Source organism: Netta rufina, assembly GCF_964035555.1.
Source record: "Netta rufina genome assembly, chromosome: 3".
In the NCBI taxonomy this organism is placed as follows: domain Eukaryota; kingdom Metazoa; phylum Chordata; class Aves; order Anseriformes; family Anatidae; genus Netta; species Netta rufina.
Genome location: NC_140125.1, coordinates 84,178,583 through 84,466,940, shown reverse-complemented (window position 1 = coordinate 84,466,940; position 288,358 = coordinate 84,178,583). Strand labels below are relative to the sequence as shown.

The window sequence follows — 288,358 nt, the reverse complement described above, 5'->3', positions numbered from 1 at the left end:
CTTAACATCACATCCTGTCAATTGAAAACTTACTGGTAAGACCAGCTGAACAGTTCACAAGTCAGAAAAATGTCAGCATCTTGGTCTAAAGATTTTTCAGTAACCCATTCTTGGGGGCAACTGCAAGCATACGACTGCCAGCAGAGATTTAACTGAGGTCCTAGCCACGTTAAAGGTTTCTGGCTCTTCTCTTCAGTAGGTTGTGAACTATCATCTCCTTCTGTCACATATACTCACCTGCATTTACATTTGGGTACAACACAGGCTAGTATACCAATGGAAGTCACTTCAAATTAAGACTCTCAGTCTTTTCTGGCTCTATAGTATAAGTTCCAATGTAAAATGTACAGAACACCCACGTAACCCATGGCTTTTAGATCTCAAAGTAAATGTTTTCACATAATCATGGATTGCATCCAAGCAAATGTCTGTAAGATGACATTTCTGGAAGCTTTTGCATCTTTACATTATATTTAGTTTACACAATATACTGTACAACTGGAAAAAATGGCCATATGAGCCAGACCAACATTTGACCTCTCGTAGAGTGCCTTTGAGAACAGGCTATTTCTCTACCCTCCTCTATGCTAACACCTTTTACATCAGACAATTTCCAAATCAGGAATTTCTTTGAAGTTTCTGGTCTTTCTTCCATAGTTTACTTTTCAAAACATCACAAGGCCAGTGGAATTTTTGTATTCATGTGCTGGGGGCCCCCATGCAACTGAGCCTGGATCAGAGTTTCTCTCTTCTTTACATCCACCTTATTTCTCTCTCTCTCATGCAGTCCTGTTTCAGTCTGAGTCACTGGGAGACCCTAGAGTTTCTGTATGGAGTTGAAGCCTGGACATCCTGGCCCTCACGTCATGCAGCTGTCCCTAAGGGACGGTCCACCGTATTTCTCAACAGAGCTCACCACAGCCATCTTGCTGAAGCACCTTCAGTGTAAAGAGAAAGGGGCTGCTTGTCCCTCTGAAGGCCCCCAATTCTGCATGAAAGTGATCCAAAAATGTTTAGGGGAAGGGAACCAACACATTCTTGCTGGAAATGTATCAAAGGGCAAAATCCAGCACCTTATATCATCTGGCTTACTAATACTACATGCTGTTTCCAGGTCTTCTGTCAAAATAGGAGGTGAGCTGTTTTGTTTGTGGGAACTGCTATGAAGAGTGTATGACAGGAGAAAATAATTTCTTTTTGACTGCCTCTGTCTATCCTGTGGAGTCTGATCCAAAGCCCACTGCAGACATGGGCAGAGCTGCCAGAGGGACTTGAATGTTTTTGGATCATGTTCAGCATATTTACACATCAAAAAAAAAAAAAAAAAAAAAGAAAAAAAAAAGAATTTTTATTTCACTAGTCTTATAGAAATTGCTATGATGCCATCTGGGAACACGGAGAGGGAATGTCTGTTTTCTGAGTATAAGTGAAGAGGTTTTGTTTGCTTGTTTGTTTTAGGATACTATGAAATCCAAAGATGCAGAAAGAGCCAGTTTCCTCTCTGCTCAGATATCTGAAAGCACAGCTTATCTTTGGTTTTGAGCTTTTATCTTTTGCTTTTCATTTTTCCCCCCTATATTTCTCAAATATATTGTTTTGCCAGTGTAATCAGAGAAACAGAGCAGAGATCTTTGTCATTTACAGCTTTTTTTTTTTTTTGTTTTTTTTTCCCCACACACATTACTACCCAGCTTGCACAAAAGGACAAGATGTCTGTTTGAATGGCAACTATGATTTGTTTCGCTTGAAGGAAGAAAAACAAGAAGTAGGAAAACATGAATGGGACAGCAAGTGGCAGATATGAGAATGCAAGTGACACAGAGTAAAAACAAAACAAAACACCTAATGCAACAAGTAAAGTTGTTAACTTTTTAAGAAATAAATTCATTATAGTACTACCCAGAATAAAATGGTGAGTACTGAATCCAGAATAAGGTCATCTTCACTTAGTTTCTCCATCAGATCTTCACATATCCTCCCTTTGTTCGTACCTGCAAAATGATACTTTTTGAAATGAACACTACCTTTTGGTATTAATCCTTGTTTTGTCCATACCTGTTCATTGCCAAACTCAGCTATGCTTCACAGGGTGGCTGTGAAAAATATCCCAAGAACCAAGGGATTTTGTCCACATCCCCACCTGAAACACACCAGCAGATTTCCCAAACACAGCTGATTCAGATGTGTAATTCTGATCACAAGCTCCGATATTTATGCTTCAATTATGAACTTAGGACAGGAATGGCTTGCTGAAGATTTGTGCTTCGAACAGCAAAGAAGCATAGTCTGGATGCTAGATGCATCCAGGCCTAACCTGGTCTAATACTAGAGTGTGGGTGTAGAAATCTGACCCACTTTTGCAGTTAAGTAAATTTGCACTGATGGAGTAAACAGAACTAAAATACTCCCTTCTTTCTCCAGCAGGACAAACCATGTGAAGGCAACAATGGTGCTGCTTCTGTACATGCTCCAGCTGCGCAGATAGAGAAGATCCAGGAGTGGCTGCGAGAACAAAGGTTTGTGTTGTGAAGTGGGCTCTCACGTGGGTTCTTTGATGTCCCACCAGAGCCAAGGTCAAGAGTCAGCCTTGTCCTCAGGAACAGTATAAATGCTTTTTTTTTTTTTTTTTTTTTCTCTATCTAGACTCCTATTTTCATGAAACATGTTTTTATTTGAATTTCTTAATCTGTGTGACTGCTGTTCTACAGTCAATTTTGGTTACAATTGAACAAGATGATCAACAGCTAAGGGCAAGAGGGTAGCAGAGGCACACACACACATATGTACATACACAGAAAAGCTACATGTGGTATGATGTTGTAAGCCTCTTCATAAAGACTGACAAAAAAATGGCCTTTGCTGCCGAAGATTAGAGATCTAGCATCTCACACAGCAAAAGGCTTACTCTAGCAAGGAAGCTAGAGTATAACAGTAATTATTCTCTGTTTCTTCACCAATTAATGCATAAATTAGAAAACCTGTTTGAAAATTTTAAAAAGCAAATCTAGCAAGTCTTTCAAAAAGAACACCACAAAATATAGTGTTTGTGACACTAGTCTCAGTCAAGACAGAGCTTTTAATAAAATGAAGTATTTATAAACTGCCATATAAACTGATAAGTCTATATGATTTTATGCACCATAATTGCTCTTTGTGACATCCTAGGGAACACAGAAGGGAACATGAAGTTTCCCATCAAGCTATTTGTCAGTGTAAGTGAACATTTAACAGAAAAATAAAATAATTAATAACCTTTAAAACAAGCTTAAAAACTTGAAAGTAATGGGTGCGTTTAAAAACTTCAGGAGTGGGTTCTTTATGGGAACTCAGAATGAAAAAAATGTTTGGAGTAAAGTCAAAATGTTATGAGCAGTGCTCTGCAGTAATGACACATATCAGCAGTATTTGTAACCAGAAGAACAATGTGATAAATTTTAATCGCAAGGGACTGGGCTTTGTGGGAAGTGCTTAATACACAGACATCCTTTATAGGTTTCCAGTTATGACCTATGTCTAAAAGACATTTTAATGATAACTAAAGAAAGTAGATGGATTGTCTTCCCAGAGTGTTGAAGGTCCTGCTTGTTGTCATCCGCAGCTTCTATAAAGACCAGAGATTTTCAAAGGTACTCTTCTGTCCTGCTATCAGCACGCAATACCGCAAGGATGGGACTATCTAAGATAAAACATGCCAGAGACATGTACTCCTCAGGATTTCCTGTGGGAGTCTGACCGAAAGAAGGCAATATTAATAAATATAAATTCTGGAACATTATTATCACCAGAACCGTGTCATGCAGTTTACCCTTGAATTCTTATAACCTCTCCAGTTTCTCAGGCAGTTCAAACATTTAACTGCAACTGGTAAGAGTGTTAGACCTCCCCACTGGGACAATTGTTTTCAATTACATTAAAGGCTCAAAGACTTTGATAGACATGCCAAAGCAAGGAGTTTAGCTTGCTGAATGTTTTAACTCTTTGAACTGATGTGGGATCTGGGAGTCCCCTTGCTCTTGGCCCTTAAAAATCCTTAAAAACTAGATGCAATCTGGAAGCAGATTACTGCCAGAAATATGTAATGGTCCTCCCTTTGAGGATGCTGTTGCCTTTTTAATTTTCACTTTCTTGGAAGTGGTGGTCAGAGGGAGCACAACGAACACGTTGTTTTTCCTGAGCAGGATGAACTAGGCTGGAGAGAAAAGTCCCAGTCAACTACAAACTTCATCAAATACTTAAGGTGAATTCACCTATTTTTTTAGCTCTTCAGAGCTGTCTTTAATTTCTGTGCTCCTCATTAGGGGCATTTCTTGGCAGAGAAATGAAAATGCCAGTGCCTGGCAGTTGAAATGCTGTTCCTAGAAGGACAGAGAAACAGGGAGTAAAATAATTAAAATAAAATAATAATAATTTAAAAATGCTGATCTTCCAGGATTCTTTGGCCAAAGCCTGTCATACCATACGATGTAGCATATAATATCATTCTGCCTGTGGGAACTTATAGGATGCTGTCTCTTCAAGGTTTGTTTTTTTCTGAAATTGCTCTAAGTACTTCACTTTACACAACCATTTGGGCACTGCTGCTGCTGCTGACTAACACTCAGGTCTGTCTAAATTGATGGTTGTGTTGGAAAGTCAAGTAAACACTTTGTTCCATACCAGTCCTTCCTTACAGTAATTTTTTTATTAATGTATGGGCAGTGGCAGTACTGTGATCTTGCATGCTTTGGGGTAGTTGCCACTGGCTACAACTATTCCCCTTCTTTTCCAATTCAGGACAAACAACAAATGGCAAATAACAAAAGTAGTTCGCATCAAGTCATGCTAACTCAATGGAACAGTAGCTTCTAGACTGGAAATGGTTTAAAAGGCAGCTGTGAGTGGGTGGATCACACTTTAACATTGTATCTTAGCTTTGTTGAGAATATTTTTCTTCATCATTTCCAAGGAAAGAACTGATTAAATCTCTGCACAAGTACATTTGCAACAGACTTTGTCCTGCTCATTCCAAATGGAAAACTAGAGCCTGCATTTTGGGCAATGTGGTAGTTCTGTTGTTCAAATCAGAGCATGCTGTTCTTTTTGATGAAATGAGCAGCAGAAAGCAACAAAAAGCTTAGCTTTAAATTAATATAATATAAATAAATGCTTTCAGAAAGGAAACTTTCATAATTTTTGCTTTCACAAAGATCCTATGAACTCTATAAAACATAAACAATACCTCATAACGAAACACTGTTATTTCAAAGTTGACATCACATCTGACTCAAAGCGTGACTTTTTGATTGGGATTAAATTTAGTTTATTTGAAGGTTTTAGTATAACTCCTTAGTTATCTAGGACACAAGATAAACATAACTAACATAACATTTATCTTACAACTAAAATGCTGATAAGTATAATTTAGATAGTTAAGAAATATCTTTCTCTGTTTCTTAAATTCTTTGTACTATACATTTGAGAGCATTTTGTGTATAGAAAAATCTCTGTTATACATGTTAAGATGATCAGTTAACCCTTGTTGTTTATATGATTTTTTTTTTCTTGTTCATTTTGTACAGTGCAGAAAAGGGAAAAATGTAAAAAATAAAATCCACATACCTGAAAATCAGCAAGCCAGGACCCATACAAGAGAGATTTATTTTTATTTATTTATTTATTTTTTTGCATTGACTAGGTTTCAGAATAATTTGAGAATGTTCAGCCCAAATGGTTGCAGAAGAGTGCTGGAAATAACACCTGTCTTCAATTACCCTGATGGTTACAAACACACCAGTCTCCAAAACAGCAATCATTGGTCAGAGCTTAGTTCAAGCCATAACTCTGGCTATCTTATTAGTGTATTGGTTAAAACCTGTATTTGCTTTGCATGGTAGAAGCATCATGTTGGGCAAAAATGAACTTTCAGAACCTACCAGTTAAGCAGATGAATGAAACTGCACAACGAGGAGCTTGAACTAACACCCCCAGGGTCAAGAATATATTTCTGGATTTGTTCAGTTTGCTTCTTAAACTGTGCTATAGAATCCTAGCACTGTAAAAAATATAAAAAATACTATCTGAAGTAATAGTAGAACCCAGAGAATTTGTTGCTTGAATTGGGATTACATGATCACTGCACCCAAAAATTAATCACTTTAGGGCATGCAGTGACTCAGTGGTAGAGATTTCCAAATTCTGTAACTACCTGTGTCTTCCCTTAAGAATCTGAGATTGGTTTTAATACTTGCACCACAGGAAAACTCACATCTCACCTCATTCAATTACTCAATTGTTATGTTCACAAAGTGTTATGCAGGTATCTAATATATTTGATATATTATTTGTTGCTGAATTACTATTAAAATTCTTGCAATAAAGCAAGAATGGTATCAGAAGAGGTCAATACTTTAAACTAATATGTGAAATGTTCAGTTCCCCATCCTTTAAGTAGGACAGGCTACAATACAATTATAACTTCTTAAACCCAGGGTTACTTCAAGCAATCATTCAAAAGGTTCCTCCAGGAAAGAGCCTAGCTGGACCTAAGTTTCCTAGTGAAGTCTCAGAAGGACAAAATATTTATATACTGTCCAAGTATATTCTAATAACTATTTATTATTTTTTTTTCTACTTGTTAAATCTGAAACATAGAGAAACAAGGGCAAAAATTTGTAAACAAAAGAATAGCACATTGAGACTAAAAAAACTGAATACATGATAACCTCAAGCAGCTAAATATGCAATTAAGTTACTCTGGTTTTGACAATGTCACTAGCCTGTTTGCAAATACTGGCTAGCTCAGTATCCAGCTCTCATGGTTGTGGTTCAAAACAGTTGAGATTGACTAGTATTTTTTTTTCTTCTTCCTATGTATACTAAAGTACAAGGGAAACTATCTCAGACTTTCAGGACATTAAATAATTGCAAATGCAAATATGGCTGTCTATATAGCAATCCATAGGCCTCTGCCCTCTTTGCTGTACATGCTAAAGTGCAGAGACAGACAAAGTGGGGTTAAATTGTAGTGCTGGAGATGCAGCTGGGTCATGTTACGCTAACAAGACCAGCTAATGGGCAAAAAGGAGAATTAGAAAAAGGAAAAGGAAATAGACAAAACTGGATTGAGTACTGACAGAACAAGTCTGTTTTATTATTTATTTATTTATTTATTTATTTATTTTTTTTAAGGGGTCCTTGTTTAGGACTTTTTAGGGACTTAGACTATACGGGGAGTTTGAATGTGTTTGTTGGCTACTCATAGTGTTAGATTTTTTTTTATTGGTTTTAAGTTACAAAATCTGTAAGGGCTACCATTGGGAAGGCTCATTGCAAAGTTAATATATAGGTGTGTAAGTATGAAGATAAACCTTTCTAAGTAGGATTTTCTGGGTCATAGGTGGATGTGATAGCAGGGCAGTCTGATGTAGAAAGGTTGTAGTAATGTGGTACTGATGTGTACTTCACCAGAAACACAGTAGAGAAAGAAAATAGAAGATAACAAAGGAAGGTCTCCTGAGCTGTGCTTGGAGGTGGCTCTAGCCCTTGCTCTCTCTTCCGTGTTCTTGTGCTACTGAGAACCTGGAAGGGATTTTTAACACTACTCAAGTGTTTGTGTTTTCTCTCAGGTGGGCTTTGGAGCTCATAACAAGCATTATGCTGTCACAGCCATTTATTCTGGGCTGAGGGTTAATGAAAGTGCATTTTCTTACATGAACAGCGGGTTTCTCTTAACCTAATTCTTGGTTTCTGGATTTAACTTGAGTTGGTGGCTGGAGGCAACTAGACTTGCTGTCCACCTAGAGATGGTTCAGTGGTGGTTCTTGGCTAGACTATCCTTGCTCTAAAGTATCCTGCTAGTCTTTTGTTTTAAAGTAATGCGGTGCGGCTGTTGGTCCAGGTATGACTTATTTCAAAGACGGTACCAGAGTTTCCAGACCAAAAGATTTGCGTGTGTTTCAGAATCCTTAAATAATAAAAATCCAGATGAGACGAAGCTTTTCTCCATCCTGTCTCATTACAAAGAGACAGAGTACCCTCTCAATTCTTGCTGAGATTAATCTCTTCTTTAGAGCAGGATTCATAATGTCTTATCTCCTAGAGTCTCTGACTGTGCTTGTACAGGTAGATTAAAAGTGCACAGCCCCATTGCCTGGCATTGTGGCCAACAGCATGCACTGAGAGAGCTGACCCCCTTACGCTCCAAACAGGGTAGCTGGGAGTTCTATCTGGCATGCTGGCTTCAAAGTAATCTCCAAGAAGAGAGGAAAGGGATAATTTAGCTGGGCCAGAACCCCAAATAGTCAGGAACTGCCCTAACAGCATCTTGTCTGACTAGACTTGCATGCAGGAGCAGCTGCTGGCACTGATTCACTAATACAGGTGTGGCTACATCACGAAGGACACAGACTGCAGAGTCCTCCTGCACCTTGTCTGTACAGCTCGTGTACCAGCTCCTTACTGCAGCATAGATATATAACTCAGGGCACGCAAATTCAGTGTAAAAGTGACTTGATGTAGTCTTTCCCTTGCAGCAGAAGCAGTATCTGCCACTACGCTAACCTCTTTAATTCTGGGTTTCTGGATTCTGTCACGGGCATGGCTGCTGAGACAGAGGGGACTGAGACAGACCAAGTGTCCGCAGGCAGGGGCCTGCTTGTGGCATGCTAAAGTGAACAGTTACAGCTGACTAATGTCCAGGACCATGTGCCTTGGCTTATTACACAGTTTGTGAGAGGTGAGAGTAATGAGCGTGTGCTTTAAATCCATCTGGCGTTTATATCCAAATTTCCTCTTACTCTGATAACTCAGTATTTATTACAGTCCTAATAGACCTCCTGTTCTGTAGCTTCTTCCTGAAAGAAGACCATGAGACTACATAATAGTGTTGGCAGGGGGGATGTCATCCTCCTCTCTCTCTGTAACCCTTAGTCATTCTTCAGCTTGCTCTTTGGGACTGCATTTGCCATTTTCCCACAGGACAGCATTTAATTGCTCCTTGACTGACCTTCTGCCTTGTCCTAACAACTTTGCCCCTGAGGTCATTTCATCAATTCATTATTCTCAGAGAAGGAGAAAAAAAAAAGCTCCTCCTAATGTCTAAACTTCTCTTCCTATTATTTCAGAGTTGATTAAATGAGAAAGATTTAGTGTTATTAACCACCACCTTTTAAGTATCAGGTAGCAAAGCATTCCCTGAAAATAATGGCTTGAGACACACACCCCCTCCCCCCTTCTATACTGAGAAACTCTAGTTTTTACACCCAGAAATAGATGCAACTTGATTTGTGATAATGACTTCAATGTCATACTGGTTCATTCAGCATTATCATCTTCCTCACCGCACCATTTGCTTTAAAAGTGGTAGTAGAGACAATACAAATCTACACTTTCTGTAGGAAAATAACAGTGTTTTGTGAGACACAACATTCCTAAAGGTTCAAAAATCTGGTAGTCTATCAAGCAGATTACTATTGTTTATAGCACTGCTGAAATCAGGGGATCATGGTCTGTGCTCCAAGACTATTTATTAATAGCCATGAGAGAAAAAGAGGCATAGAAATCATTTAATCATTTCCATGAGTGTTTCTCCATAAGGCCACAAGGTCACCTACCTTTCCTTCTCATTCACTCCCCTCCTCTTCGCTGGCTTTGGGTTCAGGAGGGAGTTACACCGGCATGGTTTTGAAGAAGCCCATTAACCCTTCATAAGACACTTGTATAATAAGAATATACTATAAAGTAAGACGAGAGCAAACCACCTGCAACATTAATTCATTTTATGTGAAATCTGTTTTGTCCAGCACTGGTGTTCATTTGTTTGGTCAAATGGAATCAATATTTTTTTTTTATTTTTTTTAAAGGAATTTTCTTTCTAACTTTTCTTACTAGTGCAGCATTTCTTTCACAAATGTATAACTCATTGGAAGTTTCAGAGCAATATATGTAAAAGGTTTTCAAAATAATGAATTACTAAAATGAGCATTAAAAAGTAAATAAATCTAGAAACTATTCATCAAGATTACAAACAAGAAATATATTTCCTCATTTCTTCCAGCTAATATGTGGAACACTTCACCCTGGCATAGATAAATCATGAATCAGCCAAGGGGTTAGTTAGGGCTTCCAGTTTCACTAGGTCAGCTTACTAAAGTTGGTTTTCTGGAAGTAGGGATGCAGAGGTTATTATTATTATCATTTTAATTATAAGTGACTTTAGGGGTGAATATAGTAGTAGAAAAAAATATTTTTTTTCCTTGTATTCCAGTGAAAAAGAATCTGAAACTGCTCTTATGCAGTACTGTCTATCTCTCTCTCTCTGCACCAAAAAGAGCATCCAGAAAAGCAGAAAGGAAGGAAGATTTCTCTCAAGTGCAGGGCTACAATCCATAAGAAAAAAAACTTCCTGTGCACACGTGAACAGGGTAAAGATTTACACTAAAACAAACAACAAAGTGGGGTCTTGTGTTGGATGTACTGACAAGGATGCAGGCACTGGCTTTAAAATGTTTCATCCCGAGTATCCAGTGTCTCCCAAAAGGACTTGCAGTAGGAGGAAGTGTGAGGTTAAGAATTCAGCAAGATTGGACAGATAGTCTAAAGGCTTGGGTAGACAGTCTGAAATTCATTATGAGAGCATATCCCAGGGGTCACCACAAACATCTTACAAACACTGATGAACTTTTTCTGCAGTACAGAGCTGCAGAAATGAATGTGGTGAGTCATGAGATGTTCCCCCCTCTGTGCTAGGAGGGAGAAAAGGGAGATAATTATTGGTATTCTCTGAAGTGGTTAGAAATGTAGGTTGCTTCTATTTTTATCTCCAAATTAGCAAATATGATTTGACTTCCAAATGTTGTGATCGTTCCTTAAGTCACACCTCCTTTCAGTCAGCCCTAAGAATATCTCTTAAGCCAAATAGCCAAAACTCCTTCAATTTCTACCCATTTCTTAGTAATCTAATAGAAACCTGCACTTATGCATGTGTACACCGATACCCTGTAAAGACTAGGAGTGAGGAAAAACACAAGACTGCAGTGAAATAGAAAACCCTTAGTGAAAGAAAAGTTATAGGTTGATGAAGCAAAAATCAAAGTGAAACAATTTTGCATTTCAGTAAATCCTTTGATTAACACAACTGAATCTGCTCAGAAGTATTTGCAGAGTGACTCAGTGAAAAATGTACTAAGTGCCTTAAGATCTTACAATGAGGTTACCCAGCACGGCAAGCAGATATCTTCTCGAGTAACAGAGCTTGGGTGCAAATCCAGCATCGAGCACACGTAATGTATTTGATTCTGAACACCTGACTCAGATCCCTTTCAAAGAGTTTTGGGCATCTCTGTGTTCCTCATTTCATTGCTTATGATGTTTTTAATTTGCATTAGTGTGTTACAAGCTTAAAAAGGTATTTATGCCTCAATGCTGTGGTGGCATAGGAAATATAAATGAAAGAAAAATATACTAAAAAAATGAAATGACTGTTCTGAACTTTGTGTTATGTATAAGTTTCAAATCACCTGAGTTTTATTACTAAAGACACTTTGCACAAGAGTAATCCTGCTGAATGCGGTGGGACAACTTTATCTCTGAATATAATGTATCATGTTAAGCATATTAAGGGCTTGTAGAACTTGGGTATAATGTCAGAAAGGTCTTTTGCTGTCACAGACCTGAAAAAACATAACTAAAAATAGCTTCACATCACATTTGTTCAGGTTTCTGAACTGCATGCCACTTAGATTATTTCTCTTGCAACATTGTGCCAATATGTTGTCAACTTCTTGTAAAGACTTTTCATCTGCAAGTTCAGTTTTGCAAGTACAAGATGTGGGAGCTAAGATGATATATTGAGGCATATAAGTAATCAGGAAAAAATGCAGTTCAGCCCATGTATTCTTTGGAAATATGTATAAATATTTACAAATTATAGAGTTAAATCCAACTCATTTTGTAAATGAAGGGATATTCTGCCTTTTTTTTTTTTTTTTTTTTTAATGAGAAACATCAAAATCCAGGAAGCATGAGAGAAAAAGACATGAAATCTTTTCCAAGGGACATTCATAAACTCTCATAAAATCAAACATCATGCAGTCTTCAACCTTTCTCCTATTTTCATTGTGTGCACGCCTACACATCTGTGCATGTGTGGAAGCAACTTTCATACAATTTTTTTTTTCATTTACCAGTTACTTTGTAAACAACTTAAAGAGATTGGTGAGGGATTGCTCTGTAGAAATGATAGCACATCTGCAGCACAGGCAGTAAAAGTCAACAATTAATTAATTGTTAAGGGCTCTGTTCATCCAAACGTTTGGCTCTGCAGTTCCTCCATGATTCATGGTTTGTGATCGCTCGTTTCCAGAGAACTCAGTCTGGTCCTCCATTTCAACCCTTCCCCTGCTCCCCAGTTCACCCTTCCCTGCCCACATCCAGTTGCAGAAAGGCTGAACTATGTTCCTGGTAGCATAACGGTGCTTTGTGGCAAACAGCCCTCCCATACATTATCCAGTCCCTCTGAGCATACTCAGGGAACATGGGCAATGCTCTGCCAAAATCTATCAGACAGCTTTCCTTGACTGGTGCCAGTAATGCACTGATAGGCAAAGGTTTACAAAACAAACAAGACACCTGGAAGGGCATGCAATTATCTTGTGTGTATCTGGATTTTGGTAGATTAAACTTTACGACCTTGGTGTAACACAGTGGCTTCCAGTTGTAGAAAACAAATTTTATATTAACCTGTATGAAGTTGCACAGTGCTATGACCAAGGGAGAGAGTCTCTGGCAGTATGGGAGGCATGTTGTGTACCAGATTGATTCTGAGGCTCCAGATAAGAAATGTCACAGTGATTTGCTACAGTTTCCTCTTAGGGCAAAATCCTATCTTCCACTGTCTATAAGATTGGTACATTTTTAGTGAACCAAATTTATAATACACATGGATGAAAATCTGTAGTTCATAGGTGAATTTTCAAGGAAAGCTATCCTTAAGTATGGAGTGCCAAAAAATTGCAGCAACAATATCTGGGGTTAAAACATTGTTTACTCATTAATATTTTTACTATTACTAACTTGCAAAGCTCTCTTTGAGTATAATAGCAGGCCATTAAAAATGTCTAGCAAAATAACAAGTGCCCGTCGCTGAATAATTAAAGCTGTCACAGAGAAACAAAATGTAAAACCATAAACAAGCCTAACACAAACAAGAAATAATCAATGCATGATGATAAATGGAACCAAAACATCTGGCATCTCAGCCAGGAAACTTCTACAGATGTGTTCTGATGTATGATAAGAAGAAATAACATTTTGTAGTCACAGGCCCTCAGTGAAGTTCCTGCCTTCTGCTCTTGTTAAGTCACATGGAGGCACAGCCAATTTTTCCTCCCTTAGTTGATCTCAATAGCCCTTCTGGTGAATTCTTCCCTTCCCTTCCCTTCCCTTCCCTTCCCTTCCCTTCCCTTCCCTTCCCTTCCCTTCCCTTCCCTTCCCTTCCCTTCCCTTCCCTTCCCTTCCCTTCCCTTCCCTTCCCTTCCCTTCCCTTCCCTTCCCTTCCCTTCCCTTCCCTTCCCTTCCCTTCCCTTCCCTTCCCTTCCCTTCCCTTCCCTTCCCTTCCCTTCCCTTCCCTTCCCTTCCCTTCCCCACTGGTTCTGCTGTGTGGGGCAGAATCAGAATCTGATTCATCTTCAAGAATAAAGTGGCAGAGAGAAAACTGCTCTTTTTGATGCTTTCTTTAGGTATGCCTTTTAGATCCAGGTGCTTCTAAAAGCAGCTGTATAATAGACCCCAAAATTTGAGTAACCCGGCTTAGATGCTGCTGATGGGGTAGATAATTGGTTTGGTACGTGTTTTTACTCTTGGATGTCTGGAAGGAGCAAAGAGTCTACTGAAAACACATTAAAGATATTTATAGATAGACAAGTGCTTCTCACACTTTCTTCAGATATATTCTTTCAGGCTTGGCTTGCAATTTATAACTGGTTGCCAGATGCCAAACTTCTATGTTCTGTACATCCACAGGTACTAGCCAGCTGCCATTAAGCCAGGCATTCTGCTGTAGACTTCCAGGAGTTAATAATAGTAACTTCAGAAGGTGTTGCCTAAATTCAAAATCTAGTTGCTTTATAACCAGGCGGCAGGTTGCTAAATGAAGATTCACTGCTGCAATCCTTTAAGAGAAAAATAATTAGATAAAAGAAAGACATCTTGTCTGATTCATGAGACATAAATAGAGATGACTGTGGAAGTTCTACCTTTTCCACTGTATCTGCAACATTTTGCTTATGGCAGAACACACAAGAAGTCAATTTAAAATAAAAATTAAAAAAAAAAATACCTGGCTAGCTGCTGCAAAGATCATTTGTCAAGAGAAGAATGCTGTGGAGGGAAACTCTGACCTCTAAACCTGCAACAACAACAAAAGACAGTGTTTTAAAAAGTTATTTTGAAGCCTAAATAAACCTTGACAGACTCCCTTTAAACTTCTTTTCAAGTTGATTAATTTCCAGCTAGGGAAATATTGACTCTGAGAGAAAATGAAAATATTTCCATCTTCTTTCTCTCTAACACTGCACTATAAGATCATCTGACCTACTAGATAGAGTGGAAAATCACTATCAGTCTTGATGTTATTAGATGGATCAGGTTTCACATCTCTCTCCCTCTGTTTTCCTTTGCTTCCCCTGTATCAGCTTGTTGTCCTCACCTTCCCTGCTCCCCTCCTTTCAGTCTGGCTGGAGGAGGCATAGCCCTCCATGCTCGCATTGCCTGGCAGTGCAGCAGAGGGAGAATTTTGAGCATACAGGGGATACAGAGGATCATGGAAGGCCATGAGGAAAAAATCCACATTGCCCAAGATATTAGAGGGATGTGGTTATGGTTACTTGCCTGTGTGCTGGCTATATGCCTTCCCCCTGAGAGGAGGAGTGTTCATTTTAAGAATGGCAGTCATGTCATTGTCACCCACACATCCTCCCTGTTTTCCCAAAGGTCTCCTCTAGGAGATCCCTAGATGCTCCAGGGCTTCCCTAGATGCTACAAATGCTATGAGATTCTTTCAGTGGGTTTTGATCACATAATACCTGTGCATAGATTTAATGGGAGGCTAAATAAATTATAGTCACCAGCACCATTTATTCATTTATTATATGGCCTACTCAAAGTCTTCTTCATGAGGGAGTCCAATCTGAATTTCCTAGAGTGCCTATAGTCATTGCTTAAAGCACATGCAAAGCCAATGTGTGTATCCTGTTTCTTGTTTGCCTTCAGAGACAACAGGAAGAAGAACATCTTCTGTAGCATGATCCTTGTATGCTTGATCCTTGCTATTTCCAACACAATTAGCCTAATCAACAAGAAGAAGAGGAATTAGGGTAAAAAAAAAAAAAAAAAAAAAAAAAGCTTAACTTTCTGTATCAAAGAAGACATAGCAAAAACATTGATCAGTCCCATGGAATACACTTCAAGCTTTCCTTGGAAGGATACAGAATGCCCATAGTTTATTTCTCTAGTAACAGTGCTTGTAAACTACTATGTGTCACTGCTCCGAGGATTTACCTCACTGTGTTTCCTTCCCCCAGTAGACCTCTGAATGACAAAATTGTTTGGTTTTGCATGAATCAGAAAAAAAACTGAGGAAAGTTAAGGTTTTTTGTTTAGACAAAAGGTACTAGTGGTCAACAGATACTTTCTAAGCACATAATACATTCATCTCTTCATAGCACATTCAATTAACATCCAACTGAATTAATGGGTAGATATGAACATAGAAAAATAAATATCTTTCTGGTATGGAATCCTCCCACCAGCTGAAGTGCTGACTTTCTTTTGTGCCTGACAGTTGAAACAAGCCTTCCCAATGCTCATTTTCTTCCCAGATTTGGATTTTTAAGGTAGGGCACTATTTACCGAATCTTTTTTTTAGAGGATTTCTTTTTTTTTCTTTTTTTCTTTTTTTTTTTTGGCTCCACTGTAATAGTTTGTTTCTAGGCATTCTCATTTAATGTATAGGTGTTAAAATTGGATGATTCTGGCTTTTCTAAAATATTTCATATGTTTTTCTATGGATTATTTCATAATGGAATGTTTACAGTATTTTTGTTTGTCATGACATAATAGTTCTTAGCTAAAGTAAGAATCATGGCTAATTCAAGAATTAAGGAAGATTTGATGGACTTCACTGTGCTGCTCTTACAGTAGATGTTAGAAGCTAAAAATGGTAACCACACACCGAAAGGTGAAAGTCCAAAGCCTATGTTACTGAGAGGAACTTCTTGGCTCAGGTCTGTTGATCACAGTGCTGGTGTGCCAATTTACAGACCCTAGCCCAAAGATGCCAAATCTGTTAAATAAAAGCTGGATGAAATGGAAAGTTTATGCTTTTCCTGGCATATATAAATATATGTTCAAAATGAGCTCCTTTGTTTTATCAGTCTTCTGCTGGCAACTCCCACTGACTTGGCTGTACACTGTGTGAGGATACATACGTGAAGAGTTAAAGAACTTGACAAGACTGAGTAAATATTTGTTTAGAACTGCAAATACACCACAACCCAAGGGGATTTTAGGCCATTTACCCTTAAAGTCTATTAACCAGACTGAGTCCAGAGCAGTGCTGAGGAGACCCATACTTATCTCTAGTCTCTGTCAGTTATTGCTTCTACTTTCACAGTGCTCACTCCCTTCACTTTGAGGTTCCCTGAAGGTTATTGTAGAACGGGGTTCTCTGGTCTTTTGATTTATACTGGTTTTCAGGTGTAAAATTCTGTCATTTCCCTTTGAAGGTAGAGGTACTTGACTTTTCAAAAAAAGCACTGACAGGGCCAGAAACTGTCCTGACCTCTCCTATAAGCAGCAAAAAGCACAATCCCTTTTGCCTCTGGGCATCATTCCACCAGTTTTCAGTGTCTGAAATCTTGAATGAATATGACCTTCTAATAGCTTTCATGAACCAGACTGCAAGATCTTTTAAGCTCTCAACTTGCTTCACTGTAAAACTTTAACATTCACATTTGCAAGAACAAATAATTTATTTTCTCAGCGAGTTTTTCTCTTTTATCTGGTGCCTAGAAGGCACCAGAACCTTCTACAGGAGAACAGGCTAATGGCCACTGCTCTCCTACAGATCCCCTCAGTATACATCATTTTTGCCCTGACACAAATTAGCTGAGGGAGAAACATTTCAATGCAAAACCAATTACCACAAAATCATATACTTTCTTGGCAAAGGTTTCCTGTAACACATGAAACTGCCTGACAATACTCTACCTTTGAGGGGTTTTCAAGATGAGAAAAGAAAAATGGTTGAGTGGTCCTGCCAAACTGTACAGGGAATCTGAAGGGAAAAGAAGGAGTTTTTCCTTTGTGATAAGGAAGTCAGGGCATGCCTACTGCAACTCATCACTCTGCTTAATTAGTAAGGGTTCCAAGGGCTGGTCAAACCAGAATGAACAACGCTCATGTGGAAATACTTGGAGCTGGGTGCTGAGCTGGTAGAAACCAGTATAGGTCCACTGAAGGAAACTAATATTTATATCAGGCCTGGATTTAGAATTAGGATGGAGTATTTAGAGCTGAGATTTACCGTTGAAAATTGGCAGTTTTGTGGGGGCAGGAGAAGAAGGTCTGCCAAATAACTCATGGAAGGAGATTGAGATAGCTTGTGCTCTGAGCAAAGCCAAACTACACATATATTCTGTAGTTTCAGATGTGCCAGATTCTAAAGCCCTGTGTCTCTCCTTCTCAAATATGAAAATGCAACAATTATGTTTTTATTTTTTCTTTCTTTGTCTTAATTAGCAGCTTACATGTTGATAGCATTTGACAACTGACTTATCTTCACAATGGCTGATGGGCTCATTATCTTCCCACCTCAAAACCTGGGTTTCATTAAATTAATTACCTAGGACCACACAGCAAAATGGATATTCTTGTTTGGTAACAGGGTGCTTCTTCTTCTAGGTCCAATGCATGAGACCGTTTCTTTAGTGAAGATGTCACACTCATGTGCAAGTCCAGCTTTTTTCATGAATGGTTAATACAGGTGTAGCAGCTTCAGTAAGCACCTGATGTGGAAAAGTAGGAGTAGCAATGTATCGCATACATGCTTATTGGCATTGCATGTCTATTGAAATATTTTTTGTTGTGTGCTTAAAAAATTAGGCACCTTTTATTGGGAGAAGTAATAAGCATTTTTTATTGCATTGTAATAAAAAGAGCTCCTATATCTGGAACAAACAGACAGGACCTCAAAGACAGAATCTCTTCATCAATACTGAACACTTAATTCTGAGACAGACACAGCAGTCTCCAAGCTATGGACAGACTGGGAGTTACTGCCCTGTCTTCTGAAAGTTAAAACCTGCTGCCTACTTTTCCTCTCCATTCCATATCTTCTTCTAATCCATTCAACTCCTGTCTTTTTTACTTCTTCACCACATATGCCTCATAGCCAGCTGGCCTCCCTTTTCTGCCTCTATTTCATGCATATACAGCAGTCACACTGAAAAACGTATGATTTCCCTTAAGGAACAAGAGAGGTAAAGCCATACTTCAACATTCACAGGATACAGAGTACTTTCTCTCCAAGAGCAGAGCATGTTTCCCTTTCTGTTTCATAGGCATCTTGGCTTTCAGAGAGGGACTTTTTTACATCTGTACATTTGCAGCTGGAACTCTGAAGATGCCATTCCTTTTGACCACCAGTTTGCCACAAATTCTTTAATTCTTTGGAAGCACTTGTGCCATTTTTTATTTTTTTTTTGTCGTCGTTGTTTTTTTTTGTTTGTTTGTTTTTAAGAAAGAAAGAAAGAAAAAAACATGCTCTATGTTTTGTAGTATTATTACTGTTATTGACACTATTACAGGGGCTATGCAGTGCATCCAAGGGCTCTAGACAGAAATAAGGGCTTTTTCTTTCCTGTTTCTTTCTTTTTTTTTCTTTTTTTTTTTTTTTTTTTGTGTAGATAAAGATCAAAAACACTGTTGCAGATGTAAAATAGTGTTACTCCTTCATCTATTCAATAACAAGAGGAATATCATGAAGTTGTGACAAAGCAAATGAATTTTTCACAAGTTATAATAATTGCCATTTTTTCTTGATCACTCCTGTTGCATTCTGGAATGAAAGAGAGTGAAGAAGTATTTAAAGAAGAAAACCTCAAGCTGTTAAAAGAGATGCTGAGTGACTGTGGTATTAATAAATTTGCCTAAATTGACTGTGTTAAACAAAAGAAAACAAAGCAAAACAACAAAATCAAAAAAGCTTCATTTGCCTCCCTTTTCCTCATAATTTAAAATAAAACACAATAGTAATGGGAGGCTTGAGGTCAAACCAACCAGTGACAACACTGCTCTTCTGTGCTATCAAGGGTGTGGCTGGGGACGTTCATTGACATTGCAACAAGTCCTTTCAGGCAGGGCAAGGAAAGGACTGAAAAACAAAATGGGAGGGGAGAGTTCAGTACTGCCGTTTTTCCTGGCCACTCTCCCTACTTAGAGAGAAGGATGAGCAGTATGCATGCCAAGGGCACAGACAAAGGAAGGCTGAGTAGTCTTCTTCCAGAGAGTAGGAGGATGGGTTTCTCCTCCTCCCCCTAGAAGAGGTAGTGCAGGGGAAAGCAGAAGGAGTGTACATAGAAGAGGAAGAGAAAAAGGCCAGGGGGTGTCACACAAGAGGCATTAAGAGAAGAATGGGATGCAGCTAGAAAAAAGAGAAACAAGGACCCTTGAAGTTGACAGGTTTAAGGAGGAGACCATTACCCCGGCTGAGCTGTCCTGCCCTCAGGGGTGAGCCCACAGTCATCGGCGTGTTCTTCTCTTCTGATGCAGCTCCTTTAGCAAGGGCTTTGTTTACTACTTTCTAAAACCATAAGGAACCTGAACTATGCCATTTTCTACTTATAATTTAACAACACTAAGTTCACAGAAAGCATTTTGTATGAGGGACATGACCTGGCTTGTTAGCACCACATGTTGTAAGATACAGAAAAGGATCTTTCATACTTCAGAAGTCTTGTTTCTCAATTGCCGGTCTCTTACTTTTTAACTTCTTTGCCGTTTTGAATGGATTTCAAAACAAATCAACAGACACATAGAGTCTTTGGTTATTTTTGGCCAGAGTTGGATAAATGAATAGTCCAGAAAGTTTCTGACATTGTGCCAAATGTCTATGTGCCTAAAGTTTAAGAGTCATGTTTTCCAGGAAACCTTGAAGTTTGCCGAGATTTATGCTTTTGATATTGTCATCCATTACTGTATTCAAAGGAGTTGTCTGCATAAAGGTTGATAGAGGGCAGTCAAACCTTTTGCACTGAACAAATTATATCATTAGGTGTCTGCCTGTGGGTCAACTTGTTCTCAAGCCCCAAAAACTAAACACAGCTGAGATCTAAATCCCCTGACAAATGAAGGCTGTGAGCAAGGATCATGAATAACATATGGCAAATGGAATTTCCAAACACCGCGCTGCCATACAATATACACCTGATAAATGGTTGTCTACAGTGATGCTGTTGAAAAAGGCACTTGATGCAAGCCTCATGCATGGCAGAGAGACATTAACAGGATTTCACAAGACGTTTCCAAGCTGACAAGGCGTTTATCCAAATGTGTTGTCTGGTCCTCCCATCCCCATGTAAGGACAGCATCCTTATTTTCTTGTACATGAGAACAAAGAGCCATAATAATTTGACTGGTCATGCCACAACCCTGTGGGGCAAGATGTGCTCAGTAAGAACAAGACGTAATTATGGTAGGGTCAAGAAAGAAAAGGAAGAGATGAAGGAAATGACAGCAAAATATTGCTCAAGATTAACATTTAGGAGAACTTTTAGTCACTAAAAATGTGAAGATTATTTAGTGTTGTCCAAAGAAACAGCTTTGTCCAGTTAAATAAAAATGTGAGTACAAGAATCACTTTCTCTTGCTATATAAAATACAACCAATTCTGAAGCAAATCCAAAGTTAAACAGCACACTAAACAACTGGTTGTAGCAGAAAAAGTGTGGAATGGGGCTGCATCTAGCCCCATCCAGGCAGCATCACAGCCCCCAGACTAATATGTGTTACATGGAATTTGGCCAGAACCCTACAGCAGCTCTCAGAAAGTAGTGAGAAAGCCTTTTGAACAGAGACAGGTTTATATCTTAGTTGAAATGGGTACTTGGGTATTGTGTTCTTTTTTTGTGTGTGTTCGTTTTGGTGATGATTTCTGTAGTTGTTAATAACCTTGGGATGCTATGCAGAATTCTTTCTCTAACATGAGAGCTCATTCTTGGAGCTGGCTATCGTTCTGAGGTGCTACTTGTCCTTAATGAGGTGCAGGTAAAATAAAGAAATCAATAAAAATCATGGGAATGGGTTATTTTCAGAAAAGGGTTTCCAAAATAAGTAATAGTTCTTTGTTGTATTAAAGTATTTGCATTTGATAAGAAGAGAAGTTGCAGGATAATTGGTACTTAGGGACATGGTTTAGTGGATGATATTGGTAGGTGGGGGATGGTTGGACCAGATGATCTTGGAGGTCTTTTCCAATCTTAATAATTCTATGATTCTATTATTCTATGACTTTATGTTCAGTTTCCAAGATTTTTTTTTTTTCCAGTCCTTTCTTGGGAAGCAGTTTCATTTCAAATATGAACTAAATATAATAATTATAAAGTGATTAAATAGTGCCAGGGAGTGAAAATAGCCTATACATCCATTAAAATGATTTTTTTTTTTCAGATGTAATTTTTTTTTTCACTTTTTCACTACAGTGATAAAAAGAGAAAATAGGAATTCTTTACATATTGACTCCAAATTATCATTCTTTTTCCAAATATATCAACATATATCAACATCTCCGAGAAAGAACATTGTTACATTTGGAAAAAGAATAATAATTCTTTTTTAAGGGAATAGGATTTTTTTAAAAATAGAATAGGGAAAAAGGTGGAGTTAATTTTAATCCTCATTCACTTTACTTCATAACCTTGTAAACAATTTCCTAAGCACAAATGAGAAAGTGGAACAAGGAGGATTTTTGGCTTCCTTAAGTCAAGAATACTGGAAAAGGAAACGCAGGTCAATGGATCTCCTATGCCAATGAGAACTGGCCGCTTAAGTAAGGTTAATGGGTTAAAACTGAGGTTGTATGGCAAGAATCACCATCACTGTGAGACCACAATTACAAGTGAGTCTGGCTGTTAGGTGTCAAGTTCAACTCTCACAGATTGCCCAGTGTGGTCTGAGCCAAATTTTCAGATGTTCGTCCATGCACAGGATAATGCACGTGTCATTCAGGGTCTGTGCTTGCTCAGACAACACCTCCATTAAGGCTTCAGAAGAGAGATTTTCCTGCCTAGAGGTCATGTGGAGTCTGTAGTGAGACTGGTGTGTAGTTTGAGGCATGGCTAAGCACAGGACCATTCACAAAAGGCACTGTTTTAAGAAGGTAACTGCTTAAAATTCACTAATTGCATGAACTGAGTCTGATAATTATCCTTATTGCTGATATTAAGTTTTACAATAGGAATTACTTCTCCAGGTGTTCCATAAAATGCATGGATGTGTAAGTCAGAATTGCTCGATGAAATTCTAGAATCTGCGTTATGTAGGAAGTCAGATTAGATGATTGTAACACTTCTTTCATGACAGAAAAATTCATGACAGTATTAGAGGTTTTGTTAAATTGGAGACTAAGTGATAAGCAAAATTAATAGATTTCTATATTTCTCTGGGTGGTCCATCCATAACATGGGAATGCTGCTTCTGTACTCTGATCTGCATGTATATATGTGTATGTATGGACCTAATGCTGATAAATAAGTGTAACCCTTTCTCAGGCTGATTTCTTAAAAGCTCCATAGAAGATAGAGACCTGCTGTACATATTCCTTTTGTGCATAAAAGTAACACTGAATTGCAGTAGCCTTTCTAGACAAAAAAGCTGCCGTTTGCATTTCAGTGGGGCTGTTCACATCAGCAGACCTTTGCAAAACTGGTTGCTAAATGTTGCTTAGAGTTGCAAAGAAGCTTAAGTGCTGAACATGTCTTCTGTACATGTTTCTCTTTAGCCCATTCCTGGCTCAATACCATTACGCTTTCCTCGCAGGAAACATCTATGCTAAACATCACTGTCAATTCCAAGACAAGAGACACATTCAAAAGCACATGGAAGCTTTTTTTGTTACCATAAGTTGCCCGCAGAGGGTCCATTCATTCTGTTTGCTTGTTCCACTGTGTAATAGCTCAACTCAAGTATCAACAAGATAAGCTTTTAAAAGCAGAATATTCCCAGCTGTTGCGGTCAGGCAGCAGCAGCAGGTTCCTATCTGAGGACAGCAGAACAATCCAGTGCACCCGCAGCGATGGCAGTGTCGAGGGGAAGCATGTGTTCTCTGTACACAGTAGCGAAGGGTCCAATAGACAGCAATTAGCACCAGCAGAATGAAGATGAACGGTCATATACATAACCTTAATAAAAATGTCACAGAAGAGAAATCTCACACCATATGGATCCATGCTGAACTCTTTTTTCCCATTTTATTTATTTATTTATTTTTATAAGGAGCAAGACGGCTCCATTTCTTTAGGGTCTTTTGTATTAATTTCTCTCAGTTTTTTTTTTTTTTTCCAGTTTCCTCTCTCCATAAGCAATATAGGACTCTTATTTTTTGTAGTAATAAAGGAAAATTATGTTTTCATTTCTGTATTTTTATATACCTGCTTAGTCCCAGTGTTCCAACAAAAGTGTCTTCCACTCAGCCTTAGATATGTGAGTATATTATTTGAATATAATCAGATCACATTTTCATTCACTTTAGAAAAAAAGTTCCATAATAATTTGCAAGATTTTATTCCTGTAAAATTAGTGCAGTATGAAAGAGGGTATTGCTGGTTTTCAGGTCTTCTCTTTGGGTTTTGGATGTAGCAAATAACAAAAATCTTATCACTATAAACATCACTGTAACAGATAATAGTTCTGAAATGATTCTGGCAACAAGGGTTTGAAGTAAAAAGCTCTTTGGTGATGTCATTTCCACCTTTTCATCTCAAGATAAAAAAAAAAAAAAAAGTTTGAAAAACGATAAGGAGACACTGGGAGCAGGAAGAAAACCCATCCCCAAAAGAGTCATATTACAGTTTTGTACTTATTCTTTTAAAGTTGTTGCTTCGTTATTGATTTATTTATTTATTTTTATGATTTTACCAGTCAAAAGAATCAAAAGTCATTGTCGATACTTTGCAAGCTCCATTTGAGGTTCGAAAACAAAGTGTTTTCATCCTTTCTGCCTCTTCCCTACTCAGTAATAAGACTCTTGCCCTCATTCAACATAGTTGTGAATTTTGTCAATTACATTAATGGAAGATATGGCTGGAGAGAACCTCATGAGGTCTTCTAACAATCCTCTTACCAGTAGACAGAATCAGATATTCATAGATGCAGATGTTTGCCTGAAGGCCTTCACAGAAGGAGATTCCACCATCTCCATCCTTCCTCCATAGGCAAATAAACTATGATCTTATTAGTTATTAGCTTATAACTAGAAAGTTATTCAAATATCAGGAGATATCAGTGTCTCATTTTGCAAGTGAGGCACATGTCTTTTTTGTCACATGCACATAGAGAACAGGTTATTCCCTTCCTCTTTGCTATAGACATTGCATACTTTCAGACTGTTGTCATGTCTCCCTTTGTCTTCTCTAGATTAAACAAAATAATTTACTTGCATCTCTACATTCTCTGTATCACAGTGATGTCTTCTAGACTTTTGATTATTCTACTTGCTTATCTCTGTACTTTGTATGTACTATATTTAAAGCCATCTTGAAGCATGATGCCCAGAACTGGACACAGTACTCTGAGACTGAATCATTTCTGAGCAGGATGGAGAGATTATTTTACATGTCTTGGAGATCACAGTTTTGCAGATACATCTTTTTTGCAGATTTTGCAGAAACTTTTTTTTTTTTTTTTTTTTTTTTTTTTTTACAGAAAACAACCATTGCTGTCTCCTAGCTCCTCCTCTAGTTCTTCAAGGCTTGACATGCCAATAAGATGACAAACTGTGACTTGAAAAAAACAAAGAGGACAGAGAAGCTGTAAAAAATCTCAACCATTTTACACAGGATTCAGCCCATCTTAGGTTATATGGTCTTTTTTACCCATGGGAGCATTCCCACTGAAGTCAACAATCATGCTCACATACACAAAATTTGGTCACATAGCTAATAATTGAAGGAATAGGGCCAGGCTATTTCAGAGAAAACACAAAGAAAAAAATCCAAGTGGGACTTTGGAATACTCTTGCTTTTTGTGCCACCCCTTTCCTGTTAACACAGTGTAGTATTTCTAAGGACAGGGACAGCAGTGAACAGGGAGGCCCTGATCCAATCCCTGGAACATATCTTCCAGGAAAGCAAATTTAACAAATCTTTATTTAGAGAAAGAAAACATTATTATCTCAAGGAACAAAGCAATGCACAGAAATACCCACTGGAACATGAGTGTGGACAAATGCTAGTATGACATCTCATCTTCCCCCTGGTTCCCCTCGTTTAGCTTTAGTGATGACAGCAATCCACTTACAGCATGCACTAAGCCATGACTATCTTCTTTTAACTGTGCTCACTTGTAGTCATACTGCCTTATACCTCTCTAAACAGAAGGGAAACGGATGCATGCTTACAAGAATTGTCTTTGACAATTTTAAATGGAGTGAATAATGAATTGGTTCTGGCTCAAAAGCCATGGAAGTCTTTCTCCCTTCCCCAGCCCCTTACTGAACACTCCCTCTGTGATCTGAACATTAACTCTTAAGGTCTATTGACTTAACATGATTCAGGGGTTGCTGGTTTGCATCAATATTTCTAAAATCCCTCTTATTATCTTGCATACGTCAAAGTTTGATAAGGAGGAAGAAGTATGAAGCTATTTATAATTCAGAATGACTGTTACCAAAAGGTATTTAAAACAAAATCACAGTAAGTCAGAGTTTACTTTTAAATCAGCTTAAACAAAAGACACAGTTTGAAAACAATTAGTAAATCTGACAAAATTAACTTTGACCTTACAATTTTATAAATGCCAACACAACTTTTCTTCCAGTGTCAGTGTGCATGTGTATCTGTGTGTGGATTTTTGGCATTGCAGTAATTTCATGGCAAAGATATGTACTGTCATTTAACTCTTGGGCAAGAGTTATGCTTCGCTGCTCAGGAGATCCCCTTTGAGGGACGTGCTATTTCATTGCTCTGTTATGCTGGAGATCCATCTGTACAGACAAGTCACATTAGCATTTCATTATTCTCATTATTTCTAAGCAGATCTCCTCTGCCAGCCCAGACTTTCAGTCATCCACACTCTTTGACTCACAAAGGAGGGTCTTAGATTTCTTCTTAATTTCTCTTAGCCTTCCTCAAAAACAAGTAAATAATCCAAAAAAGAAACAAACAAGATAAATAAACAAAACCAACCAACCAACCAACCAAACAACCAACCAACCAAAAAAAAAAAAACAAAAAAACAAAAAACAAAACGCACAACTAAACCAAACAAGAAACCATACACACACAGACAAAAAAAGTGAAATTACCTACCTACCTTCCAGCCTGCCTGAGAAAGTCTTTAATATATCAGTGAACACACAAAAGATGTGCTGGTGAATGTGTCATTTTGCTAAGCCAGGAGCTGGAACTTACCAGTCCGGGTGTTGGCAACTTCTTGCCAGCCAGTGTCTGTATTTGCCTGTTCTTGCCCAGACCATTCACAGGCTTACCTTGTGAGAGAAGTTTGTACTTCTCCCTCTAGAAGGAGAAAGTCTTTTCTGTGGTCTGAGCAGACCTGAGAATCGTGGACTGTGTCATGTCCAAGCCATCTTTGAGTGGCAGGATGGGACCAGAGCCCTCCTTGATGTCCTTTCCTTTTCTTTCCTTTCTGAATGGTGTCCTCCTAGCCACCTCGTCCCCTTCCGTTAGGCTGGCAGAGCTGAGGGGACAGGTGGGAGGACTCTTTTGGGCTTCAAGGTTAGGGGATCCTCAGAGTCATCTTCCTCAGCAGTCCAATTGGTGATGCCCTGAGAGGGCACAGGCTTTTTTTGCTCTTCTCTCTGTTAGGATGTTACCTTCCTCACCCAGTGGTTCAGTCATTCCTCCCAGGTAGGTTTCATTTCTTACCACTGAATCAATTGGAAACACTATGTTTCTGGCCTGTATCAATAGTTAAGGGCACTTACCCCATCTGCTGATATAGGCTGGAAACAAAGTGTTCAGATTTGTCTCTCTAGGGTCAAGACCTGAAAATGTGGTCTCAAGATGATCTGGTCTATCTTTGTTTTCTCATGTTGAATTTTTGTCTTGTTCAGCCACCAGTCAGCAATATTAAATAACTTGCTGACATTTGGGGGTCTGTTAACTACAAGATGACAAACGTTTTTCTTTCTGTGTTTCTGTGCTGCTATTTATGTGATACTGGGTCTGTTTCAAGTTCAAGGACTGGGTCCATGCCCTGGTGGCTTGTTTTCTGGTTGTGATGGCAAAGCCTGGGCAAGATCAGTCCCATTCTTGTACTGTGCCCTCTCTGTGACAGTTTTCACAGTAAGGAGACAAGCCAGAGGGAAACCAAAATGAACTCCCCAGATGATGAGCTGGACATTGAGGGTCCAGGGATAAGGAACCCTACTCCTGCAGTGGCCAATTCCAACACACAGGTTTTGCCAAGGCCCAAAAGCTATGCGTGAAGTATCTAGGCTTGCTCTTGCTGTTGCAGCTGATCAGCTGTTGCTGCTGAGCTTCTGCTATAGAAACATGACTTCTTCCATTTTGCCTTCTCATCATCATAGTTTCTTGCAAACTCCCAGACAGACTTAATTAATACTTCTTTTCACAGGCAGTCAGAAATATTTAGATGCTCAATGGAGCATCATATCCCCTTGGTGCTCTCTCAGACAGAACTATATGACATAACACCTCTTAGTAATTTTTTACTGAGATAATACAGACTTAAATTCATTTTTTTTTCTAATGTAGAGGAACACACACCCACTTTCCTAAATTATTACATACATACCCCTTCTTTCCACACTGAAGCATACCAGACATCTGCCAGCTGAACTGTCTGCCATCTTTCCCTAGACATCTTTTTCAGCCTGCTCATAACATTTTGAAACATATTCCCTGACCATCACCCCTCCCAGGACATGGTAGTGATATTGAAGTTTTCTAGACTTAGTTTGTCCATTATTGGCTAAAATTAAGCACTGTAGCTCTAGGCCTTATTTTGAGAACTTAATTTTTCAATACATCATGCAATTCATTCAACCCATTGAACAAGCTACCAACTTTGTTTTCTAATTGCTTAGAAAGAGCCCCATTTATAAATGTTGATTTAGTCCCGCTGGCAATTGTTTTCCTGATCCCTTTAGATAAAAAATGGTCTTTCATGTAGGTTTTAGAAAAATATGAAGTGCAGGCTCTTCTGAAGTCTATTAATCAATTTAAAGATTAACCTATCAATTTAAAATGAATTTTATCCATATTTCTGTCCCAAACTACATTTATCTGTGTACTAAGGAAAGCTTACAAATGTTTTTGTTGTAAAGTACTATCCTTGTTAGCTCTCTTTATATCTTAAAGAGGCAGCTCCAGAACATGGGCTTTCATTAAAATAAATAAATAAATAAAAAGGTCACCCTCTATGGCACTAAAAATTATTTTGAGGACCTGAACCAAAGTATGATGGCTTGCCTTCCATAGCCTGGAGACAGTGTAAAACTATAGCCATGCTGTGTGAACCACTTCATTCATCTCAGTTTTTGCACTGACTTTCCCATTTGTTATTTATTTACATGTTATAGGCCAGAATCTCTGCTGTGCCAGAGCTCCACTCAGTTTGGGGATGGGTCATAAGGAAGTCATTACAGCTCCCTGGCCTCCGCACGATTTCTCCTGGTTGCCAGGCAGCCCTGTGTTAGAGCTCTTGTGCAAGGCTCTTAATGGTACATTAACTTCAATGTGACTTCAGGATACACCAAAACCTTGGCACATGCTTCTCTTCCTGGCATATACAATCCTTAAGGAAAGTAGCCTGATTTTGGAAAGATACTGACAATTAACTTTCTTGGGTCTGCATGGGACATGATACAGTAAAAATTAGGCCATTTATGATGAAAAAAATAATCCAAATACAGCTTCAGCATTATATGCAATCATCTGTGATGGAAAATAGTTCACACCTCTGTTCAATGCTTGGCACGACAGAGCTGAAGGCTTTCAGGAACTTCTGAAACATAAATACTACTTGTAACGAGATGGCATTGGAAGATGTTTCCCGAGATAAAAAGGTTAAATAGTAGGATGGAGACCATTGTTGGAAACCCTTTTGGCCTCCCTGGTGCTCGGTAGCCTTTAACAGCACCACTCCCCAGGCTTTTCCCATACAGCTGTGCCACACGAGAAGAACCTGGATATCAGCCCCTCCATCCTGATCTCATCCCACCCACTTCGGGCACTCAGAGAGTTGCCTGGTGAGGATGGCCAGCATGGGCTCCTCCTGTAGACAGAGGAGAAACATATCTCCAAAGGGTGATTCTAGCCACTTAAGATCATCACCTACTTTAAAGGGAGCTGAGAACTGCCTGGATCCTAACATATGGGCTGCTGTGAAGTGTCTAAGGTTAAGTGAAGTGGGCTTTTTAACTATTTATCTCCACGTCTGAATACACTGAAGACTGTTATGGAAAGATAATGATGTATCTCCACTAAGGGCTTCCTTTGCAAGCTGTTTAACTGAACTGTTTATTGATTTGATTGTTTATTATTCCATGAATATTCAATTATTTTTGCAATGTTCCTGTTCAGTGATAGGACCTAACTGACAGGGAACTGCTGCCCCAGAGGATGAAAATCAGGAGTTCCCACTCATCCTCAGGGCCCAGGGAGAGTCTTAATTTTTGATATTTTTGTTGTTGTTGTTATTTGGTCACAGCACAATTCCTCTGGCTGGAATTGCTCAGTTCAACTGTAGGCAGAACTGCAGTGCCTCCTCAAGCACCCCTGTGCACAAAGCTAGTGCAGAAGCCACACCTGGAGCCTCATTTTCAGCTGTTTGAACCAAAACTTGTCATTTCTGTTAATGTAAATACAGAAAGATTTGCAACAGCCAGCTTCCACTGGTTTTTACAACACATGAAGCAGGCACATAGTGGGTAATGTCTCATTCATCATGCAGCACTGGAGCTGGTTCTTGGTGACTTTTTATTTACACCAGAGGGCTGACCTTGACAGATGGTCTAATGATTTTGCTGGGGCCAGGGAATTTGGGGTGGCAGTGGTCTGTGAGACTCCCCTGCTATCTGGTGAGCTGAGTGAGGACAAGAGGAGATACCTCTTTGCTGGGCAGGGCCCATGCTGTCACAAAACATGTGTGAGGCTAGTAGCTTGGGGTGGTGTCCCCCAGTTAAACTCAGCTGAAAAAGAGCCAAGTTACAGGGTAATGGGGTAATTGACTTGCATGAAGATAAACAGACACAGTTGCACACCCATATGCACATATACATAGCATTCCCCACCATCCTCATTTATTCAGAAAGCCCTGCTAAAATGCTAACACTTGTCTCACAACCTGTTACAAGGTACAAGCATAAGGGAACCTACCTCAATTTTCACAGTCAGCCTTACTTGTAACATATTTCCTACTTTTCAGCTGCTTGATACCATAACAAGTTTACAAGCTTTTTTATAGCTTTTTATAAAGTTCAAGTAGGTGGGCATTCCTAATTAACATTACAAAACCCCTGAAATACCACATTGAGACCAATAGAGTTTGACATGTGTATGCGCTTGGTTTTCGGAGACTACTGTCTCTGTGTGTACTTTAGCTGTTTGTGTTAACAGAGGAACAAACAGAACTTGTTGCCCTTTCTTTTCCTTGTGAACCACTATCAGACGAGGGTGAGACAAATGCCCTGCAAGTGGGTTTCAGAAATATTTATTTAAGGCAGTAGAACAGTAAGTCTTGGGATGCTTGGGTTCCACCTCAGCCTCTGAAGTCCTCTCCTCTGCTGCTTCTCTTCTGCTAGACCCTCTCATTTCTCCAGTACATATCTGATTCCTCTTCTCAGTTTTATTCTGCATGCTTGCCCTGTCCAGATCTCTCAGACCTTCCTTTCTCTTCCCACTTTTGTTGCTTAAATAATCCTTGTGCACTGCCTCAGACAGTTCCCCCACATCCTCACTGAAATTTCTGTCTGAGTCACAGGCTACTTTTCCAAGAGCTTCCCCAGTCTTCCTGAGATGTTGAGGGTCCAAGACACAGCATACCAGCTGGATCCCACATGCAGCTAAAGTCACAACAGACATGGAGCATCATTGCAGGGCAAGGTCCGTCCTGGTACTACTGGGCAAGCTGCTTGTGTCAGCTGGTCTGTGTGGAACTGTTTTGGTGCATCCATGGCTTGTGAAGAGATCCAGAATACTTAGTGAGAATGGATTCATAGAAAATTTTAGCTGTTAAAATCAAAACCTTAATTCATTGCACTCAGTCTGATTTTTCAAAGCAATATAATCCTGTTAGATTTGAATCAAAAGAAAAAGTGGTAGACACTTGACCAGCACAAAGGATCCCATCCCTGCCAAGTCTCAAGTGCCTCCTGGAAAGCGCAGGGCATTTGGAAAAGAGGCTGCTAACATTAAAAAAAATAAATAAAAAAATAAAAAAAATATATTCTCCCCCGCCCCCCCAGCTCCTGGCTCAGAAATGGCTGAAGTATTTTGCTCCATTAAACAAATAATAATCAGCTAGAGGCATGGAAAATAACAGTACAGCCAGTTAAAGTCCAACAAAGCTTTGAGGAGCCAGAGCCAGAGATCTCAGAAACTTTCAGGGGAGGCACAGAGCATCACCTCTGATAACAGCAATGCTGCCCTAAGGCCAGCAAGCAGGCAGGCTGTTTCCACAGGGGACATTAGCTTCCAGGATTGTCTCAGTGTAGGTGCTTGCCTGCTGCTGGGCAGTGACGAGCAGCATTGTGTCAGTGCGTGCCATGGGGGGATTGGTCAGGGCACTCTGCAGAGCGGTGTGCAGATGGCTTTTCTTCTTCCTCATGTTTCTTCACCCGGAAGACTTGAGGAGATTTTATTAATGGCAGTTCAGAGAGAAGGAACTACATGCTCTTGGTCTGTCTCAGAAGGACAGTAAGGTACAAGAGGATCTAAGCATCCTACTGCTTTAGGGAGGAAGCCAAAATGTTGTTGAGTGACGAGTACAGTATGAAAAGTGTATCTCAACCTGGGATGAAATTTAGCACCATGTCAGAGGCAACGTCCTCGAGCTGTCTCATATCTTCACATAGTAATGCAGAACTTCTGTTCAGGTGCTTCCACCTTATTCTCATCACTTCACTTGGACGCCTATTTCTATAGCAAATGGAGAGATGTGGGCATCTCCAGTGGGTGGTTCAGCACAGCTCAGATAAGCAAACAAGCTAATCCCTAAATCCAGCATAGGCAGCCCTGCCTTACCTCCCACAGAGACCTGAGACAGGTCTTTTTGTGGTGACACTTGTCTCATAAACATCCTTAAAGAATGCAAAAGTGGTTCCCAGGCATAGTCTTTCTGAGGGAGGCATTTGTACCTAGAAGAGCTCCTGCTCTAAAAGGTGTGCCAGTCACCACCAGCACAGGCACCACTGATCATATGAGTGCCTCCTGGCTGAGTGATCCTGCAGGAATCATTAATATTTTTGAAGAACTGGTTCCTAAGGTGGGGGAGAAACACATTTGTTGCCTGGGGTGGCTCTTGGATTGTAAATCATATGGCAATCCCACGTAAATACCTTAGAGAGCTTTTAATGAACTGCGTCCCATAGGTGAAAGCCAACAGCAATATTAGAAATGGTGTTTATTTTATAGCCTAGAAACTGCATTTTAAATGCTAGTATAGGTTTATATGACAGTTCTATTAAATATAAAATAGACCCATTACAAAGAAAGCCCTTTACATCTGCTTTTATCTGTGTCTAAATGGTATGCCCAGCTCTGCAATTTCTCAAATGAGACATTTTTAGAACTTTATTTATGTTACAGCCATAACAAACTAGCAACTAGAAAACTATAATGGGCACAAACGGCTAATAAAAATGAGATTGTTGAAAAATACTTCTTAATAGCAATTTACAAAGGATCCTGATAAAACAGAACTGAGGCTCTGTTTCCCTGGACGTTTGCCACCACTGTAATCACAGCCATTTGGCAACAGGTACTCCCCCTCTTCCATCTTCTGTGACCATTTCCCTCTGAGTGTGCTGAAAGCCAAGTACCCTGAGGTTATTCCCCACCCTGCCATTAGTCTGTTGGTGCCTACTGATCCAGAGACACAGTGCAACGATTCCCCTTTTCTCTCCTCGCACCATGCACCATGCATTAGGTGACCTGACAGAGGAGGCATCCCAAAGGCTTTGTTGTGTGCTGAGAGGGGAGCAGGGCAACAAGCCAGGATCTGTCTCACACGTGCAGAGGGTGCCCCCTTTCCTACTGAAACCTGCATCACCTCCCTGATGAGCTGATCTGTTTATACAAGCTGGCTAAGATGAGCAGGTCAAACTTTCTGTTTATAGACGGAAAACTATTTTTCCCCAAGCTCCCCAGGCAAAAGGTTGGGGGCTGAACTGATTTCTTTTGCAGGACAAATTTTGTGGGATTCTGACAATGTCCATGTGGCTGCTCATGTGACGTCAGGGAGAAACTTCCTACCACCCAAGGAAAAGATGCCTTCTTCCAGATGCAGACTTGTCTGCAGCAGACATACTGGCTAGCCAAGGAAGGAAAGGGCAAGGCAACACTTTCAAGTAAAGATCAAAGTCCTCGGTCAAATCTAATTGCAGGTAGTGATGAATATCATTGAATACAAACTAATGTCTTAACCAGTACATCATACCTACTTAAAGTAGAAAAGTTCTCATTAATGAGTTTTTATATTTCCATGGAGGGAAAAAAAAAAAAAAAAAAAAAAAAAAAAAGTTGTAGGGAAAAAAAAGAATAGTAAAGAAACAAAAGAAACAGTTTCTAGCAAAGGGCTGAAAGCACTGAACATTGCATTGGGGGGAAAAAAAAAAAAAAAAAGTGATACATCATAACATCACTTACAATCTGTCCTGGAAGTTGGGTGTTCATGACCCTGCTTAGGATTGTATAGTAGGAGATAATCCAAGCTCCATGCACAGTAATATTTAAATCAATGTGGGAAGCCGCTCACTCAGTGTCCCCCAAGGAGGCTGCCAGAAGCAGTAGAAATAGCACCTCCATGCCAGGAATCTCAATCTCAGCCCAGCTCCCTTTTGGACCCATAGCTTTCTTCAGTCATTCACTCTAACTCATCCATTATGCTTGCTTCTATTTGCAATGAAGACTATACATTATGTCCTAACAAATTCTTCTCTTACCCCAAATAGATTCAACTGTATAGTCTGAAATATCTGAAACTGAAATTAATTGCAAAATAGAGCATACAGAGGTATGAAAAGAGCTTTGTCAGTACAGGTACTGGTGCACATACAGGTACATATTCAGATTGAGGTATAAATGCAGAGTGATAGCTGTTTTGTACACTGTGAGGCTGTAGCATTGCTGGGATTTGCAAAATCTCAATTTGTGGCAGCTTTGTGGCTGTCAGCATAAAAATTTAGGCTTCAGATAGACTACTGTTGGCTTTTTCACTGAAAATGAAACATTCCAAGCAAAAGGAAATAAAAAAGCATAAAAGTATACCTATTAAACTCCAAACTAAATCACAGCAGCAAAAATGGCAGGAACTACAGAAGCAGCATCTGTTTAGAGCTGGGCTAATCACAGCATGTGGATTGGCCAGGCCTGTGGATAACAGGGTTTCCACTCTGAAGGCAGAAAAACCTTTCTTCTTTTCTTGTTTTCATTCTGAGAGGACCAAGGAAGATAAGTATTTCCCTTGAAAAAAAATTTTGCTAATGTGAATATTAGTATAAAATCACAGCCTGTTAACTGATACAGAGACATAGGACTCTAGTTTATTTGAATTGGTCCTCAGGGAGTTAGCTAAACAGAAAGAGTAAGCAAAATTTGGGTTGCTTTATTCTCAGGAGTAGTCAATAAGAATACTTATGTGAGCAAGACAAGTAAGATCTGACCCAAAGAAAATACATTTGGCAAATTCATGTAAACCGGAAAGTCAGTAGCAGCTATTGAGAAATCATAGTCATATTTTTAAGTTGTCCTGCTGAGGCCTGCCTTTAACCACATATCCCCTACCCTTTCTCTCTCCCCCTTCTTCCAGACTTTTGTCCCAAGTGCTTAATTGTGAGTAAAATATTTGTACTGGGAAGACATCAAAGGCACTGATTTTAGAAATTCAATTTTATATAATGCAAGACCCCTGAACTTTAGCAAAAGTTCATTTCATCAACTATCACTAATCATCTGTGAGTCTGGTGCTCTACCAACTAAAATACAGTATTATGAATAATGGATTTTCCCCACATTTGAAGTGTAAGAATAATTACAAATATGAATAAAAGCAGGGATAATGCTTTGCAGGAATCTTTTTTTCTGATTTGGCAGTCAAGTGCTGAAGCAACCCAACACTTTTGCTTTAAAAAGCACATAACCTGTAAAGACAAAAAGTGTAAAACAAGTACTCAGTGAAGGGTTTGGTTTTTATTTTTTTTTCACATTCGTTCTAGCTATTATTTCTTTTAATCTTCATCCATCTCTTTCAAATCATGGCATTAGAAAATGCAGAATGCTTGCTAGCAAACATGAAAGGCCCTCCACTCTTCCACTCCTACTATCCTACCTACTCCTACCTCTTCTACTCCTACCACTCCTACCTTGTTCATCTATAGAATGAGCCTTTGGTGTAATAATGATACTTGTGCCTTTACCTGAAGCCAAGTGATTAGAAGATGGGAGGTTCACCCTAAGCTGGGATCTGCTGCATTCCTGCTGCCTCTAGTGATGTGAAACAGCCACTCAGTGGTAGGGAAAAGAGATGCTCTTGGAAACATCCATCCCTGATGCAAGAGAGCTTTCCTCCTTCTTCCCAGCAAATGAAACAGAGATATTATCATGTTTTGCAAATGCCAAGCATACATACAGAGCACAATCCTTTGCTGCATGATAAAAATTCATTTAGGACAAGAATAGCCAGGGCCAACATCTCTCAAATTAGACAGAATGCGGACCAGTGAAAGAAATTTAAAGCTAATAGGGACATATTAAGGAAAAGATGGTTACACAAGACTTCGGAAAAAAAGAATGTAGTAATTTAACTTGTAACTTTGATCAGATGCTGAAGTTATATTTTCTATCTGTAAAGAGATCTTTCTTGGATGATATAAATAAGGAAAATCAGTAGTACAAGAAGAAAAATGAGTCAATACTGCAGAAAAGAACACAGTTCTCATCTGCAACAAACTGGTTTTGAAATGAAAACAAAACAACTACTCCCACAGACATAAAGGTAAAAAGGTTTTATCTGCAGTAAAAGCAAAGGCACGCTCCTGTATCTCTTGGAGGTATCAGTTGCACATCAGAAATGAATGTTAAAATGAGGTACGACCCATTCTGTGTGATGATGTCTAAGAGTTCTGAAGGAACTGGAACCCTGATTACATTGATTCTCTCATATACATTTGCTGATCTCTCTAATTGTATAAATTAGTATTTTACCATCAACCTCAGTTAGAGAGAATAAAACCCCTGAGAATGAAAAACTGCAAGAAGAAAATCGCATGCTGCATTCATCCTTCAAATTAGAATTGCATTGATATTGTTTTTCTGATCAGCTCTGAAGTGTGTATTTGATTATCTTCTACAAATTCAGAGATCTATGTTATAAAATTCCAATTCAAACTGATACATGTGAGCCAGAGACTTTGTATTGACATTCATAGCTTTTTTTTTTTTTTTTAAGTAATTCTTTTCCATTCTGCGGATATGCATGTGTCATATGCATTTTTTTTTTTCTTCAATGATTTACAATTTAAAGACCGCTGAAAGTTTTCCCATGGAAGTATGGATACCTGTAAGGACAACTAAAGTTGTTCTTATTTGGGAATAGTTTTGTTTTCCTGAGATACCTTTTGCAGATCATTCAGTGTTCTTCTTCCCTATAAATCTTCAAGTATTTTCCATCTTCATATTGAAATTCACGTCTCACACTGGTAATAAACAAGCCTCAAAAGATTTAGGTTGCATTTATTTAAGCACCACAAGTCTGAATACATTCCAGAATCTTTTGTGTCTGAAGAATTTCTGAAGAAAAATGTCATCTCTTTTTTAATTGGTTAACAAACACTAGAGAAAATTTTACCTGAGTTCTTTTTCTTTACTACAAAACAGAGTAAAAATTAATTAATCACTTGCAGATCATGGAAAATTAAGGAGGATGAGTTACCCTATCTTCCACTTTAGAATGACTTCCAGTCATTTTATTTTTAGAAACTAGAACTGGAATAAGAAGAATATTATCATATGTATACAGCAATTTAGAGAAAATCTCCTCCCCTACTTAAACTTTTTGAAAAGTGCTAGGCATGTAGATCTTAGGTTAATCAGCAAAAGGATTAAAGATTAATCCAGACCATTCTCAGATTTCTTTTCAAAAATAAGAATGAGCAGATTGGAGGGAATTCTATTCCAAACACTTAGGAGGATACCAGTTTTAGCCAGTGAAAGTGATACAGAACAAAAAAGGTAAGTGAGCAACTGAAACTGCACTTATATTGAAAATGTATAAACACATATTGCATTTATACAGTCCACTGACTTTTGTCCTAGAAGATTATGGCTTATATAAGGTCAGGAAGAATTTATTAGAGGAAGAAGTAATGTCGCCTAGAAAGATCAAATCACTTGACCTGGTAGCACATCTATGCAGCTGAGACTAGACTTCAGCTCTTCTCATTCAAAGCACTGTTTCTTAACTCCTAGGTTATACTGCATGGGTACATTAGTTATATTGAGGCACCATAATGAGATGAAATCGCAAAAGCTGAGCTGTGAGGATGTGTGGTTAATTCCTAAAATCAGCTTGGTTGAAAGATCTGACATTCTTGCAGAAACGTGAATAAATTTTCTTCCAGGTGTCTGGTAACAGTCTTCCTTTTCTGGGTGTGAGGAGGAACAGTCTTACTATATTTTGAAAATTCCAGCTGTTTCCTGTTGGCTCTATAGCTGACACCCATAATACAGAATTGTTTGGCTAGATATAATTTGAGAACCAGAAGAGTCCTTGCTGCTTCATGCTTCCATGAGCTTTACCTCTGTCTAAACCTCTTGTGACTTTCACATGATTCAACTGGATGTCCCACCACAATCCCTGCTGGACAATATTGTCACTGGATCATACTCACAGCCTGGCAGGCTAAACACAACATCTTCTAAACACAACTTCACTAACAGTTGAAAACAAAACAAAAGAAAATTTAAAAAAGGGGAAAAAAGACTAGCTGGGAAAGCTACTAAAGGTCCTGATACCCTTTCTACTAAAAGATGCAAGCTAAACCACCCAATGATCTGGGAGGAGCTCATAAGGAAGCCAAAAACCAGTGCAATAAATCATGGAAAACATCTGTGAGTGACTTCAGCTAAAATACGTGACTGGAGGATGTTCTGCATCCCAGATATTCCTGAGTTCAACTTTCACCAAAAGCAAGGACCACCACCTCTGCTTCAGTGACTTGAAGCATCAGGGGTTCACAGCTCATGCACTGAGTGTCATTGTCAGCACATGTAAAGAGGTCCTGTTGTCCTCTAGGCCACTGAGGAATTTCCTCCTAATAACAAGTGGCTGCTTTCCTTAAGAGTATTTTTAGAGATGCAAAAAGAATAGTTGAAGGTAAGATGGCTGTGTACAGAGGAAGATTATATTCCAATAATCACTTCAAAGAGAATGGGGGAGAAGGCATGTTTCTAATTTCTATACAAAAACAAAGGAAGTAATTTCTTTCAAGGTTTTTTATTTGTTTTTCAAATTGCACAGTCCTCAACTTTTAAAATAATAATCATTCTTGACAGCCATTTAATAATTGTTAGTGATCTATAGCTTTTTTATAAAGTACTCATCTAATGATGTATTTCCTTTACCCTAAGGGCCAAGTACAAAGCGGGGAAATTATCTTGGTGATACTTTTAATAACTTCCTGTGGGATTGCAAACTCTGGCTGAAGCTGTCTCTGCAAAAGAGTTAATCATGTAATTTCACAGATTAGACAACACAGGGTTACTAATGAGAAACTTCAGTTCAGTGATAAACTCTTTTTTTTTCCAAGAATATTTTGAGAGGCCTGTAACCTTTGGCTGACACCCAACGAGGCTATTAGTTTAACCATGGGATGCACTACCAAATGTACAAGAGTCAGCAGAACTTTTCCTTCTGAAAATTGCTCATAATACTCTGTGAAGAAGCCTTCAAAAACCCAGAAGGGATAGATGGAAGGGAAAAAAATCAGGCAAAAAGGGGCTGACTTATCGGCTTCCGATAATTGGCATGGCTTCAGCTTCCCGTTTCTTTTCAACAATGTACGCTCACTATAGCAACCCCGGATCCCATTTAAATGTCATGCTGCCCTCTGTTCTATAAACATGTATCATCCATCACTAAATATTTAGATCTGAATTGTTGGAGCTGAGTTCTGTGCCAGGGGTAAGGGGATTAATTCCTTTCAAGGCCCTCACATGATGGATTTTTCACTGAAGTAAACATCCGAGAAGAGCTCACACTACAGCCATAAAATATATAAATAAAGTTTAAAGTTTAATTAAGTCAACATTATTTAAAGTGGTTGTCATATTTTATGGTGAACTCTTCATGTTTATTTTGTATGACTCCTCATAAATAGTCTCTCCCCTTCAGACAAAAGGCAAAGCTGGGTTAAAGTGAAGGGTCCCATGCATGTGTGGTAGGGGAAGGAGGATCTCCTGGGCTTGGGGGATCTGCAGCGCACCATATCGGGCCTTCTGCTATCTCATGTCTTCCTAATGAGCTGAGATGTTGTGCAGACACAGGAAAAGCATGGTGGAGTTTACAATGGACGTGACACAGGGAAGCCCTCCGAGTGGCTATCTGGGCTCAGCCAGGGGAGAGCTTCATCCTGCCAGGTTCGGAGGCCTTCCACAGGGAAGGAGCTGTGGCTGGGAGGGGGCAGGTCAAGAGGAGCAGTCTGTCCCAGGAGGAAATTACACCAACTACTTGGAGAGAGCTGGTCTTGCTCTTCTTCCACCTTTATTTCTTTCTCAAAATAAATAAATAAATAAATAAATAAAAAGAGAGGGAAAAAAAAAAAAAAAGAGAGAAAAAAGTAAAGAAAAGAAAAAAGCCAACCTAACAAGATGCTTTCAAGAGGGAAATGATAATGATATTGTTATGTTGCCTAATCCTTTGGAAGAGAAAGAGTCATTTAAAAAGAGGAAAAAAATTAAGTGCAGAAATGCATCGAAGTGATTGTTAATCAGTGCTCTCCTGTAGGGAGGTCCATAATGCCCTGATAAGGACTTCTGGATGATTAGCTAAGCACCCAGAGGAGAAACGGTGAACCAAATGTTAGACCTCCAGGTCAAACCTCAGGAAAACTTGAATTCAACTCCTGCACTCCCCCAGCTGCTGTGGGCAGCTCCTGCCCATTCTCTGCCTCTGTTCCCCGTCAGCAGTGGACTGCAGACTTGCACTTAAGTGTCTTGTTGTTAGGGCAAACACAGAACTGGTATGAGGTGCTCATACCCTCAAGGGACTTGAGCTGTATGAGACTGAGATCTCTCTTTTTGTATCTTTCTCAGGATTTTCTATATCTGTGACGGGACCAGAAACATCAGTACAGTAAAGTTTAAAGACTGGACTGGTAGCAAAGGTATTTGCTGTGATAGGAGTGAATCATCTCATAGAAATGATAGGAGGATCATCTCCTAGATGACTGAGAACAAGTCATTTTGTATTTTTGTTCCTTATTAATAAAACTAGGTCACTGGCTCTTTCTCTTTTTTAATATGCTTCATCTGTAAAGTTGCTGTGGCAGGGCTGAACTTTCAATCTCTGCTCATACTGTGCTCATACACACACACACAAAAACAGCCTTCAGAAATAATTGCCTATAGCTGTTACCACACTGCAAACACTGAAACCTCAGCAGAGTATATTCCTCTATTTGGTTTCAGTTATTCCTCTCTAAACAGCTTTTTCTGCAAACGTGTAAGAAGTGCCAGAAAAATATAAGGGAACTTTATTCCTGTATCTATTCACGCTTATAAAATATTAAATAAATATGCATGTATATACATATTCATATACGTACACATGCACACACTTTACTGATTTTCAAATACCAGTGTTTTATCTATTAGCATGGATGTGTTCATTCAAATTCAGAAACATACCAATCAATTAGCTTAGTCCAGAAATGCCACATACAGCAACAAAGATCAAACTGAACCAACAGCAAACTGTCTTCCTAGCAATTGAAGCCACTAGCAGCCATATGATGAAATATCCCTCTGCTTTTATTCTGTATCAGTGCTGATTATGTTGTTTCAAAATCTTTAACTTTAGGTAACATGATCATGCTGAAGGTAGTATGAAATTTAATGAGGTCTTAATCTACATGACAGGTTAAAAGCTATGAGAGTTTCTAAGGCTATATGTGGTATAAATGGAGTGCAAGCTAATATTATTTGATAAGATAGAAAGAGGCCCAGCTGAAGGGAAAGCATTTTCCTAAAGGCTCTGGACTGCAGTTAGAAGTGAAAGTGTTAAAACTAAAAAGGAATAACAAAGAAATAGGGAAATAGGAAGGAAGGAAGGAAGGAAGGAAGGAAGGAAGGAAGGAAGGAAGGAAGGAAGAAAAGGCAATGAACTAAGTAACTTCAAACAACTTCAAACTATAGAAAAGCAGCTCCATCATTCCAGAGCAATCAAACAGTTTTGAACAAAAAAGAGGAAAAAAGGTTTCGTTTGGATTTCATTCACAACAGTAAGGATTTGTCAAAAAACATCTAAGGAGTGAGTCTAAAGGTGGGCAGAAGTCAACAATGCTACATTTAAATGACAGAGTGAAATTCAGCCTGTGGAAAAAACTAACATTATGTTTGTTCATCTAGTAAGCCTTGTCCCCTCTGTGTGCCAGCCAAGCTGCTCACAGAGTCTGAGACTTCCTTTCTGAGCTGACAGAACTGGGAAGTGGGAGACAAACTTGATTGCACCTCTATGTCTCACTCCAAAAAAGTGTTGGAACATATAATGATAATCACATCTCATAACAGCTTCTGCTGCATTTCCCTGGAGGGGGCTTCTACTGGAGTGTTGTTGGGAGGGAGCAAGAAATGCTTACCTTTCCAACAGAAATAACAGAGCAGGACTGGCACATCAGAATTGTTTTAGTCTTGCTCCCTGACATGGTGATGGACTTAGATCTCAACCTAATGACCACACTTCTGACAAGTTGTGCTTTATTCTGTCATACTGTCTTCCAGAGGCCAGCCAGATAAGCCATTCATAATATGTACTATTAGTGTTAAATTCCCCTCTTTCTGCCTCATCCCTCCGCCTGTTATCAGCTGCTGTGGTAAACAGTGCACTAGGAGCACGGTGTCTCTCTGGCTGTTGGTCTAGCACGTATGCATGAAAAAAGTTTGTCTCTTAGTTTGTATCCCCAAGTACCCTGAAAAATGAGTGCTTAATGAAGTATTAGCTTTGTTTCTGAAATGCTGCAAGTGGAAAGCAAATATATAAAAAGTTATTGGTATAGACAAAAATATAGATTTCCAAAGTAAAACCAAAATTAAGAAATATAACTTATATTAAGAAATATAAGTATTTTCAGAGAAGTGGGTGGAATGTACAAATGTTCCATCTCATTATCATTTCTGACCAGTAGAGAGTTTTCCCAGTACTCTAAGATGGACATAATCCTTTTGTGGCTGGGGGTGTTTAAGCCCTGTTCATTCAGGAACAAAAGTGCCTGTTAAAAGAACAATCCCCTGGAAGGGAGGAGAGGCTCAAGTTATTCCTTTTCCTGTCAAGAATACAAAGCTACCAGATGTGGAAGTGATGATTAGGCAGTCTCTTTCACAATTAATACAGAATTTCTAGAACTGCATGAAATAGCTCCAAGTGAGGGAGACGGATGACGACTCATCCTGGTCAAGGGATTCATCATGGACTGTGAGAGAAAGGAATACTTCTGGGAAAGCATGAATATGAACGTTAGCCCTCTATTTGGCATAAGTGCTTGTTGGCTGTACTATGGACATTTGCTTTCTCTTTATCCTTGACCAGAAATGTGATCACTGCCAAACATGCCGTATATGTTTGTACGGAAATGTTTAGTTTTGACAAATCAACAGGTTTTGACCAAAAAATAATATATATTTTTTTCCACTGGAAAATTCTTAGCAGCCCTAGCAGTCAATGCTCTCAGAACTGCCTTTAAACAGCCAAATCATTCCCACAAGTATGAATGCGCAGTTCCAGCTACTTTAATGGAATTTGCATGTGTATATCAAGGGGCAGAATTTGGCTCTTGTTCTAAAAAACATTGAGCAGTTTTTAAAGAGAAACTCATTTAGCAATGATGTAAGTCTGCAATTTCCCTGTTTTGTCTATGCAAGATTCCAATTTTATAAAAATGGTATGAATACATGATATGTATTTATATTTGGCTTTTATAGCAGCATGCAACTGTCTAAAAAGCCAGTCTTGAACATCTCAGACAATTGATATTTACCTAAACATTTATCACTCAACTGCAATATTTTTATTCCAGTAAAAACTACAATGATTGTCTGATTTTTAATTTCACTTCTTCAATACCAAGGGAATTCCAGTGATTTCAGTAGAGTTACCGTTGCATACAACTCATCCAGAGAAGTAGTAAATCAGACTCTGTGGAAGAAATCTTAGCTTATTAAACTCGGCAGGAATTTTGCTGTTAATTTCAAGGGAGCAACATTTTCATTTTAGATCTATCAAATAATATTTTTTCTTTGTGTAGGTGTAACATAAAATTAATATCTCAGTTATAATGAGCAGATATGCATTGTATAATTACTGTTTCATTTCTGCATATACAGAAAAAACAGAGGACTTTTTAATCTTGATTTTTGTTTAAATTCTCAGTGGTAAGTATATTTTGGGCTACAATCACCCTTCGAGAAATTATTCAAAAAGGTATAAACAAGGTAGCTTAAGCAAGAACCTATTCCAAGGCATCCTGAAGCCGAAGTTTGGGGTAGCTGACCTAGAGATTTCTTCAAGAAAAGTGCAAAAATAAACAGTGACATGAAGTGTTTGGGTTTTACTTGTTTTTTGGCAAACAACCTGGCCCTGATTCACCTCTCACTTAATTGTATAAGTGCTACAAGCAATAAAGTCAGATCCCATCATCTGGAAATAATAGAAGAAGGAAAAAATACTGTTGAAATTGTAATGGGGTCTTGACCATGAGAATGTAAGCTTGCTGTTTATCAGTTGAAATATTTTGGTTGAAGAATTTCTTGTAGGGGCTGACCTTCTGACCTTCTCCAAGGTAATGGCAGTAGATTCTCTGGTATTCTTTGAACACATGCTTTTTTTTTTCTTTTTTGATTATGTGGGACCAAACACATACATGGGGATAAGAACAGAGAAGACCTCATGGAATCACTAAGAACCCATTCAACAAGCAAATCAACATGCTCACTGGGGCTTCTGTCTTAGAAGAAAAGACCAGAAAAGCTAGCATTGTTTAGCAATGCAATGAATTCTGAGAAAAGACATGGTTACTTTCCACAAGTACAATAAGGAAGAACAGAGGAAGAAATACCAGGAAGAGGAGAAATTTAAATGAACAGAGAATATTGGCACTAGGAGAAATGGTTATGAACAGTTCAAGAATTAATTCAGGTTTCAAGGTAGAAGATAGTTTCTGAGTCAGGTGCTCATGAAGGCAACAAATTGAAATGTTCAAGGCAGAACCTAATGAGTATGTGAGTTGACTGTATGAGTTGGGGTTTGTTAGAGTGGGAACCAACTCTGTTACATAGGATCATTCTTTTAGTCTCAAATTCCTCTACTCTAAACCAGGAATAGTTCTGCTGAAGGCTGATTTGCAAAGCTGGTAATAGGGAAGAGTAATAGGGAATTACGTCCTCCCTCATGACTAATCATTCTCCCTTTACTGACTTTGCTCTGATATCTGGGTAGCCTCAGAAAACCTATTGGCCACCAGAGGGGTGAGCACTTCCTAAGGAAACAGGTATGACCCACCCACATGCATGCTTCACTCCTCTCTGTGTCTGGGATGCCTCATATAAAAAGTGTTGACAGCTTCAGTAGGGATTTTACAAGAGATTGCCATTCATATTCCACAAGGACCAAAAGATCCACATGGGAATATTTAATATAAACAGCAATAGTTTCCCACATCTTTGTTTAGAGAATAGCCCGAGGATTTCTAAACTTTAAGATCATATTCATTCCAGAAGAATAGTTTCACTTATAGTCATATAAATCTTTCCTATACTTATTATTTTTTTTTATTATTATTTTTTTTTATGCATCTGAATTCTTAAGGATGATATTCAGGTAATCAGACTGCAGTGGTTAGCACAGGTAAACCTCATCTCAGCTAATTTTTCTTTACAGTGAAAGACCCGAACTGCAAGGGATGTTGTCTATGTACTATTACAGTGTGAGACTTGCCAGACTTCCAGGAAACACAGATTTTTAAAATGAAACAAAAGAGGAAAAAATTTCCCTGAGATATCAAGATCTAGGGAAAAACAAAAGCAAACAAACAAACAAACTAAAAAACAAGGCTGAAAAATCAAAGCCCTACAGGGCTGGTCTAATCAGAGTGGTTGGCTCATGGAACTTAGTACTCTTGAAAGCCCAGCCTTGCTGTTAAGTGCCTAAGAAGGAGATGTTAGATACTGAGCTTGTTGGAGTATCTGTTCTGAAACATCCAAAGGGCTTGCTTTTGGGATATTTTAAATGCCTTTTTGGCCTAGTTTGTACTTTAAAACATTCCTAACTTCCTTAATAAAGCCTCCTGCTATATCATTCTTGTCACTTCTAGCCACAATCTGATACAGCACATGCAATCTCCTAGGGAAATATAAGGAAGGGGAGAAAAAGCTATATTTTTGTTAAGAGATATTAATACTGTACTGCTGATTTCCAGCATTCATAAGTCAGGCTCACAGAAAAGTCAGAGACTGCAATACCTTCTATTTCTTTCTGTGTGTCTGCCTGTTTCCTGGATTTGTAAAGATTGCATGTGTCAGTTTTTCACCACAGCCATGTTGTCTCAAGTGCACCAGAAATGAACAGTTAGTGGATATTGCCTCAGAGCGGAGTGCTGCATATTAGCTATTCATAAACCATTTTCCCACTCACAAATATCTTTATTCTGAGTTCCTTTTTTCATATCTATGCACTCTGGTTAAGTTTAAGCAATGCTGACACTCTCTCATTGCACACTGGTTGAATGTTTGTGTCCTGTTGTGTTTAGTGTTCCTGGAAATAGAAAGGATGGATGAAAAATAGAGGTCACAGGTCACTGCAAAATCAATATCTGTTCTTTCACAGCCACAGTTAATCCTTCTTCAGACAATAACTGGTATCTGGAGATGACAGTAGGGTATTTTGCTAAAATTTCCTGTCTGTTAGTTATGAAGAGTGTAGGGACTCAGGGAAAATTTCAAACAAAATTGAGACTTTATACCCTTAACAGCTCTATGTGACCTGGAAGTTTTTTAACAATAATTGTTCCTCACATTCATCAGTGTTTCGAGAAATGCATAATGACATAGATCTTGCTACAACTAATTCTTCCAAATCAATATATAATTCATTTCAAGAGAGAAAGTCAGAAGCAAGAGAAGAGCCAAACACTCTTCTGTTTGTACTTCTCAAGAGACCACTACAAAAATGGTCTCTTGACCATTGGGAATCACTTGTTTGAAAGGCTGAGGAAGAAGACTCTTTTATAACCTTGTTGACTATTAGGTTTTCCTACTGGGAGTTAATAGAGGGAACACTTTCAGGTCTGTGTGTGCAGCTTTAATTTATTGTTACTGGTCTCAATTTTTTGATATCAGGAGGAAGAGGGCAGAGGCTTTAGACAGAATATAAAGAGCCTTGTCGACTTGTCAGGTGAACTGCAGAAGTTAGAACCACTTTCTTCCTTTCTGCATAAATTATATGCTGTGTTCTCTTCAGATACACTCATGAAAGAAAAGGAGCTCAGGATTACCAGTGTCTTCTCTCACCAATGTAGTGATTAAAGAGAACTAAATTTAATTAGGGTACTTTTATGTAGCATTAATCCATTGTAGCAGTAATCCATTCATTGCAAACAAGACTAATTTTTGTAAAAAGTATGTTTAAGATGAAGAAGAATGGATTTTTTTTTCTTATTTATTTATTTAATACTATGGATAAATTAATTGAATTCATCCATTTCTTGGAATCCATGAAAGGCAGAATATTATGGAATCATAGAATGGTTTGGGTTGGAAGGGAAGTTTAAAAATCATCTAGACTTAATTTTAAATTAATTAGTACTTAATTACTCTCTTAATAATCAAGTGTGTAACTGGTGACATGGGCATAAAGCCAAAATATAAGAAAGTATTCACCAAAGGGCTACTTTGTAAAACTTGATCAGTAGCAGAAATAGCTGGTGGCAAACCTATTTTGAGTGAATCACAGTAAATGTACTCTGCTGGTGCACTTGTTTCATCATCTGAAATTTTATTTTAATTGTAGCTTGCAATGGGTAAAGTATCTGTATATTCAAAATTTATTCTCTGATCATGTTTAATAAAAGTATTTATAACTGTGCTTTAGCTGTTTTGTTTAGTTGTGTCTTTCCCTTCTGCAGGCTTTCTCCCCATTCTGTTCTCTGGACTCTTACCAACTTTTACTCCAAGTATGCTAGTATTTTATGGTGTGCCCTAAAGGACACTGCCCCTTGAAAATATATTCATAAACGTTAGTACAATACTCAAGTACAACAAGTTCAAAAGAAAAACAGTCTGGAAATGAGCTTTGAGATGAATGTTTTAGAGTCATTATCTGAGGTAAACTGGCAGTCTCTAATGAGACATTTGTAATTTAATTGTGTCATGGAGAGACTATAAATTTCCCCCAGAGCCCACATCCAAGTTGTTTTTATAATGATGATAAAGTAACACACATACCAAAAATCTTTTAAATACACTATAACTTCTTCCAAAAAGATAAAGACGGCCTATATCCTATTTATGTCACTACACTCAGTTGCATAACAGAGCTTACAACAAGTAGGATAGAGGGCAAGAGTCAGTCTATAATCATTTAATGCTGTATAATTCTTTACATTTGTCTTTTAATCATATGATAAGTTTGGGGGGACAGGTTCATATAAATACAAGAAAAGACGAAAAATAATGGGATTGCAAAGTGGTCATTCTACATAATCTTTATATGGGCTTATGTTGTATTTGATGCTTTCTCTGGGAATAAAATACATGTATACTACGTGACTAAGACTCTCCTCATCAGATTTCTAAGACTTTGGAGGGAGAGTTGAAAGGATTTTTATGCCTTAATCAATACCAAAGATGTTGTCTATTTACTTAAGTTCCTAAATAAATTAGGACAAGCATGTCTTTAAGATACAGAAAATAGATTGTGCAATATGCTCACTTGATCATACTCGACTGAGCCCTCTGGATCCCTCAGCTGTAATGGTATATTTACTTCTCTTGCAGTTTTAAGCAGCTTTTTGTGCTGTTTTTCTGTTTGTCAAATTGTGCTGGAGAAAAAATCCCAAGTTCCAGCTTGCTGGAAAACTTTTTCTCAAATGCTGAAAACAATTTAAAATTGAAGAAGCTTTTACAATCAAACTCAGATTTTAACAGATATCTGAGCACTCATTTTTTTTGGCCAATATGGGTCATAGAACCTGGGAATGAAGATAGAGGAGGATGAAGACTGCTTTGTGTTCTAATACTATTGAAAATGTTGCAAAAATATTCAGTTCTACAATGATCTGTTTTTGAGTGTTTTCCTCTAGCTTGTTCCTTTAACTCAAGCTGGAAACATGAGAACTGTGATCTAGATACAGGAGAGGGAGTGATCATTCCTGTATTTTAATTCAGTGTTCGACATGAACTGTCTCTGTGTTTTTAGAAAAAGATATCTCACACTAAAATAGCTTTTCAAAAAAGCTATTCTGAAATTTCATGTGAAGTCTGCAATGTCAGACCAAGAATCTGAAGCTGCCACTGTTGTAAATGCTGTTCACAGTGCAAGGTTTCAGATGAGAGACATGAAACACCTCCCCAGAAGCAATGCCTATATATCTTTTGCCCCATTTTTGAACCCCCCTTTTTTCACCCTCAGTAAATGTATCTTTCATATGTTTTCTGCCATCTGACAGTGAATATTTTAATCTTTAAATAGCAATTTGGTTACCCAAAGAAGCAGAAAAATAATCTCCATCTAAAAGCCTTTTTATTTTTAATCAAAAATGAGGTTTAGCAAGATCCCTTCCAAACTACACAGACAGTATGATAATAATATTTATTATGTAGCTATTTCATTTTCTATTCCAGAAAAATACATACACATTGCAGTAAAACACTACTGAAACCTGAAACAAGAGATAATGAAATCACTATGCATAGGGATATATTAAAAGTGATCAGGAAAAATGGCATCCATTTGACCATTTTAGTCTGATTCTTCGTTGCCTAATACCTTATAGAGTCATTTACTAGCATGTATAGGGAATAAGAAACTGTGGAATGCAATTATGAGTGATACATTTCATATTAACTATATAGAATAGTAACAATAGAAGAATATGAATGTTAAACAGGCAATATATTTGTCTCCAGACTGCAGTAGCTAGATGATGTTAATGACATTTATTGTACAGGAACTCAGGCTAGACAATGCAATTGCTTTTTCAAGCCTTAAAAATCTAGGAGCTGTGGAATAAATAGCTGTATTGGGTTCAAGTCAATGGAGACTGAAGTTCTACTGAAGCTAAAAGGGATAAGGGTTTGCAAAAAGTACAGTAAAATATATACCAAAAAAGGAATGGGTTATTTCAAATAAAATGTTGTGTGACTTGTTGCTAATTGCAAAGAAAGATGTTACATATTGCAGATGAGGCACGAGCTGTAAACTATTTGGGATGACTTTCATTGCTCAAAGAGCATAATTAAAAGTATGAAACAAACTGCCAAAGTCTACAATAGAAATGAATAGCATAACACCAGGTCAAAAGGGATCCGGACTCGTTTCTGGAAGAAGAGACAATGCACAGCTGTTAGTTTGGCTTTTTAAAAGTAAAGATGATCAGTTACTATATGAATTGATCGGTATTTCCTGGGCATGTTCTGTTAGGTTTTAAAAATCTTTTCCTGGACCTTCATGTATCGTTGTTTCTTTCTGGCAGCTGCATCCATACAGAAGTAGATGTCTTCCATTGACTGGAAATTTATATTGTAGAATAAAATTGCTGTAGTTTCCAGAGAAAATTGTTTGGTGCAAAGGAATTTTAATGTTATTGCTGTGACATAATTCAGCTCAGGCAAAAAAAGGTGGGTTGTGGATGACTCCATACTCTGGAGTCATCATCTCTTAAATCATCAGGATCGTGGAGCTTGTATCTAACCTACTGCGTACATATCCATGCAAATAACATCTGAACAATTGCATAAATCTTCCAAGTCTTGCTGACTCTACATTCTGTGTAATATAACTCTGTCCTATAAAAAATCAGAACAAGGGACAAGATAACAGGTCTGGTGATAATCTGATCAAAGGACACTGCAACCATCCATGAATTCCACCTTAGTAAGTCATCTAGCCATTTCAGAAGCCAAGCTCAAAAGACACCACGCAAAATGAATAGAGGCAGGAATAGGCAAAGCTAAAAGGCTTTGGAGAACCCGAGGTTCTTAAACTTCTTGAATGCTGTAATCCCTCCAGTCATTTAGTACCACTCAGACATTTCATCATCTGTGAGAGAGGGGATTACCACTTCTGCAACAATTATGAAATCACTATTATGTTATTTATACAGATGTGACTATGAGGAGTGTATTTCCACACTGCTGCCACAGAAAAAGACACTCCAAAGGAAGAGGTGCTGGGGTGAGAAGAGGTTCAGATTTATTGGATATGGGTTGGGGAAATTCTGGGAGATCTCTCTATTAAGCTGAAATACCCAGGAGCGCTGCTTACTCTATTGCATTCCTGGATTTTGCATTAATTTGGTTATGGAAATGACTGCTGCACCCCTTCAGCAATGCTTTCCTTCATGTGACACAAGCAGCACGTATGGAGAACTTCATGAAGCTGGGCTGCAACCACTTTTTCCACTGCCTGTAACAAAGAGCAGTGACCCACTTTCACAATACCAAACTGGGGAGGCCAAGTGTGAAAGGTGAAGAGCTTTCCTGGATCTTGTGTGGGCTACCTAGGACAATGGCCACAGTCTAACATGAAATCTGTTTACCCCAGAGCAGAAGCATAAAGATGTACGAAGGCTGTGTCTGAACTAGCTGGCATTGTGGCTCCAGTGCAAAGAGGTTGCTTATGGCTTATCCCCAGACTTGCAGGACCCTGGGAAAAGGAAAAAAAAAATAAAGAAAGAAAAAGAAGAATAGCATGTGGAGGAAGGTCCTGTGGCTAATCCTGGTGCTGTGCAGCCACTCTATTTGATACATCTTTACTCAGAGGAATTTGTAAAATTTTGGTTATTTTAGTATCCTACCTATATATGGAAAAAGACTATGGATAACCAATTTTGTTCCTAGGCTTTTTTTTTTTTTTTTTTGAATAGTCTGACTCACCCTCATTAGATGTAGGAACAACAGAAATAGAAATTCTCACTGAAATGGACCTAGAGAAGTCATCATAACCTCAGTCTTCACTCCCTCCCAAGCTTTTCTAGGCACTGCTTAAATACAGAAGACTTTCCATGCCTCAAAGGAGTTTTAATCTAAACGCTACCAGAGATTTAATAGCAGTTCAAATGTTTCAAGGTTTTCCAACTTCACATATCACATGTGTTACTAGTGGTACAGTTCTGCTTAAAGCAACTTGAACTGTGCAGGTGAACAGGCCTGTGGGGATGGGTAGTTTGTGCAGCCACTGAATACTCTGGGAAATTATTTTTAAAGGATTTTCTGATGTGTGTTAAATATACTATTCCAAATGAGTTTAGGAAAAAGCCACCTCAAACAGGCAAACAATGCAAATTACAAGTTGTGTTGTCAATTATCAGCTGAGTGTCTGACTTGTGACTTTTATTGCTGAGTACACCTAGACTGGCTATTAGTGAACACACTTGACTTGAATCAATCAGTCTTCATTCACCATATCCTATTTCAAGAATAAAGACTTGTAATCCTGATACCAAACAGTGCATAAATCTCCTTGATTTGCATTTGTCATTCCTCATTTCTACAGTGTTTAGTGAATTATCTGTAGTAGTTCAGGACTGAGTCCTCATGAGATGGATGAGGCCTAAATTTCGCTGGAAATGTCTGGTAAACTTTCCACTAACTTGAATAAGTCTGGGATCAGTCTCTTTCTGAGGGACTTTTTATATATATATATATTTCTTATTTTTTTTTTATAAAATATTTCCTGTTCATCATATATTTACAGAACATCTAATAGAAAATAATGTCTTGGTATGAATCTTTCAATAAATTTTGGAGCTTCCTTCACAATACTCTTCCTTCTTTAGAGGAAAGTATTCAGTGGAAGTTGTGCAAGCTTCTCCACTGTACTGAGTTAGCCAGATCAAAAAAAAAAACAAAAAAACTATGGAAAACCTGTAAAAGAGACATTGAAGTACTGCACACAGATTGAATTTTTCACCGGTCTTGCTCCCATTTCAGCTCCAAGCACTTTGGCACATCCTCAGTCTTAAACACCTGGCCCACTGCCTTGCCTGAAGAAAGATGTTTGTGTGTTACACATCCAGGTTTCAAAATATGTTTGTGTCAGCACCAGCTGTTTTTGGTATTTTGTTGATCATATATAGGAGAAGATTCTACCCGGTCTTCTAATACTTTAGAAAAACTTGCAGTGAGAGATTTCTTCAGATCAAAGCAAACATCAATACCATTTTATGGAGCTGGTATTATCTGACAGCAGAAGTTCTTTTACATTGACTGTTACATGGACTAATTCTAATCTGGATTTGCTTGATTTTTATACTCTGTTATTATTCTGATATTTAGGTTTCTCAACCCTTTAAAGCAGGATTTTATATATGCATGTATTTCTTATAGAAAACTTCCTTGATAATTTTTCCCCATGGTGCTAGTGTATGGACAACACTGAAAAGCAAACTAATTCTGGAAAAGCAGTCCCAGGACCATAATTAAACTGGATAGGTCACTGAGACTGTAAGATCCACAACAATATTCATCTACACTTGTTTTTGAAAGGCTGACGGCACTCACCTTTCAATTCACAGAGGTATCTTTATTTGTCCATTTCATCCATATTCCTACATTCCCACCTGGGATTTCCTGACTGAGAAACCATATACAGAAGAACTTGTCTTTCCCAGGAGAGCTCTGATCTGCAGGCAGATCGCAAATATGCACTAAATCTAGGGCTTTTAGCTTAAATGCAAATGAGCTGTATACCTCATGTGCAATTAGACTGATATTGTCGTGAGCAGCATACCACATGGAGTCACAGGGAGGACTGGTGCAGCTGATCTGCTTGTGCATTGCCAAGGAGGCCCCATGCTGTGGTGCATATAGCAGTTAGGTAGGGCAGAGCACAGATCTGTTTCCACTGACCTGCCAGATGCCCAAGAATCCTCAAGTGTAAAAATCCCCTAATATTTTCCTAGATAATATTTTTGAATGGTAAAACAGTTTTCAGGGGAACTCCAGGCACTAGGTGGCCTTTGCCCACTGAAGGGCCCAGAGGCCTTTCGTGGGGCTGAAGTTTTGGGGTAGGTATTTTGCTCTGCCTTGACTCCTCACCTCCTTCTTGCCCACTCTCAGTGGACAAATTCAACTGAAGCTCACAGTAGCTTCCCATTTGCTTCTTTGCAGTGGGGAATTAGGCTGATGATCTTCAGCATGGGAGTTTGTCCATTTGTCAGGAGCACAGGAGGGCTGTAGAGGAAGAGAGTGGAGCTAATGCGCATTGCTCTTTTTGTATGTTTCTTCCACATGATTGCTGGCAGATGTGACCTGTGACAAATCCTTGAAATATGTCTGTGCAGACAGAGATGGGATAGATCCAAGGATAAAAAGCCTGTGCTCAGGAGATGCTGTGCTGTGACAGATTGCATGAGATCAGTTGTATCTCTCCCCCATCGCATGTTTGCCATTGCTTACTTAGAGGAAAGCAGCCACAGATCTGTGGAGGAAAATGTCTGGGATGGGTGCATTTCCTTGCTCCCAAAACCTACAGAGTGGGGAAGCACATATTAGTCCAAACACTGAGTCTCCCCTAACAATATGGATCATTTGAGACTGAGGAGTGCAGCTGAAATGACAGATACAGCTTGTGCCAGAAGTGCATTTTTTGTGAATGCTGAAATCCTGACATTCCTGGCTAGCCCAGTGTAAATATGGCCACCCAAGTACCGTGGCATTATTGGAGTTCATCTGCTGAATAGTTGCTACATGGTTTCTTTGGCAGCTCAGTGATTCCCTGAACTGAGCGAAAACTTTGTCCCCAGCCTCGGCAGCTGCTGTGTTGGGGCCAGAGCTACGAACAAACCCAAACACGCCGTGACCCCATGAAGGTCTGCCGGCCCATGCAGCCCCAGTGCTTGATGCAGAGTACGTGCGTGGGCCTGGCCTTGGATATGGATCAGCCCTGAGACTGCACGGCCATAGCCAGGCCCAACCTGGGAACTGATTTCCCTCCTCCCCTCCTCCCCCAAACCCTTTAAAACACAAGCGATTTCTCACCACTGTAACTGGGGGAAGAGACAGCACATTTGTATTAAACTTGCACTTGGCTGTGTGCATTAATGCTGGGTTTCTGAAAACTGCACTGGGCATGCTAGTAGTGCAGGACAAAGTTCAGTTTGTATGACACAAAGAGGACTGTAGAGAAAGATGACCGAGGTTCCTCCCTGGGATTCTTTTTTTTTTTTTTAATATTTACAATTGGTTATAATTTGGTCCCTCCCAAGGGAAATAATTTGTTTCCCTCAAAGTCATCGCACAAACTCCAAAGAGAAACCCTCGCTTTGCTGAGATGAGAGGAGGAACCACATCCCAAAATGGTGAAGAAAGATTCATCACTTTTCCTTCACACCAAAGAGGGATTTTAGTGATTTTTCAAGAAGGGAAAGAGGAAGCTTATTCTCTAGCAGGCTACAGCAAAACAAAATACTGATACCTTTCTTCAAACTGAAAAGGAAAAAATCACCAGAAATGCTGTGGAGCTGTGCCAGGAGCTCATGGGCCTAGCCCTGGTTGAGATGACAGCTCAGGGGATTTTAGCACCTCTCTGGAGCTTTTTGGTCTCTCCAGCCATAATACAGGAGTCAAACATCAGCCCACGCTGTTTTTTATGGTTAGTGGATTGCACTACTGCACTGTCAAAACCCATGGTTTTATATACCTTAAGGAGTGGTAAACACACCAGAGTTAAGGAAACTAAGGATCCAAAAATAGTTGGTTTAACCCTAAAAGAGGTCTCAGCTCTTCAGTACTCCATTCATTTGCAAATAAAGGTTATACTCCTGAATCCCCTGGGCAGGAATGAATTCTGTTCCTCTGCCAGCACATACTCAGGGCAGAGGATAGACAACGCTACAGCCTCCAGGGGCAGAGCAGGATGCTTGCCTCCATGATTCAGCTCCCACTGCTGGCTTGGGGCCTGCATTTCCAACCTCCTGCTACCTTGTTCAGCCCAGCCCCGCAGAGCTTTCTGTTTGTTTAACACTGTCCGGCAGCCTTGAGATAACGTGGATGTTGCAGTAGTGAGCAGGGCCAGATTGGGACAGGTTGCAAAGCTCCCCAGTGCCAAAGGATCAGCAGCCCCAGGCTGCTTCAGACACACTATATTCCATGTGGATCATAAAGGCCAACACAAGCATGTCAGAGCTCAACTGAAGGTTGCTGCAGGAGCTCTAAGATGCTTGCTAGGCATCCAGATGCTGTGCTCATCCCCTGCAAAGTCTGCAAAGTCTCTGACAGTCCTGGCCATGGACATCCATGCCAGTGTAGGAAATGTCCTTTAGCTCTAAAGAAATAAAAACTGCATCAAAAATATTGCATGTATACATGTATTCATGCATGTGTCTACGTATATGTATGAGCTTTCATTTCAGAGACATGCTGGGGATGAGAAGGTTCACAGGCCCTGCAATGAAGCAGTGCCGTCCAGCAAGGGGAAAATAGGAAAGTACAGCAGCTGCAAATACTCATACAACATCTCACTTAAAATGTCATGTGTGCTACTTGGTTTAAATTGTCACCCCTCCAGCAACCACAAACAATGCAGAAACAGCAGATGTGTTTTCTATTTAGAATTAAACAGTTTATCTCAACCACTGTCATTGTTACAGAGGGAAAATAAATAAATATCCATGTTAATGTAAACTTCAAAAGGTACTTTCTGGCATGAATGGCTGTTCTGAATCCAGATTTCACTGAGAAAACTAGGATTTGACAACAGATTTTTTTATATATATATATATATTTTTTTTTTTTTTAATTTTTTTTTTCAACAGGGATGCTGGCAGCTCAGCATGTAGTAAAACTTAGACTGGTCAAAAAGATTTTTTGGCCAGATATAGCATCCAATAACTCATGTCATTTAGACTTAATGGTCCAGAAAATTTAAGTAAACATCATAAATGTCTTTTGTTATTAAACTTTCCATTCAAACATTTTGTTTAACTCTTACTTAATGGAGAGTAAAGATGACATTTTGAGGCATGTATTTACCTACGTGATAATCCTAGAGTCACCTCATTGAGAATTAAAGTTGTGTCGCAAACTTAGTAAAGGCAAGCACTCAGCAAGAAAAAAAAAAAAAAAAGCAACAATAGCTGCTGTGAGCATGTGATCAGGAGAATTTAAGGTAATGATGAATTAACCCTTCACAGGTTAATGTCAATTTATTATACAACTCTTAGTTTTGTAAGTCTATCATTCTGTTCTGTTCTTTTCAGGAGCAAGTAGCATCGCAAGCAAGAGTGACCATGTGAATATAATTGGACACTTTTGTTATTTTTAAGACGGGATGCTAATTGTAAAGGGTGTTAACAAGCAATGTAGTTGGGGCAGGCTTTAGGAAAATATAGTCTTTTTGTATAAAAAGCAAAAATAGAGCTTCATTTGTCCTCTGCTTACATTTAAATTGCAAAAACAAAGCAGAACTCTGTCTAGTTGTGAAGATATTTTGACTAAATGAAGCTTGATTTGTTTTCACAGTCTAAAGAAGTTTCCAAAACTGCGTTCTTCTTTGTGTGTGACATGGCCTTCACCAATACCTTTCTTGTGTTTGATTTGCAGCCAGTATTTTAAAACTTCACCAGCCAGCTTGGTTCCAGATTTTATGTTTTTACAAAGAGTTTTTTTGTCTTTGAGCTTAGTTCTTGGTCTAGTAACACATTCAATTCAATGTTTGTTTCTCCACAATTGTCACAATCCTGCAACTCTGCAGGACTTCTCAGTGGTTAGCACTTTGGAATGGCTGAGTGGAAAAAGGCATCGTGCAACACATTGTCCTCTGGAATCCATGTAAGAAAGGAGCATTTTGAGAGCCACATATTTTCACATTGGTTAAGGCTAGAAGGGAGCATTTATTTATCTCAAGGGCTGACTATGAGCATATGATTGAGATTCACCAGTATAAAATCTCAACAATCCTTTTCACACAACAGAAAGCCAACCTAAATCAGTTCTGTCTTTGGACAAGGTCAGTTCCCAGTTTTTCAGATGAAGGAAGGAGAAGCCCTCTGGACAAGATGATATTCAACTGACACTAGTTGAGTTGAGTTTTGTGAGCAAGTTCCTTCTTCATCTCTCTAAGTAATTGCCTCTAAACGTGAGATTAAAATATATCCTTGATTACTTTAATATAATGGCCAATATCATTCCTGCGTGTAAGCTACAAGCATTTTACCTTGTCTGCCTCAAAAAGAGGTAGCAAGTGAGGTGGTAATGGCACAGATGATTTCAGGGAATCATAGTTCCGATCTCATTACTGCTCACTGCAGTAAATCTGCAAAAATAAATGAAACCCCTTGGAATCAGAGCACCAAGACTTGCCTGACTTTCGGTATCTGTGTTAATGATTTTCTGCCAGCCTAGCTGATGTGCATCACAAGTTCTTCTGACTGTCTTGGTTCCTTTTCTGGTTCATATGACTAGAATATGGATCAGAAGGACTTTCCCAAATGTGGTATTACACCTAAATAGTTTTTCTGGAGCAGCAGTTTTGGATCAACATTCCCGGACAATCCCACAGGTGAACAATTTTGCTGTGCAATATTAATGTCTACATGTGGAATTACACAGAAATAGTTTTTGTGTTTAGTTTTCTACCTGTGTTTGTGCCAAACTAATTTCAAGTGTAAATGATCCCTAAGAGCTTACATATGTACCCAAAGGAGGAAGTACATTCCTTTATTACGAGACTGAACTTGTACAATTTAGGGAGCATGTAATACAAATGGAATGGACAGAAATCTGTTACTAAATAAATGGAAACGGAAGAACGTAATTAAGTGCATTGTTGAATGACTAAGGCACTTAGTCCTTATTAATAATTGGTTTAAGCATTCATATCCAGGAGCAACCATGAAATCTCCCAGCAATTGGATTGTATATTTGCATATATAGCCTGTTCCTCTGAGCTTTATGTTGAAAAAAAATTAATATATATATATTTGTTTTGTTTTGTTTTCTTCTGATAAGTATTAATGTTATCCTGCTTCTCAGCCTTTAGTTATTGAATAAGGTGAGTGAAAGCAGATTTTGGAAATTACAACTAAAGAGGCAATTTATTTATTTTCTAAATCCTTCTTCACAATTTAAATTTGATTTGTGGTAACCTGGACACTTGAGCAGACGAATTTGAAGCAGGCATAATTTTCTCAGGCTTGCTTGTATTTTCAGACAGGCTTATTTGAAATAGTTTTAGTCTATCGTTCTTCAGGGATCTTGAGGTCAGACCAAAGAAAATCTTCCAAAGCAATAAGAAGTTCATACTAAAACAATGTTATCTGATAGGACCATAAATGATAATGTTATCTACATGTCAGAGAATGGTTAAGTTCTTACAGCATTTCTCTGGCAAAATAGATTTTCTTCCTTACTATGGAAATCATGCTATTAATATTAGTCTTAGCAGAAACAAAACTAGATTCTGTTTCAACTATTTCTGTGTAATATAAACAAACAAACAAACAAACAAACAAAAACTTTTAGAGAATAAGTAACTACATATCGACTATTTGGGTTCTTTTGCTTTTTTTGAGTTGCCTAGAAAAAACAAACTATTTGCTGAGACTTTTACTTTCTTAGTTTGTTTGCTACATCAAATTTTGCAGTTATTTACACCTTACTTTAAAGTATTTAAGCTGTGCTAATAGCATAGAATAAAAACATTTATTCTTACACACAAAAGTTTCACTGTCCTGATTCAGTGAATAATTGTCAGACTTCTGTTTCCAATAAGCAAACATGCTATGTCATTATTTATTCACTATCAAATAATATATCTAATATTGTTCTTATGTCCCTTTCTCAGTGAATAAAGATGGTAGCAAATGTATTCACCAGAAAAAATCATCACCACAAAGGTGGCCAAATTTAATCTGTAATGAATTCAGTTTTATCTGAGTGTCTACATAGGCAAAATTGATAGAAATTCTATACCCCAAGGCAGTACTCTTTCTGTCTCAACACAGGGCATACACCTCTGTGCAGGTCGATCATGTTTAGCTGAGATGGTACCAAATACTTCAGGTTATTTGTAAGGCAGATTTTAGCAGTAAGACTACATTATTCAATTTTATCTATTATTGTTATTGTTATTGTTATTGTTATTGTTATTGTTATTGTTATTGTTATTGTTATTGTTATTGTTATTGTTATTGTTATTATTTTCTTTCTTCAAATTTTTGCCTATCTTTTAAAACAGATAAAAGTATTAGGATTCCCCAAATGCCTCCTCTAAATCCTTTCTTTCCGATGAACAACAGTATCTTAAAGCAAGGTCAAGAATTGCTTCACTGCTGCAATGTTATTTCTCAGGAATTAGAGGGTGAAAACTTTGCTCTCTGCCTGAGAAAACAGACCCCGCACCCTCAAGCCAAAGATAAAATTAACATTCTAGTTTCTTTTCAGTCCTGTACCCTGAGTAGCCCCTCAGCCTTGTCCCATTTCAGCTGTTATTGTCTACCTTTTAGGGACTCTTAGCATCCCTTTCCTGGCAGGGCTGACAGCAGCCATCTCACTCCATGTCAAACCCTTGTGCCCACAGAATAAAAAGTTTCCATTGCACTGAAATGGCTGCCCAGCCACTCCAGAGGCAGTGGTGCCCTATGCACCTCCAGGCAGCAGGAATGGCACAGGATAGCAGGTGTTTAGAAGCAGCACTCCCAGGCTAAGAGCATATGGTGTATCTAATCCCTCCTTCTAAGAAAACAGAAAGCATAATTTGGTTCTGATTTTCTTTACAGACAATTTTAAACAAATTAAGCTACAGAGCTCTTTTTATTCAGTTGAAACACTGATGATGGGAAACAAAAGGATGATGACCACCTCCGTCTAGCCATTTGCCCTTATCACAGTAAAACTTTTGGCTTTGTAATGGAGAAAAATTTTCTTTCTGAGAAAAGGGAAGATGAAATAAGTTGGGGGAGATAAAAGTAGAAAAGGGGAGGAAAGAAAGAAAGAGAGACTTTGAAGCCTAAAATTTAAAAACTTGTTGGTTGTGATTCATATGATGTTGTTACTTGCCACCTGAGAATGATGAATGGTTAGCAAATTATCAAATTGTGTGGTTATCAAATGATCAAATTAATTAAGATCCTTTGGGGAAAGGGATACTGTTGAGTTGTTTGTCTTACGTGACTTTGTCTGTTCATGGTCTTTAAGAAATGCAGAACAACAGTTGTGTTTTCCTCATTTCTTTTACCAATGAACAAACTATATTTTGACTTTCTATCACAGCTCACAGAATGAAAGTAAGCTTTGCTCAGATTTCTTTTAAAACATGGAAGAAATATGAAGAAAATGTCAGTTGTGAACTTTGAAAAAGGAGCTGCCTCACATCTCGGTCAAGAAAGAAAGAGTTGCTTTCTCTGCCTTGGATTTCTAGTGGCTGCTGTGGGTGAATGGGAGGCTGTTTGACGCTGACTGCTAGTAGTTTGCTACGTTTTCTTGGCATTGATTTGTCATTCCCTAACTTATTAAGACACCTTCTGGCCGATGCATGTGACACATACCACCAGATGAGCCACATGTAAGAGACAACAACAGCAGCTTATATAACTAGTGCCATCATAGATCTTTGCTTTACTCAGGTTTCTGTAAGGTCTAATTGTGCTTTCATTCCTCAGCACCTGGCAAGCCATCATATACAGGAAATATTAACAACAGCCACATCAGTTGTGAGAGATTAGGTACAATGTTCAGGTGGTGTTTGCTGTCTCTGGTCTAAGCAGGGAAGTTGGTCTAAAGCTGAATTTAGATATGTCCATCTAATGAGCATGCCTATGGAATTAAAAATTTAGACTGGATTTTTTTTTTTCCATAATGAAACGAATATCTGTAACTCTTATTATCTGTGTGGCTCACATACTCATTGCTGCCATTATCAACCATTCCATGCAGGATGTGGTCATGATCCTTGGTATATTTTTGATTGATGGGGTATTTTGCAACAGACCTGGGGATACCAGGTATCTCTGAACTGAGAGCTGAGTCAAGGTATTGATCTTGCAGTGACTTCTTTGAGACATTCTCTGGGTCTGAAGGATGCCATCTGTTCCTGCTTTTAGCATAAAGATGCTCTCATTGGAGCCAGTAAAATCTTGGAAGAGTGAAAGAAGCATTAATTCCCATCTTGATTACCTCTTCAGCTTTAGGCTGGAGCACTCCAGCTGGGGTTGAAAGGCCTGTTCAGTGTCCAGTTTTCAGAGCTTGCTGGAACCTTTTCAGTTTTTTAAAAGCTAAGGGAAAAATACTCTTCCATGGCAAATTAGACCACTGAGGGACAAAAAATGATAAGATGAACTTCTGACTTTGACTGAACATTGAATACTTATCTCCCACACCTCCATTAATTTCCTTAAGTTGTTATTAATTCCACCATAAATTATTATTAATTTCGCTATTCCTTTATATATATATAATGTTGAACACTACACAGCAACATTAATTAAAAGTGAATGATATCAGTGACATTTCATACTCTGCATGCAGTTATCTGTGTAAGAACGTCTTGTTATTGCTTTGTGCGTATGAAAGACAAATCATCTTCCCATCTGGGTAAAGCAGTCAGGGACTCCACAGTACAGAGCTCCTTAAATTGGCATGGAAAATGAAAAGGAAGGGGAAAGAGGCCAGAGGAAGTAGTCCGGTGTTGTTTAGCCACAGCTGCAGCAGCATCTCACAGGAAGTATCTCTGGCCAAAAGGGAGAGGGGTGATCCCCCTTCCAGTGCTCTGCCCCTTGCAGTGTTGCAGACCTGTCTGCAGAGTATTACAGCCAAGGCATATGCCTCTCAAGAAAGCCTGAGATATTGGAGCGAAGCAGTGAATCATGCACTGTGACTACATCTGCATTGGGCAGGAGTCCTGCAGGCTTGATGCTGTCTTTGAGGTGACTGAAATGATACAGGTGGGTGGTGAGCAAACAGCTTTCAAAACCCCGCTAGCAGCCAGCACTGCAAACTTCACTGCTTGTTCAGTGCATCATGATTTCTTCATTGCAGCCTCCCTTTCGATTTAATCGGATAACATACATTAACAAGGCAAAGAATTTCTGCTTATCAGTTACTAATAATGCCAACATTAGACACAACAGTTGGCCAGATGGAGGTAGTCACTTCCAACAAAACTTGACCATGGGCTTTGCCCCACACTTAGAAGGAGGGAGGATTCTTCAGCAGTATAGCAGGGCCAAACTAAGGCTGTGTTTGGTTTTTAAAAGGAAAGCAAAATTATGCAGATGTAGAATTTTGGGAGGCCAGATGGATTGTATCTGGAAGTGTTTATCATTTTTAATATTTTGAAACCAGATGTTGATGCACAGACATTGCTGGTTGCAGCCATAGGAAGCTGTGTTAGAAGGACACTCTCTAACCTTTGCTAAGAAATTACAATGTTTTGATCCAGTTAAGATCAACTATTAGTACAGAACTGGCCAACCACTGCTGTAAGCCGTTAAAAAAAATAGGAAACAGATGCTCAATAGAAAGAAAGCTATCAGCCATAGCATTCCTGATCTTTTTATAAAATGTAAACTTAAATACTTTATGTGTCCTTTAATGAACTGCTATGGAACAACTTTAGTAGTCAAAACATTTCATAAGATTACACAAATGCAATTTGTCATTTATTAATATTTCCACAGAAGTGGTGTCCCTGGGAAAAAGGGCACAAAGGTGGCACATGCCAGGTGATAAATGTAAAGCATTTCTGTGACAAGAGCTCAACGCAGATCTGATACTCGTAAGACTGATGGAATTCTGATTGTAGGAAAGCAGCAGCTTTTATCCCTCAAGTAGACTGTGGCTGTGGGGGAAGGAACAGTCCCATCTGCATCATGAGGCAACATCTATAAATGTTAACAACTGTATGATAATTGATCATATTTGCAGGAAAGACAACCACAGCAGTTCTCAGAAACTGCAAATGGAGTAGAGATTTTGCTGTTGCAGCCCATTTTGTTGTTAGGTTGAAGGACTAACTATGCTTTTCAGTTTTTTTTTTTTTTTTTTTTTTTTTCCTTTACCTTTTTCCAAAGCCTCCTTTTCCTAACTGAGAATGGTAATGAATGGCTGGCCCACATTAGTGCAGTGCCTGCTGCCCTCCTCAGAGCTGTGACTTCTCTGTCAGAGGAAGAATGGAGCTGCACCAAAACTCCAGAGTAAGTAAATGGTCTGAATTCCCCATGTCTTCATTTATTTCTGCAAAATGGGAATAATGCTTCCCACCTCCTGCTACTTGTTCACTTCAATAATGACCAATAATCAAACATTGCCAAGTTGCTTTAGAATTTAGTGGAGCCCACACAGCATCCTTTCCTTCAGACTGCATTATACAGATTGGCTTGCTTTTTCAAGCAAATTGGACAGCTGGATCCTCCTTCCATGAGGACAACAGAAGCAAGTTAAAAAAGGAAAGACATCTTCTAGGTATTTCTTAATGTGTGCTGGAAGCTAAGGAAGAATGATCCTTCCTTACAGGAGGGCTCTTTTGCAAAATACCTTTGGAGAAGCACTTAAAATGCTGCCTGTCCTGACTGCTTTGTGCATTGTCCCACATTCTCCTGGAACAGGGAACAGTTGTGGGCAGGCAATGGAATGAACAAAACAATCTGATCTATGTGATCTTTCTGGGTTTCCTTCATCATCTATATGGCCTGGGGGAACAGTTAACAGTCAGGGGCATGGCTGAATCTATCATAAAGTGATCTGAGATGGGGCTAGGTTAAATATCAGTACAAGACAGTTCAGAATAAGGTTAGTTGTAGCCATATAGGTTGGGTTCAGAGTACCTTAGGTAGTTAGTCCCATTGTAACTCAGGCCCTCCAACCTACAGTGTAATCATGGGAGGAACTGACCAACAACGTACTATACACCTAACAGAGATTCTCAGAGCTGCTGTCCTGTTGTGAATCGTCCCAGTTGATTCACATTAAAAAAATTTAATTTCTCAAACAGAGCAGCAGTAGTTTGTTAAAATGTTGGACTGAATTGCTGCACAACCAAAATAACACTCCCCAAGATCTCCTCACCATTCAGCACAGCCTCCAGTGTTTATCATACGAATTCAGCACAACCACAAACTAATTTTTTTTCCTTTTGTCTTTTCCCCAGATTAAATGTGATTTCCACATGGGGCTAAGGGAGGGGATACCTCTTTTGCGTGTATTTTAGCAACCAAATAATTTAGTCTTTTATTCACAAACAAGCTGCTTCTTCTCTTCTCCCTGTCCTTGTTTTTGGAGACTATCCCACATTTCTGTTCATGCTAACCAGAGCTATATTACATCTGGCACTGTCCCTGTGATTGCTCAGGCAGCTGGAACAAGTTAGATTGCATTGTTTCCTATGACTTCCCCTTGCATATCAGTTGCCATTACTCCACCTCTGCTGGAGCGCTTTTCCATCTATGTTCTCTCCTTCTGTTCTCTGCAAACTGCCAGAAGTCTTCACTGGTTCTTCATTTCCACTGTGAAGCAAAAATATCCCAAAACAGATGCTAAGGAAAATATACTATGGCTTTTGGACTAAAGCAATACACATTACAATAAATGCTACTGCACTGCTGCAGTTGGGCCTGTCTCTGTTAAGGATGGGCATTTTCCTTTCCTGAGGGATGTGAGCACAATGTGAGATGCTTTCCAGTCTTTTTTTTTTTTTTTTTTTTTTTTTAGTTTACTAATCTGAACATTTCCAAGAGGTGTCCTAAACCCCAGGTTCAAGGTTCATGTAAAGCCATGCAGATAATTTCTTCCCTCCTAGGTGTACCCATATGTGACCCACCCCAGGCAGACCCTAGCCCAGGTGGGCTTTGTGGCAATTGCTATCTTAGTTTTAGTTATCACTGCTCTATAGCTCTTGTGTTCACACCTCTGGTTTATGACCACGTAGAACGGTGGGTTTTCCTCACTGCCCCACAAGTGATGGGCTGGAGGCTGCTGAATCCCAGTCTTTCATGGTTACAGAAGAAAGAAGGCATTGCATTTGATGGAGTATGGGTAAAGTGGAAGATGTATACATTTTTTTATGAAGTACAGATACACCCCAGCCATTAATTTCTGGTCCAGATTTGGATTACTATTGTTTATTTGTTAAGTGCCAACAATGTGTTCAGTGCAGTAGAAGACTTGAAACAAAGACAGTCCCAGCCCTCAAGAACTTGGATCTGAATTTCTCCAAGAGTCAGAATAGGGCTTAGATCAGGTGTTCCAGTTCAGGCTCATCCCCATTATGAAGTGGTGCTGAAAAAATCCAGATGTTTAATAAATAATCACTGAGTTTTCTTGTAAAAATGTAACATTTATTGTAAATGACTAATTTTTTAAATGAATATTTTGGAAATGACATCTATGTGGAGAACCTATAAACTGCAATAAATTGTACAGGGGTTGCCTGATGTTTCTGGGGGCTAAAGAGAATGGAAACTCTTGGCCAAGATGATGAAAAATTTTCAGACAAGCCAGGGAGTGAGTGCCGATATGGTGTAATCTTAGGCATCCATTAAAGGTTTCAGGCTACATTATCTGTATAAGTGCTGAACAGGCATGGACTGAGGCATCAGAGCCTGTTGCAGCAAATAAATGTTAAGGCTGAGCAAAGCTCATGTGTTAATGCACATTAGGAACTGAGGATCTCTTTCTAGCTATTCACTGTGAAATAAAATGATGCACTTGAAGAGGTAAAGGCATCCTTATAAAGCATAGTGGAAGGTCAGGAAGGAAGGGTTTAACTTTCTGTTGGGTATGTTTGGGCGTTAGGGCTCAGCCCATGGCACATCAGTCCAGCCTACTCAAGTACGAAGTGAAACCCTCAGCCATAGAATAGTGGCACACAACACATGTATGTGCGTGTGTGCAGTCTTTACCTTCCTCTAAATTTACACCTCTGCTCCTGTGGGGTTCTGGGCCTCAAACACTTTGCATTTAGCATGGTAGTTGACAGAAAGTGCAGATGTGTTAGATGTGTAACCTGCTTTAACCAGAAGCAAAGCCCTACGTATTCTAGCCTTAAACAATCTATTCCTCATTACTATTCCTGTGACAAATAAATTCAGTTGACACATATGACATGACATAACCCAGGGAAAGCTCCCATTGATTTCCATGTCATTTTGATCAAACTATCAGAGGCTAGAGAATTACTTACATTTTAAATAAGAATTATTATTTAGAACAAAATCCCATCACAGTTTTGCACATGTCATGGTAGAAAGCAAGCACCTGTTCTGGGTAATTTTATTCCAAGTTTCTGTGAACATTTTGTTCAGCTTATTTTTCTCCCATATTCCTTTTTCTCCCCGTCTCCCCATACTGGTCACCTCTGACGCTGCATTAACATGACTAATCTCTGGGTGGAAAAATTACATTCCACTGCGGATGTCTCTAGTCTGAAGCAGGGTGAGTGACACACCTGTGTACCAGACCTACGGCGTTGTTTAGTGTGGATAATAAATGAGTGGACGTGATTTGTTCATGGAATGTGTACAATTACAGGCAAATACTGTAAACCACTCAAAAGCCTTTCCACCGGGACAGATCCTCCTGTCTTTACTCAGACAAAATTCCCACCACTTCCCTGTCTAAACACAACCGTATTTGCAGTCCAGGTTTATCGCGGGCAGTCGGAAGGCAGGGGAGAAGGAGAGAGGTGCTGGTGTCCCTATAGTGCCGAGCAGCGCTTTCCAGGTGGAGCTCAAGGGTGGGATGACCCCTGCTGCTTCGGCTGGGAATTGCCGGCCCCCGGAGCTGCTCGGCGTGGGAGCAGCAGCTCTGGTTGACGGCAGTGATCTCCACAGCTTCACGGAAAGGTGTGCGACTTTCTGCCGATTTCCAGCACATATTGGGGGCGCTTTGGAGAAGAAGATGATGCTATAGCCTCTTTAAAATCCGCTCAGGTGAGCCCTCCTTAACTCTATGCGGGTGACACAGGCATCCCCCAGGTATGTGTGGTGGCTGCAATCCTATAATGGTCAGACCAAAGCCGAGAGCTCTTGAAATCTCCTTCAGCCGGTGAGCTGAAGGCAGGGGCATCGCTGCAGGGGAAAAGAAGCTGGTGCAAGGCAGGTGCACACACAAGCAGAGCTGCCTGAGGAAAACAGACCAAAATTTGGCAGACCAAATTCAACAGGTTGTGAATACTGCATACAACCAGAGGTAAGTTTAAGATGCAGAACTTTCACATTCACATCCAAACCTTTCCAGATTTCAGGTAATTAGAATCACAATTTCAGCAATCACAGCAATATCTCTTGGGATGTCTCTGTATGAGAAAAGGGGAAATCTGGACAGATAAGCATACTGCAAGTATTCACAGGTTTCAACAGTGTAGGCAAGAACAATCACATCAATATTTACCTGTGTCATGATTTTGGCTGGGATGGAGTTAATTTTCCTTATAGAGGCTCACACAAGGACGTGGTCTGGATTTGTGGTGAAAATAGCAGCGATACCAGAGGCATGTTTCAGTCGCTGCAGAGCAGTGCTCACACAGAGCTGAGGCCTCTCCTGCTCCTGGTGCTGCCTGGCCAGCAAGGAGATTGGGGGTGCCCAGGAGCTGGAAGGGGACACGGCCAGGACAGCTGGCCCAGGCTGCCCAAAGGGATGTCCCACACCTTGTGGCACCATGCTCAGCTGGGGGAAAGAAGGAGGAAGTGGGATGTTGGGTTGATGGCATTTGTGTTCCTTGTCATCATGTCAAGTCATCATGTGACGACCCCTACTGTCCTGGAGGTGGCTGACACCTGCCTGCTGATGGGAAGTAGTTAGTGCATTTCTTGGTTTGCTGTGCTTGCACACCCAGCTTTTGCTTTACCTGGTGAACTGTCCTTATCTCAACCCATGAGTTCTTGTACGTTTACCTTTCCCACCTGGGGAGAGCGAGTGAGTGGCCAGGTGGTGCTGAGCTGCCTGACGGGGCTAAACCACAACAATCTGTGACCTGTAATGGTTTATCTCTGCTTTCAGAGGCTGGCCAGTAGGAGAAATAATACCTGCTTTCCCAGGGAGTTTCAGCGTGAGGCAGAAAGGGAGGCTGGCATTCATCTCAACACAAGACCACAGCTGGAGAAGGCAACTGCCTTCCAGCAGCCTCCCAGGAGCAGAGTGGCTCAGGAGCAGTTTGTTCCCCCAGTGCTGCTGCAGTAACAGCTACACAGACCTCATGCCCTGGCATGTCCCAGCTCTGTGCTGTGCTTCTTCCAGACCAATTTCATGCCCAGGGCTCTTTGTGCACCTAGTCCGGTTTGTCACTGAGGAGGGGCCATGCTTCCCAGCTTCTTTTTTGCCCTTAGCTTCTCTTGTTCCTCAGCCAGCCTCAAAACACTTTTCCTCCCTTGCCTACTCCTGGTCCTGAGGATGGTCCAAGGTGATGGCAGAAGGGTCCTCAGCCTTGCAGTGAAGGAGGGGGAAGAGGAGGAAGCCCTGCCTTGGTCTTGCCCAGAGGCTTCCATGGTGAAATGATTTGTCCCAGCCTTGGCACCCCTCCAAGTCACACTGGCTGTGGGACTGGGAGATAAAAGTCATTTGTGGCAGTCTCTCATTATTATTATTATTATATAATTATAAATAATAATTATTATAATAATTATTTTCAGTAAAAGAGCTAGAAAATAATTCTTAAACCAAAATGTTTAATTTCTGTCTCTCCTCCTGCAAACAAATAATAGAAAATAATAATAAAAAAATGAAGTCTCTGCAAAGTTTTTCTTTCTACCTGGAATTATTTTTCAAAAGCAGAGAGTTTATCTCTGCATTTATCTTTTTTTTTTTTTTTTGTCCATTCCTTTTCTCTTCCAAAATATTTCATGACACTTCCACAGATTTGAGAAAGAGAATTTTCTGAACAACATTAGTAATATGTCTCCATCTGAGATTACTCTAGTCTGCCCAGAAAGTCAATAGGTGCTTCCAGGCTTTTTTATTTTATTTCATTTTATTTTATCTCAGAGGTGGTGTTGAGATACCAAGTATTTCACAAAGTCTTTTGCCAAAACATTGTATTATTTAAATCAATTCTAATTCCAAAATGAAAAGCTGTAACCTGCTTGCTCTTTGTGTCAGGGGCTGAATAGGAGTGTAGCCAAAAGGATCAATGGATATCATCCCAAACTTCTATGGATGTCTTCCATGGAGGGAATTGTAGAAAAGCTTGTTAGCTCCTAAGTACACAAATTGTATCATACGTTTCTGAACATGTAGGTTTCTTCTATTACCAGTAAGTTTAAGTTAGCTCCTAGAATAAAGTGGACAATTTGATATTGCAACACTGCAGTCCATTTCAGTTTGATGTTCTTTCCACCAGTTTTACTGAGATGCTGTGTAGCAGGAAAGAATCACAGAATCACAGAATTTTCTAGGTTGGAAGAGACCTCAAGATCATCGAGTCCAACCTCTGACCTAACGCTAACAGTCCCCATTAAACCATTTCCCTAAGCTCTAATAAACGTCTTTTGAAGACTTCCAGGGATGGTGACTCCACCACTTCCCTGGGCAGCCTGTTCCAGTGCCTCACAACCCTTTCAGTGAAGAAGTTCTTCCTAACATCTAACCTAAAACTCCCCTGGCTCAACTTAAGCCCATTCCCCCTCGTCCTGTCACCAGGCACGTGGGAGAACAGGCCAATCCCCACCTCGCTACAGCCTCCCTTGAGGTACCCATAGAGAGCGATAAGGTCGCCCCTGAGCCTCCTCTTCTCCAGGCTGAACAATCCCAGCTCCCTCAGCCGCTCCTCGTAGGACTTGTTCTCCAGGCCCCTCACCAGCTTCGTCGCCCTTCTCTGTACCCGCTCAAGCACCTCCATGTCCTTCTTGTAGCGAGGGGCCCAAAACTGAACACAGTACTCGAGGTGCGGCCTCACCAGAGCTGAGTACAGGGGGACGATCACCTCCCTAGCCCTGCTGGTCACGCTGTTCCTGATACAAGCCAGGATGCCGTTGGCCTTCTTGGCCACCTGAGCGCACTGCTGGCTCATATTCAGCCGACTATCCACCATCACTCCCAGGTCCTTCTCTGCCTGGCAGCTCTCCAACCACTCATCTCCCAGCCTGTAGCTCTGCTTGGGGTTATTGCGCCCCAGGTGCAGGACCCGGCACTTGGCCTTGTTGAACTTCATGCAGTTGACTTCAGCCCATCGGTGCAGCCTATCCAGATCCTCCTGCAGAGCTTTCCTACCCTCAAGCAGATCGACACACGCACCTACTTTGGTGTCATCTGCGAACTTACTGAGGGTGCACTCGATGCCCTCTTCCAGATCATCGATGAAGATATTAAAGAGGACCGGCCCCAGCACCGAGCCCTGGGGGACGCCACTAGTGACTGGCCTCCAACTGGACTTGGCTCCATTCACCACGACTCTTTGGGCCCGGCTATCCAGCCAGTTTCTAACCCAACGAAGCGTGCACCAGTCCAAGCCAAGAGCAGCCAGTTTCTTGAGGAGAATGCTGTGGGAGACGGTGTCAAAAGCCTTGCTGAAGTCAAGGTAGACCACATTCACAGCCTTTCCCTTGTCCACCCAGCGCGTCACTTTGTCATAGAAGGAGATCAGGTTCGTCAGGCATGACCTGCCTTTCATAAAGCCATGCTGACTGGGCCTGATCGCCTGCTTCCCCTGCAAGTGCTGCATGATGACTCTCAGGAGGATCTGCTCCATGAGCTTTCCTGGCACTGAGGTCAAACTGACAGGCCTGTAGTTTCCCGGGTCTGCCCTCCGGCCCTTCTTGTAGATGGGCGTCACGTTTGCTAGCCGCCAGTCGATTGGGACCTCCCCCGATAGCCAGGACTGCTGATAAATGATGGATAGTGGCTTGGCCAGCTCCTCTGCCAGTTCCCCTTACAGAAGTCACTGTAGTTAGAATAAATAACACAGATAGACTACAGTTAGTCTCCTCTCTTTAGAGAAGAGAGGCATTCAGTAGTACCCTATTTTTCAGAAAAGAAATGAATATATCTAGCCTCACATCTCTCCTCAGCATAGCAGATGCTCTCCATCAATTGAACCGAAGTATGTTGAAAGATGTAATAGCACTGGCAAAGTCTTTTAGAGACCGACAACTACTGTGAATAATGTGAATACTGTGACTAAGCTTACTATTTAAATGGCTGGGGTCCAAGGAATTTAAGGGTATCAGGTACCTATGAGATTGGCCCACCAGCTCTGTTTCACTTGTTTTTTCTAGAATAAACCAATACAGAATATCTGTGACACTGAAACAGGCATATAAGAGAAGGACCACAGCTTGCTTAAGGTTGCTGGCAACTTGTTTTGCTATTATAAGCCTCTCTACAAAGAAGAGCATGGGGAATGCTGTTTCTTTTTTTAAGTGAAGGAAAGTGCAGATATCTGAATTATCCTGTCTCAGTATGCTGTAACATCAATAGAAAGGAAATTCATTCAGTGAAAATACTGTATTTTTTTCTGGCTTCTTTGAAAATCCAGTCATGGCTCCAGAAATCTTATGGAATGTCTCCTGGGAACATATCTATGGCCAGCTCATTGTCTTGTTAAGCATGGGGTGATAAAGTTACAGAGATCCCAATCTAACCATTTATCTCCACCTTTTCCAACATGCTGAGAGCTGGAAAAGCCCCACACACTGCAGCACAAACTCTTTGGACCACGCTCCTGTCATCTCTGAAGGCTCTTTCTTTCACTTCTATAGGCAACAATAGGTCTGGTCTGCTTTGCTGATAAATTATGTGATTCATCTGAGACATAAATTTGGCTTACAGCAGAAGTGTTTCCCTGGCTGAGAGGCGTACTGTAACAACAAATGTACTTATTGGATTGTCTGCCACCACTGAAGTCATCGTCTTCCGGCTGAGGCCAAATGTTACAGTGCACATGTCTCCCCTCATCTCTCAAGCAAATCACAAGACTGCTTATACAACTCCAAGAAAACTTAACTGTAGATAGTATGCTATGGAGCTGACACTTCTGTAATGATACACATGTGTGATCTCAGTTTATTGGATGATCATCGGCTTTGGATACAGCAATTCCAGGAGATTTTCTTGAGTACTACTCTCAGACCCTCACTACCTCTTAGTAAATGGGCCATGCAGTGTAATCTCTCTCAGTAAATGGGCCATGCAGTGTAATCTTCTCTTCAGATGACCTCCAAGACATTATTGCCACATCCTAAGGAGATGTTCGACTAGTCCCAAAGGTGGGATAATACCAATGCATAATGTTTTTTTAATCCCTCAACCTCCACACGTGCTCAACCATTGAGAAAAGGTTATCCCCTGGTGTGCCTCAAACATCAAGTGTAAGGGCCATAGTCAGCTGAAATTCTGTCAAAATCACTGGATCCAGTGTCCTCTATTGACTGGAAGCACATAACACAAACACGAAATGAGAGAAACTGTTAGAACTGTTTTTAAAAGGAAAACAATAATCCTGAAATAGCTCAAGTGTTTGATTAGAATTTAAGTAGGAAAAAAGATAATTTTTTGAATGCACAAATGTAAAAAAAAAAAAACAAAACAAAACTGGAGACTGTGTCAGAATAAAAGTAAAGAATAAAAATAATGAATGAACAGAGATTTTCCATCAACAACAGGTGAAAAAGAGAAATATCTAAATGTTGCTTCATCTATTCCAGGCATCTTTGCTGAATGCAAAGCCATGCACTACAGAGTATATAAGGTAATTAACTTATTGAAAGGTGTGAGTAAGAAGACACCAGAAAAAGTTGCAGTGTTAGTGTTAAGTACTACCAACCTTTTATGACACGCCATGCCCATTTGGCAGAAGTAGACAATAATTGTTGTTATTTTACTTTTCCTATATTCCACATTTTTCCCCTATAATATTGTGTAGGCAATACCAATAAAACTGAGAGAACAAATTCATAACAGAGATACATTTTCAAAACAGTTATAGCTGACCTGTAATTTTGACTGCCAAGTAAAGCTTTGAGGGAAAGATCATGGCTGATTTCAGAAAAGACTAGATTTTTACAAGGCAAATAAAAATACCATCAATTCTGTAAGTGCAGGTAGTTATTTATACTAGTCGCCAGTCTGCTTTATTAAACCAGTAGCTGCTGAAAGACTGCCGGAAGAAACCTTTTCAAGATGGGGTACAGCCTCTACATCTTTCCTGAAAGCTTTTTTTTTTTTTTTTTTTTTTTCTTTTTTCTGGAACTATCTGGTGATGGTCCCTGTCAGAGTCAGGAGGCTGTACTTGATGGACAGTTGGCCTAGTATGTCTTTTCATAAAACACATGGCATCTAAGGAGAACTTAGGTTCTCCTGAAAAACTTTGGAAGAAAGACTGAAACGACTCACACTTGTGAAAGCATCAATGGAGTCTCAAAGCAGGAGACTTCCTCCTTTGAACAAAAGCTGGAGCTGACCACAGAAAGCTAGTGAGGGAGTACAGGTCTCAGAACATATGGACCTGGGTTTTATTCACTGAACCTTTCAATTTTCTTGTTACTAGGCTTTGTCCCACATTGGAGATGGCTTTCTCAATGGACAAACGATATAATGAGCTAACGGTTTTTAAGAAACAAAAACAGAAAGTCTTTTTCAGGGGAGATCTGTTTATCTGAAGAAATGACTGCAAGTAGGTAAGTGGGCTCCTGCTGAATGGTTAACAGATGAGAATGGCCATTCCCAGAGTTTTGGGACTGCTGATGGTTCTCCAACCACCTGCTCACATCTGTAGGAAAACAAACAAAACAAAACAAAACAAAACAAAACAAAACAAACAAACAAACAAACAAAAAAAAAAAAACACACACACACAAAAACACACACACACACGCAAAAAACAGTCTTCTTTTATTTTATTTGGTCATCCTTAGTACCCTGAAGAAGCCAAAAATACATAACTGAGCATGACTTTTCCAAACCAGGCATTAATGCTACATAGCACAGATCTGCTGTGAATGGGGAAAAGTGTGATCAAATGTAAGCTGGACCAGAAGAAAGGCTTTGCATTTGGGAAGTAATGTACACACTGAAAACTTTTGAGGAACCCTTGGTTGAGTACAACGATGGAGAAATAGGAAAGAAGTTGTCAGCTAGCATCAGATTCCAGAGTCTACATGCTCTATTATTCGGTCTTGTTTTTAACAAAGCAAATATCAACACGATTATTTTGTTCCTGACTATTCTAATAAATCCCAACAGTGAGAAAAGAGTTCTGTCTTTTTCTCCTCATTACACTTTCCTGAAATCTATGAAGATAAAACTGTGAAATTGTTGCCTCTCCATATAAAAATGTGTCATGGAGACTGATTGTGAACTTACTACTGTGACAGTTAAGAAAGAAAATTTAAAGGGAAAGAAAAAAGGATTTCCTTGTGATACATCTCACTGTTGAAATCAAGGATTGTTAGAGATAAAGAGGTTTACCCTCTTTTAGTTCAGAAATACACTTTAGCAATGTTAACCACTTCTTTACACCCTTCATCCTCTTAAAAACATTTAAAAGAATCTATTGTTATAGGGTCCAATGGATGCTTTCTATAGCCAGATGTTTTATTCTGTAGTGTTATTGCATCACCAAAGAAATCACTGCTGTTATGTCACTACATCTATCACTATTGCAGAATCTTTGCAGCAGAGATAAGCTTCATTAACCCTAGCTGTCAGTGTGAGTGCCTCTATGCAGGAACTGGCATCTATAGGTGCAAGAGGTCAGCTGTGGACGTACATGTGGAGGTACATGGGAGGTTGAGATTAGCCTTCAGCAATGACAGCCAGCTGAGGGAAGTAAGGAGCCACATGTTCTCTGGATGTTTTCTGCTCTAACATAAAACCACAGAGTAGAGTGTGATGGTGGTTCAGCAGGAGAAGGAGAGAGCTGCCAATTAAAGATATATATAATTCTACCAACATCTATGAAAATGGCTGAATTGCCAGATGGAAAACCAGTAAAGACTTTTTCAGCAACTCCTTAAAAACAGCCTGCTTTCATTACAGATGCACACCACCTTCTTCCCACAGAGCAGAATAGAGAAGTTCATTGAGGAAGTAAGAAGCTGTTTGGGGGCTTGGCCAGAGAAGAATAGGCATTTGATTTAACAGCAGGTACAGGCAGGGAGATGAGGTTAGTCTGGGATTTGTGATTCATGTCCAGCCATGCTGTGCATAAATCACTTAATGCTTCAATGACCTATGTGTTAGAACAAAATAATAGCACCTTTCCACACAGTAGGAAAAGAAGCAAGCTAGCAAGCTGTGGCTCTCTTAAAAGCACTCTTCCTGGGCTTGCTCAGCATCACATCACTCAGGGTGGGAATCCCTTGAAGGGCTTCGGCTTGTTGGGAGACTGGAGGATTTCCATTTTCAGGTAATTTGATACAAAGGGAAAGAAAAGAAAGGAAAACTTCTGATCATTAAATACCAATCATTAAGACTCTAGCTGCCTACTCTGACTGATATTTTCTGCTGGGACCCAGCAGTAAGTAAATGAACCATGAGAAGGTCTATGTTGTTAACACCTCTAAGCAGGCCTCTCTGAACATGATGTGAGTGATGGCTGATGGTGTATTGCAGAGTGTGGGAACAAGCGACGTGTAAGAGGTAAATAAAATACTTCTCTTGCCATTCAGAATGGGGGGTGTTCAGCACAGCTGCAGTGAGGTAGGAGCCGTCTTGAGAAACCACATGTAAACCATACTCTGGGATATGCATCACCATTCAGAGTGTTTAGAAACCCTCAATAAAACCCAAACTCTACAGAAATCACTGTACAAACCTCCAATAAATTACACAGGACAACTTCCAACATGGCTTTCACTATTCTCAGGTGTGGCTTACAGAAGGGTCTCTGCTTTCATCCACTGTAATGACTGAATCCTCCTCACTTTTCACAAAGGAATGTGCACCTAATCACTGGATTTACTGTCTAGATTAGGTGATTACAAAACCCCATAGATGCAGGGGCATCACTGCCTCTGCCTGTGTTGTGGATGCCTCTGCATGTAGATGCCTGTGTTACATCCAAGAACACAGCATGGCAGCAAGTTTCTCTTTCCACTCCATGCAGCCTGGTGCCAGCAGCACAGAGTGTTTCTCCGTGCTGCTCCAGGATCCACAAAGCAGCATCTTCCCTGCTTACACATGACGTACACAGGAGATGCAAGGGGCGTTCTACACAGAAATTAATGAGGGGGCAGAGGCCAAGTTTTAGTGGGCAAAATGGGGGTGAGGGTTTGAGGAGGGAAGGCAGAGAGGATGAGGACGACTCATGGTGAAGAGGAAGGGAAAGACTGGGGTTCCCACACAGCTATAACTTGAGGTGGATCCTTGACAGCATCTTGAGGGACTGGCTGCCCAGGATAGGACAGATTACTGTCCTTCAAAGGAAGGATCCCAAGCGTTTCCTTAGCTCCATGCTGCCACATGCCTTTCCCTACCTGTGCCCCACTGCTTTGGCTGCCAGCAGCAAGGGGGGCAGCCACCACGATATGTTATTTATGTTGAATTTGGGCTCATTATTGCATGGCATTCCAGCACACGGACTCCACAGCATCTTGTGGGGAGATTGCTGTGTGATGAATAGACTGAGAAACACCAGGCAAACGGTATTATTATAACACTACATAAATATGTTTTTTTTTTTTTTTTTTTTCATTTAACATTAAAACACCTGATTTCCTTTAACATTGTAAACATGTCACTTTATTAGGTCTGGGAGAGCTGATGAATTTAAAGACATTTTCAGCAAGCAAGTGGCAGCCTCTCTGTGCTTTATTTGGAGGTGAAGGAAAGAAACCTTTATCATGACAACATATGGAAGACTAAAAGGGACAGGAGAAACTTGTAACCCACTTTGAATTTTCCTGTAGAGAGGGAAGACTCATCCAGGTGATACTGGTGGAAAACAGTTAGAATATGAGGAAAATATGGGATACAATCTACTTGAAAGAGTTGGCTCAGGTTCTCTGTTTTGTAGCTAATAAATTCATCTTTCAGGAGGAAATTCAAATAAGCTGCATTTACTAGTTTTTAAGAACGAAAATGAGTGCATTAATTATGTACAATGTTACCATCTGCTAAACGAGGCGATTTTGGCCAGGGTTTGGCAGTTTCTTGCTGGACACGAAGTTTAAAAACAAGACTTTTCAACCATAAAATTACTGCCCTGTAAAAGGATAGATAAATGTCTAAGCAAGTGCCTCATTACTGTCAGAGAAATGATTTGTTGTTTCATTTTACGGTTGTGTTTTCCTGGTGATTAGAGTGAAGGTTGAGTCAGACTTTCCATTACAAATAAACTGCTTTTAAGAAACTGCAGTATAACCAGAGAAGAAAACTCACTTTGAACATTTAGGCAAAGGGAAAAAAAAAAATAAAAACACTGGCAACTGCTTGGATTTTTAGGAATACCACTTGGGCTGAGAGGTTCTTGACTTCTTGAAGACTTGTGAATAGGTTCTTCCCTGCTAGGACCCCGCTAGAGCCAGCTTTGTCTAAGGAGGATTTAAAAGCAGATCTGTAATGAAAAAAGGAACCGGGGTGGTGTCAAGATGAGAGGTTGGGTGAGCAGGATGGGTGCCCACCTTGAGAAGGGACCTGGGCAAGGTTGTCTCTCCCCACTCCCAACCTGCCATGGGGGCCAGGCAGCTACGTGGACTCTGGCTTGGCAACCAGGCAGATTGATTTTGAGCACAAACTTGCTTGTGATAAAAAACAAACAAACAAACAAACTTGTTTTAGTTCCCAGTGAGTAACAGAAGTTAAACTTTGGTAATTACCTTACCTCTATCATCTCTCAAGTGTCAGTGGCCTGTGGTAATTGTTGAGAATAGGGTTGCATTTCATAAATCAGTGTAGATGTGCTGTTTGAGCTGAGCAGCCCTCCCCTGCATTTGGCTCTATTTCTTCCCTCACCCCACAGTCTCCCCCCGTCTCTCCCTGTCTCCCCCTCTTTTTATTTTTTAACTTGTATTTCTTTAAGTATGAGTGACTGCTAGCCACAGATGTCATTAAGATTTTCTGGTAAATACTCCTTTGCATAGACTGAAGAAGTGTAACACATGTGCCAGTCATGGTTTGTCCCTTAACACCAAACACTAAAAGTTTTTTGTGTGAGAAAGATAGCATTTGGATCTGATTCACTCTTGTAAAGACAGCATTATAGAAAGCTCATGAGGACATGCTGGTGAGACAAAGGCAGAGATCTCCCACTGATGCTTCACAACCATGTGGCAGCGGTATTCACTGACAGTCTACCTGGAGGAGAAAAAAAAGCAAGGAGGGCTGATGGGGCAGGGAGATACCAAATTGTCTTAGCAAGGAGATGCGTGACATTGCTCATCAACATGCTGGTGAGGGCAACAGGGACAACCTGCAAAGACCTTGCCTTCCCTCAACAGGGCTCCTGAATAATGGCGAGGGGATCATGTACCTCCAGAATACACCTGCTAAACCCTGTGGATAGATGAGGAAGGAAAAGGCATTTGATTGTTGCTATCTCAGCTCTTGCCAGGAGGAATGAGTTGTGTGGAAGGATTAGGCTTGCAGCTGGACGAGTATGTCCAGTTCTGTACTCAAAGCACAGTCCGAGGGGGACAGACCAGGACTGAATGGAGATAGCAGGAGAAGGCACAGAGAAGGCCACACAGGAAGAGGAGTGATTTTGCCACCAGAAGCAACAGCTTTCATGCTGAAGCAAGTTTCACAGGGTAATACATGTCTGTCACCAACAGGACAGCAATCTGCATGAGTGAAAGAGAATATTTGTTTGTTGCTAAAAAAATTCTCAGAAGATATCAGTTTCGGCCCCCATTCACCACTGCCTATTCCCACTGGATAAATTGTTTATTCCAGGAGAAATATATACATATATATATGAATTAAAATAATCTTTATAGCCCATTAGTGTGTTGCAATAGCAAGGGATTAAATCAACTGCACCTGATTGTTACTAAGGTTTCACCATAACAATTAACTATTTCCTGGAGAATTAATTTATTTAAATCTCTGTGCGCAGCAGATTTCATGTGATTGTGAATTGTGGTGACCCCCCCCTTGGGTTGCACAAAGCCAACAACTCAGTTACCAAGGGAGATAATCCCTCCTGTGCCCTCCTGATTTGGGTGTGGGTGTCTACGGTGGTGGCAGGGGACTTCAGGGCCTCTGTGAGGTGAGGGCTGGGACCCTCAACCATGCGTGGGCACCTCAGGGACAGCATGGGGCAGGAAATATGGCACAGACAGAACAGAAGGGAACAGATGAGAGTGAAAAACAGCAGAGGGAACACCAAAGTCAGAGAAGGAGGAGGAGGAAGGAAGAGGTGCTTCATGTTGCTTGGTGGCTGGAAGGCCCACAATACTGAACGTGCTGTCCTCACGTTAACCCAGCTAGCTATTCTCCACACACCAGCCCTCAGCTCCACTGACAAGGAGACACATCTATTCCATGTGCTTCTTCCACAAACCCCATAAGGTCACTTCTGTGCTTCTGTTCCCACCCTGGAAAGACAACTCCGCTCACCTTGCTTCCTGGGGCTCTGCGAAAGTATATGGCATCTCCTGTTGGTCTGCTCTTGCAAAAGACCTACAAGTTGTACTGGATGTAAGCAGAGTGGCAGAGAGAAGTGTTGGCAGCCCTGCCTATCAAAGGGAGAGCAGCATGTCTGGCTAAGATGCTGCCTACAGCTAGTCCTGTGCATGCTCCTCTCTCCTATAGCCCCAGTATCCCAAACAGGCCTGGAATCAGAGCTGTGGGGTCTCACCTTGGTAGCCCAAGTGGCATAAGACCACTGGGAGCCTCTTTCTTTTCTCTGTGAAAGCTGTAAGGAGCTGCTACACTTTCAAGGCTATTTGGGATCCTAACACACTCACCGACAGCAAAGAGCAGCTATGGTATGAGCAATGTGGTAACAGAGAGGTGTGAAAACAGAGAAACAAGGCAGCAAACAGATGAAAACCCATGGACTAGAGTTTGTAGACAGCCGGAGGAGCAGTGCTGCTGTGTGGGGTGTGGGTACAGAGCACAAAGAACACAAATAAGTCTTTCCTGTGAAACAGGAGAGATCCCCACAGTGCACAGGCAAAATGCTCTTTCTTGCTGGTATCTTCCCATGTCTTATGAGCCTGTTCACACTCTGCAGGCAACCAAACAGCTCACCATAGCTTCTCAGTAGTTAAATACTGCCTAGGAGGTTTTCTATTTCCAAAAGCCTTCACAATAGGTGTTCTGGCTTTAGAGCTGGGAAAAGAGATTTATCTATCTATCTATCTATCTATCTATCTATCTATCTATCTATCTATTTATTTATTTTTGAATTCTTCTTCTCTTCCTTTTTCTTCACCTTTCCTTTCCTTTCCTTTTTCTTCACCTTTCCTTTCCTTTCCTTTCCTTTCCTTTCCTTTCCTTTCCTTTCCTTTCCTTTCCTTTCCTTTCCTTTCCTTTCCTTTCCTTTCCTTTCCTTTCCTTTCCTTTCCTTTCCTTTCCTTTCCTTTCCTTTCTTCACCTTTTCTTTTCTTCACCTTCCCTTCTCTCTTCTCTTCTCTTCTCTTCTCTTCTCTTCTCTTCTCTTCTCTTCTCTTCTCTTCTCTTCTCTTCTCTTCTCTTCTCTTCTCTTCTCTTCTCTTCTCTTCTCTTCTCTTCTCTTCTCTTCTCTTCTCTTCTCTTCTCTTCTCTTCTCTTCTCTTCTTTTCTCTTCTCTTCTCTTCTCTTCTCTTCTCTTCTCTTTTTCTTTTATTTTTTTTTCTTAAAAAAAAAATATTTTTTTTTCCCTTGTTTTCAGAAACATTCCTGTTCACTATTGGGACCAAACCTTTATGAGTCAGAAGACTGGAAACCAAGAAGATACTAATCCAGATAAGATTTAAGTATATTAGGAGATGGAAAAACATCAGAGGCTTGATATCCCATCTGAAATCCACAGTCACCAGGCTCCTGTAATGGTTCATACTTTTTCTGTGTCTGATCCAGTATGCTGTTGATTCACTCTTTCTCTACACAGGACTGGAAATGTTCCATTCATCAGTGTTGGTATGTGCACACATTTTGGTTTCAATGAGTCAAAAAATTCTAATATTTTCCAAATATCTCTCTTTTTTTTTCTTTTTAATATATATAGTAGAAAAAGTATGTGCTTCCTGGTGCATGGGAGGTTGTATAGTAACCTCAAAAACATGAATGAATCATTTTCCTTTTGCTGCTCCTCTGCTGTACTTCATTTTCCCAGACACTGAGAACACAGCAGAAAAAGCAAGTCTAATTAAAATCTATTCTCAACCTGACTCCTAGTTCACTTAAAATCCATGTCCTTCACACTCCTCTGCAATCTTGCTTCATGTTTATTGAAGTGCATATGCAAAGTTCTAATTTAGATGGATGTTTGATGACTAACTCATCTGCGAAGTTTGAGAAATGGTGCTTTGTTTGACAAAGGATTTTCTTTGCTCATCCAACATTAATAATAATAATAATAAAACTGTGAAACTTGCTGGTGCTTTCTCTGTGTTCTTCCCAACCAAATAAAAAAATCCCTCTTCATTTTCATTGGTGGTTTCACGCCAGAGCCTCAATCTTTGGAAAATCAAGTCTTGAAACTTGTAGAGAAAATAACAGACAAAAATAAACTATTGAGATGTTTTGAGTGTCATCACTTCTCCTACTGACTGGGCTTTTGGCAACTGAAAAAAATCCCTCAAATTTATAAACACTTGCAAAATGTTTCAGTATCCATTATTTGTTTGGAAAAGAGAAAAAGGATCAAACAAGTAATCTGTAAATGTGCATGCCCTAGCAATAATATGCATCAGCAAACAATGGAAAGAACACATAGCAAATAATTCCAATCTGAATTTCTGCTTACTTTTCCTTGGAGATTCACTATAGGTAATGGATACCTCTTACATTATTCACTGTAAGGAATATTTCTGCACCCAAATGAGTAAAAGTTATTTCTCCATCCATACTTTTTCTCAGTATAATATTTTTACTTTGGTTCAGTGCTGCAGATTATCATGTGCAGGACCTATTTACAGTCATGAAGAACAATGAGTTTCAGAACAATGAGAAATGAGGCTAATGCTGTGCTATAATCTAGACAGAAACTGTTAATGTTGAAGCCCCAAATATCTATATATTTTTTTAATCCTGATATTTAAAAGGGAAAAGTTCTGAAATCTCCCACAATTTTTAGTCACTCAGTCTTCTAAAGTGGTACTGAATATTTATTTCTCTTCTCCAGAGTTACATCTAAACCCATCTGAGAGATAAAATGTTAAATTTACTGTTAACAGTGTATCAGTCTGCTCAGTAGATGGGTCTTATTAATGTTTTGTCCACTCTATTTTTGATGTATCTTCCTCTTGGTTCCTCAAATTGGAGTTGAAGGCAAAGGTACCACGTACCCACAGATGCATATTACATTCCAGTGTAACCAGTGAACATGAAGAAATTTATTACATATTTTTAATTCACTTGAAAATATGCACATTTTTATAAGGTTTTTATTTGTCAATAAGCATTTTCCGTATTGTGCAATGTCCAGATAGCCACAGTCATCTATATAATGTTGCAAATAACACATAACTTTTACCCTGTCTACTAATAGACACTGAGAGAGCATAGCCATTAAAATTAAACAAAGGAACAGTTTATCAGAGAAAACAGTGTCTTTGTCATCACTTGGGAATCTTTACACAGAAAACAGTTGTCTGTGTAACAGAAATGCTTTAATCTAACTCCTGGGAAAAAAAAATCTGTTTGTGGTCTGCCTCTTGTGGTTGAAGAACTGTGGTTACTGAGGATCTGCCACTTGCGATGTTTCCAAGACTGTAATGTCACATCTATGTGTGCTGATAATCTTGCAGCCCTGCTTTTGAAGTGACTGCCTTAAAGCCTGTGCAAGCAGACTGCAGCGGCACTGCATCCTGCAAGCCAAGGCCAGCACCTGACATGAAGCACCACTCTCAAAGACACATACAAAGTTTCACGAAGCTCAGCTTTGACTGGAATGCCCACTTGCTCCTCAGTAGCTCAGTCCATCTCCCATACAGCCCATGCTTTGGAAGTAGTGGTCCATAAGAAGGATATTAGCATAGCACTAGTAAGTGACTTGGTAAGTGAATTTAAATTAATGTGTTATATGTCTAGGCTTTCACACTGGTACTGTATTTTGTCCCCAGGCTATCACAAAAAAAAACCAACACATTGTCTCTCAGGCTGCAATCTGGAACAAAACATCTACTGGTCTTGGTAAGGAAACTTCAGTTCCCCACAAAGGCTGCACCTTGCAAACAGCACACAGAGAAGCCGGTCTTTACCAGACCACAAGGTCATGGAGTTGTTCCTTGCATGGATCACTGAGATATCATGGACATACTTAAGAGTTCAAAGTCACGTTCAGTTCCCGTAAGAGGTATCATGTACTGAGGATTTCAACCACAAACTAAACATCTTACAACATAATATAGTGCAGAAAATAACATTTCCAAGTGTGTTTATTGAGAAATAGTAAAGATGTACATAATTTTACAAGCTTTTAATTTTAATTTACATTTTCTTAAATTATGTAGGCCCTAATAAACTATAGTCTTCTAATACATGACAGAGACCCTTGGCTTCAATTATATCTCAAAAATGCTGCTTTTGCTGGGATTTGGCTCATGTCACTTCAGCTCCTCTTCAGAGATACTAAATACCATATTCATTTAAAGCATATGCATGGTATCACTCTCATAGAGATGACTTTTGAACCAAAACCCTGGATCTGGATACACCCTCACAGCTAAACTCTAGACTTGCTATTGCGTGCCAAGTCCATGTTTCCCATAAACTCTGCAGTTCTGATTGGCTGTGGGACTTCACCTGCTCTGATATTATGTGTGCTTGTATACAGGATTTTGGGTTGGCATCTCTATTGTTGGTGCTTACACTGGAATATACTCTGCATCTACTGTGGATGTAAACACTGCTGCTTCTAGTGAAATCAGTTCTGGGAGCTAGCTGCCACCTATACCTTTGTTCACTATCTCCATAGGCATCTAAAAAGAAAAATCATTTTTAGCTTTTGCTTCCTCTTTTACTGATATACTGAGCTGCATGGAGTTATATATCTATTACGTTAATACTTTGTGACTGCGATCCCACTGTGTTTGTATTCTGCAAGCTGACTATTCAAATGCCTAATGAACATTCAAGTTCTGTACTGATTGAAAACTGCTAATCAGCAAAAGGCATTATATCCTATACTTCATTTGCACAAAATACTTGCAAACATGACATTGTGCTCAATCTTGGTTATTCAGGAGAGGATGAATGGAAGGCAGTTTCTAATGAATATGCTGTTGAATTAAAATGCACTCAATGTCAAAATGACCAACCTTCAGTTTAATCTACTCAGGCCCATCTGAAACAGTCTCACATGACTACAACTCTGCCTTGGTTATTTTCTCCTCTGTATAGTTCATGCAGTATATTATTATTATCAGAGTAAGTTCTTTCTACAAGGCAGTCTTACAAAACATAGTTTCATTCAAAGATATATATAACAAATTTTGCATAGGAAGAGAGTATTTGTATTCTGAAATTTTGCTTTAGAATTTTAAGATTATGAAGGTTTTTTGAGATAAATCTTTGATTTTTTTTTGGTGCATTTTTGTGGATTTTTAATCTTTATACTTCTCCTACATTAAGACACAGAATCCAAATTAAAATCAGAACTTTGTCTTGTTCTGAAAAATTTCCCTCCTTTTGCCTCTATCTCCTCTCTGAAAGTCCGGTATATTAGTTGAGCCGTACCTGCCATGGAGAGTTAAACATAACTCTACTGCAAACCTTTTATAAGAACTAATAATTGTTGCTGGTTATTGTTTGTTTTTACTTCTGATTTGGAAAAGAACACTGAAAAACTGAAACAAAACAAAACAAAACTTAAGAAATAAAATTGCTTCATGCATTTAAATAACACTATCACTTGTAAAAAAAAAAAAAAAAAAGAAAAGAAAAAGGAAAATAAATATAAGCTACTTCACCATACCAATTATTACTTTTTATTTTATTTTTTAAAACAAAAACTTTTATGCAGAGATTCTCATGCAATGTTCTGATGCTGGAACTTGAGCGGGGCTTTTTGTTGAAAATTTTTCCTATTCCAGTAGAAACCCATTTTTTCCTCACCTGAAAGACTATGAAAAGCTGGTACCACAGGTTTTATGAAAATGTACTTTTAGGCCAAATTTGAATAGGCAAATACTATATATTTAAAGAAGGTATTTGTCATTTTTACTTGTTGGACACACAAATCTATCACCCAAGTAGCTAGTGTATAATGATTTTATATGTCGCTAGTCTCATCTGATGGTTTCATACTTTCCAGTGATAACAAATCATTAGTTCATTGTCTGGTGACTTGTATATCAAATTCCAAAGCAGCAAAGAATTCCATTTTTATGAAATTATAAAGGAGTTTTGCATTGGCCTTCTAATGGCTTTAGGCTTTCTCCTATCAAATAAGTTTCATGCAATCAACAAAGATGAAATTTGTTTAATACCTGATGACTAGACATATGCTGGCTTCACAGCACGTGCTTCACAGCACATAGATGGAAGAACATCTCAGTGCTGACTACTGTGTTTGTGTAAGCATTCTGGAGTTTGCATTTAACATCTCTTGCACACTCATAGCACAGGAAACCTTAGGCATCTAGATGTACAGTGATATACACCAAAAATCAGTTTCCTTCTTCTGCAATGAGAGATGAACCACTTGTAGTTTCTTCAGAGTGCTCAAGCTGCATGTAGGATGCTAGGGACCTTGTGTCAAATACAGAGCTTGCTCATTTTCCAAAGCTGAAAGGCAGCATGTTCAAAACTTGCAAGGTAATTATCACCATGTGGACCATAATTATTAATAGAAATGAATAAAATTAAGGTAATATATTTTTCAATATTTCTTCATTAAAAATCCCTTCCTTATCTGCTGTTCATATATCTGACATGCTATTGAAATTTCTGGATTCAAAGACTCTTAGGGTTGCTTCTGTGTAATCACAGAATCACAGAATTACTCTTGTGTAGTCAAAAATAGGTGAAGAAAATCATGTTGACCCAAGACAGAAGACAAATTTACGTGGAACACAATGGAAAAGCCACCAAAATGCTGTTATATTTACCAAGCTAGACTGTGCTCCTGAAAGGGTCAATGTCATAATGCCAGCAATTCCAGCAGCCTGTGTTGATCCTGAATATACTAAATGTAGAATAATTTATGCATCTGACTGGTAAGAGATTCTTTGGGATTTTTTTTTCTTTCTAAAGAACTCGTGTTTTATCCCTTATCTGTGCTTAATACCGCATTTTCACCCTCTGGTAATGCCACCAGTGATCTCTAGGTACCTTTTTCTGCTGGGTGGGAATTTGTTCTTTCATACACAGCAGATGTACTCACTGTATGGCTTTCAGCAGACTAAGTAATTCACGAATATGGCTCTTAGCGCTCTCATCAGAGACTCAAGAACTGATGCTGAAGGTGTTAAACACTTTTTTTTTTTTTTTAGCTTTCAAGGTAGCGGTCCCCAATATCAACCTCCCAACATACTCTTAACTTTCCTCAAACAATCAATGGAATTACTGAGAATCCAAATAAAAACACAAACTTTCCTTTATTTTTTTTTTTTTTCTTACTGCAACAAATACTTAAATGCTTTGGTGCAGCCCTGCTCTTTGATTTCTTTGAATTTCAAATTTGGTCATGTCAAAAATTATCACAAAATCTTTTTTTTTGTTGTTTTGTTTTTTTTGTTTATCTACATAGTTTTTAACCAAAATTACATTATAACACACAAACACAGTCTTTTCTTTAAGGCACAACACATCATTATGCACATTCTGTTTGCCAAACTTATAAAAGAGACAATATTATATAACCCTCTCCCTCCCCTGTCCCCCCAAAAAAGAAAGAAAAATTGCATCCACTTCCAAAATCAGCTGCTAATAAAGTCACAGTAAATTATTTTCATCAATAATTTACACAAATTACAGGTCTAGACAGGATTGTTATTATACAGTCTGAGTGCATTCCAATTCAGATTTTCTGGGTTAGGTAGGCTAAAGTCTGGTTCAAACCTCAGTGCTGAGAATATATCCCATTTTGAGGAATGTTGTTGAACACCACCTTGTCGGTTGGAAAACGCGTGTTGGTGCTTTGCCAGTTTGAGTCCTTTGTTCACTCCTGTCAGGGCTCATTTGGTGTGTACCAGCAACCTCCACAGTTTTAATTCATTTAAAAACGTTGCATATATAAGACCATAGAGCTTCCTTACGTAGCACTAATGTTTTAACTCCATTCAGCAATCTGAATTCTTCAATTTGGAATTTTTAATTCCAAATATTTCTTCCCTTCTTAAGACAATTCATATGTGTAAAGCCAGAGGCACTGAATCACACATAAAATTTCAGTGTACTTGAAATATATATATATATAAAAAGGATCGCCAACTTTAGAACACAGTTACAAATACTCTAGTTCCAGTGCTTGATGGAGAGCCAAGAGGTCCGAATGACTGGATATCCTCCAGAAAGGCATGTTGTGCTGTGTTTATCAGAGGGGGGAAAAAGGTCAGGAACAATGAATGCTATGACAGAGGGTGGTGTCTGATAACAAGTCTAGTCAGATTACCACCATGGATTTTACACCACTGTGTTTTAGGATTGATTTTTGCTAGTAAGGTACTGACAAAAATCAGGCCAAAATAGATCTGATGTTAATAGTTCAACTGGAAGTAAAATAATTAGACAGTCTTTCTTAATAGTGTCTTTGGAAAGAGCCCATTATTTATGAAGGGCTATTTGCTATATTTTTATCATGGAAACCCATACAAAGGAGCATTAACGGTTTCTGCTCCACTTGTTATACTTTGCAAGCTCATCTGATGAAGTTATAGGACTTTCATTAAATGAGGGTTCACACACAACACTTTAAAACAGAGTTAAGTTACAGTTTTATCCTTATAGGAGAAAAAAAAAAGGGGGGGGGGGGGAATAGCATATTTCAGTTTCTAAAAGAAGATAGTGTGTTACAAAAAGCATCAGTGTATAGTGCAGGTATATGCACTATTCTTTCAGCAATTTTTCAGGCTACAATAAGAATTATACTTTCAAGTTCTGTTCAGTTCTGTTCAGTTCAAGTTCTGTTCAGATCTATTTGTAATGGGCATCCGTCCCTCTGAATTCTGTATCTATTCATGCAATACAGCCAACATTAAGAAAAAAGCATGCCAAACTGGAAAGTACACAATCCAACCACCTTAGTTTAGCACAAACTATGAAAGACCCATCACCAGTACTGTACCTATATCAAGGAACCATTTGGAATGAGCATTTCAAATATTTTCATTTTCTTTTAATTCTAATTACATTGTAAAAACTTACTACTAAAAATACGCTTAATTTTACTGCTGCTAGGACAAAGATATTTATGTAAACTGCCCTGTGCAGATGTCCTGAGGCAAAAATTTTCACTTTTCTGAACATTTTCAGGGCCCATACTATGAAATACAGTTCAAATTATTACCATTTTCATCTTTTTGAACATGAAAACTTATCTGGTGAAGATTAGACTTTTGCTTGTAAGATGAGGAAACAATCCTTCCAGATTTAATTTTTTTTTTTATAATTTTTAGAAATACAGATTTGGTGCACAATCAGTATGCTGTTTTCTTTTTCCATTTACAGATGTGTCTTTCTTGATGCAAATGAAGCAAACTATTAATGTTTGCTTCTAAAAACTATTAATTCGTCATATTTTCTCCAGCTACCTACATACTTTTGTTAATGTTAACAAAAAATCTTCACAATCCTTTTAATGGTTTTCCACATTCTCTGTAACATTTCTCTTGAAACCACTCTGTTTTCACTGCTTTAAAACAGTGAAAATAAGCACCCAACCTTCATGTCAAACCCCTGCTGTCTTCTTTTTATCTGTAATTTGCTTGAAATAGTCAGACATTTTTGACCCAATCATTTTTTGGGGGGGGTCTGTTTTTAAATAATTTTGCATTTTTTTCATTCCAAACTGAAATGAAGCAAATGCTAGAATCCAAATGGTTCATTTTACTATAAGTGCTGATCTCATCATGCTCTTGTTGCCTTGCACCTGTAGACTGAAATTATTTGTCATTCTGCCATTGTGCAACACTGACAGAAATGCAAACAGAAAGGCTTGCATTAGTAGCTATGTATCACACCAACATTTCAGGAGACAGGTTACCTTTTTTGCTGCCTGTTCTTCTTCTACACCATCCCCAATTACAACATACACTACTTTTCTGCCAAACCTTTGCATTATTCGTTCAAAGCAACTTTCTTTTCCTGGAAGATAAATGAGATAAGAGTTCAGAGTGAAGTTACCTGATTAGCTGCATGCTCCTCATCTCGGCCATCTCCAATCACAACATAAGTTATGTTAGTGCCAAATCTGGACACTATACGCTCAAAACAGCTCTCTTTGCCTGAAAAACAATGCACTACTTGTTCAAGTTATCAAGCAAGTTATCATGACACTCTACAAAGGATTATTGTAGTGGTAAGACATTGCTACTACTACTACTTTTTTATAGTTTCCAGCCTTGGGACTTAGAGCTGAGACTGCTGAGAAGGAATTAGTTCCCTTAGTGATTCTAAGCTGATTCAGATAAACCTAAATCTATTAAGAGTTACAGGAAAGCCACTAAGTAAGATGAAGAAATTAGAAGCATTGTGAAAATGAATAGGTTAGTGAAAGAATAAATGAATTTAAATATTTCCCTATTATTGTAGTAATAATATTTCAAGGACAGCTACAATTTTAATTTTAACGTATCTGCAAAAATGCACCATGGAACAATGGAAAATGTGTTTGGAGAACAATGAACACAGAAAATAAAATAAGACAACAGGTTCCTGGGAGAAATTCCATGAAGTATCTGGCTCTTTAGAGGATAGTGAAAACAAGCAGGCTATCCCAGTAACAACAAACTGCAAAGTCATCTACCCATCTTCCTAAGCTTCAGTTTTATCACTAAATGCTTATGCTATTGATAATTAAACTGTTCAGATATGATAATTTCACTGTTTCCACAAACAATCTCCATATTTAATTAACTTTTCCATTAGGAAATTTCTCTTTGATTTGCAACCTACACATGCAATTAAATCATCACTTATTGTCATACCTCCCATCAGAGTGGAGAAAGATTCTTTCTTTCCTCTTTGCAATAGTTTCATACCTGCTTTGTTAGTATGTCCTCTTCACATACCCTAAACCCCTTCACATACCCAGGCTTTTCAGTTTCTTCTCACAAGCTCCTTAGTTCTAGATCTATGATTCATAGTGCTCTTCTCTTGCCTTTTTTTTTTTTTTTTTCAGCTGGAAGAGGGTTATGATTACAAAAACTGTTGCACATATTAACTGTTGAACGAGGATGAGATTTCATTATGTGCAAGCAAAAACTACAGTTTTTTTCCTGTGCTCAGCATAGTGCAGAGTTCACTGAGATGAAAAGTAGATCTTGTATTCAAAAGACTATGCGTGTTCCTGATGTGGATGTAACTCTAGCCACACTGCTGTTAGGAAGGAAATCATGGTGCAGGACTCCTTCCACAGAGCCTCCAAAGACTTCACTCTCTACCCCCTTTGGCACAATGTTGGTGCGATTTCATAATGCTCCTTCCTTTGACCTGAGTGCAATCTCAATAACTGAAGCCAACATATACAGGCTGTATGACAAATGACATTAATTCCAGAGGCTGTTCAATGTTATGTTGTTTTGAGGCTACTTTGTGCCTTGACTTTTTTTAAAGGATTCGAGGCATTTCTGTGTCAAGGGATGAGCTAAAGCTAATTAACAGGTAATGGAGATAATTGATTTTCCTGACACTGCTAGAATATATTTTATATTTTTAGTTTTTAACTTCTTTTCACAAGCTTTTTCACTTGTGAAAATCATTAAGGAGATGAATTGTAATACTTTTGTAAATGAAGTGTCAATCTCCTTGTTAGACAAGATATCACAGGTATTGAAATTAAGCATTCTTACATTAATAAATCGTAAATCACAAAACCTTAAAAATTATCCGTCATTGTAGGCTGTGTCATATCTCACAAGAATGGTAACTTTTCTTATGCTGCAAGACAATTTGGGATCTGATTTCCAAATGCCATGAATTTCCAAACTGTACACAAGCCTGTTCTGTTGTATGCTAGCAATAGGATGAGGACATGCCCTTGTGGCATCCATCAGCCCAGCTTCTTTTGGTACCAGTTTTCATTACCCTCAGTGATATACTATGATTGCAGGTAAGCTTGTGAAGCTGTGTTCTAGCTTAAGTAGAGTCGAGGGTCAGAGCAGAGACTATTTAAAACAAACAAACAAACAAGCAAACAAACAAAACCCCCTTGTGTTTAGATTTGAAACAACAAAACAATTTTCTTAATTCTTTTCTGCACGTTTTATATTCTCTGTACCTGAATTAGGAGTTTCTGAGGCTTTTATTCAGTATTGGAAACTTTATGCCTTTGGGAATAACCGAAAGGAAGCTGAATTTGGATTATTACTGACATAAACAACTCTAAACATGCATGTTTTAAATAACAATGTAAGAGTAAGTTGTTTTGAATCCATTCAATACAGACAAAGAATTATTGATAATGCAGTGTAGTCAGAATAGATAAAAGAATAATTTTCTTACCTATTTTGGTTGCACTGTAAATATTTTCAATAGGAAAAGCTCCTCCTAAGCTGTATAACAAGACTTTTGCAAGTGCTGGGATAAGCTGGGTTGTTGTTACCAACACATTTACACAGTTACTCCTAAAAAGAGAGAAATAATTTAAATTTGAATAGTTTAAAATCATTACCCAAATGCTGATGAGGTGAACCAGCTGTAGAGCATATTTTCAAGATTCCTCTACATTTACTTTCACTCACAGGGTTTTGCTATTCAGCAGCATCACTTCCAGAAAAATATACATAAACATTTTGGCAAAATCCTTTAAGACTTATGCTGGCATGATTTGCAGGAAGTATTCCATGCTGATTTATGAAAACCAGGTCCTTGAAGATGAGTCTATTGAAATAGACGTATAAGATCACTAACTGCCTCTGAGAATAGACGTCCCAATGACTTCAAAGCATCATTTTCCTGCTGGTGATTACTTGGCACTAGCTACCAGCCAAACTGAAGTGTTAGGAGAAAGAAGAAATACCATTTGTTACTCCTGTCTTGAGGGAAAATAAATGGCCAGTATACATTTCTGCACACTGACATCACTTTCTTCGTGTTTCAAGAATAAGAGTATTTCTGAGAAAAGGGAGAGAAGATAACATTGAATGGAGTGGTTGAAAAGTTGAATGGAGAAGCTGAGTTAGCTTTTACACAACAGAAAACTGAAGGCCAGGCCATTGCAGACACAACAACAGTACGACTGTGATGTGAACATGGAGCTGAGAGCCACTAGTTGTAACTTTTGATCCTGGTCCTTCCAAAAGCTCCAAGCAAGACCACAGGGTGCTATTTCTGTGTTAATGTATCTCAGCTTCCTGTCAGTAACATGTAGGTAATGTTTAGCTGCCTCATGGGTATATCTTCTGAAGATTTATAACTGTACAATTCTTTGAGACAAGATAAAAGACTATTATTTAACCGATCAAGTGATAACTCTTCATGAAATTCATCTTCGAAAGCTCAACTGATCATTACTATACAGTGTTTTTCTGAAGATTAGCAATTTGGAAAGAAATGCAGAGCTACATATGGTAGTGTACACAATTTTAATTTAACATTTTTTTGTTAAAAAAAAATTGTTTAACTTTTTTTTTTTTTCTTGAGGTGCTTAAGACTGTTAAAAAAAATAAAGAATGGCTGAGAAGCTTATTGCAAAAGTAATTACATTTAAAGTCATTTTCAGCATCTTTTCATGTTTGCTCTTTTAATTTAATGCTGATTGCTTTTTCCCAGACTTATTCAGAAGGCAAGATGGCTTAACATTGCTCTTACATTATAGTTTTAAACCATTTTTAAGGGGGGGGGGGGGGAATTTCTAATGAAATACATATTAATATTGAAATACATATTAAATGAGTAATCAGCAGCATTGCTCACAGCTTTATTACTTCAGAAGAACAATTGATTTTATGTCTCATGACTGGGAACCCAGAATTTTATCTCAGTTGTAGCATCAAACAAAGATATTCATTCTTCTGAAAACTTTTATATATGCTTAATCATACTGATTAATTTGGAACAACTGAAAGAAAATGATTTTGTGTTCTGGGATTTATATAGTATTTAGGTACCACTGTGAATAGGCACGAACATTGAAGCCCAGAACAGAAACCTGGAGTTCAGAGGATGTTGCCTGCAAGATAATAAAGGCTGGCTCACAATTCTAAAATACTCTTTCAATGTACACAGGAGCATATACCACATTTTGAAAGACTTTTCATACTAGTAAATGCTGGAGTCACAGAAAATGAAATCAATTTCCGTAGAATCTTTCCTATGTCCTGTTCAAAAGTCATGTTAGACCTATACTGTTCTTTGAAAGTACTAGTGCATTGTAACCTAAAATGTCAGAAATAGACATTGCATATCCAAAGCTAAAAAAATATATATATATATTTTTTTAATAGTAGACTCAATACATACCTTGTGCTGATAATTGATAATGATTTAAGTGCATTTGTTAGCCAGGAGTCTGTCAGAGCTTCAATCTCTGCTCTTAATTGCAACCATGCATCTCTTTTAGCAGGTCCCAGGAGTCCTTTTATGTAAAAAAGCAAGAAAATAAATAAAATTAAATTCTGTATTAGTTGGAATGTATATATTTTTGCTATTTGTTTCAATTTTACATTTCACCACAATATGAAAAAACATCATCCTATTATTTTTCATATATTCAGTATACATGACTATGTTCAAAGTGTACTTCCAAAAAGTACATATTTTTCAAACCAATCTTGGATTTTTGCAATCTTGGATGCATTAGGAGATCCTATAAGAAAAACTTAGTAAACCTATGTATATTAATGATTCAAGTATTCTTAATATATAAAAACTCCATTCATGACATAAATGAAGGGCAAGGCAGAACAATTAAAAGCCGTCCAACTATTACTACCCTTTGCTCCTGTTGCTTTATCCTGTGGCATTCAAAGACTCTGAACTACTAAACATAAAATATACATATGCCAGATTTAGGTAATTTAGAAAATCATTAAGCTAACGACTAATTCACTGTCCATGTTAATAGACTGCTACCCATTTCTGAGAAAGGGCAAGCAATAGTAAAAGAACACCAAGCTAGTTTTGCTGAAGGGGAGATTTCCCTTGAGTTTCAGGTTGCTCTGAAATAAATTTCATCTGAGTTGAAAAAGTCTATGTCGTAGAATGGGAGAGTGTTCACTTCGATTGCTTCCTGGTTGGATTGGCCTTGTTTCATACTCAACTGTGGCTTTAGAAATATTCCCTATTCTCTCAGTCTCTTCTTGAGGTAGTCCTATTGATTAGGACTTCTTGAGGTAGACCTATTTCCTTCTTTCCTTCCTCAGAAGAGGCCTCTGCAAGTCGCACAGGACTCTCTAGGACAGATTCTTGCCACTAGGCTGCTACGATTTCTTAAAGGCTTGCTGGCACTGACATGAGTGAGTACATGAATGAAACTAGTAAGAGAAGAGTTCCTGTCCCAAAAGAAATTGGATTTCTTGTAAACAAAATTAACTGTATATGCTATAGAGTTAACAAAAGGGACTAGTGGTATGGCAATGTTAGAGGTTTTTTTGCATCCACTAGAGAAAACAGACTAGCAGGTGCAGAACAGAGAATTAAGCAGCAAGTATGTTGTTACCAACTGGTTCAAGAAATTGTAGGATGTAAAAGAAGGCCATTCAGAAGTAGTTTGTACTGTGGAAATTACACAACCTCTTTCCTAGAGTAACAACTTGTTCGATGTAAAATAAGTGTCTCTTTACCAAAAGTAAGTTAGGAGGATGTAGGTACAACTAATCTAGATCTGAAGGAGAAAAGGGACCTCTGTGCAAATAAAATGGAAGCCTGCCTTGCTTATCCATCTCTGGTTCTCCTGCACAACAGCACAATGTTGGATCTGTCCGTACAGTCAGGGACTTTCAATAGCTCAAGATCCAGTCAAGTAATTTTCTATTCACTCTGTGGTTTGCAAGGCACTTTCATTTGGCAAAAGTTCATTGCCATGAAGTTGAACCCGACCAGCATTCTAAATTGTTTGTGACAATTAAACTCACCTCCTATGTTGTTCTTGTAAGTATTATACAACTCTTTTACTCTTCTGTAACGGAAAGCCAGCTTCCTCATCCAGTCAACCCCTCCTCTTACACCTGTTGGCAGACAAAGGTTTGCACTACTTGCAGCTGCATGGAAGCCATCAGTTGCAAAACTGTAGGTACTGCAAACACCCAAAATACAGTAAAAATAAATACAATGTACTCCTGTAAATGCTTAATGTATTTAATCTTTAAAGAAAAAAAAATAAAAAAGAAAAAGTAAATGCTCTATCTTACCTTAGGTCTTGTCCATTATCATCAGAAGAAACATCATCTATGTGAACTTGATCACATTCCTATTGAAAAAAAAAAAACAAACATCAAATGATAAATTATTTTAACGGAGAATATGTTCACCATATGCTCAATACAGATGAAGAAATGATCGTTGCAGGCCACTAACTAAACCAGAAGATGGCAGTGTATGCACACTTACAGCTTTTTGCCACCATCAATTTCCTTAAAACAATACAACCTTTAATTCCTATGCTGTATAAATTATCAGTTAAAACAGGCCTTTAGAAAAGTGCTCTGTAATTTTAGTGTGACTTTCCATAAAAATATATTTAAATTGAAAAAAGGACAATTACAATTCAGTCCTGTAGTCTCTGTAGCACACCAACAGTCCAAAATCACTGTAAGCTTATTCCCCTGCTCCCTAAAAGTTAGTGATGATGAACCTTAAAAGGCATGTTATTTGTGTTGAGTGTCTCGGAGTTTGGATGCTTATCAGATTCTTGTCTTGATTTATCCAAATGATTGTGGCTGGGAAATTGCAGATAATCAAGTGGTCCTGGAGAACTTGACTATTTCCTGGTTTCAAAAGGGATGGAAGTAATTCCCGGGAACTGAGGTACATTGAAAACCTGACCCCTCCACTCGCCACCCCCCCCACACACACACACAGTCTGTTTTTATGATTGGGTAGCTATTAAATATCATTTTTTGCACAAAAGTTACAGGAGAAAGATAGGAAAATGCAGGAGAAGCACAAATAAATAAAAAACTCAAGCCACCATGCAACAGTAAATACAAGCAGGGATCGTATTACTAATTTCTGTAGTTGCTAGCAGCAATAACCTACCCCAAAGACACACTGGAAATTCAGTATTCAGAGACTTTACATTACTGTATGGAAGTGATTTAAAAAAAAAAAAAAACAACAACATTTAAAATAGCTGTTATTAACATAATCCTATTTTTTTTTATGAAAAAGTTCAAGGATATATTTAAATACAAATAACTCCTCAGCTAGTGTTTTCCAATTTAGTCTCACCATAAGACAAAACGAAGCTGCACTTTCAAAATGAACAGTTTAATGCTTCAAATAGTCATTTGAGTCATCTACTTCAAACAATATTTCTCACAAGCAACTACCATTTCTGTCCAAAACTTTGTTTGCTTTTCACTGAATGAAAACATCAGTAGACTTTTATCCACATGAAGTTAAAAAAAAATAGCAATTTGTGTATAAAATAAACATATAACACTTCATTTTAATACAAGCAATCATAATTAAAAAGTATGTACCAAGTCTAAAAGAATGAATGGCCAAACTGAGCTCAGCTTAACACATTAAGACAAGCATGAAAGACCTGCGTTCAAGGAAGAGAAATGAATCATTCTTCTCCCCACTGGAGAAATAGAAGTTTTTGGTTTGACTAAGAAGATTAGCTTGAGCTTTAGAATATTTTAAAGAAGGTGCTTTTGGATGTAAATAGCAGATGAAAAGAGAAAGAAAAAGGGAAGTGACAGCTGAAATAAAAGATTCATTCCTTTATCCTAATTTATTATTTATACTCAAGATTAAAAAAAAAAAAAAAAGCAACTGGACTCCACCCAGTGTAGAAAAGAAGCTCAAAAATCAGATGAAAGGTCCCACTGGGAAAAAATTCTAACTTGATATTTTGCAATATCTGAGGAGCATCTGGTTTCCTAATCACCTTGACTGATTACACTGGAACTGGTCATAGCATGAGATAGTTCTAGAAGTTTAAAAAATGGTCCTGTGGATTTGAACATGTACTAATTAAATGGAGAGTACACAGAAGTCTTCATGGATAAGAAGGACTTCCTGTGCTGTTTGGGTTTTGTTAAGCTGTTCAGCTATATTGTTCCAGCCTTGAAAATTACAGACAACTGTTCCACTGACAATTTAATTAAGTTTAATATGAGTGGGTGGCAAAGGCTCAGCTGTTCACTTTTACTTTTTTATCTAACAATTTTTTTCATTGGCTTCAGCAACAGAAGAAGAGGGAAACATGATTGTTTGCCTCTTGTTCCTGAAATAAAGTTGCTAAGTTTTCAGCCATATGAAAGGATACAAATCAACAACATCCTGTACCTTCCTCCTTTTTCCCCTTTCTCTTCTCCCCTAAGATCTATTGCTCACCTCCTAAGCAATATGGCAATACTCATTTGCTGACCAACAGTAAACTCATGTGCCCCCCACTTTTCGCATCATTTTATTTTGTCCTGTTTACTTCATCAACTTCAAGTAAAATGATTACATTTTACTTGGGGTGAAAAAAAGAAAAAAAAAAAGAAGAAGAAAAAAAAAAAAGAAAGAGGAAGAGGAAAGAAGAAAAGGAAAAAGGAAAAGGAAAAGGAAAAGGAAAAGGAAAAGGAAAAGGAAAAGGAAAAGGAAAAGGAAAAGGAAAAGGAAAAGGAAAAGGAAAAGGAAAAAGAAATAAAAAGAAAAAGAAAAAGAAAAAGAAAAAGAAAAAGAAAAAGAAAAAGAAAAAGAAAAAGAAAAAGAAAAAGAAAAAGAAAAAGAAAAAGAAAAAGAAAAAGAAAAAGGCAGTTTAAGCAGACTGGAGGTAATTCTCATCAACTGGTGGCACAACACTAAATCTGAATTGCTTGTAAAAGAGACCAAATAGTTGAGGGGAGGAGGGAAGGAAAGATCCCTGTCAATGTTAAAGTGAAATGCTTTTCACAGCAGCTACAGTATTGACTATACTCAAGTCACAAGTCAGTGCAAGGTCAAAACTAAGAAAGAAAAATATATGTCATAATACTGAGTGTACAGGATAGGAATCTAGGTATAATAACAGGCTTTTGCTTGAGGCAGTACCAATTTAAATTATATCTGAGAGCAGTCAATTCTTTGCAGCAAGTTTTAGAGACTGAAAATTTGAGAGTGCAGAATCAACAAATCACCCTTAAAATATTCAACACTATGCTTTCTCAGATTATACAGAAATCTCCCTTTTTATGTATTTGCTTCATTTTCTGTTAAAAACAGTTTGACCTGCTTCCCAAGTTTTAGGACTTATTTATATCTATTTTTTCTCCCTCATTTCCATTTCTCATGAGAAAACAGAACAAAACAAAACAAAACCTTCCTTAGAATATGATACGATTATGATATAAATGGAAATGTAATTCAGTTTGTTTGAAATAAATATACTTTTCTTACACTGATGATAGAGTTGGAAGATTCATGTCCAAATTCATGCTTGCAAACTGTAGAAACTGTTTTGTGGGTGTGCATAGCATGTTTTATCAACATTTCTAAAAGCTGCCTTAAAATTAATACTGAGATAAGAACAAAAAATTCCTTCTATTCCTTACCTGGTTGAGAACAGAATGCTTTACTCTGGCTATTGTTACTGATCTTAGTCCCAGCTCTAAACATTGTTTAGGCACATGAACTTTCTAGAGCACCAGACTCCTATTTTCATGGCAAAATACCAACTGCCCTCCCAAGTGATACTTCCCAAACTAACTAAAATTTATACACTGAGAATGAAATAGCTGGAGAACAGCCTAGCCTGAAATAAAACTGCAGCTTGGCTGATTAGGACATGGGTTACTGGGTCAGTGGGGAATGTCTCAACAGATTGGAATTTCTGCATCAGCAGTCATTGTAGTGAGACAGATTTGCATAAAGGAAGGAAAACTTTATTTTTGTATGTGATAACTTCCAATAACTTGGTTGTTATTACTAAACCCTGGTATGCAGTGCTTGTAACCTATACAGAAAGATAAAAAAGGGGAGCCTAGAAGATGCTGTGACTGAGATATAAAGGAATCCAAAGGAATAGAAATTCACTAGTACATTACAATTGCCATATCCAGAGACATGGTTTATTGTGGGATGTAAACGAAAGCAAGGCAGAAGGTATGAGACCTAATGGCTCAGCACTAGAAAAGAGAGATGAAGAAAGTATAAGTAATCTCAATAATCTGTCTACTGAAAAAAAAAAAAGAAAAACATATATCCAGTGAGAACTGAAGGTCTCATGTCTTGATGACAATGACTATCAGCAGATCATCACCAAGATCATAGCCTACCTCCCTCCTCCTGTGGAAGGGTGGAGGAAGGAAAGCAGAGAGAGAAAGAGAACTGGGCAACTGGGGAATTCTCAGGATTCATCACTTGGTCATCGTGTAGATCCACTGTAATATTTAGTGCTTAGAAATGGGCATGTGCTCTGCAAACATGTTTAAACAGACAGAGCTAATCATCTGCGTATTAAAGGATGCATCTATGTACTTCGGCACAAGATGCCATGCTTCAAAGTACAAAGCTTGGAATTTTGGTAATCTTATAATAGTTCTGAAACAAAGCTGAATTCCAAGCTAGAAAAGACCTAATTGCATATAGAAATGCAATCAAATCTAACAAATCAAACTGATCATGAAATTTTAAAAGAGCATCCCCAAGGACATTTTCTTGATTTATCTAAAACTGAAAACTATCAGGGTAATGTTCAAGCTCTGGAATGAACTGGTGTATGAATTTTTACACAGGATATTAAAACCATTCTATGAAGAATATACAAAAGATGATGACTCAGATTTGAGAGTCACCTATGAAAGCTGAATTGGAGATCTACAAATAAAATAAATAAAGAATGGAATGAAGCTTCAATGGCCATAACCAAGAATAAAGTATATAAAGAGGTCAAAGATCCATTTTGCTGAACTCTTCCTCTTGAATGCAGCACAAGCTTGAAGAAATCTGGGCACATGCTACTGAAAGGCTTAAAGTTCATTGGGTGCCACATGAAATCTGAACATGCAAGGGCAAAGGTCTGCTAAAAAGAAATTTAAGCAATGCTTTGAAAAATTGATTTGGAATCTATCCCTGGTACAGGGCACTAGAAAGAGAACCTTCACTGAATGCACTTGCATTGTCAAGTGATGACTCACTTAGACTGCAATAAAACACCGACTGGTGAAGGCATATCCAGGGTTTTACTGTCTTATGTTTCTGCTGCTGGAAAGAGGAAATACAGTGCAGGTATAGGGTGAAGTAGATCCTAGTTTCTTGACATGAAAAGAGCTGAGAACAAGTAAGGTCTGCAGGGCACGACAAGGGCTTCAGCGTGGTGCTTTTCCCACTGCCCACAGCTGAAAAAGGAACAAAAGTGCACGCTAGAAAAACCAACAGCCCAGTGAATGAAAAAATCTCTCTCTCTCTCTCTCTCTTTTTTTTTTTTTTTTTTGTATTCATTCACCAAAGACCTTTCTCTAGCATTTTACACAAAACCTCAAAGTCTTCCACTTGCTGTTAGTGGAGAAATATCTGTACACAGAGGGAAATCAGGGATCCACTGTGACTAAGACAACAACTGATTTAGGTGAGGGGAAGGTCTGAAAAGTCTGCAGTTCAATTTAAGAGCTGTTTTTCATCCACTGTCTGTTCCACAAAATAAATAAAGAGATAAATAAACACAGCTGTAAGGCTGCCACATTCCACTTTAGCAGATAAAGACTTCTGGAGAGAAATGAAATGTCTGTGAAGCACTGCTGATGGGTCCACTCCCCAGGCAGTTGTCCCTTTGGCTGTCCGTCTGCGTGCTTCCCACAGGCAAGTGATCCCCAGTGGTTGCTCCCCAGGAACAAGCCTCTCCCTTTTCTGATCAGATGCCAAGTGGCACACCCTGGGTATGTTGTGACAAAACGTGTGGTCTCCTGGTTACCTCAGGAAGAAAACGTGGGCAACTAGGAGGCTCCACATTGTCAGGATGTGACACACTACATTCTGGATATTTGAAAGCCTGCCAGATCTAAAATTTTGCATGGGAACTTCTCTCCAGATTTTCCCCTTTTATCTGGAAGGGAAATAAATAAGTAAAAGATGAAAAAAATCTACAAGCTAGATAGTACAAGATTTGATACCCAACAGGATTTGATATGCAGAGACAGTGTCTGGATTGACCAAACTTCTATCTGTAATGCTTCCAGAAACCTGGTGATGAGTGTCTCCCAAGTGCATGGGACAGTGAAGAACCCAAACAAAGAAGTAGTTGTGTTATTGATCATGGTTTACTCAAAGTCTCTGAAAGGAATACAGGGTTATAAATTAAATTACTGGGAAGGTAACCAAAAAAGTATGGAATTGAATCAGATGTATAAATGGTGTTTTGAATCTTTAGATTCACAAAATTTATAAATAACTGTTTTTTTCAATGCTTACAAGTTCTTTAGTCTTTTTAACAAAAAAATAAATAAATCCAGAAATTTCTTAACTAAGTTCAGAAAGGCCTCTTTGTTAGTTTATTTGGAAATAGAGACTTTATTATTCCATAAACCTTAATTTTTATTCCATAGACCACTTCGGCATTTTCCAGAATGAGCCATTCCTGTCTGTAATCTTTCACTTGAAACTCACAGTATTCTTCAGGGGGTAGAGAAGAGGAGAAGATGACCTGCACATAAGCTTCTATATTCTAATAGAAAGGTTTGGACACTGATGATAAGAAGAAAATTGAGATGTGTCCTCAGTTTCTACAGCATTGGAGATGACACAGTCACAGTTCACTAATGTTGCAGTCTTTGAGATAAATGAAGAATATTCTATCTTTGAGCAAGAAGGGTGGCCAAAAGGATACTCAGGAGTGTGAAGATAATAGTGCAGTCTCTTAGATCAGATGATGCCACCCCCTCAAAGCAAATGTAGAGAACTTCAGGAGAAAGAATGGGAGACACTTACATCTCTCCTGGAAATCACTGCAGAAAAATCTAAATCCATAGGCATTGAAAAGATGGCCATAGGAGAAAGATCTTTACTGGAGAGGAAGGTGTAGTTTGCAGATTACACATCTCATGGAAGGAGTCTGGTGCCACAGAAACTCACCGCCACCTGGCTAACACCTCTCTGATTAGCATATGACAAATCCAAAGTCTGGAAAGGCATATGGCATCACACATAACAAACAGTAATGCACAGCAAAACCACTGTGTCAAAACCCCAGATACAACAGCATTTATATTTCTTTGATTCTTACCTCTAAATCATTAAAAAATAAGTGTGTATCAGCAAGATTAAAAATCATTTCTTCCATTCGTAGTCCAAGAGTCACTGCCATTGGTGGATCCTTAAAAAACAGAAATCAAGGTTAGCTACTTAAATACCTTTAAGTTACATCATGACTTTAAAAAATGTTATATACAAAGTATTTTGAAAAATAACACTGCAACAAATTTCTCTAAAATCCTTTCAGTATTAAGCTATTTTAGTATAACACTACAAGAAGAGTTTGCTGAACCTGTGTGAAAACATTCGGGGAACTGGGTATGTTGAATCATCTTTTTTGAAAGCTGAGACTTTTGTAACCTGGCTAAACTATGGCAAAAGGAACAATCTGGTGGCCCTGTGTAAACCTGCATAAATAAGGCTGTAAACAGGCAGGGTACTTTCCACTAAATATACCAAAGAGAAAATATATATTTATTAAAATAAAAAATATACTATATTTTTCATCCCCGAGTCTTTTATAAAAATATGTAAGTATCTTGATTGTCAATTTGTGGGCAGAAGAAAAAAGAATCAAGAAGCTGTAACTGATTTTTCTGAGCCCATGTACTGTTAGTGGCAGAGGCTGGAACAAAATTATTCCATGTGATACCCAGTCCACCACACAATTCTTCTGGCCTCTTAGCTTATCTTCACAATTTTTGGATACATAGAAGTCCTCAACAAAGCCATGATAAACAGGATTAGGAAAGGTATTTTACCTCTACCAAATGATTTCTTTGTAACTGATTATCCTACCCATAGGAAGGCATAGGATTATCATAACCATAGGAAGGTATGGTTTATGTGGCCTTTTCAATTTCTAATGTTTCTGTTTTAAAAAAGTACAAAAGGCAGTCTGAACCCTTGTCCATTTCCCCAGACTGAGTTTCAAATAAATAAATCATCACTGCCTTACCTCTGCTTATGTCTATATAAGTTCTTCCCTAAACTCTGCTGCTCCAATATGCATCCTCACTGTGCTTTGTCCTTTCCAGTCTAAATATGTACTGTTCTCCTGTGCAGACAGGAGAATTCCCAGGATCTCATGTATGGTTTTATTGCAGGTATTCTATGAAGTTCCTGCAAGCATTCTTCTAAGTATTCTTAAGCATGTTTACAATCTATGGCACAATTCTTTAGGTACTCTACAGTAATGTGAAAGCATATGCAAATTTGATTTTGTTACAGATAATCTCTTCACTTATTTTGAAAAACAGGATTCCTGTCCCTGGATGGGATTCATTCAAAATGTTTCTGTTTGTTTGTAGGTCAGCTTTCATTTTATCAAATCATGCTACCTCAGCAAGATACAATAAATTTCCTGTTTTGAAATGTTTGTCTAAGAGCCTTTATTGTGCAGCAAATGTGAGGCATTTAATTTGATTTTGCTAGGCTTGCTAGGAAAGAGGTTGAGAAAAATTACATCATCTTACGTTTCTTTAAGGATAAGAGCACACATGGACAGTTTCTGATGACTACCTGACAGCTGGTAACTAGTTATTCCACTGCCTTAATCATCTGCCTGAGCTTGTGAGGTTCAGCTAACATTTTACACTTAAGATACTACAATATTTTTCAAAAGTGGTTATGATACTCTTCTCATTAAAACAAGAACAAAAATCTAAATTTCATAATTTAAAGTGATTGACACTTGTGAGTTTTTAGAAATCTTTTTTTTTTTTTTAAATACCTTGATATTACAAGTCTAAAAGTTTACCAGTATGTTCCCATCTGGAAAAAAGAAACAGAAAAAAGAAGAAGAAGAAGAAAACAAAACAAAACAAAACAAAACCAAAAAAACACCATCCCATTCAAAACCTGAAAAGATCATTCATTAGTATTAGGATCAAAGGCTTCCCAATCAGGATCATACATCTGCTACTCTAGGGCTTCACAAAGACAGATTAAAAGATGGCTTCTGCCCTGAAGCACTTAGAAAACTAATGGTAAAATCTGAAACATAGACATATTTTGACCCTTGCTCATGAAAATGTCAGACTTGAAGAGGAGAACAGCGTGTAAGAAATTGTAATGATCCAAAGTTAGATACAATGCTCTGGCACTGAAAGAAAATATTTCTATATTGGCCTTTGAACTGGTCTAGACTACCTTTTAGAAGTAAAAACCAAAGGCAGTGCCTAGTAACGTAACTTCATCCCATACATCTTCTGCAATCATGTTCACTGGATCTGAAAACCATGTGGGTGAAGGCAGCAGCAAGTGTAAAGGTCAGTTTTCCAAAGGGATGATTAAAGAACGCACGTTAGCAGATTTGCAAAAAATCATGTAAGATACTTAGAACACAAATCATAAAAATACTTTGGACTCATGAGATTCCTCATCAAGCCATAATGCTTTTATCAAAATGTCATGATGTATACACGTGTTCCTCTCTCCTTTCCCTTGTAGTTTCTTCTGTGCACAGTAAATTATGATTTTTTTTCTCCTTAGATACAATATAATAAAGAGTTTTTGCAATGTTTTTTTTTTTTTGCCTCAGTCCTATGAACACTAAGGTATGTGCATAGCTTTATGCACAGGTGGTAACTCATTATTATTTATGTGAGTAAAGTTACTCACTGGAGTGCTTCCAAGACTGGAATCTTAAACTTCTGATTCTCAGCCTCTTTTTTTCTCCTTCCTGGGAAGAAGTGGAGTGAAATGAGGAAATATGCTATAACATATTCCATTATAATCCAATTTATTTTTACAGAAACTACCAAATATGTATCACAATTTCCTGCTTTGCCTAGTATACTTGAAAGATATAAATATGACATAGCTTTTATTATTTTCTTATTAGTAGAACATTTGTAACCAACTATGCCTGACTTTATTACTGTTAAAATGAGATTTCCTACATTCCTGTTTTGACAAAGGCATGTGTAGGGTATTGCCAGGTACTATATGTAAAATAAAATAAAACGAAGAGACTTCATTTCAGCTTAGCATGAAATCAGTCTGTGATCTCCCTGTAACAACTTCTACTAAGAAGAGTCACTGGAATTGAAATCTCAAGATAGGAACAATTCCTCCTTGAATAAATTTGAACAAACATGCACTGCAACTGTTTAACAAGAATTAGACATCAAGTTCCAGCTCTTGCCATGTAAGTCCATCCTTTCACATAGAAAAATAAACAGAGGAAGCAGATTTATCAGTGTCTTGTGGTTTTAAAGTGTTTGCAGAATGTGGAGGAACATCCCAATCTTTATTTTACTGTCTTTCAACTCAAAGCAGGAGTTGCAGACTGACTCAAGTGGCACAAAGAACTGAGTTGAAAAGAGAGAAATGTGCAGCTGATATAGATTCAAGCACAGCAAACTGAGAAATTAAATGAAAGGCAGACTAAACTTCTGCCAAAATGTTGTTTTGTGCTACTCTGCATAAGCACATACTAAAGAGGAAATTATTATTATTATTATTATTAATAATAATAATAATAATTAATAATAATAATAATAATAATAATAATAATAATAATAATTAATAATAATAATAAAGAAACTAAACAAAACAAATCTGGAAGTTTTACCCAGATAATTTGCAGAATAAACCAGCAAAACTCTTTGGCCCTCAGAGGGGCCATCTGATTTTAGCCAGATATCACTAGCATGCAAAGGAAACAGGACCAGCTATGGCACTTCTGTATACCAAAATACCACTTTAGTTACATTATTTTGAAGGCACTAATCTGGAGCCAGACTGTCTGCCTTTGGACTTTTCTACTAGACTGGTCCATCCACTAGAATGCCTCCTGGGAGACTAGGTAAAAATATCCTGGGACAACCAATATTTATATGTTTTGACCAAGAGAAAAGTGGCTTGAATGAAGCCCCAAAAGCTCAGTGGTCATTATTGGAAGAAAACTATTTAATATTATTTTGGAAGGTCAGTTTTCAGCACAAGATGTTCAAAAATAACTTAATTTCTTGGAAAAATAAAATACAAACATAGCAAAGAATTTTATACAAAGCCTCACATAACAAGTAGGTAAACAGGCAGTCAGGTAGATTTATTCTGACAGGAATTTGTATGCATGAAGCATTAAACATAAGCAAGAAATCAAACAAGCAAAATATATGAATAATGTTATAAGAATAAATTTTCAATGGATGGCTGTCCTGAACAGACTTACAACAGCAGTGACCCCTGGAACAAAATAAAAAAAAAAAAAACAAAACAACAACAAAAAAAAAGTAGAAATTTTTAACTTATATACTAATATTTTTTAGCTTAAAGACACTTCCCTACATTACATAGGAATCCCAGATTTAAGTTCAGCTCTCACAATCTCATAGGGGACACTCGTTCCCAGAGAGTTTCACATAAGTGGTAATGGAGAAAGAGAATACATCTCTTAATAACCATATCTGGTGGCTGATGAAGGACAACTCACGTACTCCACAAGGAGTTTCTGTTCCGTGCTCTCCAGAAGGCAGTAGGAAAATGGACTCAGAGGTCTCAGACAATGAGGGAGTGAATGGAGAGCACAACTGGAAGTCATGAGAGATACATGATTAATATAGACGAACTAAAGCATGTTCATGAGTGAATTTGAGAGTGTCAACATGTGTGCTAATAGTGACAAAGTTTTTCTGTTTAATGACTAGAGAAGCAGTATGTGAGCAATAAAAACCTTCGGAGCCTGTTCAAGAGAAGTCTACAAGGTTAACGTGGCCTCCCTGACAACTTCCTGGCATTTGCAATTCTATAAAAAATGTCAGGATGTGATCATGAAGTGTGGATTGGTTTTGATTTTTGCACTTGGAGATCACATTCTCATCTTCCCAAGGGTATGAGGGACTTTCATACTATTTGTTTTTACCAGTTCCACTTTAACTCACAACATTTATCTGTGCATCCTTGCCCTCTGGTTTGACCTGGTAGAAATGAATGAAATATAAATGCTCTGAGGTAGAAAAAATGCAACTTAATCAGCCTTATATCACTGAGAATAACTGGAATATAATGGAACAAAGAAAATATGCTGTTCACAGGGAATAAGAATGTACCTCATAAACTTTAACAGATGATGAAATATAACACATGTCCTGTCACATCAACAAATCCTTACTTAAGAGTTCAGCATTGTAGAAAAATGTATCTGCCAACTAGTGCTCAGCTGCAAAAAACATCATCAGCCACACAAGTCATAATATAACAGCTCAAATGATGATGTTCATGATTTACTACTGCAATCAATAATTAAAAATAGAAATGTACTAATTTTATGAAGTATGAGGCAGATGAGCAAATGAGGTGAACAATGAGAGGTACTTTCAATGCTGGGAAACAGCACAGTTACCCTGAAACCTAACAGAGGTATAAGGTATTTTTTATTCTCTCCTTATATTAATTCTGACCAATGTGATCAGATAACCACTACACCAAAAGTCAGACAGAAGCACCAACAGGTAGAAAACAGCAAGACACAGAATCGTTCTCTGGATACGCTTTATATCTTGATATTTTAAAGTGATACATTGATCCGCCTCTGACCAAATCTCTCCTGCTTCAGTTGAGTTCAAAGCTATGCTCTACTGGTGCTGAGGTAAGAGGCAGCAATTTGCTGGTCTCTCCCCCTAGCTATAACAGCATGACAGCCAACCCCACATACTGCACTCCATGCATTCTATAATGCACAGAAAAGTGAGATTTTTTTTTAACTATTATTATTAATATTTTGTTTTTCCTTGCTCACTGGAAGAAATTAGGTAAAGACATAATGAAAAAGGAGAATGAAAGTTCACATATCAAGAAAGAGATATAAGAGAATGGAGAGGGTAAATATCCTTGCTTGTTTGTGTATTTGCACTGGTCCTAAACACAGCATTTCACCTTTTTAAAGTACAAAGTGAGCACACTTGGTATAAAAAGACTCCTTCCCTTCCCACATTAAAGACTCTCTAATCTCATTTAGAATATTTAAATACAGAATATTTAAACCCAATAGTAATATAAAATAAACATGGAAAAGATACACATGTGCAACTGAGCATCTATTAATATTACACACCTTTAATTTTATTTTTATTTTTTTATTCAGAGAAAAAAACATCACAAAGAAATAATTTAGTATCATTATTATTTTGTAGTACCCTAAGAATTTTTCATTGTACAGGCTTTCTAGGAAAAAGTAGCACCTGCAACATTTCCAAAAGACCACTGTGCTCACTAGGAACTTCATTATTCATGGGCTATTTATCCTCATAGTGATCCAATTCTCATAACCTTGATTTGAATTAAGACCTTGTTTATAGATAGAGATCATATGCAGGAATGATAAGGGCTACATCTGCTAGAGCGGTCATGCGCCAGAAGCTGACTGAGGTGCAGCTGTGCCATCTTTTCATTCTCTTATGTCTAACCTCTTAGGCACTTAGGCTCAGACAGATCCCATCTTAAGTTTAGACAACACTTCAATGACATGCAAAAGTTAAAGCCTACTAATGATAAGCTCTGCTTGTATTCCCTTTTGCACTGCCCCATCCTACTGTTGCAGTCAGCAATACACATATTCCAGTTTAAGTGGTACCTTATTACGTTCTCTATAAATATGTTAAAGGTAGTTACTGTAGGGTAAAAGAAAAACAAAACAAAACAAAACAAAACAAAACAAAACAAAACAAAACAAAACAAAAAAACTACTAATTTTCTATTACAGTCCCTGGAAATGAACACATTTCCCTATTTGTATGGATGTTGCTTATCAGTACAAAAAAAAAAAAAAAGTTACTTAAGAATTCCTCTCCTTTTACTTCATGATTGTCCATGACATTTGTTTACTGATGTTGATCTCAGCAGTATAAATACATTAATTTCATGTGCCCTTGGGATATTTTTGGTTTATACAAGCCAACTTTATCTGCTGGCAATACTACTGGCTGTTAATATGCCTTTACTGTTTCTAACATCTCTGTATGGAGAATCACTTATAGTAACAGCTGAGTTCTTAAAGACCAGTGGCACTGGTCTTTTTCAAGTATCTATACTCATAACAAAAGCAAGAATCCAAGAGGAATTACTTTTCTGTAGCTGTCTTTAAGACAGTTTATAGTTATCCATAAATTTTTGCGAGTTAGAAAAATCTGCTCTGATTTTTAAAACTTTGTAGTAGTTGATTCAGACTTTGCTAATAGAGTATGTGAGGTGCATGAGGTGGAAACATCCTGTGGGCGCAATCAAACACGGATGAAAGAAATGACAGCACCACTGTGGCAATTCTGCAAGCTCTGTGGTAGTCTGTGGGCTATACTCAAAAGTTATACAAATGTTCATGTTCAGCTAGGTTTCTCTCTTGATTTGCTAATTAGAAATTAGAAATGGTTCTGACAAAGTAGCTGTTGTTTCTGTGTTTGAAAAACAGCAGAAGTTTTTGACAGAGTACTGAAATGATACAGCACTGTTAAGTTGAAACATAATGAAGCCTATTTTGTATGACATGAATAACTACACTTAGAAATCCAGAAAATCAGATTTTTGTCTGGGCCTGTGAGTTTTTTTATTACCTTTCTCTTTTTATAACCACAAATATCTGCCTTGAAACACAGAGGACTGGCCCATCAGCAGTTATAATCTGCAGGTTCTGGCTTTGGAAATTTCTGACCCATTGGCTGGGGAGTTTGGGTGTGGAAAGCTTTTCTCTAATGTACTTTCTCACAGGCTTCCCTTAAGCATTTGATTCTGGCTGAGATAAAGAGGCAGGAAACTTATGATAAACAAGCAGTTCTTCTGCTTGTCTAAGTTTTAAGTTTTTCTTAAGCAAAAATAAGTTTGCATTAATTATTCTTAAATGGCACAACACCTAGTAAACCTTTTGCATGCATACCAACATTCTTCCTGGCCATTTTTCTCCCTTCCATACATTTGCCCTAATGTTTTTGTTTGATTAACTTCTGTCCTTCTTGGCAGCCCACTCCCACTGCTACATGACGTTTTTTCCCCCAGCCCCTTCTCCCCCTTGCTCCTGCCACCAGCAGGACTCCCTGCTGACTCAGCAGGGCAACTCCACCTTATCATCCAGTGTGCTGTGGCTCCTTTCCTCTCCCTCCTTCTCTCCCTCTTTTCTTCCCTCCCTCTTCCTGTTGCTTTCCCACTCACTGCTCTGTGACCTGAATGCCTTTTGGATCTCCTTGCAGGAAAGAGAATGAGTGCAACTGTCTGGTGGGGAGAGAGATTCACTCCCTAGCATTAGTCAGACTAGAGTCAGCCAGTGGGACCGAAGATGCAATGGAAAAGCTGGGGAGTAAAAGAATAACATCTGCAGCTAGCATTTAAACAGGTCTGTCTTACTTACTCATCCTGATTCATCAGTTTCCCTGTAAACCCATCATTCTAGTTTTCGTATTTCTTCCTCCAGTTTTCTTACTTTTTTCCTCTATGCTTCCAAATACAGTCAGTTATTTCCATTTGCCCACTGAATCCATTGTCTGCCTGGAATGACTGTTCCAATGTAGCTCAGGAACCTTGTCCTTGTTCTTCTATAAACTCTTCCCTCATTTGTAACATCTGCTTCAGTCCTGATTTGTATTTTGTGCTTACAGTCCATCTCTTTTCTCTCCTTGACTTTTTCATGTTAACCTTCTGAAAATGGGGTTTACTACACACCTTCCCTTCCCTGAAGCCATTATGAACACATAGGTGTACAGGCCAGACAGCTATGATACAGTGAATCAACACGGAAATCATGGATCGCATACCTTGCCATACTTTTGTGCATAGGATCCTGTAAGCAGTGAATGAAAAACTATGATTGTTTCATCCAAATCCCAAACAAATACACGCTGAAAAAAAAAAAAAAAAAAAAAAGTGGAGACAATATTAAACACAGATTTCAGAAACATGATGGGAGTCAAATGCAATAGTTATCGTAATGATAAACTCACATACTCCTCTTAGTAACATAACAAGTCTTAGTGACTCAAGGTTCTTCTTTTCTCCTGCATAGCAAGAATCAATTCTTGGGCAGAAGTACTACCTGCCACACGGAATGTCATACAGGATTTAAATCTTATTTTAGGATTAAAAATATGTATATTAATAACAGTTACCGTATAAAAGCAATGTACATGGCATGTGAATTCAGTGCTTTGCACTGCAGCCTATCCTGTCACCTCAGCATTGACTATCATTAGCCAAGTCCTAGCAAAGGTCTGTTTTCTGCTGTACCCAGAAGTGGTCAGTGAAGGCATAGGCAGCATGGCTGGCCAGAGCTAACCACTCTGAACACCTGTCTCATGGTGGCAGGAGGCACAGCAGACAGGTGAGCAGCACATTCCTCCAATGCCAGTGTTACACACACGCAGGCGCTGAGCTTCCTTCTCCCGCATTATTATACTCCTGCATTAGCATGCTGCTAATGAAGGAGTACTAAGACTATAATTACCCCATTGTTAAGAGCTCATCCATTTTTTAAATCATCCCTGCATATATTAGGCAGGTATATCTCTTCACTAAGGCATCAATATTACACTTAAGTACTGTCATAACTTTACTCATGTCAGCTACATCACTGAAATCCACTGACATTAGTTAAAACATAAAGACAGGTCTGTTCATAACTACTTGAAAGGCTATGGACAAATGATCCTGCATATTTACACTGCATTCATAAATAAATGTAGTAACACTGAGAAACCTATTTGAGATTTCCTATTCAAAAAGCTGAAAGAAACTCTGACTATTTTGAATAAACAAGTCTTACAATTTTGCGGTTCTATTGTATGAAGAACTAAATGATCCATAATCAGAGCTAAAAAGTGGAAGGCTGAATCACATTTACTTTTCTTACCTTGTCATACAGAACTGTAATGTCTCATTACACATGTATATTAAAACAGCAGCTAATATCTGTTGTGTTCAGTTAGCGACATCAAGTCCATGATGTTTTCTAAAGTGCCTTAAGCTATTTCCACAGCTGTACTTTTCAGAATTTACTTTTCATCAGAAGAAACTTCCACATTACTATTCATCAATTACTGCAGGCATACCTCCAAGTCACTGTCCGGAGGGGGTGATGGATTATTCTTCCGCCCTCTACCCCGAGACTTTGACCCAGAACTCCTACATGTTCTCTCATCAAGATCTTTGATTGGCGTGGAGGGGCTCTGTACTGCGTCAAACTCCCCTGTAAAGTCAACCATTCATAGCAAAATTAGTGCTGGATTTTTAAGTAATAAACTTTTTTTTTCTTTTTTTTTCTTTTTTTTCTTTTTTTTCTTTTTTTTTTTCCACAGCTAGACAGACCTGTATGCAAACACAGCCACAAGATGTGCTTAAATAAATTGTACAAAATGAATGATACACAGTTTGTCCAGTGTAGAAAGAGTCTGCAGATGCCACAAACACTTTTGACTTTACAAAGAAAACGTTATAAATCTTAGTAGAATATGAGAGAGATAAAAATAATACATACGCTTGTGCAGACCTACACATAGATACATGAGCACACGCAAAATATTGATAGATCCAAGGAAGATGTATTTTAGAAGTCATACTTATCAAAAGTCAGACTTATCAAAACATGAAGTGCGTTTTTGTTAAAACAGTTTATTTCCCATTTTTTGAGTTCAGTTGGATTTATTTCCAAGTCCTGTGTTTTACCAGAACACCCTTCGGTACTCATCCACACACACCAAAATACCAAGACTGCTTAATCTCCTCCTCCATCCCCTCCTCTAGTAGAGGTGTTTTTTTTTTTCCACTTTAACTCTGCCCATGAATTGGCAGAGGAAAGTCACAATTTTAAATGTAATATTCCACTTATTACCAGAAAAAGTGGAAAGTCATATTTGCTGTAGTTTGATCATCCTTTTCTAAGTACTGGTCATTGTCTGCTGCCAGAGAAAAGACATTGATCTAGAAGGACCTTTGATCTAGTATGTCATAGTTGCTCTTAATGCTCAGGCTTATATCCCTGACTTTTAAAATGTAATCTGCTTTGCCTCTGTTGGTAACAAATGGCTTTGGAGGTGATCACACACAACAGCAGCTATGTAAGACAGACCAAAGAAGGTACCTCCAGGAAGGATGGTGTGTAACTTGACCATTTTTACACCGCAGCTCAATAACCGGAAATGATCCTTTTCTTCATAATACAGTATTTTCAGTGCCCCTTTAAAACTGCTAGCAATAAATATAGTTTGGTGAAGTTAATGAGTGCTAAATTACATAAATATTCTTTCATTATCTAGCCTATTAAAGATTTTTTTTTTAATGTATTTATTTATTTATTTTCTTTACCAGTGAAGGAATGGGTACGGCATAGACCTGACATCTATAGAGTTTGATTCAAGGGATTCCTCGTGTTGCATGTAATTGTGATTTTCTGGGCTTTTTTGTTGTTTGTTTGGCAATATTTGTTAGAAGTGCTCATGATGCCACTTCTGAAAAAAACAAAACAACAACAAAAAAAAACCCTGGTACAAATGTTTTAGAAGAATTAGCTATGGTTAATCTGATTTTGAATAGGAATCTGAACACCACACGTTTTTAGCAAAGAGGATTGCTAAGACTGCCAAACTCCACCAGGCAACAGAGAAAGTGGCCAGCAGATCAAGAAGAGTGATTTTCTGCTCTGTTCAGATCTTGCAAGAGCATGTCTGAAAAAAAGCCTCGTTCTGGGTCTCCAGGTACCAGAGACAGATTAACAAGCTGGAGTTAGTCCAAGTGAGAGCAACCACGACAGTTAAGGGGTTGGAGCACATAGGAGGAAAGGCTGAGGGATGGAGCTGTAGAGAGAAATGATAAGAAACAAAAGATAGAAATCACAGCAGAGGATATTCCTGTTGGTTAGAACAAGAAAAAGGTGAGAGTGGTCAGGCCCTGGGACAGATACCTAGAGAGTCTATGAATTCTCCGTCTTTGCAGATACTTGAAAATCGACTGGAGAGAACCCTGAGCAATATGACATAAATCGGCTCATCCATGAGCAGTTTGGACCAAAAGACCAGTAGAAGTCCCTTCCAACTTGTATGATTGAAAGTTTCTACAGTCTTCCCTGAGTCATTCACCTCTTTCTTTCCACAACAAAGAAAATAATTCTAGTCTAATAAGAAAAAATAGAACACAATTTTGAGAGTCTGAGCGTAACGTAACACCACAGTTAAATTCTTCATCTCTTCTATCATTTATTTATACCTTACAGTGAACCACATACGAAATATTATTAAAATAAATACACTTGGAATATATATTTATATCTTGTATGGAAAAAAAATACTGTTGCATTTCTTGGAAGAATACGATTTAAGCCCATAATGTTGCATTCCTGAATGGGAGCTCTAGACATTATGGGAAAAGAATTCAAGATTTAAGGACAGGGCAGTACATGAAGAAAGTTAGATCCTGAGCATATTGGTTAGAATATTTACCTGGAAGAAGGACATATCTAGGTTCTGTTGACATCTCTGAGGCACATTTGTTTATTTGACTCAATGACTGATATATATATATATATATATGTATACATATATAAGTATAAATACAGATATGCTTTCATGACTCAGAATCCATATACCTGCACATCCAAGTGGAAGATGATAAATTCTCCATGAAACAGGAGGAAATCAAATCTGTCTCTCTCACTTCGTGACAAAGTACTCTAATTATTCTACTGTCACCTGGAAGAGGATACTACTATTTTCTTCTCAAACTAGATGATGACTAGTTCAATGTTGCAAAACCAATGTGTGTCTCTGGCTGTGCAGAATACAGCCAAACTTTCAGGCAGCTGCTAAGAAGAGATATTTAGAACTGTAATTTGAGAATTTATTCCAGGTGCTATTTTTGATAGGTCTGTCCTGATCTTATATATTCTGTAGTATTTTCTCTTCTCTTTCAGCTGAAAATCTTATCAGAAAAGAAATGATGGGGAAATTAGGCAGCAATAATAATATGTAATGAATTCCCATGGTGTTTTTACTTTGTCCCTACACAATGGGGAGAGAGCTCTTATTGACTAATTATTTCTATTTCCAGAATGGTGTTGTCAATAAGGACACTGCAGGTCGTGGAGCAATCGATAAGGTTACATTATCTTAGTTCTTTCTCCGCAAGTAGAACAGCAAAATATACTTTTCTAAATGTAAGAATGTACTAAAAGATGTTTCAGAATCACATTCCTTGCACAGCAAAAACTGATACTAACTTCAAAAGAAGTTTTAAGTATGTACAAAATTTCCCAGCTACTCTGACAGAATGGAAAAAGAATCCAAAAATAAAACCCAGCAACAGAGTCAAAAACTAAATAACTGAATATGAATGTTTACATCCTTATCACAAAAAAAAAAAAAAAATCATATTTATAACATGCCAACATTTTACAAAAGGATCAAGGCTCATTTCTACAGTAATCTACAGTAATATATTAAAACATCTGTTTTCAATGAGCATGCTTACTCCAATCTACCAAAAATAAAATATTTATAAAAAAACAACACCCTATTTTCTAAATCTTCTCTGAATGTATCTAACAACTGAAGTAAGTAACTTCAAGTTTCATTTAGCATTAGCCATTACCAGTTGCCCCGGGCCTCTGCTTGGGCCAACACTGTATGAGATTGCATAATTATCCATTAATCAGTACTGTAACTAATCACTGTACATTGTAAGTCCTATATATTTAGAGCCAACTTTATTTCATTTCACTAATCTCTAAATCAGAATGAGCAGCTGTCTCTTACTTGAATGCAAGGTATGCATCTATTTTAGAACTGCATAAGTCTGTAGTGATTTTTTTTTTTAACAACTGTAGGCTTAATTGTTTGATTTGCTTTTTACCAACAGCAAGCTAAATAAGCAACTGCATTTTCTTATCTTTAATTTGTTTTAGAAATGAGGTCAATACTGATAAAAGGAAAACTTATTAAAAATTCAGCTCAGTAAAATAATCTGAGAAATTCTAGTACCAAAGAGTACTGAAAACCTTACCCTCATAAAGATTTCCTACTGCAGCTCACATTAGACAGAAATTTTTATTATAATATTTGAAATTTTTTAGTTTTTCCAATATTTATAACATGCCTAATAAATACATATCATAGCCTTCTGTCACTGGAACTATGAGCAGCATCAAAACTCCAATAAAACAAGAGGAACATGTTAAAACTGGAACATAGAATGACCAGTTCATCACAGATATTTGTGCACATATTCATACACAGGTTCATGTCCAGCATGAAGCCTTCCATGCCACAGAGACCTTGCAGTAGCTCCAACCAGAGGTGAGGGAGTTACACCAAAACTGGTAAAAACAGAGGTAGTTCATATTCAGAACATTTTTTTTTTTTTCATAAATGTTCTGTAGTTAGTGTGTGTAGTCTGATGCAAGCATCTTCTCCTCCCTGTTAAAACATAGTTGTGCCATTTAAGTTGGAGAAAATTATGGGCACGGGCCAGAACAAATGCTCAGTGAGACAACTTCTGATGTGTGTAATGGTGGAAAGCTACCACTGACTGTCTTGTGTGTGTTTGTATTCTGTTCCAGATGAGCATGTCGCAGCCTCTCACCAAATACTGTCAGGAGCAGGGGGCACTGAATCTTCTCCCTGTCTGCCAGTGAGACTTCTGTGCAAGTGGCTGTCTCTGGACCCCAGCAGTCTATTGACAGTCCACAAGCTCCTCAAAAACACAGGGCTTTTGACAAGAATCCCTTTCTTTACTAGAAGCAAAGACCAGACCCATAATGTGTTATTAGTTGTTATGAGTAGTAGAGAGAGCAATGCCTATTTCAATTTGCATCTCATTTTCTTTACTTGGTCAACAAATAAAATTGTAACAGATATTTAAATCTTGATCTGTTGGGGCTTTTTATCACAAGAAGTTCTGTGTCTATGGAGAGTACTAGAGACTAATCTGAATTAGCAGCTAGCAGAGATGGCAGAAGAATGAAGTGCCTTACTGTGTTTAATCTTATGTTTTAATTGGAGTAACTTTTAGGACCAAGCAATGAAGATCTGGTCTGTTAGACAGCAAGCAAACATGTTGAGTACTGAACCTCGGCAGTATGATCTATCTGAAGAGATTTCTATATCCAACAAACTGAATTTCACACATACAAATTTATTTTTACAGTGACACACAAGGGCACAGGCATGTCATGTATTCTCAAAGTGGGTGTTGCACTCTCAATAGAGGGTCTCATGACCAGTGCAGCACTTCACAGAAATAAGGAGTGAGTGGGCAGATTTGTAAGTTCAGATACACAAACTACTTAAAAGGAAAACAAGTTTATATGCTTAAACAACCCACAAATAAGAAAAGTCTTTATTATTTCATAGATGTGCAGCCTTCAATATTTTTTTCTATCTGTTTAAGCAGATAGAAAATAGATCTGTTTAATGTAAAATTATTTTCTTTTGTCAATTCCTATTTTGTCAATCTTGTTATTCAATACTAAGGTAATTTTAAGACATATCTACACAGCATTTTGAGGAAACAGATATGCAAGGTAGAGACAAAGGTAAAATGCTGTCTGATTTTCTCAAATAAAAACATAGAATAAAAAAGGAGCAAGAAAATGTGCACCAGACATGCACAATTATCAAAAAATCAATTGTGAATACTCTTTCCACTCTTTTGAAAATACATTACATATGATCTTTTGCTATCATGAATGTTCTCCAACTGTTGGAATTTCAATTGATTTTAAGTTGCATCTTTACTTTTCTTCCTAAAATTGCTCTTTGAGGCATTTTATGTTTTCATCAAAAACCAAGAGAATGTGCATTGCCCAGACAAGTTGCAGATGCTCCATCCCTGGAAGTGTTTAAAACCGAGTTGGATGGGACTTTGGGCAACCTGATCTCTTGGAAGGTGTCCCTGCCCATGGCAGGGGGGTTGGAACTAGGTGGTCTTTAAGGCCCTTTCCAACTCAAACCATTCTGTGATTCTATGATCTCCCCATACCATGCCATACCACAAATATGCACATGCATGCACATATATACACAATTTAAAGATCAGTATGTGGAAAACAGCTAGTAGGAAAAAAAAATCAACTCATGCAATTAAACATTCCAAAGTTTTCAGTAAATTTAAGCAGCTTATATGAAGTATGAGGCCTTGCCTATACTCTTCTACACAGTATTACCCTTCCTTTCTACACACTATTATAACACAGCAGTTTTACCATGATGTTTATCAGTGTTCAGTTGTTAGGATGAGAATTAGGAAGACTCACAAAATGAGTTGATTTTGTGAGAAAAGCACATTTTCCCTTTTCAGACCCCAGTCCAAAACCCAGTTTGTTAGTGTATTCATAAATGGTCACAGCCTGTGGGCAAGGCAGACTTTAACCATGCTGTATATGTGAAGCCAGTGTCTCTACAACATTGCTCTAACTGCACAGGGCCAGGCAACTGGCAATTATCTCCTTCCTAACAGATGCTACATGCAGCTCTAAGTAGGCTGTTTAGGATATAAATATGAAATAAAACTGAAATAGAATTTTAAGGAATTCCTGAAATAATAGAAACAATATAGGAAAGTAAGGATGAAAAAACAGGCTTTATTCACCCAGTAAGATTATCACACATCTGACTGTGGCTGCAAGTTCCTAAGACAGCCCACAGAGAAGTTTGAGACTCTGAACTGTACTATGCATCATTTCAAAGGCATAATTTTATCTTGATGTACCTTAGTCCAATATAGGTTAAATGTGGGAAAATATATTGGTGAGATGTTCAGGAACTCTAGTGTAGAAAAAAAAATCCTTGGTTAACATCTGCATTTTCATGACATGTAGAACAGAGAAAATAAGTGACTGTGAACTGGGTTATAATGGTAATGAGAAAAAATGAGGAGCTGTCATTATCCAACGGTGATGCCCTAAGAACAGACATTTAACTAAATACTGTGTAGTAATTCATATGCACAAGGGGGCAGAGTTGGGCAGGCAAATTTAGTCTCCTGATTTCTCTTTGGAGCTATCTTTTTCAGAGTTTCAATTACTTCAATTTTTTGTCCATTCATTTGTTTTAAAGAATTCTGTTAATAACTGATTGCTCTATTCTTAGTCACCTAAATTTGTGAATTAGCAAGTCTGGCTTGTATACATTTTGAATAAAATACATGTACACTTGCTGGTATGATTGGGGCACAATTAAATGAAGAAAAACATTGCGTTTTAAATCATTTACAGTAACCCTTCAGAATATGTAGGTAGATACCAGAATGTTACACCGCCAGAATGTTACACTACATTGGGGACCTGACTGAATTTTTATTTCAGAATTTACTTAAGGTTTGTTACTGTACATTTGTTTTTGGTACTAACAGATCCCTAACAGACCATTGCAACAATTTCAGTCTACAGTCTACTCCTTCCACAGATAACAATCTCAAAATGCAAAGTTTTTTTTTTTTTTTTTTTTAACTTACAAACAAGTTGCACAGATTTCTTAAAAAAAAAAAAAAAAAAAAAAAGCTTATTTTGGTTGGTTTGCATGATAACATGATAAATAAAGTTTCCTGAAAGACATGACCTTAAAATGTCAAACAGTAAAAAATCACCAGGGTAGACATGGAAATCTTGGCCTTATACAAATACAGGATAAGATTAAAATTTTGTTTTCACCTGAATGTAGATCTGTACCTGGTTGACTAGTCAGGCCAGGGAGAGATTCTTGTAACTGGTAGGTTGATGATGATGAAGAAGTGACATCAGCTGTGTTGTTTGAGGTCATATATGCACCATATGTTGATGCTGAGTAATACTGTGCATACTGGTTTTGGCTAAAAGCTGTGTATGATGGATAATCCTAAAACAGCAAATGCAGTTAACTGAGTAGAGTAACAAGCAATTTTTCCATAAAGTATTTCTGTATGCAATCAAATGACTTATGCAAGAAGTTGCTGGCTTCTATTTTACATTTTCTAGTTTAAGAATATTTATTAGAAGACTATGGGAAGATTGATGAAGTATTTAGGTGCCAAAAGATGAAACTAGGCATCCACTGGGACTTTCATTGTTTTCCACAGAAAATAGCACTGAACCACAGTAAGTCTCATTGAGCATAAAAAATATAAACTTAAATAACACGCCATCATTAGAGTTACAGAAATACTTTTATAATGCACAAAGAAAAATGTTGATATTCATACCTGTTGTGAACTACTGAAGTTTGTAGAATTTGAAACAGAATTGTTTGCATAAATAGTGGATGATGGTGTAAAACTAGAACCTAAAATTAAAACTATGATTAGTTGCAATAACTTGTTTTTGAATCAAAATACAATTCTAAATACAGACTTTCATGTTAAGACATAGACAGACCACAGGAGCAAACAATTTTTATTTTCCATTTAAATAATAAAACATTATAATGAGACTTTAAAATAAATGCGATTCTACTTCCACGCATACAGGCATACAGTCTTTTTCTCACAATTGAAGAACAGTATTGACAATAAGTCACTACAGTAATCTCAAAAGTATTTTTCAGTATTTTACAGTGTCTCACCTCTGTTCAGATATTGTTATTCCCTTTTTCCTTTATTTCCTTATAAGTTGCAATGCTTATGTGTATGTTCACTTATGAAACAATTTTATTTTTTTTTTAAGAATATTTTAATGATCTGGTTGTTTTTAACTGACCTGTAATGAGGCATTTCCGTTTTCAAGATAATTCAGGTGATTAATATTGTACATGCAATATTTAAAAAAATTGCCATTGTATTAGAAACTACAACTGTATTCAGATAAAAGAATATATCAATGATCTAAGGGCAATAAATGAATTATAAATTAAATAATAAATGAAAGAATAGATATGAATTAAGGAGAAATTCTAAAACAAGCATCTAATGATGTAATACTCAAAAACATGGCGAAAAAGGAAAGTGACTTGTGTTCTCCAATAAATACAACTAGTGCTTCCAGTCCTGCCATGTGATTTTACCCCCCAAAAATCTTAAGTTACAAATGAGGACTGCATTGCATGTCATGATTTAGATTAGAAAATGACCAAAATTAATATATATGCATGTTAATACTGGAAAAAAAAATCTGGCTTTATATTTTAGTTGTAAAAATTGCTGCCAATGACACACATATACATAGAGTTCACAAAAATGAATTGAAAATATAAAAATGAGGGAATAGCGGGCCATCGACAGCAGCAGGGCAGGACGATGCATGACAGCAAAGGCTACTTACCTGGCATCTGATATGAATACGGTGTTTGGCCTGGCTGTGGGGTGGAAAAACCTGGACTGTAACTGAGGCACCCACTCTGCAGTGGTGACTGCGTCTGCGAGAGCCCACTTTCTGTCTTGATGCCTGGCAACATTACACCCAAATCTGTATAAGAAATTAATTTTCAACTGATTCTTTAAAATATTTTCTTACAGCGGGGAAAAATAATAATAATAATAAATAGGCAAAAATGTTTACTCTTTGCTCTTACTTCTATGTAAAGAGAAGTAATAAGAGGTCAAATACCGTAAGTAGGTAGGCTGTATGGCTGTCCTGTCTGTGAGTAGGCTGTATAGACCGCTGGTTGCTGCATTCCTGAATACTGGGTTTGTCCGGCATAGGCAGACATTGTTTGAGCTGCTGGTGTAGAAAGAATGTGTGGATAGGGCCTAAATATCAGGAAAAATAGCATTACTGTGGCAACAAATACTTTGTATATTTATTCAAGCAATAAAGTAAAGAAAAAGGTTTAAAGATGTCCAAAGGCAGTTCATTATTCTGCCAACTCTTCCTCTTATGGGAGTTATTCCATCCCCCACTGAAATAAACTGAAAAACATTCTGTCTCACATTCTCCAGGGCACTATGAGTATTTTGTGCTGTCCCATCACTACAATTTAATTCTTAAGCTCTTGTGTTCAGCTCTAGGTGCACTGTATCACTGCTGTAACAGTTTTGTATGGATTTGACACTTTTGAGGCAAGATCAGCATGCTCATATGAGAAAGGCCCTCATTTCTTTAATTCAGTGGAGGGACAGTGGGACTGGAAGAATAAAGGAAATACAGAGGAGTACATTAAAGCTACTACATTGTGTTTTCTATGTATGGCTCTGCTTCAGCAGACACCTAGCAGACATCTCTGGCTTCAATGGGAGGTGGATCATGCCCATTTAGAGAAGCATGAAAACTATTGTCAGCAATGCTTTGGTAACCAGATGGGCTTTAAACAGTTGGAAAATATGGGCTAGGGAAGTAGAATGAAAATAAAAATGGCTTTAAGTTATAAATACTGGGACTTTATTGAGAGATTGAACAAAATCAAGTTTAAAATTTTTGCCCTCCAGAGTTGCAAAAGCATACAGAGAAACATTTGTCTTGGATTGTTTTGTAAGTCAAATAAGATTTTATGGACCAAGAGTTGAATAAACATACTCTGCAGAATTAAGCTAACTGAAACCTGGCCATTAAAGCCGTGACTAAATTTCAGATTCTAATTTATTTTTCTTTATTCTTTTTTTTTTTCTTTCTAATTATTTTAGTACAGTTGGCAGCCGTTGCTATCAGAAAAGGATTACGCATTAATTTAGATGCCAGTAAATTATTACAGTAGATTAAAAAATCTATTAAATCGTGCAATGTATTTGGGCAAAGGTATCTGATATAGTCTGCCAAAACTTTTATGTGGAATAAGGAGGAATGTTTTTAGTTTAGGCATCTACTTTCTCTATCAGTAAATACTGATTAACATGAAATGAATGGAAATTTGTTAAAGAAATTTGAAAAAGCGTCATCAGCTATAGTTTCAATGTTTTCTCTGTATCAAATAACAAAGTTGCATAGTTGCAAAGTTGCAAAGTTGCATTGAATACACTGGAAAAAATGTATGGCATACTGAAATCCAGCACCCTTTTGCAAAGCACTCATGCAATTTTATAGGTTGTCAATTTCATCAATTTCATAAAACATCCTCAGTGCTTTCCATAATGTTCCCACTCCTCAATTTATATGATTGACAGAGTTTCCCCAATAAATAAATAAATAATAAAAATAACTAAAAATAAATTGGAAGAAAGGTTCTAGTTTTAATATCCTCCACTGGCTTCAAAATAATTTTAAAAAGAGAGAGATTAAAGTTAATCTGATATAATTTATTTGATTTTTAGATCTTACAATCTTGGGGAAAGTAGGAAAGGGTGGTTCATAACTCTGGAATGTTTGGAGCAATTTGGCAGTACTGGGAGGGTTACCCTTAAGTACGCATCTTGCACATGCAATTGTAATTTCTAAATATAAAATGTCTTCAAAATATGTCTGTATTTAATGCCAGCAATATTAAGATGTTGATGTGTAGGAAACTGACACTCCATTTTTTTCGTTCTGTTTTGTGCAGAAATTCAAGGATATTTCTTGTGTGGCAGTACAGTACTGCACAGAGTAAGATCTTACTCTGCAGCCCAGCCATGTGAGAAAAAAAAAAAAAAAATGGACATAGAACTGTAATAGAATCTGTACTGAAGCTTAAGTATTTTACTTTCTCTCTCTTTCTTCTGGTGATGAATATTTGTTTGCAGCAAACCACAGACCTGCCTACAAACAAAGTCAATTTCATATACAAGACTAGAAGAGGTACAGACACTAACTTGGAGGGATATATCTGTGGTGAGTATTGATGCGCTGATCTTGGGCTGTAACCACTACTTGTTATTACTGCAAAACAGAAAACAAAGAGTTTGACAGTTAAAAACATCACGAGACCATTAAGCCAAACAGTCTAAATACGAATACAGCCACATTAGCAGAAAATTTCATTGAAACAGCTTTTCAACAAAGATGTCACTTGAACTATAACATCTTAACACACAAACTGAAACATTTGACAAACACAACAAACATTCATTGTTCTACAGTCTACATTAACAAGTTTAATTTTGATATTGTATAGTAAAAATATGTTTTATACGAGTATGATCAATTTTAGCTTGCTTAGGTGATGGGAGATGCCTAACTGACTACTAGAAACCAAATAAACATCATTATCAACAGGCTGATTAGAACGCAGGCACTAACAACATTTGTATTTCAAAAACAGCCCTGTACAGTAGCCATTAGAATTATGTATGTCTATACTATTAACAGCTGCATTCTTCCAAGAAAGCTAACAGAACAATAGTCATATCCCATTAAAATTTCATTCAAAAGCGGTGTTCACATTGGATTAATTCCAAGTGTTTCGAAGTTTCTCTTTCCTTTAGCCATCTGTCTTGACTAAGACAGATGTATTCCAAATATATGTACTCTAAAGTGTTGAACCAATCCCTTCAGACCAAATCCATACTGGGCAAACATACAGAGTGTCTTTATTAGGCCATCTGCTGCTCATTCACTTTTCAAAAGATTAAAGTAGTACACAACGAAGCACTGGAATTTCTTTAGTCTAATCAATCATAGTTGTACTTCAAAGTGTACCCTCTTCCTGAGTTGTTCATAATGGTAGTAGAAATGAACTTTCAGAATTATATAAGTGACAAATAGGTTTAGGTTCCTAACTATTTTATGAAACATGATATATTTCTACATCCAGGTCTAATTAATGTCTTTGAGATCTATTGCTTTGAACATATGCAGAACATCATATTTTTAAAGCTAGTTTAAACACATTTAGAATGTGTAGGACTTAAAAGGAAATACAGTAGAAGAAAAACCATTAGCTTCTTTTTTTTTTTTTTAACAAAAAACGCGCAGTTGAGAATGACTTGAAAATAAAAAAATGAATATTTTTTTTTGAACTTGTGCTACCAGATTTCATAAAAGAGTTGCTGACTGAGAAGATATTAAGTATTTGCCTGTGATGGAAATCTGCTGAATTTAATTTTGTTGGTTATTCTTTTCTGAGAATGTTTAAGCTTAATCGGTAGAGTGATCTACTTGGTGTGCAGAAAGCTTTTCCCAGATTTAGACGAACCTTTAGCTGTATATATCAACATAAACTGACCATAAAACCCTAAAGGATGCTGGTATTTATTTAACCCTTGAGGAGTAATTAGTCTTGCCTGTTGTATCACTGTGACCTTTCTGAAGACAAGCAATAGCTAACACAGTGACCTTGGTGATTCTCAGGGCAAGGAAGTTTCATGATCCATTACCGGCTTATCAGATCTTTTTTAACTGTACTGCTCCGCTTTTTGTCTATTGTTTGCTGAATGACACATCACTCAATTAATCATCTCGGTTAAAGCACATTTACCATTCCACTAAAGCTGGTATAAACTACAAAAAATGAATGACTGTTCATTTATCCCACTTCAGTTATGAAAAACTAATGTTTTTCAGCAAAAAACTTGTCCTGCCTACTTTTTTAATTCTTTCTGCATATACCTTATTTCATAAATTCAGACAAGCAAAGAATTTAGGATTTTATTTTTTTTCAGTTTACCTAATGTCACTAATGACTGTAGAAAGGAGACAGAATGGGGCACGTGCCCCAGAAACAAATTGTGCAGCATTCAACTTAAAGTCTTTTCCTTTCACTCTTTCTCTTCTTTTCACATCTATTTTTGAACATTTTAGAATATGAGACAACACGGGGTACAAGACCCACAATAAGAGAACACTGTGACTGAGTAGGGCCTGTGGACTAATGCTGTATCTCACAGCTCAGATTGGTAATTTTGTCAGTTATCAGATTTAAACAACTTTTACTGCTGTCACCCTAGTTTTCTTCTGGTAGAGAGGACTGGTAATGGAGGAGATGGTGAAGGTAGGTTGCTATGCTTTTTATAGCCATGTCATTTTCTATAGCCATTTATAGGAATGGGGGTAGACAACATTATATTATTTTTTATATTAAAAACAAATCTGTCTATTCTCTGAAAAACTCAAATATTTTTAAAACTTCATTACTTGACTTTAATAAAGGAATGGTTTTCTGGGCAGGTATAAGACCCTTTATTTCTCAAGTGAAAATCCATCAAGCTGCATACTTCTGAAAAGAAAAAAAGTCCCATTTTGCACATGCTCTGTAAAAGCAGCATGCAGATGTTGGCAGGTAAACTCTATTCACTGGGCCCACTTTCTCTACAGGTGGCAGTTCTGGCTGATCTGTGCCACATAGGGTTCCAGCATCTCCACCCTCTATCCATGGGGAGAAGTGACCTCTGGAAGGAAACGTGGAAGGTGGAGATTCAGAAATGGCAGTGAGGCTTGAGGACAGATGTGTAAGAGAAGAGCTCCTTGGGCTGGATGTCTGAGGATGGGATGAGGAATGAATGTACCAGATGCCAAAAGATGTTGCTGACCAGGGTTGGCTGAGATGAAGACAAAGGTTTTCAGGAGATAGGAATGTAACAGAACAAAATACAAAGAGGGAACAACATAGCTATGGAGAAAAAGGAGATGTATGTGGGCCCACTGAGGTGCGCTCCAAGCAAGAGAGCCTGAGAGAGCCGAGGCTCAATACAATGCTGAGGACATGTCCCTATCCCAACTAATGTTGATTCACAGGGGGTAAAAAGCTGACAGCTCTCTCTTACTATTTACCCTGTTAGCTCAACTGTCCAAGGTGGATGTGGAGAACTGAAATAACCATAAACGATGTTGATAGCATGTGTTGGGTTCAGTAAATTAACACAGGCTAGAATTTTGTATTTTCCATTAAGCATCTGGAAAATTCTGTGTGAAGAGGATAGGTTAAAAGGACCTCATTTAAATAGTGAATCACAATTTCTACACAAAAGGGAACCAAATGAAGGTTATGCAGTGGTGACATTTCCTAACCTTGCCTTTAGAGCCTTCAGATTTTTTTTAAATATCTTTGTGTGTGTGTGTGTGTGTCATAAATAGTAAATAGAAAAGCTGACAAGAACTTCTGTTTCTGTCAGCTCCATTAAAATGATGAACAGTTCCCAAATTAATCTAGTATTCTAAGCAATTGAAATACAAAAAGAAATTCACTCAGAATATAGCAGCTGCAGCAAATTTTCAGAGTATGAAAATGCTCAGCTTAAGATTGTTCTGCAGCTCTCCACACCAAAAAGAGTCTGCTACAGGATCACAAAGATTCAAATTGTATACGGATATTAATTACCAACTGCCATTCTGAAGAAAAAGGAAGAGGAAGAGGGGTCCACAGCGTGACTCCCTACCTTCCTACCCTATGCTGAGGCATGTTTTTTGTTTTTTTCTCAGGGGGTAACTCTGCAGAAGGGGGAGACCAGAGCTCTGAGCATGAGCTGAAACACCACAGCCAGGACAGAGCCATCATGCCAACTCTCATTCTAAATTCATTAGATCTACATGGTTTATTTTTCAGCTTAACTCTTGAGATGTGAGATTTCTTATTTAGTATATTCAGTTTATGCTATTTAAGTGAGATTCAAAGCTTGCACATTCAGTATCAACTTGCAGGTTTATTTTCATAGTCTCATAGAGTCATTTGGGTTGGAAAAGACCTCTAAGATCATCTGGTCCAACCATTAACCTAGCACTGGACATAGTCATAAGACCATGAAGATTATCTTGGAGGCACCTCTGACTGCAGAATGTCACCGAAGGAACAAGCCTAAGACAGCAGTTTAAAAAGCTGCAGTGTTTATCCATCAAAAATCAGGGTTCATCAGTAACCTGGGAAGCCTCTTCTGTCTCTCCTGCCATATACCTTGCACGGTACATCTGATCATCACTTTCTGTGTTAAAGATGGTCGTTAGGAACAATGCTGGCTACTTTATACCCTACAGAGCTTGTTCAGCCTTCTGCTCAGCCCCAGGACATGTCACGGGTTTTTATTGCCCTTGGACCATGGAAATCAATTTTAATGGGTAGAATATTTGAAGGAGAAGCATGGCAGACTCTCAAGTGAGCCTTTCCACTATGCAATTTTATTTCATAAAATGTTTAATAACATACCTAAATCTTTCCCTACTCAACAATGGTTGCTTGAATTCTTCTGACCTATATTTGTTTAAAACAGAAAGTGATATCCCTGCTAGTGGCTAGTGGTTTATGTCCAGGCATCCTCATGAAATGAGCTCACAGGTGCTTTGAAAACTGCAGAAAAGTACTAGCATTATCACTTTGTCTTGGTTGGGAATAACATATATGTGTTACTGATTTTTAGGAAAAAGCAAACAATGTTAAGTGCTGGGCATTGTTATGCATTGTTTTCAATTGCAGCTGGTTCATCTCAACTGACATCTTTGTACTAGTTAATTAATATTTATTGTCTTTAGCAACACGTCAAACTTCCCAAATCACCAATTAGGTTAAAAAGTCAGAGAAATGCTTTTTCTGTGAGTTTTTTTTTTTTTTTTTTTTTTAAGACATCTGCCACAAAACTGATAGAATCATATTGCCCAGTTTAAAAGTACCAGTAAAAGGCAAGTAATGGATTTACTCCTTATGAAAGACTCAGTACATTGTGAAGGCAGCTCTGCCTCTCATTCTTATGATGAAGACTGCACATCACTTTGACAGGCAGACTACTAATTTCTCACTTTGAATGACCATACTCATTTAATACTGGAGTTTGTGGCTTAAACAGAGAATCAGGCTCATTTTTCATTTGAATATGCAGGTGGCTAACGGACAAAAAAGATTGTGTAAAGCCCAAGTTACTTCTTTTTTTGGCAGCACCAACTGTTTTCAAATCTCCAAAGATCTCAACGCTTCTTTTCCTGTCAGTGGAAGCTAAGGGGTGAGCGGCATCCTGAAAAATCAAGCTGTTATTTAGGTACCTAAGCATGAACTTGAACTCCAATTTTTGGCACCTCCTTCCTGCAAATGCTGCCTTAGACATGCTTTACATGTGAGATAAAACTCAGATGTCTTAAATACATGGAACAGGCCGATAAAAATCTCATCAACAATGCCAAAATCATATATAGTCAGACATTTTATAACCTGTAATCATTACTAATAAAATCTTAGGACAGAGTAACAATAATCAGAGTGAAGAAAAAAAAAAAAAGCCAACTTTTTTTAGCTAAGACTATTTTTTTTTAATGCAACTTATTAGATTTTAAGTTGACTGTATCTTTCATAATGAGAACTTTTTTTTTCATTTTTAATAATCAGAAAAAGTATATGCTACTTTACATCTCACAAAGATCTTTATTTCAGGCACAAAATTTGTTTTCAATTCTTTTCTGACTAACAAACTTCAGAGTATATCTGCATTTACTGATGCCTAAAAACAATTCCAGAAACATATGCTCAGTTTTTAAAACAATTTAATTATACAGAAGCATCATGATTTCCAGAATATTTGAAGTAGGCTGTGACTACCTATGTCTACCAAAACCAGTTTCATGGCAATTCTTAGTTTCAGTGAAATTTCAGTCAGGCCATCACTGAATTGGTATTTTCAGACATGAAATCAATTCTCCCCTCTCTCCCTTCTAATGTTATTTTTAATATTATTTTTTGTTAATAATTAGAAGGCAGGGTTGTTTTTTTTTTATTTTTATTTTTTCACAGTCCATCACCTTTTAGTAATTTATAGGAAACTACTTAGAAGTTGCTGCTGGCTTAATTTTTTAAGAAGTAACTGAAGTTTACAATTAATATCAAAATATTTAAAATACTTAAACTGAAATATTTACATGGAGAAAAAGAAAAATAGGGAAATCTGGTCAGTGTTTAAAATAACACATTATTCATACATATAGAAAGGTTAGCACTGAAATATAACCTTTAAGATTTAAAATTTTACAAATTAGAACAGCCTTTCCAAATGCAATCTATATTTTTTTCTTCCTAAAATCATACAAGACTAGCACTGAAAAAAAGCTACAGCTTAAAAAGCTATTATAATATTAAAAAGCTATTGTAATATTACTGTAAGATTTTTACATACAGGAATGGTCTTAGTCATTATTAAAGCTGCTTTTTACAATCATAGCTCATGAAAAATGCATATTTTTTTTAAATATATCTACAGAAACAAACAAAAAATAGAATTGTTATTTGGTATTAAAATGTTACTTTTTGTGTCTTCTGAAAAGATCACTTCCATGCAGTGCATTGCTCATTAGTGAAGGTTATTAAATGCTACATTAATGTGCATATAGCGATACGTGATCTTATTATGGCTTTACCTGACCCAGTAAAAGTGTCAAGCGATCCATCTCCAGTTGTGGTTGTTGTTTCATTGCTGTTCATGGGCTCTGTTTTGACTGCAAGAAGAGACACTACATAGAAGAATAAGTAGACATGAGATTTTACTTCTAAATTTATACTGGAGTCCTCATGCCTGTCTCACTAGTGGTAGTCCAGATATAATAAGTATGCGATGCAACAGCTTCAACCTTTGCTTTACCACAGCACTGAGACACTCTACCATTGCTACCATTTTGAATGACCATGCATACATAGCTTTTTATCTGTGCATTCGGCTATCTATTGGCTTTAGCAACTGAAATATCTTCTGCGGTGATTTCAACCTAAATCTAATTGATTCCAACAATTCCTTAAGAGTAGCAGAGAGGAAGGAAACATTAGCTGTCAAGGGATATAGCACATCACAAAAATAGTTTTGCCTGACGAGTGAAACAATAATAATATGGTTTCATGCTCATATAGAAGCAAATTACTTTCACAGTGTCAGCATTCTGCCTTCTTCACCTTTTTCAGTATCTGTGGGATTTTATTTATTTCTTTATTTCGAGCTAGGTCATCAGCAAGAAATTTTCCATTAAAGAAGAGTGAAGTTTAATAGAAAAGAAGCAAAAGAACTACAGTGCGATACAATTGACAGCTGTAACAAGTCGGCTTCTAATTCAGAGGTTACCAAACATTTGGATTCACTATGAACTCAAAATATTTCTTACAGACAATCATGCAGTCTTACCATCCTACCATCCTACTATGCAAACCATAACTGAAGGCACCACAGCAGCAATCCAGATTTTATACTTTAATATGTTACCTACACAGACCATTTAGCATGGACTTTTGTGACAGAGTTTGGGAACCACTGACTGATGTGGTAAGAAACAGCAGTGCAGAATATGCTGCTACTTTTAATAGATATTTGACTGGCAAATATCAAAAACACTAACATTGGAAAACCCCAACATGTTACCACAGTCGTCTTGTGATGATCAGTTAGGCATGTGTGCACATTTATCAGATATATCAGGGGCCTGCTTATGGATCACAGAACTGATCACAGCCCAGGCATGCAGAGTGCAGTGGCGATGAGTGTACATGCCACTGCCACAGTCATATGCCAGGCACTGGAACTGGAAAGACACAGCCTGGGGTTTGTGGAGAAGCCTGGCCTCAACCAGGCTGGCTGAGCCCCTCAGCAGATGTAACATATTCTGAGCAAAAGCATTTTCTGCCAGCTAGCTACCTGACCCCTCTGAGGGACGTCAGCTAAGCCATCAACATCACTGCACCCACATTTGACTTCATGGGCAAGAATGAGGATGGGGGAGTTTAAATAACAAACAAACAGCAAAGCAAAACAAAAACTGGCAAAGTTTACATAAAATAAACAAAGTCGTTTGTAACTGTTCCCATTTCTCTGTTTAAGTGAGAAAGGTCTTTATTGTCATCAATAAAATCAATAAAATATATAGCAGGAAAAAGCTTAGGAGTCATTTTCTACAAAATAACAATCACTCCACTGAATCTCAGGCCTTTCTGATTACCAAATACAGATGTCTGCCTATACCTCAAAGGAAAAGTTTTTTATTTTCTCCTCTGAAGATCTTTGGTCACATGTTACTTTATAAGCTGCATGTCTCTTTTCTCTTCAGAATGCAGACATTTACTTACATGAAAAAAAAAAAAAAAACTACTTTTCAGCACCTTTAACTCTTCCTATTCAAGCAGGTATTGCAATATTGCCCATACTGAGCTGCAAACCTATGTTTAGTATTGCATCCAGAAGAAAACTTCAGTTTGCACCTAACCATTTTCTTTAGCCAAAGCTTCAGTTGAACACTTCAATCGAAGTGTTTACTGCAGTTTTGTCTATTTCTGGTTAATGCCAGTTGCAGTGCACTTCCATCAGCACAAACATTCACCAACTTTTTCTCTCCCTGTCCAGCAGAAAATGATCTAAAACAAAAGAAACCCTCTCATGTACATAACTTGAGGGGGAAAAAAAAAAAGAAAAAAGAAAAAAAAAAAAGCATATTGGCACTGTGTTTTGTTGAAAAATACTTGTAGCAATTTTTTGTGCACTTGATTTTAAACAGTTCTACTTAGTTACATTCAGATTTTATCACAGTAAGGAATTCATCAAGGTCTTTCCTCAGTGTAGCTAGACATTTGGACTAATTTTTTTTTCTTAAAGTTGAATGTCATTAAAACAAGAGGGTGAAAAAGCACTGTGCTAACTAAAAACAAAACAAACAAACAAAAAAAATACAAAACAAACAAACAAAAACTTTAAAGCTGAAATCAAAACATAAGCCAACACCAAATCAAAACACAAAATCATCCATAGGTTTCCTGACATGTGAGGTACAATGTGGTTGTAATACTACTGAGGCAACTGCTCTATACACAGTGCAAAGATCAAGAGTTTGAGCCATCATTGTGAATGAATACTTTAAAGAGTATAAATTTAATATTCTGTTGTGTTCATTTTCATTTATTTATTTTTTTGAGTGTGGATTAAGTCTATTGTTTTAAGTACTGAAAGAGTAAAAATAAAGTGAAAAGTGTTCTCAAGCATTGAGTGTTGCTAACAGTGAAGACTGCAGATGCCAACAGAGTAGAGCTACCATGATGGTCAGGGCTGAGGAACATGTACAAGGACTGACAGAAGAAGCTGTGGTTGTTCAGTCCTAAGTAGAGAAGGCTGAAGGGAAAACTAATTGCTAGCCTTCAGCTACCTAATGGGAAAGTGCAATGAAGATGAAGAACATCTGTGAATGTGCCCTGTGAATGCAGTGGAGGCAACAGACACAAGGGAACAATACAATTCATTGTAAGACATTCTTCTCCATGAGAGTAGTCAGGCCCTGGGACAGTGCCCAGAGTGTCTGTGGCACCTCCACCCTCAGAGATACTCAGTACTGGACTGAACGCTGCCATGAGTAACAGGCCCTACTCAGAGCAGGACTTAGCCCTGCAGGGATTTCTCCCAAACTTAATTACTTCTAAAGTAACTCTGACTACTACTCCAAACAGTCAGTAATTTCTACAATATAAGTTCTTTATTTGATGAAAAAACTTAACAGGTCAACATGACTTTTACTCTGACTTTTACAACCTCTTTTTTTTTTTTTTTTTTTTTTTTTTTTCTTTTTTTTTTCCATAAAGAACCTCTCTGTGTTAAAGACTGAGAACATACACAGAGTTTTAGGGGCAGGTGATGCTACTACTATGTGTAAAGATGGACAAGCACATGCAATAAATAGAAGGTAATATTAGAACAAACAAGTGTCACTAAAGGCTCATTTTCTTCCTTTTTTTTTTTTTTTTTTTTTTTTTTTTTCCTGTTGTTTAGCGAATGAGCTATGAAGGTTGTACAGAGGACAGTAGCCAAATGTAGCACTTCTCTTGTGGTGGCTGGCAGCTGTCTGGCAAGCTGAGGCTCAGCTTAGAGCTGTGCCAGGTCTGGAGGGTAGGAGATAGGGCACAGTTTGGGCAGAACATCTGCGATCAAGGATGGAGATGGCAGCACATGGAAGCAGCTGAATAAAGGCAGCCAGGGAAAACCTGTAGCATACACATCTCATGAAGGGACAGGTTATGGTACATGCAAAATTCCACACAGTTTAAATACATAGTATCCCATAATGACAGATATATTAAAAAGTACAGGTACAGAACAAATTGGGCTCACCAGGACATATTCAAGAACAGATCTAAACATGTTACTGCCTTTGGAAAATTTAATTTCAGTTTATATCAAAGCTGAAGTGCCCTCCATAATGCAAGTAGTTTCATACTACATTTCCCCACTGTTATTAATTACTATTTAAATTATTACCTTCTATATTTATCTCAACATGCTGAATAGTTAACTGAGGTGACAGACTAAATTAGCCTTAAACTTAAATTCCTTAAACCTAAATTCAGCAGGAACATTCACATGGAACCATTTATTCTAACGTAAAATATTATTTTGTGCTTGTCTGATTTATCTATCTATTTATCTATCTTTTATTTATTGTTAACTCTGACTTGCAAATGGCAATCTATTCATATGTTTTTTTCAAAAGGAAATTTTTTAAGATCTTCCTAAATTTAGTCCAAACCCTCACAGCTTAAGCACCTGTGTAATGGCTTGTAGAGAGTCACAGTGATGAACATTTACACCTGTGATTAATCCCATATGTACTGTGACAATGATACATATATAATTATTATTAATCCTTGTATCTCAAAACAATTAATAACACATGGGAGAGGAAACTCCTAAATGAAAACAACATCTTGGAAATTTTGGTCAAACGTTTATGAGTTACACGTGGCAAGTTACATGTAGTAGCACAATCAGTGCTACATTCCACATTCAGTGGAAAATCTGTTGGTCTGACTTACAGAATGCTGAGAATTAGCCCTTCCCAGCATGTTCACCCCACGAGGCTCTCCCAGGCTCTTGGTGCATCTATGCAGTTAAGCTAATTTTAAACTTACTAAAATTCTCCTTGCTCTTTGAATGTCTTTCAAAGTATGGTAAGATAACTATATATTGCAACTTCCCTCCAGTTTTCTGGCTGTGGGAATAGCCTCTTGGGAAAGGGTGGAAAAAACAACAACATGGAAATGTTCAAACCACAGAACAAAAGAACAGAGCAAACCAAGAGAAGTTACACAGCAGTCACAGAGACACACCACCACACACATGCACTGTACCAGGATCTCTCATACTTGTTGCAGAGGAGGGAGTACTGCAACTCAGCAACCAGTCTGCAGTATTTAAAACTGTCATGTTGTCTCCTGAGGACAGGAATGGCATAATGGTTCATTGTCCGAATGTCTGTTCAGTGTACATAAATATTCTTCAATGCAAGTAAGTGTTTTTACTCTTTGAGCCAATTCTTTTAACTGCATTGTATTGTTTTTATGAGCATTATTTTAAACAGTCTATTTATGAAAGTATAATATAGGGGCATATATTTATTACTGTTCTTTAATGGTATGCTTGAAGTTTTCCCTTCTATTTAAGCTGGAATATGGATTCTATTAAAAATAGTAAATAGGTTGAACCTTAATGGTTCAGCACCTTTTTTTTTTTTTTTTTTTTTTTTTTTTTAGGGCTCTATTCCCTTCATATGCATATTCACTTTTTACTGAGATTTAAATATATATATAAATATATATTTAAAATAGGGAGAAGTAAATAAAATATTTTACATTGTAGCCAGAAAGAACAAACTACAAAGGTCTTTTTGGTGCCAGCTGTTAAAACTACAGCCATGTATTAGCTCCAAAAAAGAGGACTGAAACTCCAGCTGGACTTGTATCCATGGTGTCACTCTCGTGAATGGTAATGTGGCCGGAACTCCAACTCAGAATGTGGTACCCTTCCTCCTACTCCTCCATCTCAGATATGGAAGAATCTATTATCTGAAAATATTGGAACATCAGTATTGTATCTTCACGGCAGTGCTGTGTCTACAGTAATAGATACAGCAATAATAAACAGTAAGTTTTGAGGTAAATGTAAAAATCTCTTTATGACAAACATTCATTCCATGAAATGGAATTAGCATGTTCATCATAAAAGAAAATTACCTAAGTAGTGTCAATTTTGATGCACTTCTTTGAAGAGAGTTTTCAAATAAATCTACATGGGTGTAGTTTGGGCATAACAGTAAATTATGGTTTAACAATGAAGTATGAAGCAGAAAATGCAATATATTTCAAGTTACCAGCAGGTATAACCAAGCCTTTAAGATCTGGTACAACTGTACAACAATTTTCTTAATTTCACCTTTGCATAGTTATGCCTCTTATTTCAATTGGTGGAAATTGGAGAAATAGGGATTAGTAGATTTACACTGGTATGACTGGAATATTTAAATATTTCTTTCTGGGATTATAAACGGGTTTACGCTCATCATTGAAATAACATTAAAAACGTATATGAAAAAAAGCTAGCCCAAACTTTCTATGCACCAGAAATGTTTTACACTTACCTCCTGTTCCATTTGTTGTAACGGATGTACTACTGAGATTAGGTTTATCCAGTTTGGAGCTACCTGATGCATCGCTGCTCCCAACAAGATTATGAGGACTTGCTAGATCTTGCATTTCCATAGACCTGTTAAATAAGGTGATGGTATTTATATATATTGTGGTACTTCCTATATACTTCCTATAATAATTTACTTTTTTGTAAAAAATAATTTTTACATGGAAAATTGGGAATGTAGCTAGATTAACAAATCCATTCCTGTTCCTGTGAGTTTTGTTGTTTTTTGTTTTTTTTTTTTTTACTAAATCTAAGAAAGTAGATAAGTAGATAACAGTTTGTTGTGAACAGCAACATCAGTATTACCCACTTTTCCTCCAAGTATTATGAAGTAAAAGACACAGGCTTACAAAACTGCTCAAAGAGCTTGTATAAGATGCACATGAGGCAGTGCATATATATATATATAATATATATATAAAATATACATGTATGTATGCTTCCATATATGCAAGGATGAATGGATAGATGGATGGATAACTGGATAAATGTATGTACATATGTATTTCTTAGAAGAAAACAGAGAAATTAAGTAAAAAGTCAGTCATTGCAGAGCAAATCAGAATAAGAACTTCTGCCTCCCGTTATCTGTATTCCAACCAGCAGTAGTCACTGAATTCATATTAAATCATAGTAACAGAACACACGGATAAATGAACAGGCCTTTTCCATACATCTGAAAGTTTCTTCATGCTTAAAAATGCATATATTCTTACTAGGTTACTCGATATTTTTTCTTCTGAGTCATTTCTAGGAGACTCAAAAACTTTCAATAAAAACAATGATGTAGATATAGACCACAATGGATTCCAGTGTCAGAGTTGTACTGTGGGACTGTGGATGGCTTTCATTCAGTGACAACAGATCTGCCTTTCTCAGACAAAGCAGACAAGGAGTGTTTCTTGTTAGACTGGTAATAGCAATATAATTTTCAGTGTGTGCTTGCCTTTTCCTTGCTTCAGTTCTAAATTAATTACTCAGATTTTTTCCCCAAAGAAGCCTTTTTTCTATGTATAAGCAAAGTTGCCAGCCCATCTGCAATAGGAGAACCATTTACCATATGTATACTACAAAGGCCAACAGAAAGATTGTCTTACACAGCTGTAAAGACCAAATGAATTGTAGAAGACTGAAAGGACTAAAAAGAGAACAGTTGGGATAGTTTTATAAGCACAACTGCTCCTGTATCTTTATATTATGGCCAGGAAGAGCAGTGGCCAATTGCATATGCAACACCTAGCATCCTAATTATTTATTGACAAAGAGTCCCTCCCTGACAAAGAGTCCCCCCCCAGCTTTCCTGTAGGCCCCCTTCAGGTACTGGATGGCTGCAATGAGGTCTCCCTGGAGCCTTCTCTTCTTCTCCAGTCTGAGCAACCCAACTCCCTCAGCCTGTCTTCACCAGAGAGGTGTTCCAGACTTTGGATCAACCCAGAGCTGAATACAGTACTCCAAGATGGGTCTCGCAAGAGCAGAACAGAGGGGGAGAATCACCTCCCTCACCTTGCTGACCACGTTGCTTTTGATGCAGCCCAGGATACAGTTGGCTTTCTGGGCTGCAAGTGCACATTGCTGGCTCATGTTGAGCTTTTCATCTGCCAGTACCCTCAGGGGTACTCTCAATCCATTCTCTGCCCAGGCTGTATTTGTGCTTGGGATTGTTCCAGTCCAGGTACAGGACCTTGCACTTGGCCTTGTTGAACTTCATGAGGTTTGTACAGGCCCACCTCTCTAGCCTGTTCAGGGCCCAGGTTTAGAGCTTTCATGTCTTGAGTATCTTCTAGTTTAGGAAATACTACATCTCAGCTGGGAAAATGCACCAAGGTCTTGTCCAAAGCCAGGCAAAAAGATCTCATTTACGCCAATAAATGCTTGAATCCTGCCTGAGATGCACTGCTATGCCATTGGTAGGGCAGTCTTCCCGACAGCAGCCTGGATGAGCCAGGGTAAGCTGATATTGCAGTAGGTCATGCATCACCAGGTAGGAATTTTATTGCAATACTCACGGAAATGCAAAGGCATAAACTGAGATTTGAACTGCCTTGACCCAAATTTCATCATCTAATTGTATATACATTTCCACACATCTGTCAGCAATGCATTATATTTATTGTCTACTGGAAATGTGATCAGTGTTAGATGAAATAAAATGAACTCAAGTGGTTTACTATTCCGTCAGTTTTTGTTTAGTAGTTTCTGTACAAGGATAGCAGCTAAAGGTTAAAAAAAGTATGTGAGTTTCCATCTTGTATGTATTTAAGGGAGCAGGAGAATGCTACACAAAATAAACAATGTGTTTCATTGCATATACAGTTTAATACTCCCCACGTGCTCACTTAGCAGTTAAAGCGTCATGATTTCCTGTTCAAGTACAATCAGCCCAGAGATACCTAATGGGTAGTTCTAACTTGAAAAGTTCACATGTATTTTTTTCTTGTTTAGCATGAAAACTACAATAATTTATTTCCACGCGGGTATTTATCATAGCCACAAATTTAAATGTTTCAGCTACATTTCATAACCAAAATAATTGATTTACCCAGATACTGTACGTAAGAACTATCCATCATAAGCACTCTTCACACTCAAATCAATCAGATTTTATTAATCAGAAAACAAAGTCCACCGATTTTCATTTGCTTATCAAAGAACATACACCAATTTTATAAAAGGAATAGTTTTTGTCCCACACCAGTATGAAACCTTTTATGCAGAAAAGTATACTGTCTTATAATTGTTTTCTACAGTCAGCATCTAGCAAAAGGCAGATAGAAGTCTACACAGGGCAAGTTCATTAATTAACACTATTTTAAAAATAACACATTTTAATATATTTTTAAACTAGTATTAAAATAATATTTTTAAAATAGTATATTTACAAATACACTTTTCATTTAGATGACTAAAATAAATCTTGCACTTGCAGTCTATTAAGGAAAAATAAAAAAATTAAAAAAAAAAAAAAAGCATATCCAAAATGATAAAAAGCTTCACAAAACCACTTCTATACATTTATGCTTATCCTGGGTGCTCTACCCTGTGTGAACAAGTAAGGGGATTATTTTAATATATCTCTATGTGATATATTTATATCAAGTGCACATTGCCTTCTGTGTAACAGATGTCATTCAATTCACCTTTCTGGATGCATTTAGTTTACCTTTAGCCTAAAAAGTTCTCGGGAAGATGTAATAGACCTACTCAAATCTTACATTTTCATTGAATGAAGGATTCAGGAAAAATGTTTAATAAAATGGATGAAATAATTCCAACATCTTGAATTCATTTTGTCAAACTAAATGTTTATCAGAGTCCTGCTTTCACTAACTTAATCAGAAGCAGGTTTGTGTTCAGTATGTGTTTTCCTGCACTAAAAAAGAGAAAAGAAAAAAAAAAGTAAAAAGAGTGATCTCTGAAGGACCAGTTAATACTTGTAAGTTTATGCAGTTATTTATTAAAGATTTATTTTTTTAGAAGAGGCAGTGTGTTTCAATTAAAAAAAAAAAAAAAAAAAAAAAGCCATTGTTAGAGCTGCTTTAAAAAACATACTGTATATATATTTATTTTTTTTTTCTCTGCCAGGAATTTAACTGCTTGAGCTTTAGCTTTTCCACTCTTTAATTGTCTCAAACTACTTTTCAGAGTAGTTAAGTAAAACATTAAATTGTATAAAAAGATATATTTTGGAAGGAAGTGTTTTTGCAAGATGTTTTAAATTCTTCATCTGTTTGTTTGAAGACTGCTAACATGACTCCAAGCTTCTGAGCAAAAACCTGAAATCTGGCAAGATGGATTTGTCTTTTATTCTGCTTTGGCTACGCTTTAAGTCTTTGAAAATTGGTATTTTCACATGCTTAGCGGATCGTTTCAGAGGCTTGCTGGAAAAGTCTCTAAACCATCCCATTTGCACAGAACAGCCTCCCAGACAGACCCCTGTGGGCTTCAACTCCAACCTGAACACAGACAACCGCAACAAATGAAAGTTGTTTGCATCTGTGTATGAATACTGGCTTGCCATGTTAGAGCACATTTTGTTCCTTGGCATCAAGTGACATCTTTTCAATGGTTAACCTGTGTTCAGTAGGGGGTTAGGGAACAGCATCCAAGGAAATAAATTTTCCCACCTGTCTATACAATGGCTGCTAAACAGAACCTGTGATGCATCCTGCTACGCTGAAGAGTACAGCTGACCATCATAACCTAAACTAACATAGGAAGCTTTCAGCATGGATAATTATGGTTGCTCAATTTAACAGTTCCATTTCTGTATAGTTTCTATACAGTTTTTTTGACAAGTTCAGGCATTGCTTCTAGGGTTCTGTTTTTAAAACTCTCAACTCTCTCTTTTCCACCTTCCCCCATTACAATCACCTATACATTAGTACACTGCTTTTCCTTGGCAGAATTAAAATCTATTTCTATAAATTCTGAGTTGTTACAACACTGTTATCTGTTTGCATTTCCAATTAAAATATAATAAACATGTAGGAAGAGTTGGGTTCTTCCACAACTCAAAATTTAATTGATTATTCATGAATTCTACAAGTAGGTCATATTTAGATATTTTTTTTAATGGCATAATTTTTCAAATGCAAAATATACAAAATATTTTACTATAATTCAAACTGTTTTCTACTAAGAACTTTGAAAGTATGAAAACATTTATCAAAGAGCTATTGAAGAAAAAATATTTTAATGTGAAAAAAAAGTGTTTTACATCCTAAATGAGCATTTTACAAATCCAAACTAAAAGTGAATTGAAAGGACTATTTAAGATTAAATAACTGTATTTAGTTTCTATACTAACCAGAAAAAAAGGCATTTAAAAGTATTTTTTATTTCAAAATTCTTTCAAAGGAATATTTCTACATAATTTTCTTCAGCAGAACCTTTACTAAATTTCACTGTAGCAAAATGTACCCCACTGTTGGGGGCAGGAGGAGAAGGGTTGTTTTCCTGTTTTTCTTACATCCCTCCTGTTGTAACTCCATTTCTTACATATCCACATGTTCTCACAGAAAACTGGAGCCTTCTCCAATTAAGATGTCAGCTACCTTGGAGCTTCTAAAATTAAACAAACAGGGAATTTCCCTTTATTTAACTTTAACTTATAAAGCAATACAAATATTGAGTAACAGATCTGTTCAGACTAAATCTGTTTCCAACTGCTGTCAGCTCAACTCTCTGACCAACTATACAGTTTTGAAGACAAGTGAGCTGTTGTTATTTCCATTCCCCACAGATTTTTTTTCCAGGTCTTCCAGCCATGTTCTGAACATGTCTCATAAGCACCTCTCTCTTCCACATTCAGTCTGAGCTAGTTCCTACAAGCCGTTCACTCTGTATTTTAACATTTCTAAGTATTATACTAACACTAAAATAAAGTTTAATATTGTCTTTTCCATGTGCTTTTACTTTGTGTATGGCACTTTTGCCACTGTAAAAGGGAAGGAAAAAACAGAAAAACAGATGAGAAAAATTTGCTCCACTGGGGTGACTGTCTCTCTTGTTTTCTCAGGTTCATCAGAGCCTGCTTTGTATCTTCTCAAGCTCAAGAGATGGCCAAAATACCTTATCTCTTGCTATTCTAGGCACAATCTCACAAAAGCATACAAGTTCTGGGAGTCTGCCAGAGCGTTAAAAACAAATAACGCTGCCGGACACTAGCAAGAGCTCCTTTCCACTCTCCTTAAAGTCTCATTTCTTAATGTGTAAAGTGGTCTGATACAGTGCTAAGAAGCAGTGAAAAATGTCATTTTATAGTAATACATGTATAACCAGCAAATGCTCTTCAGAGTTTTATTTCATTGCATTTTTTTTTTTATTTCTTTATTTTTAACAATCCAGAAAACAAGTGCTAATCTTTTTGCAACCATTTGGGGATGGAAGGTGGATTCTAGCTATATAATTTCTATTTCTCATGGTCTGGCAATTAGGATTTCAACTTCCATATTAAAAAGATAAGAGGGAGAAGAAAATGAATGCCACAACATTGATATTCTGAAAAATACTTCTCCTCTGTCAATCTGCATCCAATTTCAGATAAAGGGTATCACAGGTAGGAATTTTCAGCGAAAAGAAGAAGAACAACATTAGCATTTCTACCATGTCCATAAATACCACCTAGTTAAATAATAAAAATACCATGGGGTTCAGCTTCATAGAATTGCAACAGTACAATAAGGACTGTACTAGAGTTCTTATGAACATGGATGATTCATTGCATATTGAATATTATCATGCACTTGCCCACTGCATGAGTTCAAGCACACAATAAAATAACCTCTACCCAGGCACTGCAGTAACGGCACTGCAGAGAGGATCCTTTTAGTACGAGGATCCTTCTAGTACAAAGAAACATTAAGCTGAAGAAAAATCAGAACTACTCAATTTTGTTTTATAGTTTTATAGCTTTTTAGATCTGCTTAACCATACTGCTTATCTCGCAGGGGATGGGACTCCTTTGGTGATCCTTTGGGGCATAAAGTGGCACTGGCTGTGATTGTATCTCAATTTTCTTTCATGTCTATTTTCTTTTTCTTGGCTATTTAAGCTCTAATTCTAGGAGAAATAAATAAATAAATAAAAGAAATGAAAGAGAAAAAACAACAACAACAACAAACAAAACAAACCCACTCATGTAGACAGTATTACTTTACAGGAGATGTCTGCCAGGCAGTCAATGTCAGTGCTTAGGCTATACTTGGTGCAGAGGGCTCGGATGAGACTGTGAGCAAACAGGCTCAGTGACAAAGGCCAGCATTGTAGTATGCCTCTGGACAACATTTACAGATAGAGAAAACAGATTTTTTCTTTTAACAGCACTGCCACTTCTTCCCCAGCTCCCCTGCCCAATTCCCTAGTCACAATTCTGCTCTTACCCTACATTTTTGGCTCTGAGCCATTCTGGGATCCTCTGTGCTTCCTTACAGCCAGGTGTCAGGTATTTTTTGTCTTCATTACATCCATGCTCCCTTCTTTTCTCAACATGTTTTCAAACACCAAAAGCCATGGCTTTTGTTAATCTAGGATATGGCTTTTGCTATAGTAATAAGAAGATACTGTTTTACCAAAAGGAGTATATGGATATCTTCTCAGTGGATCTAGTGAAAAAAATATGACTAAACAATACAAAAAACAACTGCTTACAAATTCAAGTTTTCTTTTGCTGGAGAAGAAAAACTACCACTTTCTTGTTCTGTGTTTGAGGAATAAACTGAAGGTGGAAAGGTTAGATTTATTCTGGTGATGTCTAAACACACTAATGAGTTTAGAAGGCTCAGATTTTTGTGCTACATAATTGCTGAAAACTATTATTTGCTTGAGAGTCAGAAACACTATGGTTTCTCTGGTTCTTGATTGACTGAGACATTTTACTTCATTTTAATGTCATTTAATGTGGTTTCCAGCAAACCACAGAAAACTGTCTATTCTGGTGGAATTGAGTTAGCCACAAATTATTTTTTCACTCCCCTCTGTCTTTGCTGGGGATCAACAACATTTTCTTGACACAATTAATAGCTAACGCAAAATTAACTTTGATTTCCACTTGTGGATAAAGCATGCAATAATTTATAGGAAATGCTTCTGTTTTCTCCTATTGGGCATGGTGTCCGTTTGTCCAATGCCAAGAAGTATTAAAATAAATACATAAAAATTGAGAAAACTCTGTAGCACAAAAAAAAAAATAAATTAAAAATTTAAAAATCCACCTTACTAAATTATTTACTTCAGCATAAACTTCCAGCTCACCCTCTCTGTGCTCAAGAGGTTTCTTCCGTTATACAACACAGGTCTACACTAACAAAAACAGGGAGGCTGTCATTAAAAAGTCAGATAACAGGAAAGGTTTTCCCTGTGTGGCTCCCCTCCACTCCACCTTCCCAGCCTGCAGTCTGAGATTTGTTTGATTTGATGAAGGCAGATGATAGCTTCATATGGGAAACTCTTATATTGTGATGCAATAAATTGATGCTCACACAAAAATAGAAAAGCTACGTTGACTGATACCTTCTGGACAGCTGGTTCCAAGACTCTGAGATTTCTTTTGTGGGGTGTGATGGGCACAGGTTTATTATGATACATTTTTAGTTCAGGGTATTCACTCCAGGCTCTGAAGGAAGTCTCTGTCAAGAGGTAATGTGGCATCTGAACAGATATTTCCTATTTTCTCCTTGAAAAAGGTAGATGGTAGGAGAAAATCTAACTCCAGGATCCAGGCAGAGATCACCTCAACCAGTAGTCAGAGTGAACCAGAGGCCGTTCTCTGACTTATGGCTACCTGAGGAGGAGTAGCTGAGAGAAGGGTAAAGAGAGAAACTTTCTTGGTCTGCATACAACCTGGCCCACTCTGGACCCACTGGTACATACCTAGCACAGTCCTAACAATTTCATGGCACAAATGCTCCCTTGCCATAGTCTTGGCTCATGCATGGACATGTTTTAACACCCTGCCATGAGCTTTGCCATACAGTCCACAGGCTGGGTTACAGACTTCTAGTCCCAGTGTGAACAGAAAATACAGGAAGGTACACAGGAGGTTAAACCCATGATTAACCTACTGATTAAAAAATGTGACTAAAGTAGTTTTTGAAGTCATTATGTGAGCATTTAAATAAATCAAAAGTGATAATGACACTGCAGTTCCACAGGGAGCTGTCAAATATTGAACTTACATGAAATACAGACTACCAGTTTACAGATACGTAAGGTCTAAATACCGGTCTTTGGATCACAGGGACACATTTTCAAAGAGTAGTTCACCCAGCAGCTCCCTTTTGCGCTTCTGATCACTTCCAGATGTGATCAGCGCTTATGGACCCTGTGGTTCTTACAACATGATGATCTGTGTCATAAACAAATAACAAACACTTCTGTGGAGATGGCTAACACAACCAGCAAGCCTGCGGCCTTTTCTCCCACACCACCACTTCTGTAGCACAACTGGTCAGAGGAACTTCGACTTTTCCTGCATCTCCAGCAGGTGACCAGACCCAGAGGAACAGGCAACCACCTGAACAACTGGAGGATCTCGTTGAGTCTTTCTTGGGTGCTTTTAAGTCTAATTCGGGCAACAAAGACATTTCTTACATATACAGAGTAAAGCGCACTTAGACAACTGATGATTAGCTCTGCCAACTACTAGCCTGTTGCAAATCTGTCTTTTGTTAGAAATGGCCTTTGAAGTCACCCAGCTCACTGCATATAATTTCAAAACATCTCAGGGAAAACACACAGCACCATCCTTCATTGCATAACAGCATGACTTTAACTGGAACAGTGAGACGACCATCTGGGTCCAGATATCAGTTCCTGGTATGTATCTACATTATTAATTGCAACATAACAATAGTGCCAATTTTACTCAGGTACAACAATATTTAAGCAAGCCTAATATTGGGAAATCATGGATGAGAGGCCTGTTAAAATTTCTGGGAATTTTGCTGTTGGCTTCAGTGGAGCCTGGATTGCAAGATATAAACATTAGCTCACATTTTCATAACAAGACAGCAGAGGGTGAGTTGTGTCTCTGACTCCCTGAATTGAAATGTCTGTTACATTTCAAACTAGTGATAGAAATGCATGGTTCTTTGTCAGGGATTGCCCAAGGGAAAGAAAGTCTTTCAGGTGTGCAGCATTGTACCTGATTTCAACGTAATTTCATTAGCCACCAGTACAGGGGCCTGCAAGAGCTCCATCCATCTCCAGAAAGAATGAGTTATGATTGTTGACTAAGAGTTGTCAAAAGCATGTCACTTTCACACTCAGTTCAAACTTTATATTTTAATGCAAACATTCTGAATCTTCTCTCTTATTTTTTTTTTGGTAAAGATAAAATACAGACAGCTACTGGCAAGCAAGCTTAACATGGGAAACATTAGCATGTCTCACTTTTAACAGTGAAGTTCCTCTTAAAAGTTAAACCTGATCTGAACCTTGGCTCCCAAGACAAAAATTCTGTAGCTTACTTCATGTGGAGCACATTATGTTTGGCTCTAAAACAGTTTGTGTCAAAAACAATTATTTCTCTTCTCTAATTGCAGTCACAATAATGTTATATGCTGAGAATATGAAATAAATATATGCAACTTTCTGACTGCCTGATGCTTTAACTGCTTCACCATTTAATTATTGCTATTAAGTAATAAGGTGTAGCTATGGATAACTATTCTGGATAGCAACGTACATTGAATGCGTTGCACTCATCCCTTTTCATTTTGTCCTGATATATTATGTCCTGATAAATATACTCATGCTGGTTGCCCTTTACAAATGATATTGAATTAATAAATTTAATTTTGCTTCACTATTTGTTTTCTCTAAGTCATTTTATAACTTTATAATTTAAGATCTAAAGAGCATACACAGTTTTTATGTACCTTTTTAATTTGGGTAGAATTACACAATCATAGAATCACAGAATTGTAGGGATTGGAAGGGGCCTCCAGAGATCATTGGGTCCAATCCTCCTGCCAAAGCAGGTTCCCTAGAGCAGGTTGCATAGGTAGGCATCCATAGGAGTAGGTGATTTTTCTAGGAGTCAATAAATACATGTACCTGAAGACTCTAGGGCATAATCCCTTCTGAATTGTCCCCTGGAGCTGTAAGAATGGTACAGATGCAAAATGGGAACCCTACAGTCTCAGCTCAGACTGATTCTGACAAGTGAGCTGCAGTAGGGGATACCTGCCTGTCCATGCAGACAGAGGGCAGAGGCAAGGACACAGCAGTGGCTCCAGCTACTCCATATCCCATGCCCTCCCCTCTTCCTCTCTCCTCTCCCTCCCTCACCCCTCCCCCTCCCCTGCAGAACCAAAAAACAGCATGTCTGATGCAAACTGTAAAAGGTTTGCCGGTTTGCCTGTACTTTATACCCCTGTCTGCTAAAAGCCCAATTTACACCAAATGGTTTGACCTCAGTATGACTTCTGACATTCCATCCTGCCTTTAAAAATCATAATATACCCACTTCTGTCAAAGTTTGAGGGAAAAACAGGGTATAATGAAACAAACTCTGGTGTTTTTGGTTTTTAAGGTCATGCACATCTACACTGCAGACTTCCTGGGGCTAAGACTGTAATGTTACCACACTTAGCACAGATTGCCCAGTGGTTAAAGACCAGATTAACAATACAAGGCACATGAATAGGAGACATTAATAACAACATGATTGCGTTTTATAATCTGAATGTTTTGTTTCTCAGTAAATTTTAAAATATTACTGTTGTAAAACATAGAATAATAATGATGAAACCCTAAAGGGAATGAGTATGTTTAGTACTATTTTGAGAAAGACTTGAAAAGCACTACATTATTTGAGAACACAAATTTTTTTGCATTGAATTTAATACATATAATTAGAAGGAAAATAAGATAAAACCCTGAAATAACATAAGAATAAAAGGTGATCTTATGTCTAGTCACCTGCCAATTACTTCTACAAAGAAAAGCAAGTAAAATAAATACAAAATCTTAAACATTAAAGTCATAGAGATACAGTTGTAAATTTAAATAGGAAGAAAATGAAATTCAGGAAAGAAGATGCATTCCCTTTCTGCCCTCTTCTTCGCTCAGGTCGCACAATAAATAATTCTGTTAAAAAGCCAATCCATTAAATTACTTTATTTTTGGGGGGCACTGTATATGCTTTTTTTCCATAGATCTGCCAACATACCTTCCCAAAGAATTGCTCCTGAAGTCCTGGACCTCTCTTAAATGGCAGACAAGAATCCCCTATGAATTAGATTGAGACCATCATACTCATTTTCACTTATAACCAGATCCAGATTTGAACTTAGTTTTTCAAAGGTGGAAGGCTAGTAGAAGGCAAGAATATTTCATGCTTTAAGGGGAGGTAAATTTACCTCTGCTCTACAAATGACATAAAGTAAATCCCACAGAAATTTGACAAAAACACAGACTCAGATCACAGTAAATTATATCACTTGGCAGCTAAACTGGAGAACTAAGTCCAGAATTGCCAGCAAAACTCAAGACACACATTTGGATATATGGAAAGCTTTGAGATTTCTAACAGAAAGGAGTATGCACAGGCATCTTATGAGACTCATAAAGAATCTTATCAGTTGGAAAGGAGTGTGTAAATTCTAAGGATCAGATGAAAGTTTTTTTACGTTTTTTCTTTCTTTCGTTTCTTTCCTTTTTTTTTTTTATATATATTTTTTTTAAATAAAAGCATTCAAAAGGAGAAGATAGAACAGACAGACCATCTGCAATGTAACCACATAAAAGACCCCTGGGCAAATCCAAACCCATTAGCAGAAGTGCTTGACAAATCTGCCAAAGGGCCAGATGCTGCTTATGGAGGAGTCTTTTTCCCTCCTTGTCATCTGGATCCTCTGACTTCTGTTCCCAGAGGGGGACAATGATGACTGGTACTCAGCCTAAACTCTTTGTAAAGAGAACTGAAGCACAGGAATTAGGCTACCTTAAAATAAATAGATGAGACCAAGTCTGAAATATTAAAAGGAAAACATTCTGAACATGCATACAAGTCATGTGTATAACATGCAGATGTTAGAAAACAGAAAGCAAACTTGCATTTACTTTATTTCGTTGTGGTCTTTATCTATGATTTTTTTGCAGGTCATTCTACTCATTTCTTACCTTTTTTTTTCTTTTTTCCTAATGACTGATCAGGGTCTGGCAAGATGGCAAAGAGGTGATTTTCAGTGTGCTAAATACTAGCACAACATACTAACTGCATGGTGTACTTACAGAACACATAGATTGACAGATGATATTTAAAATATATCTGAACATGTGAAATATCTAGCCAATGAATTACACCTGAAAATATTTGAGAAAAAAAAAAAAAAAAAGCAGTTCTTTTAAACAGCAACGTGTAACAATCTCTGAATAGGGAATTTGGATCTAACTGGACAATTTTTTAATATTGCATTCTTCTAGGAGCTTATTCATCTGGATTTGAAATGTAAAGTAGGTGGAACCAAATACTTTTATTATTCAGGCTCACCACTGGTAAAATATATTTGGATTATCTAAGAGGTCAAAGAAGCTGGAACAGAATTTGAATTAGTTCTCCTGTGTGCTGCTGTAATGTGATATGACAGCAAAAAATAGACTATGGAGAAAGAAAGAAAGAAAGAGAGCCCCTTCTCATTGTGATTAAATGTGCTGAACTTGAAGAACCAACACTGTCATTTTATGTCTTGAAATCCAGTTGAATTTTAGGAAAAAATCTGTAAAACTATTGGTTTAAGTAAACACACTTGCAGGCATAATCTCAGATTATATTTTTTCACTCAAAACCAGTATTTCCCCTATGCCAAGACTCAAAAATATTCAGTTCTGATTAATATATTCTTTAACTCAGAAATATATGTACTTGTTTTCCAACTCTCTGAAATTCAAGTAGACTTTGTATGAAAAAGTACTATGACTTTGCAGATCAACAAATTCAGTCTAAACTGGTCACAATGAGCAGGGGTGGGGGGATAACAGAGAGGGAAAGGGAAGTGTAATGAATGCTTACTTTTAGAGGCCAAACCCTTGGACCTCACCTCGGGGCACAAAGCACCTCTTTTGCAGAGCAGCAATATACTCACTTTACACAGAAACTAATTTCAGCCTACCAGTGACTGCCAGACTGTCACCTCGGAACGGCTGGCAAACAAGAACGCCTGGTGGTGAGCTAACGCATACTGCCTGAGCTAATAACACAACATGAAGAACAGGCAGAAAAGTGAACTTAAATACCAGTCTATGCAGCTGGTGACAGCTCAGGCTGTATGTTGGGCTGCCAGTATCCACACCATGATTTAAGAGAACCAAATTGTGTCATTTGCAGGTGGGGAGGACACTAGCCCACCACCCACACTGGTACCTGCTCAGTCCAAAATAGATGAGTAACTACCAGGTGCACACTAAGTCACTGGGATTGCTTCAGTCCTGCTCCCTCTGTGCACCTGCACCTCCAGATACAGAAAGCTGATGATGGAGAGTGACAACAGCCTTGCAAATGGACTTAAATTTTAACTCCTGCCGTCTCCATGTACATCACATTGTGTCACCTGTTTATTCAGTAGTAAAGGCAGTAAAACATGTATTATAATTTCTCTCTCATGGAATTAGCTGCTGGAGTTGCTCAACTTACATTGCAACAGCACCCGTGTATAAAAGGGAGAGAAGATAGCATTGGGAGAACTGCCCTGTGCACTGTTGTACCTGTGCTGCTACCACATTGTTCTACAGTAATGACTAAGAGATTATATTGAGTATTTCAATGTGCTTGAAAAACTCTGATAATAAAATTCATATTACATTTGTTTATATGCTTTTAGGTACTGCTTATAGGTTGCCATCCCCAGTCAAAAGTTAGTACTATGAGTGAGGTTTTTTGTGTCTACTTCTTATATATGAAATTTTGGTAAATGTTGTTGCAATCTTTTCATTTCTTCAGCTATTCTTTTTCATGTTTAGTTGTTGCGGGTTTTCTTCATACTTAACCGCCATTAATACTTAGTCATTGACACAGCTTTAGAACTTCATTTCTGCAAACCTTTCCCAGCCCTCACACAGAGAACCGGCTTGCATTTCAGTTGAAGGGCACTCACAATCCCCCTGTCTGGGATGGCAGAAAGCCATCCAACAGTAGCTCAGCATGTGTGAAGGGGTTTCATGACTGGGGTCTGCTAAATAACTTGTGCTGCTGGAGCTGACTCAGAAATCACAAAGCACTTTGGAAGTCACAATTAAAACTATTAATTATACAATTACATGGGGTCGTTCTACATGTAGACCTCCTCACAATTAACCAGAAACATTCACACATGGAAACTTGTTGCCTCTTATAGGGCACATAGAAGAGATGTGGACACAGAGATGTGGACACAGCAATATCCTGGGAGTCACTGTTATCATTCATATATAGTAGTAGTCTGTAAACTACTAACTACTCAAGATGGCAGAAAATTTTCACACAGATCAGTATGGGATAGCAAAAGGGACTTGATTTATGACTGCTGGTTATAGGATACCTTGGATGAGATCCCCACTCCAACAAATATGCAATATTTTTACCAAGTGAAATGGCTTAACAGTCTTATGTTTAGGACATGTACTTAAGATAGATAAGATATATAAGACATAAGGTCAAAGGTCATATACAGTGCATATATATAGAAAATAGCAACTATTTCTTGAAACACTGAAGTATAGATAGTTAGACAGCATTCAAAGGGATTTTAACTATTTTCAAAATACACTTTAGAGAGCAGGAATGACAGCATCTTTTTAAGGGAACAGAAAATAAATAAATACTTCTAGTTTACATTAGTACAATCCAGCATGTAGTTGATCGGTATTTTGCATTATTTACTCTATCTCCTTAATAAGACACAGTCCAATCAACATAAAAATAAACTCAGAGCTATTAAAATGTGTTTCTTTCTTTCTTGGAGAACTTTTTAATTTCCAGATGTACTATTTTTCTTTCAGTTTTTTGTATAGGTTTAAAATTATTAGCAGTGGTTGGTTCTTGCATTCTAGTAGCACAAATGCATACTAGAAAGCACTTACCTTCATAATATGTGGTGTTAGACAAAAATTCTATGCAATTGCACATAAGAGTAACTAAACAATTTCCAAATTGTTACTTCTACTAACACCTCTGTCAAAATCTTGTTTATCCTAGTCTTTTTTTTTTTTTTTTTTTTTTTTTTTTTAAGGTTATATAAGTTTCCAGTAACTGTTCAAAACTTCTTGTTTTTTTTTCTTGCTTTTGCTTGTTTCAAAGTCTGACCCACAACCGATTCAGGTTAGTGGAAGTCTTGATACTGACATGATCTGGCTTGGCATCACACAAAGAAATTATTTGTAATATAATAGAAAATATGTTATGCCTGATTTTAGCAACAACAACAACTACAACAAAACAAAACCACACAGGAATTTATAACAGAGGAAAAATATAAAAACTACAAAAATACATTAATTTTATTGTTAAAACCACAGAGATCTGTTAATATAAACCATTCCAATACTTCTCTGTGATGTCATCAGTTACCATGTGTTTGTACTCTAAATAGATTATTGCAATTTCTGTAAACATATCATATATATTTTTAGAACTCTTTGGGGGCTTGGTCCAGAGCCAATGAAAACCAACGGGCAGACAGTGACCAGCTTCAGTAGGCTCCGGGTAATCAGAAGACCAAATTTCTAAAGTTAACGCATGAGAACATCAGGGTACGGCAGGCAAAGAGACACCACACAGACTGCTCCAAAAATAGGAAAGACTTGTTCTGCCTGCAAACTACATGCCTGAAAAACATACAACACACATAGCAAGATAACATACTTGTTGCAAGTGCTGTGTGATGGTCATGGATGTTGTATGTTACAATTACGTGTATCTGCGCTGTCATCTTGCTAACTGTATTACTTTGATTGACTCAAACTGCTGAAGTGGCATGCAGACTAAATATGTGCACCAAACCTTTAATAAGTAACAGATTTGTGTAAAACATTCTCTTGACTGCAAGTTATGCCTGTGTGTCCCAGAATGCAGCCTTTATAAGAAATCTTATTCCACAATGTAGTTATTTTAAAATTGGAAAATTGTGAAACATTTTTTGCCAGCCACTGTCTTAACTGAGAAGTCTGCGCTGGATCCTGCCAAATGTTTCTCTTAGGTGAAATGTTTATAACTATAGAGAACTCACTGACATGAATGTGATATTCTGACAATCACATACTGTACCTCCTGTTGACTGAATTTTTTTCTTCCAATTCCTAAAATTACTTGTGGCAGTCTTTCAATTTTAGCTTTATTTATTCTGCCTTTTCCTAGCAAATTCATGTTGCTGTATCTGTTCCTCCTTATAGTTTGCCCCAAACCCAAGGAATACTAGCAGCCAGTAACAAAGCATTAAGCGCCATTTTTTTTTTTCTGGCTAAATAAAATTTTCTTTTTGCATGGATTCCCTTGTGGAACTGAACTGTTTTGCAGAACAGCAGAATATGAACAATCAAATAAATGCTTTCATTGGTGTATCTAGCTAGTCTTATGCTAAATCAGCAGTGGAGCAAGTAATTGCTGGTAGAGTCTGCATGGATACTCAGGAAAAGAGGAAAACATTGTCAATAGAGAGAAGTGGTTCAAATAAATAGCATCTCAGGAGCATCTTCTACACATCTACTTCACTATGAGGTGAATGTGACCTTAGGAGTCTAAATCAAACTGTCATGCCAATATCTCATTTCCTCAGATGAAGCCCATTTATCACGTCACCATGATCTACAGATTATTAAGTGTGAGATACAGTGGTGCTACACTGCTCCTGACTCTGAAAAGTGCTTCAGTTAGCCTCTAGCTTAAATAAGCTACATTTGTCTCATAAACAATTCGCTACCTTCTAATGAAAACTTTTAAGACAGATGAGAATTAAATGTAGGAGCGCATTTGGCTAAACAACAGATCAGAAAACTTGAGAGTCTGAGCTCATTCCCTTTTTACTGAACAACCAATATATATATTTTTTTCTGTTTTAATTGCTGTTACATTAATGGCAATTTCCATAGCTGTTGGTAGCTTTTATTGCTTGGCATAAAGGTCCTCTTCACTATGTAATAATAAACATTTATTGTTCATCTTCTGAGCTGCAAATAAATTGAAAAGTACTGCTGGTCTCACACTCCTACAAACTGGTAAACAAATGATTGGGTGTGCTCAAATGACCATGGGAAAGGCACAACAGCTTCTGTCACAGAACCCATCAGATGACCTGTTCTTCTTGTATTTGGGTTGATAAGTTATTAGACCTGTTAAATACAGATAAGTGCAAGGTATCATAGAATAGTTTGGGTTGGATTATTTAATTCCAATCAGCCATCAAACCTGAACTAAGAATGTGAAGGTTCTGTTGGATAAATTAGCATAAGTAAAATTTCAGGTTGTGTTTTACACAGCTCAAATTGTTATAAATGAAACACTTTTGATGATCTGGTTGTCCAGAATAAGGTGTAGGAGATACATATAATTTTCCTTTTTACTTTTGTTAAATGCACTGATGCCCATGGAAACCCTTTTAGGTAATGCACTCAGTGTTAGCATGGCTCTGGTATAGCAAATATCATGAAAACTGTATTTGTACAGTTTGTCCCAAGTTACAGGGGAATGAAGCCTTTGTCTCATGGATGCAATGTGAAAACTGTGGTAGCTCTTACTGTTATCCAATATCATCTATTTACTTGTTAATGCATTAACAACAGTAATTGTCTATGGACATGTATGTGCTATATCCTTAGCACTGTATCTTCACAAAACAAAAACAGGACTAGGTATCCAAATGCGAACAATGAAAAAATATAAAAGTCCATTTCTCATTCAGGGGGGTTGAAAGAGACTTTTAGGATGAAGGAACGGAAAAAGGAATGCATATCTTTTAAATCTTACAATGTGGTGCACTTTTAAAAAGGCGGGTGTGGAAGGCCAGAACAGCAATCATCTATGAAGGCCAGAACAGCTGCAATCTATGCTGAAAGCCTCACTGAAACCCACATTAATTTGAAATATTGGCGTTTTTTAAACATGCAAAAATCCTGTTTTTTTCGGACAGCCTATTTATCTGGCAACTGTGTCTCTGTGGATGTGATTCACCAGTAATCATCATTAGTGAATTTGCTTTTCAGCAATACATAGGAACAAACTTTGTCTAACTGGTACTTACATAATAGCTACTTCTCCAGGAAGAAAATGAACTGTCTCATCTGTCAGAAAAATCTTATTAATTCTTCTGCAGATTCTTCTATCCTCTATGAAGGGCAAAAAAGCCCTATAATCAGTGGACTTAGAGGAAGCTGCAGATGACTGATAAATTTTCCCTTTGCAGGGACTTCCTCTTCCTCTCCTCTCTATTTGATTTTATAACCCAGCAAACTAGATATCTTTGGCCAGATCTCAGTTTGTAATGTGACCTTGATCTTAAAGTAGAATTTCTGACAGGACTGGTAGGAAGGAGAAGGGAGATAGAAAGGGGAAGGGAAGGACTTTGGGCTAGCAGTGACATGTTCATCAAGCAGTCTGTTGTCACAAAGAAAGATGCTGCCCTGGGTTGTATAGCCAAAACCAATGTGTTGTAGCTGACAGTGAAATGGAGAATGGGACACAGTATTTACCATTTTACCGGACTTCACGTATATTCTAGTGTTTAACTCATTTTCATAGGAATATCTTGAGGTACGAGGCTGTAATTGTAGCTTACAAGTTTTAGGGCAACAAAATACTTGATTATTAATATTAAAAACACTTCTCTGATTATCTATGTAAAAATGGAGCTATAACAACTGCAAACAAGTTAACTTCCATGCATTGCACTAGTTTTCAGTGTTTCTTATATAATATTAAATAAAATGTAGGAGCTGTTCAGCATATTTAGGGGATCAGTCCCATTTATACCTAGTATGTAAGACAATTAAAAGCAATGTGTGTTTATAGGCTCTGAACTTTTCCTAATCTCACTAGTGAATTTTATACATGGCCAGAGTGATGGAGTTGTCACCCATGCATGTCACTTCTGTCTTGTCAGTCCTGTAGTATGATAGCCAGAAAGTCCCGACCTTTCTGGCTCCAGGAAGATATAATAATTTTGCCCAACTAGACAGCTACTTAGACATGCAGGGTGAATTTGATTTTATTACAAAATTATGTAGAAAGAATGTCTTAGTATTGCTATACCCACAATACCATCATGATAGGTTTAATGCGTAAACAATCTGAGAAAGGTATTTACAAACAGCTCGTAGGGGTTTGGAAGGGGTTTGCAAAATAACCCTCAAGAGACCTAGACAGAATTTGTAGAAGTAATTTGTGAGTTACAATTTGTGACAGAGATACAGAAGATCCATTCATGGTTTTTTGTGTGTTTATAATGCCGTGGATGCCTACCCACCATGACTTCAGTTCTTAACCACAGTTACCTGTGTGTGTCTGCAGTTTATCTGTGGAGATAATAACCATTTTTGTATTAAAAAAACAATACTGGTGACAGTTGACTTTTATTGTCTATATAACTGGATACTTCTAGGAAGCATTTTTGATATGCTTCATAGGTGTTTTTTTTTTCTTCTTTTTTTTTTTTTTTTTTTTCCTGAAGGGAATTTACTAGTTACATCTGCAGTTTGAATGTTTCTTTCTAAAAGACGAACCAAGGCCAAGCAAGACAAAGAATCTGCTGATACATACATGTCACTCCAAGAATTCTCCTGACAAAGTTCCCACACCCAGTTTAATTACTTCCCTACTGTAAAAACACTTTCCATCTGCATTTATTGTAATAGTTTCAAATCCAAAACCAACACACTATAAAGCTAGCTAAATAAATGAATGATATTGGCCTTAGGTCCCAAGCCAGGAGCTATTCTGTAAGGCTGTGTGTCTCCAGCATTCATTTTTATGCTGATGTTTCATTTTATGTGCAATGTTTTCACTTAAGACTTGTTTAGAGAATTACCTTGCTCCAGGCTTTCAAGTGTTATGTGCTGTGCGGTGCCCCCTAGCGCTGCTGCAGTCAAAGGCTGTCAGAGACTCCCTTGGAAGACCCAAGTCCCACCGCGGATCGAGATCTGACAAAAAATGTTTGCTGCAGGCTGTATACACAGCATTACACACACAGGTCAGGAACGTTAATTTCGACTGTTTCTGATATATCCTCAAACTGAGACCTTGGAGCTCCAAATGAAAAGTATTTTGGGTTTTCCTCATTAAAAAACAAACAAACAAAAAAAAAAACTACCTGATTTCTCCTCCAATTTGACTATTTGTAACATGGTAACATGGTTTCCCTCTTACACTTGGTAGAAAAAAGGTTTTCTGTTCCTCACACCAGGTATGAAGAATTTAATTACAATTCTTAAGAAATTTCCCAATGTGCAGAGATAATGAGAGTATGCTATATCCTGGATCCTCAAGCTTGTTGCAATTCATAGTCTGATGAAACAACATCCATGGATTCTTCATAATTTTAAATGTTAGAGATATAACAGTCTTCTTTAAAATTACATCCATGCACAAGTATTGTGATAAGTGGAGATTTGTGATGCCATCAAAGTTCTTGGATAGAGCTTGATCTTTATAACAAAATTTAAACCAAAGCAGCAGGACAGCAGATACATTTTTCATTTATAAGTTATTAAATGAGAACCAAAGGACAAAATATGCTCCAGAGTATGCAAAACTACTACTGATTTCACTGGAAGCGTATCAGAACATTGAATTTTATATTCCCTTATATACATTCAGCTCTTACCGAACTAAATGAAAGGCAAGGATGTATTCATAAGGGACTCGAGAAGCTAATCAAAGAAACTCAGACAGCGCACTGCATAGCTCAAGCCACAGATACTACATTGGACTTTAACATTACATGTGGCCCCCAGCTCCCAGAGGATGCTGCTGCAACAGTGACACAAAGCTGAGGATGGGATTTGGCAAACCTTGAATTACTTAGCTTTTCTGAGTTTTAATCACAATGTTAGCATGATTGCAATTTTTGTGAAAATTAAATAGTTCTGTAGAGAAGCAAGACAAAGATAGTCAAAAAGCACTGCAAACCACCAAATCTTAAGAAAATCACCCACTGTGGCTCAACAGTTTACTAATTAACAGAAATACACAAACCTAAAATGATTGCTACTTCACCTGCTTGCTATTACACATGCTTGTACCTCCACGTGCAAAACATAGAAATTAAATGCATCTCCTGTTCCCCATGTACATGAAATTAGAAAAGACAGTGTCTGAAAAGTTTCATTTTAAAGAATACATGGCTTCTTCCTAACTTATAAACACAGTGCCATGCTTTTTGGAAGTGAAAAAAAAAAAAAAAAAGTTTTGATAAAGGTAAATTTTCACAAATTAAGACAGAACTGCCCACACAGAAAATAAACTGTATTACTAGTAAACATCAGGTTTCTCAGAAAAGGGACAAAATAAGAAAAAAATAAAAGAAATTTGATTACATAGATTTCTTTATGATATTTCTTAGGATTTTCTTTTAAATCGAGAATCATAATTCAGCATTATGGCACAATTTATACTTATCAATCGTGATGCTAATCATCATCTCAAACTGAGGGAAAACCTTCTAGAGCAAAAAGCACTTAAAATTAACCTAGTTCTTCACTCTTTGCAAAGCAGGTCTCTCGCACACAGTGCTATGTATCTGCCGCTCAGCTCTGTATCATGCTGCACCACCAAGCTGCAGGCAGTCAGCACTTGCTTTTCGTTACCGTACCTGGTGTTCGGAGGCTCTGACACATCTGATTCTGTACACGTTTTCTTTACCTGCAAAAGCAAAGGATTTCCACAGTTACTCTCACTTGAAACACAACTTCCTAGCTTACCGTTCACACACTTACATTGCTTAAAGTGGATGCAGCTCTGCTCACCATGATCTCTATAAAATACTTCCCGCATTTTACAGCAGCAGTATGCAGTACTAAACAGTGTGTTTCATTATTATCCCATGAACGGCTGCCAACTGCACTTCCCTAGGCTCCATTAGTATGTAAAATGTTCAGCTAAAATAGCTTGGGAGTAGCCTAACTGGGAACAAAGAAAGCAAAGAACCAGGTTCCCCACTTGGAAACCAGAAAGCCATACTGTTCTCAGCTCAGCAAAGAAATGTTTTCCCTATTGATACTGCTTCTGTTTCCTGCTAAAGCTCACAATAATAAACACTAGATTTTGGGGCAAAGTGCAGTGCTAGCTAAATAATTCATACACTAATTTTCATTTTGTGGATCTGCTAACTGTATGTTAAATGTATTTTCCTAATGCATCAATGAACTTAAAACACAACATAGAGCATTTGCACACATATTTGCAATATATAATCACATAAACGGTAGTTTGACTTCCAATACATTGCTGTTAGCCAATTAAGGGTGAAAAAAAAATCCATTACTTTCCAATAACAATATAAAACTGTTCTCTTACAGACCAACTATCTCTTTGGGATCTTCAGGATTTTCTGCAAAAAATTTAACTGTACCTTCTGGTAACCTAAACTTTTCATACCTTCAGCAGAGAAACAAGCATTCTGATCACTTGTGTGCTAATGCAGAATCCAGGGTTGTCTAGGAGGTTTCAAAATTCCATTTTACAGCCATCTAGAAATACTCATAGTCACTCAAATTCACTTCATGTGACTTGCACAATACAAAGGACATTCTGATTACAATTAGCATGTGCTCAATGACAGTTTTTGAGATTATCTTGCATCAAAAGATTTTCCTATAACTTCTTGCTACTTTAAAAGCATTTTTGAAAAAAAAAAAAAAAAAAAGATTGTGACCAACTCAATTCTGTTGAAGTCAAAACTACAAATATTCACCAGCTCCAAATGAAAAAGGATTAGGTTAATGCTAAGTATTTTCTTTGAAAACCTTGGCTGAATGCCATGCAATATCACTCAAAGATGTCTAAGTACAAGCATGGAGTTAAGGGTGGTCATTATTGTTCTTCATTTAAGTTCTAGGTATTCAACAGACAACATAGTTACATGCGTGGTTATTCACAGAAATCAGTTTTCAGTAGCAATAATGAAAGTTTCCCCAAAGAAAAGAATGTAAAACTTAAAAGAACTTAAAGCTGTATTTATTGCTATACAGTAACACCCAAAACATTAAAAAAGCAGAAAACACAAAGAATCTTCTAAATATTTTGTCTTGCTTGATTTTTGCTACAAAACCGTTTTCCGCCTATCCAATTATCAGTTTCATCACTGCTAATTTTCAGCCTCATGGATTTTTTCTTCAGTGTTCATACTGTGCTACTCCATGGACTTTGTAGTTTCAGCATATTGTGGAAACGTGATGGAGCAGAGACTCAGCCTGAAGGACAATGAAAGCCTATGTAAGTCTATTCCATAAATATTTAGACACAAACATTATTGCTACATATTTTTTTTTGTTCACTACATTATTATTAAAGTAATACTAGATTTGAAATACATTAAAAAAATTGAGGTATAAGCACGTGATTGAGTACCAAGTAAATGCCCACAATTTGTGCTAAGGTACAAACAAGAAAAATACCCACTCAGATTAGTGTACTGAGTGTCAACACTAGAGGCAATTGTTCAAAACAGTAATTCAAAATCATTCAAAGAAACTGATTTTGAAAGAGCCCTTCCTTAAGAGACAGGTGTGTACTTTCAGAAGCAGACTTTCTCAACAAGAAGTTATGGAGGGATTTGACCAGAAAATAATGTTTCAATTTTACATAGAAAATTTAATATATAAATGCATCTAATTAATGTATGCAGTAAAACCCCCAGTTAAGCTTTTTCCTTGTCTCTAACATATATTACTTCTGGGCTATTTTTGCCATCTCTTTGCTGTTAAGTTTACAGGCATTTACCTTTGTCAGTTCCCACCAATAGCACTTTGTCATATTTGCACCAGGGCTCAGATCTCAATCCCCAGGTCAGGAGAGTTCAACCATGCACTTCAGCCAGTGCTTGCAGAGTCTGACAGTCACCCAGCACATCCTAACACCCTGATTGTGCAAAGTGATGGCAGGTCCTTTGGTGGGCAATTACCACAGAAGCCCAAAGATAATTCAAACATACACTAAAGCTGTTTGAGCACTTCCGGCATACACAACACATTAAGAGCCCTGATATTCCTGGGCAGGGAAGAGAAGGACTTCTCCAAGTTATGCAGAAGTTGTGTAGTCACAGACAAGTTGTCCTACCCCTGCTCACACAACTACTGCCTCTTGTTTTGACCAACATTAAACAAATAAATTGAGATGACTGAAAGATTATGCACTACCTGCACGGTGAACATGGGCACTACCTGCATGGTGATCATATGAAAAATATATATATATATATATGTATATCGTTATATTTTAAAATTTAGAAAAGCCACAGTCCACTTGTATCAAAAAGACTCACCTCCTGTGAGGTGGAACAAACCCTAGGGAGAAACAAAAACAAAACAAACAAACAAACAAAGAGTACTAAATGTTCAAGAATATTGCAATGAAACAAAATACTTGCAAAATAAGAATATTTCAAGTTTTCAGCTTGGTATGTATGCAGTTTGTGATCATTGTCTGAGGAAGCGTGCAGTATGAGCACACTATATATACTTGTCTTTTCCTTTGAGACTGAATGTAAACTTCATTATGCATCTTTAGGGTCTCTCTTTGAGAGAAAAGACTTAATAAATAAAAATGTTATTTCTTAAAGGAGGATCAGGCATGGGATTTTCTTTCAAGTGGCTGTATGGAATGAACACCATTTCACTTTAGGGCTACTCAAGTAGCAAAACATATTTTGTTATTCATAAAATTATGCCACCCTTGAAGGTGAACAGAAAATCACTGTGAAAACTTATGATCAAAGACTAAATATCATTTCCTTTGTCTTCAGCTGCACTGTTTTTCCTCTTAATCTGCTTTGCTGACTGTTTTCAAAATAATTAACTTTCACTAACACCACATTTATTTACATTCACATGTGTTAAATGTTATAAAAAGAACCTTTTTCTTTACTCCTACTCTGTTTTCCGTTCCCCCCCCCTCTGTTTACACAGGTTTTCTCACCATTTCAGTTATATGCTTGTTGAGAATCATTCACTAGAGTGGTAAGATATCAGTTTCAGTTGTTTTTGAATTTTACAAAATAGTGCTGAAATCTCCTACCCTGTCTGCCTACTACAAAATGCTTGAAATGTTTCAGCTAAAAATACTTAAATCCAATTTTTTAAGAAAACACGCTATTGAGTTCATATTTTGAGTCATGTAACTATGCTGTTGTGCCCATATGGCTTTAGTGCCCATAAATTCTAAGGCAGAATCCCAGAACTGGAAGTGGGTGAGTATAAGGTGTACTGGTACCCAGGGATCATCATCTCTGTGAAAGGGTGTCCAAATTTTTTTAGGTTTATAAGCTTCTAAGAGCTCTGTTTTCACACCATTAGTGGAGTCCTCTTGTAATCTGGCTCCTGAATTTTTGAAGACCCTATCTGTACTGAATGCTCTTGTTCTCAAAGAAGCTGGAGCCAAGTAAGAATTATTAATTACTTCTCTTGACTGTCAGAAGCACCTGTGGCATCAGGAAGGGGACTATCCTTTACTTGGTCAGTTCAATGTCCCTCCATGAAAACACCTGGGCAATGTCAACAAATAGAAAAATCCTGTAGCCTCAAATATGGGGAGGAGGAACAGGAGAAAAATCTTAACAGGGAGAGGGGACAGAAACTGTGATGCAAAAGAAGAAGAGGATCTGCAAGTGGCAAAATCAGAGATCAGAAGCCAGCTGAAAAAAAAAAAGTGGCTAACATAGGGATTGGTGTGGATAGTGGAGGAGTACTGCGGCTTGTTGGGGCAGGACAGAACAGCACATCTTGCTCTCCTCTAATAAGATTTGGGAGTAAAAACCATAATGACAAGCCTGTGCAATCACGGTGAAAGTCACTAGTAGAGTCTTTATTTACCAGTCTACACAGAATAACAGTATATTTCTGGTACACCATCTACACTGCACGTCTAATTAATGATCCAAGCTGGGAAACTATACTTTGAACTTACAAGATGGTGCACAAATGTTACGTTTAACCAGAAAAATGATGGTATAATTTGCCTCAAATTGGTGACAACTTTAGTCAATGTTTTATACAATTTCTGCCTTAATTTCTGCCTTGGTTCTTCAGATTTCAAACATAAACACTGTTTTAAGTGTCTGATACTGTGATGGCAGTATGAAAATGAGACGTATTTATTAAACACTGAAGAACTTTGGTGAATGTATTTTAGAAATATCTACAGGACAAAGAATGATTTTATAGTCATTCTGTAATTTAGGTGCTTCATGTTTAACAAATATAGACTGAGGAACATAAAAAGAAAAATCTAACTACGCATTCACTGAAAAAAAAGTAGATATCCCCTGGAAAGCCTAGTGTGTCATGTAATAAGAGCCACACCATAATGCATAAGAGACTAGATTTCCACAGGCCATATTAATTCTGGCATTTCCTTGCTTCTGATGTTTTCCTTTGCAACGTTAACATCCTTTTAACATGATTTTATTGGACCTCATTACACTAGATGTTAAACCATGAACTGGTCCTGCTCTGCGAGGTGTTCTCGCACACACACTCATAGTATTAAACTCATAATGCAACACAGGTGAGAAATCCCTTCTAGCACTTACAGTAAGCACAGCTGAAAAATCTTGCAACATCAGCAGTAAATTATTCTGGCAATGAATCTGCTGAGCTCCCTCACCTACGACATAAAATATGGTCTTGAGCACCCCTCCCAGACTGGTGATCATGGGGAACCTGCAATGTTTTGGGTCCGAATGAAGTAGCTCTGCATGGTGGAGCTGTGGAAGATGTGATATCAAGGAGACAAGAGTGAAGAGGGAAAAAATCTTTGCAGATGCAAAGACATCTCAAAGCATATCTACATGCTTGTTCAGCCTGTGGTAATGCCACCTCTGATTGGTCTGGAGCATGGGCACACCAAGTGCACTTCTACTGTCTAGATGCTTCCCTACAGTAAGTTACTGTTGTGTGAAAGCTCACCAGCTCCTACTGACCAGCAAGGGAGAGGTCCAACTCTGTGGAATGAGCAGGGAAGGATGGGGAATTCAGGGGAATATTTAATGGACATATAGGAAAAGAGTTTAGCTCAGGATGTCTGTGCAAGTGAAGAGTACAGTAGTTTATAGTTCAGATATTTTTTATGTGCTGACTTCAACACTCCTTACATACAGCTCTATAACCATCTTGATGATAAAATCCTTATAAAAGAGACTGTCTGTACAATGCCTAGTATAACAAGGATTTCCTTTGCTATCACGACACCCTTCATTACTACTATAAAACAAATAAATTAATAATTTATTGGCCTGCAAAAACAAGGCAAGGACTAGCTTAAAGATACAGTGCTAAGGTACAGTAACAAGTTGTAGGCATTCTATACATGTGTATGTTTTTAAACTGATTTTAAGAAAATATACAAATATTATTGAGAATTAAGCAGGCTTTTGATGGCCAAATTCAAATAATACTATAGCTATGCATACATATGAAGAGAAAATCTCAGTGAAGATTCTGCAGGGAGAAACAGAAATGCTGAAGTCATTTAGAGAAATATCTGAAAATAATTCTAAATAATCCCAAATTCTCAACTGAATTTTTCACAGTAAATCAGTTATGTTACGCTTCTAAGTCTCATCAGGATTTCAGTTACTTAAGACTAATAACAATAAAATTTTACAATATAAATTTATATGAAAGTATAAATAATTAATGCAATGCTTTAGTTACTTACCATCAGGTATTAACTAGGTTTCTGACTTAGTTAAAAACTCAAACACTGATTCTACTGCTGAGTGACAGATCTTGACACATATGCTTTTGTCAATTTTTGTACATTGATTTTTTTTTCATTATTTTTTTCCACAGTGAAGAACTGTACATCATTGTATTTTATCTGAATCACATCCTGAGGTAGATTTATTGTATCTCGGTGGAGCTAAAAATATAACAGCTCTAATTTCAATGGAAGAATGAAGGGAAAATTGCTATAAGAATCAACTTAACTTCAAGAAGAAATTTGAAGAAATTCACTAGATTAAATTTAGTTAAGTATTAAAGTTCTGTTTTTTGTTTGTTTGTTCAAGTTTTCCATTAAATCCTTTGTCTGCAACACTAACTACAGTAATGAAGAGGGATGGCTCCTGGTAAATTTTTGTGCTTCATAGCCTCAGCTTCTCTGAACATTGTCTATACTAATTTGAAGAAGGCATTATCACTGACAAAGCATGTTGAGCATCTGTTAAATACTTCCGCTTTTTGAGATGACTCTCTGTAATCACTTATAATCACCAATTATCATTGTAATCACCAATATTTCAGATCTCCTGAATAGACCACTGTAGATGATAATGAGAATGAAACTTTGACAGGAACCAGCCTGACAGGCCAAGAGGCTGCAATGCTGTGTTGTATTTCCCATAGATCTTCTTGCACCAGGCTGGAACGATGACTACTGCCACACTAGAGCCCTTTGCTGGTGTGCACAGTACATAGGAAATGAAGTAACAAGGGATTTAATCAATCCAGGTAAATATATTTTTTCATACTTACTTACCGACCATAATGACTGTTTCTTTCAGGAATATTTCACAGTCTTATGGCTGACACAAATCCTGGTGCTAATTACATCAGAAGGATTTACCTAATATAAAACTGGGTTTGTATTTGCGAAGTTTTACAGAAGAAGGTCTAATTAAGATGTATTCATGGCATAAACTGATAAAATCTGAGACAACCTTACCTCCTAAATTTTCTCATTCATAGGCTATCTTTAGGGTCAAAACTTTCCTTCCCTGGTACTTTCTTACCAGTGGAAGGGTTTCATACATGTTTGTTTTTGCAAACTGATTAATGGGTTCACTCAGTTCAGAGTTCTAAGCTTCTTTCAGTTTTTTTTTGTGTTTTTTTTTTTTTTTTTCCTCTTTTATATATATACCTGAAAACATTTTTAAAACACATTTTAAATTGTCTTTGGCACAAGTGCACTTTCAAAAATATCAAAGGGTGCGATGGTCTAGTCGTAATTTAAGTCATGGGACTCTGTAAAGTACTATCTTCTTGCAAGGAAATGCCTTTACTAATACACTGTGGGGAAAAAATATATATATATTTTTTTTCTTTTTGTTTGTTTGCATTAGATGAAAGAAGGAAATATACCTTTCCTCAACTGGTGGAGCAGGCAGGGAAAATGCCATACCACAATAGCACTTTTTGTTTCAGCATCAGTTACCTAATAGCTCAGAGCTTACAGAACACTTTCCCCTGCCCTACTGGGAGGATGGGCCATTGGGTTGGCTTCTTTCCCAGAAAGAAAGAAAGGAGCTAGCTCCCCATTCAGCAGTTGCAAAGGCAAGGAAGCTCCACCAGTCTGGAGCAGGGAGAAACTAATTTATCGTCCAAGTCAGGTTCAGGAAGAAATACTAAAGTACTACCATACTACCACTGGAAAACTCTCTTACCCCACTTTTTTTTCCCCTTTCTTTCATTCCCTCTCTTTCTCTCTCTCTCTCTCTCCCTTTTTTTTTTTTTGGACCGTTTGTTTTTTAAAAAATGAAGTTAAGTCTGTGGTCTGCTGTTGTCTTGTCAAATCAGCAGTATGCATCAGTGCAGCTGAATCTCCAAGTACTACTTCAGTGCCTCCCCACTATCTACAAAGTGGAAATCAGCTAGAAGATACTGAAAAACACTTACTGTTTTTATTTCAGTTACGGTCCCATGATCTCTCTCAGACTTGCTATAATCCCACCATTTTTAATTAGTTTTAAGTGTATTCTTTTTTAAATCTAAATATTCTTAGATATCATTGATCTCTTTTTTCAGCAGAGAAACACAGTGAGATACAGGAAAAGAGCCATGCTATTCACTGCTGTCTACATTTAGTCTTGTGATTCCCCAGCTCCACAGATACATTGTAAGGAAACATACTGAAAATGCTTTAGAGTTATCATTCGATATTTAAAGGAATAACAAGTTATCTCCTGTTATATGCATAAAATTCAGTGCCCCCTCAAAAAAAAAACTGAATTATTTTCTTTCCTCCTGCTTTTCAAAACTAACTAGGGCCAAAAAATGCAAAGGAAAAAAAAAAAAAGTAAACTTTGAAGCTGAAATTTAAAGCAATGAAAGTCAGGAAGTTCAAAAGTTAACGTTCCTATGGCTGTGTTAACTTGGCCATGTTGCAAATACATCATGCAAATACTTCAAGTTATTTTGTTAAAGGCACATAGTACTGTGCCATAAAGCATAATAAAACACTCTGTTTTCTTTTCATGTGGAAACCATCTTGTATCAACAGCGATACAGTGTCCAGTGCTAATGCTGATTTCTCTACCACAAGACAAGTACCTCTACCACAAGGGGCCTCCCTGTTCTGAAGATGCTGATGCTTCTTTGGGGTCCAGCTTTCTCTTAGCTCACCCAACAGTCTGCATGCTGACCTTCCAAGTAACAACAGCCAATTTCTTTCCTGAGATTGTTATCTCACTGTAAAATAACACCTTTCCCCCACTAATATCAAAGAAAATTTGCATCACTTTTCCATCCCTCATTTAGAGGAAATTTTAAAAAATGCCCTTGTCCTTCTACCTTGGAGCACTGCTATCCATGTGCCTTTCATGGTCACACTTCCATTAAATATTCATCTTCACCACAGATGATGAAATACATATATGTAAAATTTCCTCTTTTAATAGAGAAGTCCTTCCAACCATGTACTCTTTTTTTGGTTTGTTTGTTTTTTGTTTTGTTTTGCATTTTTAACATACATATGGTTATGTGATAAGGTTAAAGGTGATGAGCTTCCAAAAATGTGCCTTAGTCTTGATCAACAATCTTCAGTTTCTTAGCTCTGCTGAGAGGTCCACTCCCTGAACTTTGGTGAGCCTTGAGGAAGATCCATCTACACCACCAACAGCTTCACCCTCTACTCTATTTTAGAGGTGAATATACATCATCTGCATTCTTCATCTCAAAGCTAAAGGGGCTCTAAAGACAAGGATTGTGGATTTGAACTATATTCAGAAAGTTCTGGGAATGTAGTTTAGAGGAAAAAAAGACAGACCTAGTGTGTTTGCAATACTGTGATGTGAACTTTGCACTAATTACTTTTCTAGCATCAAAGTCTTCATTAATGTCTAGCCAATTTAAGAATAAATGAATCAACGACTCAAATCACTCTCTGATAGAATGGCATTGAATAGTTTGGGTCCACTGAAAGCATAATATATGGAATTGGCCACACAACAACTTTGTTCATTAATGATAAAAAGGACATTCCTAGGTTGACTTGAATGACTCAGTTCTATGTGGTAGATAAAAGCTGTCTTGAGTGTAGTCACTCATTCACCATTATCACTTTTCGTCCTGCTCAGATAAACTTTTGCTTCACAGTTGGTCTTATCCCAGGCTTTGGGGTCCTATAGTTACGGCAAATACAGCCAGATGTAAAGGTAGGGGATCAGTATATTATCTGTGTCTGGCAGTACAACACAAGTTTTGTGACGAGCCCAGTACATACATGTCATACAGAATCAGAAGAAGTACTGATCCATGTAGAAGTGCTCATGGAAAGTAGAAAAACTAGTGATGAATCACAGCTTTTCATTACAATTTTTAATCCATTTATTAAAAAGGACTCAAGTCACTTCTCTGTCTTCTGGATCCCTCCTCATCTCTCAGGAGAGAAAACGATTTTGAGCAGATAGTGTTGTATGTGACAGAGAACCAGAAAGACAGGAAGGTGTAACTGTTATTCACAGACCAAAAAAGATCATCTAACTTTTCAGTTAAAGCTCATTTTCACATCCTGACTTGAACTCAGACTGTAAATGGTCTAAAATATCAACGTGAATTAAATTATCTTGTAACTGGCCATTGGGTAGTTTTGCTGTAGTCAGGCTCAGGAAGTAGGAGGCTTGACTAAGGCTGCAGGAAAGGATCACTCCAGACTCTTGACAGAAAAAAAAAAAAAAAGAAAAAAAGGAAAAAAAAAAAAAAAAAAAGGAAAAATTCCTGCTCTGAAAGGTGAATATTTTTGCCAGAAAGGATGACAGTTGTTAACTACTCTCCTTCACAACCCTCAAAGGCAGGAAAATTTCTATGTTGAGTATACGTACTAGGATTTAAGAATGCAACAGGCAGTGACTAACTGCACTAATTGCAGGAAATTATATGCTCCTGCCTATATTCACAAGGCACTATTGGTGCCTTCTTCTCATTTCAACAGCTCTGTGGGTAACAGAAATAGCTAATTGAGGCTATGTTGTATAAAGTCCTTTAGCAAAGGGCATTTGCTGAACTAGAGTTGTCAAAGCTTGGGGCAAACCCACAAAGATTTAAGCATAAGTCTAAATAAGAACATGATGGTTAGGCTCATTATCCACAGCGAAACAATTTAGAATAAAGAAGGTAAGCATGTGAATATGCCTTTGTAGGATGGGGGAAGGGGAGCTAAATTAATGCCAAACAGCAACAGGTGGACGGAGTGAGTAGACAGGTTGGAGGGAGGACAATCACGGTAATATGAGCAGGTAATATGAACGCGATCTTAGCTCAGCACCTGCCTACCCATTATCAGCTAGCAGTGTCCTGTAGGCATTCTGGAAGATGGGAGATAAATGGAGACCAAGCTAAAACAGTATTCAAATAAAAATAATAAACAAACAAACAAACAATAAAAACAAAAGCTGCCCTCCTATTCTATTCTTATTAGTGTTAGATCAGAGATATTCAGTTGTAAGTATCTGTCTTTTCAACAGGAACTACCTATGAATCTGAACATAAATAGATAATTTGGTCTAGGAAAACACTCCAAGGTAAAGTCATCAGCTAATTGTACAATGCCAGTATTTTCTGTACCATGCACAGAAGCTATTCCAATTAAAAAGATGTACTTAGAATATATACAGATGACGACATTACAAATCACAAACAAAAGTGGATTCAAGACTGGAAAAAATAATATGGAAGAGAAGGTAATGAACTTTTAGGCATCATATTCCACCTTGAAAATTACCAAGTAAACTTCCAGTACATATACAGTAAACAGCTGTCTTTTTTCTTCAGTACCATACATTTCTGTTCTTCCTCATTACTGACACTAATTTGCTTAGTATTGTAGAAATAATTTCTAGCAGCTGTTGTAACATTAATAAACTACATCAGATAACCAAAGACTGTGGAACCTACTTCCATTAAAATATGAATGCAAAAAATTCTCTGTAGCTCAAACTACTTGCTGGTCAAAATAAGATAATCAGTTCTTTATGGTCCATATGTTGTCTAACTCATGAAGAAATAATTTGTTAGCAGAAAGATAAAGTAACACACAACACCGCAGTATAAAATTTCACAAACAAGTGGACATAATCGAAAGACATATTCACATGCATTTGTATCATGCAACAGAATGTAGTTAGTTTCTGGTTAGTTTCCAGTGTCTCTAGAACACTTCCATAAAAGCGTTGTCTAAAACACTTTAAGAAAATGCTGCTAAAAACAAGTCTTTTTTTTAAAGGGTGGAGAAGCAAGAATAATAATTTACGTGAGGCAAACTACAGATAAAGGAATTTCTAATAAGTGCATAAGAAAATATAATACATGCAATGTACATCTAGTTACTCTACTCTTGCAAGTAACATAGAAGAAAAGTACTGTTTAGTGAGACTACATTTATATATATATATGGCATGTGTATATATATATATAAAATTTACATTTAATTTTTAAAATATTAATGAACTAGTGAACTCCAGGTACATTTACAACACAACACCTGCTAAAAATATTATAACTATCACAGTTAAAATGACATCCAGAAGAATAAATGTTTCATTTTATTTATAAAGAGGAATGCAATGTGTTTGCTTTTACAGTAGTAACAACAACAGCCACAATTAGAATGCATGTTAAAAACTCTAACCATTCTTTCTTTTCCTTTTGCTTTATGCTATAGTTCTTAACACTAGCCAGCATAGCTGTATTTATAGTATAAAGAATGTAAAAAAATCTCAGGCCATAATCTAATAATATATTTTTCATTATTAGTCAACAGAGACAACATCAGAGGTAATATAGCTCTTAAAATGCCACAGAAAGAATCACAAGATGCCTTGATAGATCATATTTCACTTCATATATAAGCCATTTTTGCCTCATTTTTCAGGTTTGAAAGTTTGACTGGTTCATACCACTATATACTACTTTACACTAGCATACCCGAAATATTTTTTAGATTTTTCATTATACTGCTATTTTAAAATGTGTATTTTACTTTAAAAATAAATGCTTTATAAATAGAAATAGTAAGATCAGCTTTCCAGAAGCAATTAATTGTTTTGTGGGGTTTTTTTGGTGTTTAATTTTTATTTTTTTTTTTCAAATTCATACAACTTTGCTTATACTCTTTATATTTATATTCATTACATTAAATTTAAAATTCACCAACAGGCAAGTACTTGGAATAAGGCATTCCTCCAATTTATTTTGGATGGCTTTATACACATCTCAAGCCTTAAATGAAAACCTCTTTTGTTTAGGAGAATATAACAAGCAAGCTTCTCTAAACTCTGAAAGCATTCAAAGCAAAAGCAGGAGACAGATTAACAGCAAAGGATAAATTTCATATACCAAGGTCAACTGTTAGAAATGACAATAAAGTATATTGCAGAGCATCTGCTATATACTCTCTCCCATATCCTTTCCAGGCATATTCAATGGAAATGCATGTTTGCCCCTTTTTCAAACAAACAAGCAAGTGTCCTTTGTCTCCTGCCTGAATGTGCCAAGGCTTCTGCATCTTTTGACTCCCCCTTCCCTTCTCTCCTGCCTCCCTAACCTGTGATACTGGAATGTTTTGGCCACAAGGTTAAGAAAGATTCCCCCATTCATCACAACCTGCCAAGCACAACAGGGTCACAGTCCTAGCCACAGTCCTGCCGCTTCACTAATCTGGCCTCAGCGCAGGCATGAAACTTCAAAGATCTTTTGCCACAGGCAAAAATTAGTCCTTATTTGCTTTAAAATCCGTGTATCAATCAAGTTAAACTGTGCTTCAGTGGAGCGAACACTCTGGGCGCTCAGAGGAGTACATACATTTGGTGCTCAGTTCTGACTCTAATTGAATGCAGAGCTCACCTGAACCAGCAGCACAAATACTTCAAGTGCCACAAAAACTTAACTGCGAGATATTATTATCCAAATTATTATATTAGGTACTATTATCCAAAAAGCAACCCCCGGTAAAAAGAACTGTTCAAACATGCATGCAAGCACATGAGAATACATATTTTTGTGTGTAAATAAATATAATACATACAGAATCTCTGTTCATGTGAAACCACTTCAAATTATTTTCCCTTCCAAACTTTTTATTATCAGTTATACCAGATGATCAGCCAGAGTTATATAATTGTAAAGCTCAGTTAACGACCTTTAAATATTCCTGAAATGAATTTTGAAAAACAATTACAGATTTACCATGAGAACACACAGAGAACTTTGGTTTAATATTTAGTAATCAAATCTTCAATTAACTATAGCTAAAATAATAGTATATTCTACTATTCTGGGATAGTGCCTATGACTGTTCAATCCAATACAAACAATAGAATAATTACGCTTTTAAATCAATCCAGGTTTTTCAATATGTATTTTAACTGCATTCTTTTGGAGATAAAAAGGGATTTGTTTAAAATGAGCTGTTTAAAAACCTTCACATTTTCTTCAGATATAACTTATAACTGATTATTGTTTAATTGTGTATTAACTCAGGGCAATGAATAAACTCTGAATTAAATTGAGAAATAAACTGCATATGATACTCAAATATTATATTTCCTGTTAAGCCATTAGAGAAATGCAAATTTTTGGATTTTTCCAACAGAGTAATTGAAAATAGAGTTCATAAAATAAAACACAAAAATAAGTAGAACATTAACCAGAACATTAAAATCTACAAACAGTTCACATATCTTTTACAGATAAATATAATACAGCCATGCTGTCTTTAATTTTAATACTGAAATGATGTATTATGTTAAAACTTTAACCATTCCTAAATTAACATTTACCAAACCAATTATAAAAGTCAAAGATTAAAACTAAATAAAGTGCTAAGTATTTCCTAGATTATCCCAACGTACACATAACTTTAATAAATTTAAGTATAGCTACTTGCAAACAGAAATCAAAAGACTTAAAAAAATATGTAATAATGCAAATAGGAGACAGATAGTATGTAGTGTGTTTTTCTTATATTTCCTCTATTTTACAGTATCTTCAGACGTTTTTATCAAATCCTAAATTTTGTAAATCTAAGCTTACAAATTAACATGAACTTCCAATTTTTTGTAGCAGATGAATTAGCTTCCCTGTATACACACTCAAATGTGCATATACATACTTGCATGATCATACAAACAAACAAACATTTCCCCAAAGCCAAATTCAAGTTCTTTTGCTTCAGCTACATGGCTGATGCTACTTGATCCACTACAGCATTTAGCAAGTTACATTACGCAGTTCAATAAATTCAAAATTACGTTGGAAAAATCCTTTGGCGAGAACTGTTTTTCATTCAGGAATTTAAAGTGTTTCTTGCTTTATGTATCTTTTCAGAATTTACATTTGATTTATGTTAGCAGATAAAGACATTACAATGGCAAAAAAAGGTGGTGAGACAGTTAAAAGCTTCTTAGCTGAAATGTATTTCAGAAAAGAGTGAGCAGTCCAAGAAAAGAAACATGTAATTGGATACTGCTACTTGCTGCTCACCAGACCCCAGAAACAAAATCGAAGAACTTATTGGCTGTAATAATTTATCATACCTTTCTTCAAACAGGTTCCCTAAACATTACAGTTCCCTATAGCGGTAAATCAGTTTTTACAGACGGACCAAACCAGGCTGCCCTTTCTCCTCTATCGCGTTGTTTGCTTTCCTAGGACAACGAAACGCTGCTCCCGGTGCAAGCCCCCTCTGAGTCTCCCTGAATGGAGCAGGCGTTTCGACAGCCGGGTTGTTGTTGCCAGCTCACGTTGTGGCCCCCTGCGCACAGCACGGCAGCAGCATCGCTGTGCCTGCCTGCTACACTGGCTCAAAGGCAGAAAAAAGCATTTGGGTGCAACAGCAACGCATGCTCCCACGCTCCCTGGTCAAGGAAGTTTTTAATCAGAGTTTGTTTTCAGAAAAAATGAGCTATGGAAATGAGCAAAAGCCATTTAAAACTTTGAAACAGTCACAGTGTTCAAATATAAAGACACAGTGCCAACTGGCACATAATGCTACAGAGATATAAAGCATGATTTAAGGGTGCATTATTTATTCCAAACTAATGCCTAACCAAGTTAGAAATGGACTAAATGGACTGAAATGTAGTAGTAAATTAAAATCTCTATTTGCCTCCACAGTTTTTTTTAATTTAGGGCTAACTAATTTCAGCTCTGCTTGTCTAGGCACCTGTCTCAGCATACTAGCCTTTAAGTGTCTCTTACAATGATGAGTAGCCCAAACAACAAACTGCCTAAAGATTTGACAAAATGTGTCATTCACAGCATACTACAGAATAACACCCTTCATTTCTTACAGCACTTAACAAGTTTACCTCCTGTAGTAATAAAGGGTTGCTCCCAAAAGAGGAAAGTACTTGAGGGATTCAGACAAATGACTACCTAAATTACTGTACACCACAACCACTATTAACAAATATGTTATTCTAAAACAAGTTTGAAACTGCTACTATAGAAATGAAAACAAAAACTCATTTTCAGAATAAATCCAACCACACAATTAATAACCACTTACATTTCCCGTTGTATCACTGAACAATTGCATCAGTATCGCAAATGGAAATTCGTCATAACCTTACCTCATTTATCTCTGAAGAACAGAACCAAATTCCCCAAATGTGTGAAGTAACCAGGACACACTCAAAATAAAAGAGTGTCTGTGATGTTCAGCACTAATGAACTTTCACTGTTCAGCAGCTAAGGTGTTCAGACAGATTTTCCAGACAAAAACCTTATCCACAGGCCAGCTACAACTTTCTAAACTCAGAAATACTGAAGACACTTTGTTCTTCCCTGAACTGTCAGACCGAGCCTCACGCAGTCAGATTACTTAAGTTAACTAAGACGAGATCTGGATAGTAAACACGCTTGGCTCTGTCCAATGGCTTTCCACACCCTTCTGTTTATAGTAAGATGACTTGCATTCAGAGGTCACCCCATCAACAGCTCCTGTCTTTCAGTGGGTATCTAATGTGCTGCATTTATCCCAAGGCTCTTTTAATGAAACCACCTTCCCAGTCCCTGCTTGCCTGCTGTCGTTATGACACATCTGCTCCTTATTGTACCAAGTCCCATTAAGTGTTAAAATAAGGAGACCTACCTGGGCATATATCCTGCAAGTAATACAGACATTTATGAGTGCTAACCTTGTCTGTGTATATTCACATAATAAAGTCTTTTTTTAAGATCAAAGAAAGAATTTTGCAGGTAACATTCATCTTGTGAATAAAAGAAATTCAGGAGGGAGGAAGATGGATGCCATGGTTTAATCTGGACTTTAAAACTTTTACAAATACTCCTCCAAAGGATAATGCCTATGCCTGTGCCAGATAATATTTACTTGAATATGTTAACATGCTGGAAACAAGAGATGAGGAGTGTCCTCGAGCTCTGCTGCAAAATGACACACAGCCAAAGAAAACAAGGGTCAAGTGCCAGGACCCCAGTGCAAACACCAAGTCAATTCTATGCTGAAAGAATACAGGAAACTGATTGCTCTTACAAAACACAGTAAATATGCAGCAGCATACAGACCACTAGCTCTCATTTTTGATGCATGCAATATGCTACTGGTTACTAGTGTTCTGCAGTCCAGCTGGCAACTGTTATTTTCTTCATACAACACTGCAAACCAAAAAGGCAAAACCCAAACTTTCTTTACTGTACTGGAAATTACTCATCACAACAGCTGTATCTAAATAAACTGTATCTTAAAATGGGAACAAGAACATGGTGTTTAGCATTTTTCTTTGTAAGTCCAACATCCCATAAAAATAAGAATTGAGAACCATTTCCAAATTTCTACTGGTACTTTGTTCTTCACTTCTTAGCCATCGGGCAACATCAAAAGTCAGCCTTGTTTCATGGGGAGACATGGAACTGAAGATGGCACTCTCTCCCCACACAAACCCAACCTGACTGCTGCTCAGAAATGTTCTTTGAGTGAAAGTTACACCTGCAGCACATTTTCGGCACCAGTTTTTGTCACCACTACAACATCCAAATGACAGATAGCAGCTTGGCTCTGTTAAAGCTAATAAAACATGATTGATGAACTGGGCTAGAAAGCTACGTCAGTTCAGATTAGAATATTTGTGCCATCATTTGACAGGTCCCACACTTTATTATTAGAATGGACTGTCAGGACTTTAAGAGCCACTAATAAATACATCCATCCAGATCCCTCGATGCCTTTTTTGTACCTAAATCTATTTAGGCACTTTAAGTGAAAAAGATTTTTAATTGGAAGTTTTGCTTAACTTTTATAAAATACTTGTGCTTACAAATACCATATACGTCCTTAAACAGGTGCCTGTCAGCTGCTATTATCTCATGGTCTGAAAGTCCAAGTAATCCTCATTTTATTGCATTATGTGGTATAATAAAGCCCATCTCTTTGACAATGAAAACCCACTGAAGCATACATAAAGAATTGGGGAGAGCATAATCAGCTTTCAGATGTTGTTTTTGACATTAGCATTGGGCATAACCTCATTCTTAACTGCTGAAACAACTAATATGTCAGATGTTAAAGTTTACTAATGCAAGACTGCGAACAAGCAATTGCTTATTTCACCATCAAAAAAGGGAAACAAAGGAAAAAGCAATCATGGAAAATGCTGCCAAGGAAAGATTGAAAGCCATGGGACAGATACAAACTATGAATTCTGCCACTGAAAACCTTGGACACTGCTCTACAAACTGCAGAGTCATCACAGTAGTAGATGAGGAATAAAATGTGCCTCTTCTACCAGGCATCAAGGCAGAGGAAGTGCAGCCTGGTTGTGGATTCCCCAGGTATTTCAGGAGCATGCCCTCACCCCCTTCATACACCTCTGTACACAGGAGGTCTTCAGACAGTGGCTTCAGAGCAGAGGAGGCTCACTTGCCCCACAGCCCCACTACCTCACCTCTGTCTTCCTAAACTTCCCCATCTCCAGCCACAGACCAACACTTCTCTGATCCCAGGAAGTCAAGGACCAAGGAAATGATCACCAGTCTTCCTCTTTTTCCCAATAAAGCAAGATAGTTCTGTCGTTTCACAGGCCTGTGTGCCTGACACCAAACTATAGTCTTAGACACTTTCAACAGTAATGATAGTTTATCGCATTAAAGAATGAACACAGTGGTGGTGACAAAAGATATAAAATACATCAAAGCCATAATTCTGTGCACATAGCAATACTGTCAAAAGATGATCAGAGAAAAATCATTACGTGTACAGCAAAACATTCTTTCTTTGATAGCCAGGGAAACCACTGTCCCAGCATCTCCGTGACTAATGAGCGACACCATTCACAAATTGAGATCACCAAGGGGGGAGGTGTTTTCTATGGACACATAAATGGGGAGTTTCTTTGGGCCTTTACACCACCATTCTAAGGACACAAATATAAAAGAAAGGAACATTAAGCAAGAGTATTGCAGACATTAGCGAATTAAAAAAAAAAAAAAAAAAGTATTAATTTGAAAAAAACATGAAAGCATGAAATGTTAAGTACTTTGAATTTCTCAATTAGTTCTGATACTGAATGTGTTTGGTTTAAGGTCGCAGTAATGAAAATTGCTTCAGATATAATTTGGAATTCTCTTCTCAGTGATGTTTCTTATTCTGTAGTTTGCTTTGTACATTGCTGTTCACTGCTTGCCAGCAACAGAGAGAATACCAAAGCAAAAGCCAGTGCTTCTTTACCTTTTACATAGTCACAAATTAAAAAACTGTTCAGGACTAAACAAGTTTCAGGTACTGTTACATCCACATCTTTCCAAACCAATACAAATATCAGGGGAGGTAAGAAAGATTTCTCTACTACTTTTTTCTCCTTTTTCCTCTAGGTGGAGAAATTGGAGAAAAGGAAAATGCTTTATTTATATAATCAGTAATCACTTATTCAGATACTGATGGGAACATATGGTTCCCTTGAATGCAATTTTGCAGTTGCTTTTTTTTTAAAACTATTCCTTCAGATTTCATCATATGATATGTGAAGTACTTCTCAAGATACTTTAGAGGGAAAAACACACAACAGCAGCAAATTTTGTTGCTGTAGAGCAAGCCTTTCTAATGCATTTTGAGAGCCATCACTACTATTCCACATTTTGAGTCAGTACGTTTTTTGAGCAATACAGTGATACAACTGATGACAAATGAATGCAAGGAGAGCACTTTTTGAGAAAGGACTGCTTATGAGATTTTGGTTTGGTCAACAGTTTCATAATTAGAGATCAAATTCAATGCCAAATAAATATTTTAGTGGACTCTGATCTTGCATTCAAAGAGAGTTTGAAGGCGCTTTGATCACGAGAACTGTGCAAGGCAGTGACTTCGATCCCCCTCGGGGCCTCTTTACATTTCCCTGGCTGTGGGACTGAGTCTCAATAGGTCATGACAGGCCCTAGGGGTATGAACCTCTAGCCAGGCTGGTCTAATGGTGCCTCAAACCAGCCCAATTGTGTCAAAAAAACTAGCTCAACCGCTTTTAACTTCTTTGTTTGTTCCTCTTTTTAGCTACAAACTGTTGGAAAAAATAAATTTCCAGGTCTAAACTGCCATGCTTTTTCAATAAATTTAAATTAAATTTACATTTATAAACCCCTCTCAGATGCATTTGTCACCTCTGATCTATTTGGGTTTTTTTGTTTGTTTGTTTTGTTCAAAATGTTTCTGTTGCAATTCCACAACAGCTGATAGATCTCATAGGAGGCCAAACTATCCTTTGAATTGCATGTCAAAATTGCCTCCTACCTGCTCCAGGGCTTGTTTGTAAAAGCAACGGAGATAAATAAAATCATCACTATTTTAACAGTTCTATCGATACTGTATTTGTCTAGTCAACTAAAGCTCTGTTACGTTCTACCTGGACACTTAACATCTTGCAACTCATGGCAGAAAGTTCAGTTTCATCACCATCCCTGTCACTTTTCCTCACTTTATTCCTCTCAGCCTTGCAGAAAGTGGCTTCTCAGGTACAGAGAATGAAACAACAAATGTCAAGATATCTCTGGCTGGATGTCAAGATATGCACTTCTTTCATTACTGCGCTTTTTTCATTATTGACATGAGCTATCTAAATTGCTGAATTCGAAGTAGAAATAGATATAGCAGTACATCAAATTTACAGTGATAATGAAAAAGTTTAAAAACAACAAACAAACCATCAATATTTGAAAATACATTCCCAAAAGAGCTTAAAAATCACTAAAAATTGCTTGTTTTTTTTTTTTTTTCTGTATTCACATTTTCCAATTTATTTGTACACTCTTACATGTAACTTTGTAAAATACAAGTATATATCTTCATGTCTTTAACTTGAAATACTAAGCCTTTGATATTAAGCCTTTAACTCAAAACATTAATATCATAAATACAACAAAATTGTCAAAACTGGAAACAGTATTTTTTCCTCAGCCTCTCCATCTCATTTTTTTCCATTGATCTCCTCCATGAAATTTTGTCTAAAAGTACTTACCTACATCTTAATCTCAGGGGGCATTTTAAGAGAATCTGATATTAATTCTGATTTAAAACAAAGTAACTTGAAATAAAAATTTAAACTGCAATTTAAAACAAGAAAAATCCTGAACATTTCAAAATATACATTAAGTTCAAGGGACAAATTATATGAAAAGAGTTTTCATATAATTTCTCCTAAAGGGAAGTTGTCACGTAACATTTTACTTAAGGCCTTAAAGGTAAAAACAATTTTTTAAATGTCAAAAAAATTGTCACCGCATTTTCTAGGGCCCCAATCAAGATCAGTGCCAGGCATACAAACTGAAAGTTTAAAATCTAGTTTTTTCTTATGGCTCTGCAGAGTCTACTCTAGTATAATCTTCAAAGTTTATTTTATGACCAAATGAAAAGTTTATTTAAATAAGTACAGGAGAGAACTACAGTTACGTGAAAGTTGGGAAGAGGATTTTAAATTTTTAAAGCTGATCCTGAAAGCTGCAAGGGAAATAAAGAGGCTGAATTGTTGAGGCTTTTTTGACTTGAACTTCTGATTAACAGACCACAATTTCTATCATTTTCACCATTATGACTTCAAAGACACTTCTTAAGAGTGTTTGTTAGTATTTTACTGCTCTTAGTCAGGCCTCAATATAAGTAATATCTGGTCTGAGTAGACGAAATGCTATCCATTTTTCTATTTTTTTTTCTCCAGATGTTTTTCACTGCTTGTACTGAGCATTTTTTTAGCTATTGCCCTGCTCCTGCAAGCTCTCCTTCCTCTTCCCCCTCACTCCTCATACACATGGCTGTTTTATTGTACATGCTCAGAAATAATGTTTTGAAGAATGGTATGATATATTTTTCAAATAAAACAAGGGCTCTATCCTTGCTTTAACATACTGTTTATTTTGAAAGCTGACTGGCACCTTCATAATTGCCATAGGCCTCCTCACCAGAAAGCTAGAGCAATACCAAGCCCAAGATAACTAAAGCAGGGATTCCTAAGCTGCGGTATGCAAACCACTTCAAGGCGGTGCTCTTGTTCTGGGGCAGGCAAAAGCAGGAACAGCAGCAACAGTGCCTGACCTTTCTGGGCACAGTGCTAGGATTCACACTGTTTATTTGTGCCTGGAGCAAAGCCTGATGTGGTAGGGGAAGTGCTTTTTACATGAGGGAAAAGATGGTGTTTAGCTTCTGACTTGGGAGACACGGGAATTAAGGAATGGCTGACTCACCCTGAAAAAGACTGTCCATAAATGACTGTTTTCTAGCAAGTAAGCTCTTTCAGGTATCTAATGGTTCAACAAAAGCAGTGTTTTAACTGATATCACCTCCTTTACTAAGACTCATACAGAAGTATGGAACAAAAAGTTAGTGGTTTTTTTTAATATGAAATTTCAATGCAACCTGATAAATTTATATATGCATTAAAATAAACCAATACAAATAAGGTACTACAAAAGAAAAAATAAATTATAAAAGCTTGTGCAGTATTCCACTAAACAAAAATAATAAAAGCTCTGTTTGGGACATGAATGAAGTTTATCTTTCATATGTTGACAAAATCCAGCCACATTACAAAGAAATGCTTTTAATTTAATAAAAAAGCGATCCTCAAGTAAAACTTAATGGAATACATGAGTTACATAGATTATTACAGGGAAAATTCTTGGTCTTCATGTCTAGGTGTGGTTATTCCAGAAAGACACCCAGCCTAGCTGGGTCAGTTAACCTTTTAATATCCTTTAAAAGTTTGAATAAAATCTAAATTAATAGAAATTATTTCCGGTACAAAAATTTTACAGCTCTTTCTGTATAACTACATTTAAGCTCGAAGTCATCAATGTGTTAATAAAGAACCCGTACTCTGAAAGTTCTGCTGAGCCATGCTGCTGATTCTTTACAGATGACACTAACTGGTGGGCACCTTAGTATTCCATAGTTTTAAACTGTGCATGCATTGCTAAAATCATCCCTTAGAAACACAATTCTAATGATATTATAGTATAATTAGCTAATTAATTTCTTATTATTTTCTTTCTTTAGGGTAAGATGTCCATGCTTTTCCCATAATACTTTCATAAGGTTTGTATCAAACACAGTGCTGATAAATTCATTCCTTTGAATGTATATGCTTCTTCTGTGTATCAAAGGAGAACTTACACAGAAGTTTCCACTTTTTTCTTTGTTTGTGTTGGCAGCTTTACCAGTGGGAATTGCAAAGAATTTCACAGCCTGGCAAAGGGAGGAAGTGACATCTCTATATCCCCAAATTATCCAGCTTTCAGCAGCTTGCTCCTTTTTCTGCTGTGCTACACTATAGGCTTTTATTTCTTTTTCCTTCAGTGACAGCCTACTGCTTAAATAAAACACAATCCTCCCTCTTTGTAAATTTATTAAATACACTCTTTGCTTTAAATTACTGTATCCTGAAGTCTAAGTTCATTTTTAAGTCCTCTGCAACCCAGAAAAGATGTGGGGGCATATTATGCTCACTAGACAAGCTCAGCAGTTTGGTGTGGAATGCACCACAATAACCAAGAGCACAATATGGCTTTTGGCTTCCACAGAGAGTTTTGTCAAAACACCCTTGCATTAAACTGATCACCTGCTAAAATCTACAAGCTTTTAAAATTTGTAAAATCACTTAAAATTCTGTACTGCTTCATATGCAAGAATCCTATAGTATTTTTCAAACATGCAGGTTTAAAAATAGAAATGCAATGCTATTAACGTCCATTTATGACAATACTCTCCTTTACTGCAGTGTTGATCTAAAATTATTCATGACATACTACCAAAATTTGGACCTTCCTTTATCTTTTGCCTGGTATTTCTATGTTATGAAGTTTTAATTCATTGAATTTTTTCCCTCATCTGACTTGCAATTCCACTACAGTCAATAGGGTTGCACTGTTGTGAGAGCAAAATTTGGATCAGGATATAGATTTCAACACTGCTCTACTCAAAAATATAGTATTTCAGAGGTTTTACCGCAACTTCAAAGGTGGATCATCTTACAAGTGACTAGTGCTGGAGAGCAAACATCCTCCATCATCATAACCAATTTTTCAGCATCAGCACAAGCATTTGGAAGAATAACTTGGATTAAAATCATGATCTCTGTTTCTGGACACAAGTACTATAACATAGACAAGTTGCTTCTACATGCTATTTAGATTTGCATATATAAATGAAGAATAAATATGTCATGAAATATGTCATGATATGTCATGAAGAATAAATATGTCATGAAATATGTCATGATAATTTAGAAGCTTTAGTAAAATCGGGATACTGTTATTGTCATGAAACACAAAGTGCTTTGAAATGGTTAACAACAACAACAAATAATTTTAAAAATCTATAATGATGTTGTGTTTTGCTTTTACACCTATCAATTTATTTCTTCTCTAAAACACACCTCTAAAAAAATACATTACTGCCTAAATAAGGAACTTGGAATTCTGCTTCTACAGATAGCCTTTTGATAATTTCCAAGAATTGAATAGTACTTTTTTCATAATAGAGAATAAAATATAGAAGCTTCATTCTGTGGAGAATGAAATGAACTGAAATACACACAAAACGAAGGTATTTGAGGAAAACCTAGTTACTTTTGCAGGTGAACAAAACTTCTTTCCAAACTGGAAACCAAGAACCAAGTCTAAAGGAACACAGACAAAAAACACAAATGGTATTTCCTTGTGGTACACCAAAACAATTTTTTCTCAGTTTTAAAGATAGCGTAGTGATTCTGGTCATTGGTAGAATACAGATATATAGATATCTGTATAGATATATTCTGTATAGATATCTGAAAGAGCTTTTTATTCTCTTTCAGACAGACACAACTGTAGTTTGCCAATTTTTAGAATACAAGACAGCGTTTTGGAGATATACATTCAGGCAATGTATGTGTTTTTAAATACTGGTTTCTAAGCCAGTGAGAGTATTTGACACAAACTGTAAAAATGCTTATGCATATGTTTATTTCTTCACATGTGAATTGTTTCATTGGCTTTAATAAGATTATTCAGTGTGCAGTTGGGCATATGTGAAAATCACTACCTGAATCGAACTGGAACTGGAATATGGTTAAGCTTCCATCTGATATTTCAGGTCTATTCTCTTTACCAGATTTGCAATTGTTTGCTGTTCTCAACAAAAAAAGACATCACGTGGTAATGTGTGTAATTAGAAATGAGACTTACACAGCACACATATTTCTAGAGAGCTACAAATACATTGAGATATTATTGAAAAATGTATATTGTGCATAAAAACATTGCTCCAGAGATTTGAAACAACTCAAGCACACACATTCAAAATGAATTCACTAAAAATATCTTCAGTTTTAGCTAGAGTTCAAGGGAATATTAGAAAATACTAAGAAATCTTTGAAATATCTTGAGGTACAGAACAGAGAGAGGAAATATACAAGATAGTAACTAAAATACCAAACTGAAGTAAAGCACAGTTACTTCACTACAAGAAAACTTCTATCATATATTCAGAGTGCATGGCATTACTGGCTGCCAAAGCCATGTATGCAAGATTCATGCCGATTTGGCCCAAAAGAGTCACATCTGGACAGAGGCAGGGCCCAAGCAAATAGTACCCTGCTACTAAATATAGCTCTAGTTCTGCTTTCTGTCACTGCTGTGAACATCCAAGCACTGCATTAAAAGCACTGAGGAATTAAAGGCAGTTTCAAACCCATATTTTAAAAAAATAAATGAATGCATGACTGTGCCTGTGCAGAAGGATGGGTTAGAAAGAAAGGAAGTTACACCTGAAGTCCTTTTTACACAAGTATCTGCATGAGAGAGAAGCAGAGACAAATTGGCAGCAGAAGAGGGAATTATTTTTTTTTCCCAAGAGAGTGCTGCACTCCAGAGCTGGCTAATAGCTCAGGATATCAAATGTGGTATCTTTGCCTTCAGTCCCTATTATAAATTAAATTACCAGATGAGATCTTTGCGTTGTACAGTATACAATGACATATTTTTGGAAGTGGGCATTGCTGATTATTTTAAAAGTAGATACAATCTCCCCACTGTACAGTGTAGTTATGGAATAACCTGCCATTACAAGGAGTTCAATTTTACCTTTCTTCTCCATTGTTTTTTTTTTCCTGTGTGAAATATACATATTTATATCTGGACAAATCAAAACTAATTAATATTTATGGATGATCTTATTTTTCACGACAAAAGAGTCATACAAAACTCAAGTTTTAGGCTCCACAGTCTCTAGTGGCACTGAATTATAAACCTTTATTATGTGTTAGTAGGAAAATATTCCTTTTATGAGTTTGAAAAATATTTCAGTTTCTTTCAATACTCCCTAAATTGCAGCACTTGACTTACAGTCTCTGTCCTACTCATTACTGAGCATGCATTTCTACACTCACCTGTCAACTATATTAACCTCAGTCCATAAAGAAGGGTTCTGTTTTTGAATATCTTTATTAATTTCCATTTCTCTTATCTGAATTCCATAATTCTTCCAAATCTATAGCAGGTTGACAAACAGAATTTAATATAGAGGGCAGATTTCCCTCCCTTCTGCTGTGTGGACAGAAATACTGGAAGAGTCTCAACATCAGACACCTTAACATACATGTAGATTTTGTGTGAAGCCGCACTTTAGGGAACTACAATACAACTCTACTCCTCCTAGTTTTTCTGAATAGTTAACAAAGATTAACAGCCCAATTCAGGAACTTGTTTATCCCGGAGATGCTGCAGATCAAGACCCATTTCACTGTTCCAAAGGCCACATCTCTTCATTGGCTCACTTCTAGCTGGGTTTCTCAGTGGGGAAGTAGGTGGGGTGAACCTGAATTTGGGTTCCCTAAATATCTATGTAAATTTAGATGCCTGAAGCAGTGGTGCATATTTGATTATTGTATTTAAACAGATGATCAGTTTTGTAAGTTTAACCCAAGATTTTTCTACAGTTAAAAAACCTAACACTGGAGCCTTGAAGCTGACACTTCATTTCTTAGTTAAATGAAATCTAAACTTCTTGTTTCTATAATAAGATTTACCATATAGACAAAAAGGGAGAGACAACCACAGATTGCTAGGTTACTTTTGCAGTCTCAGAGGGACACATTGTTTCAGAGTTGCTTATTGGGAAAGGAACACAAATAGGACCTGGAAGTGCACCAAGTTTTAGAATAAATGAAGCAGATCAAAGATGAATTCTGGGGATACAAGTAGTTTGAAACAGCTATTATCTCAATGAAATACAGAAAATCATATATAAAACCGAGATGATGGAATGTTTCAGAACATATGAACAAACAATTAAACCTTGAGAATTAGGAAAACATTAACTAATGTCTTTCATTTGATGCAGTCTGACAAGAGCTTTCCACTGCACACACACACACACACACAAAAAAAAAAAAAAAAAAAGTATTGCAGTATTGCTTTTCCTAATAATTTATCATAACCTCATCAGCTTACCAGCATATGAAGCTATGGGCCCTTGAAGATGGGAGATGGAGTTTTTCATATCTCTATGATAAAATAATACACATTCTTAGATTTCAGGGGGTTCAAGAAATCAGATGAGTAGTTCTGCAAAATTATGTTAAGCATAAGCCATTTTCTGAGGGTTAGAAAGCAGATTCATGTATATCTATTTCATCTCAAAGGAAAGTAAAACTGAGAATGAATATAAAGAGGAGTGCAAATAGTAAAAAAAAAAAAAAAAAAAAAAAAAAAAAAGAGAGAGAAAATTGCTAGTAAAAAAAATGTTATATTATGCAAGATTCTTAGAAGTTACCCATGAATTTGAGAAAAAAAAATAGCACTGAAGAGGGTGACTGAAAAAAAAAATAAATTGATAGGATACAGTTAAAATTCACCAGCCTTGAGAATAAATCAGGATAATCATTACAACATAAAACTGGCTAACAAGAAGCATCTTTTAGATTTTGTCTCAATGTTTAGGTTATACAAGGTTTGAAAGTTATTAAGTTATGAAGAGTTGACCCTTGTGATTTAGTGCACCTCCACCTTCAGGACGTTGGTTTAAAAAGCCTATCAGAATAAAACTGAAAATTCTGCTGAAGAAGAAAGGAGGCCTGATATCACTCATGAAAACTGTCCAAAGTGATGATGAATGTGGCTTTCTGCAAAATTGTCTTGCTACAGAGAGAGCCACTTTCTTGGCTCTAAGTGCTATTACAGAATCTTTAAAGACTCACAGAAATAATTAAATGTACCAAAACAATCCAAACAACTTATATCATTCATATGAAAAACTGTCAGTGTATATATGTCAACATATTAAATGATACACAGTTTAATATTAAAAAAGGGTTCACTTCGTTTTTCAAAACTTAAAAAACAAAAATCAAAACTTAAAAAAAAAAACACAACTTAAATCAAAGCATAATTTTAAAACATTTTTAAAATAGTACCCGTAATTTTGTCAGTAGACTGACAAAAAAAAACTCTGAAATTATTGAATTAATAGGATTATTTTTAAATTGTTATTGAATCTTTATTAAATATAAATGAGAATTTTTAATCTCAGACAAAAATAGAAAGAAAAACTTTTAAGTACAACTCAAGATTAAAAAGTTAAAGTTAAAAAGTTAAACTAATATTATTCAATTGTATTCTTTTACTATATACAATGGAGAAAATGTTGGCAATTGTTTTTCTCAGATAAACATTTTGTTTTCACCTGACAGAAATGAGTTTTCCAAGACACTGTTTCAGTTTTCTTTCAAGACAAATCAAGTTTTTATAACTCTAACATAAAGGAACTCAATTGAAAATTGAAAAAGCAGGACATTTTCACTTTTCCAAATCATAAATAACAAATCAAGTAAGAGAAGCTGAGCTCTACCAGTTACTTTTTGATTTTTTTTGGTACAGAAAACACCAAAGGTGTCCATGCAGGAAGAAACCTAATTCTCAATTCAAACTCTTATTTATTTATTTATTTATTTCAGAAATCAGTAGTTTCATTTATAACATCTTTCTGTAAAGAAAAAATCCTTTTGTACCTTTCCATACATTAATATACGCAGGTGGCATTGAAAATCTGTCCCAATATGATGACTAACAAGTCATCATATGTTCACTTTGTAATTGTGGCTAATAATTCTCTTGTATAAGACATCTTTTAGTTGTGCATTAAAATATTTGTTATGTATTCAAACTACTTAAGGTAGTTTTATTTCAATTAAATAAATTAAATGATGTTTATTCTGAAGTTGGGTGGAATTCTGATTTGCATTCAAACTGCAGGTTGATCTGAATAAGTTTAACTTTAAATTTTTATCAAGTAAAAAATGCAGTTTCCTTAGATATAACAAAATATGAACTGAGATTCAGAAGCTGCTGAAGTCCATAAAATTACCTTAAAAGACTTCCCCAAATACTCATTTTTCAGATGCCGTTCAGGACAAATCCATGTTTAATGATTAAACTGTCAATGACAATGAAGGTTTCTAAAGAAAAACAATTTTAAAATGGTAATAAACACAAACAAAGCAAGCAAGCAAGCAAACAAACAAACAAACAAAAAAGATAAAAACTTTATCTTCTGGTAGTTTAAATGGGTAGTTTAAATTATGGTTAAAATGGTGATTAAAATCACATGGTCTTAAACCAGGCAACTCTGGGAAGTAGAAAGGCTTGGATTAATTCTAACAAGTTCATAGGCACTCATAGGCCAGACCCAGCATACTCTGAACTGTCTAGGACACGTTTCTCTGTTAGCTTGATTTTTAGTCTCTTGACTCTTGGGCTGTCAAAACAGGCCTTAAGAGCAAAGTGAGTGAGTCTAGAATTGTAAAACAGGGAAATTTATATCCACATTCATTCAAAAAATTTAAATTACATCCTTATATGCGTTATCTCTGAATTTGAATTATTTCAATATGTTTTAGCTTATAATGACATTGTTAATAACTGATCAGTCAGGAGAGAGGCTAAACAGGAAACACAACTAAAAGGAGCATGCATTAATAAGTTAGTTACCCACTGTTATAGTAACTTACACCTTCTTCTGGCTCTTTGGTATGTAAATTAAATGACTGAAACCAATTTACATACATACGTATACATCAGAAAGCGAGTGGATATCTAAATTGGCTGAACTTACAAATTCCAATTTCTTGGCAAGTTAGGTATCTCATCTTAGATCTCCTTATCCATTTATACATTAGGAAATGTGGATAAACCCATTATAGAACAGACATAGACCCAATCAGATCAAAAGCAGATCAGTATGCAAGGGTGATAAGACTAATGAAAACATTGTTTCGAATGGGATACCTTAAACTCAGTGGGAACCAACTAGGACTTTGGAGCATGGAACAAAGTAAAAAGAAATAAGTCCAAACGCACAGGGTTTATGTCCACTTACAAATTGTGGGGAGCAGACATTTCTCAGAAGTTAAGAAAAGGCTAAGTTAATGGCCTGGGGGTAGTTTTGACTTTGAGCCAATGCAACTAGGGTTCTGCAAATGATTATGGCTGTCCTGCCCAGAAGACCACCAGAATGTTCTACAGAGCTGTGCTCTTCCAAGTAGATCATGTCCAACTGGCCAAGGTTTAATTTTGCAATTTAACAATGATATTAAACATTTGTCCAGATCTCAACATATGCCTGCAGAAGGAATGGGATGGTATGTTAAATACATAAAGACTAGCCAGTATTACCCTCCATGCTCTCATCTATTGAATGCATCTGGGAGAAGCTGGATAGAACATGAAAATAAATCCACAAGTCAGTGAAACATTTCTCATTGAAAAATCTCATTGAAAGCTAAAAATGATTTGGATCAGTAGACAACTTTGCAAACACGTGGGTGTGTTTGCACACCCACCCTCAAAAACAGATTTCCTAACATCTGCCAGGCCACCATGCCAGAAGTGAATTTTCTCTCTTCTGACTGGATAGTAATACATGTATTTTTACTCATAGCTGTTGAACAAAATATTCTACATAAGCTTTGAATAATGAATCATTTGAACACATCCAAGTGTGTCTGTGTGTGAGAAATAGTGACTCTTCTTTGAATGTTTCCAGCCTGTGTTATAATATTCAACTCAATCCAGAGCCTACAGCAGTTACTTGGAAGACTCCTCTGTGCATCAGTACACTTTGGATCAGCTCCTGGAGAACAAGTCCAAATTTAAGTTGGATTGCAATGTAGAGATATATGTAGGAATCCAACTAACGCAGGTCAGTAAACCTGACTGCTAATACACAGTGGAACATTTTGCTCTGCCACAGATTGTCCGGCATTTTAATAGAACACAGTGACAACAAGGGCTGACTGGCCAGCACCAGGGAATTTACAACACTGAGCTCAGTTGCTCAAAACCAACTGACACGTGTCCCTCTAGTAAGGCATGAGGTATTCAGTTCAAAGGTACATGAGGATCCCAAATGGATACGATCTGTGTTAGCATTGTGGGTCATGTCACTTTTCCGGAATTGAGGTAGGGACATGCAAATAAGTTTGGATAAAATCACCTCGCTCCAGTCAGGCTTATCAGGTCAGCACAGGCTACCCTTGGTTCTACAGAAGGCAAAAGCAAAGCTGAGAGGAACCTGTCGAGTGAGGGTGGGGAAAGGAACCAGGTCCTGTGAAAGTCTGAACCAAGACAGTTACAGAAGGACTGAAAACTAAGGGGAATTTCATTGCCTAGTAGCATGGGAGAAATGTATACCAGAAAGTAGGACATGCTCTGCAAGTACATGTATGTCCTATGATGTGCTTGGGAGATCACACCATGCTCAATAAGCTTCTCAGATAGGATCCCAGTTAAAGAATTTTTTTTTACTGCCAAGAACTCATCTTCATTTTCTAACCCAACCTCAGGCAACAAGATACTAAGCTTGTGCATGATACTAAGCCTGTGCACAAATCAGGATATTAATTTCTGTGAAAGGCAAGAAGGGAAGCACCAACATCTTTTGTTTTGGTATTAGAGCTAATTATGTCCTTACTGCAGCAAATGGTGCTGGGGCATTTGCAAGTCTTTTCTTAAGAACATAAGGAGATCTGTTCAATATGACAGAAAGTGCAGTGAGACCAACATCCCACCTTCAGCAAATGCTAATAGGGAAACAGTCAAGAAAATGTGTAAGAACAGGGAAATAGTGATACTTTCCCAAAGAACTATCTAATCCTCCAGCAATTGTTGGACTAACCAAGGGAATATTGGCTAACAGTGGGATCTCTACAAATTAACTGATTTATTTTCAACAAGTAACTTTTTTCCATGATGACATCTAACCCTATTTTCAACATTCCATTTCTTGTTTCCTACCTTCTAAGAAGAATTTTATCCATATAAGAACCTGTACTCCCAAGCCCGTTAACTGTTCTCAAAAGTATTCCATGAAAAAGACTACTGAGTGCCTTTTGGAAAGGCATGAAGAACTGATCAGCTAGATCTCCATCTCCTAAGAGAATTTCAAAACAAGTGAGGCATTTCAATTCTTTAGTATTATTGCTTACTATTCACAGAATCACAGAATCATCTAGGCTGGAAGAGACCTCCAAGATCATCGAATCCAACCTCTGACCTAACACTAACAAGTCCTCCACTAAACCATATCACTAAGCTCTACATCTAAATGTCTTTTAAAGACCTCCAGGGATGGTGACTCAACCACTTCCCTGGGCAGCCCATTCCAATGTCTAACAACCCTTTTGGTAAATAAGTTTTTCCTAATATCCAACCTAAATCTCCCCTGGTGCAACTTTAGCCCCTTCCCCCTCGTCCTGTCACCAGGCACATGGGAGAATAGACCAACCCCCACCTCGCTACAGCCTCCTTTAAGGTATCTGTAAAGAGCAATAAGGTCACCCCTGAGCCTCCTTTTCTCCAGGCTGAACAAGCCCAGCTCCCTCAGCCACTTCTCGTAAGACTTGTTCTCCAGGCCCCTCATCAGCTTCATCGCCCTTCTCTGTACTCGCTCGAGCACCTCAATGTCCTTCTTGTAGTGAGGGGCCCAAAACTGAACACAGTACTCGAGGTGCGGCCTCACCAGAGCCGACTACAGGGGGAAAATCACTTCCCTAGCCCTGCTGGTCACACTGTTTCTTATGCAAGCCAGGATGCTGTTGGCCTTCTTGGCCACCTGAGCATACTGCTGGTTCATATTCAGCCGACTATCAACCAATACTCCCATGTCCTTCTCCGCCAGGCAGCTTTCCAACCACTCATCTCTCAACCTGTAGCACTGCTTGGGGTTGTTGTGCCCCAGGTGCAGGACCCAGCACTTGGCCTTGTTGAACTTCATACAGCTGGCCTCAGCCCATCAGTCCAGCCTTTCCAGATCCTCCTGCAGAGCCTTCCTACCCTTGAGCAGATCAACACATGCACCCAACTTGGTGTCATCTGCAAACTTACTGAGCGTGCACTCGATCCCCTCATCCAGATCATTGATAAAGATATTAAAGAGGACTGGCCCCAGTACTGAGCCCTGGGGGACGCCACCAGTGACTGGCCTCCAGCTGGATTTGACTCCATTTGACAACTCTTTGGGCCCGGCTATCCAGCCAGTTTTTAAGCCCGACGAATATGCCAGTCCAAGCCATGAGCAAACGGTTTCTTGAGGAGAATGTTGTGGGGAATGGTGTCAAAGGCCTTACTGAAGTCAAGGTAGACCACATCCACAGCCTCTCATCCACCCTATTGCATAAGAGAGGAATTGGTGGGATAAAAGCCTTATTGGATTAAAAGGTCATCTTGAATTGTGAATTAGAGTATCTAAAACAGATGCTATATGTCACATACATTGAAAAACAGGTAACGCTATGATATAGTGAATTTCAGTCTGCTTATTTTAGTAAAAGCATAGAAAGGAAAGGCTTCAGGAATCTGTCATGCTCCAAGCTTTGGTGATTATTTCTCAGAATCTTTACATCTCACTTTTAAGTGAGCCAGAGAATTCTTCTGGGCTGAGATATTTCTTGCTGTAAATAACCCTTTACCAAAAAAAAAAAAAAAAAAAGCAAAAAACAGTGATTCGTATTGTATACTATACTTATTTATAACTTTTTTGAGTTATACAATTATCATGTACAATACTTATAATTATTCATATCATGTAGCATAAGCACCACAGAACAAATGATGCAGGTACCACTGTATTACAAAAACAATAATGACCATTAAAAATCCATGAAAAGTTGATAAAGAGTGAAAAGCGCCCTTTCCAAAATCCTCAGTACCTGAGAACAGTTATGAGGCATACACAAGAAAGTCACTGGGATGTGAACAATTCCCATTACAAATAATTCTCAGCTGTGCTAAAACTGATAGTGAATCATGATTTTGAGGCATATCTGCTCTTATCACTGTTTGTTACAAACAACTGTTTGTTACAATGCCCTTATGTACATAATGCCTTAAGTTGGACCTTATAAGGTCCAACTACTGTAACAATATGTTTGTCTGTGTTTGGGAGGGAAGAAGAAACAGAATCCCTTCCTGTTAAATAACTAGAAGCATATAGAACTTAATACAAATCCCTTTATTCTTTCTAGGAAATCCACAACTACCTGTGCATTTTTGTAGGAAAGAAAGCTTACAGAAAGGTGTCACAGGAACTGCTACCTTCTCCAGTCACCACTGCCAATAAAGCTGCCAAATGCTTGTGAGAGGTGTTGTATGCCACTGAAGAACATGAAAGCTACCAGAACTACAGCATTTCAGCTTGACAAGGGGCACAACATTGATGGAGCACCAGAGCTTAAATTTGAGCTCTGCTAAAACAGATGACAAATTCTTATCAAGTTCACCAGAGTTCGAGTTCATCTTTCTTTGAAGGCCTTTTTGTTTTCTATACCTTTTATTTCTACCTCTGGTACCAATGATTTCCTTTCAACACCTAAAGGCCACAAAGTACTGTCATGCCTCTTCACTAGCACATCCAGACTGAGCTGGGAAGAGATATTCTTCTGAAAATAACCTTGAATCTAACTCAAAATGGCTACAGAAGAAGGAATTTCTTCAAACTAGAGAGGAGTCTGTTCACATCCTTACTCATTCTCCATCCTTACTCATTACTCATTATCCAGCCAGTTAGAAACTGGCTGGATAGCCGGGCCCAAAGAGTCGTGGTGAATGGAGCCAAGTCCAGTTGGAGGCCAGTCACTAGTGGCGTCCCCCAGGGCTCGGTGCTGGGGCCGGTCCTCTTTAATATCTTCATCGATGATCTGGACGAGGGCATCGAGTGCACCCTCAGTAAGTTCGCAGATGACACCAAGTTAGGTGCGTGTGTCGATCTGCTCGAGGGTAGGAAAGCTCTGCAGGAGGATCTGGATAGGCTGCACCGATGGGCTGAGGTCAACTGCATGAAGTTCAACAAGGCCAAGTGCCGGGTCCTGCACCTGGGGCGCAATAACCCCAAGCAGAGCTACAGACTGGGAGAGGAATGGTTGGAGAGCTGCCAGGCAGAGAAGGACCTGGGAGTGATGGTGGATAGTCAGCTGAATATGAGCCAGCAGTGTGCTCAGGTGGCCAAGAAGGCCAACGGCATCCTGGCTTGTATCAGGAACAGCGTGACCAGCAGGGCGAGGGAGGTGATCATCCCCCTGTACTCAGCTCTGGTGAGGCCGCACCTCGAGTACTGTGTTCAGTTTTGGGCCCCTCGCTACAAGAAGGACATCGAGGTGCTTGAGCGGGTGCAGAGAAGGGCGACGAAGCTGGTGAGGGGCCTGGAGAACAAGTCCTACGAGGAGCGGCTGAGGGAGCTGGGCTTGTTCAGCATGGAGAAGAGGAGGCTCAGGGGTGACCTTATCGCTCTTTTTAGGTACCTCAAGGGAGGCTGTAGCGAGGTGGGGGTTGGCCTGTTCTCCCATGTGCCTGGTGACAGGACGAGGGGGAATGGGCTTAAGTTGAGCCAGGGGAGTTTTAGGTTAGATGTTAGGAAGAACTTCTTCACTGAAAGGGTTGTTAGACATTGGAACAGGCTGCCCAGGGAAGTGGTGGAGTCACCATCCCTGGAAGTCTTCAAAAGACGTTTAGATGTAGAGCTTAGGGATATGGTTTAGTGGAGGGCTGTTAGCGTTAGGTTGGAGGTTGGACTCGATGACCTTGAGGTCTCTTCCAACCTAGAAATTCTGTGATTCTGTGATTCTGTGATTCTCACATTTAACGAGGCTCAAGCATGGGCTGTGCCATCAGGTGAGCAGGCTAATGGTAGCCTACAAAAAATGCATTCAGGAGCTTAAGTATGTGGAAGGTTGTTACTGATACTACTCAGTATCAACAGCTCTTGTTCTATCTTTGGTTTTATTATTCTTTCTGAAGTAAAATGATTTTTCAACTTGAAAGCAAGGACAAAAAAGGAAAAGCAAATAATCATGGAATGATGGATAAAATAAATGACTGTTCCTTCAAAAGGAATTCATATGGCAGGTAACATGCACAGACCAGGAGACCAAAGAAATAATCATTCTGTAAGTAGTGAATAATCACCTTCAGCTCTATGGAGCTAGTTTGCATTTAGCAAGTGGGAGCACAGTGGTATTCTGCTCGCTGATGGAGATAAAGGCAGAAACGTTCACTCCACATGTAAGATGATCATGACAAGGCTCAGAGTGTTTGTGGCTGGCACTCACAAGGATCATTTCTCATATGCCAGCCATGCTTCCTCATGTAGAATTATATTATGGCCAAATCACAAAAGTCTCTATGAACAGCATTCATAATACAAATTACACTAACGTAATCCACATGAAAATTGACATTACAGCAGAACAAGGGAAAAGCTGCATGTGTGGAAGCACATATATGCATATAAATATAGGTGTGATTGCACAGATGAGGCAAAGAATGGCACAATTTATACAGTCTTAATAAATTTAAACCTACAGTACTTATCTATAAAGTATGTTTCCAAAAATTAACTTTACTATTGTTAGATATGAAAACAAAAGTAGAAGTCAACTTCTGAAATAATGAAGGTCACTGGTTATATAATGACTGAATCAAATTAAATATTTAAACATTAACGCTTACTCCTAGTATAGGGATGAATATTCTGCCTTTAAGCTTAAAGAGGAAACCAAACTCAACACAACAGAAAGAGTGACAGTGCAAAAAACAACCAAAAACAAACAAACAAAAAACCACACCACAACTTCACAAAAAGCACTGCTCTTCTAAAGTAGGTCCTTTCTCAGAAACAGAGCAGACAAAGCTTCCATTTATTATTTATGGTGCCTTGTGCCCATGTCAGCTCCTTATTAATAATTAAAATTAATCTCATTAAGGCAGATTTCATTACAGGATAATTTAATTAAATGATGAATTGGCTCCCAGATGTCACCATTTGTGCCATCTTTTAAAATATGCTGATGCTGACACAGATTTACAAGGTTTTAGTTCTAACTTGAGAAGTGATATTATTTAACTGTTTTCTACTTTTTTCTTTTTTCTTTCCTCTTCCCAGGCAGGGCATGCAACCTGAAGTATAGTTCAGATAAGGTGGGATAGACATTTCCAAGTATAATGAAAGAAGTATATATATGTTGATGTGTGGCATGAGGAAGAATGAGGTCAGCTTTGAATCTGGTAAAAAGAACTCTTAATACTTGTGAGGATTTAAGAGTATTTTAAGTGGCTTCTTCTCTGAATCATGAAGCAGCTGTGACAGCCACAAAATATTTCAGATTGGTATACAGAAAATTAATTTGAATTTCCAAATTCAATGTCTAAAAGAACAGGCCACTGAGAGAGAGCTAATAAAGTTGTTTTGTAAGAAATAGACTAAACATAACAATAAGCAGATAGGAAGCCAAGTAGTGGCATAAAAATTCTGTGACAAAAGGGTTCAGAACAGTAGAAAGATGTTTTCTCTAATATTTCTCCAGTGTGCTATATCTCATAATGACAGGTTACATTCCACAAAGCCTCACAGAACTTTTAAAAAGACTTCAGTGTAAAGAAAAATGAAAGAAGTATGAAACTGAATTATAAGAATATACTATGTCAATGGGCACATTTGTGGGCTAATGGTGTTATTTTTAGGCAACTATATTTGCCTGCTCTTGAACTGCTGCATACTACTGTTTTCACAAACACAGTTTAACAAAAGCACAACATACATTGAATTTCATGATCACCAAACAATACTTGAATGTATCAGGCAGAGAGAACAATGCATAGCCAGTCTCCACTTCAAGCAGTATTCTATTCACACCATAGATTGTTCCCAACAAAAATGCAAGTTCTCCTTCAGCATTGAAAAGTTTTATACAGATACTTTTGATTAAAATCATACAAAACTGCCCAGGATACTTTGAATATTGAAGCTGCACCTCCATCAGGTGGCCCTTACCCATTCAAACCATCTGAACTCTGCCACAGGACTGTTAACAAAGCCCTATGTAGAACATCATAGCTTCTGTTTCTGTTTGGCAGCAATTGAGGTTACAGCTTGCGTAGCACTCACTTGTGAATGATAAATCTGGTGGTTGTTTTGATCACCAGATAATCTTACTGAACAGCTAACAGTGTTACTAAAGCTATAAGCAATGAAGTACAAAGGGCTAAAGCTAAAAGAACAAATCTAGGTATTTAGAACTGAGGAGAAGTGTGAACCCTAATTTACTTATGGGGCTCACATATGCTACATGGAGGAAAAAAGGCAGTCGGTATGCTGTAATATTCTGCCCCAGGAGAAACACAGAGCAGGTGGAACAGGCTTGATTGTTAATCACAGAATCACAGAATTTCTAGGTTGGAAGAGACCTCAAGATCATCGAATCCAACCTCTGACCTAACGCTAACAGTCCCCACTAAACCATATCCCTAAGCTCTACATCTAAACATCTTTTAAAGACTTCCAGGGATGGTGACTCCACCACTTCCCTGGGCAGCCTGTTCCAATGCCTAACAACCCTTTCAGTAAAGACCTAAACATCCAACCTAAAACTCCCCTGGTGCAACTTAAGCCCATTCCCCCTCGTCCTGTCACCAGACACGTGGGAGAATAGACCAACCCCCACCTCGCTACAGCCTCCTTTAAGGTATCTATAAAGAGCAATTAGGTCACCCCTGAGCCTCCTTTTCTCCAGGCTGAACAAGCCCAGCTCCCTCAGCCGCTCCTCGTAGGACTTGTTCTCCAGGCCCCTCACCAGCTTCGTCGCCCTTCTCTGGACCCGCTCAAGCACCTCGATGTCCTTCTTGTAGTGAGGGGCCCAAAACTGAACACAGTACTCGAGGTGCGGCCTCACCAGAGCCGACTACAGGGGGACGATCACCTCCCTAGCCCTGCTGGTCACACTGTTTCTTATGCAAGCCAGGATGCTGTTGGCCTTCTTGGCCACCTGAGCATACTGCTGGCTCATATTCAGCCGACAAGCTGCTATTTACCCATTAGATCAATGATCCACCTTGCTGTGGTGTTGGATTCTCAGCTAGGAGCCACTTGGCCCAGTTTGCAAGACCAGACCTTTTTTTGGGAGGGTGTTCTCCAACATCAGATTAAAAGGATGGCCTGCAATAGATACATTCATATTTAATGAATATGAAGTCTCATGTCTGTCTGACATGCAGCAAGAAATTCTCCTTCCCAAAACAAGGGAGAATGCAAAAACAAAACAAAACAACAAGCATTCAGACACACATACAGACATGCATCTCCTTCATCACCCCCCAAATGCCTTAGAACCATATACCCCATAAGATCATACAAAATTTTGCTGGTAGAAACTTAGTGCTGAGGACAATACGCAAAAGTGATAGAGGTAGCTAAAGTGGGGCTGGAGCACATGTCAACAACTAAAATAGCACTCAAAACATCCACTCATTAGCTGTGTTGTAGCTCTGCTTCTGCACAAAACCAGAAGAGTCGCATATGGAAAAACCAACAGCTCATCTCTTGTTTTATCTCCATTATCACTTTTTTTAAGCTTTAATGACCTGGAAATTATCCGTGTCTCAAAGTTACTATTCTTCTAAATTTAGCTATGGAGAAAGCCAAGGAATCAGCAACATCTGGCTATGCACAAGATGATGCTGATTGCCATTATTATCCTCAAATACTTGTCTGGAAGAGATGGAGCTCTCATTTTGCACCATAGCCTAAGATCTAGGTTTAACCGCAGTACTAAAGACGGACATTCACATTCTTCTTACAGACAGAGGCACAGAAGCAGGTTATTTTTAAGGGTCAATCTGTCTCACTGAAAAACAGTGTCTAAAAACAGTGTCTAAAGTGAGTCAGACTAATGGCCCTAAAATCTCTACCCTGACTCTAAAAAGGAAGGGCAGAGTGACTATCTAAGAAGCCAACAACTTTACTGTAGATATCTAAAATTAGGTGAGATGAACCCCACTATGACAACAGCACTCACCTAATGGTCAGTTTCAAAGCAACAAAAACATCAGATTTTGCTTTCCTTCTTGCAGTGGTTTGTCTTTATAACTTAACTTTATCTTTGTATTCAGTTCCTTGTAATGTGAAAGCTAGGCTTAAATAATACAGGTATTTGGAAATGTAATTATTCCATTAAAAAAAAAAAGTGTACTTTCCCTCATGCATCTTCTCATTGCTCACTTCTTTAACTATGTTTTCTTTCCATTTCTGTCTTCATTTAAGGTATATAATCTTCAAAATATGTATCTTTGAAAAAAGCTTTTAACTATTTTAAGTCTGCCAAATTTCAAAAACTGCTTCTAATTTTTGGCATATAGAGTAACTTCTTCCACTTGTGAGTGGAAAGTTGCACTTAAAATCATCAATACCAGACATTAGTTGGGACCAGGACTTGACAACCACTCCTGTAAGAATCCTGGAATAGTGCACATTTGGTATTTTTGCAAATATCAATGATTCTGTTTTGATACTTGTATTGTAATGGTGAAAGTGATAATTTTCCTGTGCATTTTAGGAAACTATATACATATATAAACAAACACCTATCTTTTTCTATATATCTGTTCTAACCCTGTTTTAGCATCTGCAAAATTATTGTCAGCCCTTTAACACCATATGTCTAGCCTCTCATCAAAAAAATACTGTCTGAAACGTAAAAGACAAAAAGCCCCTGTCACTTGTCAGTTTCATGGTTCCACTGCATGTTGTAACAACTTCTCTTCCTAAACCTCTATCTTCATTATTCTGAACCACTGTTTTCATTTACATTAGTTAAGTAATGTCACAGCTCATCATCAAAAGAAGCTATACTGCAATGTGTTGAGGACTGCCATCATTTAGATATGGGCCACATAGACTCTAAGAGATTATTTGACTGTTACCCTATTTCAGTGCATATGAGCTACTTGCTATCACAGAAATGATTTAGCAGCAGTGCTGTTTATAAACATATACAGGAAGAAACTTAACTCCTGTCTCAAACATCCCCACCTGCCTCTGATCCCTCCTCTCTACCAGACTGGAGAGAAGGTTGGAAGAGAGCAAGGAAAAGATATCTCCTTCAAGAGCTGCTTTCTTCTGCTTCCACATCTGTGTGGATTAGCTGGAGAATTATAGTCAAAGAGCAAACTATTTTATAGTCTTAAAAGAGATTTGGGCTATGCTGGCAAAAATGTCATGCTGTAATTCAAACTTTGAATATCATATAGAAGCTACACTTATATTCTTTCACTGCTTTTCTATCTCGATCAGTAACTTTGGGGAAACTGCAGGCTCCAAATAACATACTGAAAACTCATGTTACTTTAATGCTCTTAGGGAAATTTTCCAAAAGGCAAGCCTCTAGACTTAAAATCCATCCTCAGAATACCTACGGTCTTTGGAAGCAATCAGCTTTTGAGCAACATAATTGTACCTCACCACCAAAATTTGAACCTCTCTGCTGAAAAAAACTACCACCAAAATGACAAAAATTCAGATATGTTCTTATTTGCTGGAGCTCTATGGCTGTATTCCTCTTAAAAATTTGCAGGGGGCTGGGAAGCAAGACCTCTTAATCGTTCTTCTGTTTTTTTTATATTTTTATTGACAATTTTATTAGTAGTTTTATGGCAACAACATAGCATAATTTGGGGGGTTTCCCCCACTTTTATCTGCTGGTTCAAGCTGATGCTTAGTGACTCCTGTTCCCTCTTTCTCTACCTTTTCACTAATCACACTTGGCTGGGCTCAGCATGATTCTAACCTGTTAACTAGCAAGGATATCACTTGTGTACTCTCACTTTGTACCATGGCATGGTTGCAGGCATGCCCAGTTTTACCCTAAGGTAACTTTTCAATAAAAAATACAGTTCCAAGGAGGGGGGGGGAGGGAGGGAGGGGGTGATAAAAAGGAAGGGAGGGAGGGAAGGAAGGGAGGAAGGGAGGGAAGAAGGGAGGAAGGGCAAAACAAAACTGACATTCTTGGTTGACACCAAACCTAGACAGAAAATCTTGTATCAAGTGCTTGAAAGTAAGGATGATAGGAAAATATAAAATATACAGATAAGTGATTTGTACATCTTGTTGCCTTTAACATAATTTTCTAGTAAGCAGAGGAAATGTTTTCTTCTCTTTCCTAAAGAAGCCTTCAGCAAAGTTCTTATGTACCTCCTAAACCACACACTCTGTGGCATCCCTCAGACATAGCAGGGTAAAGAAACAGCAGTGTTTTCTATAGTTGGGTGCTTAGCACTAGGTCTTCCTGTTTTACAGAGTTTTAACACTGTTGCCTTACACTAAGCTGAGAAGATATAACAAGGCATTATCATGGTATTTTATAAATCATAAACTTGTGAAGTTACCTTAAACACAGTGGTGCTTACCTTCCAATTTAACTGCCCTACAGAGAGGGGAAAATGCATTAATCCTATTGATTTCAGACTACTCATAGCAGTGATGTTTTTTGCCTGCTATCTCTAGAACTGCTGGTAGCTCAAGAGAGCTGCAATTACTAATTTAGTCAATGATTCTATTATTTTAGATCAAAACAGATGAACACCATTAATGTAACCGTGTATCAGAAATTACACTCTGGTCACTAATGTGGACAATGGCTGAAGTTGTTTTCTCCCACATGTACTTCTCTCACTCTTGATTACATACTTTTTCTGATGGAAAAACCTTTCCTCTAGAAAGAAATGAGTACAATTGACAATATACAGAAAATATGCAAAGACACAGGGAGAAGATATAAAGAGTCCACAGGCACCCTGTCTTCAATATGATAATTGCAAGTACTGCTATCTCGTGTCCAGAAACCAGTTTATACTAATAATAGGAGGGGAAAATAATAATAATAATTAAAAAAAAAAAAAAAAAGACACATCTTTGTGGTTAGATACCATGCCTGAGATGCCACACCTGAGTGGTTTGTGGGACAAATCAGAAGAGTGCAGCAGTAGCTGATGCTTGCTACTTCAGCTTGCTTTAGCTGAATACCTTTGCTTTATTACTCATTCCCTGCCCTTGTCACCTTTAGGGCAAGAAAGCAATGCTCACCAGTGACATAAAACTACTCTCTAACAGAAATGAGATGTACAGTTGATTTCTACCCATGAACTAGAAAGCACAGAGGTAGAAGGGAAGACTGAAAGAATGGAGTGGGAATGGGAAGCATTTTCTTCTGTAATTTTGCCCTGGACTCCCAAACCTTTTTCTATTTAGAAAGAATAGATTATTTCACCTATGTTAGGAGATTTCTTTCTAATAAGGGCATTGATCATAATTGCTTCTAAGTGGTTTCCTGGAACTAATTTTACCTTGAACAGTTGTGAGAACAGTTGTTAGAACACAATAAAAAACAGGACGCTTACTTCTTACTGAACAAGCTTTGAACGACATTCTTGAAGTTTATCAACACATCAAATAATTGCATCACTTATTGCAAATTATATTCTTATAGACTTGTACCAATGATTTCCATTCATCAGCAGACAAAGAAGCTTCTACATATCTTCTAGTTTTGATGTCTTATCTTACAGACGGAACATAGCCCAACACCCACTGGATTATTATTATTAATTTGATTTAAATATTTTGATATTTTATATCATAAATATATAATAATAATAATAATAATAATAATAATAATAATAATAATAATAATAATAATATCATTTTGATTTAAATATTTTCCCTCATTTTGTTTCTTCCATCTAGTGAAAAATAAAACCAGTATTTTCATCAACAGTCTCTTTTACTTATTTAGCAATGTTCTAGTAAGGATCTAAAGACCTAATTATAAATGAAAAATTAAGGGGACACTGATAATCTAAGGACTTAAAAATAAAGATGAATATTTTTGTTTCAAAATCTTTTATTAAAATACATGCTGCCAAAAATACATGCTGCTTTCTAGAGATGAACCTACAGAACAGTAATCCTGCAAATGTTATTAAAGAACTGCTACAGTGTTTGGGAAGCTTTTTTTCTTAAAAAAAAAAAAAAAAAAAAAAAAGTGCTTTTCAGTCAGGTTATTTTCAAAAAACCTTTGCCATTTTTAGAGGAATTGGGTGAATAGATGGCTTTTTTCCCATATTTTGATGAGATGACTGACAACTTAGGCAATTCTTCTCTGTTACCACAGTCTAATTCTAATGCTATTTAAATTCTTAATGTCTTAATCACTTGGGCTTACTAAATTATTCAAATTGTGCTCTGAACAACAATGAAAAGTGGGATCTTCCTTTGCAGCTAATGAAGCAAAGGAACATTTAGATTTTTCAGTACCAGTAGAGTTGAATGGGCAACTGAGGAAAGATACCTTTGAAAGTTTTGTTTGGTGGCTTTTGCCTTATTTTCCTACTTACAGAAGAGTGAAATCAAAAATGGATGAAACAGTAGCAACAGAGTTGCCATCTTGCTATAATTTTTTTCCCAACAAGAAACCATTATTGTTCCTGGTTCAGTTCATTCATGATGTTTCATGATTACCTCCATATTCAGTAATTCTTGCATCTCAAAAAGGTTACAAAACTGAGGCTTCTGCTCCAATGCCTTCAAAGCATTAAATTCCCTGAAGGCTGTAGAGGGAAACTGTGTCTTCTCCACAGCTAGCTCCTCAAGAAAAGCTGTAAAACAGGCAGCAGGTGGCAATATCATGAAAAAAGGGAGGAATCCAAAACCCTTTCTTTGGCACCAGGTACACAAGCTAACACCAGCAATGGGTGTATATGCAAAGAAAGGGCCAGTAAGCAGATAGTACAGGGGTAGTACATGGATGCATGCAAGACAGATGGACCAGTGATTATGTCACCCTTTGAACAACTTCTTGTTTCCAACAGAGCTGGAAAGCATTGTCCATATCCATACATTAACAGCTGCTGACTACGGGGAAGACATACTCCATCTCACCTGCCAAAAATGATCTTTAATGAGTCTATGCACAGAGATGAGAATGTTCAATCATCAAGTATTACCTTAGCCTTGAGAATATCTCAAATTATCACACAGTGCTTTTTTTTCTTTCTTTTTTTTTTTTTTTTTGGGGGGGGGGTATTTTTTTGGTCACTTTTTGATCACTCTCCATTTTAACTACCCTTTTTGCTCCCACACTGTTTCTCTAAGACATTAAATATTCTTTTAGAAAAAAAATAAAAAAGAAAAAGCAAGCCCGCAATGTTAAGATGCATCTGTCTAAGCAATGCAATAGCTAAAAAGGCTACAAACTACACAAGTGAAATATATTTTGGAAGAAATACTACAACTATGAAGTGAGCATAAGCACTGAAGACCACGAACATCTCTAAAAAAGAAAAAGACTTTTCTAAAATAAAACAGCAAATTTTTCATTGATACAAATATCCTTTTTTGATATATGTATTTTGTAATATTTTGTTACATTGCCAAATATAAAGAATATTTTGTGCTTCATGAATGTGGTGACAAAGCTTCTTGATTCCTGTGCATTTTTTCCTATTAAGTACTCTACAGAGATCTCAAAGGAAACACTGGAACCTACCAGAATTCTCATAAATGACAAATAACATGCAAATTACAGAGTTTATGTTATTTGAATAACCTCCCAAAACTAGACACAAAATAAACCTTGAAAGCTATTTGAATTTTATGTATATACATCTATTTAGGTGTGGTAAATTAAAATATATATATATGATTTTGTGATTTGTGACTTTTTTTTTTTTGCCTTATTAGAAAGGCAACAACACTAAATCAGCAATACATTATTACTATACATTATAGAAATTATCAAGGGTGAAATCAAATTTATTGCAGCTGTAACACTTCCAAAAGAGAACAGGGATCTGGGTCTGTGCCAAAGAACACACTTCAGGCAGTTGATCACATGATCTTCAAAATAACTAAATTAATTTTCTTGGAAAAATAAAAACTAAACCCCACTAAATATCAAAACCAAAGGGTACAAAAGTGATTTCCAGATTGAGAAGAAGGATTTAATTATTTTTTTTAACAGGTACCATGGCATCTAGCTTTCTAACATGAAATTCAAATATGCTTTTTATCAATTACAATTCATATGAATTCAAAACAAAGGCAATTAAATGATGAATACCATAAATATAAATCCTGATTCATCTCACAGATAAAAGCACTTTATCAAAAACTAAAATTACCTAGAGCACTAGGAGACTTCCAGAAAGCAGGAATAGCAGAAAAAAAAATATAGTTTGTCTTTTAATATCCACCTTCAGAATGTCCCAGGTGGGAGATTATGGCCCACATGCCAGGTATTCTTATGGGCCCCAATTCAGAAAAGCATACCTATTCAGGAAAGCAGTTAATTAAGCACATGCTTATGTGCTTTTCTGAATCAGGTCCATGGTACCATAGGAAATGGGTATAACAGACATAAACCGCATGAGTAAAAGTAACTGAGAACTTAGTTCCATAACATAAGCTTTCATTTATGTGCTTTTGTATTTTTAAGATATGATGCACTGCTTAAAACATAACCCAGCTAAGCATGATCAACTGGAAAATGCAGCATGGCCAAAAGGAGACCCAAGTATAACCATATCCCAAGACCTATTAAGTATCTCATACGGTTAGTCCACTGGAAAAAAAAATGCTGCACAAGTTCAGAGTAACCTTTTTTCTTTGCATTACTTTATTTTTCTAGCAGATGGGAAGCTTTGGGCATATTGATATAATGGAAATAAATGGCAGGTGGCCAAAGAGTTGCTTATCCCAGTAGTTTGGAGCTACCAACACATACCTAGTTAGAGTCAGCAAAAACAGGGAACAAGGAAAGGAAAAGCTCTGTGATGCTATTCTACAGAAAAGGTAACTTCAAAGAAGGTCATTCACTTTCTTTCACTAGCAGCACTGCAGAGCAAAAATTTTATATTTGCATTTTCGCTTCCGCTCAGCACAGCCCTCTTTATAGGATATACTAAGCTGAAAAAGATGGTGGCTAGTAGCAAGTAAGGTTGCTCAGCTGCTGCTTTTAACAAAGCAGGAAGCTGACTGAGGGCACACATAATCCAGACGTATTAAGAGCCACTGGCAAGGACTAAAAAATGTAGAGTTTTGATATGCTGTCATTTCTGCATGTGATTATCAGCCAGCAGGAAAACCCTGCGGTCTGCACTGGAGAAAACCAAGTCTAAGAATGGTAATTATGCATATGTATGGGAATACCAGACCCCTTATTTAGTTTCAAATAACTGTTTTGCTAAAAAAGGTTACTTTTTTTTTTTTTCATCTAGTTCATGCTGATTTTCTATAACTTAAAAATAATATGAAGCTGAATAAAAGTGTATTATAGCAGAACCATCCAGAACATTACATTGAGAACCACAAAGTTTAAAAATACTCTGTTGCACATAACAGCTTGGATCAAAGAGTTAAAGGCTAGACTTTGAATCTCCCTCAATGCAAGATAACCATGGTTTTAATAAAGGAATATGAAAATATAAAGCTACAGTTTCATTCCTTGGCAATTATTCTTAACAGCAGTTAACAGCAGTAAGAACTAGTAAGAACTGGACACTCTAAACTTTGGGTATAACAAGCCAGAAGCTACACATAAACTCTGACAACATTACAAACATATTTTGCAATAAGTCAATCTGTCAAAACACAGAGATTTTTGTATAATTCAATTGCAGAGTTATTAAATGTACCTCTGTGAGATAATCTTGAAAGTCAAAGTAGCCACACTAAATAGATGCTATTCTCTACTTGCAAATGCTAAAACATAGCATCGTGCACTTAAACCAAAAGAGTAGTCTTTGAATAGGCAGCATAAACTAAGAACTTGATGGTCAACCCAACTCTGCATAATGGAAAGGTGTATACAACATAAGCATGCTATCAGGACTGCATATGCACCTCAGGAAGGGACGTAAGGTTCCTTTCAAGTCACAGCAACATGACAAATAAGTAGGACAGAAATTGCAGTGGGCTGCAAATTCTTCATACCAATTAATACATTGCTACCATGGACTGACTTATGATTTCCAATACTTTTACTTCTCATCATGCCATGACCTTGAAAGATCTCTAAAGCATCACATACCAAGTCACAAGCCCACACAACTGCAGAGAAATTTCTTTACTGCATGCTTTTGTATGCCAAGTAAGGATGGGGGAGTTCTTTTTGAGTATAAAAGCCAAATACTGAATCATGGGTTGTTTCCTTCCTGCAGCCCTCAAAACCTCAAAACTCAAAACTGCTATGGCTATACTAATTATAAGTACTCTACAAAATTAGCTGGGTTGAATTTTTCTTTTTCTTCACAATTCTTTATAACTGATTCTTTGTATCAATATCTCTTCACAGTAAATACATACATACAGCTGGAATTTATAGATATGTGCTGGGCACACACATACACATCATTACAACCAAAAACGCTACCAAAAAAATGTCAATTTTTATCTCATCTTTACACTGACTTTGCTGAAATAACATACATTTCCAGTATGAACTACAAGACCCCGGTACATGTGCACCTGCCTGTCAATCCCACTGTGTAATACAATTAAGGATCTGTAGGACTTGTTTGTGTTACCATATATTTTGTTTCTTTGCTATTTCAGAAGCACAGAATTTTCTGACAAATTAGCAGATATTTACTGGCTTATCAAAAATCAATATTTAAGGTATTAACATATTTTAGTATTTAAACAGTGGCACTTTTTTAGTTTTCTTTTTTTTTTTTTTTCTTTTTTTTTCCTGGAAAGGAATTTAAACTGATGCATTAAAAATCTTCAAACTATTTCGATTGGAATTCGATATGTTAAGGTATTTACACTGATAGCAACTGTGAAAAGTGCTTTTCCTCACATGATATGGGAAGTTTTTGATGTCTAAACTAGCTCTTCCCTAGCATACAAGCTAACAATGTTAAGTTCCACACAAATGGAGCAGGCCATATAGGATCCACTGTAAAACTGTGGAGGTCCTGATTTTAATATATGATTTCTTTTCTCTAAAGAGAGTTTTCAAATTACTAAGGTCCCAGGGAAGCAATAACTCTTAAGCCATAGAGTAATGCTGGTCTTAGGCACTTAGTCTGTGATTCAATACATGCAATAATATTGTTTTAAGATGACTACAACTACTCAGAAGAGTCTAGTGTCATATGAAAGGAGGTGCTCTTTAAGTGGCAGTGGAAAATTATAATGTCTTTTATAGTATTTCATCCTCAAACCACACAATCATTTCAAATTGCATACATTACATAATAAGTAACAAGACTTTTTTGTTTGTTTGTGTTTTAATTTTAGTGATTTAAAATGTACAGTGCCATGTTAGGCAGTGTAGAATCATTCATAAGATACAGCCAGTTCTATACACAATAACAGTCACTGTTGTCATGAGTGGACCTCTGCTGCCATAATAATAGAGTTCATCTGCTGACATAATATGCATTTTATGCTCACTAAAAATGTGTCATATGAGTCATATTCAATAGTTGTAAAGAGTGAGTAATGTAGCAAATAATTATAAAAAGAAGGGACTGTGCATTTGAATGAAGTCTAAGTGTTTAGAATATCTAAATGTTGTCAAAATTCAATTACTTGATTCTTTACTAGGGTAGAAAATGGATGTTGTGATCTACTGGAATTATACTATAAATCTCTTGGTAGTAGCACAGATGTTGGATGTTTTTCAAAATGTACCGATTAGAGACAGGATCCAGGATATGCAAGCATACAATGAGACTACTAATGAACCTTAGACTGCTATTCATCATAAGCTAGATTGTGGGGAAAAAATTGTCATCTCCCAAAAGATTTACTTAAATATATTTCAACCAAAGGGGGCTTGTACTGAAAAATAAGAATAAAAAAGACCATTTAAACACAACATTCCCACTAGCTTAAATGCATTGCTAAAGAAATTATTTTTTTTTCTTCTGCATACATGATTTAATTCTATTCTTTTAAGGTAGATAGGCATGGAAAAAAAAATGTTTACTGGAAGATATGCATTATATTCCATGCTTTTTTAAAAACGTAATATACAACAGAACCCTTTCATGATCATTGTGCCATGGTGATTTGCCTTTCTCTGCAGTAAAAAGGCACATTTGCTTTCTACAAGTCACTTGTGTGAGTACTGGGCACAACATGCACAGCAGCATCTTTTGTGTTCTAGTACATGCCGCCATTAAAATAATGTGACACCAATAGCTTTGTTCAAGCAACTATGAAAAATACAACAAGCAAAAAAAAAGCCTAAAGGTGGTTTGAAACCTACTTAGCATCTACCCAGTTATGTGTCTTTTCAGTGCCAAATAATACATAATGTGCAATACCTTTATTGTACTTTATTACAATTGTACACTTTTTATTAATGCAGAATAATCTTGTCAGCTCCAGAAATGAGAGAATGATTTATTCCATCATTTTCCTTCCATTTGGAAGGCAGCTACAGTTTCTTTTTATTTTAAAGATGAATATTTTCTCCATTTACCCACTTTAATCTGACATCATTAAGTTTATGACTTACAGTGCATTATAACCTCACAGTATGTATGACATGATGTCAAATGGGAAGCCCTGGGAATGAAGCCAAGTTCCAGTGGAGCTTATGGATGTCAAACTCACAAACATAGCTGAGTTTGACCTTGGGTAATCCAGTCATTGTGTTACTTTAATTTAAATGGGGACGTTTTATTTCAGGAAAGTAGAAAAGTTACACATGCAAACTTACTGGGTGACATTACTAACATTTATAGATAACAAGACGGCTTAGTCTTTTCTCCTACCTGCACTGAGCTTACAGTAGACCAAGAAATGGAAAACAATGTTGGGTTTTGGTCTTCACATAACAGTAACCTCTTTGTGTAGCCAAAGGCACAAGCCTCATGACAAGTAGTCATAACAGAGACAAGATTCCTGTGCAGATCTTCATCACCATCATAAAAACCTTATTCTTGCAGACAGATTTACATACAAACTTGTGCTGCCTGCTTTGTACCATCGCATCTGCTAAGGACAAACTCCTAAAACTAAATTTCAAGAGAAATTATTTACAGTCCCCTAATAGAGAAATTCTTAAAAATTACAAGGAAGGATAGATCAAAATTATAAATAAAGAAGCTGGAGATATTCCTGCACAATCTATTGTGTCCATGCCCCTAAACAGCTTCTAAATTTTTACAGTGATCTGATTGTCTGGGATAGAGGTTTCTGTTAATATTTTCTCTAAAAACAGTGAAATCGTGCCATGTACTTGCATCAGCACAGAGTGCAATAGGCAATAAACTCGATTTTTAAAGGAATGTGCCATACTGATTATTTTTCCACAGGGTGGGGGAAGCTTTTAGGCAGAAAATGATCCAATGCAAACTAGTTCACAATTGCATTGAAAAAGGAAAAAAGTCATGACAGAGCAGCAGCAGAAGAACCCGATTCTACCATTCTTTGCCAGCAAATAATAGTAAAGGATGGACAAATATTGGGAACAAACCAGCAGACCAGGCTAGCTCAAATCATCAGAAGAGTTAACAAATATGACATGAAATACAAGCTCTCTTCACAGTCAGGCTTCTGAGCTGAGACTCTCAATAGTCAGAACCCAATACCAGGGATACTTAGGACCAGGATTCAGGGGCTTTCTATAAACATGGAAGAGGTGGTTTCCTCACACTGTTATGTTCCTGGAAGAACATAACCCATTTCCAGTCGTTGTCTCCTAATAATACCATCATTCTGCTTCTCTAAGCACTTTCCTTAGTCTCCCCCACTCTAAATCCATTTTCCAAGTAGCAATCAGGCACAGCACTTCTGCTAAAACATCAGCACTGAAAAGTACAAAACATGAAAAGTAAGCATAGTTACTTGTCTAAAGCAACAGCCAAAGATTCATATCTGAACTTGTTTACTGTATTATTCACCACAGCAGGCTGCCATGCTGCATTTCACATTTCTACTGTGCTTTATACACTTGGTCAAAGTACCTGCAGTATTGTCGTTTCCAGCCTTGGTTGCTTTTTTAAAAAATTATTATTATTTATTTTTTATTTCTACTCACAGCATTTAAAAATTGCAGGAAAATCACCCCTAACCTCTTCAATCCTATTTATACCTTTCACTATTTTTTTTTCAGTAGAAAAAAGTTATCTTTTAAAAGAACTGATCTAGATATTACAGATGGTATGAGCATTATAGACTTAAAAATAATAATAAGAAGAAGATAAGATAGATTAGAGGGTTCACCGTTTACCTGTGTAACTCAGTCATGGTCTATGTCTGATTTTAATTAATGAAGAAACAAAATTATGTTTCAGCAAAATGATATACAGAATATTTATAATACACAAGTGGGAACATGGAGAACACTTTGCACAGCTCATGTAATGTGAAAAAAAAATACTCCACATAAAACTGCCAATATTAGTACCACTCTTCTGTACTTCAGACATTGTTTCAGCTCTATCTACTGGAATGCTATCCTCTTCAGAGGAATTAATGTGTGCCCTTGAAACTACAGCCTTGCTACTACAAAGAAGGGTGAGAAAAAGTAACACTAACTCAAAAATGTCATACTATGTTGGTAAAGAACCTTTTTAATGTTTTCCATTTTAGCTAAGAGTTGCAGGACAACCTTGCCTGGAGAGAATTTTAAAACTGCAATGCTTAAGCAGCAAAGGCTCCAGCTAAATCTTTCTAACTCAAGGTGTCAGACAACTAGTACTGCATAGACATAGAAAGGAAAGCCAAATCCATGCACAGCCAAAACTCACAAAATGAGCCTCTTCGTTTGAACAATAGCTTAAAATACTACCCACAAAGACAAATAAACTTCATTATGTTTTCTTCCTCTCATCACCCAGGGAATGGCCCAACTGGAAAAAAGACAAAAAAAGTCAGCAGGAAGAACACTATTACTAAGGGCAATGAAGTTTCAAACTCCAAAAAAGGAAATGGCCATTTCCATAGAATAATAAAAGAGAGATTTCCAATGGGGTTTATCAGCTCTGTAGTTTTTTCTTTTTTTTTTTCCCTTTTCCTGAGTTTTATGGTTTTCTCATTATGGATCATGATTTTTAAAATAGTCTTAATTGACCAGCATTGTGAAAATTACTATTTTCTCTAATATTTTTTCTAAAACAATGTTAGCACCACGTACAATTTTTGAGCACTGAAAAGCACTTGACTGAAAAATTCAGATGTTCCAGAATACTGCATCATTCCTCATTGGGCACTGCATCCCATACTCACTCCCAGTATTGTCCCCTGGGATTGCTGGAAATTGGAGGAGGACAGCTAGTAGGTCAACTCTGGCTCTTAAGACATGCCAGATGGGGTTTTGTAACCGCTGATTTTAAAGGAGCCATGCTCCAGCCCTTTTGCAACCAGCTGGCATCCTTCCTCTTCAATGCACACCATGTTAGGTGAACCCAGACGGCAAAGAACAAAGCTCTTCCCTGGGCATAATTACAGTTATTCGTTAACCCCACACTGTTACTGGTAAATTGGGTGAATTTTGCAGCATGGTCTGCAGATCCACTATCAGGTGATAACCACAACAATTAGTTATATTGCAAAGCAGTTATAAGCAGAAGTACCTTTAGACATAAAAAGACATAAGTCTTTATGATGTGCAGTATATTCCCCATAAACATGAGAAATAACTTCAACCATGAAGGCAAATGTCATACAAGCTCTCTGATCATTATAGTCTGCTTTTTATTATTACGTACTTTAGCACATAGGCCACAACAAGGTTTCCTTGTCTGACAAAGTACACAATGTCCCACACACCACAGAAGACAAAAGTAGCAATTAGTACAATCTAAACATACCTCTTTTTCTCCTGCCTTTTTTAAGAGCTCACATAAGCTTTTGCACAGTAACTCTGCCTGACATCCGACTGATTGGTTTTCTACAACTGTGGATTTTCACAGCTCCAGTACTAAAGGATAACTATGTTAGAATCATACTCATTATTCAGTCATTCAACTCCTACAAACATAAAAAAGAAACATCAACAGTTTAACTCTAGCTACATGACTAGAGAATGCGTAAAACACTGAGGATATTAGAAAAAAATAATAATAATTCCAAGTCATCTTTTATCAATATACAGGTGCTGAGATAAAAAAATAAAGCAGGTTTGTAGGCTTTCCAAACCTCACAGCTGTGGACAGGTAAGATGCTTCTTCATACCTGATTACATGTGGTAGGATATCCTGTTAGGCAGTTATTCCCAGTCTTCACACAGGTCAGCACCATAACTTCCAACAGAACTCTTCATAAAGTTAATGTACAGAACAAGATAACCAACAGCATAAAAACAGCTAAAGTGTACAGTTATTATTGTAATTTATTTTCTACCATACAGATATTCTAAACAACACTTTAAATTGTGTGAAAGAAATTTGCAGTAATTAATTCTAATTCTACCCTAGCTAAATTAACATCAGGAATTTCAGCCTGGAGCATTCAGGCCAATGTTGACAGCTCAGGGAGAACTTATTTTCAGTCTGTTCTTACTATAGTGAAAATTAAGTATTATTGAATTCTACTAATAATAAGAAACAACTGAACTCATATAACTCATATGAACTCATATAACATCACATAACTGCACTTGTCCTACAAAGACAGATCTACTGCTAATTTTGTTATGCAGTTATCTCCCAGTTGTATTTAGTAACTGCAAGAAAAATAAATAAAAATTGCTTTCTCTGAATTTATAATCTGGATTCCTTGACTTAAAAGAATGCCATGCACAAAACTCAGTAAGGTATCAACTCCTTGATGGCCTACGATTTACACTTGTGATGACCTGAAGTGTACAGTTTAAATTTCCACTTATGAATAAACACATTTACCTACCATTTGCCTACCATTTGGAATAATAAGGACCTTTGTACCTTGAAAGCAATGAGAAAAGAGGGAGAAAATCAGTTATTTTTAGGAATCTTCTAGATACAGATGCCACACTACAGAGTTTACAGGATAATGCTTACTTTTTAAAAGGACTGAAACAAAACAAAACAAAACAAACAAACAAACAAACAGAAACATGGAAAGTTATTATTAAAGCTATTTAACTTGGGCAATGAGTTTGCAAACATGATACACAATCAGTTAAATAACAAACTGGAGAGCAGGGTGTTGGTAGCCCATCAAAGCACTAACACCCCTACAAAAACTACCCCATGAAAGAAGAAGTACAGAGAAAGAAATACCCCAATACAGCTAATGACTGGAGCTTGAGTTTAGCCTATCCCTAATTTATAACCTGAAAAGGAGTTAATAGATACATAAAGGAAGGTGATAACTAGTAGCTCAATGTATGATTCAGTGTACAAGAAACTAATTAAATGTATGTAACAAGAAACTGTGGTCAGATTCAGGCTCCTGAACTGTTAGACCCATGCATAAAAGATCTGACTGACAGCACACAGCATTTACCCTTTCCATCTACCTTACTCCCCCAAGAATGGGAACTCCTGTGCCCAGTGCACTGAAGTCTGTGGAATCTACTTCCTGAAATAAGAGAGATTAAAAGTACTCTGGAAAGGCCGATGACAATCGGCAGGTAATCAAGTGGACCTCAGATACTCATAATGGATCAGGGTCCCTCAAGGCCAATACCTGCCAATTAGACAAAGAAGCCAGTAGGTGACACCTAACAGTGCATGTGCTCCTGAAAGTACATCTTTGAATGATATAAACATAAAACAAATGCATATGACTATAAAAGTGGTAAATTTGTTTAGTTTTATAGAGCTTGTTTAAATAAATGCATTTAATATTGGCTGATATAAAACACGGGATAACAACATAACTAGACCTGTTAAGCGTAGAACACATTGCTCCTTCCAATACCAAAACTCACTGAGAGAATACAAATGTTCTGAAGATTTCATTGCAGAATTATTTTAATTGTTTCAAAAAATGTCATACAAAAGTTTACTTCATATCTGAAATAAACCAAGATAAAAATCAGGAGAGGCAATAACAGGCCATTCCACTCAGACAAATGTGAACTGCTGGGAAGCAACATGCTGCACTTGATACACTGATTATTGAAAATTCCTGTTAAACAATACGAAAAAAAAATCTTGTAATGTTGCCATTTATTATAAAGACTTGTTTTTTTCCGGTGCATACCAATGACAGCTCATGCTATAAGAACATCTAACCAGAAGACTGTTCAGATCTCAATATACAGCTTTCTCTTTCACTACAGAAAAGCACGTTAAACTGTTAGGTCTGAATTTGTATCAGTCTCAAGCAGAGAAAGAAATGTCTTGTCTGCATACTGCCCAAACACAGCTCTATCATCTGTTGGTGTCAGTAAAAGTGCACAAACATCAGCTAGCAAGTCCTAATGCATCTGAGACTCTGGTTTATCCAAAGGCACCTGTGCAAACCACTATACTTTTCCTCTCTCTCTCTCTTTTTTTTTTTTTTCCTTTTCCTTTTTGGCTTTAGGCAATTCACCTGGAAAATGGGTAAAACTCTTGACTCAATTAAAACACAAACATTTTACAATAGATTGGCTAGGCTCTCCCAGGTAAATAACTTTTTTTGTAAGTACTGGTCTCTTAAATGCATTAGAACTGCAGGGTAGGGATGTTTTCAGAGCGTATCTCAGCCCTGTTGTTAGCTGACAAATTACTAACACTCAGTTTTTCAGTGCCTTTGTTCAACAATGCTCTTGTCTGGCTTTGCTTTAAATATCATGAAGCCAACATCAGGATGCAGTTAACACATATACACACAGAAGGAGAGAGAGAGACAATAAACTAGGTCTGTTGCCACATTTAAGAAAAGCTTGGTCAGTCAGCTCTGACTGTCAGCTTGGTTGAGATAAATTCAATTTCTCACACAGAATTTGCCTTTATGAGAGTTACATTCCAACACAAAACTGTCTGTTAGCTTCAATGCTGCTTCATATTTGAGTCTGTGTACATCTTGGACTAAAGCATGGTCACTGCAAAGAACTCCATGGTGACATTTTCTCACCTATCATCAGGTGTTGCTTTCAGGAGCAGGGAGCATGAACCAATCTGAAGACAAACTGTGTTATTAATAAATCAATAACAAAATAACCAATACATGTTTTGCTGTGTTTCTTCAACAGGATCCTTTGGGACTATGGCAAAACTATTCTCATCCACTCTAACCTTAACATCTCAACCCTTTTAACTCTTCAAGTTGCTAGAGAAGTAACCTAGTAGAAAAGCGGACAAGTCTATGACTATAGTTGACCAGGATTTGCTCAATATGTTTAAGACGTATTTTGTAAAATATGTTATTGATACTAGATTCTTCATCTAGTGTCATTTTATTGTTTAAAAATTTAGTTTCTCCCTAACATGCTTCTCTTTTATTATTAAGAGTTGACTTGCAAGTCAATCACTTAGATGCTGAGGTAGGGCTGAGAGAAAAGTTACTACAGGGGGAAGAAAGAAACCATGGCTGTTATATGATGCTGAACAAATATTATCCTTAGCCACAAATCATTCAAAAGTATTTGCTAATAAAATATTTCTGAAATCACTGGTTTTATTTTGTACTGTATTTCCAAGTTGTTTCTTTTTTTTTTTTTCTTTTTTTTTTTTTTTTCCAGAAATGTATTGAAGCACATGCCTAACTTAAAGCACATGAGAAATCCCAGTGATTTCAATGGGCTTAATCTCACCCTTAAGTCCCGCACAGTCTTCAGTGCACTGCTGCATCTGGTAATCAAATGAGACTAAATGAAATACATATTCAGTGCAATACATAATTATTTTTTTAAATGTAAAAATGTAGACATGGTCATTTAATAGAGATGAAAGGACTAGGCCATAAGGCTTAGTGTGTAACAGTGTCATACAAAAATGGAAAGGCTGATCCACTGTCATATTATCAAATATTTTGTGAGCATTAACAGAATTGTGACCCCTTTTACTGAAGAATAAAGTATTTCTGGACATAGTAACATCATGTGGACACTGTTAAAAATCTAAGCTGATGCATAACCACTGTCCCAGTGAAATTTTAATATTATTATTTTGTATTCTCAGATAGGACTGACATGGACATTGCTGGAAATTTCATGACTAATTCTGAAGTAAAACACAGTACTAAAATCAATTAAAAGTACAGAATTTATAAATTTGGCATTTTAAATGTTTGAACAAGTATCATATCTTGCATCCAATATCTGGCTGCAAACCTGGAAATGTGTTTCTCAGATTGGATGATTTAATACAGAGAAACATGTCTATATGGAGGGGTAGTATCTTTTATTATGCTGACTGATATGTTCCAAATCTTACATACATGTGCATATATACATTTTCTTAGGTGAGTGAACCCTTCTTGAAGCTGCAAAGCAAGTCTAAGTTGGCCCAGTTTTCAGATCTGAAAGGAAGTTTGGTACCTGCAAGTTTCTTCCATTTTTTTTTCTAGTAGTATAATCTGTTCCAGTATAATAGAAGTTTCCCCCGTTGTCCTTGTACCATCAGAGCTCTGACATCACCATTAATATGGAATTTGGTATTCTAGGCACCCTGGACCCCTATGTGTATCTACTTTAAGGGAAGCTGACATAGCTGATGTAGGTAGTAATTTTCCCAAGTAGTTTTATCCCTAAAATTCCAAGCTGGGGCCTCTCCAGAGCCATGAATACCAGTCATAACAAACTGTATAGCAGCTACGTGTCAGTCTCTGTCAGCACTCCAAGGACAGTATGTGACAACAGAACATACCTCTTTTATTGGTTTCCCTTGTTATTAAAAACAGCCCATATAATGCATTTCCATTTAAACCTCTGATACAGACTTAGTAACATCTTACAGAAGACAGGTGGAGAGCTGAACTAGAGGAGACATGACAGTGCCAATAACATGAACATTTCTGTTTTTCTGCTAACCTACTTCTTACCCTGTCTTGCAAGGCTACAAGCCATGAATGTCATTCTATTGTATTCTCTTGTCTATTTTTTGAAGACATTGACTATTTAGCTTTTAAAGAAAACTACTTTCAAATCATATTTTTAGTTAACTCTGAAAAAAAATACACATTTCTATTACATGTGTGTCAATGGTGAACATTTGTGTCTTTGACCAATGCCAAACAGTATTTCTCCAATTACATGCAACCCGTACGAAACATGAGTCAGCTCAGTTTATTCTGAGTGTCAAAATGCATTATCTGCTTCTGAGTTTTGTCTGATTTGGTCTGCAAACAGTAAACGGGAAAAATAAAATACATACACAACCACTAATGTAGTTTGGAAAAATGCCTTCAAACTTATCACTGGTAGATAGAAATCACAGCATGCTGAAATGGTGAAGGGCAAAGTAATTAGAAAAATAGTATTTGAGTGTTCACAGAGATTGCTATGTAAAGGTCTGACAGCAGGGAGAGAACAACAATGGTGTTTCTACCCCAAGTTTGTTGGAACAGGAAAAGATTCAGCTCCCTCAATTTTCTGTACTTTCCTCTTTGAATACAGCCAAGGAATCCTGCCGTTACATTTTACTCTTGATCCTCTACAATATACAATGGGTGATCATTTTAGACCATCTATGGCAACCCATCTCTCTGCGACAGTTTCCATGTCTCTAGAAAGGGGGTAATAAAATATCTAAGCAAACTCTTAAAAAAACTCACAAACATACCTTAGAAAGATGTGTTGATTTTCTTTATCTGACTTTTAGTTACAGCATTTTTCTTCAATGACTGTTTTTAGTTAAAAGCAAACAATCATTTAAGGCAATTATTTTTGCTTGTTAAATCCATTTTTTTTCAGAACGTACTTGCATACTGATATGTAATATAGCTCATTGCTTTCATAACAATGAAATATTTTCAGCAATTCATTACTAGAAGCTAGACGAGACAACTTCCAGAGCTTCCTTTCAACCACCAGTTCTACAATTCTGTAATTTGGCAAGATGAATTGCTTGTAACATACCAAGTCCTACAAACATTGATATTACAGAGATAAGAACCACAGCATGCTATGATGTAATACAGAACAGTCTCTTAAAGTATGACTGACACTTAAAAGAAGGCAAGAGAGTTTACAGTATTTTTCATTTCACTTAAATTAGCTTCAGCCAAAGACCAGGGCTCCAAACTTCATGGCATGAGAAGGCTGCTCAAACACAGTAGGCTACAACAGGACACAACCAAAAGTTGCAACTTAGGACTCTGCGACAAAGAACCAGATACACCTGAAAACTGATCTGCAAGAAGATCGCATCTGACACCTTCACACACAAAATAAAACAAAACAAAATAAAATAAAATAAAATAAAATAAAATAAAATAAAATAAAATAAAATAAAATAAAATAAAATAAAATAAAATAAAATAAAATAAAACCCACAGAAACATTACAATCCGAAAGACTCCAGCTACATGTCGAATATAAATGCAAATGACAAATACAATGATCTGCATAATCTAATGAAAACCAAGTAACTTACCCAGTGCACAATGCTGATGATTGCCCAGACTTCACAGAAATGAAAAAAGCAATTCATCCAGTTTTAGCCTCACATTTTCTAGTGTCCTGTCCTACTCAACTGCAATCTATTGTTTAATTCTAGTTTAAAATGAAGTAATTTAAATATGCACACTGTTATATAAAAGGGGCAGGGGATGAAATTACATCAGTTTCTAATAAGGTCCTTTGAAACCCTAAACTAGCTAGTTAGCAGCCAAATTATTTTTTTCTACTAATACAGATTGAAGAGCAAATAGTGACTAGAAGAATATAAAATAGTTAGTTTAAAACTTTTGCAGTTCTGAAAATTCTGTTTGCTATACCAAAACACAATAAATAATTATCCATCCCAAAACATCATTTATTATTTTATTAAACATTGATAGTCTTAAAAATATTAAATATCTTCCATCTTAAAAATAAATACATAAATAAAAAACACACATTTTTTTCCTAAATTCTGTATTCTTCATAAATACAAGATCTGTAAATTTCTTTCTCTCCTCTGTCAAAACTAAATAGAAGAATTTTTAATATGCACCCTTTGAAAAAGTATCTCTAGTTAGCATTTAGGAAAAATAAGGATATTTATTCTGAAGGAGAGCAATAGCAATATAAACTCTGATATGTTTCATTATATCTCCTACAGTTTTTTAATATGTTGTATACAGAATATATGGCAACTAGTTATCAAAACTACATTTTTCATAGCTACATGTATAACCAATTTACATGGCTTTAATTGTTCTTTCACTTGGTAAGTAGCAGCCTGCACATGGTGACTGACATGACATCAGAATATGAAAGAACCATTTGATTATTTTCTTCTAGGTGTGACGTACATGTCTTGCTATTTTCTTCCTTATCTTTCAGAATACTTATACATTGAACCTTTCTGCCAATTAACTTCAATTTTCCCTCCTATGCATGGATGTCTGAGCATGTTGCATATTTGAATTTGGAAAGAAAAAGAGAACTGTGAACTCTTCAGGGTACAACACCCACAGAGGCACAGCATCATTGAAGGATGAGCCCCACTGCAGCCCACTCCCTGCTGGCTGCGGGAATCCAGCTAGAACTGAACTGTGCCTGATGGATACCACCCTCCTTGTGCATCAGTTTCCTTCTGTTCAAAATATGGCTATTTACTTCTGAGGCCACGGAAAAAGAAACAGGAAAACTAAAATACAATAAGTCTTACTCTGATTCTGTCTCTGTTTTGAACACTGCAATATATAGAAGAAAAACAGATTCCTCCAATTCTGCCACACAGGACTGGGAGTGAAAAGGCAAAGGAAAGCAGGCACAAAGTATTCCTCACTATACTGAGACCCTACAGTCTGACAAACTGGCAAGGAGTGCATAAAAATTTTAAATGTATCAAGGGAAAGGAGTTTACTACAAATAAAAATAGGAAAAACAAATAAATTAGTGACATAACACAACAAATGGTGTATATATTATATATATATATGTATTATATATATATATATATTATATCTAATCAAGCAGGCATATCAGAAAACACAGCAGCTGCTCATTTCAGTCATATGCAATTCCTGTAGGGGCTCAGAGAAAAAGGGTGCACTTAGACTGCTGAAGGAAGCAGCATGTGGTCATGCAGTCATTACTTGGAGACAAAAGTAGGGGAATGTATTTCTCATATGGTAACAGGTATGTTGTGGAATTGCTCATAGCCACATTAATGTGAGTTTCACTGATCATGACACAGTTTAAGGATAGGAATTGTAGAACCAATTGTTTCTTATTAGTTTATTTTAAAAGAACAAAAGACAGAGTAAACAACAAAAAAGCAAGAACAGTGATCTCAGAATTATGGAAAAGACTTTATCAAATGAATGCACCTTCATCAAAGGTGCACTACATTACATTATATTTTAGGAGGACTACTTACTTGAAGAAATTAGCATAAATTTCTTTTCTTTAAAATAAAACTTGAAAATCAGCCTCTTTATTTAACTATTCCAAGTAACTGTGTCTGGACTCCTTTACCAAGAATGAAAGGCTCTTAACAGACTGCTCAGGGAAATTAATTCAATAAAGTAATCTCTCTATTCAGAAAACTCATCTGTCCATCAAACATATTATCTAACAGCAAGCACCTTTTAAACTATCTCAGTTGCAGAGACAGGCAGTCTTTCAAGTAATTATGGACTAGAATATTCAGGGCAAGATGCCAGCACAAGTTTGAACACAGGTCTTGCATTCATGCTTATTCACACAATCTAATGTGCTTACAGCAGAGGCTGCACCCTTAAGCGCCTAGAATTTTCGTGATCTAAATCTTATGCACCTAGCTCCCAGAGAGAAATCCTGAAGCCTAAATTCCCTGGGCATGTTAAAAAACAGAAAACCTGCATGATGAACAGGAGCTGCCTAGAGCTAACCAGTACGAAACACACTAACCACTACCATAGCAGTACAAGAAGAAGGGGTGTAGCATATACATCTGATATTTTCCTGGAGCTTAAGCCACCAAAGCCTCGGCTAGAGAATGCCTCTTTCTACCTGGAATCTACAGTCCTGCCCTGTGGCTTTTAAAGAACTAAGCCAGAAATACTATTTTCTTTTTTCAAAACTTGGCTGTGAGAAGAGTTCAACTATAATACAACAGAGAAAAGGCTTATGAATTGGGGAAATCAGTATCTGCTGTAGGTAGACAGGCTTCACACTGCAATTTCTTTTTTCAGGATAGCGCCCAACACCTGGGCTAGACCTTAGTCTGGGTGCACACCTAAGAGGAAGGCGATGATGAAATGGGAAATGTCCCACCCATTATGTTGAAATTCTGCCACTGTTCAGCAAAGAGGTAGAAAAATAAAATCCTGCCTTAAATCACTACTTTCTGTGAAACTAACAGTAGCGTTTGCTATCTATATGCAATATAGCATGTCACCTCGATTTTTAATCGGCAAAACTGTTCACACATTAGCATAAAACTATGTCATAACTATGAAAAATACTAGAGATTAGACTATGATAAGGCAATAAAATGTCTATTCAAGTATGCATTTATCAGGCATCCAGTGGTGCAAAAATATTTTAACTGCTATGAAAACACATTTTTGCACTAAGCCAAACTGGCTCATCTACTTCCCATTAATAACCATACTATGTGTATTGCACATAATAATTGTTTCACAGACTATGAGAAAACTTCTGCTTAATCTTTTATGATCTTTATAAAACTTTATTAAATTATGAAGCCATGTAGCTTTTACATGCTCTAAAGTTTTGGTTGGGAACTATTTAAGTACATAAATACATGCAGCTGTCCTAGTAGTGCCACCACAGTGACTTAAGACGCTATTAAGACTTTCCAGTTCTGTCCCATTTTAAATAAGCTATAAAATACTAGTCCAAGATAAAGTCTCAGGTAGGAACTACGAAGTCAGGAGCAAAGTACTTCTTATTAAAGAAAATTACTGACATTTTAAAAACATGCACAAGCTCTTCTCAGTTCCTTGCACTTCTGTTACATATAAAAGTCTCTGCTATAAAAAAGATATTAAAACTAGTTTATTACATGGATAACCTCTTTCAGCATGTCAGAAATAGAAATATGAAGTCCCTTTATTGATCTTTACTACACCGAACCCAAGCTGAGACTCATGGGGAATATGTTGCTCACAAAATCTGCCAGCACCGTGACCGCTACAAATTAAGACATTAAAAACAAAGCCAATACGTTGGATGGCAAACCCAGCCAAGTTTAAATTTGATCAGAGAACACTGCCTCCTCAGAACTGCAGCCTGGTGGCTAAGGAAGTCTGGAGACTACATCCTTAAAGGAAAGGAAAGATTAGAAAAGATGTAGATGAAATGTCCACCCAATTTTCCCAGTGATTTCATCAGTGACAAAGGGCATCTCCCTATGACACGGGATGGGAAGATACACTGTCAGTTCTCACAGTCCTCTTGAAAGTCAAGAGAGCCATAGAAGAACTCATGTACATCATTTGCAATACTCAATCACCTGACATTTCTTTTTCATGTTTTTGGTAACGCTTGCTTTAGCAAAACTGGCAGGCCACTATGGATATACATTTTGATACAGTTATTTGAAGACATGCCACTGTGCAATAGTTTAATATTTATTTTCTTCCAGTGTACATCAATTATATTCATCAACTCTCCAACAAATCTAGTTCTGCAATATCCTGTGTAACTGTGATCTTCCAGTAGGTAAAAGCCAAGATTAAAACCACTCTTTTCATATATGAACTAAGAAAATATTTGAATCTAGACATTCAGAAGTTTTTACTGAGTAAGATACTATCCTACTGTCTAGTAAAATTGTACTAGTAAGATTGCCAGATTTTACTATAATTCTCAAATCTGAAGTAAAATCCTTCCATACACAATTTGAACAGAGTTCAATTTATTCCATTAACTTTAACAGCATTTGTACTTACTGACTGTTCACTTAGATCCTGAGAGTCTTCCATGGAGGTTGTTCACCTTTCTTTTCCACCACACACAGAAATTATCTTCCCTTCAATTTACAGCTCACTGGTCTAAATTAAAGAGGAGATAAAAAATTTAACGTTAGTTGGTGGCCCTCACTTCTAAGGCAAATCTGCAATAAACAAACACCCTAACTGAGGCTGTGGTTCCACTAAAATCTGCATCAAAGTTCCCATTGACTTCTACGAAGCCTCATTTCATATAAAATGTTTCAATACCTCCACTATTGTTTTGGGAAGCTATCTAAAATACACAGACAGATACAGAAACACATTTAACTAATGACTTTTCCACTCCTAGATGAAAAAATAGCCATGAAAACAAGCCAATATAAAAGCTAAAATGTTTAATACAGGCAGCTGTTTAAGTAGACAACAAAAGATAACCCTTGGGAGAACATATTAGAGAGACAATTATAGAACACAGAACAAAACGGCTTAATACACATTTAATGATAACCTCTTAGTCATGAAGTGTCTGGCAGAAAAAGGTTATTATGCAATTATCAGCATGAAGTCTCCTCTCTAAGGTCCATTAAATTCCTTTAGGATTAAATAAAATACACAAAGTGGTTTATAACAAGCAGCTCCCTGCAATGTGCTAAATGATAGACATCAGCCTAATTGTCTACTCTCACAGGGTGAATCACTATCATCAGATATTGAGATCTTAAATATGGCAATGCTAAGAATTCTGCATAGCAATGATTACGGTAACCTTAACTATAAAGCCACACAATTATATTACAACCTCCATTCTCAGAAAAGATCCACTTCAGAGCAACAAGCACTTTGCATAATTTAAAATAAAATGTGCCAGGGATATTTTATATATAAATAATCATAAAATTATAAATCAAACCTAGTGTTATATTCAAAAGAAAACAAAACACATCATGGTATGCAAATGCATAAATTAAGCAGCCCAAACAACCTGAGATTACCTGGATTATTTTTTTTTATCAACAAGGTGCTCCAAGAAATTGGGAGCTATTGGGAGTATTTCCAATAACATAAACATATCACGGATCCATCCTGGAATTAAATTCAACCAGTAAGTGCTTATACCTTATGCTATCTCCAACCTGCATAATTGAAACCATTACTTATCTGAGCTTAAATGATTTATAGCTCTGTCTGCATGCACTGGAGCTCCAGAGCATTCTACCCATGCACCACATTTCCATTCCATGTACCTCCCTACATTCACCTATGAACACTTCTCCTCTTGGTCTGAAGTGCCTCTTCCATATCTCTGTCCTCAAGGAGTTAACTCCCCAAATTTCCTTGTGTTTTGCACTAGATATTTTCAAGAACACACACACATACAGAATTATGACCCCAATCTATTTTCTTTCCAATTTCCTATTAATCCTGGATTACACACTCCTGTTTTCCTTCCCTCTTGTCTAAATTTCTAAAAAAGTTTAATCAGCATTTCATTAAGTTTGCCATTTATTTACATGAGGAAAATACCAGCTGTAAGCAAATCCTGTGGTATGTGTTTCACCTTAAGAGAAAGCTGCAAAGAACTTCTGTCTCTCAAAATGACTTCACTCTCCTCTCAGTTTCAAAGGGATTCAAGACATGGACATCTTCACCCAGAATGCCTTCACCACAATGGTAACCACCTCCCATAGTTTTTGGCTTTGGTAGCCAACACCCTTGTATTTGTAAAAATTTTCTGTTCTCGTTGTCCAGCTGAGTCAAAAGGAGAATTGAAAGCTTTTGTTTTAGACCCTAAGTCTAAATTTAAAATGGGAGACTAGAGAGAACAATGGATATTTTGAAAGAAAGCAGTTCTACATGGGATTTCCTGTAGCAGGCCATTACTCATCAGCCCCTGCCAAAGAAGGCAATACCAAACACAAAGGTGAATTTTCACAACCAATGCTAAAATATTCCACAAAGAACTTAAACATAAAATCTGTTCTAATTTAATTAGGAGTTTGAAGTGTGTGCACGTTACTGCATTAGTAAGATTGCCTGCAGAATAAAAAATGGTCAAGCACTCAATAGTAAAATAAAAGATTCAGAACAAATTGTTTGACCAGTTTTGAAGTTTACTGACTGCAAGTCAGTACCTGGATTGCATTCAAACAGAAAATGCTCTAAGTCTGACTGTTGCTCATAGACAGTGACTGATCACTCACTTTCTTTATGAAAGCCAACTACAGAGCCACATCATAACAGACAGCCATATTCACATTTCTTTCCATATTAATCATGAGCTTAACCAAATCACACTGAAATCAATGGATGCATGCCACCTTTTTCCTTAAAAAATAAAGTTTATCAATATTTTAAATAAATCCTGACCATGTAAGTCCAAGAGGAGTTTTACCATTAAGAACCCATGTCTCACACACAACATGTAAGCTGTGTCCCAGAATTCAGGTGGACACATCCCACTGCAATGCATCATTAAATATGCCATTTATATTAGCCTTCTTCTAAAAAAGGCTGACCTTCAGGAATTTAAATTACTTCACTGAATTGCAGACAAGCTTGTTTTAACCTTTGCATAAATACACCATGTGTTAAATATGTCTTCCCACAAGCATGCAACAGTATAATCATTTTCAGGGCTCTGTTATTCATCTTCACACTGCCTCAAAATTCAAATACTGTATTACTGGAAATTAAGCTTTTTAAAAATAAAATTAAAAAAAATGAGACTTACAGTTTTATCATCACACTACCTAATGGTCTAAGATATCAACAGCTAAATTCTACTACATTTTGAGCCCAGCTAAAGCTGATGATTATAACCAACTGCTAACACAATGATTTTTATAATGGCAGTTATTCCAATTGCACTTAGACCAAATCCTTTAGGGTTTAGTTTTATAAATTTGTAAAGGAGGAGAAAAACCATTAGAGAAGTCAGTGATTTAAATAAGACCAACATTACTCCCTAATAAAGATATAAAATTAAAGGATAATAGTAACCTCGTGCTGTTTTATGAGGCAATAATCCAGTTACCAATTCAACCTTGTAGTTTATCCCATCAAGAGAACCAGATTAAAAACAGAGGGAGGGAGGGCACTCATCCCTGTTAGGCTGCAAGTGTTTCTAACTGTTTTTAACTATTTTAAAAACTGTTGTTAAAAGTCTTAAACTCACAGACAAGCCAGAATGAAGAAAAATGTCTGTTTCTGTTCTTGATCCAGTCCTTACAGATGTGGCTTTAAAACTGATGAAGTGTTTTATGCTCCCAGATAAAAATTTTACCTTTCTAAGAAATGTCTTAATTAGAAAGATTCCTGACTTTCCTCATCAACAAATGCATTTAAATATAATTTTTTATTTATTTATTTTATCTGGGGGAATAAAACACTTCATCAAATTTAAACTGCAACTTCCAGGACTCCACCATGAGGAGAAACATGTGTTTCTTTCCAAAGATACACCCAAAAAAAAAAAACAAAAAAAAAAAACCCTATGCAAGGATCTCTGGCATACCACTTTGTAAATGACTGAAAATGTAAGACAGCAAGGACACAGTCTCTCCCCTAACAGTGATTTCTTCAGGCTTTTATTAAACAGAAAATTGGGATTGCAACAAATAAACAATTGACAGAGGCAATTTTATTTCATAGGAGATGTGGAAAAAATTAATGTCTTGCAACTTTCCCAAGCTCAAAACAGAATATTAAGCTTGGGAACTCACAGGTAAAAAACATCCTTAAAGCATGAGGCATTTCCCAAGAGTCTCCGAGCCTGCTTCAGGCTGTCCACTCAGCCAGATGGGGTGATGGTGTTCCAACAAGAGTCCCTCTTCTGGAAGAGGATCTTGGCAATCAGAAGAAAATTTTAGTTCCTTTCACCTTAACCTAAAAGGAGCAAGAAAGACTTCTCTTGTTCCACTAGAAGTTGCTCTTGCCCCTTGAAATAACTGGGGGGAAGGGTCCTCAGTTTCTACCACATCAATATTTTTTTGAATGCGAATCCCACACTGGGGACATCATCAGATTCTTTTAATTCTTCTTCAACTGCAGAACACCTACTTCGAGGTAACCTATATAACCGATATTGAGGCTATATCATGGTTATGCTCTGGTTGTATAGTAAAGGAGCTGTGCAATACCAGTCAAGTTTACTATATTGCTTTTACATTATAAAGTGTGTCAACTTTATAAAGTCTAGAGAATAAATAGAAAGGATGATACTGTAGTTAACACAATTTGTAGCCAAAAAGAATCATTTCTGATCATGGCTACGGACTGGTGAAGAGTCAAAATGCTAAATGACAAGTGTTCACAAACTGAATATTTTCTCATTTTCTAGTTCTCCACTTCAGAAACCTGTGATAGCAAAGGTATGTAGTACTTATAACTTCAATGGAAGATATGCAGCAAGTGTCACAGTAAGGTGCCATTGTGTGAACAAATAAGCATAGCCTCAAGGGTCTGAACTACCCTAGCCTCAGGCAAGCCTCTGTGTTTTTTTTTGTTTGTTTGTTTGTTTGGTTGGTTTGGTTTGGGTTTTCTTGTGCCTTTGCTACAAAACATCTGAGGAGGAACATACCTAAAATACTGCACTATAAAAGGTTATGCATGAAGACTATGAGGAAATTAATTGCTACAGAATCAGTGCAAGAAACTGTAGTGCATATGCAATGTGATCTCACTACATTAAATCATCTAATGATCGTGTTTTTCCCCAAGAAATTAATTTATTGAAAGGAACAAGAGAGATGGTACAGCCACTGCCTAACATTCAAGCATTTCCTTCCTGGAAAGCATTTTTTCCTCTAGCTGTCTGCATACATATCACCTGCACTCTTCTCTGAAATAAGATAAAATAGAACCTAAAAATAAACTAAAAGAAAAGGAAACTGAATCCTGATTTAATAAATTATCAACTTAGCCTATAGCTATAGTTAAAAAAAAAAAAAAAAAGTTTTTTGTACAGTAAAAACATGCTGCTTTCTCAGTCTCTATTAGTATCACATTTGGAAAAGAAGAAAGATCCATGCTCCAGATGAGAAATAAGTGATGTGCTTTATAACCAAGCTTTCTTCAAAATTCACTGTTAGCAGACAAGCAAATAAGAAAAAACATACTAATTTAACACATTTAAAATAAATGAAATTATAACATTAAGTCTTTCTGAAAACCAGAGATCATTGTCTGTCCTTGTTTTGGTAGAAAAAGAGAGTAGATCAGCCTTCTTATGTTGTAAGGCAAAATGAAATTTCAGCTCCTAACATAATTTCCGAAAAGATGTTACTTGATATATTTCTCATGGTTAACTATTTTTTAGTTTTGCAGGCTTCTGTGTTTTCTCCTATGCTGTATCCTCTTGAAAGAAATGTCAACTTTAATTGAAACAACTCTTCAGCAGAAAAAAACAGTAAGAAATATTATCATTTATACCTAGCTTCAAGGGAGAGCAAATGATTAACAAACTTTAAATATAAATCTAATAAACAGATAAAAAGGCAAGCAAAGCCATCCTGACAGTAGGATCTAAACACATATTGCTTTTCTGAGGAAAGCTGCCAGGTGGAGAGAAATATAGACAGGGTACAGAGTATATTTATTTATTTATTTTAGTATTTATTTCTTTATTTTAGCTCTCACATTTTTATTCCTGCATTCCTTTTTATCAGAAGGATCCTTGCAGGAGGTAAAAGTGGCTTTGAAGTCTTGCTAAAGGCTTAGCTGAGGTAACTGGTCCCACCACCTGAAATCAAGGTGGGTGAAGTGAGCCTCCCAGAAAGCTCTTGTTGTGTTACAGAAACAAACCTTTCTTCACAGTCTAGGGAATTAAGAGAAATATGGAATGCCTCTCTTTCCATCCCTTCTAATACTTTTTTTTTTTTTTTTTTCCTCCGCTAAGGCTTTGATCTCTAGAGGATAAGGTCTCTTTGGACACCCGTGGTTTCAAGTCAATTTTTGCTTTGCTGAGAATGAGAATTTTACCCTTAGGGAAGTTTTGAAGTTTTCCTGTAGAGCTCCGTGTAGCGTGCCCAGGGCACAAGTGACCTCCGAAGCCCTGGTCTCCAGCCGGCTACACAATCCCATCTACAAGTGACCTCCAAAGTCCTGAGGTCCCTTTCTTAGAGGCCCTGACCCCCCAGCTGGACATGTCTCCAGCCACAAGCGACCCCCAAAGCTCTAAGCTCTCTCTGTCAGAGGCCCCAGCCTGCAGCAGGTGGCCAGCCTGGCACTCCACGCCCAGGCCACAGTTTATTTGAGCTCTGGGTACGTCCAGCGGCCCCTGGTGGAGGCAAAGCTTCTTGGCCAGGTTCTACATCCTGCTGGGACTGCAGCAATTCACATTTACTGTTGGAATGCTTAAATAGAGAAGTCGCATTGTTATTCCTTGTTTTAATTAATGAAAATTGCACCAGGATTTCACACAGCAACTCGCACAACCTGAGTAGGCTTTGGGGAAGGGATGAGTGCCCACAAGCACCTCCCAACTGCTGGGCTGCATGAAGGAGACGAGGGATCTGCAGGAACTACTGAGCAACAAATAATGAGTATGGCAGCTTCCTCTGTGACACCGAGCCCTCACCTCAGACCCAACTGCATGGGTGTCAGCATACCAGCTGGGTGGAAGATGTGTAGGAACACCTCAGGATCTGCTCATCATTCTTGTTCTTCCACTCTACCTGGCATACATGTATAGAAGACCATGCACATATCTACGCTGGGTCTAAAACATATATTCTATTCTATACAAAAAACATACATCCAAATCACAGGGAATCCAAGGTCTGCTCAATATTCCTGCTGGAAATGAAAGGGTGTTTGGTTGGTCCCAGTAACACAACTCAGCCATTTCCACATCCAGAGACAACAAAATTATTCACTCTGAGTTTTCATGAATGTTAAAAACAGGGGAGAGGGCTTTGAAACTAAATAGGTGTTTATAGCTCTATATTCATCTACTTTCCTTTTATCTCCTCCCTCCTCAAAAATTACACAGCTCTAACTAGGACATAATATGCTATTTTATATATCTTACTTTCTGAGCATATGGATTCATGTCAGATATTAAATAGAGTAATTGAAACAGACAAAATTCATGGCACCAAACTGTGATACACTGAAAACTTCTCAAAATTCCAGTCAAATAATTGGCTTTCATGCCAGTCACTATGAATTTGTTACACACAGTCATGTAAATTCTGTGTGGTCTTTGGTGAACATTTCTACCATTGTCAGTTCAATGCAGTTTTCTTCCTTAAACTGAGTTTCCTGAAGAACACTGCTTGTGCAGTTATCATGGAGCTGATTTTTTCTTGAATAAAATATCCTATTCCGACTCCATATCAGATATTTCTGAGTAGGAAGCAACTCAAAACATCACAAAACCATTTGTTACTGATTGAAAGCAACCCTCAAGACAAAAGGGCAACACAGACCAAGAGGTCTAAGCATCAGTTATGGAAGTAAACAGGTAAGGGACTGCAATGGTCTGCGATGATATATCAGCCTGCTGTCCCATTATTATCATACAAGAAAACAAGTAAAAAGTCAAGAAAATTGAAAGATTTCTTGGCAAATGGTAAACAACTGCAACCACTTTGTCTCATTTACTTTTGGTAAAATAATGCTCCAGTGCAGCATTTATTTGTCTTGCAAAGCTGCGTACGAGTTTGGTACGCAAACACATCTCAGAATGACTCCCATGCTCTTCTTCTTACAAATCCCATCCCACACTTGTGTAACAAATATCAAGGATTAGGATTCAAAATTTTGTAGTGTGGAATTATAACTTGGCTATTCCTCCCTTATTGTAACAGTTCACAATATGCTGCGAAATTGCCAAGATTGAAAACAGAGCAGCGAATCCCCTCATGCTTGGGGGCTTCCCAACAGTTAGATACTTTGTAGCATGCAGCTACAAAGACCTCTTTTGACTTGTTCCAGATTAATCAATTACAGGTTATTTCAACCAGAAATAAATAAAACAAATGTGAAAACTGCTTCTGGACTCAATTTGTAAACAAATCTGATCAAGAACCCCACTATGTTCTCCTAAAAATAAAGGAAAATTGGTCTCCAAAAAAAATTACATGTAGTGTTTTCAAACTTATCAGAGTTCAAAACCACACAAACCTTACCAAAAGGAAAGATGATCCTCAGCGAAAAATAAAATAATAATAATAAAAAAATGCAACAATGCCACACATATGTGAATACTCTTATTTACATTTAATTAAAAAAAATATTTTTATTTTTTACTACATAAACTATTTTTGTTAATTTCTGAGATATTTTGCCTCTCTTTTTTTGAAAAAAAGTAGCTGAAAACAAATCAAACGTTTCACTTCTTTATAAATAAGCCACTGAAAACAGAAAGAAAAAAGCTATGTTTGGTCAGCCAGAATATTTAATGAGACACTGACAACTTGAAAATATTAATTATTTATGATTTCCTCTCCCCAAAAGACCTGTCAAATTTACCTCTCACACATTAAATAAATAAATAAATCATCTTGTGACACAGAAATAGCATAAGTTAACAATAAAGATTATTTTTAAAACAGAAACCATATTTATCATTTAGAATTTGGGAGAACTTAAAAAAAAGCACATCATCCAGTAAAAGCAATCAGCATTTTTACACATCAAATTAACCCAGGGAATCCAATCACTTGTTATAAAGAAAGCTGTGACAGCATACTACATGTATCTGTACATCTTATTTGTTTTTAAAAGTCATGCCACGCTTTCAGTGCTGTATTCATCAGTCACATGCTTCAATAAGTATGCAATGGTAGCTATAGAAGAAGTCCAAACAATATCTAGGCTTCCTCAAAACACCTGGGTGCAGGAAGGAGCAAGTAGCTCGCCCATCACTCCCAGCTGGCAGCATCCCCCCAGTTGCTCCTGCACACACCGTGGGTGTTTTCATACCCAAAGTAAGGACAATCACTACTCATCCAATCTCGACAGCAGCACCAAGCCTGTCAAATTAAAATGAAACAATCAGAAAACAGTGAAGAAGAGCAAAACTCTTATGTTTCATCTTTGTACATCACAAAGAAAATGTTAAAAACAATATTAAAAGTGCCATGCAGTCTACATTTTTGACACTGTCTTTTCCCTACTTGGATTTTTACTAGTTGTGGTCAAATTATGATCATTCACTGGAAGACATGCTGTTCAATGATTCCTATGGTCTTCTCCATTTTTCTAGCTTCCTTTCTAAAGCTAGAAGAGGTCACAGCTCTCCAACAGTAGATGCACCCATACTACCTACACAGATGATGTCACTCCTCTTGCTCCATGCAGTCCTTTGTTTAAACAATTATCGTTCCTTTTTTTGGCTATGACACTAATCTGATCATTTGCCATGGCCTGTAGGGTTTGTTTGGTTGGTTGGTTGTTTTTTGTTTTGTTTTGTTTTGTTTTTCTATTTAAATAAACCACTGATTTATACTGAAGCACAGACTGTCTGCTTGTTCTGAGTTTACTGAACAAGCCAGAAGACGCTATCAGCACTCTGCTCTCTTTGTTGCTTTCTCTCAACCTTTGTAGTAGCAGTACTGCAGTTATTACAGTCTATTGACAGAAGTACAACGTATTTTGCAAGAAATTCTCTCTTAGGTCAATAAATGATCTAATAAAAGATACTACTTCACAAAATCTTACTAGTTTTTCTATAATCTGTAAAACAGTTGTTAGTTTTGATTTGATGACTAACCCCTGAAAGGCTCTGTGTAATAGTGCCCTCCTTTAAGATTAATTAGCAAGTAAGTATTTTTGAACTCTATATTTAATTTCCTTTTTAATCCATTTCATTTATGTTGAGTTGGTTTTGTATCCTTCAGGTTTATTAAGCAAAAATTCATGTCAAGTCAAAAACCCTACAGAACTGTATTACATCACTACTCTTATCTCTAGAACTTGTACTCACATCAAAAATAATATTGCTAGTTTGGCATGATCAAGTTTTCATAAGCCTGTGATGCAGTATACTATGTGCATTTCAGTGTTATATGTGAACAACTTACAAAAGGCATTTGGAACGTGATAGCATGTAAGTTAATACTTTGTGACAGTGGAGACTAATAAAAATCATTGCCATAAATTAAGCACTTGTCTACAGTGACAGCTAAGTAATGGCCGTATTTTAGAAATTATTCAACCTCTTTCCACAGGAATAGTGGTAAAAGAACACAACCAGCTGTGAATGCTATAGGCTTTGGAGATGATGTTTTCCTGCTAGTACATTTACACTCTGCCTCTCCCTCGTGAATGCAGCTTTTGGGCACCAGTGTCTAGACCTGGAAAGTTTATGTATTCTGGTATCACATCTGATTTCCTGCATTCCTCTGAGAACAGCACAGCTGTCCCCTTCAAAGATACCTTAACTTTCTCCATTGTTTTAACCTGCACGTATATCAAATTATTTGCTGTAACTTTAGTTTTAGCTAAAGAGCACATTTACGATAACTTTTGGTTAAGTATCAAGGGATTGCTTTTATAGACAATGTTTTCATTCTGAAAAATTCCACCTATTCCACAGACTTGACCCCACACTTCAGTTAATAGAGGTGGCAGATTAGGTAACCAAGGCTGTGGTTCCACAAGTATTTCTGCAGCACCAGTGCCAGTTTCAGCAGTGTGGGTGCTGCCACTCATTCCGACCTTTGCATCGTGCCAGCACAGCTGTTTCTGAACCACGGTGAGGAACGGATCCAGCTTAAATGAGTAGCCTGCAGAGGAGGGGTAAGGGCTGCTTAAGAAGCACTGCCACCAAATAAGAAGCCACAGCTTCACTCTTATGTGCTTTGCCAAATGGATAGACATAGAAACTTCAGGTACAGTCAGCCACGCACATGAACTAGTTACAGTTTACTGGTATCACTGCTTGTACCAACCAAGACCCCTAGTGAACTGGCACCAGGAAAACAGAGGAAAAAGATGCTCCTCTTCCTACAGACCCTACAGTCTATCTACTGGAGTCTTAGCCCTGATTTGACAGCATCTTTTTAACTACAGTTGAAATCATGGACTCCCTAAACGTAGATCTAAGACTGTAAGAAGCAGGGTAGTTTCACAACTGTCAAGGATTAAGCTCCTTCTGTTTCATTTGTGTCTTAAACCAAAAATCTGCTGACTACTCAGCTAGTCCTTGGAGAAATTAGAGTATATTTTAACCATAGAATTGGAAAACAAGCCAAATCATATCTAAATAGCTACCAGAAATGTTTAGGAAATACACAGCTGTCCATTTAAGGTGACATACACTATTCTTATTGCAGTCGACTACCAGCAATACTGCTGCATGTCAAGCTCAGCATGCTTTGAAAAAAAAATGCTTCTCAGAAGGTGCAATAACCAAATTAACATGAACATTACTACAGCTCCTTCTACCACAACAGATTAGGGTTGTGGGGTGAGAAGACATGTGGGATGGCTCAGTGGAAAGGCATTTGAATCTTTCCACTCTGGAAACCTACCACAGTTCCAAATCTTGCCTCAGGGTAACCTGAAATTTTTATTTTGGAGACCCTTTCCCAGAATACCATTACTCAGTTTGTAAAACCTCTGTGCTGTTCAGCCCCGTTAGTTTCCAGCTCCTTAGCTCTCTGTATTAAGAAGACCAGAACAGGAACATTAGGCTGAGTCTGAGCTGCACTGCTAGAACTTGGCAAGGGAAATGTGCATAATCTGTCTGAGCTATGCCTGTTTTTGTGAAACCATGTCTGTGCTGGGACACTCAGGAGAGCTGGAAGAAAGACCTCACATATAGTGTGACGTCAGTATGCATAAGCTGAAGCATACTGAGTCTTGTTTAGTTGCTCTCACGTGGGAGCATGGTGACCTTCATTTTCTGCAGTTCTCTGGGAATATACTGCAGTAAATAAAAAGGAACATCCAGGTGGAATTTAACATGTTAAACTGACTTCACACCTTTCGTTGAATAGACTTAGCATTCATGAAATGTCCCTGAGTAAATGCAATCCGGCTGTTCACTTCCACGAGCAACAAAGTTGCCTAAAAGGAATTAAAAGAATGTAGTCAATTGACAACATTTCTAACAGAATCGCTTTCAGGAATACAATTAATGTAAAAGATATTTCTATGGTCATTTATAAAGTGCCATTAAAAATAAGTAAATAAATAAATAAAAGATACATCCTAACACAGGAGTATGAAAATGCCTTGGGGGGGTAGGGGGGGGCAAGGGGGAATAAAAACATGAAAACAAAACACGGATGTATGATTTTGACTTTTTTTTACCTAACCCTCCTCTATTTTTCTCTAAGCATTGCTGGATTACTCTGCGCATGTGATCTAACACATACAAAGTATACTACAATACCCCAAAAAATAACAGACTGCTCTAAGAATAGAGGACTAGATACTCATCTGGCATAATGTGAGACCGCTCCAGTAATTTCAACATTCCTACTCCAATTTACAACAGCAAAGGATCTGGCACAAAACATCAAGCTAAGTTTCCAATTACCTCATGTACCAGCATTGATTTCAATAGTTACATACACATAGTCATAGAGAAGAATTATTTGGAAAGTTGCAAACTCAGCTCTGTATTTCTTTTACTTTTGTGGGTTAAATCAGACCCTTCATGGTATTTTAATGTAGGTTTTTGTGGTTTAATTACATATGTGTCAAGAGCAGAATACTTGCTGTGTCTACCCAGCCTTTAAAAAAGGCAGTAGTAATTCTTTATGCTGCTGACAATGTCAACTTACACTGAGTCACGTCGCAATAGTAGTAAATTTTAATGTTACCAAAAGACGTAGTATATATTAACTTAAATGAGTAAGTAAAAGTTATCACCTATATGAGAGTTAGTCTTCTGTAAGTGAATAATTTGCATATGGGAGGTCTTTTTGCAGTTTGCTGCTTCAAATCAGTCAAATTGTATAGTCCAGGAGGCAACCCCAGCACAGAGACACAGTATTCAGTCAGCCCAGACAGACGCTATTCTTCAGAGACAGCACTTAAATTACATATAATTAAACAACCCTACACATGTTATTCATTGTGCTGTATTTCTGTGGACAGCTGCTTAAGGAAAAATTGCCAATTATTCGTTTTATTCTAGGAAAGAGACACAGACCCTCACAAGAATTTAGGCACAGAAAACCTCCAAAATCTGGCTTTTAAAAATTCATTTTAGTAACAGTCTGTATCAGTATTTAGTCCAGTACCTGAGCCTAATAGCTTCAGACAAAATATATACTAGTCTCACTGGGATATGAATCTCTGAAAGTTCTGAAGATAATCATTTCTCATGATAAACTTTGGTTATGATGAAGAAATTTAAAACTAATAGAAAATAAAATGCTTAAACATTAATTTTCCTGAGGCAGCCATTAGCATTTGACATTTTGCTCAAAAATCTGACAGCTAGCATATAGACAGCACTGTGAGTGAGACTGCCCAGTGATGCATTTTGATAAAGGGTAATCAATCATCAAAGTAATTTTACTTTTTATTATTAAAGCAAAAGCTGGGCCACCTACTCGTCACATTTCTTGGGCTTAGAGATGCTAAGAAGAAACCACTTTAAAATATTTTTCACCAGAGTCCCATAATACAGGCATCCCAAAAGGAATCCTTCTGGCAATATTACAACCTACAATGTGGACTAAAATGTAAGTTTTATTGCCTTTTCAAATAAATTTTATTCTTTACTTGACAGATAAGCACTCTTCATATCAGTTCTTTTGCACTGCAAAGTGCATCCAAGTTCCTTTAAGCACTTCTGATTTAATGACAGATTTAGTAACAGTGCAACACAGAAGTGTGGACTTGGCCAAAAAAAAAAAAAAAAAAAAAGTTTCATAAAAGTCTGATTTCTGTAGAGTAACATCTTAAATGTCACCTAATATATATAAGTAGAACAGAAAGTTTTCAATGTATACTGTAGCGCATGGATAGGTCAAACATCTACTAACTTTAAATGGAAGTAAAGAGAAGATATTCTTAATAACCATTTTTATTTAATTTCAAAAAGAGTAGCAGCTTATGCCTTCAGCAGAACCCTTCCCTGAAATCTCAGGGGTGATTAAAGGGCCATGCCAAAGCTGAATGGTTTCAAATATCAAACTATACTATTATGTCAGGGCCAGCAAGATCAATTAGCGCTTTTCAATGACAGAAAGGTTAAGTTGAACACACATTTACACAATATTTAAATACATATATATATATATAAAGAGAAAATATCACATATTAACTTAATGCAACATATTAGAAGTTTACACTTGTAAACCTCTTAATTGATGGACAAGTATCAAAACTTTTCTTCCACTTGCACAACATAAACACTGCTTTTCTCAAGCAAAATGGCAGGAAGATTATGGATATGTCAAGACAGTAGAAATAACATTGGATCCTCAAGTACAAAGTAAGACCTAAGGCAGACAAGTGTTTCTGCTACCAGACCTGGTTTAGTGCTGAAATTTCATAAAGCTTTAAAAAACACTCGATAAACTCAACAGATGTCTCTCAGTCCGACACCCTTGTGTTTGTATTCTTCTCGCAAATCCTGACAATACTAAAAGTGAATGAGAATGAATAAGTAAATTACTCATAAGTAAACCACGTTCAACTGAAAGATATATAGAAAACTGCTACCAAAACAAAATAAACAAGAAAAAAAAATACGAATACTTATCTGTAAATTAATTCATCTTAAATCTAGAAAACAAGCAAGTGTACGGCTTCTGCAATTAAAAGCCATATGAGAACACTCATAACAGGAAGCAAAGGAACTTACATTTCAGCTCCTGATATCATAAGGATACTCACTGGAAGCACAGGTATGTTAGAAGTTAATTTGATACCTGTTAATATAAGTGTTGCCACAGTAAACATAGCTTGAACAAAGTAGCATACTATGATATCAAATAAAGTCAGTATAAAATTACAAGAAAAGTGGAGATGAAGAAAACTTAAGAAAAATGCACACTGTTGAAAACAGTGATTTAGATTGAAATTGTATTATTTTGAGTAAAAGCAAAGCAAGATTACTTTTGTTCAATGATAGATTTGAAAATGTCTCTTTTTAAAGCCCACTTTATTTATTTCTTCAAGGAGTGATTTGAAATATTTACTACCAGACAGTACCTAATTTTAGGTTTTAAGTGCTTTAACAGCTCTATGAAATATGATCAGCAGCTGCAATATAGAAGTATGCTGAATAAACTCTCCTTATAAAAAGGGAGACCTGTTTTACCCCAAGTTCATAAAATCCTTACCTTCAAGAAAGAAAAAGATAACACATAAAAACTTCACAGTTACGTCCTACAGCATTTGACAGAAACTCCAGGAATCTCTTTCTTCTTTATGAATTAACTTTCATATTTAATAGAGGAAAAAATAGTTCAAATTTTAACACTTGAAGATTGTATTGAACATTGTGCAACTCCGCCAGGTCATTTCCCATACCAATTTCCAGTGCTTAACATTGATTAATTCTAGGACTAAAAAGTAGAACGCAATATATGAAAGTCACATAAAGTTTAAACAGTAGCTCTGAAAGCTTGCATCAGAGGCTAAAAATATGCAACAGGACACTATCTATAGCTGGATTTCTAGTTGCCTTGTTTGAAACATTTTAACTGGAAACTGCCATTATCTGGGAACTGACCAGTTTTGTAGTCATTAATTTCCTTGTTTAGAATTTATCAGTTGCATTAGCATTATCCATGAAGCAGAATAAATTTCTACTGCAAAGTGTTGCGAAGCCAGTAAAACATACAAATCCTGCAAGAATAACCTTCAACTAAACTTACTACCAGTATAGCCATATATACATAACTATTTATAGGTGCATATACATTATCTGAACAAAGGTACCTAAAAGGTTAGTCAACATATTCCTCTTTTAGTTTTATTAAACTTGATTGAAGAGCATTTGGTAACGCAAATACCAAAAATTTCAAAAGAAAACAGGAAGAACCGTTTAAGAGTAGCCCAGCTAATGTTAGATGTCAAAGCAGACAGGAGGAAGAGAGAGAAACGTCAATCTGTATTTCCACTTACTCACAATCTGATACGTAGTGTAGGTGTGCAAACATTTGTAACTCGGCAGCATTTTTGAGAAATGCTGGCAGGAAAAAGGCAAACCCACGGTAAATTTAGGAAACTGCTTTTTGAGCGTTAAGGAAATGAAACAATGAAAGAACCCCAGCTTTAATACAAGAGGTACACTCTTCAAAAAATAAACAAATAAATACTGAGGTCAAACCAAAAACATATATATATATATTTACTCCACGGTGAGAGAAGATGCTTGCTTTGCATACCTCACTGTAGCTCTAAACCGCTGGTTAGTTTACCTCGGATACAGTTTCTAGTCTTAGCAATTCTTTTCTGGTGTCCCACGCCCGCAAATAAAACCTCGGAAAACTGAAAACACTGGTTTCTTACTGTTCTAGCACGATTTCGTGCTCAGATCCGAGCCAGCCGAGGCGCTCCCCGGGGTTGGACAAGCGTGCATCCCGGGAGCGTTGCGAGCAGCAGGCACTTCACATCGCCACTTGCTGGGTCCCGGCGGCCCCCCGAGCGCCCCGCTCCAAGTCCTGCCTGCGGGATAGCGGCAGGGCAGCGGCGCGCCTCCCTGGCACTGAGCAGCGCTCGCACAAACGCGGGTGAAACTTTAGATGCCGGTGACCGCTGGGCGCGGGGTCCCGCTGGCCTTGCGGGGGCTGCTCCCCTCAGCCGCGGTGACAGCCCGGGGAGGCAGCTCAGCGGCCGGCAGCCCTCGGGGTTTGGGCACGGAAAACGATGCCGGTGGCTCCCCTCGGGCACCCCCCGTGCCTGCTGCCGGCGAGTTCAGCGCCGGGCGCTGCCGACGAGCGCGCACCGCCCTCCCCACCGGTAGGGGCCGGCTGCCCTCCGCCGCCCCCCGTGCCCCGCTCCGGGAGCGGTACGGTGGCAGCCGGTGGAAGGGGGACCAGGGCAGAGAGGCAGGGTCTGGCACCCGCGGAGAGGCCGGCCGGGTGGGGAGGAAGGCAGCCGACTCGCACCGGAGGGCGGATTTCTTTAGCTTGGCTCGCCCGGTGCCCGGGGCTACAGCCCGAGCCGGCTCCGCAGCCCCTTCCCACGGCGCTTGTTTCGCGGCAACGTTTTGTTTTGTCGGAAAACAACGCTAAATGAGCCCTAAACACAAGCACACGCTCACACCCGGACAAGGGCACATGCGACAGCGAAGCGGCTCCCGGCACCTCTGAGGGGCGGGAGGGAGACACTCACCTTCTCGTAGCCGCCGGGATATGCTGCTACCTTTATTTTATGGCCGCTCCTTATTTATTTATTCTCGTCCCTTCTCTGAGGCGAGGTTCCCCTTTTGCACTGTTCCTGTGGCAAAACCAGGACATCCCCCCTACAAGTCCCCCCCCCCCCCTCCACACACAAATAAAGCGCAACTCGGAGCAAAACGGGAGGGGAGACTCGGGGCGGGAGGCGGGGGGGGGGGGGGGTAGAGACGGAGGAGGAGGCTGGTGCGGGAGAAGCCAAACACTCTTCGCACTTCAGAGAGTGCAACCAGTTGCCTCTCACGCAACAGGCACGTAATGAAAGTTTCCCTGGCAAGGGACGGGACCTTGCTAAGGAAAGGTAACCCCCTCCCTGCCGAAAAGCCCGGTCCCAAAAGTGGGGAGGTGCGGGGTGAGGAGCGCAGCCCCGGGCGCTGCCGTGCACTTGTGCCGGGAGGCGCCGGCCGGGCTGCCCCGCTGCTGCCGCCCGCCCCGACACGGCACGGCACGGCACGGCACGGCTCGGCAAGGCACTGCAGAGCTCGTGGGCTTCCCCGTCCTGCCGTGCCCTGACCCCGCACCTTCACTGTGCCCGTGGAGCAGTGGTGGGAGCGGAGGAAGGAAAGGGAGCTGAAGGGCACGGAGCACTGACCCACTTGAGTACGGGTACCAAAGCCAGAAGTTCACTTCTCCCACCTGTCCCCTCTTGTTTGTTCTACAAGGAACCACCGCAGTAAAGTAGTTCTGGCTTCTTGGGAAGGTCGGTTCTCTGTGAAGGCTGACCAAGCACCACAGAGTACCCTTCCACGGGATATGTTTGTCTCCCTCCTCCTAAACTCATCAGTGTGGATGGAGGCAAAGTCCCTTCCTGCCTGGAAACTGAAGGCTCTTTTCTGCTGGAAGTTCAACAGTCGTGTTTGGTCTCTTTGCTACCCGGTGTGGGTAAGGGGAGGAAAATCCCTGCAAGTCACTTTTCACGCTTTTACCTTCAGCCGTGTATTTCCTCTTGAGTTTCACTGGGTGAATTGGCTGGCTATTGTTCAACCAGTTGCATCACCCTCTTTCTATCAAGTAATTTTGTTCTTCAAAGGGATGAAGTCAAAAAGTCAGAAGATGAATCAGAAGTTAGGTCCTATAGCTGGAGAGAATGACAGCAACATTCAGAGAAATGCCATGATCTTCAGAAGGAGCATGTCAGGTTTTGAGCTCAGTGATTCACATGAAATGGGGGGAAATTGCATACTCCTGAAGACTCTTTCCTACCTGCCTTCCATTTGCTCAGTCTTGCATTCAGTGATACTATTCAAAGCATAACTTGACTGAAGCTGTCTGCCTTTGAATTTTATGATTTGCATCCAGTGAATTGTACTGACAATGGTCATCTTTCTCTTAAATAATTTCAGACTTCAGATGACTAAAACTTCATGAAAACAAGTCTATAAAAATGTTGTGTTTGCTGTCTTGGGAGAGTCGCCACTCAGAAAGAGAACAGACTTGGAAAAATCTTTGACCTACACAAATACAGCTAGAGAAACATTTAAACTCAAAAAGCCCCCAAAAGCCAGCCTTCAAATTGACATAGTCTAGGACAAGCCAGAAAAAAAAATGAAGTGAATTTTGAAACTGGAAGTTTAGAGAGCAATTGGCGGGGGAAGAACTCGGATTTGCAGAAAATAATTGCAATCGACAGCCCTGCTACAGAGTACCAGTTGTGACTCACACCAGCACCCATCTTGCTAACAGACTCCTTCTGTAGGAAAACGTGCTAACAGCCCGTTCTTTTGAGAGGACTTTTGTGAATGGCAGCGCTTTAATATGAGGCACTTGAACACGATAATGAAGGTTTTCTGAAGTCTGGTTTCCTTCCACTTTACTTCAATGAAGCAAATTCCTTCTATAGAGAACTGTCACCAAGTAGCCTGGCTTGTTTTAATGTTTTAATAGACATACCACTTTAAAGCAAACTTTTAACCATCTGTTGCACCCCCTCTTAAAATGTAAGATGCAGGTGACTTAACAAGATTATGCACGATTTTTGTTGATGTAACCAGTTTCAGATTGAGGAGGGGTGGGAAAATTGTACTGCTGTTACCTGGCACAAGGCAAATCTCCCATTAAAGGGCCCAGACTTGCTGTCATTGAACATCACTGCTCTTTTGCTATTGATTTTGCTGAGAGCAGGCAGGGTCCCATACAAAATTAATGGGCCTTTGTCCTGGGACAGGTGCGCTGAAGGAAGTCCTGCAGAAACTCTTCTCATAAATGAACACTAATTTTTGGCAGTTGTTTGTTGTAAATATGACTTTTCTGGGTAGTAATTAGATGATGATTTTGGTTACATTGGTGTCATTGGGCTGAAGAAAGTTCCAGTGCTTAATGGAAGTGATCTCAGTAGGCTCCAAGTCCAAAATCTAGTGCAGTGCATTGGGTCTTATAAATGACTCTGTGTGACCATATAGAGCCCTGCGTGGAGAAGGTCATGCTAGAAATAGTCTTAACAGAACCCAAGGAAGGGCTGTACGATCCACTTTTACACAAGAATAGAAGAACAATACCTTATCCATTTAAAGCTACAGGGGAATGTAAGTAGGCAGGATGTAATTATCTAGACTGGTATTTGGCCAGACACTCCTACACTTTCAAAAAGTACCATAGGGTGTTTAATGACTGCAAATGTTCGATATCCTTGGTTTTACCTCTTATATAAAGACAGCATTTGTGATCATATATGATTCATGCTTGTTCAATACGGAGTCAGCAGAAGAATTTTGCCCTGCACAAATGCCATTTCATACAGTAACTTGGAATTTCCTTGCAGGTCTTCCATGCAAGTACCATAGGCCCAACCCTCCTTAGCTTGTGAAAGCTATTGAGATTACAGCCATAAATAGTATGGTTCCAGATAATCATGTTTGCACGTGTTATTAAAAACAGTAAGGTTTAGAATCTTTATAAATCATTTTGAAACAAAACCAATATGCTTTTAGATTGCATCTCAGTAATCTTTTTGTTGTTGTTTAGTTGGTTGTCTTTTTTTTCTTTTTAAGGGGTTGTACTTAGACACTCTAAGATAATCAAGTGACCGACTGCTACTATTTTGGCAACATATCATTATGGTGATTTGTTGAAGTGCCTACCATATGTTGCATCTAGCTTATGTACCTGTTGTGAATTTTATTTTACAAAAGCATGGTTTTTGAAATATGGCTGCTTATTTTCAGGATCAAGAATGAAATCCACAAGTGTGTTAATTAGGCTAAGTTTGTGGATCTGTATACTTAAGGTTATTATTGGTGCTTCGTGGCTTTATAGACATAAAAAGAAAGAATGAATGGGGGTTCTTTTGCTATGGCTATCAGATTTCAGGTTTAAAAAGAAAGTGACCCACCCTTTTCAGTAATTTGACATCCAGGGTTCAGCTGTGGGTTCAAAAGCAGGTTACAACTGGCTAGTCATTGTGAGCTTGAAGTGCCAACTGTGCCTTTAAGTATGTTATATAACCTATTTTGCAGTTTCATTTTTCAAGTATGCCATCATTTAAGTGTTATTTAGATTTCCATATTTATTTATTTATTTTTTTTAATCCAAACAAACCTGACCTCAATCACAAGGTTTCACGTCTCCAAATAGCTGAGCTTTTCTAATATTTTATTTTGAGTGCCTACATTCAATACTTCATCACATAGATATGTGCTGTGGATGGTGCCAGACACAGTGCCGGGGTGTCCTCAATTATCTTCAGTGCTTACCAGGAGAGGGCTCTGCTCTGCATCTCATACACAGACAAAAGTCTTACTGAAATTACTGGAAGTTTTATCTTTAAAGATTGCCTGAAATAAAGCTGGCAAGGTGCATAGGAAAACCTGTATTTTTCAGTTGGCTGTGCAGGCAAAATGAGGTGTGCCTAATAATTTTAAGTTGTATTCTGCAATTATACCAGGATCTTTCTTTCCTTCCTAGGAAATAAAGAGACCTACTCTCTCCTTGCAGCAAGACACTATTCCTTCACACTTCCTGGAAGTTTCATGGATGCAGCTTACCCAGAAAAGTTTCTGGGTCATCTATTTTTATGATGAACCATACCTTCCTTGTCACCACGGGACACAAAAGCTATGCCTGCATTAATCAAGGCTAGCACACAGATCTGTTAGCTTGGTTATTGACGTGCTTTTTGCTCTCACCATTCAGCATTCTAAAAAATGCCCTGGTGAAGTTCAGGGTGCAGCACAGGCCAAAGACCAGTCCCGGTGCTTTGTCTGATGCAACCATCCTGTGTTGGAGAATATGAGGGTTTTAATATAATTTTAATAACGATTAGAGTTTTAGCCTTACAGAAACACTGTTGTGGCAGATGGCCTCAGGGCACATTAACTATCCCCAGACTGCTTACATGTGCAGGTGTAGCCCAAAAGTCACTCTTAGACCTGCTCCAGAGACAGACAGCATTGTGTCGTGTTGCTGGGGAGGTGGGAGAGCTGTCAGGGCTGGTAGCACCAGGGCCTTGGCACACTGGGAGGTCTACAGTGTGCCCTGGACTCATCCATGTTTATTCTGGCAGTCAAGTTTTGTTGCAGATTTCACATCATCACAAATAAAATAAAGAGTAATACTTGAGTGATCTATAAAAATGTGAACATTTATATCTGTTTCATTAGACATTAATTTTGCAGCACAGTGTAATTCCCTTGTACTCACTTTTTAATTGATTTCATGTTAAATGTAGTTTCCTGACTTTCTGATTACTTCTAGGAATTTTCAACCATTTTTTAAGCTTTCTCTTTGTTATTTATGTACATTTACAACAGAATAACTTTGGTATGGCCACCTCACTATTTCTGTAAATCTATTTAAGACACCATCAAATTCTGCCTGACATAAAACCTAGCATTTTGAAAATAGTTACATATATAGGTAATATAAACCAAAGACATGATATAATTATGTTACTGTTGCTAATCAGAAATGATCTATATAAGTGAACACTGGTGTTTATTACTCAGTTATCAGGCATGTTTTGGTTTCTAGTGAAACCAATGGCAAAACATTCATCAGTTTCATTGTCAGTAGGATTGAGTTGGTTATGCAATAAACTCAAATATAAATTCATGCCAAGAATTTTTTTTACTACACCGTAACATCATATTGTTGCTGTATTGCATTATAATGTAATAACATATATTCAGTAAGGCATAATTGGCCATGAGCTTTTTCACATCTTTGATAGAAATAAAAGTGTCATTGCAAAGTGATGCTACAAATGACATTATATATTACTGTTACACTAAAAATAACCTTGTTTCTTCCAGAAACCTGATTGAATTAAATTCCCCTAGTAGTATAAGATTAAATGAAACTCAGGCAATTTCACTCATTTATTTGCAGGTGGTGTGCAATAGAGGAAGGAAACACAGAAAAACTATAAAATGAAAAGCAGAGATTCCAAAAAATGATGTCAAAGAGTGTTTTTGGAAGAAACTGTTTTATTTCAAAGTACAAGTTCCTTTCTCCTGTTAAAGTGTTATATTTAAGGTCTTGAGACATTTCTGAAATTGTAAGATACAGTTCCAAAAATTTATATCAATTTAGGCTGCTATTTTATTTTTAGCACTTAGAGTATGGTAACAGGCAGAAAGCAGTGTACAGCATTCAGGGACGCCTGTCATTCTTTTTCAGAAAGTATTACAATGTTGTTTTTCATTGGGGTATTTCTGACCAGACTTTTCAGATGTTAGTTTTTCTGAGGATTTAATCCTGAATCTCAGAGATATAAATGAGAAATAAACTGTTTAGGTTATTTTAAGGACATTTAAACAACAGTCCTAGGGGTCTGTTTTTCACATGTCTGTGAGCTAATCTTGAGGGCAAGCTCAGTGTTAAGTCATTCTTTATGTACTGAAATCTTAGGACATCCAGCAAAACGTAAATTTGTTCCTTTCTGGCTGTGAGGTGATAAACATATTCTGTAGTTATTATATTTACATTTGGTTACTTACAGACATTTATTTGTGATGTGTATATTCTGCTTGAGGGTTTATTGTATTCTGTGAACACACAGGCAGACACAGAGATCTTACAAGCTAGTCCCACCTAAACAAATTACTGATATAATTCTCTGTGGCACAGTCATCCATCTGCTGAAATCAAACTTTTCACTTGGAAGGAAGCACTTCAGCTTTAACATTAATCAGATTGATGAGTATCTGGTGCTTCAGAGTAGACGTTAGTACTGTAAGTGCACAGGGTTACATAGGTGATGGAACTGAGATGTGCAATAGAAAAGCAACCTCTTGAAGTATTCTCTAAAACCACAAGCTGTGAATTATAAGATAAGAAGATGCTAGTGTGAAACTAGGCCACATGGCTTTGTTTCAGATAACTGAACAGTGTTGATAAATCAAGAGCTATGAAAGTTGCCTGAGCAGCCATCAGCTGATCTGATTCCGTATCAGACAAGTAAAGCTTAAGTTGGTTCTCAGTTCCATTTTCTGGGAAGAAGAGCCCAAGTCAGACAGATTTCTGTGTGTGAAGCATTGAGTATTGATGCAACAATACATGTGCATTTTTTTTCTTTGATACACATTAGTTTACATTTGGGCTACAGGAATTCCAGGACAAGAAAAGAACATTTTGAGCAATGGTCTCCAAAGCAGGCCCAAGTAGGTTGTAACAGGAGGCAGAGAGTGCCATCAAGGAAAATGTGCTCTCCTAAACCTTTATCTTTTTGATACCTCTCCCATTCTATTCTTCTTTTCCTAATAACATTTTTTTTTTTCCAGGAATTGAAATGAAATGGCATTGGTTCTGCCACAGCTCCTAAGTTGTTTCTGAGATGTACAGGTAATTATTTCAGCTCTGGTTTCAGAGCATCTTTGTTATGACAGTGAAGAGAAGAGGGTACAGTAAAGGGACCCATAGGACATGAACCACAGCTTAATATGAGAGGAAAGAACAAAGCAGTTAATGTAAATCTTCACCCCTTTTGCTATGGTACATTGAAAGACATACAACGCTGTCTTGCTCCTCATCTTTTCCAGTAGTTGACCACACTTGGGATTGGCTGTGAATGTGAGTACCTTATGTGAAGGGCCTTTTCTGCTATGAAAATGAGACTAAAGGTTGAGCTTCATGTCAGAAGAAAAAAATACGTATCCTAAAAGATGACAATCTGTGTTTCATTTTCCCTGCCCCATATCCTGTTCTGGGAAAACTTTTCTTCACTTCTGACTTAATAAAAGCATATACTGAACCTTTTTTTTTTTTTTTATCATTATTATTATTTTTACAATTCACACTTTTGAAGCCCAGAGAGGGACCAATTTACAGGGCCTAAAATCTGGTGAGAGTTTTGCTCTGGAAACAATTATTTTCATTGAGAACTATTGATGAGGTGATTACCGAAGAATTCAGTGGTAGGAAATGGAAGAGGAGGCAATTTCTGAGTTTTGAAAGATCATCAATAACAAGTGAAAACAAGTCAGGTTACTCTGTGGATTGTTTATACAAGGGTGGTTGTTAATAAATAAACTTCAGATTGTATATTAGAGATGCACAGTACCTGTGTACTTGTGCAAAGTGTAATAGTTTTACTGCCCTCAGCTTGTAAGTCGTGCATAATATGCAGGCAATTTACTCAATCTTTGCAAACAAATAGTAAAATCCTTATAGTAATTCTCACCATCACATTTTCTTATTCCAATGTTTTTATTTATTTATTTATTTATTTATTAACAAGTTGTAATGGTTTTCCTTAGTTTTCATTTTTGTAAACAGGTAACAACTTCGGAAATATCTTCATTTTATTATGGATGGAGTTTAATACCACCTACTGGGAAAAAATAACAAACAAAGAATTGATAGGGCAATATATTGTTTTGTTTTTCCACACTAATTCTGTAGGTGGTTCCATATCCTAGGCAACATATACCATGGTTATGATGCTCAGATATGTGGTGTCATGGCTTTGCTCTAGCTTTGTTGTACTTAAGTCTTGATATTACCACAGATGGCAGAAAGAAGAGATGCTTTTTTAGTTGTGTAAATATGTGGTTAATTATGCAAAGTCGGAGGTGACTTTCCTGATAAGGAGGCAGGTGGGAAGTGCTGAAGCCCTTTCTTTGTTCTGCCAAGTTCAGCATACCTTGCAGGTGACATGGCAGAAGTGTTTTCCCACATTTTTTCGAGGTACCCTCACTTCTCAAAATGAATGGTAACAACATTTATGTCTTAACTTTGCACTGAGTTGAAAGTTTAAAGAATGTTTTGTCATGATGAAATAGTTCCAGCAGGAAAAGATTAACAGAGTGAAAGTGAAGTAGTTTGCTGAATTATCCAGGAACCTTTCCACTTATCTTCTTCAGTATCATGCAGACAGTTTTAAATGAATAATAAAAACAAACAGGATTTCTAGAAGGGACAGGTACTGGTGAAGTAATTAACACTTTCTGAAAATCAGAAAAGAGTCAGGGGAAGCAAAACATTTGCTTCAGGAATTATTCTCAAGTGAATAAGTCTGGGAAAGCAAAACAATATATTGCCCTAACATACAACCAAGTGACAGCAAGAAAAGATGAGTTCTGCTACTTCTCTATGGAGGAGGTTAATTTCCTCCATCAAAAAAAAGAACCACAAAAAGTACTTTCTCAGCGTGTATAAGCAGAAATGTGTTTCTTTTTCCCTTGTTATCACCAATATTTTGATGTAAATTGGAGTAAAGAAAAATAATGCTTGTCATTTTAACTCTGGGAAGTACTTGGCAATGAAAATTCTTACAGTTTTTAGTTGTGGAGGAACAGATCTGAAGAATAGACTTAAATAACATCTTCAGTTGGATAAATTTCTTTGTCTGAATTGTTCTGAGGCTCTGCAATAGTTGCAGCCTAGTTTCTTACAGATTATCATCTGTAAGAAATGCCCAAGGAAGGAGGAATTGCACTCTTGTAACAGTTCTGTTTGGTGACATTTATAATGTTGAGATAACAGGGTGTTGACATTGGCCCATATTTTTTCCCCTTGTGATCATGCTCTGTTTGAAGTGATTTGATACGTATCATATTTGTATAACAAATACCACATCTGTAGTTTGTACACAAATGTCTGAGAGATTTAGTGTCCACATTATAATTCTCTAAATTAAAAAAATAAAATAAAATGCATGTTTCCAAATAAATTAGGATTTTCAGGCAGTTTTGTAAGATTATTAGGTAGCTTATTAATAATTCATATTTAGTAGAATTTCATTTATGATTAGGTACCATTATCCATGCTTTACTTTAGTCTCAAGAATTGCCAGGTCATTTTCTGTTTTGTTTCTCTAGATTTTTTAGTTTTAATTCTGCAATCTTCAACTCACGCCATAAAATAATTGCATTTGTACTTTCCTAATATAGAATCTTCTTTTTAATAAAAGAATACTTTCTGAATTTTCCCTGGTATTTACTCATACATCAGTGAGTTAAAGTTTACTTCTTGTAATGTGCATAAATATTTCTAGCACAATTTTACAAAACCAAAACAAACAAACAAATAAACAAAACAAGGAAATAAAGTATGAATTATGTTTTTCAAGGAAACACACAAAGTCTGAGCTCATCAGGCTTTTCATACATATGGAGCTTTGGTTACCCAGGTACCTCTTGTCATAAAGCTGTAAACAAATCCTCTGTCTACAGAAGAAGCGGATGATTAATTTTGTCAGTGAGATTTCTTCCATCACCACAAGAATCCTAAACTAGTATTTTCCCTAGTGTTTTTAGAAGTTGTCAATACTAAATATATGAAAAAAAAAAAAAAAAAACAACCAAAAAAACAACCAACCAAACAAACAAACAAACAACCAAACAAAAAAAAACATGTCAAAAGGTGAGAAAAGAAGAAAACTATAAATACGTGAAAGTCAAAAATCTTTCATACATCTATAGGTTTAGTGGTCATTTCATTCTGTATAGTGATTATAGTTAAGCTAAAATTACTGTAAGAGGAGGCTAAGTCTGCATCATTGGTAGTCTCTAATTAAGAACAAAACAAACAAAAACTAAGCAAACAAACAAACCAAACAAAATTTTCAATGAACTGCAATACTGGCTTCATAACTTTGTGTTATTCTGGAAACCAGAAGTTGATTGCTACTTTATTTTAGTGAGTAAGAAACAAATAGGGGCTAGTTAAGGTAATTTCCTGGGTGAAACCACTCACCGGTTGTAGTAGCTGATACAGAACCATGGCTTATGTCAGACAATGTTGGTCCTGCAGTAAATACCTTTAAGTATAACAAGTAGGAATTTCATTCTCAAATCAAGAGAAACAACTGATTTAACAAATCACAAGGGTAAAAAAATGCAATCTACACAGATAAATCAGCCAACATTTTATGGCTTGAGCCACATGTTACAGTATATTTCAATTTTAGGAGAGGTGGATTGCTTCTATGATAGATCTCCATTTCTGCTGAAAGCACATCATTGAAAAAAAAACAAAACACCACACCACCAACAAACAAACAAACAAACAAACAAAAAAACTTCTTGCGTAAAGAAAGGTCAGATTTTTGCAGTCCCACGATTACACTGAAGATTAGTAAGGAAAACTTTGCTACTGTCTGCACACAGCTTAAATGCCACTTTGTTTTCTTAGCTCAAGTGTACAGAGATGATAAAAGATCTCTTCCTTATTCTTCTCACATACCTCCTTTGACTTAGTGCAGAGATCAATGGAACAGCTCTTAAAATTAGAAACCATCCATGGTGAGGAGATGCCTCATGAAACTTAGGGCACTTGGCTCTTCTTTCATCTTCTTGAGGGTAGAGGATGAAAGGAAGAAGTGAGAGTAAAAATATGATTCCCCTGGGTTTTAAGCTATCTTTTTAACATATATTTTTTTTTTATTTATACATACCACAGAGTCATAGAATGGCTCTGGTTGGAAGGGACGTTAAAGGTCATTTATTTCCAACTCCCCTGCTGTAGGCAGGGATGCCAGTTTTTCAAAGCTCTATAAACTTGCCCATGGAGCTTTAGTCAAGACATCTTGCGTGGTCATTAGTACACAAAGACTTAAGGAGCTAGTGAGAGTTGCATTTTTTCTCCTCAACCCAACTGACAAGGTATCTATTTATTTTGGTAAACTGGAATGTTGTCTTCAGTATAATTTAAACTTGCGCTTTTGGAATAACTTTACCATCGTGATAGAAAGCTTGCCTAAATAATGCTTCTACTGGAAATCTTGGCTGGGATGTTTAGTTATATTGTTCTTACCATTATTGCCAGTACCAAATTGTTTTGTTTTCTTTAATATTAATGTTGATTCTGACTAACAATTAATTTTATATCCCAATCATCATATTGCTTAAAATCTCAACTGCACTGAAGAAGGCTGTATTTAGGTCATTAATATAAAAAAAAATAAATCAGTAAAATAATCAGTAAAAGATCAGGAAGAATAGGATGGCCCAGCAAAGAAAGGGAATCTTAGATTCATTCCAAAGAATGCTTTTTATTTAACTTTCTCTAATAATAGTGAAACCTTAATATGAAAGAAACCACCTATACAGTGATTTTTTTTCCCAACTACATATGATCCATAATACTTACAAATTAAACAACAAAAGTTAGAACCACTTGGCAGGCAATTGTCTGAGGAAAAGAAGTACTGTAACATAGCAGCTCTGAAAAAGGAATTGCAAAACCCACCACTGTAGACAAAGAAAAACAGGATAGGAAGTCCTGGGCCATGCAAAATCAGAGGCTGAGCTCCTGTTGACTTCTGTTGGAATTGTCAGTAAGCAAAACTAAACAATCCATATGCCAACTTGGCCCTGACAATGTAATTTACACTTGTGAAACTGCCATGCCACTTTTGCATCAGTATATGTACATTGCAAATCAGATATGCGTTTCAGTTAGCACAGATAGCTGTGTATTCTTGCGTGATTTACATGAATAGTGACATTAAAAAACAAACATAACTAATGTTAATGCCATATCAAGACATCTGTATAAATCATCTCTGCAGGGTATGTTTGTTCCCATAGGACCTTCTCCTACAGGTTATATTCATACAAAACTTGGTATAAATTCTGTGATCTCTAAAGTGCAGAACTGCAGTGTACATGCAGGGTTTGCATAATGCTGAGTTCTGTCATCTTAGCTGAGTAATGTGTTTGTGATGTGAGGAGCAAGGAGGAGGAGCTATTCCACTTTGCCTGACAAGGAAGTTAAGATAGACTACAATTTAAGCCTACATTTAAGATAGGACTGTTACAATAATGACTGATGTTGTAAGAAGAACAAATGGGAAAAGTGGGAAAAAGCTTAACTAGGACCTCCACTGGTGCAACTGTGAGTTTACAGTCAAAGAAAAATAATTTAATACAGAGTTTGAAAAAATACAGGTATATAAAAAGATTTGGCCATAAAATTGTAGGTTTCTTATTCTATTTGACTGTTAAAGTATTGTAACGTTCAAATATGTCAGTGTTCATTAACACTTGAACTACTAAATCATAGCATATCCTTGTTTTGTAACATAGAAATTCTCTATCACTCTTTATAAAACTGGGTTTAAACACACTGCTGTATAAATAAACCTGTTACTGGAATATGTTTGCTGTAAGTTTATGTGCTACAACTAATAGTCAAGTGACAGAAGAATGGAACTAATGGAAATATTAACATTTTTCACCTCCTCCTTTTGCCAGACTATGCCTATATTTATTCTGCTCACAGAGCCATACTGCAAATACCTTCCCATGTGAGTAGTTACAAATTGTCAGGGTTTGCAGACTTAGACCCTTTGGCTGTGAACTGTTGGCAGAGGTAAGCTTGACTTTGGGTGCCATGAGCTACCATGCATGCTCCTGGCTCAGTGTGCATTATATGTTCTGATGGCTTCCTGCTTCTTCCCCAGATCTGCCTATCCAGTACTGTAATGTGTTGGCCCCTGCAGCATAAATGTTTCAAGTAAACTTCAACTGTACTAGTCTGTCAATTTATTAATCACTATATAAAGTAAAAGTCTAAAAGAGAGAATTTTAAAAATGAGATCACCACAAGCTATTTACTGTCTAGTAGAGAGATACGCATGGTGAGCATTCCACTGTATTTTAATACCAGTGCTACATCCCAAGAACAATCACACTAATAAGAAGCCCTGTTAAAATATTTTCCCACCACACAACCCTCCAGCCGGAGACCATTTCAGACAATGGTTTCACTTTTTTAGTAATGATATTCTTAGCAGCCCCATTGTTCTGAACTGGTCCCACAGATATCTAATTTTTAGTAGGATAACATACATTATTATAACATATCTGAATTTTTAACCAGAAAATTTCCCTCTGAGTTTGCAGACTTAAAGGAACTATGTCACCATATGTGGTTTCTTGCATTTTTCTGACTACCATATTCTAGGACTAAATAAACTTTGTCACACCAGCCTTATCCGTGACAGATTTCAACTGCCTGGGGGTGTTTATGGACAAGAAATAAGAAGTCTGTTTTAACTCATCAGAAAGTGAGCCTAATGAATAGGCTTAAAGCCTCATCTATTTACTAGTATTTTGTTTGTTAAACTGACTTGTGGTCTTTCTTACTGTAGCAGTGCCATTCTCACCACTACACTTTATCCCATGGCCTATCAACATTTCCATTAGAAACTCTTTTTGAGAAGTCTGTGACTTCACAGCAAAAATGTGCAATAACAATACATAGCTCCCAGATGTGGTTTGAATATTTTTATTAGCATCTTAATATGAATGTATATCTGAAAGTTAGCAAGGACTGTTTACAGCATTATTTAAACCAGAAAGGCACCGCACAAGTTTTGGCTTCCCGCTGCTCAGCTCAGTGCACCTCAGGCTTCAGACACAACACCCCTGTTATTTCACTTGCCAGGTTCTTTTGAACAGCAGTATGCCTTAAATCAAAACCCAGGGATCTACTATCAGCTTGAAACTGGGCCCAAGTATGCTCACAAGGTTCACGAACATCATGACACACCAATTTGGACAGTGCTGCCAAATTTGCAGCCGTTGGGGACTTCCTGATGTTTATTAGTCATATTCCAGTGTCATGCGGTGTGCAATATGAGCTGCTTCTTGCTGACTGCAAACTCCAAAGTGGCGTCATGAACTCCGTGGGGAACACAGACATCATTCGTTTTATTAAGGACCTGGCTGGGACCCATCACAGGTTCTGCTCATGTCTTATTTAAGAAGAAATATCTGTGGGATCTTTCTTTCCTTTATTTTTTTTTTAAATCAAGTACTTTCATCAGTTCTGAACACTTTCCTTTTACTACTGAAGACATAGCCTGTCAGGAAACTTTTTCAACTTTTATAGGAGTGGAAATGTTTGGCAAAATAATATTGAACAGCAACTACAATGGTCCAATCTGGCTGGAGACCTGCACTACATCGTTACAGTGAATATATCACAAATCAGAGGAAGCCTCTGCTAACAGGAATAGGAGAGTAAAGCCCCTCTGACATAACATTCCCTGGTTAACCTACATCTTCTGAACTCTTCAGTATGAGCAAATAGTTTTGAAAATACATTTTTTACATGAAACTGCTGGGAAAACAGTTGTCCTAGGGATACCATGATGTTCCCATGATGTTCAATCTAGCCTGAGCTGCCATGTGTCAAACCCATACCATGTAGTAGCCTGCTAGCAATGAGCAGTGCTGGGCAGCAGTTCTCAGCCTGCTGCTGCTTTGTTTAGGTGTAGCTATTGAGCTATAACTCAGTACATTAGTAGACCATTCTGCCAGAAACTAGCAAAACTCCTATGAAGTGCACAGGATGGGGTCCTGTGAGGGTGGATGTGCTGACTTCTACAGGGCACTCAAACCCTCTCTGAATGGTACACTGTGAATTCGTGAAAACAATCAGCTCCACACTAGGTTTTGATATATTCTTGCAAATGACTGGTCTGGTTTACAATGATAGCTAAACTGTCTTTAGCACTGACTAAATTGCTTATATGGTCAAAGTCCATTGATGGCAACAGGTGACTATCTTGGGTAGCAGATTATAACTGAGTGCACTAAATACCAGAAAGATTCAGGCCCTGGATATAAAATGTGATGTACTGTCATCTGTGATCTATTTCTGCATACCTTGTACTGTTTAATACAATTTATTAATTATAAAGAAACAAAGCTGGATTAATTATTATATCTAAAGAAGATTAAAAAGTAGCAATATTTTCAATAAACAATTTGAATCTTTTTAAACTATTATTAAAGAGCATAGCTCTAGAATAAACTATCTTGAGCTCTGTATTAATTTCAGAATAAAATTCAAGCTAGTGTAAGTCTGTATTCATCTTGCTTGCTTGAATTTATCATAACTGTCTAGTTGAATATTCTTCATGTCTGATAGTATTTACAAGCATTGAAAGATAATCTAATGTTCTTATCAGCACTAAGAATTTTCAATACCTGTACAATTGCAAAATGAGACATAAATAAGAAATAGAGTCAAATAGGAAATAAAGTGTATATTTTATGCAGTAGTATTTCAGTAAAAAATAAAATTTTGTAGATTCACCCATGAAGAAACTTCTCAAATGAAATTTCACTCTGCATCAATAGAAATTTCAAATTTGAGAAATCAAATGTTAAATCAAACGAGATTTAAACTACCTCATTTTAATACCATAAAAATGTAAAAACTATGTTAGAAGAGACTCCATGAAGTCATCAAATACATTAAGTGTAGATTTACATAACTGCACATGGGCCCAGCAGCCCGCTGATAAAATCTCAACCCAGATGTCGGCTCATTTGAATTAGAGCTTAGTATCTCCTAGAGCTGGCTACTGTAAGGTGGTAAAGACTAAAAAATGGTGACCACATTTTAATCATACAGATTCATCTTTTAGGAGGGGCTACTTTGGAAAGTAAATGAATCCAGTGGGAAAGAATATAGTTCATTGAGCTCTAAATACCTACACGCAATATTCTGGTATGCACTTTTTTAATGACCTTCACATTTTTTCCCTCTAGAAAGACTGTCTGAGTTGACTAAAGGAGTTTAAAAAAAAAAATCTATGATGGTATAGGATTTCATGTTTGAATGCAAAGACCATTCATTACTCTCTCTGTCTCTCTATATATATTTATTTCCTTCCCAGGTTAGAAAACAGTATAAGCTCATTCAAAGTTCATGTTCCAAGTTCTTGTTTTAAGAAGATGTCCTTTCTGTAATAGTAAGCAGTTGTATTTTTATTGTATCTTTTGTTGCTGCTATGTAGATATTTAAACATATTTTGATAGTTCTTAATATTATATGTGGCTACAAATGGAGTCTTACGATTCAGACTACTGCATGAGTCATTCAATTAGATAAATCATAGGTTAGCAAAACAGTGTTCCTCTAAAAATACAGTCATACCTCATGCCTTCTGTCCCTGAAAAACAACATTTTTAGTAGGGCCACTGCATTTCATTTACTGGCTAAGCCCTGACTCAAACGTTTGCAAGACCACACAGACGGCCACAGATTCATCAACAAGAAAGGTAGCATCAGGTTATGTGAAAAATAAACACTTCAGGTTTATCCAGGTACCCTTTGTCATATCACATGAAGAGGATGGCCATGATGCTCTTTGGGAGCATCAAGACCCCTTTATCAAGACCCCTTTAGTACAGGGTCTTATCTAGGCAGTATGCTCCTAATATGGCACAGACTCATTTTCTCACTGACCCTATTTTCCAAGAGCAAATGGGAAGTAATTCATACCACAAAGCCAGCCAGGAGCATCAGGAACATGGGCCTTTGAGCCAGAGGGGTTCTGCCATGCTACTCTATGACTACCCGATATGTCAGTGATTCAGAAAGTGTTTGCAAGTAGAATCTGTTATATGGACTAACATAAGCAATATGAGTATTGGCAGGAAACTGAAAGAGATGAAAGAAAAAGGATCAATTAAAAAAGCTAATTGAATAAACAGGTAAAATAACTTCTGAATTAGACTTTATATATCAGAAGTTGAGAGAAGTTTATGTACTCCATTATGCCAGGCTTGCTTAGCCACTTCCTTCACTGTTTGACACAGCCATGTAGGAGGAGTTGTAGTCGTAGTCTCAGCCTGAAAGCATATCTAAAACACGCTCTATGCATGATCATTGTGCAATACTCCAACATCAAACATTGGGAGCCCAAGCGAGTCATAAGCCCACATTTTCTAATCCCAGTTCACAAGCTATAAATAAACATGTAATTTATCCCTCTTCACAGAACAAACTGGATGCCTTCTGGTGCCAGCTTTATGTTAGGAATAAGCTTTTTGTTTTCTTCCCAAATATCCAAAGGTACTTGACCTATTTTAATTATTTGGGGCAATATCATGCAATCTTTAGGAATAAGTGGAGAATTGATTTCATTACTGATTTCACAAGTGCTTCTGTAATGATTTTCTACTCCTTTTTTCTTGTTCATATAATTCAAGATTTTTTTTATTTTATTTTTTTTTTAATGGAATAGCTATTTACTTTTTAGTCCTGCTGATTGCTTGCTTTTCAAATCTTAGAACTGCCCTTGACTTCAGACAAGGCATTTTCTGCAAGAGCCTTGGATGTCGGTACTCAACTTCTTAACGGTCTGAAATAGATGGAAACATCTTCTTCCAGGTACACAGATGAAAACTCAACTGTTTTTTAGCATTTGTGGAGACCACTAATTTCACACAGGCAATGTTCAGTGCCTGGCATTTTCACAGGGAGAAATATGAAGTACTAGAGAGCTCCTGTACCTAGTAGGGAAAAAAAAAGTGTGGAATAATTAAAAAATATTTTAAATTAAAAACAAATCAGGTTAAAACAAGCAAACAAACAAAAACAAAACACAAATATTTATTTTTATGTGTAAATATTTATTTTTAAATGTTCATTACTGGAAAAAAAAATTCTACAGTCCCCCAACACTACAGGAAATAATGCATATACTATAATCTTACGTCTTTCTAAGCAAGTCTGAATGCTATAGACAAAGACAAATTATTTTGATTATGAATGGCAACATTTCCATAATTTATGTCCATTTGGGGTCATTATTACTCATTGTCCTGTACAGATTTAAATATCTATGAATCTTCTTGTATAATTATGATAATGTGGATAACAACAATTTGATGGTTACTCACTAGTTAAGCTTCTGTGAGAACGGTCATTTTAATACATCTGAGGATTTTTTTTGTTTGTTTGTTTTTGATTGGGTCACTAGTTGGTTGTTGTTTTTATTTTAATTATTATTATTATTTATTGGAGACTACTTATTTGTATTAACTTATTTAAATAAAATACATAAGTCTTGATTTTGTGTTTAAGGTATTTACTCAGCTACATACCTCTGAAACTTTGCAAATACCCCAAACATACGTTAGACAGGAATTATGAGCAATTACCAGGTGTTGGATGCAGAACCTTTCTAAAAGGAGTGAGGACTTTATGACTAGGTCTGTATCACCTGGTTTTTGGAAGTGTGGTCACAGCCAGAGTATTGGTGGGGTTTTCAAGGTAAAAGAAAGCTTCGAGCCTGAAGATACCTATCAATTAATGTTTTAAGGTGGTCAGATTCATGGCAGGTCAGATTAACCCCTTACACAGTACATCTTAAAAGATAAGACCTACACAGGCTAGGTAGACAATGAAGCATTTTTCTCCCTTTATGAAAGGGGAATGGTAGAACTGGGAGCCTTGCCCCAGGACAAACAGGAATTCAGTAGCGAGCTATGGGCAGAATCCACAACATGCCTTACCAATAACCCTATTAATTAACATTATTTATACTCTTTCTGTTATTACAAACAATTATAGCAGGTTTGGAAAGAAAACTAAAGGAGAATAAACAGTTTATCAGTCTGTTTTATTTTATCTATTTCAGTATAATTGCTAATACAATGTACAAACTCTGAACAGTACATAAAATGTTTTAATGATCAGGACAGAGGGTTACTAGCTAAGAACAATTAAGCTGTTACCTCCTAAGTTGCCTATTATAAATTCACATCTGGAGAGAAATTATACTCTAAAAGCTAAACCTGCAAAGGGGTCTTTGGAAACACTGGGCGGTGCTCTGCCTAATCTCAAGCATCCCAGGGCCAAAGCCAAAAAGAAACCTCGGCCTTGTAATTCTTTCCATGACCGTGCTCATCAGCCAGTCACCTCGCTCCAGCAGCACAACGCACCCGCCTGCCTCAGCACCCGCTGGAATTCGCAGCAGCCAGCACACGGAGTAGGGGACGTTTGCCTGGCCAGAGGGAAGTCTTGAGGACGTGGTGGATCTTGGATGTCAGTACTTTCTAGGGCACAGATGCCTTACATGAGCTGCCAGGCTCCTCTCCTGGACTGAGGTCCTCAAGTATCTTTTCTTCTTTTTTTTTTCTTTTTTTTTTTTTTTTCCTTTTTTTCCTTTTTCCTTTTTTTCTAATTTTTTTTTTCTTTTTTTCTTTTTTTTTCTTTTTTGACATGGAATAGGTTGTTTCTTCCCTTCTGAAGACTTCATAGAAGAATCTGTTGGTAGTCTCTGTGTTTCAGGAATCCCAAAGCTTTGCAATATGCTGGGAGGAGAAAGGAGTCCTTGGAGTCAGGTTTTGTGCAGGAACTTCTTACTTCTCTTGCTGCTACTGGTGAGATGTCCCCAAAGGCTTTGTACAGTTACTTTCAAAGGCTAAGTATGGCAGAATCTACAGACTTGACAAAACACATGAGCAATGTACGATATTTGGTGCATTAAGAACTTCTCAGTGTTTTAAGAAAGTGTATTAGGCTTACAGTGGTATAGTTCAGGGTTGAAATCAAAATGCAATGTAGTGAAGTGAAAGTCACTGACACCACATTATAGTGGAAGGGAGCTGTGGGGAGGACAACAAGAACTAGAGTACTCAGAACTTGATCCGGAAATACCTCTATCTTCACTGTCTTGCTCCTTAACCAAGTGCACACTGAGAAAAATGGAATAACAGAAGAGGTGTTTCAATAAGTACAGGCTTGGAGCTGGTGGGTATCATGCATCTCATTCCTTCTTTGTCATTAATAACTCAATGGTTTGAGCACTTCCCGCATTGAGTTCAATATTGTCCTTGCATCCCAAGGAAAAAGTCACCACAGCAAGACCAGAGGCTATACTGAGAGAGAAGCAAATAGATAATTCAATTTACTAATCTAAAAAAAAGTGAAAGTGTGAGTACAATCAGAGGTGATGGCAAGTTACCTGAGATAAGGAAGGCCTGGATTCCTGTATAACCAGACCAGAGCTGTTTCAGCAGGAAGAAGTTAGGTACTCCAGGACAGACAAAACCTTGACATCTGATACAAGCAGATAAAGGACAGAAATGAAACTGCAGAAATATTTTAACCAGTACTAGTGGTTAAAACTAGTGGACTACTAGTGGAGTACTAGTGGACTTTTTGGTGGCCGCAGTTGTGTAGGGCTTAAATATTTAAGGATATTCAAAAATTGGCTACCAGATCAAAGTTCATTTGAAAGCTCAGTGAGGCAAAGACCATTGAGCTTTTGGAATGAGTGAATTACCAAATTGCTTGGTAAATAATATTTCTGGGCATATCTGGCAGCAGATTTTCAACTGTTTGCAAGTTTTAAAATAAAAAGTTTAAGTAGGATTAGACAAAATCTGAGAAGGGGATTGATAGTCTCTGTGGCAGACTTTGGTCCTCCAGGTTGCAGGTTGCCATCTATTCCTTTACGGATGTGACTGTAGCTCTGAAGTGGCTCTGTGAAGATACATGTGGATTTCTCACATCCATGCTGAAGTCTGAATGCTGAACATGTTTAGCATGACTTTTCCACAGAATAAAGAGAATAAAGGAAAAAAAAAAAAAAAGAAAAAAAAAAGCAGAAAAAAAAAAAAAAGCACGTGTTTAAATGTGTTGATTTTGATTTAGTAAATATTTAGGCAGGATTACCAGTCCTGGTCCCTGAAAAATCCAGATTCAAACAATCAAAATTACAATGTTCCTTTAGAGACTCTTAATTAAGAAAAATGATAACCAGTAATGGATTTTTTCTTCATTACCACTTTGGGTTTGAGTGTTTTTCTTGTTACTGTTTTGTTTTGTTTTCTCCCTGGCATTTAATACCTACTTAGTTTACACTATCAGATTATTCTTGGAGAAGAAAGAGGAGCTAGAAACTCATGTTATTGATGAAAAAAAAAAAAAAAAAAAAAAAAAAAGATAACACCTGAAGTTTGCATGATTTTAGTGCTTAGGGTTGCCGGTAAAACTCTGAATATGGTTCAAATAATGATGTAAACCTACTATCTGCTAAGGGTTATGTCTGGCACTTCTTTGTCAAAGGAAAGCAAAAGGATGCTATGAATGCAGGTAAAATTGCCATTGCTGTGCTGGGGAAGCTTCCTCTTGTAATAGAAGAAATACCCCTGGAGCAGATGAGAAGACAGACATCACTTTTCTTCCTTTCTCAGACGGCAGGCCAGCAGAGCTGTCTGTGTACAGACATTGTGATTTCTCAGGACAGAGGACGGCACTGAACTGTGTGTCTTCCCTCACTTATCTGGATTGCTCCTAGAGTTAGGAATACATGCCCTAGGAAAATCCTTGAGCTGCTTCCTCACAGAGGCCCTACTGTATCCTAAATCAGCCAAAACCTGCAAGGTACAAGCTGGCCTTGAGTGTTATATTACAAATAATGCAAAAAAATATTCTTTCATAAGGGACATCCTCCTTTCTGTAACCATGTAATTCCTTTTGCTATTAATGGCAGCTGCTAAAGAGAGAGGATAAATCTCAGAAAACTGACTGCAGCATGACGTGTGTGCTTAGCTTGGGTTGTGAAAACACATGCAGTATGCTTTCCCTTTCTTCAAGGGCCATAGAAGGGTTGAGGGAGACATTATTATTTCCCAGGGTCCTCAGAAGTGAACCCAAAGTCCTGGCAAACTTTTTTTTCCACTGTATACTTTTTTTTTTGCTTCCTACTCTGGTGATTTTTTAGTTTAATGTCTCCAAAAAAGTCAATAGGGAATACACTCCTGTCATTGTTGCTATTATAAATTATGAATGATGAAGGTAAGCTATACTGAAGGTAAGCTCCACCGGAAGTTGTATGTGCTATGCTTTTTTACCTATATGTATATATATGTAAAAAAAAAAAAAAAAAAAAGGTTGAACGATTCTTAAGTTTCGGGGAACAAATGAGATATTTTTATTTTATTTTATTTTATTTTATTTTATTTTATTTTATTTTATTTTATTTTATTTTATTTTATTTTATTTTATTTTATTTTATTTTATTTTATTTTATTCCATGAGGAGTATTCAGTGAAATAGAAACTTTCTATAAGAACACACCAGACACACCAGTTCAGTGCAATATTATGGGGATCTCTCTAGTCCAAAACTCAAATTTCTTCTAGAGAGAAACTAGAAGAAGTGATAGGAAGAGAAAGTGACAGAAAACACAGAAAAAAAAAATAATAAAAAAAAAGAAACACTTAAACATTGACTTGGATAGAGAAGAACATAGGCTAAAGGCTCTGCTCTGCTTTGTATTTAGATATTGCATAAACTTAGCTAGTTTCAGCAAGAAAGGCTTCTTAAGGAACATGTGGCAGTCTATTCTTTAGGGCTGTTCACCTTCATGTAAGCAGGATGGCAGAAAAAAAAATGAAGTTATCTCTCTTAATGTATCTTGAACATCCAAAACAGAGTGCTACTTTCTTTTGACTGCCTTTTCCTTTATCTTTTATGAATAGAGCTTTGAAGAATCTTGATGTCATGGTGGGAACATTTATGAAAACATGACAAGTTTAATGGGACAAGAAACGTATTTCTGCCCACATTTACTGCAGGTGTTTATTCTTTAAATTGAGACTTTATTGCACTCTGATAGTCTGCAACATGATATTATTTTCCTAATACTGAAACCAAAGGTTTCCCTAAAAAAAAAAAAAAAAAAAAGTGAGCTTTATCAGAAACCAGGACTGTCATAATTATGATTGTCAGGATCCTCAAAATTAATTACAACTTCAAGCTGTGACAGAGCCTAAAATAGCAAGACCTGCTGGTGATCCAAAAATCACTCACAGCATGTCCAAGCTAGTATTTGGCAGACAGCATATGCAACTTAAAAAAAGAACATAACCCTTTAGGCCCATGCAAGCAATTAAACTCTTTGTGGAAATGTCAGGCCATAAGTCTGAAAAGACCTTTCAATTGTTTACATACATTTTTCCTCTAATTAGTGAGAACTGATTTTAATTTTTCCCCCTTCGTTTTTCAAATAAGACCAGATGGGCTTAAGTTTGGAGGGCAGCTGTTTTGTTAAAAAAAAAAAAAAAAAAAAAGAAAGAAAGAAAGAAAAAAAAGGTGCTTCTTGCCAAGTCAGACCCCATGATTCTTATAGTGAGGGGGGTACAAGTAAATGCCAATCAGCTTAGCAGCATTAAAAGATACGTAAGGAACTTACCCTGGGAGCTCTGCTGACGACGTAAAACAAGAAGACATTTCCAGAAGTGTCTGTCAAACAAAGTATAAAAATAATCAGAGACTGATGGCACAAGTTAGTGACACTTTAGCTGATGTACAAGTGGGTGAAATTTAACAGTGCTGTACTAACTTCAATTTCATTGTTTCAGTGCTTCTTTCTAATATCCTAAATACAGTGATCAGTGAGTTAAAAATATACAATATAGATGTTTTTATCAGAGCTGCCCTAAAATGCTAATAGGGAGGATTTTTCTTTCATTGCACAACCTGTTAAATCACTGCCCTCGTAATTAGCTTGTGCTGCCTGTGCCTCTTCTCTGCTGTACTATCTTTATCTGAGATACAATGGTTTATTCCTCTTACTCCATCCACATTTTCTGCTCCTCTGAGCCGACAGCAACTTTCAGTCCTGAGCATGATGACTCTAAACCTGTCTAACTGCAAAGTAGGTCAGCAGAATGTAAGGCAAATGTCTCCTGTCTAATAGTTAGGACTGCACATCTTTGATCCTGGAATCTTGCTTCTGCTTGGATTGGTCAGGAAATTTTTTTTTATTTTATTTTTTTTTTTTTGTGTGCTTCATTCTGTATACAGAGAACAATATTTATTGATATCACTGGAGAAAAGGGAAGATTCACTTAACAGTGGTTGTTTGAAGTCCTTGGATGAGAAGTTGCCTGTATAAATGCAAAGATTTAGATAGCTCTTTTATATGAGAGAATAAATAACATGAAACATAGTGACTGTATTTTTGTATTTTCTTCTCAGTGTCTTTCAAACCTCCCTGCACTCCTGCTAAAGAAGCCCAAATGTGAGATTTAAGCCAAAGTTATATTTTTGGTCATAAATACAAATCCTTAGAGGTTATCATGTTAGTCTGAGCTCTTATTAGAATTTAGATGAGTTATCTTTATTCTCTTTGCTTCACCTTTGCATCTGAGGTCTGACCATTTATATATTTGAACTGGAAGCTCTTTACAGCAAGGACTGTTGTAAAAGATCTCTGAGTCTATCATATTTTGGCCTTACTGACTCTGCCATAATACATAGTGCTAAAAATTAATCAATTTAGTGTTTAGATTTACAACTACAGTCCAATGGAAACTTACAGTCTGGGAGACAAATGATATCCTCTTACATTGGCACAGCCTGCAGAGAAGTGTTCCACTCAGTAGGTCAAAGCAAGAAAAAAATGTGAGTGATGTCAGTGCTGCTGCAATATAAAGCTGAGACAGAAGTAAGATCTCCAAGATCCAAGTAATAAATGAACACTAAGAACATCAATGTAGATGCTGTTGGAATCTTGTGTTGATTGTAGTTTTTGTGAGCCTAACTGCTTAAGTGCTACCTTTCTATTCAGTTCCCATTGAATTTTGTTACCTGTTTCTCTTTCTTCCTGTGTAACTTGCTGTATCTTTCTTGTGATATATAAGAGTAAGAAATGTTACTGAACGTTTACATCGATTCAAGACAGAAATATTTGGCTGATGACACAAAAGGAGATAAATAATGAGTTCTTGTTCATTTTAATACTAAAATTGCAAAAAGATAGGATCACTGGGATTCTCCATGTAACATGGAAGCTGGGGATGGGTTGTGTTTCAAAGCATCTTGTGGAGATTGGAGTCTGAGGGTGATGAGTAATTTTGGTCCTGTGGGGCACTAACCACAAGAATATTCAGCACTCACACAGGCATGGGTGATGACTGGGTTTCAAAGGTTATTCATTTGCCCTAAATATTGAAATAAATGCAAGTTGATAAAAGTGATGAGAAGCTGGCCAGATGAAGAAGCAATCTGGTGGTTGCCCTGAATGAAAGAATGAATAGTAGGGCTGTGTTTGAAATACAGAGACAGTACTACAGCATAGAGTAAGAACATCACTTGTTCAGATACAAGTCATCTTGGCAGATGGATACAGTTGTGAATTCAAATATCAGTCTGGAGAGTCTCTTCAGCCATGCTTACATTTACAATTTAGGAGGAGGAGAAGGCTGTAGCAAAAGCTGGGATTAATTCAACTGCAGCATAGTTTGGGGCTGCTCTGAAAAGCATGTCTCACCAGAGATGGTGAGATTTAGGAAGCTGTTCAAGCACTGGCTGTACCTCCACTCTATCTGGTGAGGCTCAAAACTATATATAAGCAAGGGACTGCTCACTCTGCCTTCCTTCTCCTTCATTTGTCTGAAGAGCCTTCAAAGAAAGGTTGCCCAGGCACCAAATTAAGCCCATTTCACACAGATCACTCAGAAGCAATGGAATGGCAATATAGTCCACTCATTAACACCAACCTGGCCTGGGGCTGACCCAGCATGCCCAAAACAGAAAGCTCTGTATCCCATTACCAGAACCCTGAACCCTGTAACTCACTTGACATCTCATTGTTTAGACTATAAATAACTTCATTCCAGACATTGCCAGGTGGTACAATGGGGTGGAGGCCCCAGCAGAGGACAGTGTGCCCTCTTCAAAGCCTTCAACTGAAAGCTTTCTCTCATCTTGTATACCCAGTGGTTTACCTTGAGGGGAGCTTCCTGCCATGGGTGGTGTTTTGCTGACAAGCCAATAGACACTTGCAGTTTTTTGACTCCATTTCCCTCATGCTTCAGAGGGAAAGAAGGATGTACCTTCCCAAGGATTAGAGAAGCCAGGGGTCCAAGCAATAGCACTCAAGGCCCAAGGAGCTGACTTTAATGTATTGGTTCAAACTCTGCAGGAACCCCTGAGCCAAGTCCCATGGATCCTGATGTTGGCATGTGGGGGAAGTTTCCCCCACCCTGAGTTCCTCCCTGCTACCACACCCTTTTTTCAGAGGTAAAGTGGGCAGTGAGACGGTTGGGCTGCCCTTGACTCCCAGCCAGCATCCACATGCCAAGCCCTGGGCCAAGGGCAATGGACTGCTGCAAAACCTGCAGTCTTCCTGGGACACACTTCTTTTCAATTTCCTTCATAGTGGGCTTACTTCAAATTTGCCACCATGAGATCTGATTCCTTGTGCTCTCAGAGTGCTGCAGGGAGGCTTAGGGCACTGCTTTCTTTGTTGAAAGTGAGAAGAGATGAAATTGTATTTGTATTTGATTTTGTATTATTTTCATGTATATATGGAAATAGATGTTGTCATAGTGGCTTGGATCATTTACCTGAACACATCATTCTTATGGAAGCTACAAGGCTGCCCAGTAAAAAGACAGTGATTCAAGAGGCTGTATTTAAGTTTAGCAACGGCTAAATCACAAAAACGTTCTACAGTTGTGTCTGTTTTCTATTCCTGTAGTAAGGGACCTAGAAGACAAGTCTGTGATCAGAAGATGAGAAAAGAAAGGGAAAATTAACACAAACATGCATTTAAAAGTAAAGTATTGCAGTATTAGCAGACCAAGTCCTGCTTAGAAAGGCTTTTAACAGTTATCAACAATTCTTTAAAAAACAGCTACAGTTTACATGTGCAGCCAGTTGCTTTCTAATTGCTACAGCAGGCTACCACTGGGAAGAACAAAGGAAATATTTAGCACATCGTAAATTCTTCTGTGGCCCTGCCGAGTGGCTGGAGTTCAGATTACACGTTTATAACCAACATTTGAGAACAATTTCTCCTTAGCTTTGAGAAAGTGGGTGGGGAAGCTGTTCGACACTTTCTTCAAATGCCTGAAGTAAAGTGTGTCTGAAAGAAACTTGGGTTCAAAACTCTGTTCCACTTGTCTTTTGATTCAGGCTTATAATGTGCTGTAATATGTTGAAATGTTCAGAAAAAACTTTGTTAAAAACAGATGTATGTGCCATTGTTGGTGTTACAACTATCTGCTTCCAACTTTACCACAATTGAGTGTGATTTGCTGAAATCTTGCAAACTGATCAGTGTTTGCTTCCACAGATGCTAAGGATCTTGCAAATGTTCTAGTGGGCTGTGCTGGTACATGGACAGGAGGTACTCTGAGCTGGTATTTAATTATATCCCTGCCTGGTGAATGGGATGTTGAGGCTCAGACAATTGTAAAGATTTCATCATATAAAAGGAAATATGCTGGTGCTCTGAGCAACTCAAGGCCATGTTTAGTTTTAATTCTAAGTAAATTCAAATGTTGCTCAAGTTTGTTGTGGAGTTTCACATGGATAAAATATTCTACATTACTTGTTCTCAATGTGAAAGCAACCTAACTGTCTACTCAGCAGTTGCCAATGTTGTAGAAGAGGTGGAAGCAAGGGAATCTATTGTCTTCATTATTTTCAGGTTTTAAGCAGTTTTGATGTTAACACACAACTTTTATGAACTACTCTTTAAAGAAAAATACATGTCTTAGCCATTCAGCGATTATTACAGCTACAGGTGGGACAAAAATGCTTTTTTGTTGTTTTTTACTGAATGATTTAAAATGCAGCACACACAGCTGAAAAATCAAAACTCATAAGTATCTGCAGCCATATTAGAATTTAAAAAAAAAAAAAAAAAGTGATTAAGTGTGTATATATATATATTAAAATTACTTATATATATTTTAAAATTACTTATATATATATATTTTAAAATTACTTATCAGTGTTCTTGATAATACTGAATCTACATCCTTTGCTACATGTAATTAGATGGAATTAGATTATCTTTAAGGTCCCTTCCAACCCAAACAATTCTATGTAATATTGCTGGTCTAACAAAACATCAGCATAAATTTGTATGTTTTATTCAAACAGCTGAGTTCTGTAGCCTCAGAGATGTCCATGAAAAATCCTCCTCAACCTCCAAGTATATAGCTGTAAAATAATGATGTATTTACACATCCTACTGTCAGTCATTTGTGTAAAAATTTGCTGGAGATGTGTTCCTGTGTGAATGAGAGCTGCTACAGTCTAATCATGCAGTTTACAGAAGATACAGAAATAGAAGGAAACCAGCATCATCTGTAACAAAGGGAATAAGGTCAAAGACAATAGTGCTTACGTTGCAAGAAAAACACAGGATGAAATCATAGTTCCTGGCAGATAGTTTCCTTAACTTCTGTGTTGTCTGGTCATGGTGGTTTTAGTTATAAAATGTTATGGTAGCACTGATACTTGAATTTAGATTCAACTACTTACCCAACTTGTTTCAAAACAAAAATCATTATTTAGATGTTTTTAAAAATCCTTAACTATCACAAAATTCTGAAGCCTGCTAATTGCATTAAGATAATGTTACATTCAAAGTGTTCACTGTCAGTCCTTTAAAACAAAAATGTGGATAGTTAATGGAAAACAGTCATAAGAATGAAGACAAAGTAATTGCTAGTATTCTACAATAATATTAACATATAAGAATTATTCTAAATCCTTAAAGAAACAAACAAACAAAAAATAGAAGTTACAAAAGTGGCACCAAGTTTGAGTCCTGCCTTTCACTTCAAGGAATCCCAGTGTCCCACTTATGGAAGACAACTGTTTCAGAGATAGACATCTATGATAACAGGAGCACAGCATACAAATACAGCAAAATGCTAGGTTACAGAGAGAATGATCCACACCAACGGGAATTTGGGTCTATGTAAAAGCAGCCACTTAGTATATTTAGTATGGTTTGGTACCATTACTGTTACTCCATAAAAATTAAGAAAGATTAGATAATTAAAAAAAAAATATATATTTTAGTGGATCCAGCACCCAGCAATTACTGGGAGATTTAAACATACACGAAGCAGTAACACAATAGAATAGCTGAGGTGTTTGGTAGATGTCTGCTTCTATTTATGTCTTTCTATCTTCAACTGCACTCTCCACCCCCTCACGTATTACTCCTCTTCCAAGGAATAAATGGAATATTTCACCCATGTGAATAACAAAGTTCTTCACTAACCAAAAAGTGCCACACAATGTCTTCACACCTGCGGAATTTATAAATTGCAGGTCCCATGGTCATGAAAGGAGCTTAATAAGCACTCTTTGCAGGTGAGATTACCACAGGTTAGAAGCAAAATATCCTGATAAAACCTATTGGATTTTTGTCATTACAAAGTGTGTAGTTTCCCCAGATTTATGCTTCTACAGCCCACAGTCACAGCAAAACTATTTCCATGGCAGTAAAGCTATCTAGAGGGCATATTGTAAATACATTTACTTTTTATAGTTTGTTGCCAGTTTGGTAATCCGTGTTTGTGAAAAATTGCGGAAGTGGTTTTAAGTGTTACAGAAATATCCAGACTAGAGACCTGGACATGGAGGGTCTGCCCCCACCTTCTGCCATTAAATGAAATGACAGATGGATGAGACCTTGTATCATGAATATAACTGGTACTTTCACAACTGATGTTATTGCCATTCTTTTTCCATTCATATTTCATCAGAATTCAGAACTTTTCCCTCCCTGTCTCTCCTCTCCATTTACTTGTTATGAAGCACTCGGGTCTCCATCAGGGGACACAATCTTGCAAAGACTTTGTACAGATGAAATGTGTATTTAATGTGTATTAACATCATGGTACCTACTTACCTGAGCAAGGCAAACAAGCTGAGACTTTGCTGATGACTTGTGTTTTGTACTCTTGTTGGTGTTACCATTTTCATCTGAAATTCATGTGAAGTATGAGCCTCATACAAAACAAGGTAACATTGGCTCCTTTCAAGTCGCTTACATTGAAGGGTCACACAGAATAAAAGCAGTAAGGCACTCGAAGACTCTTGGATCTCAATTTCATTTTCTCAGACTACCCAGAATTTATTCTTCTTCATCCATTCTGGACTTTGTAGCTGTGAGTATTCCAGTTTTGTGAAGTGTAAGAGAGAGAGGCCATGAGTCTTAAAGTGGAAAAGAAAGGTGTGTGCTGGACTGGGAGAGGTCAAGATCTTCAGCCTAAAACAGCTCTTTGGAGTCCTTTGTCTGTGTTGAAGATCATCTCCCATGACAAATAGAACTTAGCTCTGATGAGTTAAAACTCAAAGGGGAGAATGGTAGCCCATATGCACATTATCTCTGTGCTGTGCCAAGGTGTGAATGGAAGCATATACACACGAAACAGAATATATATATATAATAATGGATAGAATATATAAAATATACATCCTAAAATGTTTGGATTTGCATCCATAAGCATGCAATATTTAAGTTTGTATAAAGCGTACATTGGAAATTAATTGACTCTGTCCTTAGATTTTCAGTATTATGCTGCATCTTAATGCATTCACTATTCACATTCATATTCACATGCACATCTCATGGCTTCACTATTATGCTACATCTCATTCAAAGAGAATCTTGTCCTGGTGAGCTGAAAGGGACATACATAATGAATACTTGAACCAACATAGCATTGTAATACATAAGGAATTTTGCGTCTAAATTGTCAATCATCTTAAATACCAAAATAGTAAGAAAAATGAGACCAGCTGATATGTTAATGGAAAAGCAATAAAAAACAATGCCTTTGCTTTAGATTATTGTTGTTTCACATTTTGGCACACTGCCCCTGAAGCCCATGAGTTGTTTCCTGCCTGGAGGCTCTGTACAAAGCAGTTAATGGATATAAACTAATCAGTCTGTATAAAAAGAGGTAAAGCACAACCCAGTGAGAGTTACAAAAGTCTTGTGCAGGAAGAGTTTACTATCCTCTGGGCTCTACCAGGGCTTGTGAAGGTACATCTGCTGAGGAGAATCTGGGAAAGTCTAGCAGATGGTTAGTGGGTCAGATGTTTTTGTGTCACGCGGGACTTTTGGAAGCATCAGATCCTAAGTGATCATATAACTTTCAGAAGCCTGAAGCCACCACTGTCTGCATATCAATTCCCTTTTGCTGTTGCCATTCCACCAGAGCAAAGTTACTACTCAATGTTTTGAGCCTTGGCATAACACAGAGAGCCAAACCACATAAATCCCATGACCAGTGATGAGCGTGCAGTTCTATTGTTAGAAGCAAACCACTTCAAAATACCAAAACACACACTTTACACATATTTTTAGCTGTCTTGTGTATGAACAGAAAAATCTCTGCCCCTTTCCCTGCCTTTCTTTTTGAAGTCTTTAAGATCTCCACAGCAAGACCTTGCATAGTTTTTATCTTAGTAACGAGTATGTTTTATACAAGGGTATTTTGACATCAGTTCTTTCTCTTGCCAGACCTAGAATTTCTGGGTGCAATCTGCACCCCAAATTAGTTACAAAAGGGCGTTCTTCTGTCCCGTTTTAGGTGCCAATGACATCATCATCTGTTGCAGTGGAAACAAAATCCTAACGTTCAAGCCTTGGTATATAAATTGAAGAGTAGTTGTTTTTAAAAACATTTTGCTTTAAAATAAAATACTTAATTTAGACACAGATTCTGTTAATGATTTGGGATCACGAGTGTTCTGTGTACATGAGAATTCCCGTTAACCTTTAAGAGAAAAGAAAAACATTTTATTCAAAGTTATAAAATTATTCCTAGAACTGCTCCTTGAGTAAACATGAATGTAATTAGTTGTAGGAAATGCTTTCTAACTACCTTGTAAGGCAGACCATTTGCTTTATTCAATTTTATCAAAGTTGCCTCTGAAATGACTGGAGCCACAGGAGTACATGAAAAAGAAAAAATGTGTTCTATCTCATGAAAGAAGTGTTTCCAAAATGCACTATATTTAAACCTAGCCCAACATCCCACCTTGACATAAGTGACCATAATAGCTTCAGAAAAATCCTAAACTGACTTAAAATACCATTCTATTAACAATGATGATAACTTGTCACTTTTGTGGACAAAATGTAAAACAGTGAAGCTATTTATATGGCACAATTTCTTCACATATTTTTTATGAAAGTACTTTGTCCATCTTCAGTACATCTCCGTACAGAACATAATCTAGTATCCATTGATTCTAATAAAGACAAACAAACAAACAAACAAAGACCCAACAAAATATGTAGATGATACCAACCCCAAACAAGACTATCTCTGCGGTACTTGGCTTGGAATGGAGCAAGTAGCCCCTATCAGAATCAGGATTCTAGATTTGAAAAGCACATAAGCTTTATATGGGGCAGCAAAACTACAAAATTCAAGACTTTCATTCTCAGATACTAAATACATCCTAAATAGGAGTATGATAGTTTAACTACAAAAATGTGGACTTTCATTTCTTGTGACAGGGCTATTAGGTCTGCTTTGATCATCAATTTTTGAAAGCATTTGTTAAGGAGATTAAAGGCAATTCCATAATTTTCAGTAACACATGCATTGAATTAGATACTGTTTCCACATGGAAGCTACGGGTGTGTTTCTCTTAGTGCCTGTTCAAAAATTGCTAATTTATCCATTAGGAGTTTAATGTAATATTCATACATAAACCTCTCTAGGAGTGGAATCCAGCAACCTGATGAATAAAGAGTTAAGTTAGGAAGTGGAAAGGGGAGTTAAAATCCCCTGAGAGAAAGCCAGGAACTGAACCTTGGTTATGATTTCTTCCATCAATGCTCAAAAGACAGTGTTATGTTATAAAGTCAGGATAAGTGCTTAGAAGTCCTCCTCTAGCTATTCTGACCTACAGAGTGCTACTACATTTTATAGGTGACCGTTCCTCACTGCTGTGCTTTCGGGGTAACTTTATGCAGTTTATTTTCACAGACCCTCAAGGAACTGAGCAGAGGGTTCCTAGATGTCAGGCATGCCTAAGTGTGGAGACTGAAGTGAGAAGCTCAGCTTTTCTTATTAAGAGTGAAATATTATTGTGTATATAAAGATGAATGTTTTCAAGTGAATAGGCATCTTTGAGATTAGTAGCTACAGTGCCTCAAGGAATAGCTCACAGGGAGATTTTAGAATCCCAATATTGCATGCAGTTATCTGTATTTTCACTTATATCACACTTTAAGTGCCTAAGTTATTGTTTGGATGAGCACAGATAGACACACCACCACTGCTTGAACACAAACCTAATTTTTGACTGTGCTTACTTTAACTTGGTGCAAAGTGACACCTACTGTCCCTCTATATTTATATTATTATCAGAGATTTATTTGTGGTGGTTTTATTATTGTTTAATAGTAAAGCTTATACTTGGCTAGAAGCATCTTGAAAATAAGAAATTAAAAGAAGACAGATTATCTCAAAAACATATGTGTACATTAGCCATTACTATTACTCTAGCTCATGGATAGCCTCACAGCAACTTCATGCTCTAAAGGTTCTGGAAGTTGATTGATTGTTCCCAAACTACTACATAGTTTTAGTTGATTAACCACATATATTTTTTTGCCAATATGTCTGGCTACCTTTTAGAAGTTAGTGCATTGCTGGCCATATTACAGAAACAGATTTTTTAAGGATTGGAATCAGATTTGGCAGTAAAGGGTTCAGTTGCAAATTCATAGGTGATCTTAAAATTTCATTTGACATAAAAGAAAACTCTCTGCAATGGAAAAATAAGAACCTGGATTCTATTTAAAATGACATCTCTACTTGCAGCTTTTTTTTTTTTTTTTTTCTTCTTTTTTTTAAACCTTTAACATAAGCCCTCTCAGGTATAGTGCTCATTGCTCATTGAAAATTCTGGTATTTTCCCCTGTTCATTTGAGATTCTCTTCCTAGGAATGAAGTAACATCCTGTCTTTTTAAAAGCAGAAAAATATCTGTTCAAAATGTCTTCACATTAAAAGATCTTTTGTCCTTTTCTTTGGCTTTTTCAGTTTTTAATGAGTTGTTTACATATCTCAGTGGTTTGAAAAGACAGATGTATTTTATGTAATCTTCCATGTAAGCTCTTTTCATTTTTCTTATAAATTGCTTTTCCACATTTTAAGATGCCGTTGTGTTTTCAGGGAAAAATGACCAAAAAAACTGTGACTAGTTATTTGTTGCCCACCATGAACTTCCAGATAAAGTGAGTATAAATTGCAGTAGGTAATAAAATCCCAACTTATAAATAAGCCACAATTTTATTGTAGAAATGGCAATTAAAACTATGTTGTTCTGTTTTATTTTTACTTTAAAACTGTAATATATGAGTTTAATTTGGGTAACAGCTAAACAGTTAACAGCGCACACTCTGTTTTGCTCAAAGGGCAACTCTAGGTATTGAAGTTGCAGACCCCAGGCTGCCGAGAGATACAATGATGAACGGCCTCCTTACAGCGAAGGGCTTCCGGAGTCTACCAGGACAGGCTGTAACCTATACATTATAAACTCATAAGAAACAATGAAAGACAGAGATGCCAAAACTTGTAACTGAATAGCAACAATTTAAACCCATATGCCAGGCTGTATATCGTAGATTTCTGCTTCCTGAAGTACTAGCCTGACCAAAACAGTGTCCCATTTTTTCACTTCTATAAACCTTTCTTCATTTTACCATCAGATATGCTTTTAATTCTTATGGGTTTGTTCAAGCACAGTCTTATCTGCACCTTGAGCTTAAGTCTGAAAACAAACAAAGCACAAAACGATTGTTTTGGTGGTCTAAACAGATGTGCAGATATGTACTTTGTCTATTGCTTTGGAGTACAACTAAATGTGGAAGCTGATTGACCCATGGCAGAGGTCTCACATCTGACTTGAAAATCACCAGGCATTTCATACCAGAGAAAGACCTGTATTGTTATGATTTGATATGCGAAATGGTATCCATAAACATCCTAAGTATACACTTGAAAAAAGAATGTACACATATTCTTACTTGGGAAAAATCAAAGTCTGGTTTCTGTGAAGCTCTCGAAGCAAAACAAAGAAAAACAATGACAGTTACTGCTCTCTCTGGTTAAAAACTGTGAGATGTTTGTATTTTTGTGGACTCTTTCTCTGTTCAAATCCCACTCCTGTTTACATTATTGTTTTTAAATTGGCCGTGGTCAAATAACTCAGCCATAACTCATGGTGCTTCTGTCTACACAGTGCTTAAGTACTGCTTAAGCTCTACTTAAAAGCACTTAGTAGAGCTCTTAAAAGCACTGTCTTTCTTTACACACAGCTGTGCATCATCAGGCAGACCAAAAGTCCTGCTTTCTAGGACTGCAGAGCAGGTGAGGCATTTACAATAGAGTAGCAGGAGAAAAGGAAGCTTGAATAGATGGGAATTATCTAGAATAGATACAAGGGAAGGGAAGGGAAGGGAAGGGAAGGGAAGGGAAGGGAAGGGAAGGGAAGGGAAGGGAAGGGAAGGGAAGGGAAGGGAAGGGAAGGGAAGGGAAGGGAAGGGAAGGGAAGGGAAGGGAAGGGAAGGGAAGGGAAGGGAAGGGAAGGGAAGGGAAGGGAAGGGAAGGGAAGGGAAGGGAAGGGATCTTTGGATGATTTAATTGGGGGCTGGATTTATCGTAGTGTTATTTTTTATTAAATTTGAGTTGATATCATTTGCTGAAATCTTTACTAAATTATCCTATTGCATTGATTTCAGTACAATAATATGAAGGGGCTGAATTTGGTTCAGTATATCATAGTATCCATTACACACAAAAATAACTAATCTATTCAAAAATACATCATGGAACCTACAGTTAATATGCATTTACAGAAACTTTTTTTTTTTTTTTTTTTTAGAAAAATGGTTTTTAGTAAGAACAACTCTCTTGTGCTCGTGTGTTTTGGAAGTAATCCCAAGATTTCAAACCATCAAGTAGCCATAAGGAAACTGTCAAGAAAAAAAGCCAGGTAACAGAACATACTATAGTGAGATGAGTTCTAATATCATGGACACATTATAGAAGTACATAATGGTAAGATAGTAGAATATGAAGACAAGAAACCTCTTCTCTGTCACATGTATAGAAAGATATATTGGTATGCTATAAAGCACTACATGAAATACCCTGTCCAGTTGTATCCTTTAAACATATAAAAATACTTTACAATACTGAGTATGCTGATCATGTGACATTTCACATAGATATGAATAAATTAGCAAAATGCTATTGTTTAAATATATATTTACTGTATTATTTTTGTGGAGAATGATACACAGAGGCCAGATTCTGCTCTTGACTATTCATTCTCCATGGTCATCAACATGTTAGTGCATCCTGAAGAAGAACTTAGTGCTAACGAAAAAAAATAATGTTCAGGAAGTTTCAAATAAAGTAAAATAAAACATAGTAACAGTCGTGATCTTTTCTGCTGTAATGGTGAGAAATGGAGAGAAGTAATAGAAACTGTTCTGCAGAAAAGTAGTTTGCAACTTCAAGATGGAATTTTCAGTTTTCTTCACACAAGTTTTAAGCAATTTTAAAAAGAATAATGTGTGTGTGAATCCTATTATATCACTTTTATTCATCGAAATGGTCCCCAGGGATAATCCTGCATGGAAGGGGGGTGGCCTACCTGGAGGAAACTGGGACAGTTCTCCTAACAGAGAGAGAAACTCTGGAATATAGCAAGGCCACACATTACATTCACATTCTTTAAATGAAACTTTGTTCCATATGTGTGAGGAGAGAAGTAGAAATATGGCTTCCTTTACTGGTCATGTCTTCACAGCCATCACAGCTGGTTGCGTTTTTCAGATTCTAGCTCCTAATGTCCAGATGTGGTCCCACTCTTGTCCTCAAGCCATACAGTCGTTGTAGCATGGCATGGTGACAGAACTGATATGCTCTGCCACATCCTGGTTCTTGACACTAGCTTCCAACTTATATACAGGAAGAAGGATTTCTCCCCATGTATTTTATAGAATTTTCTAACACTGTCCTATTCACTTGCATCAGCAGCCTGGGAGAAAAACATTTGGCCCCTAGTGAGAAGATAAAGTATAGAAGTGACACAAAACTGGAAAAGCTAACTGTCTTTCTCATTACTGTGGAAATACCAGAGTTGTTTTGGTTTTCTTATAAGAAAATATGCAATAATTAGTTCTTTCTTTGTTTTTAAATAATTTAATGACAGAGTCAAAGTTTGGGATTGGGGATTTTTTAGTGGTGATGGGGTGGTTGTCTCTGAAGATCTGAGGAATAAAAATTAAGTCACCAAACCATAGTTTCTAGGAGCTTTGAGGACAGAATTTGGAGGAATATTGCCCTCAAAATGTGAATTATGCTGTAAAACCTAGTGAATCCATTACTTTTTAAAACACAAGACTGAGGAACAATTTTCTTAGAGACCACTAGAGCTGTAGAATCAAATAAGGATATGTTATTGATTGCTTTACTTGGGCACAAACTGATCAGACTTTGTGTATTTTAAAACCCATTTATAGTTTAATTTATGACCAATTGCACTACTTTTATGGTATTTAAAGGTGTCACAGACAGTTTGGATGTAATCCAAAAAGCAAGCAATGTTTTCTTCTTTCTCTAAGAACCAAGCAATACTCTTTTCTTTCATTGAAGAAAGATCCTGACTCAGCAGGCTGAGCTGCCTCACAAAATGTATATATGTCTGAAATATAAGAAGCTTGCACTGACAAATAAAAAGCCGAAAATGAAATAAAGAAAAGGCAGCTAGCTTGATGACAAGCTGGCATGTTCAAATTTGAGGCTCAAATTCAATGTGAATCACAACCATGTGAATCTCACTCTGTTTCAGAACTGAATCAGAGCTCAGATCTTGCAAACAAAATTCATACTTGTTTTGTACAAGATTCATACTTGATTTGCACATGTAGACCCACTTCAGTCAATGGGATTGCTCACTCATGCATAGAGCTAGATACGTGTGGACTGGATTATCTGGGTAATACCCTGGAAAAACTTTTTTTTTTTTTTTTTTCCTGATGGGTTGCAATCATGACACTTTTCCATCTTTTGGAAAGTCTATCAACAGGAAGGACTGTTGGATATCATGAAACATATTTCCTATGAAAATAAAAGCTGGACAGATTTTTCAGCAACACTACAAGCGCTGTTTTTACAATCCTTTAAAATGCATGATTGTTTCTAAAGACTTGAGAGAAGAGTTTCAGTAGAAACAAGGCATCCATGGTTTCAGTGTCTTACTGCTGTGGGAGCTGTCAGAGAATAGGGGAAGCAGAGTGAGAGGTAGGAACAGATTGTAATAATAAAGCCACACAATAGTATTACACATGGAGTTTAATGTTAACTAAAGATTGCCCAAATTCCTACCTGCGAATGCTTAGTCTGGCATTTGTTACACTTCCAAGTGTGAAAGAAAAGCCACAAACATTTATCATGATTGTCAGTAAGGCCCCCTTCCGCACCTCTCCCATGTTCTCTACTCCTTTCCCTGCTTTTCAGAGCTGTCAACATCCATGCTTGCCTCCATTTCTGGCCGTTAGTATGGTACAGGATTGTTTTACATAGCCTGCCCAAGAAGCAGCAGCCTGATTTGAGTAAGGAAGGCTTTTTAGGAGCTGGGAACATTCTGAGCCTTGGCGGCATTCAGGGTGTCCTCTCTAAGACTTATATCCCTTGAATTAACACAGTGCACATTGAGCCCTTCACATACATTGACGCCTATCAAACACTGCCATTTAGGGGAATGCTGCTATCGGGTGGTTAGCGTGTGCTGCAGAGGACATAAACAGCAGAAGTTTCTTTGCACTGAAGTCACAGTGCCTTTTTCTCCTAATTAAGGAATGTGAGAAACTTCTCCTGTCTCTTAGCAAATTCTTAGTATTATTATTCCATATTTACATCCTCCTATTGTGATCTTTGCTCTTTTTTTTTTTTTTTCTTTTTTTTTTTTTTTTCTTCTTGGAATTCAGTCCCTATTCTTTCTTGTATTTTATCCCTATTACAGATTATCAAGGTTTCTTCAGTGACTATTTCTACATTTACTTATTTATTAATATACTTAAATATGTGGTACAGTTCTTGCTGAGTCTATCAGTAGGGGGAGTGCTTTAGGAATAAAATTATTAATCATCATTTTTTTATGAAAAACTAGAATTTTACAGAAAAAAATATTTTGTCCTTCTGAAAATGTTGTGCTGGACAAGGTGGATTATTATGTCACAAGGACATAAGTGAAGTAGGACCAGCTTTGGAGGGAAAGGGGAGCTCTGTGGAAAGGATTTTAGGCACATCCAGGGTGATGGGGATGTCTGAGTTCCATTATGTTCACATGAAACAAAATGCAAAAGAAATGCAGCAGTTCAGGTGCATTTGGCTTCTCCATTATTTCTGAGAAGTGTTTCATGGCATACCATGAGGGCAACTACCCACAGTTGCCTTTCTCTCTCCAAAAGTAAGAGGAGTAATGTTGTGCCCAGGTGACCCACAGTTTGGCCCAGGGTGGACCCTTGGCAGCTTGAGCATCCTGCAGTGCCAAGCACTGACCCAACAAGCACCCCAAGGGCCTGGCTGTCCTACCCCACTGCCCATGCTTTTACAGGACCACCCACTGTTTTGTGGCCCCAAACAAAATCAGGTCTCCAACGTGACAAAGCTCAGCCCAACATTTGCATTGTGGAGCTTCTGCCAACAACTACCTGCATTGAAGGATTTAAGCTTGTCCTAAACTCTTCCAAACAACCCCCCAAAATCTTTAGGGGACTTTCTCGATGTTCCTGTATCAGTACAGTAGATACAACAGTGATGGCATCTCCTGTACATTTATTTCAGTTTCTTGCTCCAAAAGCTGCAAGAAAATTCAGTGTGCATTCAGACTTTAATTTTTTTTTCAATACCTGTGAATAAACAAAGGAGACAATTAATACTTATTAATACATTAATACTTATTCTAGTTGTGGTTTTCATGATGGAGCTAGGAGATGAAGCATGTATTTAAGATTATAAAAGGCAAATAACATGACAGACTTCAGTCATTGTCAAACCGAATTCCATTCACAGCTAGGGGTGAAGGGATTTCTTTTATTTTAACCACAGCAGCTTCCCTTGGGGAATCTACACTATTGATCTACTTTTAATTAAGGTGATAACTAGTAGATAATTTCATTTGCAGTCCCTGTTCTTGTATATTCCACTTTTGCTATTTCATAGCTTTAACTCATGCCACTTCACTGAGATTGGCTTTGCTTGGCAATTACACAAATAAAAGCGTCCCATAACCGTCCCGTATGTTTTATGTCATCACCACACAATAGCAGCCATTGTCACATTTTGAAGAAAGGTCTGATGACGAAATTGTCTGTAAGTGTAGCCAGTACTTCAGAGACTGAACGATTGAACTGGATATCTCCTAGTTGTACAAAGACAGCTAAATGAGATTTTTAAAATTATTTTTTATTATTATCTTTTATTTTTATTATTATTTTTTTTTTTTAGCTATCAATGACTTACCTGTTTAGGATTCCAGCATTCACTCTTAACTTCTGTTGTGTTTTCTTTTCAATATCTGACCTTAGATGTTATGATAATAGGAATTTTCTATTTGAGAGTCACTAGAGTTTTTGAGATAATTAGACTATGTAGACACATCTCAACCTATACAAACATGTGTCTCTGGTCAGTTCTCTACAATATTTTAAAATGTACTGTAGGATACTAAGGATCTTCAATAGTCCTTTAAGCTATGCAGATAAGCTATGAAAAGTATATCCTGTATGGGACAGCTCCAACTCTGACTGCAACATGTATTGTGGTCTCACTAAAAAGTAAGCTGCTATTTATTGTGGTACAGTTTACATTGTTGACTCATCAAGGAGGACTGACAGATAGAGAGTTTCATAGAATGGTTTGGGTTGGAAAGGACGTTAAAGACCATCTACCTCCAACTCCCCTGCCATGGGCAGGGATAGCATCCACTAGACCAGGTTGGTCAAAGCCCCTCTCAGCCTGGCCTCAATCACCTCCAGGGCTGGAGCATCCACAGATTCTCTGGGCAACCTGTTCTAGTGCCTCACCACCCTCATAGTGAATAACTTCCTCCTTATATCTAATATAAATCTCCCCTTCTTTAGTTCAAAACCATTCCCCCTTGTTCTATCATTACCTGCCCGAGTAAAATATGTATCCATGCATTCATTCTTCTCCAGTGTTACTGGTATACAAGAGGGGAAGCTTAATTATCATCTCTCCTCTCTTCCTGTGCTGGGAGTTTGTGGGTGTTATCTCCTGCTCACCTGTCTGTGACCTCAGCATTGAAACAAAATTCAAAATGCTGAAGTCAGCTCAAACTCTCAGAAAAATCTACTACAGGGCTGCCAACCCACCAGAGAGGCTTGCTTCAAATTAAATGGGACCATTTTATACAGATGTGTCCATAACAAACCTTTCCCAGATGCTGTAAAATGATATCATGATGCTTTTGATTTTGAGCTTATGAAAAAGAAGAGTTATACCATTTTGCATGCAGATTTGTGGAGGATGGTTACCGAGACTTCTCTCTAGTTCCTATTTATATAGATAAATCATGTGCTCTTTCTGGAATCTGTTTCCTTATCTCTTCCAGTGACTACTTGTATTGAGTAGGACTAAATGAGACTTTCTGCAGAGCAAGAACATGAGGGTAAGAGGCTTGGTGGTCAGAAATGAGATGGGATGTGTGAAATAATTTTTTTTGCACCTTGCACCACCTTCCTTCCCTCTAAACCAGACCCAGGGTTATGCTTTTATGTTCATCTCACTCTTGGATGGGAATGCACAGTGAAACTGGTTCAAGTGTCTTCTCTGTAGCATTTCCAGTCTAGGCAGCTTTCGAAATGTTGAGTCCCAGTGAGCCAGTTCTGATGGTACTTTCAACACACACTGACATTGGCATGACATAAAGACACATGCATTTAGAATGGTTTTGGAAGTCATTCCATCTGACTCCCTGTTCCTTATTTCCTCTCTGGCTTCTTTTTAACTTGTTTGCATTTTGCTACTAATGCAACATTTCTTTTTCTCATTTTCCCCAATGCCCCACCTTTCTCTGGAATATCTTGCTTTTCAAAGCTAAAAAATGTATATACTGGTCACATAGAGAGACAGGAAGTGGTGTCCCAGATTGGTGAAAGAAAGACTGAATTTATCATGTAACTTTAAAAAATGTCTCAGTCCTTTGTTTGAGTGTTGATACCATTGAAAGCTAAGAATAAAACAAAACCAACCAATGAACCAACCAACCAACCAAACAAACAAACAAACAAAACAAACAAACAAAAAAAAACCACACAACCCAAACAAGAAAACAACAACAACAACAAACTCACTCAGGGGACCAAACCCTCTCCCTTCTTATTCTGGGGAGCCAGTGTATGGTCACCAGCCCTAGTGCTATAAACAAAACTGTAATTACCTGTGTGGAGTTTGCACATAAATATGGAAATGATTTTGAAATCAGCAATGCCTCTAGTGAAGTTCTACAGGCATGAAGTCAGAGAATTAACTGACTAAATGCTTAGAACCCAAATTTATCCTGAACTGCATGGAGAGGCCACTCCTGATGCAGTCAGTATAGTAAACAGGGGTAACGTTCTTCTCTGAAAAATTTGGGGCCACAGTCTCTGATGTGTGCCTGTCATGTATCACCGAGTTACCTTTTCCCAAGCAAGCCTGGTGATTTTCATTCCCCTGCAGGAGTATTGAATATTATCAATTTAAACGTGGTTTTATGGTTAATAAGTACTCTTCACGCTGCTGGTAAGGGCCCCCCAAGGCCTTACAAAGATTACTCTTTGTTTTAAAAGAATCTCCCAAAGGTAGATTGGTAGTTGTGATCACATAGACAGATGTGTGCAGTCCTGACACTCCCTACCCCCTGTAGGTTCTCAATGTACACCTGAGGAGTTTAATAATATGAACCTCACTAATCATCACAGTGTCAGCTAAGGTCATACCACCATGGAATGAAGTAGATATTCTTGTGTTAGATAAACAACAGATTCCCGTCATGCTCTAGAGTACAAAAGAGCCACACCATTCTGCAACAGCAGAAGCATAAAGCTAACCCTGAAAGACACACTGTCCTTTAAAAGGACAGTTGGGACTATGTCATTTTAGCAGTTATGGGGCCTGATCATCTCTAAGGGTGAAGCCCTTCATCCCTATTTGGTTTGTCCACCTTACCCAAAAGGTTCAAAATGCTCCTTTAAGTTTCAGCTTTCATTTTTAATTTGTGTCACTTAGGAATGCATGCACTTTTCAAAGCAAGACACACAGTTCTGGGAATCAGTTGATACGTGTTTAGACATAGTCCACCAGGACTTTTCTATGTGGAGTCCACTCATGTATTTTTCCCATCTTTGTACAATTCCACTGAGTTCCTGATCTGAGACACATTTTTTTTGCTTTCTAACAGTCCTCACAGATAAAAATTTGCCACTGTCAGAACTACTGAATCCTTCTACTACCTCTTCACTTCTTAAACCTTCCCTGTTAATATCACTGACTCCAGCTACAAAAATTTTCCATTACTATTCTGCTTACAAGCATCCAGATTCATCTTTGCCTGCCTTCCAAACCTTATGCTACAGAAAAACACACAGGTCTCCTCTAAACTGTAAACTACCCACTGATACTATTATTTCACCTGTTAACAGATTTTCAGTCCTTCTTTCCCTGTCTACACAGAACCATCCTTTCCTCTTTGCCCTCTATTTGACTACATGAGTCGAATAGATGCTAGCATTTTTTTTTCTCAGCCCTAGGCAGATTTCCATAGCCACCAGTTGTTTCTCTATTATTCTTGCCAGCAGCATTCATTTTAACTTTCATCTTCTAGTAATCTTCACAAAAAGTTTGTGCACTTGGCCAGTGAAAACTGGGCATTTGTTTGTGTTTAAAAAATCTCAGATAAAACTATTCTCTGAAGCACCTCTTACCTTTACAGTCATTCTGCTTAGTTTTGTATGCCTGCTCTTGAGCTGACGCATGTACAAGACAGTTCCTTTATTATTTGCTGTAATAATTTATATGGATTTGTTATGTAGCTTGGAAAGTGGTGAAAGTAAATCCTTTTCTAATACACAAAGGCCAGTACAAGGAATGCTCTGCTCGTTGTTAGGTAGACACCTGGGCTGAACTCAACAAGGCATTTGGCTAAAAAAGCTCACTACTGACACATCTGCTTTATCCATCTATTGTTGAGGGAAAGAGAGGGAAAAGGAGTGGTGGGAGAAACTATATATACATGTATATATATATATATATGTATGTATATACATATACAAACCTCCTATTATTATTACTACTACTACTACTACTACTACTACTACTAATTATTATTATTATTATTATTATATATTTTTGGTGAATGTAGAAGATTAGCTGGCTTTCTGGAATCATAGCATCAAAATGACAGCGATGTTTAGGATGAAAAATTCTTTTTCATGCTCAGAGACATTCTGTTCCTTTCTCTGTTGCAACAGAGAAAGACACCAAAGATTCAGCTCACAAAGCTGAGCCAGAAACCACTTTATTTTTATTCTTTCACTGCTCTTTTCACAGGCAGGCAACGGAGTACTTTCTCCAACCTGGAGCCCATTTAAAAACAGACAGAGCTGTTTCTTTCCTTGCACGTCAACTTGGACGTCTAAAAAATGTCTTCCAAATGTAGTGCTCTTAAATATACAAAATTCCATTTAAAAACAACAGAAAAGTTTTAAAATCCACATGATTAAAAAAAAATAGAAGGGCTGTGGTAGCAACTGATGTGTTTTTTTCTGACTTAAATACTAAATACATCTGAAAGACAAACTAAAGTAAACTATTCTGACTTGCATAAGAGCAAGGAAATGAGTAATATTTGCCATGTGCCATCTTACTCCTGAGAATGCTCACTGGTTGTTCTCAATTCACATTTTGTAAGAGGCTGTTGGGATGATGATGAGAGTCCATGTGTTGGGAAATGTATGTATCATGAAGCGGACAAGGATCTAAAGGGGAGCTCATCAAAGCTGTAATCCTTGATGCTCCACTTTACATGTGAGAAAGCTTTGGCAGCTGGGAAATCTGACATTCTTCTGGAGCTGACAAAGAAAGCTGTTGCTGAACAAATTGTCTAGTATCTTTTCCCTAAGGCTCTTTCTTACCTGCAAGATAGGTTTTATAAGGCAGTATCTTAGGAAGCTCATGAGACCTTGCCCTCAAGCTTGTTGAAGCCAGATGGACTTCCATTGGTTGTGGATCAATCTTTTCACTTGGTAGAGAGGGTCATTTCATACATGTATGTTTTTATATTTGGTTAGGATCTTGACCTGACTACTTAATCTTATCATGCTAGATTATGTGCCCTATGTTGCTTCTCCTGGGCTGCCAAAGATGTCCATCTCTAGCAAGAGCACAGACTTTCCTATTTGGCTCATCAGTAGGCAGGGAGAACCAAGTTAATGGTTTATACAAATCCACTGCCTTCTGCAGTTTTGCAACAAAGATGAATTTGAGATAGAAACTCTTTCTTTTTTGGGGCAATTTTATGTCTGTTTGAGCAGTTCAGAATAAAATTTTTAAGATTTACTGTGCTCATAGGTGTTGCTTTTTTGAGTCTGTATCAACTATTCAAACAAGTATCCACAGTTTTTCATACTAGCTTCAAGGTTTAATTGATATAATCCTGAACTCATTTGCTTGACATTCCTTATTTCCTTGTAGAAGATACTATTTTGGGGGAAGAAGAAAAAGCAATGTTTGTCAAGTGGTTGTTTGTCAAATAGATTACACTTTTTAAACAACATGGTTTTGATAAGTCAGAACTTCTCTGCAATAAAATACCCTTCTACCATTTACAAGACTGGTAGATACAGATCTTGGCTTATTTCTGCCATGAAATAGT

At 37.4% G+C, this 288,358-nt stretch overlaps 1 protein-coding gene across 10 annotated transcripts; it reads right to left on the bottom strand.

The window, feature by feature from the left end:
- Window positions 1-84,310: 84,310 nt before the first annotated feature.
- On the bottom strand, window positions 84,311-242,722 carry EYA4 (EYA transcriptional coactivator and phosphatase 4). Of its 10 annotated transcripts, none has more exons than XM_084284527.1 (20): window positions 242,365-242,722; window positions 225,106-225,207; window positions 159,773-159,822; window positions 137,440-137,564; window positions 136,169-136,237; window positions 131,428-131,520; window positions 124,977-125,043; window positions 122,863-123,005; window positions 122,578-122,721; window positions 121,524-121,603; window positions 120,997-121,180; window positions 113,411-113,547; window positions 112,121-112,204; window positions 103,408-103,497; window positions 96,404-96,462; window positions 96,128-96,288; window positions 94,515-94,629; window positions 92,556-92,677; window positions 90,097-90,197; window positions 84,311-88,419 (listed from the first exon to the last, which is right to left on the bottom strand). In XM_084284527.1, the coding sequence occupies exons 2-20, from the start codon at window positions 225,136-225,138 to the stop codon at window positions 88,339-88,341; spliced, it is 1,938 nt and encodes a 645-aa protein (XP_084140653.1). In that variant the 5' UTR covers window positions 225,139-225,207; window positions 242,365-242,722; the 3' UTR covers window positions 84,311-88,338. The 10 variants fall into 10 exon arrangements, with proteins under 10 accessions (XP_084140653.1, XP_084140657.1, XP_084140658.1 ...); XM_084284531.1 differs by having other exon boundaries at window positions 121,015-121,180; XM_084284532.1 differs by having other exon boundaries at window positions 122,578-122,700.
- Between the last annotated feature and the right edge of the window lie 45,636 nt (window positions 242,723-288,358).

Coding starts and splice junctions, on each gene's coding strand:
- EYA4 (XM_084284527.1), bottom strand. CDS start 225,138: ATGGAAGACTCTCAGGATCTAAGTGAACAGTCA. Junction 94,630..96,127: donor TTACAAGAACAACATAGGAG/GTGAGTTTAATT, acceptor TTTACATAAAAG/GACTCCTGGGACCTGCTAAA. Junction 90,198..92,555: donor TTACAGTGCAACCAAAATAG/GTAAGAAAATTA, acceptor TTTATCTTCCAG/GAAAAGAAAGTTGCTTTGAA.